General features: G+C 39.6%; 1 protein-coding gene and 1 non-coding gene across 2 annotated transcripts; one reads left to right on the top strand and one right to left on the bottom strand.

Annotated features, from left to right (window-relative positions):
- Positions 1-56683: 56683 nt before the first annotated feature.
- On the bottom strand, positions 56684-286839 carry EFHC2 (EF-hand domain containing 2). Its single transcript, XM_049871277.1, has 15 exons — positions 286727-286839; positions 251475-251663; positions 217199-217349; positions 206026-206249; positions 202910-203161; positions 200404-200517; positions 199868-200006; positions 163208-163373; positions 153681-153823; positions 150835-151031; positions 147797-147927; positions 87278-87475; positions 84842-84934; positions 69659-69764; positions 56684-56994 (listed from the first exon to the last, which is right to left on the bottom strand). Exons 1-15 carry the CDS (start codon positions 286766-286768, stop codon positions 56893-56895), a joined length of 2247 nt encoding a protein of 748 aa, XP_049727234.1. The 5' UTR covers positions 286769-286839; the 3' UTR covers positions 56684-56892.
- LOC126069800 (U6 spliceosomal RNA) lies at positions 78612-78718 on the top strand. The gene has a single exon (XR_007516068.1). It is a non-coding gene; the product is annotated as a U6 spliceosomal RNA (small nuclear RNA).
- Positions 286840-288358: the final 1519 nt, after the last annotated feature.

The raw sequence follows: 288358 nt of genomic DNA, 5'->3' as shown, positions 1-288358 counted from the left end.
GGTAAGCGATCCAGATGTGGTTTCCTCAGAGAGAGACAGTGAGCTGCACAGCCTACTCACACCTCCAGAAACAAAGAATAATGGTGCTCTTGACAAAAGCTAAGTACTTGCATTTATAATACCAGGCCCCCAGCCCCAAACCCAGCTTCAGTGGCTGTTGATTTCCCTGGGCCTGAGATAGGTCTTGCTGCACATCCTGAGCCATTCTTCTGGCCTTGGAGAAGGAATAAATTAAAAATTGGGGGAAAAGATAATCTACCTGCTCCCCTAAGCTGGGGAGCTCAGGACAGCAGTGGCTTCTGTCCAGGCACAAACAGTCCATGGACTTTGAAGACCTTTCACCCCTGCATGGACCTGTGTCGGCCCATTTCAGGAGAAAAAGCCCTTGTCAGCACACTGCATCTGTTTCAGCTGTGCTGTAGAGAGGTGGGTTTTTGATGTTGACACAGCTTTGCCTATTAAAGAGGGTCCTCACCTACCCACATCAGGGGCCTAAGGACTGGTGGCTCCACCAATGTCACTTAGCCACTTGCAACAGGGGTCTAAGGATAAGTGGTGCCTTCCAGTCCTTACAAACAAAAGTGTTGGGTGCCCAAAGTCCATCTGCAGAACCCACCCACCTGTGCACTCTAGGGAACAGGGAAAAGCTTTCCTCACAGACACTTGGGGGACTGTTATCAGCCCCCTGCCTTGTTCAGAGTGTGACCCCCTGGTGCAACCACATACCGGTACCTACACCAATCACCCCTGCCCCTCTAAGACTGTGGGACAGAGCCTGTACCACACACTTGATGACCCACTACCTGGACACCTGAGCTGAATCCATACAAGAAAAATGAATGGATTCCTAGGCTGATATATCTGCTAACAGCTCTAGCCATCTGGTGACAGGACATCAGAGCTTTACAGGAGAAAATAATCAAGCTAGGTATAATAATAATCAAGCAACCCATTTGGGCATATCAAAACAAAATGAAGCAAACAGGTAGGCAGACATAAAATAAACTAATACAATAACTTATAGATGGGTTGGAGACAAGAGTCAATATCAAATCACATAAAGAAGCAGATCATTATCACTTCAACAAGCTCTCAAAACAAAGAATCAAGCGATCTTCTGGATGAAGGTACCTTCATGGAATTACCAGATGCAGAATACAAAAGATTAATATACAGAACTCTTCAAGATGTCAGGATCGAGATTAGGAAGGAGTTCAGCAATATGCACAACAAGCCAAGGAACACACATATAAAGCAGCTGAAGAAATTGAAGACGTTAGTCAAGAACATAATGAAAAATTTAATAAGCTGCAAGAATCCACAGAGAGACAGGAATCAAAAATTCAGAAGACTCACAATAAAATTACAGAATTAGACAACTCAACAGAAAGTCAAAGGAGCAGAATTGAGCAAGTGCAAGGCAGAATTGGTGAGCTTGGAGATAAAGCACTTGGCACCAATATATTTGAAGAAAAATCAGATAAAAGAATTTAAAAAAATGAAGAAAACTTAAGAATCACGTGGGACTCTATAAAGAGAAATAATCTACGAGTGTTTGGACTACCAGAGCAGGGAGGGATAACAGAAAATACAGACAGAATTGTTGAAGATTTATTTGCAGAAAACTTCCCTGATAACATGAAAGACGAGAAGATATCTATCAAGATGCTCATCAAACTCCACATAAAACAGATCTTAAAAAAAAGTCATCAAGATATATTGTAATAAAAAATTAGAGCAGAATTAAATGAAATAGAAAGCAAAAAAGCAATTGGGAGAGGTAACAAGACCAAAAGCTGGTTCTTTAAAAAAATTAACAAGATGGATAAACCTTTGGCCAAACTGACAAAAGAAAAACAGGACAGGAAGCAAATAACATGAATAAGAAATGAGATGGGCGATATTACAACAGACCCAACTGAAATTAAAAGAATCATATCAGACTACTATGAAAAATTGTACTCTAACAAATTTGAAAACCTAGAAGAAATGGATGAATTTCTAGAAACACACTACCTACCTAAACTAACACAAACAGAGGTAGAACAACTAAATAAACCCATAACCAAAGAAGAGAATGAAAAGGTAATCAAAAAACTCCCAACAAAAAAAAAGCCCTGGCCCGGACGGCTTCACTGCAGAGTTCTACCAAACTTTCAGAGAAGAGTTAACACCACTACTACTAAAGGTGTTTCAGAGCATAGAAAAGGACAGACTACTCCCAAACTCATTCTATGAAGCCAGCATATCCCTGATACTAAAACCAGGTAAAGACACCACAAAAAAAGAAAATTATAGACCTATATCTCTCATGAACTTAGATGCAAAAATGCTCAACAAAATTCTAGCCAATAGAATTCAACAACATATCAAAGAAATAATTCACCATGACCAAGTGGGGTTCATACCAGGTATGCAGGGATGGTTCAACATTAGAAAAACAATTAATATATTCCATCATATAAATAAAACAAAAGAAAAGAGCCACATGATCTTATCAATTGATGCAGAAAAGGCATTTGACAAAGTTTAACACTGATTTATGTTAAAAACTCTCAGCAAAACAGGAATAGAAGGAAAATTCCTCAACATAATAAAGGGCATTTATACAAAGCCAACAGCCAACATCATCCTAAGTGGAGAGAGTCTGAAAGCATTCCCCTTGAGATCGGGAACCAGACAAGGATGCCCTTTATCACCACTCTTATTCAACACTGTGCTGGAGGTCCTAGCCAGAGCAATTAGGCTAGATAAAGAAGTAAAGGGCATCCAGATTGGCAAGAAAGAAGTAAAAGTGTCTGTATTGGCAGATGACATGAGATTATACACAGAAAACCCTAAAGAATCCTCAAGAAAACTACTGAAGCTAAGAGAAGAGTTCAGCAGAGTATCAGGATACAAGATAAACATACAAAAAATCAATTGGATTCCTCTATACCAACAAAAAGAACATTGAAGAGGAAATTCACCCAATCAATACCATTTACAGTACCCCTAAGAAGATAAAATGCTTAGGAATAAATCTAACCACAGACGTAAAAGATCTACACAAAGAAAACTACAAGACATTACTGCAAGAAACCAATAGAGACCTACGAAAGTGGAAGAACATACTTTGCTCATGGATAGCAAGGCTTAGCATTGTAAAAATATTTATTCTACCAAAAGCAATCCATAGATACAGTGCAATTCCGGTCCAAATACCAGTGACATTTTTTAATGAGATGGAGAAAAAAATCACCAACTTCATATGGAAGCGAAAGAGGCCCCAGATAAGTAAAGCATCATCGAAAAAGGACAAAGTTGGAGCCCTCACTCTCCCTGATTTTAGAACCTATTATACCACCAAGTACTCAAAACAGCCTGGTACTGGTACAACAGATACATAGATCAATGGAACAGAATTGAGAATCCACACATAAATCCATCCACATATGAGCAGCTGATATTTGACAAAGACCCAAAGCCAGTTAAATGGGGAAAGACAGTGTCTTTAACAAATTGTGCTGGGATAACTGGATATCAATCTGCAAAAAGATGAAACAAGACCCATACCTCACACCATGCACAAAAACGAACTCAAAATGGATCAAAGACCTAAATGTAAAACCTAAAACAATAAAGATCATGGAAGAGAAAACAGGGACAATGCTAGGAGCCCTAATACATGGCATAAACGGTACACAAAACATTACTAACAATGCAGAAGAGAAACTAGATAACTGGGAGCTCCTAAAAATCAAACACCTATGCTAATCCAAAGACTTCACCAAAAGAGCAGAAAGATTACCTACAGACTGGGAAAAAGTTTTTAGCTACGACATTTCCGATCAGCATCTGATCTCCAAAACCTATATGATACTGCAAAAACTCAACTACAAAAAGACGAATAACCCAATTTAAAAAATGGACAAAGGATATAAACAGGCACGTCACTAAAGAAGACATTCAGGTAGCTAACAGATACAGGAGGAAATGTTCACGATCATTAGCCATTAGCGAAATGCAAACGAAAAGTACAATGAGATTCCATCTCACTCCAACAAGGCTGGCGTTAATAAAAAAAATAAATAAATAAATGCTGGAGAGTTTGTGGAGAGACTGGAACACTTATGCACTGCTGGTGGGAATGTAAAATGGTACAACCACTTTGGAAATTGATTTGGAGCTTCCTTTAAAAACCAGAAATAGAACTAACATAGGATCCAGCAATCCCACCCCTTGGAATATATCCTAGAGAAATAAAAGCCTTTACATGAACAGATATATGCACAACCATGTTCACTGCAGCACTGTTTACAATAGCAAAGAGATGGAAGCAACCAAGGTGGCCATCCACAGAGGAATGGATAAATAAATTATGGTATATTCGCACAATAGAATACTATGCATCAGTAAAGAACAATGATGAATCCGCGAAACATTTCATAACATGGAGGAATCTGGAAGGCATTATGCTGAATGAAATTAGTCAGTTGCAAAAGGACAAATATTTTATGAGACCACTATATTCAGAACTCGAAAATAGTTTAAACACAGAAGCAAATATTCTTTGATGCTTACAAGAGTGGAGAGGGAGGGTGGGAGAGGGGTATTCACTAATTAGTAGACAAGAACTATTTTAGATGAAGCGAAAGAAAACACACAATACAGGAGTGGTCAGCACAACTGGACTAAATCAAATGCAAAGAAGTTTCCTGAATAAACTGAAGCCTTCAAAGTCCAGCATAGCAGGGTCAGAAGTTTGGGGACCATGACTTCAGGGGACATCTAGGTTAATTGGCATAATAAAATCTATTAAGAAAACATTCTGCATCCCAATTTGGAGAGTGGCATCTGAGGTCTTAAACACTAGCAAATGGCCATTTAAGATGCATTAATCGGTCTCAACCCACCTGGAGCAAAGGGGAATGAAGAACACCAAAGACACAAGGTAATTATCAGTCCAAGACACAGAAAGGGCCACATAAACCAGAGACTACATCAGCCTGAGACCAGAAGAACTAGATGGTGCCCAGGTACAACCAATGACTGCCCTGACAGGGAACACAACAGAGAACCACTGAGGGAGCAGGAGAGCAGTGGGATACAGACCTCAAATTCTCGTCAAAACACCAGAATTAATAGTCTGACTGAGACTAGAAGGACCCCAGAGTTCATGGTCCCCAGACCTTCTGTTAGCCCAAGACAGGAACCATTCCCAAAGCCAACTCTTCAGTCAGGGATTGGACTGGACTATGGGATAGAAAATGATACTGGTGAAGAGTGAGCTTCTTGGATCCAGTAGTCACATGAGGCTATGTGGGCAGCTCTTGTCTGGAGAGGAGATGAGAGGGCAGGGGGGTCAAAAGCTGGCTGAATGGACATGAAAATAGAGAGTGGAGGGAAGGAGTGTGCAATCTCATTAGAGGGAGAGCAACTAGGAGTATATCAATTTTTGTATGAGAGACAGACTTGATATGTAAACTTTCATTTAAAGCACAATAAATATTAAAAAAAAGAACCATATGATCTTATCAATTGATGTAGAAAAGGCATTTGACAAAGGCCAACAGCCATTCATGATAAAAACTCCCAGCAAAATAGGAATAGAAGGAAGATTCCTCAACATAATAAAGGGCATCTATACAAAGCCAAGAGCCAACATCATCCTAAGTGGAGAGAGTCTGAAAGCATTCCCCTTGAGATCGGGAACCAGACAAGGATGCCCTTTATCACCACTCTTATTCAACATTGTGCTGGAGGTCCTAGCCAGAACAATTAGGCTAGAAAAAGAAATAAAGGGCAATCAGATTGGCAAGGAAGCAGAAAAAGTGTCTCTATTTGCAGATGACATGATCTTATACACAGAAAACCCTAAAAAATCCTGAAAAAAACTACTGAAGCTAAGAGAAGAGTTCAGCAGAGTATCAGGATACAAGATAAACATAAAAAAAATCAATTGGATTCCTCTATACCAACAAAAAGAACACTAAAGAGGAAATTCACCAAATCAATACCATTTACAGTACCCCTAAGAAGATAAAATATTTAGGAATAAATCTAACCACAGACGTAAAAGACCTACACAAAGAAAACTACAAGACACTACTGCAGGAAACCAAAAGAGACCTATGTAACTGGAATAACATACCTTGTTCATGGATAGGAAGACTCAACATTGTAAAAATATTTATTCTACCAAAAGCGATCTATAGATTCAATTCTATTCCGATCCAAATACCAGTGACATTTTTTAAAGAGGTGGAGAAACAAATTACCAACTTCATATGGAAGGGAAAGAGGCCCCAGATAAGTAAAGTGTTACTGAAAAAGAAGAACAAAGTGGGAGGCCTCACACTACCTGATTTTAGAACCTATTCTACAGCCACAGTAGTCAAAACAGCCTGGTACTGGTACAACAACAGATACATAGACCAATGGAACAGAATTGAGAAGCCAGACATAAATCCATCCACATATGAGCAGCAGATATTTGACAAAGGCAAAAAGTCAGTTAAATGGGGGAAAAGACAGCCTCTTTAACAAATGGTGCTGGCATAACCAGATATCCATTTGCAAAAAAAAAATGAAACAAGACCCATACCTCACACCATGCACAAAAATGAACTCAAAATGGATCAAAGACCTAAATATACAATCTGAAACGATAAAGATCATGGAAGAAAAAATAGAGACAAAGCTAGGAGCACTAATATACAGCATAATCGTTATACAAAACATTACTAACAATGCATAAACACCAGAAGAGAAACTAGATTACTGGGAGCTCCTAAAAGTCAATCACCTGTGCTCATCCAAAGACTTCACAAAAAGAGTAAAAAGATTACCTACAGACTGAGAAAAAGTTTTTAGCTTTGATATTTCTGATCAGCGTCTGATCTCTAAAATCTACATAATACTGCAAAAACTCAACAACAAAAAGACAAATAACTCAATTAAAAAATGGGCAAAGGATATGCACAGGCATTTCACTAAGGAAGACTTTCAGTCAGCTAACAGATATGTGAGGAAATGCTCACGATTATTAGAGAAATGCAAATTAAAACTACAGTGAGATTCCATTTTACCTAAACAAAACAAGGCTGGCATTAATCCCAAAAACACAAAGTAATAAATGTTGGAGAGTTTGTGGAGAGACTGGAACACTTCTGCACTGCTGGTGGGAATGTCAAATGGTACAACCACCTTGGAAATTGATTTGGCACTTCCTTAAAAAGCTGGAAATAGAAGTATCATAGTATCCAGCAATCCCACTCCTTGGAATATATCCTAGAGAAATAAGAGCCTTTACACAAACAGATATATGCACACCCATGTTCATTGCAGCACCGTTTACAATAGCAAAAAGATGGAAGCAACCAAGGTGTAAGGTGAATGGATAAATAAATTATGGTGTCTTCACACAATGGAATACTATTCTTCGATAAAAACAATGATGAATCCGTGAAACATTTCAGAGCATGGAGGAATCTGGCAGGCATTATGCTGAGTGAAATTAGTCAGTTGCAATAGGACAAATATTGTATGAGACCACTATTATAAGAATTCAAGAAATAGTTTGAACAGAGAAGAAAATATTCTTTGATGGTTATGAGAGGAGGGAGGGAGGGAGGGAAAAGGGTATTCACTAATTAGATAGTAGACAAGAACTACTTTAGTTGAAGGGAAAGACAACGCACCATACAGGAGAGGTGAGCACAACTGGACTAAACCAAAAGCAAAGAAGTTTCTGGAATAAACTGAATTCTTTGAAGTCCAACGTAGCAGGGGAGGAGGTTTGGGGACCATGGCTTCAGGGACATCTAGGTCAGTTGGCATAATAAAATCTATTAAGAAAACATTCTGCATCTCACTTTGGAGAGTGGCGTCTGGGGTCTTCAACTCTAGCAAGTGGCCATCTAAGATGCATCAATTGGTCTCAACCCACCTGGAGCAAAGAATAATAAAGAACACCAAAGACACAAGGCAATTATGAGCCTAAGAGACAGAAAGGGCCACATTTATCAGAGACTACATCAGCCTGAGACCGGAAGAACTAGATGGTGCCTGGCCACAACCAATGACTGCCCTGACAGGGAACACAAGAGAGAATCCTTGGTGGAGCAGGAGAGCAGTGGGATACAGACCTCAAATTCTCATCAAAACACCAGACTTAATGGTCTGACTGAGACTAGGAGGACCCCAGAGTTCGTGGTCCCCAGACCTTCTGTTAGCCCAAGACAGGAACCATTCCCAAAGCCATCTCTTCAGACAGGGATTGGACTGAAGTATAATATAGAAAGTGATACTGGTGAGGAGTGAGCTTCTTGGCTCAAGTAGACACATGAGACTATGTGGGCAGCTCCTGTCTGGAAGGAAGATGAGAAGGCAGAGGCGGACAGAAGCTGACTGAATGGACAGGAAATACAGGGTGGAGAGGATTGTGCTGTGTCATTAGGGGGAGAGCAACTAGGAGTATATAGCAAGGTGTATATAAATTTTTGTATGAGAGACTAACTTGATGTGGAAACTTTCACTTAAAGCACAATAAAAATTTTTAAAAATTCTTTATATAGTCCTTTCTCAGATTAAAAAAAAAATTTTTTTTATATACGTGTTGAAAATATATTCTTCACGTCTGTAGCTTGTTTTTTCATTCTCTTAAAAGTGTCTTTGGGAAGCATACATTCATTCAACACACATTCATCAAGGTCTCTTGGGTGGTTCGTACTGGAAAGTACACTGGAGATACAGAGAAGGAAGTTGTGAAATTGCCAGGTGACCTCAGAGGTATCTACCAACCCAGAATATGAATCACAACATGTAATAAAGAAACACTAATCGAATGGTGTCCTGCTTGCAGGTAAAAAGCATGGTAAAGTTTCATGGCAAAGAAGTCACAGAGAAAGAGCTGGATAACATGTTTTGATTTGAACTGCAATTTCATATGGTTCATCTAATAAATCCCATCCTCGAAAACATCACAATCTAGGGTGGGAGGTGACAAGACACATAGAACCTTATATATATATATATAAACTATATATATATAAACTAAACAGAAATCAAACCTGTTGCTGTCGAGTTAATTCTAACTCATAGTGACCCTGTAGGACAGAGTAGAACTGTCCCATAGGGTCTCCAAGTTGCTGCTGGTGGATTTGAACTGCCAATCTTTGGTTAGCAGCCAAACACTTAATCACTTTGCCAGCAGGGCCCCAAGTACATATAGAGAGAGATTTATTTCAAGGAAATGGCTCAAGCTGTTGTAGAGGCCGACAAGTGCCAAATCAGTGGGTCAGGCATCAGGCTGGAGGCCTCTCCTGACTCATGTGGTTGCAGGGGCTGACAAACCCAAAATCGGCAGGTCAGAGAGCAGGCTGCTGGCTCACAGGATTGCTGGAGCTGGCGAATCCCAAAATAAACAGAGAAAAGATTGAAGTTGTCAGGGATTTCATTTTACTTGAATCCACAATCAACAGCCATGGAAGCAGATGGCAGGCTGCTGGCTCATGTTCCAAGTACCAGAGTTTAGAGGATGACAAGTCAGATGCAGGATCGAGAGAGGGCAAACTTTGCCAGCACATTGATGTATATTGGATGCAGATCACATTCCCAAGGAAACTCCCCTTTCAACTGATTGGCTGCTCTCACCAGATCACAAAATGGAGAATGATTACATAATATCTGCCAAACCACTGAGAATCATGGTCTAGACAAGTTGACACGTAACCGTAACCATCACACTCCTGTTGCCACAGTGGTAACTGGCTTGATAACTCTCTTTGCATTGGTTTTCTTCCTTTGCCTGTCTTAATTCCCCACTCCTCAACAGTGTTTTCTGGGATTCCCTCCCAAAGAAACTATTTGCCCTCAAATCCTCACCTAAGGTTATGCTTCTCAGGAAACCCAAGGTTGAAAAGAAGGAGGCAATGCAGTCTAATGGTTAGGAGCACAGGCTCTTGAGACAGGTTCAATTCTCAGCTCTACCACTTGGCACATCACTTAACCTTTCAGACTGCTGATTTCCTCATTATAAAACCGGGATGATTTTCTTAGCTTTATAAGAATGTTGTATCAAATGACTTAATAAACATAAGGAATTTTAAGCATAAAGAATTTAACACATAAGTGTTCAATAATTGTCAACCATTGTTAAATGTCACAATTCTGAAAAGTTAGTAGTCATTGTTCTGAGGGTAGACCATGAGTATACTGAATTCTGCATATTATATCCTCTCAGTTAATATAAGGAAATCAACAATCAGTCAAGGTTGTTTGCTAGTTCAACCATCGCTCCTATAATAGCCAACTCCCTGCATGACCAATGCAAAAACTGCAATGAATTTGAAGGAATAGACTCTTTCTCACCTGTTCTTCCTCTCATTTAGAGATAACCACACCCCATGTTGAATTACCCCTTGAAAGATTCTAGTCCTCTCCTCCTCAGGGTAAAAAATGGTGACTTTCTAGCTTATTGATGCCTCGATTCCATTTTCTATAAGCTGTGTCATGGCTGCTCTGATAAAAGAGAGATTCCTTTAGGGAAACATTGACATTTATCATGAAAAATTAATTTAGGGTAAATCAGTTTTGCTTTGTTTCTGGCCTGCATCAACCTCGCCTTTGGATTGGACTGAGCTTGGCTACATTGGGACATTACTGTGATTTATCGTGAGTTGATTATCTGACCAGTTGTTCACTTACTGAAATAAAGTGAGAAAAAAATCAAGCTAACCTTCCATTCAATGGAAGATATTCTAAATGGCGGCTCCCTTCATGCTCAAATGGAGACTCCAGGCAGCAGCCCAGATGATCACCCTATGTGATGAGATACCCACAGCTGCCTATCTGTCATAATGCTGCTCTCCAAAGGCTCATCCACTTCCGATCACTTATCACTTCTCTCAGGCTTTACGTGTGTGTGCAGGCGGCTGGAGGTGGGGAGGGCTGGGGAGCCCAGGGCTGTGGCAATAAATCAGAATCCCTAACACCAGATGCTCACTCATCCTTCTGCCTTAATTTATTGCAGGATTTTATTATTACTATTCACACAAGGAATGGCTACATTTATTTTTTCAGGGTGAGGAAAGACAGGGCTGTAAATTTAAGTCACCAGAACAAAAGGTCCTGGGTGGTGCAAATGGTTAATGCACTCGGCTGCTAACTAAAAGGTTGGAGGTTCGAGCCCACCGAGGGGCACCTGGGAAGAAAGACCTAACTTCTGAAAAATCAGCCACTGAAAACCCTATGGAGCACAGTTCTACTCTGACACACTTGGGGTTGCTATGAGTCAGAATCAACTCATCGGCAACTGGTTTAGAACAAAAGTCCTAGGAACAGTGAAGCTCTAGCTGAAGGGTAGGGAAGAGGGTCTTTGACGTCAGGGAAGCAGTTCACCCAGGCATAGATGGCCTAGAGATGATGGTGGTGCAGTGGTTAAGAGCTTGGCTACTAACCAAAAAGTCGACAGTTTGAACCTACCAGCAGCTCCTTGGAAACTCTATGGGGCAGTTCTACTTTGTCCTGCAGGGGTCGCTATGATTTCGGATCGACTCCCTGGCAAGAGGTTTGGTTTTTGGTTTGGGTCAGGTGCATCTTAGTATGGGTGGGAAAACAGCACATGTCTTCAGTCATCAGATGCACTGCCTTACTTTTCTGAGTTTGTATGACAGTAGTAAGCCTAAGACTTGGACTTGGTTTTTCGGTTTCAGAGTGACTACATTTCTAACCAGAAATGTATAGGGTCTAGGGTTTGTCTTTAATCTCAAACTGTCCCCTAGTGACTTGCTACGCTTCCTCAAGCCTCTCTCAACTACCTTGGATGATCATATGAGAGGTAAAAAAAAAAAAAAAAACAAAAACCTTCTGGTATATTGTTTCTTCTAATCTCTGCTGTTCTAAAGCTCCCTAGATTTTACTTTGTTGCAATTGGCTATTAGATTCTGAGGCTTGCTTGTATTTCTGAAGAAGAAACTGCTGGATATACTGATAATGGTTAACCAGTCCAAAAATATGTTAGCTTTTCTTCTCATTAGCACATAATCTCAGCTGAGAACCTAGACTTTCTAAGAAGGAAGAATCAAGTGTCAGCATAGTGTATTCTGCAGGTTGGCTTACGCTCAGTTTGTCAGAGCTCCTTGAATCCTGTACCAAAACTTCTCTGGGCAGAGCAAAATGGGGAACATGCTTATAGAGGGAAGCAAATTAAAAGAAAAAACAAGTGGCTTTATTTATTTTTATGAAATTAATGTACCTCTTTGGGGACTAGTTTTGTGACAAGTTGTGTCCTTTGTAGGACTAGTTGGGGGTCCGTACAGCACAGTCATTCATTTTCTCAGGTGCTGTGTATTCCCCACGAGATAGTCCTCATCCACTGTTAGCCTCATCCCTAATGGCCTGTATTAATTTATAACTGAGGGGAATTGCAAAAATGCACCATGTTTCACAGAAGCAAGGCGAGCTTTTGCAACCCTTTTAAAGTCATAATAAATTAAGCGGCAAAGAATGCTTGCATCATTTTTATAGTTATTGCTGCTATTTTTCTTATACTCGCTTAATTAAGATATGTCTTTGTGGAATTGATTTCTGTTTGCAAAAGAGAAGGATTTCAAAAAAGTGACTTGATTCCTGTGAATAAAGTGTATGTGCTGCTGGCTGACCAGATGGCAGAAGGGGGTGGGGAGCCCTGGCCTGAGTCCCATCCCAGTTCTATCGCACACTAGCCAGGTGACTTGGGTGTTATTTTCCCCCTGAGGCCTCAGTTCTATAAAAAGCAAAAGTTGGACTAGCCAATATCAGAGGCCCTTTCCCTGGCTCTTTGACCACCCTCAGGTTGATAACTAAGCAATCAAATCCATTGCTGCCGGCTTTGTCAATCGAGAAACTCACCGAAATCATTAAAACCTGTGTTCTTTTTTAACAACTGACCTGGGTAGGCTGCTCAGTACCCAGATTGATCATTCCACAGCTGGTTGTTATGACAACCAGAAACATTGCTGCAAAAGCCCAGGGACAAGTGGAGAGAAATGGACACGGCCAGAGGCCCCCCTGCTACGGGAGCTTTAAAGGCGCTGAGTTGGCCCTGTGGATTTGTTCTTTCCAGCCTAGGGCTGACACTGGCCCCATTAATCTTTCTATCTGACACGAGGTTTTGTGCTTTCTCATTTTACAACAGCTTTTTATTTAATCTGCAGTGCAACCCTGGTTGATTTGAAAAGTCCCTTGGTGTAGCCAACCACAGCCTGCTCTTCAAGCTAATTACTTCTCTTCATTTATGAAAAATATCCATATGCCTAGTTTATTTTCATATTAATTTTATGCAGTGTAGTTTGAGCAATAACTCAATCTGTCTGGTTAAGAAGGGCATGCAATGCCCTTTTAAGGTTTGCAGCTACAAAAGATTTCCTCTCCTTGGTTCCTCTTGAAAAGACATAGTTTTTTCTGGTCAAAGATAAATCATACAGCAATCATTCCAGTCAGACTCGCCTTCAACAGTCCATACCCCACCAAGCAGCACGCTGGTCATCACCACTGACAGTAAATCACTCGATGATGGGCCCAGCTTTGCCAGTCAGAAATATTTCCCCCCCACACTGGCTCCGTTTGATCGGTCGTAGGTTTGTGCAGTTCCTGACATGGGGAGGGCCTTTTCCTCCTCTGCCAGGTTTCTTTCAGACTTGCTACTGCCTAGTTTCAACACTGGCTTGAAAGCCAACCCACAGAACTACCTTTCCAACTGCTCCTTTTGGCCCAGGGGATGTCGCCCAGTTTCCCGTGGAGGCCTCAGTCAAAGGCTCTGTTGTTCCCAGAGCTGGTGCCCCAGTGGAATGGGACATTGCCAACCATGTCTCTATCACCCATCCAGCCCTGGGGACTGTTGGAGGACTTGGAGTTCCCTCAGCCTCACGAGCAGGCCTGTCCGGGATGCCACTGGATGAGGATGCACGGCATAATTACGGGGTTCTGAAAACTCATGACTTATAAAGACCCTGGTCAAGCTGACTCCGAAAATCAAAAAATAAAGGCTAGCGAGCAACAGAAAATGATAACAATATGGATTGGGACAAACTAATACAAACTAATTTGGGATTTTAAGACACTTAGCAGGAGATCTCCCGCTAGCCTTTTCCAAATACTACCCCTCCCCTTTGTCCACACACAACGCTCCCTTTCTCAGGAAGTAATTTCTGTTTAAAACCTTTTATTGCCCAGTTTATGGGGATTTAATTCTCAGATTTACAATACTTCTCAGGCCCCATACACGTAAGCCATGGGCTCTTGATTTCAGAAGAGGGAGTAGCTGCTGTTTGCTCAACAGAAGACATCAGGTTTGGCCAATACCCTGGCTTCTTTAGGGAAGGACTTTACCCCTGGGACTGAGAAAGGGATTGTGCCCAAAGTGCCATGTGATCAGTGGTGGCTGAACTGCATATGAACCAAGTCACCTCAGCATCGAGGTTCCCCTCTCATCCCACCTCTTCCCATCCATATCCCTCTCAGGACCACTCTCACGTGCTAATAGGATGAAAGACATCAAGAGAAAATATTTCCTAAGTATAATGTGTATGCAGAGCATATAAAAACAGACAAACACAACAACAAAACAAAACAAACCCACTGCCATTGAGTCGATTCAATTCTGACTCAAAGCAACCCTGTGGGACAGAGCAGAACTACCCCATAGGGTTTCAAGGCTGTAGCTCTTTATGGAAGCAGACTGCCACATCTTTCTCCCACGGAGCGCCTGTTGGGTTTGAAGTGCTGACCTTTTGGTTAGCAGCCAAGCGCTTAATCACTATGCCACCAGGGCTATGCAGAGCAAAGACCAAGGCAAAATGGGGAGAAGGGATCCAAACTGATAGCTCAGACCGTCACAGTCTCTCACTCTGGCTCCATGCTTCCAGCTTCTCATTCACTCTAATCCAGTGTTTCTCAAACTTCAGGGGCATCAGAATCATCAAGGGGTTTGTTAAAACACAGATGGCTGGGCCCCACCCCCAGAGCATCTGATTCTGCAGGCTCACAGTGGAGGCAAGAATTTGCATTTCTAACAAGTTCTTAGGCGATGCTGATGCTGCTGGTGTGGGGATGACACTTTGAGAACCACTGCTCTAATCCATTCTTTTCTGTTTCTGGGGTGATCCTCTAGGACACCACCCAGCCCCCAGAGACTAAAGTCTCATCCCGATATAGTATTTGGGGCACTCACAATGTGATCCCCTCTCGTGTGTAGACTCTTTGCTAGCCACAACCCTATGCATCCCATGTTCTAGTTAGCTCTCTTAGGTTAGCTGCTGTGAAGTTGGTCCCCTACTCATGGCAACCCCATACATGATGGAACAAAATGCTGCCTGGTCCTGCACCATCCCCATTATCAGTGGCAGATCAGACCACGAGATTTTTTTTTCTTCCTAAATTTTATTTATTTTGTTGTTGTAGTTGTTGAGACTATACAGAGCAAAAAAAAAAAAAAATACAGAGCAAAGCATACATCAATTCAACAGTTTCTACATATACAATTTAGTGACATTGATTACATGCTTCAAGTTGTGCAACCATTCTCACCTACCTTTTCTGAGTTGTCCCTTTTTTTTTTTTTTTTATTAACTCACTGCCCCCTAAGGTTCCTATCTAATCTTCCAAGTTGCTGTTGTCAATTTGGTCTTGTATAGATAGTTCCTAAAAGGGCATAATGCTCAAGGGACACCTTTTTTACTAGTTAAGCTAAACTATCGCTTGGCTTTAAGATGACTTCAGGGGATATTTTTGGTCTAAGGCTTAAAGATTATCTCAGGGCAATAGTTTCAGATTTCATCTACCCTCCATTACTCCAGAAAGTCTGGAGTCCATGAGAATTTGAAATTACATTCTGCATTTTCTGCCTTTTGAACAGGATTCTTCATCAAAATGTTCAGTAATGGTAGTTGGGCACCATCCAGTTCTTCTGGTCTCATGGCAAAGGAGGCAGTTGTTCATGGAGGCAATTAGATGCACAGTCCATATCCTCCTCCTATTCCTGACTCTCCTTCTTCCTCTGTTACTCCAGGTGAACAGAGACAAATTGTGCCTTGGGTGGCTGCTTGCAAGCTTTTAAGACCCCAGGCACTACACAATGAACTAAGAGGTTAGGCACTAAACACATTATTAGGCCAATTAACTGGAATGTTCCATGAAACCATGACCCCAAACCTTCAGACCAAGGAACCAAATCCCATGAGGTGTTTTGTTGTACAGAAGCAGCCTCAGCAGCTACTCTTTTTTTGTCATTGTTGTAACTATATCTATCACACAACTTTTGCCAACTTATTGACAGGAATTACAACAATCGGCTGTGCAGCCCTACCCTTAATCAATGTGATTTTTCCATCACTGTTAATCCCCCTTTTCACCCTCTCTCTCACCTCTGGTAACCATTAATAAACTTTGGTCTCTATACATTTGCCTTTTCTTGTCTTTTTATGGAAACCTTGGTGGTGTAGTGGTTAAGTGCTACGGCTGCTAACCAAAGGGTTGGCAGTTCGAAACTGCCAGGCGCTCCTTGGAAACTCTATGGGGCATTTCCACTCTGCCCTATAGGGTCGCTATGAGTCTGAATCGACTCGACGGCACTGGGTTTCTGGGTTTTGTCTTTTTATATAAGTGAGGTCATACAATATTTGTCCTTTTGTGATTGGTTTATTTTGCTCAACATAATGTCTTCAAGCTCCATCCATATTGTAGCATGTATCAAGACTTCATTTCTCCTACTGGGTGGATGAGTAGTATTCCAGTATATGTATGTACCACATTTTGTTTGTCCATTCATCTGTTGATGGGCATTTAGGTTGTTTCCATATTTTAGCTATTGTGAACACTGCTGCAATGAGCATTGGTGTACAAGTCTCTTTTTGAGTCTCTGCTTTCAAGTATTTTGGGTATAAACCTAGGAGTGGAATTTCTGGGTCATATGGTAGTTCTATTTTTAGTTTTTTAAGGGACCACCATACTGTTTTCCACAACAGCTGTACCATTTTGCATTCCCACTAGCAATGGATAAGGGTTCCAATTTCCCCTCATCCTTTTTTTTTTTTAATCTTAGCCATCCTAGTGGGAGTGAAATGGTATCTCATTGTGGTTTTGATTTGCATCTCTCTGATGGCTAATGATGTTGAACATCTTTTCATGTGTTTGGTGGCCATTTGAATACCCTCTTTGGTGAAATTCAAGTCCTTTGCCCATTTTATGATTGGGTTATTTGTCTTCTTATTGTTGAGTTGTCAAAGTTTTATACATATTTTGCTTATTAGATTCTTGTCAGATATATCATTTCTGAAGATATTCTCCCAGTCGGTAGCTTGTCTTTTCACCTTTTTGATGAAGTCTTTTGACAAAAATTTTAAATTTTATGAGGCCCCATTTATTTATTTTGTCTTCTGCTGTTTGTGCTTTTATTATGTTAGATAATCCATTGTTGAAAATTAGGCCTGATAGCATTGCCCCTGCTTGTTTTTCTAAGAATTTTATGGATTTAATCTGCACGTTTAGGTCCTTAATCCATTTTGAATTTGTTTTTGTGTATGGTGTGAGGCATGGATCCTGTGTCATTTTTCTGCATGAGGAAATCCAATTTTCCCAGCACCATTTATTGAAGAGATTCTTTTTTCCCCATTAAATGGACTTAGAACCCTTGTCAAAAATCAGTTGACCATAGATGCGTGGGTTTATTTCTGGACTCTCAATTCTATTCCATTGGTCATCATACCAGTACCAGTTTGCTTTGATTACTGCAGTTGTATAATATGTTTTAAAATCAGGAAGTGCAAGTCCTATTACTTTATTTTCCTTGAACACAGATTTAGCTATTCAGGGTCTCTTGCCATTGAAGATTGTTTTTTCTGTTTCTATAAAGAAGGTTGTTGGAATTTTGATCAGGGTTGTGTTGAATCTATAGATCACTTTGGGTAGTATTGACATCTTAACAATATTAAGTCTTGCAATCCATGAACTCAGAACATCTTTCCATTTATTTAAGTCTTCTTTAATCTCTTTCAGCAGTGTTTTATAGTTTCCATTGTATAAGACCTTCACTTCCCTGGTTAGATTTATTCCTAGGTATTTTATTCTCTTAGATGCTATTGTAAATGAAATTGTTTCCCTAATATCCCTTTCAGGTTTCTCATTGCTGGTGTATAGAAACCCAACTGATTTTTGTTTGTTGACCTTGTACCCTGCAACTTTGCTAAATTCCTCTATTAGCTCTAGAAGTTTTCTTATGGACTTTTTGGGATTTTCTAAATATAGGATCATATCATTCATGAATAGAGATAATTTTACTTCTTCTTTTCCAACCTTGATATCTTTTATTTGTTTTTATTGTCTTAATGCTCTGGCTAGCACTTCCAATATAGTAGTAATTTTTTAGAAGTGGTGAGATTGGGCACCCTTATCTTTTTCCCGATTTCAAGGGGAAAGCTCTCAGTCTTTTTCCATTAAGTATGATGTTGGCTGTTGGGTTTTCATATGCGCCCTGAATCATATTGAGTAATTTCCCTTCTATTCCTATCTTCTTCAGGGTTTTCACCAAGAAAAGCTGTTAGATTTTATCAAATGCTTTTCTGCAACCATAGAGGTGATCACGTGATCCTTTTCCTTTGTTCGATTGATGTGGTATATTACATTGATTGATTTTCTAATGTCAAACCAACCCTGCATTCCTGGAATAAATCTTGCTTGCTCAGGGTGTATGACTCTTTTAATATGTTGTTGGATTCTGTTTGCTAGTATTTTGTTGAGGATTTTTGCATCTTTATTCATAAGAGATACTGGCCTGTAGTTTTCTACTCTTGTGGTGTCTTTGTCTGGTTTGGGTATCAGGGTTATGTTTGATTCATAGGTGGAATTAGGGAGCATTCCTTCTTTCACTATCTTTTGGAAGAGTTTAAGCAGTATTGGTGTCAATTCTTTTCTAAATGTTTGGTAGAATTCTTCAGTGAAGCCATCTGATCCAGGACTTTTTTGTTGTTCAGAGATTTTTGCTCACTGATTTGATCTCTTCACTTGTTATCCATAGGGTTTCCATTGGCTTATTTTTGGAAGTAGATCATCAGGCCTTTCTTCTTAATCTGTCGTAGTCTGAAAGCTCTAGTGACACCTGTTCTGCATCACGGCAATATGAAAGCCTCCACTGACAGATGGCTGGTAGCTGTGCATGAGGTGCATTGGCAGGGAATTGAACCTGAGTCTCCCACATGGAAGGCAAGAATAATACCACTGAATCACCACTATCCCCATGAGAATTCTACCACTGAAGCACCACTGTCCCCACTAGCTCTCTTAGGTTAAGTTCCATCGGAAGGGCAAACTTGTTTGAGGCGTAATACCAGAAAGCACTAGCAAGAAAGGAAAGGAAACAAAAAAAATGGTGAGTTAATGAGATTATTGCTGTGGGCAATAGGGGCTAAGTCTCACTGGGGACCTCTGGAAAGCTTCATATAGCACACCTCAGAGTTACCTGGCTGTGAGGTGAGGGACCTGGGGTATTGTCCTCCAATTTCCACCAGTCACTAATTGAGGTCTACTTCTAAACTTATTAAGTGCCCATCCCTTCTAGCATTCCCCACATACCAGTCTAGCTCACTTCAGTGGCCAGAGAAAGCCCTCAGGCAGAATCCCAGAGTACATGGGAGGGCTGAGGGTTCTTCAATGAGCCACCAACAGCTTCTGCTTCACCATCCCAACCCATTCTCTTAACCCATAGCTCTTTCCCGTATCTGCTCCTCTGCACAGTGGCAAAGCCTGCTTTCTGCCACTGTGGCTCTCTGGAAGACAGAACTTTGGACTGGGCTCAGCCAGTTCTCTGGGGTTTAGGTGAACAGCATCCTGGGTGATCCATGGCTCTAGCACACAGCAGTTTGTGTGAGAAGATGAAGTTAAGGAGCACTGGGGTAGGCAATGAGTAGAAGCAGTAGTACCAAGAGGGTCATGGGCACTAGGGAAAGATGCTGTAGGGTGAGAGTATCAGCTTGGAGTACTAACAAAGCAGCGGAGAAGGTAGATAGGTCCTTTGGGACAAATTTTGCCTTCTTTAGGCCAGTTGTGGCCACATGTCTTGCAGTGATTATGAAATATAATAGGATTTAGGATAAAATAATGTAATTAGAGTCTCCTCCATAGGTGGTGCAAATAGTTAAGTGCTCAGCTACTAACTGAAAGGTCGATGGTTTGAGTCCACCCAGAGGCACCTAGGAAGATCTACTTCTGAAAAATCAGCTATTGAAAACCCTATGGACCACAGTTCTACTCTGACACACATGGGGTCACCATGAGTCAGGATTGGTTCAATAGCAACTAGTTTTTGGATTGCCCAAATGGGAGGTGTTAAAGAGCGCACAGGCTGGAAAAGAAGAGCCTGCATCTCTGATGAGCTGGTTCCTAGATATCTTTAAAAACTCACGGGAGTGGTCAATAGGACTGTACCCTGGGACGAACCCACCAGCGACTCCACAGGAAAAACGTGTGGCAGTCTACTTCTGTAAAGCCTTGGAAACCCTATGGGGCAGCTCTACTCTGTCTAGGGTTGCTATGAGTCAGAATTGACCTGAAGGCGCACAACAACATTTAGGTGAACTTCTGCCCCCCCACCCCATCCCAAGTGCCATTTGAGCCCCTCCCTCTCGCTCAATCTTTGCCTCAGGAACCAAGCCTAAGAAAGTGCTAATTCCTTGAAAGCCCAGTGGCATAGCACCAGGACCATCAAAAAACTGAGAGCAGTCTCCCCTGATGTTCAGACAGACTTTTTGTTCTGCTATTGGGATTATGAGAGTGCAGATTTATGGAGAGCTTAAACTGATTCCGAACAGCAATGTGTGTTAACATTGGTGTGTGTGGGTGGGCAAAAAAGACAAGAATAATAAACAAAAATTTCTTATTTAATGTTATATGGTAACTTAACATTCACTGTATAAAAAATAAAATGTCTTCTGTAAAAAAAATAGAATTTTTTTTCCCTAAGAAAACCTGACCAAAACAATCTTACGTTCGTAAAATGTTAGTGAATGGCTGGTTCATATTCTTTTTTTTTTTTTAATCCACTTATCCTTTTTAATCATGGTTGAAGTGATATATGCATGACCTTTGCAAGGCATAAGAAAATGCAATTTACTTGACATGATTTGGGGAGAGAAAAACTGAAATATATTAAACATCACTCAACCACATTATTTAGAAAGAAGAAAATCAGAGACACTAATTGCCCATGATGGCTATTTATATACTGCACTGCTGGAGTGAATGGATACTGACTGCTCTTGAAATAGGCAGTTTAAATTTGATCCAGAAGAAAACCAGTGAAGCCAGTAAAGACACATAATCTGATGTCCCCAACTTAACTGAGCAATGACTTCTCCAGAATGATCTTTTCTGCCTTCCACATCAACTGAAACTTACCTATTTTATGTCTCAGCCCCTCAGGGTTTTGCTATGTGATTAATTAGCTACTAGCTATAATCGAATGAACAAATTCCCACGAAGGAGTGAAGGACTAATGGTGGTGTAAGAAGAATCAGTCAATTTCCCATTTCAGTCTGGGTATCACATAGGAAAGTCCTCTTTTTCTTAATGGATACCGTTAGTTTGAATGCTAAGATTGAAGTGAATTAATACATCTGTGGGATCCCTCAAGGTTTTAAGAATTCTAATTGTTCCCAAAAAAAGTTGTGATGAGGCAATAGATTCACTTGCTAAATCATTTTATTCATGGTGTTGAAATTAAAGGATCCCTATCAGACAGAAAGGTTTACGTTCATATTCTTCCAAATATACAGGCTTGTTTGAATTTTTTAAAAATAAAGAGTTTAAGGGCATTACCTTTGAATTTGCAGTTCTAATAAATTAGAAACATATATATATCTTTCCCTTGCAGAATAGAACTTGTAAGTCCTATTTTTCATTTCTCAGAATGGTACGAGTCTCTCTAAGCCTTAAGATATCTTTGTTTTGACTCACTGCCAGGCAATATGAATTGTCTCAGGAGTAAAATATGGGTCAATAGAGCACACACACACACAAAAAAAAACCACAGCGATATGGAAAGTTCACCCCAGGTCCTCCCAAAAGAACCTATGTCCACTCTCAAGAAACCTTCACACCAACACTACCCTTGGCTCCCAAAGAAGATGCTACACCTGGCATTGTCAAGTAAAATCACTTTGGGAGCAGGCAATGGACACTAAGTTAAACTTTACGGAATACCTGCAATGTACCAGGCAGTGTGTTAATGTGGTTTCATATACTTTTATTTGTTTTATTTGTCACAAAGACTTGTAAGATAGGTATTGTAATTCTCCACTTCTCAAAGAGCAACCACAAAAAGAAAAAAATATTTATCACCTAAATTAATAAGTGGTAGAACCAAAACTGGCTCCAAGACTCATTCTATTTTTTCTAAATCAGTGGCTCTCAAAGTGTGATCCCTAGACCAGGAGCATCAGCACCCCTGGGAATTTGTTAGAAATGCACACCCTTGGACCTCACCCCATACCTACTGAATCAGAAACTCAGAAACTCTGTGATCTTGCATTTTTTTCAAGCTTCCTAAGTGATGCTGATGCTCTTTAACATTTGAGATGCTGTCCAAGAACACAAGGAGCCCTGGTGTCACAGTGGTTAAGTGCTCAGAAGCTAACCAAAAGGTTGGTAGTTTGAACCCAGGAGCTGCTCTGTGGGAGAAAGATGTGGCAGCCTGCATCCGTAAGGATCATGGCCTTGCGAACCCTATGGACCAGTTCTACTCTGTCCTATAGTGTTGCTACGAGTTGGAATCAACTCGACGGCAATGAGTTTTTTATAACTGTCTTAGAACACGTTGCCTCTCAGATTCAACATGACCACATCCAAAGATGAGTTGACCACAGCTTTTTGCCCCTACTATGGGTTTTTTTTTTTTATGGGTACCCTCCATGAGATGGATTGACACAGTAGCTGCAACAATGGGTTCAAGCATAACAATGATTATGAGGATGGCACAGGACCAGGCAGAATTTCATGCCATTGTACATAGGGTCACTATGAGTCAGAACTGACTTGGCAGCACCTACAACGACAACATGGGCACTTATCGCCATCAGTCTGTCAGCTTGTTGTACTGTAGTAGCTTCTGTGTTGCTATGATACTGGAAGCTATGCAACCGATATTTCAAATACCAGCAGGGTCATCCATGGTGGATAGGTTTCAGCATAACTTCCAGACTAAGACAGACTAGGAGGAAAGGCCTTGCAATCTACTTCCGAAAATTAGCCAATGAGAACCCTATGGATTACAGAACACTGAGACTTCACCTTACATACTTGGGACATGTCATCAGGAGGGGCCCATTGCTGGAGAAGGGCATCATGTTTGGTAAAGTAGAGGGTCAGCGAAAATGAAGGGAACTCTCAATGAGATGACATAATAGCCACAGCAATGGACTCAAACATACCAGGGACTGTGAAGATGATACAGGACTGGGCAATCTTTCATTCTGTTGTATATGGGGTCACCATGCATCAGAGCCAACTTGATGGCAACTAATAACAGCAACAAAAAACCCAAACCTGTTGCTGTCCAGTCTATTCTGACTCATAGTGACCCTATAGAACAGAGTAGAACTGCCCCATAGGGTTTCCAAGGAGCAGCTGGTGGACTCCAACTGCCGACCTTTTGGTTTGCAGCCAAGCTCTTAACCTCTGCGACACCAGGGCTCCAGCAACAACAACAACATGGCATTTAATCATTACAAGCCCAAATATAAGCTCACTCCTCCGTCACCACCTTGACCGCAGATGATCTCTTCCTCCTCTCAGCTCCAATTGCTGTCATTGTCCATATAATCCTTTTGTCAATTGATCACTTATGTGTCATGACAACTCTTCCACTGGTGCCTGAAACTCTTAGACCTTTGCAGTGATTTAATTTTTCCCATCTGTCTTATACATAACAGTGCCTGACAGCAGTGGCTTCCATAAAGAGACAAACTCCATAAATATTTGTTTCAGTGATGAATGGATATATCAGAAGAGCTAACAATCACTTTGTATACTGCAAGAATATCAGAATATTCTTCATCCTGGCAAGTCAAACCTGTCGAGTTGATTCTGACTTATAGCGACCCTATGGGACAGAGTAGAACTGCTCCATAGGGTTTCCAAAGAGTGGCTGGTGGATTCAAAATGCCGATCTTTTGGTTAGCAACTCGGCTCTTAACCACAGCATCCTTCAGCCTGGAGCGCACCTATTAAATGAGATGCTGACATATGAGAATGTGTCCCCCTCCCGGCCTGTGTTTTTCAAACTCTAATATGCACATGAACCACCTGAGGATCTTGTTAAAATGGAGATTCGACTCAGGAGGTCTCAGGTGGAGGCTGAGATTCTGCATTTCTAGCAAGATCCTAGGTAGTGACGATGTTGCTGGTTCATGAGCCACACTTTGAGTCTCCAGGTTAGAACGATAGTGATCTCAAAGGATCTGAAAACTGTGACACAGAAAGAATGGTTGAGGTGAGGCCCTTTGTGGTTGTCTTTGGATATTTGGCAGTGAGGAGTACATTCACACATAGTTGACTCATGAGCAGTGAGGGGAAGCTATATTACATTTGTTTGTTGTTAGTTGCAGTCAAGGCGGCTTTGACTCATGGCGACCTCCATGTACAACAGAATGAAAGTTTGCCCAGGCCTGTGCCATCTTCACGATTGCTGGCAGCTATTATGTCAATCCATCTCATTGAGGGTTTCTCTCATTTTGGCTGACGCTCTACTTTACCAACCCTGATGTCCTTTTCTAGCACTGATCTTTCCTGATGATGTGCCATCAACATATTACATTTATTTCAATTTTGGCTCAATTAGAAAAGGAGCACCCAACAACTGGAATTTTCCATATTGTAAGTGGATTGCCTCAAAATCCCTGTGCCGATGAGGGACCATCTAGCAGAGGTACTGCAGGAAGGAACCCAGAATGGGACAAGTTGGATGAGATGGTCCCAAGCCCAATCCGACATCAGGATTATTTACAAACAGGGCTTTCCTTCCCAAATGAGAGCAGAGACCACGCCTCTATCTTATTGATAAAGTTGTCAATTTTCTGAACAGAAGTAAAACATATATTTGGAAGAAAATATGAATTTATAAAAGTGCAAAGGACAAATAAGTATTAGTTATAATCCTCTTACCCAGAGATAACCATTTTGAACATTTTGGATTATTTCATACTTTGAGCCCTTTTCTAAGCATATATTTTTGAAGAGTTAAAATGTTCTTGATACACGTTTTGAACTCTGATTTTTTCTACTTAGTATGATGTCTTAAGTATTTCCTCATGTCATTAAAAAATGCTTTGTAAGCACCTTCTTAATGGCTGCATCATATTGGTTCCTTGCCTGTATTTAAATGGATTTAAAAAAATTAAACAGCTCCTAATTCTAGACCATTTCATCTATTTCCATATTTTCACTATTTTACATAATGTTATGAAGATTAACTTAGTGCATAAATCTTGGTCTGCATCTCTGATTATTTCCTTAGCATGTCTTACTAGAGTCTGGATATTTTAAAACTCTAAACAGATGTTCCTCAATTGCTTTTCAGAAAGGTTGTACTAATTTAATTTCCCACCCATTTTCCTCAGCAATAGGGGAATTACCACTTTTCAAAGTTCATTACAATGGTTTTATAGAAGTAGAATCTAATTATAGTATTTTCTTTACATTGCTTTGATTATATTAAAGGTTAAATATAATTTTAGTTTTGGCAACCATTTTTATTTCTGTTTTGTGACTATTCTTTCCTATTTTTCAGTAGTCTTTGGATATTCCTTATCAAATGTGTATAACATATTTTTTACATATTGAGAATAAATCTAATAATCCATCACTTATTGTATTTGGTTAAAAACATTTTTGATAATTTTATGCTTTTACTTTTGATGTTCGGAAGTATTAATTTTATTATTAGATCTTTCTATTTTTTCTGTTGCCTTCAATTTTATCTTATACTCGGAAAGTTCTTCTCTGTTCATAATATAATTAGCCAGCAAATGTTTAATATTTATGGTTTGAATTTTCACTTTTAACTTTAATCCACTTATAATTTAATGTCCTAATTAATTAATTAATTAATGTTCGGAAACCCTGGTGGCTCAGTGGTTAAGTGCTAAGGCTGCTAACCAAAAGGTCGGCTGTTTGAATCCACCAGCCACTCCTTGGAAACCCTATGGGCCAGTTCCACTCTGTCCTATAGGGCCACTATGAGTTGGAATCGACTCGGCAGTAACGGGGTTTTTTTTTGGTTTATAATTAATGTTCATGTGTGCTCTATAGATTTCTTTTCTGAATAGCTGTTTTTCTATTCATTTTATTTAAAAATGTACAGGTAGACTTCATTTTATTGCACTTTGCTTTATTGTGCTTCACAGATATTGTGTCTTTTACAAACTGAAGGTTTGTGGCAATCCTGCATAGAGCAAGTCTGTCAACGTCATTTTTCCAACAGCATGTGCTCCCTTCATGTCTGTGTCACATTTTAGTAATTCTCATTATATTTCCAATTTTTCATTACTATTATACCTGTTATGATGATCTGTGATAAGTGATCTTTGATGTTACTATTGTAATTGTTTCAGGGCACCACGAACTGTGCCCATATAGGATGGTGAAATTTATCAATAAATGTTGTGTGTGTTCTGACTGCTCCACCGACCAGCTGTACCCCCATATCCTCTTCTTGGGCCTCCCTGTTCCCTGAGACACGACAATACTGATATCAAGCAATTAATAACTCTACAATGGCCTCTAAGTGTTCAAGTGAAAGGAAGAGTCACATGTCTCTCACTTTATATCAAAAGCTAGAAATGGCTATGCTTAGTGAGCAAGGCATATAGAAAGCCAAGACAGGCCAAAAGCTAGGCCTCTTTTACCAAACCATTAGCCAAGTTGTGAATGCAAAGAAAAAGTTCTTGAAGAAAATTAAAAGTTCTATTCCAGTGAACACATGAATGCTAAGAAAGTAAAACAGCCTTATTGCTGATATGGAGAAAGTTTTAGTGGTCTGGATAGAAGACTCAAACCAGCCACAACATACCCTTAAGCCAAAGCCTAATTCAGAGAAAGGCCCTAAGTCTCTTCAATTCTGTGAAGGCTGAGGGAGGTGAGAAAGCTGAAGAAGTAAAGTTTGAAGCTAGCCGAGGTTGGTTCATGAGGTTTAAGGCAAGAAGACATCTCCATAACACAAAAGCGCAAGGTGAAACAGCAAGTAGTGATGTCAAAGCTGCAGCAAGTTATCCAGGAGATCTAGCTAAGATAATTTATGAAAGTGGCTACACTAAACAACAGATTTTCAATGTAGACAAAACAACCTTCTATTGGAAGAAGATGCCATTTAGGACTTTCATAGCTAGAGAGAAGTCAACGAATGCCTGGCTCCAAAGCTTCAAAGGACAAGTTGACTCTCTTGTTAGGATCTAATGCAGCTAGTGACTTTAAGTTGAAGCCAATGCTCATTTACTCATTCTGAAAATCCTAGGGCCCTTAAGAATTATGCTAAATCTATTCTGCCTGTGCTCTATAAATGGAACGACAAAGCTTGGGTCTGTAAGCACATCTGTTTACAACACAGTTTACTGAATATTTCAAGCCCATTGTTGAGACCTACTGCTCAGAAAAAATTCCTTTCAAAATATCACTGCTCATCGACAATGCACCTGGTCACCTAAGAGCTCTGATGGAGATGTACGAGGAGATTGTGGATTCATCTATTTCTCCTTTCAATTCTATAATTTTTTTTCTTTGTTTCATGTACTTTGAAACACTTTAATTAGCTGCATTTGTATTTATTATTTTTAATTTTTCTTAATGAATTAGCCCCTTTATCATTATGAAATATCCCTCTTTACTTCTAGTAATATTCATTGCTCTGAAGTCTATTTTATCTCATATTAATATGGTCACTCAAGTTTTTATTAGCGTTTGTATAGATTATCATTTTCCATCCTTTTACTTTCAACACCTTTCTTATCTTTATATTTAAAGTGGGTTTCCTGTAGTTGAGCCTTGTTTTCTTATCCAATCTGACAATCTCTGTGTTTTAACCGGAGTTTATAGACTACTTAGATAATTCTTTACGTGACTGGGTTTACATCCATCAACTGGATATATGTTTTCTATTTTCCCCATGTGCTGTTTCTTTTTTTGTCCATATTTTGAATTTTTTAAATTCCATTTTTATTTCCACAAGTGGCTTCTTAGCTATATCTCTCTTGTTATATATTTTTAGTGGTTGTCCTAGGGAGTGCTTATCTTCTGGCACTGTATCAGACAATGTTCCATTGCTATTCATAAGGTTTTTACTGGCTAATTCTTTTCAGAAGTAAACTGCTGGGTCTTTCTTAATAGTCTGTCTTAGTCTGGAAGCTCAGCTGAAACCTGTCCACCGTGGGTGACCCTGCTGGTGTATGAATACCTGTGGCATAGCTTCCAGCATCACAGCAACTCGGAAGCCTTCAAAGTATGACAAAGTAACACACACATGGGGGAAGATGAGCCTCCCGGGTTGGAAGGCACTAAAAAGACGACTGGGGAAGAATTGCCTCCTCAAAGTAGAGTTGACCTTAATGATGTGGCTGGAGTCAAGCTTTCAGGACCTTCATTTGCCAATGTGGCATGACTCAAAATGTAAAGAAACAGCTGCGAATATCCATTAATAATTAGAAGGTGGAATGTACAAAGTATAAATCTAGGACGATTGGAAATCATCAAAAATGAAATGGAACACATAAACATTGATATAATAAGCATTAGTGAGTTGAAACAGACTAGTATTGGCCCTTTTGAATTGGATAATCGTGTGGTCTCCTATGCCGGGAATGACAACTTGAAGAGCAATGGTGTTCCATTCATTGTCAAAAAGAATATTTCAAGATCTGCCCTGATGTACAACACTGTCAGTGATAGGAAAATACCCATACACCCACAAGGAAGACTAGTTAGTATGATTATTATTCAGATTTACTCACCAACCACTAAGGCCAAAGTTGAAGAAATTAAAAAGTTTTACCAACTTCTGCAGTCTGAAATTGATTGAACATGTAATCAGGATGCATTGATAATTACTGGTGATTGGAATTCAAAAGCTGGGAACAAAAAAGAAGGATCGGTAGCTGGAAAATATGGCCTTGGTGCTAGAAAGAGTGCCAGAGATCCCATGATAGAATTTTGCAAGCTCAATGACTTCATTGCAAATACTTTTTCACCAACATAAACAGCGACTATACACATGGACCTTGCCAGATGGCATACGCAGGAATCAAATCAACTACATCTGTGGAAAAAGGTGGTGGAAAAACTCAGTATCATCAGTCAGAACAAGGCCAGGGGCCAACTGTGGAACAGACCATCAATTGCTCATATGCAAGTTCAAGCTGAAACTGAAGAAAATTAGAACAAGTCCACGACAGTCAAAGTACAACCTTGAGTATATCCCACCTGAATTTAGAGGCCATCTCAAGAATAGATTTGACACGTTGAACACTAATGACTGAAGACCAGACAAGTTGTGGAATGACATCTAGGACATCATACATGAAGAAATCAAGAGGTCATTATAAGAAATGGAAAGAAAGAAAAGACCAAAATGGATGTCAGAAGAGACTCTGAAACTTGCTCTTAAACATTGAAGCAGCTAAAGCAAAAGGAAGAAATGATAAAGTAAAAGAACTGGACAGAAGAGTTCGAAGGGCAGCTCAAGAAGACAAAGTATTATAATGACATGTGCAAAGAGCTGGAAATAGAAAACCAAAAGGGAAAAATGGCCTCAGTGTCTCTCAAACTGAAAGAACCGAAGAAAAAAATCAAGCCTCGAGTTGCAATAGTGATGGATTCTATGGGGAAAATATTAAGCGATGCAGGAAGCATCAAAAGAAGATTGAAGCAATACAGAGAGTCATTTTACCAAAAAGAACTGGTCAATATTCAACCATTTCAAGAGGTAGCATATGATCAGGAACCAAAGGTACTGAAGTCCAAGCTGCACTGAAGGCATTGGCAAAAAACAAGGCTCCAGGAATTGACGGAATATCAATTGAGATGTTTCAACAAACAGATGCAGGTCTGAAGTGCTCATTCATCTATGCCAAGAAATTTGGAAGACAGCTACCTGGCCAATCGACTGGAAGAGATCCATATTTATGCCTATTCCCAAGAAAGGTTATCCAACTGAATGCAGAAATTATCAAATATCATTAACATCACACGCAAGCAACCTTGTAAAAATGTCTATTCTACCAAAAGCAATCTATAGATACAATGCAATTCCGATCCAAATTCCAATGACATTTTTTAATGAGATGGAGAAACAAATCACCAACTTCATGTGGAAAGGGAAGAGGCCCCGAATAAGTAAAGCATTACTGAAAAAGCAGAACAAAGTGGGAGGCATCACACGACTTAATTTTAGAACATAGTATGCTGCCACAGTAGTCGAAACAGTCAGGTACTGGTGCAATAAAGATACATAGACCAATGGAACAGAATTGATAATCCAGACATAAATCCATCCACATATGAGCAGCGGATATTTGACAAAGGCCCAAAGTCAGTTAAATGGGGAAAAGACAGTCTCTTTAACAAATGGTGCTGGCATAACCGGATATCCATCTGCAAAAAAATGAAACAAGACCCATACCTCACGCCATGCACAAAAATGAACTAAAAATGGATTAAAGGCCTTAATATAAACTCTAAAACTACAAAGATCATGTAAAAAAAAATAAAGACAATGCTAGAAGCCCTAATACATGGCACAAACAGTATACAAAACATTACTGACAATGCACAAACACCAGAAAAGAAACTAGGTAACTGGGAGCTCCTAAAAATCAAACACCTATGCTCATCCAAAGACTTCATCAAAAGAGTAAAAAGATTACCTACAGACTGGGAAAAAGTTTTTAGCTATGACATTTCCGGTCAGCGTCTGATCTCTAAAATCTACATGATACTGCAAAAACTCAACAACAAAAAGACAAATAACCCAATTAAAAAATGGGCAAAAGATATGAACAGACACTTCACTAAAGAAGACATTCAGGTAGCTAACAGATACATGAGGAAATGCTCAGGATCATTAGAAGACATTCAGGTAGCTAACAGATACATGAGGAAATGCTCAGGATCATTAGCCATTAGAGGAATGCAAATCAAAACTGCAATGAGATTCCATCTCACTCCAACAAGGCTGGCATTCATCCAAAACAGACAAAATAATAAATGTTGGAGAGGTTGTGGAGAGACTGGAACACTTATACACTACTGGTGGGAGTGTAAATGGTACAACCACTTTGGAAATTGATTTGCTGCTTCCTTAAAAAGCTAGAAATAGAAGTATCATAGTATCCAGCAATCCCACTCCTTGGAATATATCCTAGAGAAATAAGAGCCTTTACACAAATAGATATATGCACAGCCATGTTCATTGCAGCACTGTTTACAATAGCAAAAAGATGGAAGCAACCAAGTTGCCCATCAATGGATGAGTGGATAAATAAATTATGGTATATTCACACAGTGGAATATTACCTATCAATTGAGAACAATGATGAATCCATAAAACATTTCATAACATGAAGGAATCTGGAAGGTATTATGCTGAGTGAAATTAGTCAGTTGCAAAAGGACAAATATTATATGAGACCACTACTATAAGAACTCAAGAAATAGTTTAAACAGAGAAGCAAATATTCTTTGATGGTTATGAGAGCGGGTAGGGAGGGAGGGAGAGGGGTATTCACTAATTAAAAAAAAAGATAGTAAAAAAAAAAATTTTTTTTTTTAATTAGATAGTAGAGAAGAACTTCTAGGTGAAGGGAAAGACAACACAATACGGGAGAGGCCAGCACAGCTGGACTAAACCAACAGCAAAAAAGTTTCCTGAATAAACGGAAAGCTTCGAAGGCCAGAATAGCAGGTATGGGGGTCTGGGGGCCATGATTTCAGGAAATATCTAGGTCATTTGGCATAATAAAATCTATTAAGAAAACAAACAAACAAAATATCACACGCATGCAAAATTTTGCTGAAGATCATTCAAAAGTGGCTGCAGCAGTTTATGGACAGAGAATTGCCAGAAATTCAGGCCGGATTCAGAAGACGAACCAGGGATACCATTGCTGATGGCAGATGGATCCTGGCTGAAAGCAGAGGATACCAGAAGGAGGTTTACCTGTGTTTTATTGACTATGCAAAGGCATTCCACTGTGTGGATCATAACAAATTATGGACAACATTGCGAAGAATGGGAATTCCAGAACCCTTATCATGGGAACCTGTACATAGATCAGGCAGAACGAGGGGATGCTGCGTGGTTTAAAGTCAGGGAATGTGTGTGTCAAGGTTGTATCGTTTCACCATGCCTATTCTATCTGTATGCTGAGCAAATAATCCAAGAAGCTGGACTATATGAAGAAGAACGGGGCATCAGGACTGGGGGAAGACTCATTAACAACCTGTGTTATGCAGATGACACAGCCTTGCTTGCTGAAAGTGAAGAGGGCTTGAAGCACTTACTGATGAAGATCGAAGACTACAGCATTCAGTATGGATTATAACTCAATATAAAACAAAAATCCTCACAACTGGACCAATAAGCAATAGCACGATAAACAGAGAAAAGACTGAAATTGTCAAGGATTTCATTTTACTTGGATCCACAATCAACAGCCATGGAAGCAGCAGTCAAGAAATCAAAGGATGCACTGCCTTGGGTAAATCTGCTGCAAGAGATCTCTTCAAAGTGTTAAAAAAGCAAAGATGTCACCTTGAAGACTAAGGTGCGCCTGACCCAAGCCATGGTGTTTTCAATTGCCTCATATGGATGCAAAAGCTTAATGATGAATAAGGAACATCAAAGAAGAATTGATGCCTTTGAATTCTGGTGTTGGTGAAGAATATTGAATACACCACGGACTGCTAAAAAAATGAACAAATCTGTCTTGGAAGAAGTACAACCAGAATGCTCCTTAGAAGGAAGGATGGCGAGACTGCATCTTACATACTTTGGACATGTTGTCAGGAGGAATGAGTCCCTGGAGAAGGACTTCATGCTTCATAAAGTACAGGGTCAGCAGAAAAGAGGAAGACCCTCAACGAGACGGATTGACATAGTGGCTGTGACAATGGGCTCAAGCATAACAATGATTGTGAGCATGGCAAAGGACCAGGCAGTGTTTCTTTCTGTTATACATAGGGTTGCTATGGGTTGGAACCGACTCGACGGCACCTAAGAACAACAACTAGGCAGTGCCGCCCAAAAGAATTTTCTTCAAGGATGAAAATGTTCTGTATCTGCACTGTCTGGTAAATAGCCATTTACCATGTGGGCTAGTAAGCACTTGAAATGTGGCTAATGTGACTGAGAGACTGATTTTTAATGTTCATTTCATTTTAATTTTAAATTTAAATAGGCTTATGTGGCTAGTGGGTAACATTGTGCAGTACAAGCTATAAGATTTACAATATACATGTTTAACCTATCACAGTCTCCCTTCAAAAAATATTATTCCAATGTGTGTATAATATAAGAATCTTACCAACAGTGTACTTCTATTTTTCCTCTCCTGGTCTTGTGGTGCTGTTGTGATATATTTTACTTCCACATATATTACAACCCCCCCCAATATGTTGTTATTGTTTTTGTTTTAAATAATAATTTTGCTTTTAAAGAAATTTTAGAATAAAAAAATTTTCTTTTATATTTATCTGTATATTTACCATTGAAGGTACTCATCATATCATTGTGTAGATCCATATTTCTATCTAGTTTTCTTTTCCCTCTGCCTGCATAACTTCCTATAACAGTTTTTGTAGTGCAGGTCTACTGGTGATAAATTTTCTTAGGTTTGTCTGTTGTTGTTGTTGAATGCCATTGAGACAATTCTGACTCATAGTGACCCTATATGACAGAGTAGAACTGCCCCATAGGGTTTCCTAGGCTGTAATCTTTATGGGAGAAGATTGCCAGGTCTTTCTTCCCTGGAGCTGCTGGGTGGGTTTGACTCACCCACCTTTAGGTTAGCAGCTGGGAGCTTAACCATTGTGCCATCAGACTCCTTTAGCTTTTGTTTACTCCTCAAAAAGTCTGTTTTGCCTTAGTTTTTGAAAGATGATTTTGCTGGCTCTAGACAGAGTTTTTCTTTTAGTACTTTAAGGATGTCATTCCATTGCCTTTTAGCTTGCTTAGTTTCTGAAAAAAAGTTTGTTATTTTTCTTATCTTTGTTCCTCTGTATGTAATATGTGTCTTTTCTCTGGCTTCTTTTAGATTTTCTATCTTTTCATCACTGGTTTTCAGTAACTTATTTTTTTTTTATGTTTATTATGCTTGGGGTTCATTGAGCTTCTTAAATCTTCAATAGATTTGTAAAATTTTTGTCCCTCATTTCTTTAAGAAATTTTTCTGTCCCCCCCTTACTCTCTTCTTCTTCAAATTAGACATATGTTAGACTGATATTGTCCTACACATCACTAATACACTGTTCCAATTTTTTCTCTGTGTTTTTCCAATCTTTCTCTGTTTCATGTTCATTAATCTTTTCTTCTGTAGTGTCCAATCTTCTATTAATTCCATCCAGTGTGTTTTTTCTTTCAGACATTCTACTTTTCATCTCTAGAATTATTTTCATTTTGTTCCTGTTTATATCTTCTCTCCTCATCATGTTTTCCTCTGCCGTCTTAAACATACAGAGCATAATTATATTAGCTTTTTCCATGTTCTTATTTCCTAATTTCATCATCACTATTTATTACTCCTGGCTTTGTTTCTATTAATTGAATTTTATAGGTCATATTTACTTGCTTCTGCATGCCTAAGAAGTTTTGATTGGATGCTGGACATTTTGAATATTTCTTTGTTGAGTGCTGGACTTTTTTCTTTTTTTTGTATTCTTTTTAAAAGTGTTATGGATTGAATTGTGTTCCCCCAAAAAGTTATATTGAAGTCCTAACCCTGTAACTTGTGAATGTGACCCTGTTTGGGATTAAGGGTTTTCTTTTGTTACTGAGGTAATACCAGAGTAGATTGGGTCCTAAACATAATCACTTCTGAGAGGTGTCATAAAAAGAGCAGAATAGACACAGACACACACACACAAAGGGGGAGAGAGACAATGGAGATAGATACATCTACAAGGCCAGGAACACCACGAATTGCTGGCAGCTACTAGAAACTGAAAAAGGCAAAGAAGTTTCTCCTAGATTTGACGCTCTAGATTCAAACTTCCAGCCTCCAAAACTGTAAGAAAATTAATTTCTGTACCTTAAGGCCACCTACTTTGTGTTATTTTGTTATAACGTCACTAGGTAACTAAGACAGATAGTATTGGACTTTGTTTTGGTATACCATTAAGTTACTTGGAGTAGTTATATCCTTTTGAAGCTTGGTTTTAAGCTTTGTTATTCCAAGTCTAGAAAAGGGCTAATTTAGCCTCACTATTTTTTTTTTTTTTTTAATTAAGGAGTTCCTGAAACTCACCAGGGGCTGGAAATAATTTGTTTTCTTTCTAGCTAGACTAGAAAGACCTTGTGATAGAAGGGGCATTGGGTAGAGTCCTTAGGAGGGTATTGCTTTAATAGCAAAAACCAAACTCACTGCCTTCAAGTATTAGGTATTAAGGCAATACCTTCCTGAGGACTCTACCCAACGCCCCTCCTATCACAAGGTCTTTCCAGTCTGTATGCAAACCAAAACCAAACCCAAACTTGTCTGGATGGAAAGAACACAACTTATTTCCAGCCCTTGATGAGTTTCAGGAATTGTTTATCCTATTGTTTTCCAATGGCTCTTTCCTGAGATTTGGGTAATTTTTTTTCTCATCCCTGAGCAAAAACTAAGAGATGACTCCTCTGCAGGTAACCAGAGATCTCTCTTTGTGCAGTTCCCTCATCTCCAGAACTCTGCCCCACAAATTCTAGATTCTTTGGCCTACCTGAACACCAGTCTCTGTCTTCTCAACTTAGTAAGACCACCAGGCTCTGTTTGGGTTCCCCATCCCTACACAATGGCATGAAAACTGCCTCTAGACAGTAATCTGAGACAATCATAAAGCTGACTAAACTTGTTTCCTTTTTCTCAGGAACCACAGTCCTGCTCGGCTTATTGACCAATGTCTGAAAACCATTGTTTCATAAATTTGTTTTCTAGGTTTTTTAGATGTTTAATGTGAGAGGGTAAATGTGGATCCTGTTACTCCATCATGGAGCCCTGGTGGCACAGTGGTTTAACGTCTGGCTGATAACCAAAAGGTGGGCAGTTAGAATCCACTAGCTGCTCCTTGGAAACCCTATCGGGCAGTTCTACTCTGTCCTCAAAAAAACCCCACTATTACTACAGGGTCGCTATTAGTTGGAATCAACTCAATGGCAATAGGTTTGGGTACTCCATCAGGGCCAGAAAAACAGAAATCCTCCCCCATCACCAGTTTTTAATGTTGCCTTTATAGACACGCACACATGCATGTGCGCTGGTGCACATGCATGAATGCACACACACACAAGTCACACAAGTTTTATTTTTTTCATGGATCTGGATCTGCAACATATTCTTACGTTAGTACTACACTGCTTCAATTATTGGCTTTAAAATTTGGGAAGAGGGAGTCTTTGCTCATTAACTTTTTCAACACTTAAATATATATATATATATTTCCATATACTTCACAATCATTTTAAATTCTCCCCTCAAATGTCATTGAGATTCTTATTGGTATTATGTTAAACCTACAACTTAATTTTGGGAAAACTGACATCTTAACCACAATCATGGCTCAACCATAACAACGATTGTGAGGATGGTGCAGGACCGGGCAGTGTTTCGTTCTGTTGTACACAGGGTTGCTACGAGTTGGAACTAACTTAATGGCACCTAACAACAACAGCAACCATAATCAGACTTCCTAACCAGGAACATAATATTTCTATCCAAGTGCCTTCATTTTTATTTCTTAGTAGTTTCTAAATGTTCACCAAGTAGTTATCCCATGTTTCAACCTAAGGTTATTACTGGGTCTTTTAAGATATTTTATTTTTATTATGAAAATGATTTTTCCATTATGTCTTCTAAATAGCTATTGCTAGTTTACCAGAAAGCTGTTGAATTCTATAGATTTATCTGGTTCACATAACTTTTTTGAATTTTCTCAAAAATTCTAAGATAGTTTTTAAAAATAATTCTCTTAGATTTTCTAGGTAAACTATTATCTGAAAATAATAATTATATTATCCTTTGTGGTATTACTACTTCTCATTTCTGTTACATATTTCATGGTCTTTGCCATAATATTCCACTAAATAATAACAAATGATAATAGTGACACTGGTCATCCTTGTTTCATTTAAGATTTAACATGAATACCTTTCATTTTTCACTTTTAAGAATGATGTTAACTATTAATTTAAAATAGATATTCTCAATCTTACTAAGAAAGCGTTCTTATATTGCTAGCTTTTGCAACACATTAATAAGAAATGAGTGAAGTTTACCTAATGTATTATTGGCATTTAATGTGAAGATCATATGCCTAAAGATGCAATACAAAAACTGACTTCTAAATATTGAACCATCATCTACTGTTATGAAACCTACTTGGTTACAGTGAGCTAACCTTTAATATACTGTTGTATTTGAGTTATCATTTTCATTTCACAACTTTTTCATCAATTTTGAATGAATATTATGCAGTTTTAATTGAAAACAACTGAAGTAGCTTATCATCTTTAGTGTCGTGGTTAATTAAGGGCACAGACTCTGGAGCCAGGTTGCTTAGGCTGAATCCCAGATCCACCACTTTACTAGCTGGGTGATGTTAGGCAAGTTACTTAACCTCTTATGCCTTAGTTTCCTCAACTGTAAAAAAAGATTAAAAAAATACTACCTTTTTTACCTGGGAGAAGTGTTAGATGATTAAATGAGCTAATATATATCAAAAGCCTAGAACAATGCCTGCCTAGCTTACAGTACTATGGTATTAAGTATTTGCTTGTTGTTGTTGTTGTTAGGTGCTATCACATCGGTTCCTACTCACAGCAATCCTATGTACAACAGAATGAAACACTACTGGGTCATGCGCCACCCTCACAATCCTTGTTATGCTTGAGCCCATTGTTACCGTTCAATCCATCTCGTTGAGGATCCTCCTCATTTTTGCTGACCCTCTACTTTACCATGCATGATGTCCTTCTCCAGGGACTGATCCCTCCTTATAACATGTCCAAAGTATGCAAGACATAGCCTCTCCATCCTTGCTTCTCAGGAGTATTCTGGTTGCACTTCTTTCAAGACAGATTTATTCATTCTTTTGGCAGTCCATTCAATATTCTTCACCAACACCAGAATTCAAAGACATCAGTTCTTCTTCGATGTTCCTTATTCATCATCCAGCTTTTGCATGCATATGAGGCAATTGAAAAGACCATGGTCAGGTGCACCTTAGTCTTCAAGGTAACATCTCTGCTTTTTAACACTTCGAAGGGATCTCTTGCGGCAGATTTGCCCAGTGCAGTGCATTGTTTTATTTCTTGACTGCTGCTCCTATGGGTGTTGATTGTGGATCCAAGTAAAATGAAATCCTTGACAACTTCAATCTTTTCTCCGTTTATTATGATGTTGCTTATTGGTCCAGTTGTGAGGATTTTTGTTTTAAGTTAGGTGTAATCCATACTGAAGACTGTGGTCTTTGATCTTCATCAGTAAGTGCTTCAAGCCCTCTTCACTTTCAGCAAGCAAGGCTGTGTCATCTGCATAACACAGGTTGTTAATGAATCTTGCCCTAATCCTGATGCCCCGTTCTTCTTCATATAGTCCAGCTTCTTGGAATATTTGCTCCACAAATATTGGACTATTTGCTCCACATAGAGGTTGAATAAATATGGTAAAATGATACAACCCTGATGCACACTTAAATCATGCAGTATCCCCTTGTTCTGTCTGAACTACTCTCTCTTGATATACGTGCAGGTTTTTTCTTCTTGAGCACAATTAAGTGTTCTGGGATTCCCATTTTTCCCAACTGTACCCATAACTTGTTATGATCCACACAGTCGAATGGCTTTGCATAGTCAATAAAATGCAGATAAACATCTTTCTAGTATTCTCCACTTTCAGCCAGGATCCATTTGACATCAACATTGATATCGCTGGTTCCATGTCCTCTTCTGAATTCAACTTGAATTTCTGGCAGCTCCCTGTCGATGCACTGCTGCAGCCGCTTTTACATGATCTTCAGCAAAATTTTACTTGTGCATGATATTAATGATATTCAATAATTTCTGAATTGGGTTGGATCACTTTTCTTGGGAATAGGCATAAATATGGATCTCTTCCAGTTGATTGGCCAGGTAGCTGTCTTACAAATTCCTTGGCATAGACAAATGAGAACTTCCCATGCAGCATACCTTTGTTGAAACATCTCCTTTGGTACTCCCTTTTTGTTTTCTAATTTCAGGTATTTGCACAAGTCACTATAATACTTTACTTTGTTATGTGGGGGAGTATTTGCTTAGTTTTTATCTACTGTGTTCTGAAACCTTTAAAATAGCACAAAATAATCTCTATCATGAAAATTTAAAACATCTCACTTATACTAATTCTTTCCCCAGATGCTTACATTATTTAATATCTTCATAACTCTTATGGTTTTTTCCTTAGATAAAAAAAAATTTTTTTTATGGGACTATGCAATTCATTCCTTTTAAAAAATTTTTTGTTCTAATTTTTTACAATATACTTTTACATAATATTTCTCTATAGTTTTAAAAAGCTCCTGCCTGAATTCTCTATTCCAAGTATGATTCTCAATTTTATTATATGTAATGTTGTTTACATATTGTAATATTTTTAGAACTAACTCATGAATTCTATCACACAATTTTATTGATTGCTGTTTTTGGTTTATTTATTTGAAATTCATGTTTTTTCTTCCTCCAGGTTTTATTGTTAGGTTGGTTTTTATCTTATTTGTTTATACAAATGCTTATTTTGTTAATTTATACACTCTTCTTTATAAATCTAAGGCTATGCATTTACCTCTAGGTACAACTTTGGTCACATTCCATAAATTTTACACTTTTTTCTTTTGTGGCTTTATTGATGTATAATTCATAGACAATAAGCAGCACTAATCTGCTTTCTGCCTCCAGATGTTTGCATTCTCTAAAATTTTACATAAATAGAATTGTACAGTATATATGCTTTTATTTTTGGCTCTTTTCACTTGGCATATTTACTTTGAGAGTCATACATGCTGATGTGTGTATCAGTAGTGCATTCTTTTTTGGATGTACTACAATTTGTTTATCTGTTTACCTGTAGATGGACATTTGAGTTGTTTCTAGTGTTTTGTTATTATAAATAAAGCTGCTATGAACATTTGTGTACAAGTCTTTGTATGGACCTGTGCTTTCATTTCTCTTGGGTAAACACTTAGGAGCTGAATGGCCAAGAGGGTGTATGTTTAACTTTTTTTTTTTTAATAACTTTTATTAAGCTTCAAGTGAACGTTTACAAATCCAATCAGTCTGTCACATATAAGTTTACATACATCTCACTCCCTACTCCCACTTGCTCTCCCCCTCTTAAGTCAGCCCTTTCAGTCTCTCCTTTCTTGACAATTTTGCCAGCTTCCCTCTCTCTCTGTCTTACCATCCCCCCTCCAGACAAGAGTTGCCAACACAATCTCAAGTGTCCACCTGATATAATTAGCTCACTCTTCATCAGCATCTCTCTCCCACCCACTGACCAGTCCCTTTCATGTCTGATGAGTTGTCTTCAGGGATGGTTCCTGTCCTGGGCCAACAGAAGGTCTGGGGAGCATGGCCGCCGGGATTCCACTAGTCTCAGTCAGACCATTAAGTTTGGTCTTTTTATGAGAATTTGGGGTCTGTATCCCACTGATCTCCTGCTCCCTCAGGGGTCCTCTGTTGTGCTCCCTGTCAGGGCAGTCATCGATTGTGGCCGGGCACCAACTAGTTCTTCTGGTCTCAGGATGATGTAGGTCTCTGGTTCATGTGGCCCTTTCTGTCTCTTGGGCTCTTAGTTATCGTGTGACCTTGGTGTTCTTCATTCTCCTTTGCTCCAGGTGGGTTGAGACCAATTGATGCATCTTAGATGGCCGCCTGTTAGCATTTAAGACTCCAGATGCCACATTTCAAAGTGGGATGCGGAATGATTTCATAATAGAATTATTTTGCCAATTGACTTAGAAGTCCCCGCAAACCATGTTCCCCAGACCCCCGCACTTGCTCCGCTGACCTTTGAAGCATTCATTTTATCCCGGAAACTTCTTTGCTTTTGGTCCAGTCCAATTCAGCTGACCTTCCATGTATTGAGTGTTGTCTTTCCTTTCACCTAAAGCAGTTCTTATCTACTGATTAATCAATAAAAAACCCTCTCCCACCGTCCCTCCCTCTCCCATCTCGTAACCACAAAAGTATGTGTTCTTCTCAGGTTTTACTATTTCTCAAGATCTTATAATAGTGGTCTTATACAATATTTGTCCTTTTGCCACTGACTAATTTCGCTCAGCATAATGCCTTCCAGGTTCCTCCATGTTATGAAATGTTTCAGAGATTCGTCACTATTCTTTATCGATGTGTAGTATTCCATTGTGTGAATATACCACAATTTATTTACCCATTCATCCGTTGATGGACACCTTGGTTTCTTCCAGCTTTTTGCTATTGTAAACAGAGCTGCAATAAACATGGGTGTGCATATATCTGTTTGTATGAAGGCTCTTGTATCTCTAGGGTATATTACGAGGAGTGGGATTTCTGGGTTGTATGGTAGTTCTATTTCTAACTCTTTAAGATAACGCCAGATAGATTTCCAAAGTGGTTGTACCATTTTACATTCCCACCAGCAGTGTATGAGAGTTCCAATCTCTCCGCAGCCTCTCCAACATTTATTATTTTGTGTGTTTTGGATTAATGCCAGCCTTGCTGGTGTGAGATGGAATCTCATCGTAGTTTTAATTTGCATTTCTCTAGTGGCTAATGATCGAGAGCATTTTCTCATGTATCTGTTGGCTGCCTGAATATCTTCTTTAGTGAAATGTGTGTTCATATCCTTTGCCCACTTCTTGATTCGGTTGTTTGTCTTTTTGTGGTTGAGTTTGACAGAATCATGTAGATTTTAGAGATCAGGTGCTGGTCGGAGATGTCATAGCTGAAAATTCTTTCCCAATCTGTAGGTGGTCTTTTTACTCTTTTGGAGAAGTCTTTAGATGAGCATAGGTGTTTGATTTTTAGGAGCTCCCAGTTATTGGGTTTCTCTTCATCATTTTTGGTAATATTTTGTATTCTGTTTATACCTTGTATTAGGGCTCCTAGGGTTGTCCCTATTTTTTCTTCCATGATCTTTATTGTTTTAGTCTTTATGTTTAGGTCTTTGATCCACTTGGAGTTAGTTTTTGTGCATGGTGTGCGGTATGGGTCCTGTTTCATTTTTTTGCAAATGGATATCCAGTTATGCCAGCACCATTTGTTAAAAAGGCTATCTTTTCCCCAATTAATTGACACTGGACCTTTGTCAAATATCAGCTCCTCATACGTGGATGGATCTATGTCTGGGTTCTCAATTCTGTTCCATTGGTCTATGTGCCTGTTGTTGTACCAGTACCAGGCTGTTTTGACTACTGTGGCTGTGTAATAGGTTCTGAAGTCAGGTAAGGTGAGGCCTCCCACTTTCTTCTTCTTTTTCAGTAGTGCTTTGCTTATCCGGGGGTTCTTTCCCTTCCATGTGAAATTGGTGATTTGTTTCTCTATCCCCTTAAAATATGACATTGGAATTTGGATCGGAAGTGCGTTAAATGTATAGACGGCTTTTGGTAGAATAGACATTTTTACTATGTTAAGTCTTCCTATCCATGAGCAAGGTATGTTTTTCCACTTAAGTATGTCCTTTTGAATTTCTTGTAGTAGAGCTTTGTAGTTTTCTTTGTATAGGTCTTTTACATCCTTGGTAAGATTTATTCCTAAGTATCTTATCTTCTTGGGGGCTACTGTGAATGGTATTGATTTGGTGATTTCCTCTTCGGTGTTCTTTTTGTTGATGTAGAGGAATCCAAGTGATTTTTTGTATGTTTATTTTATAACCTGAGACTCTGCCAAACTCTTCTATTAGTTTCAGTAGTTTTCTGGAGGATTCCTTAGGGTTTTCTGTGTATATAATCATGTCATCTGCAAATAGTGATAACTTTACTTCTTCCTTGCCAATCCGGATACCTTTTATTTCTTTGTCTAGCCTAATTGCCCTGGCTAGGACTTCTAGCACGATGTTGAATAAGAGCAGTGATAAAGGGCATCCTTGTCTGGTTCCCGTTCTCAAGTGAAATGCTTTCAGGTTCTCTCCATTTAGAGTGATATTGGCTGTTCGCCTTGCATAGATGCCCTTTATTATGTTGAGGAATTTTCCTTCAATTCCTATTTTGGTAAGAGTTTTTATCATGAATGCGTGTTGGACTTTGTCAAATGCCTTTTCTGCATCAATTGATAAGATCATGTGGTTTTTGTCTTTTGTTTTATTTATGTGGTGGATTACATTAATGGTTTTTCTGATATTAAACCAGCCTTGCATACCTGGTATAAATCCCGCTTGATCAGGGTGAATTATTTTTTTGATGTGTTGTTGGATTCTATTGGCTAGAATTTTGTTGAGGATTTTTGCATCAATGTTCATGAGGGATATAGGTCTATAATTTTCTTTTTTTGTAATGTCTTTACCTGGTTTTGGTATCAGGGAGATGGTGGCTTCATAGAATGAGTTGGGTAGTATTCCGTCATTTTCTATGCTTTGGAATACCTTCAGAAGTAGTGGTGTTAAGTCTTCTCTGAAAGTTTGGTAGAACTCTGCAGTGAAGCCGTCCGGGCCAGGGCTTTTTTTTGTTGGGAGTTTTTTGATTACCGTTTCAATCTCTTTTTTTGTTATGGGTCTATTTAGTTGTTCTACTTCTGAATGTGTTAGTTTAGGTAGGTAGTGTTTTTCCAGGAATTCATCCATTTCTTCTAGGTTTTCAAATTTGTTAGAGTACAATTTTTCATAATAATCTGAAATGATTCTTTTAATTTCATTTGGTTCTGTTGTGATGTGGTCCTTCTCGTTTCTTATTCGGGTTATTTGTTTCCTTTCCTGTATTTCTTTAGTCAGTCTAGCCAATGGTTTATCAATTTTGTTAATTTCTTCAAAGAACCAGCTTTTGGCTTTGTTAATTCTTTCAATTGTTTTTCTGTTCTCTAATTCATTTAGTTCAGCTCTAATTTTTTTTATTTGTTTTCTTCTGGTGCCTGATGGATTCTTTTGTTGCTCAGTTTCTATTTGTTCAAATTGTAGGGACAGTTCTCTGATTTTGGTTCTTTCTTCTTTTTGTATGTGTGCATTTATCGAAATAAATTGGCCTCTGAGCCCTGCTTTTGCTGTGTCCCAGAGGTTTTGATAGGAAGTATTTTCATTCTTGTTGCTTTCTATGAATTTCCTTATTCCCTCCTTGATGTCTTCTATAACCCAGTCTTTTTTCAGGAGGGTGTTGTTCAGTTTCCAAGTATTTGATTTCTTTTCCCTAGTTTTTCTGTTATTGATCTCTAGTTTTATTGCCTTGTGGTCTGAGAAGATGCTTTGTAATATTTCGATGTTTTGGACTCTGCAAAGGTTTGTTTTATGACCTAATATGTGGTCTATTCTAGAGAATGTTCCATGTGCGCTAGAAAAAAAAGTATACTTTGCAGCAGTTGGGTGGAGAGTTCTGTATAAGTCAATGAGGTCAAGTTGGTTGATTGTTGTAATTAGATCTTCCGTGTCTCTATTGAGCTTCTTACTAGATGTCCTGTCCTTCTCTGAAAGTGGTGTGTTGAAGTCTCCTATTATAATTGTGGAGGTATCTATCTCATTTTTTTAATTCTGTTAAAATTTGATTTATGTATCTTGCAGCCCTGTCATTGGGTGCATAAATATTTCATATGGTTATATCTTCCTGATCAATTGTCCCTTTTGTCATTATATAGTGTCCTTTATCCTTTGTGGTGGATTTAAGTCTAAAGTCTATTTTGTCAGAAATTAATATTGCTACTCCTCTTCTTTTTTGCTTATTGTTTGCTTGATATACTTTTTTCCATCCTTTGAGTTTTAGTTTGTTTGTGTCTCTAAGTCTAAGGTGTGTCTCTTGTAGGCAGCATATAGATGGGTCGTGTTTCTTTATCCAGTCTGTGACTCTCTGTCTCTTTATTGGTGCATTTAGTCCATTTACATTCAGGGTAATTATAGATAAATAAGTTTTTAGTGCTGTCATTTTGATGCCTTTTTATGTGTGTTGTTGACAATTTCATTTTTCCGCATACTTTTTTGTGCTGAGGCGTTTTTCTTAGTAAATTGTGAGATCCTCATTTTCATAGTGTTTGACTTTATGTTAGTTGAGTCGTTACGTTTTTCTTGGCTTTTATCTTGAGTTATGGAGTTGTTATACCTTTTTGTGGTTACCTTATTATTTACCCCTATTTTTCTAAGTAAAAACCTAACTTGTATTGTTCTATATCGCCTTGTATCACTCTCCATATGGCAGTTCAATGCCTCCTGTATTTAGTCCCTCTTTTTGATTATTGTGATCTTTTACCTGTTGACTTCTATGATTCCCTGTTATGTGTATTTTTTTTTTAATTAATCTGAATTTGTTTGTTTTTGTGATTTCCCTATTTGAGTTGATATCAGGACGTTCTGTTTTGTGACCTTGTGTTGTGCTGATATCTGATATTATTGGTTCTCTGACCAAACAATATCCTTTAGTATTTCTTGTAGCTTTGGTTTGGTTTTTGCAAATTCTCTAAACTTGTGTTTGTCTGTAAATATCTTAATTTCTCCTTCATATTTCAGAGAGAGTTTTGCTGGATATATGATCCTTCGCTGGCAGTTTTTCTCCTTCAGTGTTCTGTATATGTCGTCCCATTCCCTTCTTGCCTGCATGGTTTCTGCTGAGTAGTCTGAACTTATTCTTATTGATTCTCCCTTGAAGGAAACCTTTCTTTTCTCCCTGGCTGCTTTTAAAATTTTCTGTTTATCTTTGGTTTTGGTGAGTTTGATGATAATATGTCTTGGTGTTTTTCTTTTTGGATCAATCTTAAATGGGGTTCGATGAGCATCTTGGATAGATATCCTTTCGTCTTTCATGATGTCAGGGAAGTTTTCTGTCAGGAGTTCTTCAACTATTTTCTCTGTGTTTTCTGTCTCCCCTCCCTGTTCTGGGACTCCAATCATCAGCAGGTTATCCTTCTTGATAGAGTCCCACATAATTCTTAGGGTTTCTTCATTTTTTTTTAATTCCTTTATCTGATTTTTTTTCAGCTATGTTGGTGTTGATTCCCTGGTCCTCCAGATGTCCCAGTCTGCATTCTAATTGCTCGAGTCTGCTCCTCTGACTTCCTATTGCGTTGTCTAATTCTGTAATTTTATTGTTAATCTTTTGGATTTCTACATGTTGTCTCTCTATGGATTCTTGCAACTTATTAATTTTGCCACTATGTTCTTGAATAATCTTTTTGAGTTCTTCAACTGTTTTATCAGTGTGTTCCTTGGCTTTTTCTGCAGTTATCCTAATTTCATTTGTGATATCTTTAAGCATTCCGTAAATTAGTTTTGTATATTCTGTATCTGATAATTCCAGGATTGTATCTTCATTTGGGAAAGATTTTGATTCTTTTGTTTGGGGGGTTGGAGAAGCTGTCACGGTCTGCTTCTTTAAGTGGTTTGATATGGATTGTTGTCTCCGAGCCATCACTGGGAAACTAGTTTTTCCAGAAAATCTGCTAAAAAAAAATGCAGTCAGATCCCTATCAGAGTTCTCCCTCTGGCTCAGGCTATTCGGATGTTAATGAAGCCGCCTGGGGAGGGTGGGGGAGGGAACAGAAAGATAGCAGAGTAGCACCTCAGAATATAGCCAGAGTTGCTTGTCTTGCTTGGAATGACTATTATATCTGAGATTCCCGCGGGCGCGTCGCCTATGTGTGCTGGCTGCGTGGAGATTGCCCGGGGGGTCTGGCCCGCTGGAGTCAAGGTCAGATCCTCCGCTTCCAGCCCCACGCCCAGTGTCAAGGCTCCCCTACTGGGACGGTGGACTCTCGACTCCAAAATCAGTCGCTGCCTCCCGGGGACTTCTCGTCCCTCCAGCCGCGTGGCCGTGCCACCCCCGTGAACCAGGTGGGCCCCCTCCCGGGTTTAGTTCAGATGGGTGGAGCAGCTCCCCGTGCTTGTGCCATGACCGAGTGTCCCGGCTGGGACGCTGTTCTCCCTGCTCCAATACCAGTCGCTGCCTCCCGGGGACTTCTCCTACCGGCTGCGTCCCACGCCGCCCGCGCGACCTGTCTGGGCCCCTTCTCGGGGTTAGTTCAGGGGGGTGGAGCAGCTCTCCGTGTTTATGCCGTACCTGCGTCCAGTCCAAATCCCGACGAGACGGTTCCCCAGCTGGGAAGCTGCTCTTCCTGCTCCAAGACCAGTCACTGCCTCCCGGGGACTTCTCCTACCGGCTGCATCCCACGCCGCCTGCGCGACCCGGCTGGTCTCCCTCCCGGGGTTAGTTCAGGGGGGTGGAGCAGCTCTCTGTGCTTGTGCCGTACCTGACTGGTACGCTGGCTCCAGGCTCTGGAAACAATTGCTGCTTCCCTGTATTAGTTCGTTCTCCGTCTCTAAATCTGTGTTTGTTGTTCAGGGTTCGTAGATTGTTAAGTATGTAATCGATTCACTTGTTTTTCCGTGTCTTTGTTGTAAGAGGGATCCGAGGCAGCATCTGCCTAGTCCGCCATCTTGGCTCCGCCCTCTCGTATGTTTAACTTTTTAAGAAACGGTCCAACTATATTCCAAAGTGGTTGTTCCAGTTTACATTCCCACCAGAGAGTTCCAGTTGTTTCACATTCTCACCGACACTTGTTCTGGTATAATTTTAGATGTTCTAAAAAAAAAAAAAAATTTTATAGGTATGTAGGAAACCCTGGTAGTTTAGTGGTTAAGTGCTACAGATGCTAACCACAAGGTCAGCAGTTTGATTCACCAGGGCTTCTTGTAAACTCTATGAGACAGTTCTACTCCGTCCTATAGGGTAGCTATAAGTCGGAATCGACTTGACTGCAATGGATTTAATAGGTACTTATTTTTTATGAGTATTTTTTGTTATGGTTTTAATCTACATTCCCTAATAACTAATCATGTTGAGTATTCTTTCAAGTGCTTATTTACCATCTGTACATCATGTAGTGCAATATTGAACAGAAGGGTGAGGGAGTATATCCTTGCTTGTTCACGATCTTACAGGGAAGCATTCAGTCTTTCACTTCTAAGTATGATTTTAGCTGTAGGTTTTTGTAGATGCTTTTCATTGTGTTAAAGAAGTTCCCTTTTACTTCTAGTTTGCTGGAATGGGTGTTGGGTTCTGTAATTCTTTTCCTAAATTTGTTAAGATGATTATATGGTCTTCCTTTTTTAATGTTAGTTGATTGATTTTCAAATCTTAGACCAACTTGCATTCCTGAGCTAAACCCTACTTAGTTATGATGTATTATCATTTGTATATATTGTTTACTCTTCTGAAATTTTGCATCTACGTTCATGAAGAACATTATTCTGTAGTTTCCTTTTCTTCTAATTATTTTTCTGGTTTTGTATCAGAGTAATGCTCAACTCATACAATGAGTTGGTGGGTATTCCTTTCTCTTAAATTTTCTTGAAGAGTTTATGTAAAACTGATACTGTTTGTTTGTTAAATGTTTGGTAAAATTCCCCAGTTAAGTCATTTTTCTTTTGCCTGAAGAACTACCTTTGCATTTTCATATAAAATTTTAGAATGTTTTTTTCAATTTCTACAAAAACATTTGCTCACAATGTGATTGGTGCTGTGTTGACTCTATAAATCAATCTGGAAAGAATTGATCCTGATGAACACTTTTATCTTTTCTATCTGAAAAAGTCTCCATTTCTCCTTCATTTTTGAAATATATTTTCACTGGGTATAGAATTCTAGGTTATCAGTTTTTCTACTACAGTACTTTAAAGATGTTGGTCCATTATCTTCTTGCTTGCATTTTTTCCAACAAAAAAATCTGCTGAAATCATTTTTCTTCCTATGTATGTAATGTGTTGTTTTCCTGGGGCTGCTTTTATGATTTTCTGTATATCTGTTTTTGAGAAGTTTATGATGTTACTTGGTCTAATTTTCTTCATGTTTCTTGTATTTGGGATTTATTGAGATTCTTGAATTCATGTGTTAATAGTTTTCATAAAATTTGGAAAACTTCAGGCCGTTATTTTCCCATTTCTCTTTCCTGTCCTCTACTGCTAAAATTACATATTAGGGCACTTCAAGTTGTCACACTACTCACTGATGTCCTGTTTGTTTATTTATTTTTCCAATTTTTACTCTTGGTGTTTCATTTAGAGGAATTTCTATCACTAGGTTTTCAGGTTCACTAATATTAGACTTTGGCAAAGTCATTAACTCCATCCATTATATTTTTCATCTCACCTCACACATTATAGTTCGATCAACAGAAAGTAAGTAGAAAAAAAGGAAATAATAATGATCAGAGCAAAAGTCAATGAAATCGAAAGCAGAAAAACACTAGAGAAAGTTAATGAAACCACAAACTGCTTCTTTGAGAAAATCAATAAAACTGATAAAACCAACCATATGATCCAACCATTTCACTCCTAAGTATTTACCTAAAAGCAATAAAATCACATGTTCATACAAAGACTTGTACAGGAGTGTTCATAGCAGCTTTCTTTGTAATAGTTACTAACTGGGAACGACATTCCTATCAACAGGTAAACGGATAAACAAACTGGTACATCCACACAGCGGACTACTACTCAGCCATAAAATGAAGGGAAATGTTGATACATGCAATGGCATGGAGGAATCTCAAAATGATTATGCTGAGTAAAACAAGACAGACAAGAAAGAGCACATACTGTATGTTTTCAATTACAGGTAGTCCTCGACTTATAATGGGGTTCCATTCTGACCACTCCACTGTAAGACAGTTCTGGCATAAGGTGAATATCTCTTTTTTTGTTTTGTTTTCATTTTTGCCTGCTATATGTCAGTGTTTTCAACAGTAAATCATAATATTGAACACCTGCCAGTGAACATCTAAAAACAGTAACATCAGCAAATTACGTGCTGCAACACTGTATGTAGTACACATTACTAACAACAAGATATACAAAAAACAAAAACCAGGCCGTCATAAGTGCAGTTTGTTGTAACTTGAATATATCATAAATCGGGGACTACCTGTATATAAAATTCAAGAGAATACAAACTTACCTATAGTGACAGAAAGCAGATCAGTATTTGCCTGGGAATGGGGTGGTGTGGGGGATACGGTTGTGCAGGAGGGAGGGATTACAAAGAAACATGAGGAAACTCTTTGGGATGGTGAATATATTCACTATCTTGATTGTGATAATGGTTTCTCAGGTGTATACATATGTCAACTTATCAAATTATACACTTTATATGCAGTTTATTATATGTCAATAAAGCTGTTTTAAAAACAGTATTACTGTTCGTAATATGCCAGGCACCATGATTCTCAAAGAGTAGGCTCCCTTTGGGCAACCTTATCCAAGCTCACAATTATCATTCATACTCTGATGACTCTCAAATAGGCGTCTCCAGCCCAGGCCATTATGCTGAGATTCAGACCTTCCATCTAGCTACCTTATGACTACCTCTACCTATCTGTTCCACCAAAAAAAGAAAAACCAAATCTGTTGCCATGGAGTGGATTCTGACCCTAGGGGACAGAGTAGAACTGCCCCATAGGGTTTCCAAGGAGCCGCTGGTGGATTCGAGTTGCTGATCTTTTGGCCAGCAGCTGAGCTCTTAAACATTGCACCACCAGGGCTCCAATCTGTTCCATAGGCACTCTGTAACTTACCATGCCCAAGGCATATTTTTTGTAATTAAAAAATTATTTTATTGTAATGTAGAGCAACATTCTAACTCACAAAAAAAAAAAAAAAAAAAAAAACCCACACACTCAAGAAAACAAAGACCAGACTTACTGGTCTGAGAGAGACTAGAGAAACCCGAAGAGTACAGTTCCCGGGCACCCTTGTAGCTCCAAAATGAAGTTACTTCTGAGGTTCACCGTTCAGCCAAAGATGAGACAGGCCCATAAAACAAAATGAGGCTAAAGGGGCACACTGGCCCAGGGGCAAGGGCTAGAAAGGACAGGAAAGCTGGTAATAGGGAACCCAAAAAGTTGAGAAGGGGAAAGTGTTGACAGGTTGTGAGGTTGGCAATCAATGTCACAAAACAATATGTATACTAATGTTTAATGAGAAGCTAGTTTGTTCTGTATAACCTCATCTAAAGCACAATAAAAAGAAAAAAATTATTGCATTAAATATATAACAAAACATTTGCCATTTCAACATTTTTCATGTGTGCAATTCAGTGACATTATGTTCATCATGTTGTTCAACTGTCAGGTTACCAAGGGGGCACAGGAGAGAGGAGGAAAGGGGAGCTCATTGCTTAAGGGACACTCAGCTTCTGTTAAGGGTGATGGAAAAAATTGGAAACAGATAGTGGTATGGTTGAACAATATGATGAACATAGTTAATGTTACAGAATTAACATTATATGTGAAGAATGTTGAAATACCAAGACAGAATTGATATTACCCCTCCAACCTGGTTTATCTCAGCACAAAGAACAGCAACACTGTCTACTCAGCTGTCGAAATGTTCCAAACATAATTTGGACTTTCTTCTTTCTCATCCCCCACATCCTAAATGTATCGTGAATCTACCCACCTCGCTGACACTACATTTTTCCAAACTGCCCATCACTTCTCTAGCAACAGCCTCCCAGTGAAGTCTGGCTGCCAAACTCACTCATAGTTCACGCACACAAAGCAGCCAGAAACTGTTAAATACAGACATGATCTTTCCATTCCCCAGATGAAAATCTTTTGGTAACTTCTCATTCCCTTAGGATGAGGTTCAGAGTCTTTAATGTGACTTACATGCACAAGATGGCACCTATTCCCTTCTCACTCTCCAGTGATAGGTAAAATGGGGGTGGGGATCTTTGCAGCAGTCTGAAATGGCTTTGCAGCTCCTGTTCTGCATTCAATGGTGGCCTCACAGCAATTATGAAGAGCTGAAGTAGCAAGGGAGAAGGAACAGGCGAAAGTGATTTTATCAAGTTCCTATTTCAGTCTGACGTTCTTGTATAGTGAAAGTAGGAAAGGGCAAACACAAAGATGACTTTGGTGGAACTATTTATAAAAGAGAATGCATTTTTGTGTTTTCACCAAACTATCAGCCACTCTGGATTATAGTGGGGTCATAACAAGTATTTCCTCTATTGTTGGCTTTATACAGATGCAAAGCCATGCTCAGGAAGCTGGGAGATGGATGAATAGTTGGCTTGATGTGTTTGAACCATTCACCACTTTGAGTTAAATGTGCATATTCTGTTCAAAATAGACAATGGGGAGGGGCGGTCACCTTTTCCCTCTCTAACGTGCATAACATCAGGCCTCACTGCTTAAGCTAACGAGTATTTAGAAGTAAAGGCTCCTACTGATTCCAGTGAGTCATTAATTCTTCGCTTGCAGAGCCACCATGGAGTTTTTCATCAGCTGCATTTTTTAGCCGTTACCAGTTGCTCTGAGCAGCAGTGCTGACCCTTGGGTTCCCGTACCACACACCAGATGGCATAATGGGCTCGGAAGTCCCTTAGAAGGAATTTTACTGGGGACTTGGAATAGATGCAAAGAAGTAAATGGTGATTAGCATTTCCACATAGGTGTCTCAGAACTCTTAGTTTTAGGGAACTTAATAGCCCTTGAATGAAAACATATATTTAAACCAATATATAACCTGGTAGAAGGTGGGTGGAGGTAAATTACAATTTCTCTTCAGTTAATTACCCAGTAATAATGATGTTTGTTCTATTATTGCTCCAGGTTTATTATTTGCTAGTCTCTTTTTGATCTGGCCTCAGTGGGTTTTCCGGTTTTAGACATAACATTCTCTTGGGAATTGAAGAGCAATGTGTCTCTGAATGTGCTCTGTCAACTTTACAAAACTCATTTTCGAAAAGGTCCTAACCTGCCTTCCAACTTAAATTCAAATTTTGCCCAAGCAAACATTAGGGCAGAGAATCATCGTTTGAGTGTATGTTTATACCAGCATTTGGAAGCTGTTTGTCTGAAAACTTGTTTACAGAACAATTTTGAAGGGTATAACAAATTCAGGGCACCATAATCATAACTAAAGAGAATGCACATAAAATTGAAGGTATGACAGTTCATTATTCAATATCATAAAAATATTTATTTTGTGGAAAGACCTACTATTTCATCAAGCTATTATTGAAGAATTTAACTACCTAACTTAGAGCAAAATCATAATGTGTGGAGGAAGGGGGAGGGGAAAAGAGAAACAAGTGGAAGAGGCTATGAAGCAATCCTCACTCAAATTAAGATAAATCCAAGTTGGAAAGGCAACATATTGTTTTTATTTGGGGGAGATTTCATTTTGTTCAATAACTCCCTTCTATTTGAAAGAAGGAAGGGCAATTTAAATATACTGAACTCATGACGGAGGTGTCAAAGACTAGCAGCCCAAATACCCAAACCTCAAACAAAACCAGTTGCCATCACATTGGCGCCAACTCATGGTGACTCCATGTGTGTCAGAGTAGAACTGTGCTCCATAGGGTTTTTAATGGCTGTGACCTTTTGGAAGCAGATCATCAGGATTTTATCCAAGGCGCCTCTGAGTGGACTTGAACTGTCAACCTTTTGGTTAACAGCAGAACGGGTTAACTGTTTACACCACCCAGGAACTCCAAAATCTCAAAAGGCATAACATAAAAAAGACGACTAACAAGAATGGAATGTTTGATATTTACTGAATCAAATGCAAAATGCAATACCTAGAATAAAGTAGGCAAAATGTTTAAAACATTATAATGCTTTATAGTTACAGCACTTCTAATCTATTGACAAAAATTTAAAACTATTTTAGTAAGCCAACCAATAGACTTATCCACTTTAGTTTTCAAACAGTTAAAACGGTTCAAATCGTTACCTTAAAAAGAAAAAAAAAAAGGCAAATAGACACTGCAAATTAGTTACCTGCTGACAGCATCCATACTCAGCAGTGACTCAGCAAACAATTTAATGTGAACTTCAACAGCTTTTAATCAGTTTCTTCTGAAAAGATGTGATTTGGGCTTTCAAATGACTTTATCAATCATTCCCGTGCTTCCAAGAATACTAAAAAACAATTAGTTCTTAGTACAAAAGGTTTGCCTATATTATTAACCTTCAATTCACCCGGCCGGCCACAGGCAGCACTTGCTATTCTGTCAAAGTGAGAAAACGTTAGCAGCTAAAAATGTAAGTATATGCAAAGGCTATGACGCTAAAAAAAAAAAAAAAATTGCTACCCTGCAATAATGACAATAGTTGGGATTTCTCTTTTTCAGAGGGAAGAGACAGCTAAAAATATAAGTATATGCAAAGGTTGTGAAACTTTAAAAAAATTATTACCCTGGAACAATGGCAATAGTTGTGATGTCTCTTTTTTAGAGAGAAGAGGCAGAAATCCCAGCTTTCCTCCCCACCTCCCTCAAAGATTTGAGTCGCAGGGTTCATTTACGGTGAAAACCAGAGTTATCTCCAGCTTGAAACCGAAGCAGAATGCATCAGCATTTCTGGACCACCTGTGACCAAAGGGTGGGGGGCGGGGGCGGGGGCGCTGGGAGATTTCCAGATGGACTGTAAGACAATTCATTGATATTTACATAATGAGAATAAATGTTTTTTCTAAGATAGCATTTCCCTTCAGTGCCTCGAGACCACCAGCAAAAGTGGGAGGTACAGAAATTCTTACATTAATAGTCTTTGTTTTTACGGCTTTGGCATTTATTAACTAGTGGGAGCTGTTTATTGGGTCATAAACTTTACTAATGGGGATATTATCTCTAAATTATAAATCTCCAGTATATGGCTTAGTTATAAAAAGAATAATTATTTAAAGTGTCTGTATGGCTGCAATGTATCATGTTTATCGGCATGATTCTTATAATGGCCATTTAATTGCTAATTGTGGGCTTTGACTTTGAATAGCCAGGGCAGTAACACAGTTCTATGGAATAGAATGAGCAGTTGTCACACCACAAACCCAGGAGCATATCATTGGTTTGCTCCCTTTCCTTTTCTCCTCCCACTTCTCAAATGAACTACACAAGTCTGTAAAAGGGCTAAATTATCTACATATTTAAAATCTTGAGGGAAGACAACCAACTGAAGAGTTGAATAGGTAAGTGACAAATCTGTCAGCTTGAAAAGTTACAGGAAAGTGTCATCCTTCTAAAAACTTGCTCTCTGGGGGAATGAAAAATATTAAAGTGACAAAATGGCTTGGTACTGTCAGTTGTCTTAAAAAAAAATCTTGGGACAAAAATCAAGTCATCAAAATTAGATTTTATGGGTAGATGGCTGTAGTATATAAAATGAGTCTAGTTTATCAGAGAGGCCAGTGGTGTCTATTCTAACAATGGCACATGTAGAGTTATCCTAGGTTTAAAGATACAAATAGTTTATTATCTTCAAAAAAATGAAAGAGCCATTGTTGTCAAGCAAATTGGCACATCTGAGTGCCAAGAAGCCAGCTCATTTCTAGGCAAGATGCTGCTGCAAATGTGGAATGAAAGAATAACGAGACTGAAAGAGCTCTTGAGATGTCATCAGTTACTCTGCCTTTCTTCATAGCAGTTCCTGAAAGGTAAATGGAGCAATCCCTTCTTGATGGGCTTCCATTGTCTCCGAGAAGACCAAGCAACTGGGTTTATGATACACAGAACCCAACACCGAAGAATGGGGTGGACTGATATAGACTTCTTACACAGAATTCCCAGAGGTCCAGGGTCATGGCTTTTAATCGGATGTACACTACGTGGCAAAAGTTCTGGTGAGACTCATGATGTTTAGGCCCAGAAGAAAAATTAAAAAATAGAGAAATCCAGGGGAAAAAAATCTTGTAGTTTTAGAATTTCTTTTTAACTTCTGGGGGGATATGTGTTGCGTGTGTGTGAGATGAATAAAAAAAAAAAATCTCTCCAAATCTTCAGCATTCACACCCCTCAATATTTTAGTCATAATACATTTTTGGTCATGCTATAATTATATACACATGCATATATTCCTAATGTAACAAGCTGGGTTCAGATATAAAAAGGGCATTAAAAATATAAACACTGCATATGTTTCAGTTTCTCTCCCAAATTTTCATGAGTGCATGGGGGGGTACCTTTTCTTTCCATGGCTTTACTAGTTTCAGAAAACAAATATCTTCACTCTTGAGAGAAGTTTGAGAATTATTTTGATGAGGTAGGTTGCTACAAAGCTTAATTATGTAAGTAATAAACACGTGTCAAGGAGATTTCAAAAAAATGTTTAATAGAATCACAACTTACTGCTCTGATATAATTTGATTTTCTACTGTCATGTATAGCAATCAAAATTCATTTTCTTTTCATGTTGGAATGAATCAAATTTTGTTGGATGGAAAATTATCATAAGATTCTTTGGTATTAACATAAATCAGACATCTAATAAAAATGCTAGATATTTCTTCAAATGGCATTTTTAATAGTGCAGTACATCAGCAACATAATACAATGTTCTGAAAATCTAAAGTGACAAAAGATTAATTGCGGTTTATGGATTTCAATTTAATATGAGCCTTGTTTCTTTTTTGTTTTTAATGAAATTATATCTACTAAAATAAACTTGGCAGAATTAGAGCAGTAAATCAAATAGAGTTGACAAAGACTGGCATGGTTATGGCACAGTTAATCCTCTTCCAAGTCAAACACGTCCTTTAAAAGGGGCATGTAGCTAATGTATCTCACGGGAACAGGTGATGGTGACCCCATCCAAACATCTTCAATTTTCTAGAAAAAACAAGGATGGATATAATTAGACCATATTCCAAAGTGCAGTGTTGTAAATGTAACATTAAAATACTGCTTCTTATCTTTATACAGGCAATTGGTAAATAGTTTATTTTCAAAGCTGACATTTCTACAATCCATTTCAGCATCATAAGACCTTTGTGGTAGAGGTTGGATTCTTATTCTTGATTCTTCACTCCTTCCCTGCACTATGCCTTTGCCTTATGACACGGCAATACCTCTTACTAGAGAACCAGGAGTAACCCCTCCTGCCCCTTTGGACACGGGCTTGGCCACATGACTGGCTTTGGCCTGTGTAATGTTAGCAGATACAGCATGAACAGAGGCTCTGACCTGCTGGCATGATTTGGCTTGGTCTCTGTGTCTCTGTGATCACCATAAAAAGTACATGTCCCAGGTTGCTGTGGGTCCCAGATGACACAGGTAGAGCAGACCAAGCTCGACTTGCAACCTGGAGCCAAGCCTAGCTGACCTATGTGCCCATAAACAAGAAAAATAACTGTTGCTGGGAACCAGTGCAATCTGAGGGGTTGTTTGTTATGCAGCATTTCTGCAGTGCTAGCTCCTCCCAGACTTTACTAAGAACGCAGTTTTTAAAATCCAACCTGATAGTCATGCTGGCTATTTGGTTTCTTCAATACAGTAATGAAAAGAACACTGAATCACTCAGTCTGCTCTTGGGAATAAGCTATACACGCATACACACACTTTTTTATGTATGTTGCAATGGTCAATTAATATTATTAGCAACAGGGGGGAAAGTCCGTAACTGTGGTTGTTTACATTTCTATTGTCGAGGCTAATATCTGTCTTACATAAGAGGTTCCATATCTTTACTAGTGTGACATTAGTGTCCAGAGTCAAAGGGTATTACAGAAACACAAGTAAAGGCTCAATACCGTCATGTGATGGGATTTTAGAAGCAACCAGGGTTTCTCATGTCACCAAAAGTCTTTTCCTTTTATAAAGATGTTTCAGTTGGGCCTCATGGGATGAGTAACAGTTCAACAGGTGGTTAAAGTGGTGAAGGATGTTCCAGGCATAGGGAACAGCATATGCAAAGGCTTAGAGACCTAAAAATCTGTTTCCAAAAAAGGTGAGTAGTCCAGTGTGGTTTAGGGCACAGGGTAGAAAGTAGCAGGATAGGTGGTGGGAAGGAGAAGCTGGGGTTGAAATGTACTAGTTTCTGTGCTAGTTTTTACCATTATGGTGTGGGTTACGGGAAGTCAATGGAGAGTCTCAGTCAGAGGAATGGCAAAAATCAGATTAGAAATTAAATAGATTTGTGGCACTATGAAGAATGAAATGAAGCAGAAAAATCAATGTGGAGGTTACTGCAATAGTTCGGGGGAGAGATGACTGTGCCATAACCAGGGTGGCTACAGCTGGGATGGGGAACAAGAGCTACATTTGAAAGGCACTGCTGCCATAGAATGTACATTCCCTGAAAGATGCTCGATTTGAGGTAGTGATAAAATAAAGGGGTGGGGTGGGTCTAAGACTTCTAAATTTAGTAACAGAGTAGTTGATGATATCATAAGCAAAACAAGAAAAGCAGGAAGAAGAGGAGTTTTAAAAAATTTTTTTTGGTGGGAAAGCAGGAACTGGAGAGAGATACTAAGTTCAATTTTGGACATTCTGTATTTCAGGTGTCCATGGGACATCAAGGTGAAGGTTCTGGTAAATACCAGGAAACACGATTCTGTACATCACAGGGCGCTGGAGTCCAGAACTGTGCAAAGATGTGGAAGTCACTGGAACCTGGGTGATATGTAGAACTATGGGAATCAATAACATTGATGCAGAATTGGAAACACATCAATTACTGCCATCTCTAAATAAGGCATAAATCCTTAATTTAAGAGATGATTTGTGATGATGATGAACTGGCTGCAGACCTTCGCAGGATTATGGGCATCATATCATTAGCTAGTTATAATAAATTTATTGAATATGTACCATATGACAGGTACTTTTTAAAGTGTTTTACATGCACCAAGTTATTTAATCATCACAGAAAACCCTAAGAAGTAGGTACTATTATAATACCTATTTACAGAAAGGAGTCCCTGGGTGGTACAAACGGTTAATGTGCTTGGCTGCTAACTCAAAGGTTGGTGGTTCGAGTCCACCCAGAGGCACCTTAGAAGAAAGGCCTGCCAATCTACTTCTGAAAAATCAGCCATTGAAAACCCTATGGAGCATAGTTCTACTCAGACACACATGGGGGCGCCATGAGTAGAAACTGACTTGATGGCAACTGGCTTTTTTTTTTTTTTTTACAGGAAAGGAAATTGAGGCAGAGAAGGGTTAAGTAGTTTGTCTAAAGTCAAATTGCCAGTAAGTGGAGGAGACTGGGTTGCAATCCCAGCCAGTAAGCGGGGCTCCGAGCTATGCTTATGTGCTGGGCTACCCTCCAAAGTTGAGCAGAGCTGCGGGCATATTCACAGGCAGCTGGCTCCCATCCTACAGAGCTACATTTGGTCCTATTATTCTCAAATAGAAAAGTTAAGTAGAAAACAAGTGGTTCTTGAGTGATGATACTCTACTCCTCTCTCTCAAGAATGCCTTCTGCTGGAGGTTGCCCTGGAGTTACCAACCTGCAGTGTAAAGAAGGAAATGACCACGCAGATGAATGATTACTAGCTTAAAAGCAACTGACGGGAATAAAATTTGGCATCGAGGGTGGGGGTGGGGTAGGGATCACCAAAGCAAAGGGAAAAAGTATCTTCTTTGTAATTTTGCTTAATTGGGTCTCTTTAAAGGAATCGCATGGCCAATCTCTTTATAAAATAAAGAGACTTTTGGTGACATGAGAAATCCCCTAAACACCACTGTCTAGGAGTTGCTGAGTGATGCAAACAACATGCTCAGAAGCACCTTGGAAGAAAGGGCTGGTGATCTATTCCAAGAAATCAGCCACTGAAAACCCTGTGGAGCAAAGTTCTACTCTGACACACAAGGTCGTTATGAGTCAGAACTGACTCGACGGCAACTGGTGGTACCACTGTCTGATTCTTCTAATAAATCTGCAAATGTTCTAAAATATGTATGAAAATCTGTGCAGTGAGTTAAAATATTCTTTGTCTCCAATGACCCTTTATTCATCCTACATTATAAAATACAAAGAACACTCAGGATCCTATTGTTTTTCCCAAACCAAAACCCATTGTCATAGAGTCAATTCCAACTCATAGTGACCCTATAGGACAGACTAGAACTGCCCCATAGGTTTTCCAAGGCTGTAATCTTTATGGAAGCAGACTGCCACATCTTTCTCCTGCAGAGCAGTTGGTGGGTTTGAACCACCAACCTTTTGGTTAGCAGCCAAGCACTTACCACTGAGCCACCAGGGCGATTCCCACTCATAGTGACCCTGTAGGACAGAGTAGAACTGTCCCATAGGGTTTCCAAGGAAAGGCTGGTAGATTTGAACTGTCAACCTCTGGCTAGCAACCAAATGCTTAACCCCTTGCGCCACCAGGGCTCCATCGTTTTCCTAGCAGTACATGTGTCTTAAGTGGAAATGACAGCATGGTGATTTGACAAGAGAAGTGCTCATCCACAGAAGTTATCAGTTATCATTCTCATTTCAGATGAGAATGTGCCTGCTTGTGTGCCTGTAAAAAAGCCCCCCTGACAGAGCACATTCAAATCTGAACTATGGATGCATAGCAGGCCCTGCTGGCACCTCTCCCTGTCCCCTTGCCCTTTCCACTTTGGGGCACAGCAGCCTGACTTCCAACTACCAGCCCTTGTATTCCTTTGCCTGTGATCTTTTCTTTGGCCTCTGTGGCCAGCTTTGACTGACTCTGTGGCAAGCCACAAGTGCCTGAGACTTAATCCCTTTCCCCTGCTTCAAGAACAGCCCTCAACCAACGACCCTTGGGAGTTGAGGGGTGAATCCCATAGCTCCCCTGCACTTTGGGTGGGTATGTGTTGGCCACTGGGTCCCAGTGTTTTGCAGCTGTATTAAGTTTCACTTATCCACAGTTGTAACTGGTTTGATAAAATGCCCTTAATAGCTCCTCCTAGGAATCCTTGAGTAGTGAAAATGGTTAAGATACTCGGCAGCTAAAGGAAAGTTTGGAGGTTCGAGTCTACCCAGAGACACCTTGGAAGAAAGGCCTGGAGATTTACTTCTGAAAAATCAGCCACTGAAAACCCTATGGAACACAGTTCTATCTACTCTGACACACATGGGGTCACCATGAGTCTGAGCTGACTCCAAGGCAACTGGCTTTAATAGCTTCCTTCCCTTTTACTTTCTCACTGCCCACTCCTGTTTGGGTGTTCCCTTCACTTCCCTCCAAAACACTATTTACATGCAAAGCCCTGTCTCCAATTTGCTTCTAGAGGAAGTCAAACTAAGACACTATGCAATTTTGCATTTGTTGTAATAATCAAATGCCTATGAAGGCCACGGCACAAGCTTAGTGAAAAAGCAGTTCCTTGGCAAACTGTGGATGGATCAGGAGTCTCCCACAGAATTTCCAGACAACTCGAGTGGTAGTGCCAAACTTCAAAACAAAATGAAACTGCATCTGTTGCATAAACCATATGTGCCACGTAGCATTTTCTAGAATGAGGAAGGACTATGAAAGGCACAGGAAAATTCCACAATGACACAAAATCATGATTCTAAAACGGCTGGGAATCAGTGTCTGTAAGAGGACCTAAGACACCTTTCAAGCAGGCTGCCACTAGAGCCCCTTAAGATGTCGAACAAGCCGGGCATACATTCCCTGTTTGTCAATGGTGAAAGAACGCAGCTGCATCTGTAAAATTACACCCCCTTGAAATGGGAAGTGAAGATGGCACTGCGTGGAAAGCCAGTAAATAGCAGCAGCCCCGTCAGGACAGCAAAGCTGTGTGTGAGGTAATGGGGCCTGGATTTATTGGCTTTGACATTTTGAAAAGGAAATTGAATTGGATTATGTCTCCTTCTAGTTTAAAATTTTCTACTATGGTACTGGTCACCAGATGCGTGAGGGGAAAAGATCAGGCGCCAATTAAATTCCACGCTTCACTGAAAAAAGTTTATTTTTATTTCTCCCAAATGTAAGGCTGATGGAGTAACATTAGTGATTTCACTACATTAGTCTCCCCCACCCCTACTTGTTTGGAAAAAGCAGTTTCAATGGGAAATATCTATGAATTTGTAGAAAAGTTTGGTAGTATACATAGAATTGAAATTGCGCTTTTCTTCCTTTCAATAAGATTTTTTAATAAGGTTGACGTGACCTTAGAAATAATCAAATTAGGTTGACAAAACAATCTTAAATAGTATGAAAATAAAAACTCTTAGAATTCAGCAAATTGAACTTGATTTTGAGAAGAAAATTTTACAAATACTTCTTGAGATAATCAAAGGCATTTTTATAACATAAGGAAAAAGCTCATATATGAAACTGAGATTTGCTTATATTTCTATCCATTTCAGTCTTTACAGTCATGCTAACATTTCACAATCACTTCCCTTTGTGCTAGACAAAGCTACCATCGACAGTGTTCTCTGTGTGTGAGTATAGTTGAAAGAGGTGTAGCTTCTAAACAAGACCTCTTTCCTTGAAACTGCATTGTGGGTGAAGGAAAGTTTACAAGGAGACACGGAGTTTTTGCACTTTAATGATAGCTTTATGTGTACAATTCAAGTAGATGTCATCCTTCACTTTAAATCAAAGTGGATTACGGTAGCATCTTGTCCTACTAGGTTATTGCTTTGTGTTAAGTTATTGCTGTGTGTTTTCATGGTCTTTTCAATTGCCTCATATGCATGTGAAAGTTGGATAATGAAAAAGGAAAAGAGAAAAGGAATGATGCATTCGAACTGTGGTGTGGGCAAAGAATACTGAATATACCGTGGACTGCCAGAAGAACAAACAAGTCAGTCATAGAAGAAACACAAGACTGTTCCTTAGAAGCAAGGATGATGAGGCTTCCACTCACTTGGGACACGTCAGTGAAGACCAATCACTCGAAAAGGACATTATGTTTGGCAAAGTCGAGGGCCAATGAAAACAAGGGAAACTCTCAATGAGATGGAGTGACACAATGAACATGGAGTGACACAATGGCCAAACGATGAACTCAAACATATGAAGGATTATGAAGACGGCGCAGGACCGGGCAACATTTTGTTCTGTTATACATAAAGTTGCAGTGAGTTGGAGCCAGCTTGATGGCAACTAACAACAACATTGCTATGTGTTTACTAGTAATCTTTTAAATCTAATGAGAATGATTAAAAAAAAAAAAAAACCCATTGCCATCGAGTCGGTTCTGACTCATAGCGACCCCACAGGACACAGCAGAACTGCACCATAGGGTTTTCAAGGAGTGGCTGCTGGATTTGAACTGCCAACCTTTCGGTTAGCAGCTATAGCTCTTAACCACTGTGTCACCAGGGCTCCAATGAGAATGATTAATAGACTTTTATTTCAAGTGTTACATTCAACCACAAATATTAGAAATAACTTTGCTTATTTAAAGAGTTGGCACTAGCCCCGACTATATAATCCTCACTTACCTTTAAGGATTAAGCTGATCTCAGTTTTCTAGCCATAAATTGAGAATGATACTTATTCTCACAAGGTTAAAGGGACAATAAAACGTCACAGGGCATCCTGTCATTTAAATGCTAAAAGGTCATCCTCAAAAAGTAGGGTGTCCAAATGTATCCCAAAGTATACCCAACAGCCCCTACTTCCCACTGCCAAGGCGATATATCATCCCATCATGACAAGAGAGAGCTTTTGAGCTGATTGCTAATGCTTCTGCAGTTACAGTGCTCATAAAAGGAAGCTACATCCATTTTTTCTCAGAAACGTCAAAAGATAAGACTATCAGTCACACAGTGTAAGTTATAAAGTTTATATGAGAACTGATTTCATGTTATTTTCCAAATGTGGCTTCTGAGATTAACCAGACAGGCTCTAAACAGCAGGACCTATTTTGCCAGTTTTACAGCTACCATCTGTGAGCAAACACAATAGAATGGAAATGGGGTCTAAAGGATGTGACAGTACCAGGGCAACATGCTGAGACCATAGTCACATGATGGAGTGAGAGTGAAATTACAGCCTGGATGGCTCACCTAGGCTGCAGTGGGGCCAGGCCAGAGGCAGCCAGGGTAGCCCCCAAAGAATCCCTGCTTCAGGACACAGCCAACAGTCACAATGGGTGATAGTCTGCCTACTTCCATCCACTTAGGAAAACTCTCTCTCACAAAAGGGCAGCAGGATTAGTAAGTTAAACTAGCTACAGCCCTAGTCCCCTTTTTCATTTTTGTTGTTGTTGTTGTTGGACCTCCCTCCTTTTAGCTGAGGCCACCTGACCATCACATGGTGGGGAATCACATCTGAGCAGGCAGACCAGTCCTGGCATCTAGCAAACCAAGCCCCAGGAGCTGCCAGTCTTGATCTGGCCTTATACCCTGGTTGTGGGGCTTGCTCCCTTGAGCCCAAGTCTGTTCTAGTAACAGACTGTGTTATCTTCCATTTGCCCCTCAAGATCCATTCTCCACCCCTCTCTCCCTGGTCTCTACCCCATGGGAATGCCTCTGTGGACTGCATCACTTCACAAGCTTCCTTACTCTCTGGCTTCTGGGTGGCTTCAGTCAATGGGAAGCAGCGGCAGGAGTTGGGAAAGCAGGAGGAGCAAGAGGTCAGGGTACTGATTCCACTCTCCCTCTCTGTTCTCTCCTTGCTGGGTCAGGGTTTGGCAGTACAGACAGGGCTGCATTCCTCTACCAGCTTCCCAGGGCTCCATAAGACCTATCCCTCCTGCCCCTTTGGGTCTAGGGATATAAAGGCTTCCCACTCCTGCAAGTCCCTGTGTGTGTGTTCCATCTCCTGATTGGTCCCTTGACCCTAACCACTCCTCTGTAAATAGTTCCTTCATTAAATCCATGTCCATGACTCCTCTGAATGTGCTTCCTGCTAGGACCATACTGGTCTAGGGATTTATCCTGCTCTGTCCGCTTGGAGAAACTGAAGGCTTGATTCAAGCCTGCTGACGGGCTCCCTCTGATTGCTGAATGTCGCTAACTTCTGGATTCCCCCTCACGGTGTTCCCTGTTTAGAGGGACATCCTGCTGGAACTCCCTGATGCTCTGACCTTTCCATCCCATGTCTTGTATCCCAGACTACTCCTCCACTCAGCCTCTGCTTGGCTGGAGCTGGTGGTCCTGCTCCTGAGTTTTGGCCCTTCCCTCTGCACCCCATGCACTGCAGTTAGTTGGGCTAAGACCGAGAAGGTGTCCCAGGTCCCCATCCATGACATCCACCCTATCCATTAATGCTGATGCACACAGAACTTGTGTTGAAGCTGGTACTGAGGCCTCCTCAGCCTTCATTGGCCAAGAAGTCCTTTTTCATTTCTCAGTAAGATCCCAGTTGGGAGAAAAGATCCTGATGAGGACAACATTTCACCCAGGAGGAGTAAAGACATCCAGGTTCCAAGCGATGACTGGTGCTGGTAACTTCTGGAGAGCTGCCCAAGGCATCTCTGAAACTTTAGCCAGAGCCTGCTCATCCAGCTCATATACTGGAGAAATTATGCAGCTTTCCAACTCCCAGCCTTCACCTGGGCCACGCTTCCACATAGGAGCTCAGCCTGCCACTCCTTGTTCTCAGTAGAACTTTAATCTCATTCCTTCACACTTGGGGAGGGGGGTAAAGGGGTATTGTTCTCACAACCTGGTGGATCTTGCACTGAGGCCCCACACCTGACCCTTGGCTATGGCAGACTCCTTCAATGTTGGTGATCCCCAAAGCTCTACGTGAGAGGTTTCCTCTGTCCAACTGGGCCGCAGATATCTACACATCTGGTCTGACCTCTCCATGGCCTCTCCTGGCAATAACCACTCTCCACTCTTTTCTGCCACGGGTGAAAGATCAGACATTGACTGAGGAACAGAGGTAGGGAGGAGGCTGTGACCACATTGCCAACCAGAATGTATGGCCCAGAATCCCCTTGGGGAAGGACTTGGTGCCCCAGCTGCTTAGAGTGCTGGGGGCAGAAAGCCTTCAGCTGTTAGCCCCTTCAGAAATTGCCTCAGCTACAGAGTTGTCCGGACTGCAAGGAGCTACCTTGACCAAGATCATGCCCCTTCGTGGACCAGCCCACAGACAATGATGAATTGATGTGGTTGGATAAAAGCCTTTTTTTGAGAGAGAGAGAGATTGGCAACTACTGAATTAAAAAATATATATATCCTTTGAACAAGAAATTCCACTTTGGAGCATCTTTCTTATACAGAAAAAAAGCATAGAAAGATTAAATCATAAAATTATTTACAGCAACATTTTTTCAAAGACAAAAATGAAGAAACAACCTGAATGTCTACCAATAGAAAAATCGATAAATAAATTACTACATATCCACATCAGAGCAATTAAAGAATGACTTCCCCCAAACCCATTGCCATCGAGTCAATTCCAACTCATAGCAACCCCATAGGACAGAGTAGAACTGCCCCATAGAGTTACCAAGGAGCGCCTGGTGGATTTGAACTGCCAACGCTCTTGGTTAGCAGCCATAGCACTTAACCGCTACACCACCAGAGCTTCCAAGAATGACTTAGGTGTATATACATTAAACTGGAAGAATTTTTCATGATGTTCTATTAAGAAAAGCATGCTGTAGATAAATGCATGTGGTATGATCATATTTTTTACCATAAATAGTGGAACCCCCAATATACAGGTAAATATACCTTTGTACAGGATTCTATGAGTATGGGAAAAAGTTAACACCAGATGCTTAACACTGAGAAACAGTGAATACCTTTGGGTGGTGGACTGAGTAGAATGGAAAAGGAGAGAAGTAAAAAGCAAGGAAAAGAAAAACAAAAAAAACCATTGCCATCGAGTCAGTTCCGACTCACAGCAACCCTATAGGACAGAGTAGAACTGCCTCATAGGGTTTCCAAGGAGGGCCTGGTGGATTCGAACTGCTGACCTTTTTGGTTAGCAGCCCTAGCTCTTAACTACTACACCAGCAGGGTTTCCAGAAAAACAAAGGCCGTTGCTAATTGACAAAAAAAAAGCATATCATTCAGGATTCCATGGGAAATAGAGGATGTATGCAAATTGTAATCTGAGAAGAGTTTAATAAAGATGCTATTTATAAAGTTATAGTACGTGTTCAGGAAAACAAACAGGGGATACTGCAGTTCCCCCAGGGTTTGTAGCAGCAGGGAGCTCTTACCATTACCTGGGCTGAAAGGAAAGGGCATAGTTACCAGAATATGGAGAGGACAGCTGTATCCAGAGAGCCTCCAGACAGGAGCTATGGACACTGGTAGGGGGAGGGAGTCAATTTACACTGACTGGCAGGGAAGGAGATGATTTCTTTCTCCCCCCACTCCTCTGCTGGTGCATCCTGCTGGTCAACCCAACTGGAGGCCAAGAGGCAAGAGAAGCCATTGATGCAGTCCACAAAAGCCAGCTACTCGGGCCTCAGAGCAGTATAGAGGGGCAGAAAGCAGTCCTAACCGGACAAATGGATAACATCCAACACAAAACACTATAACAAATGAAAAGGTGGAATATAAAACCCCACCTACCATTTTCCTTTATATAGGTAAAAATGGAATATTCTCCTGGATAAGAAATAAAAGGTTACCGGGGCAAGTGAAAGCGATGATTTGTTTCTGTGATGGTATCTTGGATTTTGGTTAATTAAATCCAGTATCTTTTCTTTTTTATTCTTTGAAGTAAAACAGAACTGTGCTAAAATTCTGACCGTGCCATAAATTTGTTATTTCTCTAGTGTCCTCATCTCTAAATTGGGAATAAAAGCATCTACCTCATGGGGCCGCTATGAGGATTAAATGGGCTACTGATGTTGAGGCCTTGGAACAGTGCTTGGTACATTACCACCACCAGTTGCCATGGAGTTGATCCCAACTCATGGCGACCGCATGTGTGTCAGAGTAGAACTGTGCTCCACAGGGTTTTCAATGGCTGATTTTTCAGATGTACATCGCCAGGCCTTTCTTCCAAGGTGCCTCTGGGTAAACTTGAACCTCCAAACTTTTGGCTAGCAGCCAAGCACATTAACTGTTTGCACCACCCAGGAATAAATGCTTTAACTGTTTGATATTATTATGGTGATGATGGGACTCCAAGAACCTCTTAATGGATATGCCTGTCTCCATCCCACTTCTCCAATCCACCTATCATTCAGTCAAAGGAAGCTCCCTAACGGGCACACCTCATCATGCCACTCTCTTCCCTAAACTTTGTCAGTGTTCTCCAGGCAGTTCAGGGCAATATTTAAACAGCGTGCCTCTCATGACCTCACCCTTGCAGGAATCTCCAGCCTCATCACCACTCTTTCTTTTCCTCCAGCCACATCAATTCCTTTTTCTGTGTATGGTCCACGCAGTCCCATATTCCAGGGTCCCTGTTGAGAACACCTTTTCCGTACCGTACCACTCCCTTATTTTGCTATATCTTACTATTCACCATTGAAATTTCAAGGGTTACCTCCCCTGAGAATACATTTTGATCCCCCAGCCTGATTTAGAAGCTGCTTCCTCTTCATCCCACAACATCCCATGGAGGCAGTATCATCCCATACTTCAAATCAGAGTGTACTGATTCCCCCAGGAGCAGTGAGCCCCTCAAAGGCAGCAGTAATGACTTTTGTCTCTGAACCCCAGCACAGAGAACCTGCTGAGAGAGGATACTTGATTATGATTTGACTGAGGATTAAATTTGTAAATTAACAAGTTAAATAACTGACCCCAAATCACTTAGCTAAGTAAGTGGCAAAGCCAGAATTCAACCCCAGTTCTGTTTGACTCCAAAGACCACTGCTGTCTCCCAAACATCTGGAAGTTCTAAGGCCACCCCTGACACTCCAGAGTAGCTGCGTGCCTGAGGGAACTCCCCAGGGGCTCTAGACCAGTTCAGGCCAGAATGAGCTGGTCAGCAGAGACCCAGAGGAATAAATGCCTCCTTTCTGGGAGTATCAACCACATGACATTTGCTTTATCAAGGGACTTTCCCAAGAAAATCAATTTCTGGAGCATGTTAAAATACAAACAAACCACCACCCACCCACCCACTCCTTAAAGACAATTGGCCCAAAGAAATCTTAGAGAATTCAGACAATTCCACAATGTTGAGAGCACCATCTGATAGCATGAACTTTGTTTCCCCTAACCAAGCATTCTTCTACTGAATTTTTACTCTACATTAGCTCTACTGTGAAATGTGCTTCCCCATTCTATATTGCTTCACCCATGGCAAACCTGTGTACATGGCCACAGATACACTGGGGATTCTTAACATATCCACCATTTGAGATTTGCTCTTGTGGCTTATGATGAATCCCCTGAAAACAGTGTTTATATCTATTTATAACTGTAACCTATTTTCCATATAACTGGATGTGACTAAGGTTGAAAAAAATTCAGCTACATAAGAAAAGTCCTGCTCTTACAGAGCAGATGTTTGCTCGGCATGGAAAGTGAATTAGCCTTCAGCACAAATACCCAGAACCACACATACACTCTTTCTAAAAGCACTGATGTTAATATTTTACGTTGAAGAACAATTTTAAAATAAAGGATGTTAAAAATGCAAAGAAGGCAGCCACAACTGGTTTTTAAAATAGGCATTAATTTTACCTCTGTATTGTATAGCACTGTTTCCCATTCGGTCATTGGATTTATTCTCCAGTTCAGGGCAAAGAAAAATGAATGATAATTTACTTGTTTTTCACTGTCTTCAAACCTGAAAATATAATTATAAAATATGATTTGACCCAATCTGGAATCAGCTTAAATTTTACCACAAAAAACAATATCTGGTACTGCTTTGATAGCTGATAACTTTCTTATTATTAGTTTCTTATCTTCTAGAAATGTGAACTCCTTGAGAGCAGGGATCTCACCCACCTAATTCACCAAAGTATCCCCAGCATCTAGAGCAGTGCTGGCACTGAGTAGTTGTTCAATAAATTTTGATTGCAGTTGCCACAGAATAGACACTTATTCAGTAACTAAGACCATCTTTATATTTCGTTAAGAATTATTTGCAGGTCCCTTTAGTATTTTTTTTTTAGTATAGTAAGGAAACCCTGGTGGCATAGTGGTTAAGCACTACGTCTGCTAACCAAAAGGTCGGCAGTTCAAATCCACCAGGTGCTCCTTGGAAACTCCATGGGGCAGTTCTACTCTGTCCTATAGGGTTGCTGTTAGTCAGAATTGACTTGATGGCCAGCGGGTTTGGTTTTTTGGTTTTAGTTTAATAAAGGAGCCCTGATGGTGCAGTGGTTAAATTGCTTGACTGCTAACCGAGAGGTCGGTGGTTTGAAACCACAAAGATGTGGCAGTCTACTTCCAGAAAGATTTACAGCCTTGGAAACCCGATGGGGTCACTATGAGTTGGAATCGACTTGACGGCAGTGGGTTTTTGATTTGGTTTGTTTAATATCGTTGATATTGTATGACAGTAAAATAAAACGTTCTTATATTTCTTAAATTGCATGGCTTTTAAATCTTTACGGCAAGCCTAGATTCATTTTGTCTACTAATATATCTATAAAAAATCTATAGTTAAAATAAAAGGCAATTTTATCATTTATCTTCTTGCCATTAAAAGGGATTATTTAGATCCATATTGACTGTCATGGAAAAATGTTCATGATATGCTGTTGAGTGGAAAGGAGGTTACAAAATGGTATGTAGAGCTATGATTCCACTTTTCTTTAGGTTTATATTTACATAAAAAGACACAGAAAAAAAGTCTAGCAAGCAATACACTTAAGTATTAAGAGCAGGTATCTCTGGGATGAGAGATTGTGATTTTTGCTTTCTTCTTTTAGCCTCTTCTGTATCATTATAGGAGCCCTGGTGGTGCAGAGGTTAAGAGCTACAGATGCTAACCAAAAGGTCGGCAATTCAAATCTGCCAGCTACTCCTTAGAAACACTATGGGGCAGTTCTACTGTGTCCTATAGGGTCGCTATGAGTCGGAATCAACTTGACAGCAATGGGTTTGTTTGTTTTGGTATCAATATTACTGTTTTAAGTTCATAATCAGAAAAAATTAAGTCTATTTTCATTTTGAAAACAAACTATTACCCATAGCATAAAACTACAGGTCAAAAATAAGGAATTTGCTTGACTACTATTTCCTAATTATAGATACTGGCTTAAATTCATCCTTAAACATAATGGAGTTTGGCCATTAAGACACAATAATTTCAACACGATTGTTAAACGATCCAAAAGAAAATATGTCTTAGTATAACCTCAATGCGACCTATTCTGAATTTGACCACATTCTGCCAATTTTTTTAAAATAATTTTTATTGTGCCTTAAGTGAAAGTTTACAAATCAAGTCAGTCTCTCACACAAAAACCCATATACACCTTGCTACACACTCCCAATTACTCTCCCCCTAATGAGACAGCCTGCTCTCTCCCTCCTCTCTCTCTTTTCGTGTCCATTTCACCAGCTTCTAACCCCCTCCACCCTCTCATCTCCCCTCCAGGCAGGAGATGCCAACATAGTCTCAAGTGTCCACCTGATCCAAGAAGCTCACTCCTCACCAGCATCCCTCTCCAACACATTGTCCAGTCCAATCCATGTCTGAAGAGTTGGCTTCGGGAATGGTTCCTGTCCTGGGCCGAAAGAAGGTCTGGGGGCCATGACCACCAAGGTCCTTCCAGTCTCAGTCAGACCATTAAGTCTGGTCTTATGAGAATTTGGGGTCTGCATTCCACTGCTCTCCTGTTCCCTCAGGGGTTCTCTGTTGTGTTCCCTGTCAGGGCAGTCATCGGTTGTAGCCGGGCACCATCTAGTTCTTCTGGTCTCAGGATGATGTAGTCGCTGGTTCATGTGGCCCTTTCTGTCTCTTGGGCTCGTAATCACCTGTGTCCTTGGTGTCCTTCATTCTCCTTTGATCCAGGTGGGTTGAGACCAATTGGTGCATCCTAGATGGCTGCTTGCTAGCGTTTAAGACCCCAGATGCCACTTTTCAAAGTGGGATGCAGACATGCTGCCAAGCTGCCAATTTTTAAGGCTAGCTATAGACTGCTAAACTAATACCATTAGTTTACAATGGCAATAGGTGGTACTATTGCCATTCTCTCAGGCTCTCCAACTCAAGATGATACCCCTCCAACCAGCAAGTGAGGTGCACAAGTTACTAGTTAAGGAATGAATGGAGGATAATTAATTATAAGAAAAAATAGTGATAACAAATGTAGGAAAACAACATACTCTTAATCAGTTGAAATACTGTTCTCTTTTTTTTTCAAAGTACTAAGAAAACAATGGCTCATATTTAGAAACTAATAAATATTAGCAGCGATAAATGAAATGTTACAAGATGGAGTCACATGGACTCATCAGTCTAAACAAATTGGAATAAACAGTGATCAGAAGAGGGAAAAGGAAATTCTGTAATTATTTTGTGTACGTTTTCTTTGGCCAAGTGTTCTGGGATACAAGTTCAATATGCTGCCCCTTACCATGGTTACCCTTTGAATTTTGGCTCATTTGTCATTTGAACGCCTTTAAAGGACATGCTCTGTTTATGGGAAATATTTGTAGCTAAAATGCAGGATCATTATTTCTTTTATTTGCGTGTGTTTGGGGGAAGAACTAAAACTGAATGAATTAAATATGTTTTGTAAGAAACTTTCTTTTAGCGTGGAACCTGGAAGAAAAGTAGTTCCTAATACTCCCAGCAGGAGCTGAGGTCAGAGAACAAGATTATGTAGGGCCTCTGGCCGTTACTTTAAGGAAAACAAAGAGCCACTGGAGCACATTGTATAGAGAAGTTATGAGACCTTCCTTATATCTTCTACAGATCACTCTAGCTAATACACTGAGAAAAGAATGTAGGGGCAAGGCAGAAGTGGCGAGGGTAATTAGCAGTCTTTTGCAGTAATCCAGATGAGAGATAATGGCGGCACAGACAAGTGTGGTGGCAGTGGAGGGTAGTGGGGAGTGATCAGTTATGAATGTATTTTGAATGTAGAACCAACAGGATTCCCAAAGGACTGTACATAGTGCATGAGAGAGAGAGAGAGAGAAAGTCAGGATGACTCCAAGGATTTTGCTTACGCAACTGAAAAGATGGAGCTGCCCTAACTGGGATGGTAAAGACTACAGGGGCTTCAGGTTGGTGAAAAGATCAGTTTAGTTTCAAATATGTCACATTTCAGTGGGAAGTGAGCAGCTGGGTATGTGAGTCTGAAGTTCAGGGAAAAGGTAAGAGTTGAAGATATAAATGTGAGAGTCATTAGCATATAGATAGTATTTGAAGCCATGAGACTGGTTGGTTGAGATCACCATGAAATAAGTTTCTCTATCTGTTCCTACTGTCAGGAAATTCCTTTTACATCAATCACAGGAGGTACTTTTCTAATTCTAGAGGTTTCAGAAGTTTAATATTCTAGTAATTTGGGAACCATTCAAAAGTCTTCCAAACAGATGTAGGATTACACCAGACTTTACCCCTCATATGCAATCCACTAACTTGTCCTATGGGTTCTACCATCATAGCACAGCACAACTCTTATTTCTCTCCTTCTCCCCTGTGGTTGCTGTTGTTAGGTGCTGTCTTGGTCATCTAGTGCTGCTATAACAGAAATACCACAAGTGGATGGCTTTAACAAAGAGAAGTTTATTCTCTGACTGTCTAGTAGGCTAGAAGTCCGAATTCAGGGCACTGGCTCCAGGGGAAGGCCTTCTCTCTCTGTTGGCTCTGGAGGAAGGTCCTTGTCATAAGTCTTCCCTTGGCTGGGAGCATCTCAACACAGGAACCTCAGGTCCAAAGGATGTGCTCTGCTCCCAACACTGCTTTCTTGGCGGTATGAGGTCCCCATGTCTCTCTGCTCGCTTCTCTCTTTTATATCTCAAAAGAGACTGGCTTAAGACACACTATCTAATCTTGGAGATCTCATCAATATAACTGCCACTAATCCTTCTCATAATCCTTCTCATTACATCACTGTGATAGGGTTTATGACACATAGGGAAATCACATCAGATGACAAAATGGTAGACAATCATACAATACTGGGAATCATGACCTAGCCAAGTTGACGGATATTTTTGGGGGACACAACTCAATCCCTGACAGGTGCCAACGAGTCAGCTCCAACTCATAGTGACCCCATGTACAACAGAACAAAATGTTGCCAGGCCCTAAACCATCTTCACAATCATTAGTATGCTCGAGTTCACTGTGTATTTTGAGTGCCTTCCAATCCAGGGGGCTCATCTTCCAGCACTACATCAGACAATAATCTGGTGTGATTCATGGGGTTTTCAATGGCTAATTTTCAGAAGTAGATTGTCAGACCTTTCTTCCTAGTCTGTCTTAGCCTGGAAACTCTGCAGAAACCTGTCTACCATGGGTCACCCTGCTGGTATTTGAGATACTAGTGGCATAGCTTCCAGCATCATAGCAACATGCAAGCCACAACAGTATGACAAACCTACAGATGGGTGGTGGCTATCTCCCCTGTTGCTGTTGTTGTTAGGTGGTGTCAAGTTGGTTTCAACTCATAGCGACCCTATGCACAACAGAACGAAACACTGCTCGGTCCTGTGCCATCCTCACAATCACTGTTACGTTTGAGCCCACTGTTGCAGCCACTGTGTCAATCCATCTTGTTGAGGGTATTCCTCTGTTTTGCTGACCCTCTACTTTACCAAGCATGATGTCCTTCTCTGGGGACTGATGCCTCCTGAAAACATGTCCAAAGTGTGTGAGACGTAATCTTGCCATCCTTGCTTCTGAGGAGTACTCTGGTTGTACTTCTTCTGAGACAGGTTTGTCTGTTCTTTTGGCAGTCCACAGTATATTTAATATTCTTCGCCAACACCACAATTCAAAGGCGTCAATTCTTCTTCGGTCTTCCTTAGTCATCACCCAGCTTTCGCATGCATACAGGCAACTGAAAACACCATGGCTTGGGTCAGGCGCACCTTAGTCTTCAAGGTGACATCTCTCTCCCTTATCATTTGCTAATTCCAAATCACCATCATCTCTCACCTGGATTATATGAATAGCTTCCTATCTTGGTCTCTCTGCTTCTAGTATTACCTTGCTACAGACCATCTCTACTGAAGTGATCAAATCAATCACTTTCTTGCTTGAAATCCTCCAATGGCTTCCCAGTCCATGTAAAACACAAGCTGAATTCCTTATCAAGCCCTACAAGACCCTGCGTAATCTGGCCCCTGCTGACCTCTCTCATCTCATCTTAAAACTCTCTCCCTATTCACAGTGTTTCAGCCACACTGGCCTTTTGTTGTTGTTGTTCCCTGATCATACCAAGTTGTTCCAAGAAATTCAAGGTGTTTGGGCCTTCTGTAAAGTCTCAATTCAAATGTCACTTCCTCAGTGAGACCTTCTTGAAGTTCTTCTTATCTAACTAAGCCCCTGTGCCTGACTTTGCATTTGCCCTGGTGGATGGCTTTGGAACTTATGGAGAATTTTCTGGAAGTCACCCTGGAAAGTCCTGTTATCAAACCTTGCTACCACTAAGTCTGATACTTACTTATGCTTACCTGTTACCCCCTACCTCCAGACTTCTTCCCTGCCTAGCTCCTGATATGCCGGACTCAGCAGACTTAACCATTCACCTATTTAGAAGTACCATAGATGGAATCAAATAATATTTAAAAAGGATCAAAAGATATAAATGAAAAAAGTGCATAGCTCAGAAATGATGCATAAAAATTTTTTGAGAAAAAATTTTTTAAAGATTTCACCTTTCCAAAGTCCCAGAGGCAGGCCTCAGAGAAGAGTTAAGCTAATATACTAATATACTCCAAATTTTTCTTTCTGGTTCTGTCTTAGAGGATCTCAATGGATGTGGGAATCCTCCTCAAGGGGAGCCAGGGGGAAAAAAACAAAGGATATTTCAATTAAAAGGGATAAAATAAGTTAATTCTTCTTGAAAGAATTCTTTGCTCTTGGGAAGTATATACCGTAGAGTTGCACTAAATCACGATGATCTCCCTTTTCTCCCCAAATCCAATCAAAATGACAATAAAGAAATGCAAATAAGATATAACCCACAATGACAAAGATAGTTGGAGAAAGACAACAGTGGACATGAGATCTCAAAATCTTCTGCAAGATGAAAAGTAGACCAAGGATGGGTAACTAACTTGGCAGAGCTGAGGAAGCTGAACCTTAAACACCCATGGGTCTAGGGGAAACAACGAGACACCAGCCAATGTGCCTACAAAACCCAAGAGACTTAGCTACTGCAGACACTAGGTACCACCAAAGGCAAAAAGAAAAGGTGCAGAGCTGAAAACAAAGATTGTTTGAAAGCCTAAATAAAGACAGAGCCGTTGTACCCCCCAAGTACTTCCTCTCCACAGCATTCCTCTCTGTAGAGGAGTAGAGGCTTGTTCTCCAGAGAAATTCAACTAAAGAAGGTCTACTCTTGAGTAGACAACAGTGGACATGAGATCTCAAAATCTTCTGCAAGATGAAAAGTAGACCAAGGATGGGTAACTAACTTGGCAGAGCTGAGGAAGCTGAACCTTAAACACCCATGGGTCTAGGGGAAACAACGAGACACCAGCCAATGTGCCTACAAAACCCAAGAGACTTAGCTACTGCAGACACTAGGTACCACCAAAGGCAAAAAGGAAAGGTGCAGAGCTGAAAACAAAGATTGTTTGAAAGCCTAAATAAAGACAGAGCCGTTGTACCCCCCAAGTACTTCCTCTCCACAGCATTCCTCTCTGTAGAGGAGTAGAGGCTTGTTCTCCAGAGAAATTCAACTAAAGAAGGTCTACTCTTGAGTAGACAACAGTGGACATGAGATCTCAAAATCTTCTGCAAGATGAAAAGTAGACCAAGGATGGGTAACTAACTTGGCAGAGCTGAGGAAGCTGAACCTTAAACACCCATGGGTCTAGGGGAAACAACGAGACACCAGCCAATGTGCCTACAAAACCCAAGAGACTTAGCTACTGCAGACACTAGGTACCACCAAAGGCAAAAAGGAAAGGTGCAGAGCTGAAAACAAAGATTGTTTGAAAGCCTAAATAAAGACAGAGCCGTTGTACCCCCCAAGTACTTCCTCTCCACAGCATTCCTCTCTGTAGAGGAGTAGAGGCTTGTTCTCCAGAGAAATTCAACTAAAGAAGGTCTACTCTTGAGTAAATCAAGCATAATTAAACACTGAACCTGGGGACCCTCAGCCTCCTTCCTTTCTCTTTCCTGCTTCCAGAATGCTAGTGGCCATGCTGCAACTCCCCTCCCTTCCTCATCCCACCCTCATTCCTACACCAGCAGAAGAAGTCTAGATTCTTCTCTAGATAATCTGAATAGATCTAGAGAGAAAATATCCAGATTCTGGCTTCTGGAGATTCCCTAATGAAAATGAGGGCTGAGGACTTGACCTTTTGCAGAGAAACCCACCAACCCATCAACAAGATCCACTGACAAAGCTTCCAAAATGAATTGTAGATGCCAAAAGAGCAACAGAAGAAAAAAAAATGAACCAGAGAAAGACAATTCAGGGAACAGAGGAGAGGATGAGAGATAAGAGGATATATTATACTCATAAAAAAGAATAGATAACTATTAAAAAGGAACACTCGGAAAGTTTAAAAAAAAACTCTTGGAATCAAAAATGTGATAGTAGGAAAAAGATGCAATAGAAGGTTGGAATATAAAATTGAGAAAAATCCCTTAGTAAGCACATCATAATGGCAAAGAGAAAACTTGGGAAAGAAAAGATCCAAATTTGGATCTAAATAACAGGAGTTTTCACAAAATAAATGTGAAACTGGATGGGGAGAAAATTATTAAATAATTAATGGAAATTTTCTCAGAACCAAAAGCCAGAGTCTCTTGACAGGAAGGGCTCATAAAGTGCTATGCACAATGAATCCATACACAGCCACACACACACGCGCACGCGCGCACACACACAAGTCCTGTCATCTTGAACCTCCAGAACACCAGGGATAAGGAGAAGATCCTAAGGGTATCCAGAAAGAACCAACAGTTACGGGCTGGAAGTGGCTAGTTCCAGTGAATGGGGGCTAGGGAGGGGGAGGGGTGTGGCAGGAGACTGCTTTTTTTTGTAATAATATTTTTAGTATGATTTGACTATTTTTAACTATGAGTATGTACCATTTTGGTACAAATAAAAGTTTAAAAAGTATATAAAACAGATGAGTGACTTTGAAACATGCTTTTCAAGGTAATAAGCAAGTAAAAGTGCAAGAAAGAAGTACTACTGGTTGGGAGCATGTTCCCGAGGAATTAGCCTCCCAATCTTCCTACTTCCTTCAAAATTCTGCACCGGGTCTCCTCCTCTGGAGGGTGCTATGGTGAGATTTGTCAGGCCATCATATGCTGTGTGCAGTTGCCATCAAGTTGATTCCAACTCATGGTGACCCCATGTGTGTCAGTGTGGAACTGTGCTCCACGGGGTTTTCAGTGGCTGATTTTTTGGAAGTAGATCACCAGGGCTTTCTTCTGAGGCATCTCTGGGTAGACTCAAACCTCCAACCTTTCATCTAGCAGCCAAGTGCACTAACCACTGGCACCACCCAGGGACTCAGAGCACATTTAATACATGTGCTTGCTTCAGCAGCACATACACTAAAATTGGAACAACACAGAGAAGATTAGCACAGCCCCTGGGCAAGGATGACATTCAAATTCATGAAGCATTCCATATTTTTAAAGAAGCCCCAGTGGTTAAGTGCTAAGCTGCTAAATGAAAAGTCAGCGGTTTGAACCTACCAGCCACTCCATGGAAGAAAGATGTGGCAGTCTGCTTCCATAAAGATTTACAGCCTTGGGAATCCTAAAGGGAAGTTCTACTCTGTCCTATAGGGTTGCTATGAGTTGGAACTGACTCAACAGCAATGGGTTTGGTTTTTGGGTTTAAGCTTGTTAGATGAGGTTGTAAAAGAGAGAAGAACTAGGATACAAATGAGATCTCCAGTTCTAAAAATAGTACAAGTTGGATGAGTAAGAGAGGAGGGGAAGCAGTTCAGAGATAGGGAAAGGCGTTGAGTCTTAGGGGAATGAGAAAAGGTAGGTTAGTGCCCACATTTAGCCCTGAAAGTTTTTCCTCCAGTCTCCTCTTGTGGAGGCCTCCTTCTGTCTTATGACCATGGGCCATCATTTCCCAAATCTTATTCATCCTTTGAAAATATTTTGGGATAGCCTATGAATCATGCTGAATATCTGTCTCCTTAGTTCATGGTCAAGCTGTGCTTTTGATCAAAAATGTTACCTTACTGATTCTCCACCTGAACCCCCAACTTTGCTCCTTTCCAAATGACAGTTTGGCTCTTGCTAAAACTCTGATCCATGGTCAAAGGATGAAGATTTGCCACTCTGGAGGAAATTCTTTAAAAAGCCTTTGAAGGCAATTCCAAAGAAGAACTTTCTATGGCAACATTGTTGGAATCAGCGCACAGCTTTCCAGGGTGACTGCCCTAAAGGGCAACACTAATTCTGGCTTTTAAGCTTTTCTACGCTTGTTAAAAAGTCAGCCTCGTTACTTTAAAATCCCAGCTCACAGTGCTTAAGTGTTTTCCTAAAACCTCCATAAATTCTTCATTCCCTCTGATACTTGGGCACTCCACTATTTCTTTCACTACACAAACTAAGAGACATGTTTGTGGGAGATGGGGGAGGGGAGGTGATTTCTCTGGTTCCTCTCTAGATAATAATGACCCCCAAACATGCTTTCGGATGACTTGCTTGGTGGGAGTTCTTACAAGCAAATCTAATGTGACATTTGACTGATGCTTGTGTTCACCCTCCCAAAAATGATGAATGGCTTGAAAACTGCAGAAGGCATCCATCTCCTTGCCACAGGGAATGCTGAACTGCTTTATTTCCACCATCTGTGGAAGGAAAAGGCTTAGTGGCAGCTGTATTTTGCTGAAGAGTTACACAGGTTTCTCTCTGCAGCAAAGACCATCTCCTAATTGAGAGAAGAGGGGCTGGGCTGTATGTCCAGGGGTGGACGGGAGGGAGAGGGAGGGCAATGCAGACACATCGTTGACTCATGTAGTTGCCTCTGGTTTTAGTTCACTACACAAAGCACCCAGGGGTGCACCTTCAAACACCTAGTGAATTTCTTAAAGACCAGATACTTGAGAAAAAAGGGGAGCTCTGGGCCACCGTATTGGTTGGTCACAAAAATGGTCACAAGATGGCATTGCTCAAGTTGGCCAAGACTAACTCTGGTTCTTTCTAAATGACCAAGCCTCTAAATTCCAATTCTGACCTCAGAATTTGCTCCACTTCTTATGTTGGAATTGACTTGGCAGCAATGGGTTTCTTATGGTTTGAGAATCAGAATTTCTTGCTTATTAGTACTGAGGAAACATTAATACCCAAATGAAGGCTCAGAGGCATTAAATAAATTGACAGGGATCATATAGCCAGGAAGTAGCAAAGTTGGACTTCAGCAGCAGCTCTGGTACATAACAAGTCCATGTTCTTCTACTCCCCCACTCGCCTACTGTGGGAGTCCCTGGGTGGTGGAAACAGTTAGGCACTTGGTTGCTAACTGAAAGGTTGGTGATTCGTGTCCACCCTGAGGTGCCTTGGAAGAAAGGCCTAGCTGTCTACTTCTGAAAAATCAACCATTGAAACGCTATGGAGCACACTTCTACTCTGACACATGTGGGGTCACCATGAATCAGAATTGATTGAGTAGCAGCTGGTCAACGGCTTATCTGCCCAGTGTACTAGCACTGGACAAGTCTCAGAGGCTGCAAAGATGAATAAGATTTAGATCCTATCCCTAGGAGCTCGGACAGAAACAAAAGTTTAGGGTATCTTGGAGTCCTGGTTTTAATTCCATGACTGACTCGGCCCAAAGCATGCCCTTTCACTGAGCAAGTCTCCTTATACCTCAGTGTTTGCACTTATGAAATGAGGAACAATGCCTACCATCAACTAAAATGTACCTTTTAATACGTGCAAGAAATTACAAAAGATTCCAAAGTCCTTGGCACTATGTCAATACAAAGTGTCACTCCTGTTATTAATGGACAATAGTTACGCCTCTGTAGAACAGTTAAGTCTGATGCTCTGTGCATTAATGAAATGAATTTGTTTGGCAAGGAAGGTGACCTCATACCAGCTTCCAGAGCATGAGCTGATGGAGGGCTGGGGTTACTGGATATGAAAAGATTTTGAAGTTCTGATTCCAGCTTGAGTTGAGCTAATAAGGAAAAGGCCTAACTGAATTCTAAGAAAAATGTAAGTGGAGTAGAAGGGGAATTTTAGTAGCAACACACAGGGTCAGGAGGAAAATGGAGGTAACAATCACTGCCTGAAAGCGTCCAAACCTTGAGCCATCTCTTTCTTTTCCTATCCTGATCTGCATTCACAAAGCAAATTTAGGCAACTGCTCGACAGCTGCCTTTCTCCATCCCAAGGGTTGACTTCCTGACGCAGGCAGGTAAAACGACCCCTGGGCAGTATATGCATTGTACAAAATCAAATCAACTCCATGTCTGCCTCCCCTGGGAGGCTGCAGACGTCAGAAGAGGCTCTGGCTCAGCGTGCCATAGGAGGGCTGCACAGAAAGAGACTCTGGTTGAGGCTTTGTAAAGCCCTGTGGAGTCTGTGGGGAACAATAAGAATGCAGAATATAAATGCAAGCTGCAGGCTGATGGGCCCATTAGGAATTAGGACAGTCTTTGAAAGGAATCTGCGGAGATGATGCAAAACACCAAGCATGCGACCCAAATCATGGCAGGGCATACTGGAAGGAGAGGGGAATGGGAATGAGATATTTTCTAATCTAATTAGTCTGAAGTTTCCCCTGAGTGTGGAGAAGGGTCACTGTGCAATTAGAGGCTGAGTTTAGACTGCACATGGTCTGCTTAGCTGCTGAGAGGGATGACCTCCTCAAAGCTAAGCTGGGCTTGGAGGCAAATGTGGTTTGAGATGACTTTGAAGCAAGTTGCAGACTAGTCTTTCTGCCTCTAGTGTCAAATCTTAAAGGCAAAGACAAAACAGTCTGCTGAGAGACTGAAGGGATGATGACTTGGTGGCCTCAGCACTGGATAAGAAATATCTAGTTCCTCCAGAGGCCAGGCTCCCACATTATAAGACTTCCCAGGACAACTCATCCTCGAGGCCATCAAGAGATAATCTAATAAACATCCACAGCTTCCTGACCAGAAGATAGCTTAATGTGTGAAAGACAGATCCAAGTATTCAAAAACAAGGCCTCCTCTGTAGAGAAGGATAGAAGTTTCTTCCGGTTCATTTCTAAGTCAGAGTGTGTGGTCTATGATCCCCGACTTAAACTTATCTCCTAGTCCTAAATCAATTCTTAGTGCCAGACACTATGCTGGGTATTCTACCTATATTACCTCAGTTAATCCTCAGAACTAGTAGTAAGCAGGAATTGTTATCTCATTCAGAGGTGAGGAATCTGAGTTTCAGGCAGGTTAAAAATTTTGCACAAGACCACACAGCTAGTAAATGTTTGTAAAGAATATAAGAGAAAAGGTAGGAGTAAAATCGTCCAGACATGACAACCCACTGCTTGCTTATAGGAGGTGAATCAAACAGGTTAGAAGTAGGCCTCTGAATCTGAATGGATCAAAGAAAGGTCAAGTTACAACTCTTCATTACCAGGTAAGGGACAAAACATAAATCATGCTGTGAGAGTCCTCAGGAAGAGATAATTACTGCCAGCCCAGCAAATCCAAGAGAACTTCATGGATGTGGTGCTACTTGAACTCGGTTCTTGAAGGAAGAGCAAACTTTCAACAGATGAAGACAAAATGGAAGCTATTTCCTACTGAATAAACAGCAAAGGCAAAAAAGTGGGAAGGCACAGGTATATGTGTGAAATGTCAACTGGCCCATTTGGCTGGACTATTGGCAATAGGAAGAGGAGCTTTGTGAGTGATTCAATAGATTCAAGTCCCAACTGTGAAGAGCTCAGGCTCCTAGGCCTGCCTTCATCCCAGGTGCTTTACACTAGGATGACCTACACCTTACACTGCTGCTAGCAAGTAAAAGTAAATGAGCATACCTTCTAGAAAATTACTCCAGGTCAACCCAATACACATACACATTCAACTAGATTGGTTCTCTTCTGAATTCCCCTCCTGACACCTTGAACCCTGTTTCCCTACATGGGATTTAGTTTTATCTGTTCCTTGATTTCTCCCTTTTGTCTCAGATGAGGATTTCCTACTCCAGCCCTTGCTTGAGAGCAATGCTGCAGCTGACCACCCCAAGCTCCACAACAGAGAAAGCGGAGAAGCAGTTCAAAGCTAAGGAGTCTGGTCCTTCCTTAGAAAACAAAGGGACATCATGGGTTTGTGAATAGAAAAATGACACAATGACATCTGTGCTTTTAGAAGATACTTAGCTACTTACTATATGTAAGGATGGATTTAAAAATTTAAAGTCCTGTAGAAGAAAGACCAACATGGAGGCCCTTGCAATAGTCAAGAAGAAATACGGGTTACACCAAAGAGTAATGATTGTGGGAACAGAGAGAAGAAAGCAATAAGCAATAGTGTTATGGATTGAATTATGTCTCCCAAAAATATGTGTTGCAAATCCTAAACTCTTTGCCTGTGGTTATGCCATTTGGGAATGGGTTGCCATTTTTTTATATTAACAAGGAAGAATTAATGTAGGATACATCTTGAGTCAGTCTCTTTCAAGATATAAAAGACATTAAACAAGCAAGCTAGGAAGTAGGGATGGGGGAAGAGAGATGCCAAGCCACATGAAGACTGGCCAGGAGCAGACACTCCAAGGGACAAAGACCTTCCTTCAGAGCCAAAAGAAAGAGAAAGCCTTCCCCTAGAACCAGCACCCTGAATTTGGACTTCTAGCCTCTTAAACTGTGAGAAAATAAATTTCTGTTTGTTAAAGCCACTCACTTGTGGTATTTCTGCTATAGCAGCACTAGATAACTAAGACAGATAGTAAGTGGGTAGAACTGTCAAGATGTTCTAATCCACTGGCTATTCATAGACAATACTTCAAAATAGTTAGGCAGAAGATGTGTGTTTAAAAGCATCAGGGGTCAAGTTACAGCTCTTCTTCTTCTAGGCTATGTGACTTCGGGCAAAATACTTTATCTTGCTACACCTCAGCATCTTCATGTGTAAGACAGGAAGAACAGGAGTTCTGATCTCACAAAGTTGCTCTCCAAAAGTAAATGAGGTAATGTAAGTAAACTACAAACACAATGCCTAAAACACAGTCCAAAATGTCAGAATTATCAAGATACATAAATAAGAGGAGGGGATGGGCTGATGCCATAGGAAGCATAAAAGATGACCAGAGTCTTAAGTCTGGGTGGCTGGGAGGGTGGTGCCAGGAAGTCAAAAGTTAGGTTCAACAGGACAGACGATGTGTTTTGGAAGTTTCTTTTGGGACATCATAAACTATGCTTTACATCTGGTGCTCTAGCAGAAGAGAGCTCTGTGCTAATAATACTAGGTCCTCTTATCATATGTCTTAATCATCAGGAAATACTTTGAGAAACCTGCCCTGAATTTTACATTTAATGTCCTCAAAACCAACAAAGTTGTACATTTTCCTTTCATTTTGTTCCAGGAACCTGTATGTGTGTATTAATGTTAAAAATAATTCATGATAGGCTCTGTTCTCTAACATTTAAAACCACAACTAACTTCTCCTTTTGTAACACTTAAATGGAGGCATGTCATCAATAATATAATCAAAACACAAGAGGTCAAGAGTAACTACAGGTAGATGTAAAACCAGGACTAGTCTCCAAAAGAAAAATATGCAGGACAATCTCCATCCAGAATGGAGCTCTTGCTTACCTGGACAGTAAGGATACTAGAAGATCTTCCTTCACAGGTAAACTGGAGGACTTACACAGCCTTCTAATGTCTTCACTGGGTAATAAATTTTTCCTGCATTAAAAGAAAGAAAGTAGGCTTTTACACACCTTGTGTCTCTCTACTAACAATTACATGTTATAGGAAAGAAAATACAGATAAGTCCTAAAAACATGCACAGGGAAATAAGCATGAAAACTGGTATTGGGATTCACAGTAAGGCAAAACAATCATATTGCATTTCACCAACTTTCTCCATTTCAGAAATCACCAGATTCTGTCCTCACAAAGGCCCTTCCGTCAGGGTTCAGAATTCGTGGTTAGGGATAGTACAGCCTATTAAGGCTGCTGCCATGAGTGTTGCTCTAAGTAATCGATCTTCATTCTTGACCACTAGTCAAAAATGATTCTGATATTTGAAAACATCTCTTAATTTGACAGGCATCTAGAGCCTCCAACATAAGTATGATATGACTTGAGGGTGTTTTTCTGGTCTTTTCCTTAGACCCAAATCCTGGGAATCACAGTAGGGGTATTAACCTCAGTTTTGTCAGATGATTTCTCCGGAAAAGCTCAAGAATAATTTTTACTAACATGCTGTGGGCACAGGAACACTTATCCCAATCAACAAATGTTCTTCTGGGTATCAGGAAAAATTAGAACCAACAGGGAAAAAAGTGAGCTTGTTTCTTTGTAATGGGGTTATAAAATGACAAGAGTGTTTATGTCTAGATTCAAAGCTTGTTGGATCTGGAAGAACCTCAGAGCTATCTGATCAAACAAACATCCCCGTTATTCTAAAGAGAGCTCACACTTCTCACCCTGAAGAAGGGGCACCATTGGGGTGGAAGGCAGGGCCAAGGTAATGCAAAGCTCAGGGTACACATGCTCCAGGAGGTTTAGGGAGGCTCACAGATTCAAGGACAGATACCTTCTTTATAAAAAATCAACAAGGACATGTTTATAGATTAGGAAAAAAAAAATCAGTGTTCATGTTTAAGATAAACTATGGGATCTTCAAAAGAGCCCTGATGGCGTGCAATGGTTAAGCCCTTGGCTGCTAACCAAAAGGCTGGCGGTTTGAACCCACCAGTGGCTCCATGGGAGAAAAGACCTGGTGATCTGCTTCCATAAAGATTACAACCTAGGAAACCCTATGAGGCAGTTCTACTCTGTCATATAGGGTTGCTATGAGTCAGAATCGACCAATGGCATGACAACAACACGTAACCTTCAAAGATATTGAAAAACGGTATGCAGCTGGCCTCTTGGAGTAAAGACTTCAGGTTTTGGGATGAGGGAAGGAAGATGGCAGTGGCATGCAGTCACAAGATTAGAAGCCAGAGTTAGAACTAAGATTTTCTTACTTCTAGATGAGTATATGTCCCCCACTGTATCAGGCCTGCAGGTAAAATGAACACCAAAACATATTAAAATGTGGTTTCAGTTGTATAACACTGACTTAAGGAAGCTCAACACACATGTGATAAATGTATTAGAAATAGACTATGCTGAGCTTCATCTTTTTCAAGATGAAAAATAATTTCAAAGGAATTCTATAGAAACTTTAGTTGCAAATTCCCTGTCCTGCTTATTATAAAAGTCACATTTATAAATCCCAGTGGGCACTCAAACAATGTAAGAAAAAGATATTTCAGAATTAAGCCTTCTAACATCTTGATTTACTGTGTTTCAGATGAAAGTTTCTAGAAACCAATGAAAAGAAAATGCAAGGTGGCACCATATTGTTCTCAAGATACAAGGCCTCCCCTATTCCATCAACACAGCTCACCATCACTATAAAATATTTATACCCAGATACTCTCCAGAAAGGATTTAAAATGGCTTTACTAAATAATGGAGTATGATGAGAAATGCCAATTTTCTTTTTGCCCTTTTTGATAAAATATAAATTCCTTCCCCAAATTCTCATAAAAAGACCACACTTAATGGTCTGACTGAGACTAGAGGAATCCCGGCAGTCATGGTCCCCAAACCTTCTGTTGGCCCAGGACAGGAACCATTCCTGAAGACAACTCATCAGACATGAAAGGGACTGGACAGTGGGTAGGAGAGAGATGCTGATGAAGAGTGAGCTAATTATATCAGGTGGACACTTGAGACTGTGTTGGCATCTCCTGTCTAGAGGGGAGATAGGAGGGTAGAGAGGGTTAGAAACTGGCAAAATCGTCACGAAAGGAGAGACTGGAAGGAGGGAGCGGGCTGACTCATTAGGGGGAGAGTAAGTGGGAGTATAGAGTAAGGTGTATATAAGCTTATATGTGACCGACTGACTTGGTTTGTAAACTTCCACTTAAAGCACAATAAAAATTATTTAAAATATATATATAAATTCTTTCATTTCTCTGGTTTCATGGAAACATAAATGATTTGTTTGAATTTTAAATAAAAGCTTACTTTTCTCGATCTTCATACACGCAGGTAGCAATCAGTCTGTCAAAATTCTCAAAACGATTTTTCTTGAGCTGTTCATGGGCCATTGTAATTAAGACATTCACATGTGGATCCTTGTCCTCGAGTGCACGATAGTGACGTGCAATGGTTATAACCTCATGGTCTGTGAGTTTCCCAACAGTTATACTCATCATTATTTCTCTGTCAAAAAAATAGGAAAACATTCATGAAGTAATAAAAATACTTTACCTCTCCTTTTAATCAAAGAGCTACAGCTGCTAACCAACATGTTGGCAGTTCAAATCCACCAGGCACTCCTTGGAAACCCTATGGGGCAGTTCTACTCTGCCCTATAGGGTTGCTATGAGTCGGAATCAACTCGACGGCAACGGGCTTGTTTTTGTTTGTTTTATCAAAAAGATCCAAATCTCATTTTACAACATTTTTACCAACTGCATGGAGCAAAGGTGATTATTTTTCTTTAACTTAATTTCTCTACTTAATTTTAGAGCAGCAGGAAGATACCAATGCTACAATAGAAAACAATAAACACTGTAGCTTATAAATAAATTGGCATTTTTGTCCAGTGTCAAACTTCTGCCACTCTAGATAACCAACTTCAACTGGAAAGTAAATTTTGAAAGTTCTTGGATGGTCAAAAAATCTGTCACTAAGTACATGACTTCATCTAGTGTCTATTAATCTTACTTTACACAAAACAGGAACAAACGTGAGTTTCTGGTTTCACAAGTTATAAAATTTATAAATCAGTAAATTAGAAAAGGTGACAGGGATAGAGGATAGTGAAAGCAGTCAAGTACATTTCTGTAGTAAAAAGTAAAAACTGGCACACCCTGGCAATGAGAACCAAATGAGAGAAAAACAGTTAAAAGAGCTATGTAAGGGTATATAGCTCTCTGAGTCCTGAGGGGGCGAATGGCCCTTTACATGGGCTGTGGCACTGAGATTATTCAGCAGAACTAAAAGAAAAACAAAAACACAATAATAAATTAATAATGAGGACCAAAAGCCTAACAAATTGGCTGAATTGTTTTGAATATATTCTTTGTATTAATGCCATAAACTATGAAGTATGTACGAGAAAGAATTACATTAAATGCAAACTGTTATGGTGGTTAAATTAATAAGCTTTTAACTGTTTAGATAATATACTTACCAGAAATAATTCCATACCAAAGAATCCCGGATAAAGGAGGAAATACAAGATTTTATTTATTGTTCTGCTATAACTCTAAACTCATTGCTATCGAGTCGGTTCCAACTCATAGTGACCCTATAGGACAGAGTAGAACTGCCCCATAGAGTTTCCAAAGAGTGCCTGGTGGATTCGAACTGCTGACCTTTTGGTTAGCAGGCATAGCTCTTAACCACTATGCCACAAAGGTATAGTGCTATAGACTTCTGCTATAGACTTGTCTTTTAAGATAAGGGCTTTTAGTTCCATTATATATTTCTCATCATTACCACTAAAAAAATCATTTAATAATTCCAGGTTCTCCTAGTCAAGAATTTCCTTAGAACTAATGCAATACAACTACCATAGCCACCACCAGACTGAGTCCAGCACAACTAGATGGTGCCCGGCTACCACCCCTGACTGTTGTGACAGGGATCACAGTAGAAGAGTCCTGGCCAGGGCTGGAGAAAAATGTAGAACAAAATTCCAACTCACAAAAAAAGACCAGACTTACTGGTCTAACAGAGACTGGAGAAACCCCGAGAGTACAGCCCCCGGACACCCTTTTAACTAAGGTTCGCCCTTCAGCCAAAGGTTAGATAGGCCCATAAAACAAACAATAATACATGTAGTTCAATCATGTATAGGAGACTAAATGGGCACACTAGTCCAGGGGCAAGAAGGCAGGAGGGGACTGGAAAGGTGGATGAATGGAAATGGGGAACCCAAAGTTGAGAAAGGGAGAGTGTTGACACATTGCAGGGTTGGCAACTTAGTCTCTAGTGCTGCTATAACAGAAATACCACAAGTGGATAGCTTCAACAAAGAGAAATTTATTCTCTCTCAGTCTAGTAGGCTAACAACCGAATTCAGGGCTTTAGCTTCAGGGGAAGGCTTTCCCTGTCGACTCTGGAGGAAGGTCCTTGTCATCAATCTTCCCTTGGACTAGGAGCTTCTCTGCACAGGAACCCCAGCTCCAAAGGATGTGCTCTGCTCCCAGCACTGCTTTCATGGGGGTATGAGGTCCCCAACTCTCTGCTTGCTTCCCTTTCCTTTTCTCTCTTATAAGATAAAAGGTGGTACAGGCCACACCCCAGTGAAACTCCCTTTACATTGAATCAGGGATGAGACCTGAGCAAGGGTGTTACATCCCACCCTAATCCTCTTTAACCACAGGCAGAAATTATGATTTATAACACATATGAATATCACAAAATGGAGGACAACCACACAATACTGGGAATCATGCCCTAACCAAGTCGACACATATTTCTGTGGTACACAATTCAATCCATGACAGTGACCAAGATCACACACGCACACAAAAAAGTGTATTAATTGTTTAATGAGAAACTAATGTGCTCTGTAAACTTTTACTTAAAGTACAATTAAAAAAAGAATTTCCTTAGATAGGGTGTAGTATAGACCACAGCTATAATACTGACTTATGTGAAGGAACTATATTTCCCCTACATCAACTTTTCAGGCTTTCTGGTTTTGTTTTGTTTTCTTATTGGGAAATAAGGCCAAATTCAATGAAGTTGTTGTTAGGTGCCATCGAGTCATTTCCAGCTCACACCATAGAACGAAACACTACCTGGTCCTGCACCATCCTCACAATTGTTGCTATGCTTGAGCCCACTGTTGCATCCATGGTGTCAATCCATCTTGTTGAGGGTCTTCCCCTTTTTCACTGACCTTCTACTTTACCAAGCATGATGTCCTTCTCCAGGGAATGATCCCTCCTGATAACATGTGCAATATATGTGAGACACAGTCTTGCCATCCTTGCTTCTCAGGAGCATTCTGGTTGTACTTCTTCTAAGACAGATTTGTTCGTTCTTTTGGCAGTCCCAGGTATATTCAATATTCTTTGTCAACTCCACGATTCAAAGGCATCAATTCTTCTTCGGTCTTCCTTATTCATTGCCCAACTTTCACATGTGTATGATGCGATAGAAAATACCATAGCTTGGGTCAGGCTCACCTTCGTCTTCAAGGTGATTTCTTTGCTTTTCAACACTTTAAAGAGGTTCTTAACAGCAGATTTGCCCAATGCAATGCATCTTTTGATTTCCTGACTGCTGCTTCCATGAGTGTTGATTGTGGATCCAAGTAAAATGAAATCCTTGACAACTTCAATCTTTTCTCCATTTATCATGATGTTACTTACTGGTCCAGTTGTGAGGATTTTTGTTTTCTTTATGTTGAGGTATAATGCATACTGAAGGCTGTGGTCTTTGATCTTCATCAGTAAATGTTTCAAGCACTCTTCATTTTCAGCAACCAAGGTTGTGTCATCCGCATATCGCAGGTTGTTAATGAGTCTTACTCTAATCCTGATGCTGTATTCTTCTTCATATAGTCCAGCTTCTCAGATTATTTGCTCAGCATACAGAATGAATAGGTACGGTAAAAGGATACAACCCTGACACACACCTTTCCTGACTTTAAAGCGCAAAGTATCCCCTTGTTCTGTTCGAAAAACTGCCTCTTGATTCATGTACAGATTCCCATGAGCACAATTAAGTGTTCCAGAATTCCCGTTCTCCACAATGTTATCCATAATTTGTTATGCTCCACACAGTCAAATGCCTTAGCATAGTCAATAAAAACACAGGTAAACATCTTTCTGGTATTCTCTGCTTTCAGCCATGATCCATCTGGTATCAGCAATGATATCCCTGGTTCCACATCCTCTTCTAAATCCAGCTTGAATTTCTGGCAGTTCCCTGTCAATATACTGCTGCAGCTGCTTTTGAACGATCTTCAGCAAAATTTTGCTTGCATGTGATATTAATGATATTGTTTGATAATTTCTGCATTTGGTTGGATCACCTTTCTCAGGAATAGGCATAAATATGGACTTCTTCCAGTTGGTTGGCCAGGTAGCTGTCTTCCAAATTTCTTGGCACTTCCAGCGCTGCTCCATTTGTTGAAACATCTCAATTGGTATTCTGTCAATTCTTGGAGCCTTGTTTTTCACCAGTGTCTTCTATGTAGCGTGGACTTCTTCCTTCAGTACCATCGGTTCCCGATCATATGCTACCTCCCGAAATGGTTGAATATCAAGCAATTCTTTTTGGTATAGTGACTGTGTATTCCTTACATCTTCTTTTGATGCTTCCTCCATTGTTTAATGTTTTTCCCACAGAATCCTTCGCTATTGTAACTTGAGGCTTGAATTTTTTCTTCAGTTCTTTCAGCTTGAGAAATGCTATCTAGCTTGAGAAATGCTATCTCCAGTTCTTTGCATATGCCATCATAATACTTTACTTTGTCTTCTCGAGCCACCATTTGAAATCTTCTGTTCAGCTCTTTTACTTCATGATTTTTTCCTTTTGCTTTAGCTACTTGACGTTCAAGAACAAGTTTCAGAGTCTCTTTTGACATCCATTTAGGTCTTTTCTTTTTTTCCTGTCTTTTTAATGACCTCTTGCTTTCTTCATGTATTATGTCCTTGATGTCACTCCACAACTCGTCTGGTCTCTGGTCATTAGCATTCAATGTGTCAAATCTGTTCTTTAGATGGTCTCTAAATTCAAGTGGGATATACTCAAGGTCGTACTTTGGTTCTCATCTACTTGTTCTAATTTTCTTCAGTTTCAACTTGAACTTGCTTAAGAGTAATTGATGGTCTGATCTGCAATTGTCCCCTGGCCTTGTCCTGACTGATGATATTGAGCTTTTCCATCATCTCTTTCCACAGATGTAGTTGATTTGATTCCTACATGTTCTGTTTGGTGAGGTCCATGTGTATATAGTCACTGTTTATACTGGTGAAAAAAGGTATCTGCAATGAAGTCATTGGTCTTGCAAAATTCAATCATGTGATCTCCGGCATCGTTTCTAACACCAAGGCCATATTCAATGAAGGAAAAAAAAAATTTTTTTTTTTTTGAGGACCCTATAATTGCAGCAAGTCAGTTGAGGTCAGACAATCAGTAATATTGACTGGGGGCTCGCTGATTTGAAAACACTATAAAAGGCACTCTAGCATTTGGAACTTCCCACGTCTAGAATCTATTTGGGCTGCCCAAGCATATAGACCAGTTCTCAAAGCCACAAACTGGTAGGGCCTCTTGAATGAACTGAGTCATAGTCATAATCACCCCCACCATTTGTTGAGTGCTGTTTGGCATGTTCAGCATGGATCGTCTCATCTGTCCAAGGAAGTAGGTCCTAGTTGTTATCCACATTTTAGAGATGAGGACATGGAGGCACAGAAATGTTAAGTGATACACCCAATGTCACACAGCTACTAGGTGGCAAAGACAGAATATGAACTCATGTAGCCTGGCTCCAAAGCTCATGCTCCTGCCCACTACTTGATCCTTCTTCTGCTGGGACACAGAAGACAAATGACCGAATGGAGTGGGGCTCAATCAGGGAAAGTAAGCCAGTGGGGTTTTTTGTTTTTTGTAAATTCAATTGTGGTAAAATATATGATAACATTTGCCATTTTAACCATTTTTAAGTGCACAATTCAGTGACACGAATTACATTCATCACATGGTGCAACCATCACCACTATCAATTTCCCAAATGTATTCCTCACCCAAAATAGAAACTCAGTACTATTAAACAGTAATTCCCCATGCCCCTCTCTCCCCAGCCCCTGGTTACCTCAAATATATTTTGGTCTCTATGCATTTGCCTATTCTAGATATTTTGTGTAACTGGGATTATACAATATTTGTCCTAAGGCAGTGGGCTGTGAGCTGATTTTTTTTTTAATACCTCTATTACACTTTGGGTTAGTGGGTTATTATTACACTTTGGAGCCCTGGTGGCACAGTAGTTAAGAGCTACAGATACTAACCGAAAGGTCAGCAGTTTGAATCAACCAAGAGCTCCCTGGAAACACTATAGGGCCATTCTACTCTGTCTTAAAAGGTTGCTATGAGTCAGAATCAACTTGATGGCAATGGGTTTGGGTTTTTTGGTTTTATTACCCTTTACTGTCCATTACCTCTGCTTTGGGGAGTCCCTGGGTGGTGCAAACAGTTAGGTGCTCAAATACTAGCCAAAAAGTTGGGTGATTTAAACCCACCCAGAGGTGCCTCAGAAGAAGGGCCTGACAATCTGTACACATGGGGTCACCATGAGTCAGAATTGTCTCTACAGCAACTAACAAAAACAACAACCTCTGCTTTGAGAGCTATCATTGACCAGCATAAATCGGTAAGATAATTTCTGAAAACTTAAGTCAACAACCATCTCTGACATAGGGCTAAATGATCATGGAGGAACAATTGGAGGCAAGCTCCTGGCTGCATCTGGAATACTGATCACGGAATGATCAGTCATGACACATCCATAAAATGAACCACTATGCAAATATTAGAAGTATAACATTGATCGATATTCATTGGGATTCATGTTGAGAAGTGTAGTATGATTCCAGTTAAGCTGAAGATACAGGTACACAGATATTCATAGAAAAAAGGATAGAAAAGACACATGCCAAAATATCAACAGCATTATCCCTGATTGCTAGGATATCTTTCCTTTTTTATATATTTCCAATTTTTCTGAAACTTTATGATAATCACACATTACTTTCTTTGTCATGGAAAAAAAACACGAAAATTTCTTCCTTTTGAGGGTAAAAAATAGTGGGAAGAGGAGCAAGTGGCACACTCCCAAGGACAAAGAAAAATGATGTGTCGTAGCAATGACTAGAAACTTTCCACACACCTTTAACTAAACTTAGTATAGCATCACCAAGTCATAAAAGTTTATTTTCCTTTTCATTGGATAAAATGAAATTACCTTGGCTTCATTGCAGTTAAAATTTATATCTGCTGGGTTTCTGTCTGCTTGGGTTTTAAACAGTTCAGTATTCCACAGTTTCACATGTCTTTATGTGTTTCAAACAACCTGCACCACATACTTAAAACTGCTATCAGTCATGCAGGGTACTAGGGGCCCTTGGAGCAGCTCCCAGTGTGGCTGATGTACGTACACTAGGCAGTTCCCTGCACGAGAGCTCCCTACCAGGGAGTCCCGGCCTCATCTTGCAAACCTCAAAATGGCTGCTCACTTTGACCTACGTTTGCCATGTGCCCCTTCTTTAGGATTCACCCCACCCTGTCAAACTTTAATGGGCTTCACAAAGAATTAGGAATCCTTTTAAAAGTAGAAGAGTCCATTTTTAAAATTGTGGTAAAATATACATTGAATAAAATTTACCATTAGTGGCATTTAGTACATACACAATGTTGTGCAACCATCACCATTATCTATTCCAGAACATTTTCATCACCCCAAAGTGAACCCTGTACCCATTAAGCAGTCACCCTCCTTATCCCCCTTCTGCTAGCCTCCAGCAATCACTAATCTGCTTTCCATCTCTAAAGATTTGTCTACTCTGGACATTTCAAATAAATGGAATCATACAATATGTGACCTTTTATGTCTGTCTGGATTCTTTCACTCAGCATAATGTTTTCAAGGTTAAATCATGCTGTACTGTATCAGTACATCATTCCTTTTTATGACTGAGTAATATTCCATTGTATGGCTATACCACATTTTGTTAATCAATTGATGGACATTTGGGTTGTTTCCATCTTTTGGCTATTGTGAACAATACTGCTATAAACATTCATGCATAAGCTTTTGTTTGAACACCTGTTTTCAGTTCTTTTGGGTATATACCTAGGAAAGGAATTGCTGGGTCATATGTTAATTCTATGTTTAACTTACTGAGGAACTGCCAAACTGTTTACCTCACATTCCATTTTTACTTAGCTGCAACTACAGAAACCAAAGGCCTAGCTTCTATCAAGCACAGTTCTTTCCCACCTAAAACTTCAGGCAGAACTTGACTTAAGATCTGATACTAAAGTTTCACCTTGGAATTTCCTGCCCAATCATTTAAGAGGAATAAAAATGTATTTTAAAAAGCAGCTGTAATTGTACTGATCTGGTGTTCTGTGGTTACTATTTCTAATCTTGAAGTCTCAAATGGTAAGTCATCTTTGCCTTTGCCCAACATTGCACTGAACCCTTGGCACTAATATTTCATATAGATCATCACAGTATGATTTAGTTAATCATATAAGGGACACTGCCATGGTTTTTCTCTCAGTTTTTGTAACTAAAGTCATTAAGACTCAAAAAAAAAAAAAAAACAAGATAAATTGCTCTAGGTTACTGAGTTAACTATGTAGAATTCTGAAACATGAAATGCTAAACAGCTTTAAAAAAAGACATACAAGACATAATTCCATTAAAGTTACTCTGTCAAGTTAATAGCAAATCAAAGCTTCATTTTAAAGCTCTGAATCTCAGAGTATTTCCTTACACACTGACTCATTAAAGTCCAAGCAATGTCTTTGAAATGAAGTGAAAAAAAAATTAGTTTCGGCATAAACAAGGGCTCAAGAGCCTAAGCCTTAGGCCCCAAAGCTTAAGAGAAAATCTGGTTGAGCCTAAATTAAACCAAGCAACAGTTCCAATGACAATTAGGTAGCATCCTCTACCATTTCCTTCAATTAGATATTCATCAAATAAAATGTGTTTAAAAGAAACTCTACGTTGATTTGTTGCACATATACCCATAATACATGACAGCCTTCTGGAAATTCTATTGTCACTTCCTCTAAATCAGGAGCCAGGCATAACTGCTCACATCCTACACCCCCTCAGGCTTTCTCTTACACTTGTGGGCCTAAGCCGCACAATAGGGCAGAAAAGGGACCTTTCACAACCCTGTTCTGTCACTTTCGTCCTGGCATGGCATTCTGTTTGACTAGTACATTGCCCGACAGTAGAGGGTGGTGACATCAATTCTTCTTCCGTCTTAGTGTTGTCCAGCTTTCACATGCGTATGAGGTAACTGAAAACACCATAGCTTCGGTCAGGCGCACCTTAGTCCTTAAAGTGACATCTTTGCTTCTTAACACTTTAAAGAGATCTCTTGCAGCAGATTTGTCCAATGGAATGCGTTGTCTGATTTCTCGACTGCTGCTTCCATGGGTGTTGATTGTGGGTACAAGCAAAAGGAAATCCTTGACAACTTCAATCTTTTCTCTGTTTACCATGATGTTGCTTATTGGTCCAGTTGTGAGGGTTATTGTTTTATGTTGAGGTATAATCCATACTGAAGGCTATGGTCTTTGATCTTCATCAGTAAGTGCTTCAGGTCCTCTTCACTTTCAGCAACCAAGGTTGTGTCATCTGCATATTGCAGGTCATTAATGAGTCTTCCACCAAACCTGGTGCCACGTTCTTCTTCATACAGTTCAGTTTCTCGGATTATTTGCTCAGTATACAAATTGAATAAGTACAGTGAAAGGATACAACCCTGATGCACACATTTCCTGACTTTAAACCACACAGTATCCCTTTATTGTGTTCAAATGATTGCCTCTTGGCAGGAATAGGAGGAGGAAATGGAATATGTGACTAATTGCCTCCATGAACAATCACCTTCTTTGCCACGAGACCAGAAGAACTGGATGGTGCCCAACTACCATTACTGAAAATTTTGATAAAAGATTCTATAGAAGAATCCTGATCAAAAAGGAAAAAATGCAGAACAGAATTTCAAATTCTTATGGAATCCAGACTTTCTAGAGCCAGCGAGGGTGGATTAACCCCTGAAATGATTGCCATGAGATAATTTTTAGACCTTGAACCTTATAACAAAAATATTCGCTGAAGTCTTCATAAAACCAAAGTTTAGCTTAACCGGTAAAGAATGTCTGCGTTGAGCATTATGCTCTTTTAAAAACTATCTATATGGGTTCAAACTGACAACAGTAATTTGAAAGATTAGATAGGAAACTCAGGGAGCAGTGAGTTTATGTTAATAGGGGAGGAACAACTCAGAAAAGGAGGGTGAGAATGGTTGTACAACTCAAAGAATGTAATCAACGTCACCGAATTGTACATGTAGAAACTGTTGGTTTATGTTCTGCTGTGTATATTCTCAACAACAACTAAAAATAAATTGAAAACAAACCCTCTGGGTATTGCCATCTCTCTCAGAGTAGAACCCAAAGTCCTCATAATGGCCTTTGAGGCCCAAATTATCAGGTCCCTCCTCCACTATCTCTCTGATCTCATCTCCATGACCCGCCTCTGCACCAGCCATACTGCCCTCCTCGCTCTGCCTCAAACAAGCCAGGTATGTTCAACTTCAGGGCCTTTGCACTTGCTGTTTCTTCTGCCTGGAATGTTCTTCCCCAAGATAACCACATAGTCTGGCCATTTACCTCCTGTAGGGCATTTTATATCATCTGTTCAGATGTCATCATCTCAGTAAGGCCTTCCTCAACCATCCTATTTAAAAATGTAACCTCTCCCCCTACAACTCTGGCATTCCCTAATCCCTTTGCTATTTTAGTTTCCTCAGTGGCATTTATCCTATTCTAACATGGTATATCAGCCACTGAAAATCATGTGGAGCACAGGTCTACTCTGACACATACAGGGTCTCCCTGAACTAGAGTCAACTTGATAGTAACTGGAACTGGTACTGGCATTGGTAACTCATTATGTAATTAACTTACATATTAAGTATATTGGTGCTCTGGTGGCACTGTGGTTAAGACCTTGGCTGCTAACCAAAAGGTCCGTAGTTTGAATCCTTCAACTGCTCCTTAATCCTATAGGGTCGCTATGAGTTGGAATTGACGGCAAAAGGTTTGTTTTTTCTGTTTGTATTAGGTATGTTGTCTTTATCCTCCCAATAGAATGTAAGTTCCACAAAGGGCAGGGATTTTTGTCTATTTTCTTCACTGCTGAATTCCTAGTGCCTTGAATAGCCCCTGGCACATAGCAGACACTATTGTCTGCAGAATAAATGAAAAGTGAGGGGTATGTAACAAGGTGCTAAACGCGTTTAGCATAGTGCCTGGAAGTATGAATGCTCAGTAAACTACAGCAATTTTTATTACTGTCATCACCCCACAGCGGAGACAACTACAAGTTGTATTAAACTAGAAGAGCTATTTCTCTTATGAAGTTTATCTTGGAGAAATGTGACAAGTTTTTGATGCACCTGAAATCTTAGAATTTATCTGCAGAAAACAAAAGGAAAATAGTATCCTTGTTTTAGTCATATTCAGTAGTTAAGTCTGAAGTGATAAAGTAATAAAGTCCAGGTGTGTCTTCTTTATACAATGGATATATCTCAAAAGCTCCAAGCGGACTCAATTTTTAGAAATCAAATTATATGCCCCCTTTCACTCTATTACACATGAAGATACTCTGCCTTCATTTTTATCTTGTTTTAATTGGCAATATCACTGAACTGTTTAGCTTTAAATTCCTTTAATTTCTGTCAAGTTCTTAATGACCAGAAAGCACACTGAACCCTGAATAAATTCTTTTGAAACTAAAGAATCTTTTGACAGTATAAATAATTACTGCCAAATTCATCTGCTTTGTAAATTGATTTTTTTTTATATAGAGGAGTACATCTGTATTGAAAATCATTGACCCTGTTTTCTTATTCCAAATAAATGTAAGCAGCTTCTGGTTTTTTCTCTATTATGCTATGATCTTCATTTCATAACAAATGCTATGGCTTTTCCTGTTTTGACATGTAGTGGAACATTCACGGTAATGTTAATTTATTAAGTTGGAAATCCAGTATTTCTTGGTACACTCGACTTTGGGGCTGTTTAAGTGTAGTCAAACAAAATGAGATACGGTTAAGAACAATTGCTGTGCATTAGTAACGATCTATTCTTTATAGAGGTATATTTTTAGAAATCCTTTAAACGCTCATCTATATTTCTTCTACAATTTGGTATAATATGCACTTAAGCTAAAGCAGCAAAGTTGTTTTTAATTATGTCAACATTTTTTTGGTAACAGCAAATAGAGGTCCTGATGGTAGTGCTTTAACTTGCAATAAAGGCAGAAGGGGTAAATATCTATTTCGTTTACATGCAGTTATTCATTTTCTCAGACCTCCCTTTTAATTAAGACTCACCCTGCATTCAGGGATCATTTGTCCCCAAGAAAACCCCACTTATTTGGCTTTATGTTTTTGATGTTTCTCACTAGTCACCAGATGTTTTGGAAGTCTGCAAGGCTATACTGAGCACTGGAGCAAGAGGACCAGGGGGCCTTATAAGGAGCAGTCTCCAAATAAACCCACAATTACTTACTGATCACACTGAATTTGGTGTGCTTTCAGGCCTCCAACCCCATCCCCTATCCTCACTCCCATGCTTACACTCAACTTAGTGATTCAGAAACTCACTCATACAAATCAGTTATGAATAGTTATAATCAGATTCCCAATTCTTTCTGCACACACATTTTAAAAATAAAATTTATTAACCTTAGTCCATTATAAGAAGAATATACACCAACTCATTTATTAACTGTCTTGTTATCTGACATTTCACGTTTATGACAATAGTAAAAAAATCTACTGACTATTCTGCACATTAACACGTATGTCTGGCAGTAACAAATGCTGAGGTGCGAGGTGAGGTAATGCTGGTTGTGATGGTTAAGGTTATGTGTCAATGTGGCTGGGCCATGATACTCAGTGGTTTGGGAGTTATGTAATGATGTAATTTGGCAGTTATGTAATGATGTTGTCATTCTCCATTTTTGTGATCTGATGTGGTCATCCTCCATTTTCACATAACACCAATTTTTGCATAACGACCTGGTCTTTGGAACCTAACCATGGTGAGAAGTGAGGAGTGGGTGTTATTTTCAATTGTGGAGAATTTGGACAATATATGAGAGTAACAAAAAAAGAAGCGTGTAAACATTTGTCTCTATTTAAAATTATTCCCTTAGGATAATGTTTCAGAAGTACAATTAGTGGGGCAAAAGAAAGGAACATTTTAAAGGATCTTGAAAAATGGTGCTAAGTTGATTTTACTCTCCCACTATCATTTTTAAAAGTGTTCCCTAATTTGACAGTGAAAATGATTTCTCATTTTAATCAACAATGGTTTGATTGCTAATAAACTTGAAAAACTCTTACTTTTATTTGTTAAGAAATTGTATTTCTTCTATTCTGTTCTGTCTGCATGTGCCTCTTACCCACGTATCTATTCATTCATTCACTCATTCAACAAACACTGGCTGAGTACTAAGACCGTGTCAGGTCATGTTAACTGATGGAGAAAGAGAGGAATAGACTAGATTCAACCTCCAACACCCACTGCCTAAGTTAATCACAAACCAGTGGATAGACAAGTCAAGACAGTAGAAAAAGGGCTACAATGAAGATATGTCTAGAAGCTCAGAGAAGGTACTCCTCATCTGGTCTGGCATGTGCATACTTGTAGGGGGAAATCAAGGAAGGCTTCACAGAGGAGTTGATGGTGGGGCACACCCATGAAGGTGAAAGGTAATTTGGCAGTCAGAGAAGCATACATGCGTGTGTGTGTCAGGGAGTGGGAGTAGGTAGAGGAGTTGGGGGGAAGTTGGGAGGAATGGGAGGAAGAATTGTATCCTCAAAGATACAAGGAATCTAGAGGCCGAGCCAACATGGCACTACAGACAGAAGCAGCATGCTGCCCCTCCACAGCAAAGACCTGAAAAACTAAGTAAAACAGAGACACACATCAATCCTGGAACCCTAAGTGTCAAATGAAGAGATAAAGAACTCAGCCAAGACCAAATGGAATAAGAAACTGACAGAGAACAGAGGGAGAGGAGAGAAATGTGCAGAGGTCCCCTATCAGCTAAGGAGGCATGGATTTGTCATCTTAGACACCTGTCAGAGACTGGCAGACAGGGAGTACAGGAAGCAGCTCCATGGAGCTCCCAGCAGAAGACAGAGCACCCAGTAACCTGTGATATATGCTTTCCCACCACCCAACAGTCTCCCCTCTGCTCGGCCTCTGCCACTTCCTAGTTGGCTGCGGTTGCTCAGCCAGCCAAGAGGTGCGGGCTCCATGTGGCTCAGATTCACCTCGCCTACATCAAAGAGTGGTGGACAGGGAGTATGGGAAAGCAGCTTCACGGAGCTCCCACCAGGAGACAGAACACCTGCTAACCAGTGATATACACTTTCCCACTCCCCATTCTTCTCTGCCCTGCTCAGCTTCCACTGCTTCCTAGGTGGCTGCAGTCGCTCGGCTAGCCGGAAAGTGCAGGCTCTGTGTCGCCTGGATTTGCCTCACTCACATCGGAGATCAGCAGACATGATTTAAGGAGCTTCATGGAGCTCCCAGCAGGAGACAGAGCACCCGGTAACTAGCAATACACTTTCCCGCCTCCCATCCTCTCATCACTGCTCTACCTCGAGCTTCCTGGGTAGCTGTGGTGACTCAGCTGGCTGGGAAGTGCAGCATCCATGCTGCTTGGATTTGCCCCACCTACATCGCAGATCGGCGGACAGGGAGTACGGGAAACCAGCTTCATGAAGTTCCCAGCTGGAAACCAGCTTCATAAAGTTTCCAGCAGGAGACAGAGCATCCAGTAACAAGCGATATATGCTTTCTTAACCCCACCCTTCTTCCCCCCCCAGCTCCCTCTAATTCCCGCTAGCCACAGTCTCTTGGCCTGGAGGCAACTGCTTTGGCCCCGGGCCGCTTGGATTTGCCCCGCCCACACTGGCCAGGTCCCTGAGCTGGTGTTGCTTCTTTCCGTTTCTTCCGTACCTCCCACCACCTCCCCATCCTTTCTCTCGAAAACCTGGCTCCGTGTGCCATCTTTGCTTCTTCCTAATAGGTTGTGAAGCCCCAGTTGACTGGGGAGCCACTACCCTGGTCCGTGACACCATGCTGGTGGGATCGCTGGGGCTTTTTTGTTTTTGCTTTGTTCTGTTTCTTTTCTTTTTGCAACTTGAGAGCCCCTGCACAGCTTAGGTGGGATCCCTGGGGGCATTTCTTTTTTTCTTTTCTCTCTTTTTCCCTTTCTGTCTTCATTTCTCAGTTCTCATCTCTCTACACTTACCTTCTTTTCCTGTATCCGGAATACTTCGTGCTGTGTGACATCTATACCCCCTCTAGCCAGGCTATATTGTGCAGCCTGGAAGCCACTTCCCCAGTCTTCACAGCCATGCCAATGGGACCCCTCGGGGCTTTTCTTTTCCAAATTTTTATTTGGTTATTTTTTTTCTTTTTCTTTTATTCCTCTTTGCTTTTCTCCAATTCGCAGTTTCTCATCTTTCCACTTCAACAGCAAGCTCTCTTAACACTTTTTTTTCCTTTTTTTGTTTTTGGCTCCTGTTTCTCTCTCATCTTTTCCATACACATATTAGGTTCACAAATCACAACCTCCCCCCTCTTTCCTGCCTACCTGCACCATCTGTTGAACTTCACACCCCCCAGCAGCACAGACACAGCCTACTGGAACCTGCCCAGCATTGACTCCTGGCCTGCCCTATCGGTCCTAGTAAAAAAACATGCCACAAAAAACCCATCCCAGCCCCTCCCCTTCAGCTGGACATGCCCTGCTATACCATAGCTGAGAGGCTGGGCATACCTATTGGACAAGGTAAAAAGTATCATGACTATAGATGAGCAAACAGCAGAGAATGCACAGCCCACCTGCTCACACATAACCAAATAAAACAAACAAAAAAAACAGGATGAAACACACAAATCTACATTCAAGAAACGAAGAAAATAACTACTGGATGTCCTGAAAACAGCATACAATATCAAAACATATTAAAAAACAGGAGAGGATGGTTCCAGTAGGCGTCTAAAATAAAACACCAGGTGACTTTCCAGTAGAAGAAAAGCCACTAGAACTACCTGATAGGAAATTCAAATCTCTAATATTCAGAGCTATCCAAGAGTCGGGAAACCCTGCTGGCATACTGGTTAAGTGCTTCAGCTGCTAACCAAAGGGTCAGCAGTTCGAATCTGCCAGGCGCTCCTTGGAAACTCTATGCGGCAGTTCTACTCTGTCCTAGAGGGCCGCTATGAGTCGGAATCGACTCACCGGCACTGCATTTTGTTTTTGTTTTTGCGTATCCAAGAGTTGAAGCAAAAATGAGGAAAAAATACACATTTATGGAAAACACAGACAAATTCATGGAAAATACAGACAAAAAATTGGAAGAATTCAGGAAAATAATATAGGAGCAAATGCCAAAATAAATTCACAACTAGAAATCATACAAAAAAATTAGAAATTCAAAAAATAAACAAGATTTCAGAAATGGACAGTGTTATAGAAGGACTGAGGAATAGGTTTGAAATGATGAAAGACAGGATCACCGAAATCAAAGACAAACAATTGGATACAACTCTGTTAGAGGGAAAATCAGAAAAAAAAATGAGGAAAAATGAAGAAACGCTGAGAATTATGTGGGATACAATCAAAAGCAAAAATCTGTGAGCGATCAGAGTTCCAGAACAGGGAGAGAAAACGGAAACAACAGAGAGGATCACTCAAGAAGCTCAATGAACCCTCTATAGGATAGACCCCAAAAGAAAAACACAAAGGCATATCATAATTACACTCGCTAAAACCAAAGACAAAAGAAAAATCCTGAGAACAGCTCGAGAAAAACAAAAAGTCACATACAGAGGAGAACCAATAAGACTAATTTCGGTTATTCAGCAGAAACCATGCAGGCAAGAAGGCAACGGGATAACATATATAAAATCTTGAACGAAAGAAATTGCCAACCAAAAATAATATATCCTGCAAAACATGTGTTCATATATGACGGTGAGATTAGGACATTTCCAGATGAACAGAAATTAAGGGAAATATGTAAAAACCAAACCAAATTTACAAGAATTATTAAAGGGAGTCCTTCGGTCTGACAACAAACATCAGACCACAGCCTGAATCTAGGATGCAAGACTGTACCAGCCAGACACAAATGTAGGAAATGAACTCTCAAGGACTATCCAAAAGCAAAAGAATTGCAACAGGAAACCAGAGAGATTAATCTGTAAATGATAAAAATGTCACAACAATAAAAAGGGGGAATAAACGGTGTAGGTATAGAACTTTCCAATGGAGAGGAAGGGAAGGTGATACCAAGTAATAATAGAATGGTTGAAACTTAGGAACATAAGAGTAAACTTCAATGTAACCACAAAGAAAGAAAACAAACCTACTCATCAAAACAAAGAAGAAAAACATAAAGTCTCAATAAAAACATAATCTATAAAAACAAAAGAAATGAAAAAGAAATCCACGAACAAAAGGAACTCAGCACAGGACAGTAAGACAAACAAAGTAAACATCACCACCCCCTCCCCCCCCAAAAAAAAACTACAAAATGACAGCAATAAACTCACTCCTATTATCAATAATTACACTGAACGTAAATGGCCTAAATGCACCCATAAAGAGACACAGAGTGACAGAATGGATAAAAAAACAGGTTCCCCCTGGAAAAAAAAGGCATTACTGAAAAAGAAGAACAAAGTGGGAGGCCTTACTTTACCTGAATTTAGAACCTATTATACTGCCACAGTAGTCAAAACAGCCTGGTACTGGTACAACAACAGATACATAGACCAATGGAACAGAATTGAGAATCCAGGCATAAATCCATCCACATATGAGCAGTTGGTATTTGACAAAGGCCCCAAAACAGTTCAATGGGGAAAAGACAGTCCTTTTAACAAATAGTGCTGGCATAACTGGATATCCATCTGCAAAAAAATGAAACAAGACCCATACCTCACTCCATGCACAAAAATGAACTCAAAATGGATCAAAGACCTAAACATAACATCTAAAACAATAAAGATCATGGAAGAAAAAATAGGGACAATGTTAGAAGCCTTAATACATGGCATGAACAGTATAGAAAACATTATTAAGAATGCAGAAGAAAAACTAGATAACTGGGAGCTCCTAAACATCAAACACCGATGCTCATCCAAAGACTTCACCAAAAGAGTAAAGAGACTACCTACAGACTGGGAAAAAGTTTTTAGCTATGACATTTCCGATCAGCACCTGATCTCTAAAATCTACATGACACTGCAAAAACTCAACTACAAAAAGACAAATAACCCAATTAAAAAAAGGGCAAAAGACATAAATAGACACTTCACTAAAGAAGACATTCAGGTAGCTAACAAATACATGAAGGGAATGTTCACAATCATTAGCCACTAGAGAAATGCAGATCAAAACCACAATGACATTTCATCTCACCCCAACCAGGCTGGCATTAATCCAAAAAACACAAAATAATAAATGTTGGAGAGGTTGTGGAGAGACTGGAACACTTACACACTGCTGGTGGGAATGTAAAATAGTACAACCACTTTGAAAATCGATTTGGCGCTTCCTTAAAAAGTTAGAAATAGAACTACCATACGATCCAGCAATCCCACTCCTCGGAATATATCCTAGAGAAATAAGAGCCTTTACATGAACAGATACATGCATACCCATGTTTATTGCAGCACTGTTTACAATAGCAAAAAGATGGAAGCAACCAAGGTGCCCATCAACGGATGAATGGATAAATAAATTGTGGTATATTCACACAATGGAATACTACGCATCAATAAAGAACAGTGAGGAATCTGTGAAACATTTCATAACATGGAGGAACCTGTAAGGCATTATGCTGAGTGAAATTAGTCAGTTGCAAAAGGACAAATAGTATATAAGACCACTATTATAAGAACTTGAGAAATAGTTTACACCGAGAAGAAAACATTCTTTTGTGGTTACGAGAGGGGGGAGGGAGGGAGGGTGGGAGAGGAGTATTCACTAATTAGATAGTAGATAAGAACTACTTTAGGTGAAGGGAAAGACAGCACACAATACAGGGGAGGTCAGCACAAGTGGATTAAACCAAAAGCAAAGAAGTTTCCTGAATAAACTGAATGCTTCGTGGCCAGTGCAGTAGGGGCAGGGGTTTGGGGACCATGGTTTCAGGGTATATCTAAGTCAATTGGCATAATAAAATCTATTAAGAAAACATCCTGCATCCCACTTTGAAGAGTAGCGTCTGGGGTCTTAAACGCTAGCAAGCAGCCATCTGAGATGCATCAATTGGTCTCAACCCACCTGGATCAAAGGAGAATGAAGAACACCAAGGACATGAGGTAATTACGAGCCCAAGAGACAGAAGGGGCCACATGAACCAGAGACTATACCATCCTGAGACCAGAATAACTAGATGGTGCCCGGATTCAACTGATGACTGTCCTGACAGGGAACACAACAAAGAACCCCTGAGGGAGCAGGACAACAGTAGGATGCAGACCCCAAATTCTCATAAAAAGACCAGACTTAATGGTCTGACTGAGGCTAGAAGGACCCTGGTGGTCATGGCCCCCAGACCTTCTGTTGGCTCAGGACAGGAACCATTCCCGAAGCCAACTCTTCAGACATGGATTGGACTGGACAGTGGGTTGGAGAGGGATGCTGGTGAGGAGTAAGCTTCTTGGATCAGGTGGCCACTTGAGACTATGTTGGCATCTCCTGCCTGGAGGGGAGGTGAGAGCATAGAGGGGGTTAGAAGCTGGTGAAACGGACACGAAAAGAGAGAGTGGAGGGAGAGAGCGGGCTGTGTCATCAGGGGGAGAGTAATTGGGAGTATGTAGCAAGGTGTATATAAGTTTTTATATGAGAGACTGACTTGATTTGTAAACTTTCACTTAAAGCACAATAAAAATTATAAAAAAAAATTGGTTTCATCAATATGCTGTCTACAGGAGACACAGCTTAGAAACAAAGACATAAATTTATTAAAAATCATAGGATGGAAAAAAATACATCAAGCAAATAACTACCAAAAAGAGCAGGAGTGGCAATACTAAGATAAAATTGACGTCAAACAAAATCCACCATAAAAGACAAAGAACGGCACTATATAACAATTAAAGGGATGATCCACTATGAAGACATAAACATAAAAAACATCTACACTCCCAAAGAGAGGGCTCCAAAACACATAAAATAAACTCCAGCAGCACTCAGAAGAGAAATTGATAGTCCTACAAGAATAGTATGAGACTTGAACACATCACTCTCGGTAAAAGAACATGTAGAAAAAAACTCAACAAAGATACAGACGAGCTAAAAAGCAAAATCAGGCAACCTGACTTCATAGACATATACAGAACGCTCCACCCAACCGCTGCAAAGTACATATTCTTTTCCAATGCACGTGGAACGTTCTTCAGGATAGACCACATCTTAGGGCACAGAGCAACCCTCAACAAAATCCAAAACACTGAGATAATACAAAGTACCTTCTCTGACCACAATGCCCGCAAGGCAGAAAATAACAATAGGAAGAGCAAGGGAAAAAAAAAAAAAATCAATTACATGGAAAATGAATAGCATCCTGCTTAAAAACCACTGGGTAACAGAAGAAATCAGAGATGGAATAAAAAAATTCCTAGACTCAAATGAGAATGAAAACACATCATATCAAAACTTTTGGGGCACAGCAAAGGCAGTGCTCAGAGGTCAATTTATAGTAATAGATGCATGTATCAAAAAAGAAGAAAGGAACAAAATCAAAACATTAGCTACACAACTTGAACAGAGAACAGCAAAAAAAAGCCCACAGCCACCAGAAGAAAGGAAATAATAAAGATCAGAGCAGAAATAAATGAAATTGAGAATAGAAAAAACAATAGAAAGAATCAACAAAACCAAAAGTTGGTTCTTTGAAAGGATCAACAAAATCAACAAATCACTGACCGCATTTAAAAAAAAATAGGAGAGGATACAAATAACCCAAATAAGAAATGAAATGTGGGACATTACAACAGACTCCACTGAAATAAAAAGGATCATAACAGAGTATTATGAAAAGCTATACTCCAATAAATTGGAAAACCTAGAGGAAATCTCCAAATTTCTAGAAACATACTACCTACCCAAACTAATACAAAATGATGTTAAAAATCTGAACAGACACATAACAAGAGAAGAGACTGACAGGTAAAAAAAAAAAAAAAAAAAAAAAACTTCCAATGAAAAAAAGCCCTGGCCCAGATGGTTTTACTGGAGAATTCTACCAAATATTCAGAGAAAAGCTTACGCCAGTACTACTCAAACTATTTCAGAACATAGAAAAGGAAGCGAAACTTCTGAAGTTAGTCTATGAAGCCAGCATAACCATGATACCAGAACCAGGTAAAGACACCACAAAAAAAAAGAAAATTACAGACAGATATCTCTTGTGAATACAGATGCAAAAATTCTCAACAAAATTCTAGTCAGTAGAATTCAGCATCATATCAAAAAAATAATACACCACAACCAAGTAGGATTCATACCAGGTATGGTTCAATGTTCATACCAGGTATGTTCAATGTTAGAAAATCAATCAACGTAATCCACCATATAAATAAAAGGAAAGAAAAGAATCACATGATCATCTCAATCAACGCAGAAAAGGTATTTGACAAAGTCCAACACCCATTCCTGATAAAAACTCTCAATAAAGTTGGTATAGAAGGGAAATTTCTCAACATAATAAAGGGCATCTATGCAAAACCAACAGCCAATATCATTCTTAATGGAGAGAGGCTGAAAACATTCCCCTTGAGATCAGGAACAATACAAGGATGCCCTTTATCACCACTCCTATTTAACATTGTGCTGGAAGTCCTAGCTAGAGCAATAAGGCAAGAAAAAGAAATAAAGGGCATCCAAACTGATAATGATTTGTGGATGATGTGATACTATAGTTGAAAATCCAAAAGGCTCCATGAAAAAACTAGTGGAACTAATAGAAAAATTCAGCAGATTAGCTGGATACAAGATAAACATACAAAAATCAGTTGGATTCATATACACCAACAAAGAGAATGCTGAAAAGAAAAACAATACCATTTATAATAGCCTCTAAGAAAATAAAATACCTAGGAATAAATCTAACTGGAGATGTAAAAGGCCTATACAAAGAAAACTACAAAACACTACTGCAAGAAACCAAAAGAGAACTAAATAAATGGAAAAACATACCATGCTCGTGGATAGGTAGAATCGACATTGTGAAAAGACAATTCTACCCGAAGCAATTTACAAATACAATGCAATCCTGATCCAAATACAACAACATTCTTTAAAGAGATGGAAAAAGTAACCATTAACTTCATATGTAAAGAGAAGAAGCCCCAGGTAAGTAAAGCACTATTGAAGAAGAAGAATAAAGCAGAAGGGCTCACATTGCCTGACCTCAGAACCTACTACACAGCTGCGGTAGTCAAAACAGCCTAGTACTGGTACAATGACAGATACATTGACAGATGGATCAGAATTGAGAACTGTGATGGTTAACACTGTGTGTCAACTTGGGTGGGCCATGATTCTCAGTTTTTTGGCTGTTGTATAATGTTGTGATCACTTCCCTGTTGAAATCTGATATGTGATCATCCCCATGATGGAGTCTGCTCAGTGGCGGGAATGCAAAATGATACAACCATTTTGGAAAACTATATGGCGCTTCCTTACAATGCTAGAAATAGAAATACCATATGATCCAGCAATCCTGCTCCCAGAAATACATCCTAGAGAAATAAGAGCCATCACCAATAGACATATGCACACCCATGTTCATTGCAGCATTGTCCACAATAGCAAAAAGATGGAAACAACCTAGATGCCCACCAAAGATGAATGGATAAACAAACTATGGTACATACACACAATGGAGTATTATGCAATGATAAAGAACAATGAGGAATCTGCGAAGCATCTCACAACATGGATGAATCTGGAGGGTATTTTACTGAATGAAATAAGTTAATCACAAAAGGAGAAATATTGTATGAGACCACTACTGTAAAAACTCATGAAAATGTTTACACACAAAAAGAAAGAATCATTGATAGTTATGGGGGGGGGGATGAGAATGGAAAAACACTTAGTAGACAATAGATAAGTGGTAACTTTGGTGTAACTCTGGTACACAATACTGGGGAAGTCAGTACAACTTGTACAAGGCAAGGTCATGGAAGCTCCATAGACACATTCAAACTCCCTGAGGGACCAAGGGACCAAACTGCTGGGCTGGGGGCTGTAGGGACCATGGTCTCAGGGAACATCTAGCTCAACTGGATAACAGTTTACAAAGAAAATGTTCTACATTCTACTTTGGTGAGTAGTGTCTGGGGTCCTAAAAGCCTGTGAGTGGCCATCGAAGATATTCCACTGGTCTTGCACCTTCAGGAGCAAGGAAGAATGAAGAAAGCTAAAGATACAGGGGAAAGATTACTTCAAACGACTAAATGGATCACAACTACCACGGCCTCCAACAGACTGAGTGCAGTAAAACTAGATGGTGTCCGGCTACCACCACTGACTGCTCTGACAAGGATTCTAATAGAAGGTCCCAGGTAGAGCTAAAGAAAAATATAGAACAAAATTCTAACTTACAAAAAAAGACGTGACTTACTGGCCTGACAGAGACTGGAAAAACCCAGAATACGGCCCTTTTAGCTCAGTAATGAAGTCATTCCTGAGGTTCGCCCTTCAAACAAAAATTAAACAGGCCCATAATACAAAACGAGACTAAAGGGGCACACCAGCCCAGGGGCAAGGACTAGAAGGCTGAAGGGGACAGGAAAGCAGGTAATAGGGGACCCAAGGTCGAAAAGGGAGTGTTGACATGTCGTGAGGTTGTGAACCAATGTCATAAAACAATATGTGCACTGTTTAACGTGAAACTAGTTTGTTCTGTAAACCTTCATCTATAGTACAATAAAAAAAAAAATTAACGTGGGTTTAAAGTGAAAAAGCAAAGATGAGTGAAAATCGACTAAACGGCATCTAACAAGAATAAAGTAGGTTTGTACAGGCATTTTATTCTAGTTTTAACTAGCATTTTCCTGATTAATGATGCTGAATATATTTTCATATGTTTATTAGTCATTTGGACTTCATCTTTGACAAGTACCCATTGAAATTTTTTGCCCATATTTAATTAAGTTGCTTTTTCTTATTGCTTTTATAATGTTCTTTATGTATTCTGGATATGAGTCATTTCAAAAAAAATATATGTATTGTGAATATCTTCTACCAAAAAATAAAGATACAAGGAATCCAAGAAGATGGTACATCTGAGGAGCTGCACAAAGTATTAATAACAGAAGCTAACATTTGTCAAGTGCTCAGTATATGCCAGACATTGATCTAAATGCTTCACATGTATGAACTCATTTAATCCTCACAACAGCCCTCTAACGTAGGAACTTAGATTATCCACATTTTACAGATGAGGAACTAAGGTGCAGAGAGCTTACGTAAATTGCTAGTAAGTGGTGGAGCCATGATTTGAACCCAGATAGTCAGAGTTCTTAGGATGACTACAACATAGTGGAAGCAGAGCAAGAGATAATTTAGAGAGCTGGCAGGTGGGTACACATGTGGGCCATGCTGAGGCATCTGGATTTTTTTCCCGAAGGTGAAGGGAATCTCTTGAAGGATGCTGAGCATGAGAGCAATATGAACAGAAAGTTAGATGTTAGAAAGGACAGGTAAAAAGCAATGTGGAGGTGGCAATCCAGTGAGGGCTGCTGGGATAGAGGGAATGGGGAGAGAGGATGGGTCTGAGAGGCATCCACAATTGTTGGATGTGCCTGGCCTAGAATGGGCCTTGGTCTCTTACTGAGTGTCTGGGAAGCAGGGCCATCATGGAAGTTGGCTTTGGACAGGAAGAGGGACACCTTTTCTATTGAGATGAGAAAGGCAGAACACAGAGCTATGGATGCAGGGGCATGGAGCAGGTTTGCATTTCAGAACCTCTGGTTTTTCTGTTAACCTGGAGATGAGGTTTTCTGCTACGAGTGGGAGGAAAATGGTGAGGTTAGGGGCTTAAGAATGAGGTTTGGAAAATCCATTGTAGGGAATGGGAGAAGGTATAACTAGGCCTTGGACCCATCCTTAACTGCTTCCTCAGTGTAAGGGGTTATGTTTCCAAAAAGGATATGTCTAAGCCCTAACCCCTGCTACCTGTGAATGTGAACTTATTTGGAAATACGGCCTTTGCAAATTTAATTAAGTTGGAGATCTCAACATGAGGACATCCTGGATTTAGGGTGGGCCCTAAATGCAATGACTGGTGTCTTTATAAGGGAAAAGAGAACGAGATTTGAGACACAGAGATACACAAAGAAGAAGGCTATGTGAAGATGAAGGCAGAGATTGGAGGTCTGCTGTCACAACTCAAGGAATGCCAGAAGCTAGAAGAGGTAAGGGAGGATTTTCTCCTAGAGCCTTTGAAGTGAGTGTGGCCCTGCAGACACCTTAATTTTAGACTTCTGGCTTCCAGGACTGTGAGGGAATAAATTTCTATTGTTTCAAGCCACACAGCTTGTGGTAATCTGTTACAGCAGCCACAGGAAACCAATATTCTCGGGAATACTGATCTATCAATTGTCCAGCCTGTCACCTGTGCCTTCAATTTTTTGGCTCCTATTGGTCCTTTCACTTCAGTATATAGATGTGTTAATGTCTCTCCCAACTTAAAACAATAATAACAACAGCAAAACTCAGCTCTTGATCTTTTTCCCAGCAAGGCCATCCCAATAGTATCCACCAGCCTGGCAGAAGCAGTTTCTCGCAGCAGCCTTGTACCAGCAAGGAGCCCCTGATGTGGTGTTTGGCAGTGGTCTGACCCTCCTTGGACAAAGTAACCATCCCTGGGGTTTCTGGACAATGAAGGGAGACAGGGAAGAGGACTAAAGAGGAATATACTGAGTTTCTTGATAATAGGGAAGATGGGGACTCAAGGAATTAAATGGGAAAGTAAAAGATCATATGCCTACCTCCAGCAGGTGGAATGCCAAAATGGTTCCAGATGCAATCAGGGAATTCGCATTTATGGTCAAGACTTCTCCTAGGGCTTTTTTTCCTGTCATCTTTAGTGTTTTCGATTTTCCAGATATTGTTGCTGTTACCTTCTATTGTTACTTGTCTTTTGCTTTAAAGCCCGTATTTTTAGTTTGCTCTTAGGCTCCGCAATTTATTTGGAATTCAATTCTTGGTTAACTTGAAATTTCCCTGAAATATTTTAGATCTATATTTACCTAATTAACAAAGATGAGGATGAAATATAATGTCACTTTCATGATGGGCTATGAAGAATTCAGCCCTTAGCTTCCTCACTTTCTTTCTGAGTCTTGGTATTTCTGAGTCTTGGTTATTTTACCTGTGGTATCAACCATCAACCATGCTGTCTTCCTTTTTAATTTTTTAATGATATAGTTCACCTCTTTGAAATAATATTTTACCTTTGAATTAAAATTTACAGTCATATTTATTTATACATAGAAACATATATATACATATGAAATCTGTTTTAATGTCCAATACTGTTCTAATTTTTTAAGTTAAGATGTCCTCCCCCTTGGGTTCTTAATTTTTATTTTATCTTCATGCTCTATAGTAATTTATTACTTTCAGTAATTTATTAAAGCAACTGTATATTTTCTGTTCGCTTCAAGATTTTAAAATGTTTCGAATGTTTCCATGTACAAAAAAAACAATTTGTCCCCAATTTGTTTACCCTGAAAACACTGAAAATTTAATTTGTTGTCTCTATGCATTGCCTGAGGCAAAAAAAAATTTTTTTTAGATCACTGTTTCTGCTGTCTTTGGTGTTGTTTCTAAGCTTTGTTGTTTGTATGTTTTGCTTTGATGATTCTAAGAATCTTTCTTTATAAATGTTCCTTTAAAATTTTACCAAGATATATTTAATGATCTCTTTTCATTTTTTTTTCATATATCCTGTTCAGATAAAAGTGAATTTTCTCAATGTACGTATATAATTTTCTTTGAGCTTAAGAAAGGATTTTTTAAAAAATTGTCTCTGCCTATTTTTTATTACTTTAGTTCCATTTGCTCAGTTCTTTCTCAACCTCCATTTCTGCTCTCATAGGGAAAGAAGAGGATATCTGACAGAGTAAAAGCTGTGAGCCTTGTCCTAATACCCCAACCACTGATAAAGGAATTCCAAAAGAGGTACTCCTCGCATGGCACCCTCAGAGTTATGCAGTTATGCAGTGCACAACCTGTGCAACTGTTAGCAGTGGCTCTTCCCTACCAACTAACCAACCAGTTGCTGTCAAGTCGGCGACACCATGTAAAGAAATGCTGCCCAGTCTGTGCCATCCCCATGATCAGCTGCAGATCAGACCATTGTGATCCACAGAGCATTTGCTGATTTTCAGAAGTAGATTGCCAGGCCTTTCTTTCTAGTCCTTCTTGGGGGGGCCCTTCACTAGGATCACTTAATCAAATAGAAGCCCCCAGGGTAGACTCTTTGTCTTATGTTCAATTGACCAACTGTCATTAAGGCAACTGAGTCTCCTATTCAGTAAACAAATCAGAAAAGGAAGAAATAAAAATCTATTAAAGAATAAAATAATTTACCTCCTTACCAAAGTATGAAGTGGGAAAATTTCTTACATTTTATCCTCATGGTCTATTTTTGGATTTGTTTTGGGTCACTCTATAAAGATTTCTTAGCTTGGGAGAGGGCAGCACTGGGATGAGGATTAAATCACTTATCTGAATCAGAAGTGACAGACATAACCTAGGACTCTACCTGATTCCATTTTGACATTGGTGAGCACTTTTAAACTTTGCAATGTCAGTAAGAAATCATATTCAGTCATTCAGTCCAGATAATATAATGAGAACTTGTTCTTGGCTCCTTGTTTCATACACTGTGTGCTTAAATTCTGTGTAATGAATCCTAGAGTGCAACTACAGAACATCAGCCCTAAATATAGCATTTTTAAAAGAGAAGAAATCCATATGCTGATATTATCATCTACAAAGCATAAATGGCTCTAAATCAAAATCAGATAAGTATGCCCATGTGGGAATTGACTCAATGGCAATGGGTTTGGTTTGGTTTGGGTATCAAGTGTTTCACATTTCTATTTGTAAAAAATAAAGGAAAAGGGAGCATAACTCAGTTAAGATAAACAAAAACGGGGAAGTTGGTTATCAATCACAACCCTAAATTCCCTGCCACTTTAGGGGCCCCAGCCATATTCCCCATCCAACCCAGATAATCGTCATTCCCATGCCCAGCGATAATTTGCAACAGCAGTGACAAACCATAGCCACAGCCCCTTCATGCTTAAAGCTCATGCAGGGACAAATTAAATCTGCATGGAGGACAGCAGGAACAGCCAGATGGGGGAACTCTGTGCTGCAGGGGGTGGTGAGCTTTGTCCACAGCCATTTCCATTCCCTGTGGGATACTGCATCACTACCCTTCCCTGCATCCACACCCTTTCCCAGGTGACTTTGCTGCTCCATTTCTAAAGGGGCACAATTTATTTCCCTGCTCCTTGACTCCAGGGTCTGCCGTAGGACTTGCTTTGGCCAACAGAATGATGTGGGAGTGAAATGTTTCAGTTCCAAGCATAGGCCTCAAGAGGCCCTCCATGTTTCTTGTTTCCCGATTACACCAATGTGACAATGACATGCCCGGGTTAGCCTGCTGTTCCCTGGAGAAGAATGAGAGAATCAAAGAAACATCGAACAGAGCCAGCCCAGTAGAGGTGCCCTAGCTAGGCCCACCCAGATCAACTGATCCCTAGCCAATCTACAGATATGTGTGCTAAATAAATGCTTATTTTGCATGATACAGATTGTGAAGTCATTTGTTACACAGCACAATTGTGGTAATAGATGATTGATACACTTCTACTCTCCTCTTTCATCTAGCAGTCAGCAAGAGGTATCATTCCACCCCAGGTTAAGCTGGACCTCAGGAAGTTGGGCACTTAGGCTGTGGCACATGTGATGTCCTTGGCAGAATTGCTTTAACTGAACAGTATCCTGGTGGGATGCTATCATTTTCCTCTGAGGAATGCTATCAGAAACAGCCACCTGGAGCTCATCTCTGGGTGTCCTGTGGGCATGATACTGAGAACATTACCCACTTACCAGAGCGTCCTCTCTGTGAGTGGCCAGTGGAGAATGCCTTTCTTGGGCTCTGCATCAGGATTCCTTCTCCTAAGCAACTGGCTTTATGAACACCATGGATCCTGCAACTAACAATGGTCTAGTTTGCACTGACCTGTCGGAAGCTCAGAGCCAGCTCTGTGACTAAACCTGTAGTAAATGCCCGTGACTTCACCGAATACACTTTGTGTGTCAGCTCCACTCCTAGATCTACCTTTCTTTCCTACTTTTATTTTTTATTTACTTTTATTATCTGTCTATCCTTTTCATGGGTAGAATTGTTGGCATCTTTGTAGTGTACCTTAAATCCATTTCTGAAACAAGGCAAAATATAAATAAATATAAAAATGCATAGAATAGTGAGAAGAAAAACTGAAGGAGTATATATACGCAGGATGTTTTTTTTTTAATACTACCCCAACTGCTCTCATTCCAGAACACAGCCTTCCAGAAAGGGCAGGGTCAAGGAAGATTTGAATGAGAGCAAAGATCTAAAGGTTGGTGAATTTAGCTGCTGAGCCATTCAGGGACAAAGCACATACTATCTAGACCCAAGTTCCATGTGGCCAGAGATGAGGGGAAGTGACTGAAACTAATGTAACTGGTCATTTTCTAGCTTGGTATTTAGCATGTGTTAACTCATCCAATCTTCTCAGTAATCTGAAGGACAAATAATTCTCATTTCACAGGTGGAAAAACTGAGGCATTAGAAACAAAGAACAAAGAGTCAAACTTAGCTAATCTGATTCTAAATCTTAACTCATGATGAAACTGCTAGACTGTCTGGTGCAAATCTTGGCTCTACAACTTAATATGTGATCTTGGGTAGGTTCCTTAACCTCTCTGTGCCTGTTTCCTCTTCTGAAAACTGGGAATAATAATAGTGCTCGCTTTGTCAGACAGCTGTGAGGATTAAGTGAGCTAAGATACAGAAAGCATTTAGTATAGCATCTGGCATATGATAAGCAGCACATGTGTTTAAGTGTTAGCCATTATTGTATTTAGTAGGTGGTATTTTTTAGAATGAATTGACCTTCAAGAAAGGACTAGGAATGTTCTGTCAATAGGATTCTAATTTTAAGTGAGTGAAAGTAAAATCCAAATGAAAGACCTCACCTTTGTGCATTTGTCCATTCAGTCTTTCATTCATTTATTCTTCAGCTGGCATGTATGTGGGAATAAAAATATGTGCTGAACCGTCCCAGTCATAAATGCAATGAGTTCAAAGAGGCAAGGATCACTGTGAGCCGGGGCAGTCAGGAACATCCTAACAGAAGAAATGGAATCTGGACCATGTCTTCAGGGGTAGGCAGGAGAAAGCTGGACAGGATAGGAAAGGATAGACCCCTCCAAAATGGGGTGGGAAGGGAGTGACCCAGATTGGGCAGCCCAGAACCAGTAGGGCAAGGCCACAGATGAGGTTAGCACTCCCCAAAGGCAGGCAGCTCATTCATCTTAGAACTTCTATCACCCACCATAGGACCTGGCACAGAGGAGGTACCCAATATATGCTTATTGAATGAATGCATGAATGATAAACTTACATGGTTAAACACTGCACTATGAGGCATGCTTCTACACCTAGCACTTTGGGTTCCAAAATTTACTTGAATAAAGGACAGCCATAGGACCTGGCACAGAGGAGGTGCTCAATATACATTTATTGAATGAATGCATGAATGATAAACTTACATGGTTAAACACTGCACTATGAGGCATGCTTCCACACCTAGTACTTTGGGTTCCAAAATTTACTTGAATAAAAAACAGCCAGGCAGGGTCTGCCCAATGGTGGCTCAATGTCATCCCCCTCTTACCCTGCCTACAGTATTCTCTAATTTTTATGTCATAATTCTCCCTCTGAGAAACTAAAAACTAGCATTTAGTTACTGCTCCCATTTTTAAAAACAAAATTTGGAATCTAATTAGAGAAAGCATGGGTGGCACTAACCTGGTCATTTGTTAGCAACTAGATGAACAGACACATAGCTGCCTTGCTTTTTATTCACAGAAACTTCATTTAGAAAAGAGACCATTAAAACATTGTATTTTGGATAAAATAGTGGTTTCACTGTTAATGATCTGCCCACTCCCACAAGAATATAATCATGGAAAAAGAAGTAAAATAAACACAGTATAAATATATATGTATACATAAAACCTCAGGAAAAAAAGAGTTGGTCCTTTTTCCACTCTTTAGAAACATAAGAAATAGTCTATCTGTTTTGGCACAATAATACATGGTTTATTTATTCTAAAATGCCAAGAATTTTTTCTAGTATCCCATAAAACTCAAGGTTGTAGGAATGGATATGCTTCAAAAATAGAAAGAGAAAAGACTGAGAGTGATTAAGATTTTTAAACAGTGGAGCTGATTTTAATATGATCAAAGCCAAATCCATTTCAGCATAGGTATTAATAATAATGTGACATTTCCTAATAGTAATGGTTCTGGTCAGTATTTTCTCCAATGTAATTTTAGAGAGTCCTTGTGGCACAGTTGAAAGATTGTGTGTGGCAAAATGGTAGACTAGGCATCAACTAAAACTCAAACTTCTGGCTGAGCTTGCAAAAAAAGAGGGAAAATTCCCCAGGTACAAAAGACAAAGAGAGAGCTGACAGTCAGAGAGGAAGGTGTACAAGCTAATACGGGAGAAGCCAGGGTGGTGGGGATCAAACCCTTTAACAGGTAAGGGCTTGGATTTTAATGCTCACTCTGGGCACACAGGGAAACCCTGGTAACATAGTGGTTAAGAGCTATGGCTGCTAACCAAAAGGTCAGCGGTTCGAATCCACCAGGCGCTCCTTGGAAACTGTATGGGGCAGTTCTACTCTGTCCTATAGGGTCGCTATGAGTCAGAATCCACTCAACAGCAATGGGTTTGGTTTGGTTTTGGTCAGGCACATAAGACAAGGTCTCTGGCAAGGAGGGTAGCAACTTGGAACTCCTGCACATGAGACCTGTGCATAAAGCTGGAGCTGTAAAAGGCTATAATTGCAGTGAAAGAAAGACTAATAAGCTCTACCCATTGGCCAAGAGAGATGACAATGAAGTTTTTCTATTTTGAGTGCCTCGGTACCAAAAAAAAAAAAAAGTTATCTCATAAAACTCAAAGCCAATATTCTGCCTAATAAGAGATTAGAGTACAAATTTATTTCACCTACTTGCTGTGGAAAGCTCCAAGGCAATAAATTAACATCAAAATTAAGATGAAATTAGGCCACCAGTTATAAGCCAGTCTGGAGAAGCAAAACTACTGTTAAAGATCTAGTGCTGGATGCTAAAATTAGTAGGTGAAAATTTGAGGAGAAACAGGATTTTCACAGTCTCAAAGTACTTCTCTTGAGATATTTATTAACTACAAAGGGAAAGATAATAACTTTACAATGGACAATTCTGGCAGACACTACCCTAACCAAGTGATCAAGGTCAGCATACAGACATTAAAAACATAAACCCCTTAATGTGATGCATTGAAAAAGACACATCATTATTTTGTAGTATTCTTACCAAGAATATATCACCTCAGTCCAATCATGAGAAAGTATCAGAAAAATCCAAATGGAGAGACAGTCAACAAAATAACTGATCAATATTATTCAAAGGCATCATGGTCATGAAATACAAGGCCTTCCAGAAAGGCAGAGTTGAGGAACTATTACAGACTGCAGACGTCAAAGAATAACTGTTATGGATTGAATTGTGCCCCCCCGCCCCGAAAACGTGTGTCAACTTGGCTAGGCCATGATTCCCAGTATTATGTGATTGTCCACCATTTTGTCATCTGATATGATTTTCCTATGTGTTGTAAATCCTACCTCTATGGTGTTAATGAGGCAGGATTAGAGGGAGTTATGTTAATGAGGCAGGACTCAATCTATAAGATTAGGTTGTATTTTGAGTCAATTTCTTTTGAGATATAAAAGACAGAAGTGAGTAGAGGACAGGGGCACTTCCTACCACCAAGAAAGAAAAGCCGGGAGTGAGTGCATCCTCTGGACCTGGGGTTCCTGTGCTGAGAAACTTCTAGATCAGGGGAAGATGGATGACGAGGACCTTTCCCCAGAGCCGATGGAGAAAGAAAACATTCCCCTGGAGCCGGTACCCTGAATTCAGACTTACAGCCTCCTAAACTGTGAGAGAAAAAACTTCTGTTTTTTAAAATCATTCACTTGTGGTATTTCTGTTATAGCAGCACTAGATAACTAAGACAAGAACGAAATATACAATGCAGAATCCTGAATAAGTTCCTGGAAGAGGAAAAGAACATTAGTGGAAAATTTGGTGAAATTCAAATAAGGTTTTTAGTTTATAGTATGGTACCAATGTTAACTTCCTCGTTTTTGATAATTCTACTATGGTAAGTAAGATGCTAACATTAGGAGAAACTGGATGAGGGGTATATGGGACCTGTCTGTACTATTTTGGCAACTTTTCTGTAAGTCTAAAATTAGTTCGAAATAAAAAGTTAAAAAAAAAAAAAAACTACTTTGAAAGGCCAACCCAAATGGCAGAGGAACACTGCAGGGTGCACAGAAAGTCCAGCTTAAGATGATGTCACAAAACATATAAAGAAACAATCCACCATGAGTGAGAGAAGCATTACCAGCCCTGGAATTTGGCAGGATAAAACAAAAATCAGCAAAGGATTATGAAATTGTTATGCTTGAAGTTATTAAAGAGATAAAATGTAGAGAAAATATAAGAATGAGATGTCATGAAATAAGAATTAAAAAAGCTTTAAAAAACTACATAGAACTTAAGGAATTGGAAGGTGCAGTCATTTAATTAAATGCTCATTGACTAAGTTAAATAGATTAAACTCAATTGAAAGCAGAATTAATGAACTGGATAACAGATTTAAAGAAAATCTCCAGAATGCAGCATAGAATGATAAAGAAATGAAAAGAAAGAATGAGACGTTAAAAGACATGGAGAGGAAAAAGACAAGTTTGACAAAGTTAAGAGACAAAGAGAACAGATTTGGCAGTTTAAGAACAGAGAAAATGCACAAGAGTAGATATCTGAAGAGATAATGGCTCGGAATAATTTTTCAAATTGAAGAATTACAAATAGTCCCAAGAGACATTGTAAAAAAAACTAACAGAACATCAAAGACAAAAAGAAAGACAACAGAGGAAAAAAAAAAAAAAAACCAGATGACTACAAATGAACAACAATTATGTAGATAAGAAATTCACCAGCAACCACATTGGAGAGCAGAGGACAATAGAACAGTATCTTTGGAAGGCCAAGGGAAATAACTGTCAATCTAGAATTATTCACTCAGTTAAACTTCGAAAGTAAGAGAAAAATAAATATATTAAAAAAAAATAAAAGTTCATTCACAGGTCACAAAGCGAGTCTCGATAAATATAAAAGAATCAGTTATCATGCAAATCATGTTATTTAATTAAATGTATTTTTTTTAATAAAAAGGGAAATCAAGAACTAAAAGAAAACTACCTTCATACATTTGAAAAATTTAAAAACAAACTTTCAAATAATTCATTGGTCAAAAAAATTATAATCTTAGAAAACATATATGAAGGATAAACACACAAAAGCTAAAGCTGTACAGTCGAACCTCATTATTCACAGATTCTGTATTTGTGAATTCATCTACCTGCTAAAATTTATTTGTAACCCCCAAATCAGTACACATGGTACTTTTCTGGTCATCACGGACATGCAATGCACAGAGTGGTAAAAAATTCGTCACCCAACATGCAGGTTCCCAGCTGAGGTCAAACAAGGCTGGTTTGGTATTTGTTAATTCAGTGTTCATGGGGGCTTTATAGAGCATAACTACCATGAATAACAAGAATGAACTCTACTTAAACCCCAAAACCAAACCCGTTGCTGTCGAGTCAATTCCAACTCATAGCAACCCCATAGAACAGAGTAGAACTGCCTCATAGGGTTTCCAAGGAGGGGCTGGTGGATTTGAACTGCTACCTTTCAGTTAGCAGCCAAGCTTTTAACCACTGTGCCAACTGTACTTAAAAAAACCCAGTGCCATCAAAGCAAATTAAAATCTTAAGTGCATTTCTTAGAAAATAAATACTGAAAGTCAGTGAAACAAATGTCCAACTCAAAAAGTCAGAAGACACTAAGTGCCCTAATACATGGCATAAATACAATACAAACCATAACTAATGATGCACAAACACCAGAAGATAAACAGTATAACTGGGAGTTCCTAAAAATTAAATACTTACGCTCATCAAGAAACTTCACCAAAAGAGTAAAAAGAGAACCTACAGACTGGGAAAAAATTTTGGCTACAACATATCTGACAAAGGTCTAATCTCTAAGATCTATAGAATACATCATCACCTCAACAATAAAAAGACAAATAATGCCATTAAAAAATGGGCAAAGGATATAAAGACACTTCATCAAAGAAGACATTCAGGCAGCTAACAGACACATGAGGAAATGCTCGCAATCATTAGCCATTAAAAAAATGCAAATCAAAACTACAATGAGATATCATCTCACCCCTTTAATACTGGCACTAATCAAAAAAACAGAAAATAACAAATGTTGGCGAGGTTGAAGGGAGATTGGAACTCTTATGCACTACTGGTGGAAATGTAATGGTACAACCACTATGGAAAACAATATGGCGCCTCCTTAAAACGCTAAAAACAGAAATACCATATGATCCAGCAATCTCACTCCTAGGATTATATCCTAGAGACATAAGTGCCATCACACGAATAGACATATGCACACCATGTTCATTGCAGCATTATTCGAAATAGCAAAAACATAGAAACAACCTAAATGCCCATCAACAGATGGTAGGTTCACACAATGGAATACAACAATAAAGAACAATGATGAATCCCCAAAACATCTCACAATGTGGATGAATCCGGGAGGCATTATGCTGAATGAAATAAGTCAATCACAGAAGGATGGATGTTGTATGAGACCACTGTTATAAAAAGACTAAGAAAGGGTTTACACATACACAAAGAAACAATCTTTGATGGTTAACAAGGGAGGAGAGGTTCTGGGAGGGGAAATGACTAACTAGATAGTAGACAAGTGTTAACTTTGGTGAAGGGAAAGGCAACACATAATACAGGGGAAGCCAGCACAACTTGACCAAGGCAAAGTCATAGACGCTTCCTAGACACATCCAAACACCTTGAGGGACTAAGTTACTGGGGCTGAGGGCCGGGGACCATGGTCTTGGGGGACATCTAGGTCAACGGGCATAACATAGTTGATAAGGAAAATGTTCTACATCCTACTTTGGCGAGTGGTGTCTGGAGTCTTAAAAGCTTGGGAGTGGCCATCTAAGATAGGAGCAAAGGATAATGAAGAAAACCGAAGACACAAGAAAAATATTAGTCCACAGGACTAATGGACCACATGAACCACGGCCTCCACCAGCCTGATGGTGCCTGGCTACTGCCACCAATTGCTCTGACAGGGATCACAATAGAGGGTTCCACACAGGACTGAAGAAAAATGTAGAACAACAACAAAAAAAAATTCAAATTCACACGAACACACACAGAAGACCAGACTTACTGATCTAACAAAGACTAGAGGAACCCCTGCAACTACGGCACCAGTGCACCCTGCTAACTCAACTGAAACCACCCCCAAAGTCTATCTTTCAGCCAAAGATTAGACAGGCCTATAAAACAAACAATAACATACATGAGGAACGTGTTTCTTAGTTCAGTCACATTTAGGAGACCAAATGGGCAACACCTGCCCAAAAGCAAACACAAGAAGGCAGGAAGGGATAGGAAAACTGGACAAATGGACACTGAGAAGCCGAGGTGGAAAAGGAAAGCGAGAAAGCACTGGCACATTGTGGGGATTACAACCAATGTCACAAAAAAATTTGTGTATAAATTTTTGAATGAATAATTTGTGCTGTAAAGTTTTGCCTAAAGCACAATAAAATTTTTTTAAACGTTAGAAAATAAACATAGAGAAAGTAGAAAGAAAGATATAATAAAAATAAGATTAAGAATTAATGAAATAGAAAATAAAGTGAAAAAAAGAAGTTTAACAAACTAAAAATCTGGTTCTTTTAAAAAACTAACAAAATAACTCTAGTAATCAAGGAAAACAAAAAAGGCACAAATCAAAAATAATAAGGATGATAAGGTAATAAATTTTTTTAATTAGATGAAATGGAGTATTATCTAAAAATATATACTTTTCAAAATCAACTCAAGAATAGAGAACTAGAATAGACCTATTGCAGTTAGAGAAAGCAAATGATTCATTAAAAATCTACCCTCAGAAAAAAGGAAGGGCCATACAGTTTTACAGACAACTTCTATAAACCATTCACAGAACTGGTTACACCCACCATTTACAAACTTCTCTAAGAAACACAGTGAATGTTCTGTAACTACTTTTATGAGGTTAGTGTTCATAAAACACATCAAAACAGGCTAAAGGCAATTGTGGGAAAGAAAAAATATTGGCGTATGTCCTTTACGAACATTAAGTTGTGACAATCCTAAATAAGACTATTTGCAACTACCAAAAAAGCCTATGACAAGTAAAGCACATAAATATTATAAATATGCCTTTTAAAGAGGGGTATCTGGGTGGTACAAACAATTATGCACTCAGCTGTTAGCCGAAAGGTAGGCAGTTTGAACCTACCCAGAGGCACCTCAGAAGACAGGCCTGGCAATCTGCTTCCAAAGGGTCACAGCCTTGAAAACCCTATGGAGCAGTTCTACTCTGCATATATGGGGTCGCCATGAGTCAGAATCAACTCAATAGCAACTATCAACAGCAATGGCTTTTTAAAGTCAGGAAAAAGACAAGGATGCCTGCTATTACTACTTATCTTACGTATTGCATTGGAGGCCCTAGCCAATATAATAAGAAAAAGAGAAAAAACATGATAAGGATTAGAAAGCAAGAAGCAAACCTGTCATTATGTATATTCTTAGAACTCAAAAAATGAGATCAATATACAAAAAAATTATATACAAAAGTCAACAGTATTCCTATACACCTGCAACAACTAATTAGAAAACATAATTTAAAAAGACTATTTACAACAGCAACCAAACTGTAAAATACTATAAAATGAGATATACTGTATTCAGGGATGGGAAGTCTCTGTTTCATAATGACAGCAATTCTGTCTCAAATTAATCTATAAATTTAATACAGTAAAAAAAAAAATACAGTAAGATCCAGTAATTCCAGTAAAAATCTAATCAGGTTTTTTTTTTCTTTAATGGAACTAGAACAAGTAGTCATAAAATTGATACGAAAAATTAAAGGCCTAGGAATAGTCAGAACAAATTTGAAAAATAAAAATTAGAACTTACTCTACCCTATATTATGACTTATCACAATATGATAAAAAAAAAAAAAAAACCATTGCAGTCGAGTTGATTCCAACTCAGAGCAGCCCTATAGGACAGAGTAGAACTGCCCCATAGGGTTTTCACGGAGCTGCTGGTGGATTCGAACTGCCTACCTTTTGGCTAGCAGCTGAGCTCTTAACCACTGCATCACCTATAGTAACAAAACAGGTGAGACTGGTCTCGGAATACACAAGTAGATAAATTTAACAAAACAGAGAGCTTAGAAACTTATTCATATGGATACAGGACCATGGCATATGCCACATGTGTTAATACAAATCACTGGGAAAGAACAGACTTATTCAATGCATGGTACTGGGACCGGCAATCCATATGAAAATATGGCCATACACAAAAACAATTCTTTTTAGATTAATTTAAGACATAATGTGAAAAGCAAACTTTGCAACTTTTAGAAGAAACAGAGAAGAATATGTTCATACACATGGGGTATACATCATTTCTTAAACAGGATGTAAAATTTACATCCCTAAAGGAAAGATGGATAAATTCAATTACAATTAAAAATTTAAACTTCCATATGACAAGACACCATACAGAAAGTGCAAAGAGAAGCCCAGATGGGGAGACTGTATCCACAATACGCATACCAACAAAGCATTAGCATCCAAAACATAAAAACAAAGCAACAAGACCGACATTCCAACAGAAAAATGAGCACCATGTAAAGTATGGAAATATAAATTGATGCTTCCACTTTGAAGAAAAATCTAATAATCTCTACAAAGTTGAAGATACAACTCAACAGCCTAGAGCCCCATAATTTTACTTCTAGGCTTACGTTCTAGAGAAAACTCTAGGCATGTTCAAGGATGTTCCCTTACAGCTGTTTAATAGCAAAAGAGCTAACTGTTAATAAGTAGGAAGTTGATAAACTGTAGTTTATTCACAAAATGGAATATAACAAAACGGTGAGAATAAATGGACTAAATCTACATGTACTGACATGGAAATATCTCAAAATCATGTTGCGTGAAAAGAGCAAGTTGAGTGAAAAAGCGAATCATTATGTACATTTTTAAATGCACAATACAGTATTATAAATTGTTTATGGATAAATATATATGTAGGAAAAAGTAAGCATGGGGATTACACACATCATGATACAGTAAGGAAAGAGATGTTCAAGGGAGAGGGCTTTAACTGTGTATCTTGTTTTTTTAATTTTTAAAAGAGAGATCTAAAGAAAATATGAAAAAAATGTTAACATTTGCTAATTCTGGAGGGTGGATATATAGTGTTCTTTACATTCTGTACATTTTGGTATACTTTAAAATTTCATAACTATAATTTCATTTAATTTTTGAAAGCAAGAATATCAGATTTAGAATCAGACAGACTTGGTTCTGAATCACAGACCTGCCCCTAACTACCCTGTGACCTTGGACTAACTAATGACTCTGCCTTGCAGGGTTATTTTAAGAGTGAAGTGAGATTTTATATGTAAAGTGCCCAATATACCCTCAAAGACTAATAGCAAAGTATCCCAGGTGGGGAAAACTGAGGTGTATGAGAGAGCCCAGCTCTGCAGGCCAGAAGAATTACATACAGCAATGTTCTAAAAAATTAAAAAAAAATTTTTTTATTGTGCTTTACGTGAAAGTTTACAGAGCAAATAAGTTTTTCATTAAACAGTTAATACACAAATTGTTTTGTGACACGGGATGCCAACTCCACAATGTGTCAACACTCTCTGCTTCTCCAACCCGGGTTCCCTGTTTCCATTCGTCCAATTTTCCTGTCCCTTCCTGCCTTCTCATCAATGCTTTGGGGCTGGTATGCCCATTAGTCTCCTATGCATGAATTGAACTATGAAGCCCATTCCTGGCGCGTGTTATTGTTGGCCTTTTAGACCTGTCTAATCTTTGGCTGAAGGATGAACCTCAGGAGTGACTTCAGTACTGAGTTAAAAGGGTGTTTGGGGGCCATATGCTCAGGGTTTCTCCAGTCTCTGTCAGGCCAGCAAGCCTGGTCCTTTTGTGTGTGTGTGTGTGTGTGAATTTGAATTTTGTTCATTTTTCTCCCACTCTGCCCAGGACCCTCTATTGTGATCCCTGCCAGAGGAGTCGGCGGTGGTAACCAGGCACCATCTAGTTGTTCTGGTCTCGGCCTGGGGGAGGTTATGGTAGTTGTGGTCCATTAGTCCTTTGGACTAATCTTTCCCTTGTTGTCTTTGGTCTCCTTCATTCTCGTTTGTTCCAGCTGGGCGGGGACCAGTAGATGTATCTTAGATGGCCGCTTGCAGGCTTTTAAGACCCCAGATGCCACTCACCACAGTAGGATGTAGAATAATTTCTTTATACACTGTTGTTGTTGTTGTCGTTAGGTGCCGTTGAGTTGGTTCTGACTCATAGCGGCCCTATGCACAACAGAACGAAACACTGCCCAGTCCTGAGCCATCCTTACAATCGTTTTATGCTTGAGCTCATTGTTGCACCTACTGTGCCAATCCACCTCGTTGAGGGTCTTCCTCTTTTCTGCTGACCCTGTACTTTGCCAAGCATGATGTCCTTCTCCAGAGACTGATCCCTCCTGACAACATGTCCAAAGTATGTAAGACGCAGTTTCGCCATCCTTGCCTCTAAGGAGCATTCTGGCTGCACTTCTTCTAAGATAGATTTGTTCATTTTTTTGGCAGTCCGTGGTATATTCAATATTCTTCACCAACACCACAATTCAAAGGCATCAATTCTTCTTTGGTCTTCCTTATTCATTGTCCACCTTTCACATGCACATGATGCGATTGAAAATACCATGGCTTGGGTCAGGCGCACCTTAGTCTTCAAGGTGACGTCTTTGCTCTTCAACACTTTGAAGAGGTCCTTTGCAGCATATTTACCCAGCACAATGCATCTTTTGATTTCTTGACTGCTGCTCCCCTGGCTGTTGATTGTGGATCCAAGTAAAATGAAATTCTGGACAACTTCAGTCTCTTCTCCGTTTATCATGATGTTGCTCATTGGTCCAGTTGTGAGGATTTTTGTTTTCTTTATGTTGAGGCGTAATCCATACTGAAGGCTGTGGTCTTTGATCTTCACTAGTAAGTGCTTCAAGTCCTCTTCATTTTCAGCAAGGAGTTATGCCAATTGAACTAGACGTCCTCCAAGGTCATGGTCCCCAGTCCTTAGCCCAGTAGCTTGGTCTCTCAGGGCATTTGGGTTTGTCCGTGAAGCTTCTATGACTTTGCCCTGGTCAAGTTGTACTGACTTCCCCAGTATTGTGTACTGTCTTACCCTTCACCAAAGTTACCACTTAACAATCAGCTAGTTAGTGTTTCCCCCCACCCACCCATCCCCTCCCTTGTAACCATCAAAAATTGTTCCTTTCTGTGTGGACACATTTTCCTGCATTTTTATGATAATGCTCTCACACAGTATTTGTTCTTTTTGTGATTGACTTATTTCACTCAGCATCATGTTCAAAATTTTTTGATGAAGTACTCAAATAGTAAAAAAAAAAATTTTTTGCACAGAAATCTTCCATACATGTATATTTATAATTTAATAATAATATGCATGTGTATTGCACATACACCAGAAACACATGTAGAAAAGTTTTAAAGGATTAAATAAAGATAAATGTAAACCACAGAAAAATAAATGTGCATAACAGAAAAGACCAGATAGATCATTTACCCAGCCTCTTCCTTTTACAAATGAAAAAAGGAAATTCCAACAGGTGAAGTGATCTGGCCACCACTGCAGGCAGGCGGTGGCTAAGCTAGGACCAGGTCCCCTAATGCTCAAGAAATTCATTCAACACTCAACAAGTTTGGGGGGGTTGATTTGTTTCAAGGGTGGATCGTCTGTTGTCAGCTCAGTACCACCATCTCTCCCTCCCCTGGGTGATGCAAATGCTTAACACGCTCAACTGCTAGCTGAAAGGATGATGGTTCAAACCCACCCAGTGGCACATCAGAAAAAAGGCCTGGGGATCTACTTCCAATAAATCAGCCTTTAAATACCCCATGGAGCACATGGGCTTGCTATGAGTTGGGTGTCAACTCAGCTACAGTTTTTGGCTTATGGTTAGCATTTGAAAGTAAGAAGAACTTGTGCCACTTAAGAAGATTGAAGAGAAGAAAGCATTAGTCTTCCCAGCAAGCTCTTAACCACCAAGGCCTTGCCTCTGCAGACTAAGACCACTGGTGCAAACTCATCAGAGAGTCTCAAGAATTCCAGCAGTTTATTCCCAGGTATTTTATAAATTGTGTTGTTACAGTGAATTGTACCTCCTAACAGCATAACATTTCCTAACCGGTTATTGGTGGTATAAAGTAAAGTAAGGCATTAGTGAATTGAAATGGACTGGTATTGGCCATTTTGAATTGGACAATCATATAGTCTACTATACTGAGAATGACAACTTCAAGAGGAATGGTGTTGCGTTCATCGTCAAAAAGATCTATCCTGAAGTACAATGCTGTCAGTGGTAGGATAATATCCATACACCTACAAGGGAGACCAGTTAATATGACTATTATTCAAATATGCGCACCAACCACTAGGGCAAAAGATGAAAAAATAGAAAATTTTTATCAGCTGCTGCAGTCTGAAATTGATCAAACATGCAATCAAGATGCATTGATAATTACTGGTGATTTTAACGCGAAAGTTGGAAACAAAGAAGAAGGATCAATAGTTGGAAAATATGGCCTTGGTGATAGAAACAATGCCGGAGACCGAAGGACAGAATTTTGCAAGACCAACGACTTCTTCATTGCAAATGCCTTCTTTCACCAACATAAACGGCGACTATACACATGGACCTCGCCAGATGGAACACACAGAAATCAAATTGACTACATCTGTGGAAAGGGACAATGGAAAAGCTCAATACCATCAGTCAGAACAAGGCCAGGGGCCGACTGTGGAACAGACCATCAGTTGCTCATATGCAAGTTCAAGCTGAAACTGAAGAAAATCAGAGCAAGTCCACGAGACCGAAAACATAACCTTGAGTATATCCTACCTGAATTTAGAGGCCATCTGAAGAATAGATTTGATGCATTGAACACTGGTAACCAAAGACCGGATGAATTGTGGAATGACATCAAGGACATCAACCATGAAGAAAGCTACAGGTCACTGAAAAGACAGGAAAGAAAGAAAAGGCCAAGATGGATGTCGGAGGAGACTCTGAAACTTGCTCTCGAACGTTGAGCAGCTAAAGCGAGAGGAAGAATTCATGAAGTAAAAGAACTGAACAGAAGATTTCAAAGGGCAGCTTGAGAAGACAAAGTAAAGTATTATAATGACATGTGTAAAGAGCTGGCAATGGAAAACCAAAAGGGAAGAACATGCTCAGTGTTTCTCAAGCTGAAAAAACTGAAGAAAAAATTCAAGCCTCGAGTTGCAATAGTGAAGGATTCCATGGGGAAAATATTAAATGACTCAGGAATCATCAAAAGAAGATGGAAGGAATACACGGAGTCATTATACCAAAAAGAATTAGTCGATGTTCAACCATTTCAAGAGGTGGCATATGATCAGGAACCTATGGTACTGAAGGAAGAAGTCCAAGCTGCTCTGAAGGCATTGGCAAAAAACAAGGCTCCAGGAATTGATGGAATATCAACTGAGGTGTTTAAACAAACAGAGGCAGCACTGGAGGTGCTCACTTGTCTATGCCAAGAAATATGGAAGACAGCTTCCTGGCCAACTGACTGGAAGAGATCCATATTTATGCCTATCCCCAAGAAAGGTGATCCAACCAAACGTGGAAATTATAGAACAATATCATTAATATCACACAGAAGCAAAATTTCACTGGAGATCATTCAAAAACGGCTGCAGCAGTATATCCACAGGGAACTGCCAGAAATTGAGTCCGGTTTCAGAAGAGGACATGGAACCAGGGATATCATTGCTGATGTCAGATGGATCCTGGCTGAAAGCAGAGAATACCAGAAGGATGCTTACCTGTGTTTTATTGACTATGCAAAGGCATTCGACTGTGTGGATCATAACAAATTATGGATAACATTGCAAAGAATGGGAATTCTAGAACACTTAATTGTGCTCATGAGGAACCTTTACATAGATCAAGAGGCAGTTGTTCGGACAGAACAAGGGGATACTGATTGGTTTAAAGTCAGGAAAGGTGTGCGCCAGGGTTCTATTCTTTCTGTATGCTGAGGAAATAATCCGAGAAGCTAGACTATATGGAGAAGAACGGGACATCAGGATTGGAGGAAGACTCATTAACAACCTGCGTTATGCAGATGACACAGCCTTGCTTGCTGAAAGGGAAGAGGACTTAAAGCACTTACTAATGAAGATCAAAGACCACAGCCTTCGGTATGGATTGCATCTCAACATTAAAAAAAAAAAAAAATCCTCACAACTGAACCAATGAGCAACATCATGATAAACGGAGAAAAGATTGAAGTTGTCCAGAATTTCATTTTACTTGGATCCACAATCAACAGCCAGGCCAGGGAAGCAGCAGTCGAGAAATCAAAAGATGCATTGTGCTGGGTAAATATGCTGCAAAGGACCTCTTCAAAGTGTTGAAGAGCAAAGACGTCACCTTGAAGACTAAGGTGTGCCTGACCCAAGCCATGGTATTTTCAGTTGCATCATAAGCATGTGAAAGCTGGACAATGAATAAGGAAGACCGAAGAAGAATTGATGCCTTTGAATTGTGGTGTTGGCAAAGAACATTGAATATACTATGGACTGCCAGAAGAATGAATAAATCTGTCTTGGAGGAAGTACAACAAGAATGCTCCTTAGAAGCAAGGATGGCAAGACTGTGTCTTACATACTTTGGACGTGTTGTCAGGAGGGATCAGTCTGTGGAGAAGGACATCATGCTTGGCAAAGTACAGGGTCAGCGGAAAAGAAGACCCTCAACGAGGTGGACTGACACAGTGGCTGCAACAATGGGCTCAAGCACAACGATTGTGAGGATGGTACAGGACCGGGCAGTGTTTCGTTCTGCTATGCATAGGGTCACTATGAGTCAGAACCAACTCGACGGCACCTAACAACAACTGCTTTTTATGTAGTCTTTAGCTACTTTCCTGAATACTCTTATTAGATCTAAACCTTTTAGATCTGAGTCTCTTGGATCTTCTAGGTACGCAATCATCAAAAAAAAAAAAAAAAAAACCAGTCAGGTTCTAATTTAAAAATCAGTCTTCAGTTGTATTTTAGGCTATTTATACAGTGATTCCTAAATGTCTATTTCTGCAATACCTAGGGTAACAAAATAATGGAACTTTATAGCTGGAAGGGGTCTTATAATGGTCTAATCCAGGGGTCACCTAGTCAAATACCTGGGTAAGGTAGGTAAAATAATTGGGAGAAAGTGGCCTAATGTAAGACAATAAGGAGTTGTGGAGACTTGGAAGAAATGCAAAGAATAGGCGCTCTCTAAGGCAGACAGCTGCCACTCATCCCAACTGATTTTTGCCTTGGGGGAATTTTAGGCCCAGTTTCTATTTTTCAAGAGTTGCCAGAGATATAGATTTTTATGTTTAAACTCCTCATTTTAAAAACATTATGGAGGCGGGGCCAAGATGGAGGACTAGGTAGACGCTACCGCGGATCCCTCTTGCAACAAAGACTCGGAAAAACAAGTGAATCGATCACATACATAACAATCTATGAACTCTGAACAACAAACACAGACTTAGAGACGGAGAACGAACAAATACAGGCAGACAGCGATCGTTTTCAGAACCAGGAGCCAGCGTACCAGGCAGGTGACCTTCGGAGCCCGATCTGGGACAGAGCCCAGGGGGGCAGATGACACAGACAAGGGGCCCAGCCCTATCCCCCAAACTCATCCCGGGAGGGAGCCTAGCTGGTTGGCGCAGGCGGCGTAGTGGCGCACCCAGTAGGAGAAGCACCCGGGAGGCAGTGACTTATCTTGGAGCAGGGAGAGCAGCGTCCCAGACGGGGAGCCGTCCCGCTGGGAGTTTGGCGGGAAGCGGGGGTGGCGCGAGCGTGGGGATCAGCTATATTTCCCTAAAGCGACCCTGGGGGCGGGCCCAGCCGTTCGTGCGGGTGACGCCCACCCAGTTCGCGAGAGCGGTGCGGCGCACCGGAGGGAGAAGTCCCCGGGAGGAAGTGACTGGTCTCGGAGCCGGGAGACCAGCGTCCCAGCCAGGGAGCCGTCCCACTGGGATTTTGGCAGGCGCAGGCGGAGCGTGAACGCGGGAATCAGCTCTATATTCTGAGGTGCTACACTCCTAGATCTCTGATCCCTCCCCTACCCTCCCCAGGCGGCTCCATTAACATCCGAATATCCTGAGCCAGAGGGAGAATTCAGATAGGGATCCGACTGCATTTTTTTTTAGCTGATTACCTGGAAAAACTAGTTTCCCAGTGATGGCTCGGAGACAGCAGTCCATATCAAACCACGTAAAGAAACAGACCATGACAGCTTCTCTAACCCCCCAAACAAAAGAATCAAAATCTTTCCCAAATGAAGATACAATCCTGGAATTATCAGACACAGAATATAAAAAACTAATTTACAGAATGCTTCAAGACATCACAAATGAAATTAGGCTAACTGCAGAAAAAGCCAAGGAACACACTGATAAAACTGTTGAAGAACTCAAAAAGATTATTCAAGAACATAGTGGAAAAATTAATAAGTTGCAAGAATCCACAGAGAGACAGCATGTAGAAATCCAAAAGATTAACAATAAAATTACAGAATTAGACAACACAATAGGAAGTCAGAGGAGCAGACTCGAGCAATTAGAATGTAAACTGGGACACCTGGAGGACCAGGGAATCAACACCAACATAGCTGAAAAAAAAAATCAGATAAAAGAATTAAAAAAAATGAAGAAACCCTAAGAATCATGTGGGACTCTATCAAGAAGGATAACTTGCGAGTGATTGGAGTCCCAGAACAGGGAGGGGGGACAGAAAACACAGAGAAAATAGTTGAAGAACTCCTGACAGAAAACTTCCCTGACATCATGAAAGACGAAAGGATATCTATCCAAGATGCTCATCGAACCCCATTTAAGATTGATCCAAAAAGAAAAACACCAAGACATATTATCATCAAACTTGCAAAAACCAAAGATAAACAGAAAATTTTAAAAGCAGCCAGGGAGAAAAGAAAGGTTTCCTTCAAGGGAGAATCAATAAGAATAAGTTCAGACTACTCAGCAGAAACCATGCAGGCAAGAAGGGAATGGGACGACGTATACAGAGCACTGAACGAGAAAAACTGCCAACCAAGGATCATATATCCAGCAAAACTCTCTCTGAAATATGAAGGAGAAATTAAGATATTTACAGATAAACACAAGTTTAGAGAATTTGCAAAAACTAAACCAAGACTGCAAGAAATGCTAAAGGAGATTGTTTGGCCTGATGACCAATAATATCAGGTACCAGCACAATACAAGGTCACAAAACAGAACGTCCTGATATCAACGCAACTCAAATAGGGAAAGCACAAAAACAAACAAAGATTAATTCTAAAAAATAAATAAATAAATAAAATAATACACATAACAGGGAATCTTGGAAATCAATAGATAAACGATCACAATAATCAAAAAGAGGGACTAAATATAGGAGGCATTGAACTGCCAGATGGAGAGTGATACAAGGCGATATAGAACGATACAAGTTAGGTTTTTACTTAGAAAAATAGGGGTAAATATTAAGGTAACCACAAAAAGGAATATCAATTCCATAACTCAAGAAAAAAGCCAAGAAAAACATAACGACTCAACTAACATAAAGCTAAACATTATGAAAATGAGGATCTCACAATCTACTAAGAAAACCATCTCAGCACAAAAAAGCATGTGGAAAAATGAAATGGCCAACAACACACAGGAAAAGGCATCAAAATGACAGCACTAAAAACTTATTTATCTATAATTACGCTGAATGTAAATGGACTAAATGCACCAATAAAGAGACAGAGAGTCACGGACTGGATAAAGAAACACGATCCATCTGTATGCTGCCTACAAGAGACACACCTTAGAGACACAAACAAACTAAAACTCAAAGGATGGAAAAAAATATATCAAGCAAACAATAAGCAAAAAAGAAGAAGAGTAGCAATATTAATTTCTGACAAAATAGACTTTAGACTTAAATCTGCCACAAAGGATAAAGAAGGACACTATATAATGATAGAAGGGACAATTGATCAGGAAGACATAACCATATTATAACCATATTAAATATTTATGCACCCAATGACAGGGCTGCAAGATACATAAATCAAATTTTAACAGAACTGAAAACTGAGATAGACACCTCCACATTTATAGTAGGAGACTTCAACACACCACTTTCGGAGAAGGACAGGACATCCAGTAAGAAGCTCAATAGAGACACGGAAGACCTACTTACAACAATCAACCAACTGGACCTCATTGACTTATACAGAACCCTCCACCCAACTGCTGCAAAATATACTTTTTTTTCTAGTGCACATGGAACATTCTCTAGAATAGACCACATATTAGGTCATAAAACAAATCTTTCCAGAATCCAAAACATCGGAATATTACAAAGCATCTTCTCAGACCACAAGGCAATGAAGCTAGAAATCAATAACAGAAAAACTAGGGAAAAGAAATCAAATACTTGGAAAATGAACAATACCCTCCTGAAAAAAGACTGGGTTATAGAAGACATCAAGGAGGGAATAAGGAAATTCTTAGAAAGCAACGAGAATGAAAATACTTCCTATCAAAACCTCTGAGACACAGCAAAAGCAGTGCTCAGAGGCCAATTTATATCGATAAATGCACACATACAAAAAGAAGAAAGAGCCAAAATCAGAGAACTGTCCCGACAACTTGAACAAATAGAAAGTGAGCAACAAAAGAACCCATCAGGCACCAGAAGAAAACAAATAATAAAAATTAGAGCTGAACTAAATGAATTAGAGAACAGAAAAACAATTGAAAGAATTAACAAAGCCAAAAGCTGATTCTTTGAAAAAATTAACAAAATTGATAAACCATTGGCCAGACTGACTAAAGAAAAACAGGAAAGGAAACAAATAACCCGAATAAGAAACGAGAAGGACCACATCACAGCAGAGCCAAATGAAATTAAAAGAATCATTTCAGATTACTACGAAAAATTGTACTCTAACAAATTTGAAAACCTAGAAGAAATGGATAAATTCTTGGAAAAATACTACCTACTTAAACTAACACATGCAGAAGTAGAAAAACTAAGTAGACCCATAACAAAAAAAGAGATTGAAACGGTAATCAAAAAACTTCCAACAAAAAAAAGTCCTGGCCCAGACGGCTTCACTGCAGAGTTCTACCAAACCTCAGAGAAGACTTAACACCACTACTACTGAAGGTATTGCAAAGCATAGAAAAAGATGGAATGCTACCCAACTCATTCTATGAAGCTACCATCTCCCTGATACCAAAAACAGGTAAAGACATCACAAAAAAAGAAAATTATAGACCTATATCCCTCATGAACATTGATGCAAAAATCCTCAACAAAATTCTAGCCAATGGAATCCAACAACACATCAAAAAAATAATTCACCCTGATCAAGTGGGATTTATACCAGGTATGCAAGGCTGGTTTAATATCAGAAAAACCATTAATGTAATCCATCACATAAATAAAACAAAAGACAAAAACCACATGATCTTATCAATAGATGCAGAAAAGGCATTTGACAAAGTTCAGCACCCATTTATGATAAAAACTCTTACCAAAACAGGAATTGAAGGAAAATTCCTCAACATAATAAAGGGCATCTATGCAAAGCCAACAGCCAATATCACTCTAAATGGAGAGAACCTGAAAGCATTTCCCTTGAGAACGGGAACCAGACAAGGATGCCCATTATCACTGCTCTTATTCAACATCGTACTTGAAGTCCTAGCCAGGGCAATTAGGCTAGACAAAGAAATAAAGGGTATCCAGATTGGCAAGGAGGAAGTAAAGCTATCACTATTTGCAGATGACATGATCGTATACATGGAAAACCCTAAGGAATCCTCCAGAAAACTACTGAAACTAATAGAAGAGTTTGGCAGAGTCTCAGGTTATAAAATAAACATACAAAAATCACTTGGACTCCTCTACATCAACAAAAAGAACACCGAAGAGGAAATAACCAAATCAATACCATTCACAGTAGCCCCCAAGAAGATAAAATACTTAGGAATAAATCTTACCAAGGATGTAAAAGACTTACACAAAGAAAACTATAAAACTCTGGTACAAGAAATTCAAAAGGACATACTTAAGTGGAAAAACATACCCTGCTCATGGATAGGAAGACTTAACATAGTAAAAATGTCTATTCTACCAAAAGCCATCTATACATATAACGCACTTCCAATCCAAATACCAATGTCATATTTTAAGGGGATAGAGAAACAAATCACTAATTTCATATGGAAGGGAAAGAACCCCCGGATAACCAAAGCATTACTGAAAAAGAAGAAGAAAGTGGGAGGCCTCACTCTACCTGATTTCAGAAGCTATTATACAGCTACAGTAGTCAAAACAGCCTGGTACTGGTACAACAACAGGCACATAGACCAATGGAACAGAATTGAGAACCCAGATATAAATCCATCCATGTATGAGCAGCTGATATTTGACAAAGGACCAGTGTCAGTCAATTGGGGAAATGATAGTCTTTTCAACAAATGGTGCTGGCATAACTGGATATCCATTTGCAAAAGAATGAAACAGGACCCATACCTCACACCATGCACAAAAACTAACTCCAAGTGGATCAAAGACCTAAACATAAAGACTAAAACGATAAAGATCATGGAAGAAAAAATAGGGACAACCCTAGGAGCCCTAATACAGGGCATAAACAGAATACAAAACATTACCAAAAATGATGAAGAGAAACCAGATAACTGGGAGCTCCTAAAAATCAAACACCTATGCTCATCTAAAGACTTCACCAAAAGAGTAAAAAGACCACCTACAGACTGGGAAAGAATATTCAGCTATGACATCTCAGACCAGCGCCTGATCTCTAAAATCTATATGATTCTGTCAAAACTCAACCACAAAAAGAGAAACAACCCAATCAAGAAGTGGGCAAAGGATATGAACACACATTTCACTAAAGAAGATATTCAGGCAGCCAACAGACACATGAGAAAATGCTCCTGATCATTAGCCATCAGAGAAATGCAAATTAAAACTACGATGAGATTCCATCTCACTCCAACTAAAAAAAAAAAAACTAGAATGGCATTAATCCAAAAATTAACAAAATAATAAATGTTGGAGAGGCTGCGGAGAGATTGGAACTCTTATACACTGCTGGTGGGATTGTAAACTGGTACAACCACTTTGGAAATCCATCTGGCATTATCTTAAACAGTTAGAAATAGAACTACCATACATCCCAGAAATCCCACTCCTCAGAATACACCCTAGAGATACAAGAGCCTTCATAGAAACAGATATATGCACACCCATGTTTACTGCAGCTCTGTTTACAATAGCAAAAAGCTGGAAGCAACCAAGGTGTCCGTCAACGGATGAATGGGTAAATAAATTGTGGTATATTCACACAATGGAATACTACGCATCGATAAAGAACAGTGACGAATCCCTGAAACATTTCATAACATGGAGGAATCTGGAAGGCATCATGCTGAGCGAAATGAGTCAGAGGCAAAAGGACAAATATTGTATAAGACCACTATTATAAGATCTTGAGAAATAGAAAAAACGGAGAAGAACACATACTTTTGTAGTTACAAAGGGGGGAGGGAGGGAGGGAGGGAGAGGGTTTTTTATTGATCAATCAGTAGATAAGAACTGCTTTGGGTGAAGGGAAAGACAACACTCAATACAAGGAAGGTCAGTCTAATTGGACTGGACTAAAAGCAAAGAGGTTTCCGGGATAAAATGAAAGCTTCAAAGGTCAGCGGAGCAGGGGCTGGGGTCTGGGGAACATGGTTTGAGGGGACTTCTAAGTCAATGGGCAAAACAATTCTATTACAAAAACATTCTGCATCCCACTTTGAAATGTGGCATCTGGGGTCCTAAATGCCAACAAGCGGCCATCTAAGATACATCAATTGGTCTCAACCCACCTGGAGCAAAGGCAAAGGAAGAACACCAAGGTCACACGACAACTAAGAACCCAAGAAAGAGAAAGGGCCACATGAACCAGAGACCTACATTATCCCGAGACCAGAAGAACTAGTTGGTGCCTGGCCACAATCGATGTCTGCCCTGTCAGGGAGCACAACAGAAAACTCCTGAGGGAGCAGGAGACCAATGGGATACAGACCCCAAATTCTCATAAAAAGACCATACTTAACGGTATGACTGCGACTAGAGGAATCCCGGAGGCAATGCTCCCCAGACCTTCTGATGGCACAGGACAGGAACCATCCCCGAAGACAACTCATCAGGCATGAAAAGGACTGGTCAGCGGGGGGGAGAGAGATGCTGATGAAGAGTGAGCCAATTAAATCAGGTGGACACTGGAGAGTGTGTTGGCAACACTTGACTGGAGGGGGGATGGGAAGATAGAGAGAGAGGGAAGACGGCAAAATTGGCATGAAACGAGAGACTGAAAGGGCTGACTCAATAGGGGGAGAGCAAGTGGGAGAAGGGAGTAAGATGTATGTAAACTTACATGTGACAGACTGATTGGAATGGTAAATGTTCACTTGAAGCTTAATAAAAATTAATTAAAAAAAAAAACATTATGAAAGCCAAACAAAATACAATTGGAAGCTTTCAATATATGATCCTGAATCTAATCCAATACCTTCATTTAAGACAATTTAAACTCAGAAAGGTTTGTCAGAGATTGCAAAACTAACGGAGTTTAGAGGAGGGACTTTGTACCTTATTTAGCTGTTTGGTGAGTCAGAGCAGTATTTTCAAAGTGCTAAAACTACTTGGATATTTTGCTTGGCTTGCTTACAAACAGTTTAGTTCCTAATGTCTACATATAGTTGCGTCACCTGCCTGGGTCATGCTGGTTTGAATTTGCTATCCCTGCAATAGTCATAGCAAATGAAAAGAGTACCTTTTGAATAGCCTTTCTACACTTGAGGAAATTCTCCCATTATGATTCCTGCCACTGCAACATGAAAGTCAGAGCTCAATTTCCCAGCCTTCCTTGCAGTTAGAACAAATGCAAGGTAACCTAGGCTCCACCTGTTGGTTCTATACTGTCTGTAACCAGGGAAGCTTCTTAAGACTGACTTGGCAGGAATCAATGAGAGGAAATCAGCTCAGTGTGGGCCATGTTTGGTGTCAGAGGGGTCTAGCTTTCAGGTGTGGCAAAGGATGCAAGGTTGCCCAAAGTGGTTGTAGTGATGGCTGCAGTGAAAATGAGTTCTTGACAGCAGTGCAAATGTAGCAACTAGTCACGGGTGATGCAGGTGGTACCAGAGGCCATTTTCTCATCAGATAAGTTCTACAGCCCAGTTCTGGGCAGTATTCCTAGCGCTTAGCCTCATGTCTCTCCAGCCCTCCCAAAGACTCTGTGAACCACCCAGGATCCTTTTAACCAGCCAGCCAGGATTCTGTTTCTTAAAACTAAGTCTTCACCAATACAAGCAACACCATCACGCAGTGACAGAATCAAATCAGAGATCTCGGTTTTTTGATTCCCAGGCCAGCACGTTTCCTACAACATCACACTATTTATACTTAATGCTTTTAAAGAAAGTTCAAGATGCTGTTTTCAAAAATGTATGCCGAGGTTCCCATCTCAGAGAGATGCAATGAACACTGTTGAAGTATCTATCTGGTTCATAATGAGAACATATGTTTGAATGCTTTTAGTACTTGTGGTTTTGCTTTTGTTCATATAGATTCACAGACTAGTGGCTTCCTTAAAAGAGGTCAGCGTACGACAAAAACACTAAAAATGTAGTTCATATAGAGTAAACCCATATAAAGGGAGAAATAACTGATCCAGATAAATCAGTATAAGATCATTACAATGTTCTAAGCACTAAATTTACAATCTGCTTCCTTGAAGAAAAGGACAGTAACAGGGTGGATAATGTCAGTGTTTCCCAACGTTTGTCTACCAGTAATGATGTTTATCATTTTCCACCTTCATGGCCTCCCCATGTTTTTAAAGAGTTTATCTTTCAACCTCATTTATTAAAGAATGAATGACCTTATCATGAGTAAATCTATAGTTTATTGAAATACTAAAATCAGCTCATAGATTCCTATTACTATTTTCAGTGACACCAGGTTGCAACTGTTGGGATGAAGAGCTTTCATTTTCTGAGTGTTCACTAGGCAGTGTGCTACGATGAGAACCCTACATACATTACCAAATGTATTCATCACAACAGCCCTATGTAGTAGGTATTATTATCCTCATTTTATAGATGAACAAATTGCTCAGCAACTTACCCAAGGCCACCAAGCTAGTAAATGGCAGAGCTGAGATTTGGATTCATGTCTGCCAAGTCCAAAACCAGTGATCTGATCTATTTATATTATACTACCTCCCTCAGGAAGAATTTTAGCTTCTCAAGCAAAAAAATTTTCTCACGGTTCTAAGTCTTAGGAGGAATTTATTACATGGATGTTCACAGGAAAAACTACTACCCTGCAATTGATCATGAGGGTTTGAGGAAGAATTGTTTTATAATTCACTATATTCATTGAGGGTTCATTGGGTACTGGAAATATCTGGGAAAGACACAGGCCCTGACCTCTGAGAGCTTTGCCCAGGTGGGGAAAAGGGACAAGCACACAGACAATCAAAATAAATGCAAGCTACATGGTGACGGGTGCCATTCCTGATGGGTAGGTCAAGGGCACAGGGAGGCAGCCTGAGGGAGGGACTGACCACGTTTTCCCTGGCACTGGGCCCTTGCTGCTGCTGCCTGTGGTTCAGAGGCCAGTACCACATCAGGAAGCCTCACCCTGCCCATGTTCCCAATTGTACAAAATACTCACCCTGCCAAGCCTAGTCCCAGCCCTGCTCCCTGCTGAAATATGCCAGTCGGGTATCCCAAGCCTTTGAGCAAGGCTTTCAGGACACTCTTGGATAACCATTAGCAGCTCTGATAAGCCAATACGACAGCCCGTGAAGGAGATCTCAGAGAAACAGGTCCAGCCTAGAGGCAGAACTAGTGAGCCCATGAGGCAAAAGAGAAATGTTCCCTACCCAATCTACCTCCTCTTTCCTGATGACCACCTGTCCCCATCAGAGCTGTGGGGATAAGTCTGTGGCAAATGCCACAGGGAGGCCCACCTGTATACATTAATCCATTGTCAACTATGGTACCTTATGCTGAGGTACTTTATTAGCTCTTGCCCTCACAAGTCTCCCTGAGAGGAGGTGTAAATCTCTTTGAGAATGAATGGGATGCCCAAGGCTTGAACCGCTACCCAAAGCAGCCAGCCTGGGCTCTGAGGCCCCAGGTGTACACTGAGAGTACTAGGTATCTCAGGAGAGAGTCAGGGCCAGAGAGTGATGTCCCTGGGCCTATGCCACAATCCTGCCTCTACCTGCCTCAACTCAGAAGTCTATATTTCAATGCATTAATCTTAGAGACCATTACACGGGCAAAAAAAAGTGAGGTGCAAGTCAGGGAAGTGAGTTGCCCAAGCCACTCAGCTAGTAAGGGTTGGGCCTAGCTTTCCCTGATTCTCCTACAGTCAGAGGCAAATGGCTCTTCCCTGGTACAAGATAATTATTTACTTGTTTGCTGCAAACTTTAGACTGAATGTTCCTTGTGAGCCAGGGCTGTTCATTAAATTATTCAGCAAACATCTCTTTATTGTACTTGGCAAGAGCTAATTGTGGTGACAGGGAAGTAAAGAGCAATGACTCAACATGGGGTGAGGCTAGCAGTGGACAATGTGAGTAAAGCATTGAGCATGATGCCTGGCCCATAGTAAATGCTCAAAAAATGGTGGTGGCTTCTATAAAAGTATTCTTCTAACCCAGTGGAAATAAGGGAAGAGAGGTAGGCAAGGGTCAGATCATCACTAGACTCACATGATACACTGAGAGGTTGGGATTTGTCCTGGAGGTGATGGGGAGCTGATGAGGTTTACAGCTGAGAAATGACATGATCAGCTGTCCAGAAAGTTACTGTAGTAAAACTTGGGAGGATGAGAGTTAAGAAAAGGAGATCAGTTATGTAGCTCTCATGAGAGTTCAAGGAAACAGTGACGAAAACCTGAATTGAGACAGTGAACCTGGCAATGGAGAGATGGGGAAAGTTTCCAGAGATAGTTTAAGAAGTGTAATTTCAAGGGGTGGGTGGGGAGAGATAAAGGTAGGGAAGAAGGGAGAGATTAGGCAGACCCCTGGCTAGTGAGCTGAGGACGAGCGTGGTGGTCTTTACCAGGAAAGGGTCCCCAGCTACAACTTCATGGACGAAGAAAATAAGGTCAGTTTGGGGACCTAAGAGACATCCTAAGAAATATTCGAGGGAGAGATGTCCAGAGGTATTCATATAGCCAAGCCTACATAGTTCAGGAGAAATGTCTGAGCTTGAGGAACTAGTACAGAAATAGCATTCTCCAGGTCATGGCCAAAGCAGCCAGGGCTAGATACAACGTATCTGTTCAACTACATTGATTAATAGCCTACTCTTTGCCAAACCTATTGGGGTCGAGTCGATTCCAACACATAGTGGCACTATAGGACAGAGTAGAACTGCCCCATAGGGTTTCCAAGGAGTGGCTGATGGATTTGAACTGCCGACCTTTCAGTCAGCAGCCGAACACTTAACCACTAAGCCACCAGGGTTGCTATAAGTCGGAACCCACTCAACTGCACCTAACAACAACAACAATTTGCCAAACACTGTGATAAGTGACGGGGCCCTGGGTTGTACAAATGGTTAACATGCTCGCCTGCTAACCAAAAGGTTGGAGGTTCAAGTCTACCCAGAGGCACCTCAAAAGAAAGGTCTGGTGATCTACTTCTGAAAAAACAGCCACTGAAAACCCCATGGAGCACAGTTCTACTCCAACACACATGGGAGTCTCCATGAGTCAGAGTTGACTCGACAGCAACTGGTGATAAGTGATAAGGCTACAGCAGAAAACAAGGTAGGGAAGGTTCCTGCCTTTAAGGAGGTTACATTCTGGTGAGGGGAGCCAGAATATATGTAAATCTATACACACATAAATAAAAGAAAGAAAAATACTAGCTGATGAAAGGGCCAAGTAGAGAATTAAATTAGGGTGTGATATTGCTTTGCCTTTGCCAAAGGAAGGGTGTAAGGAGCAAAAACGAGCGTTTAAGACCACGTGCTGGGGACCTACCTCTGTGGGCTAAGCACAGAAAAGGAGACCCAAGCATAGAAGGCTCAGTACCCAAACTGAGCATGTTGTATGAACCAGGACATCCTACTCTTATCTGGAGACAATGTCCCACCTCCAAACTAGAGCTCCCAAGAGTAATTCTAAACCAGTTGTTATCAAGCTGACTCCTACTCATGGCAAGACCATGTGTGTCAAAGTAGAACTGTGCTCTACAGGGTTTTCAATAGCTGATTTTTCAGAAGTAGATTACCAGGCCTTTCTTCCAAGGTGCTGCTCGGTAGACTCAAACCACCAATCTTATGGTTAGCAGCCAAGCACATCAACTGTTTGCACCACCCAGGGACTCCTAAGAGTAATTCTGGTGGCCCGTTATTTCATTCAGTAAGTATGCATACGTATTGATCCCAGTGCTACATGCTGGGGATACTGCAATGAACAAGACACTCAAGGTACCTGCTCTCATAGCTCACATTGTAGCAGAAGACGACACAAACATACGGACACACAAACACAAAGCAAGTAAACAGATATCTAAATAAAATTGCAGGTTATGCTAAGTGCTATGGAAAAAAAAAGAAGAAAAACCAGGGGATAAGAAGAACAGTGGATGATCTACTTTAGGTAGGATAGGTCCAAAAAGAAGTATCCTAGAAGTAATGTTTAATATGTGTCCTAGAGCTTGCCATGAAAGAAAGGTGGCATGGTATTCCAGGCAGAAGTGACCACATGTACACAGGCTTTGAGGCAGGAAAGAGCTTGATGTGTTTGAGAAACTAAAAGACAGCCAGTGAGGCCAGAGTATAGGGCTGGAGAAAAAGAAGTGATGACATTGGAAACATAAACAGAGTCACATCACTCAAGCCCCTGTAGGCTGCAGTGAACTGTTTGGATGTTATTGTAAGGACAATGGCTAACCACTGAATGGTTTTCAAGCCGGGCGTGACCTGATCTGTTTGTCATCTTAAGCAATTTCTGGCCAGAAGAGGGCATAATGGCCAGGGAACTGGCTCTTTCCAAGCAGGCAAGGCCTTGAGGCCACCCCTCCAATCTCACTGTGTGGCAGTCACTTAGTCCACCCACGGTTAGGGTCAGGCCTCTATCTGCAGGGCAACTTTTCCTCCTTGGATCTCCTTCCTGGCCCTAAGGGCTTCCCAAAAAGCCCCATAAACTCACTAAAGTGTTTCCAGTGGACTGTGATACAGTGTTGGGAGAATGAATGCTTTGGTAAAAGGACACAAAATAATAAAACAAAACCACTCCCTTGTTTCTGATGGAAATTTCTTATTTGCTTCTCCACTATTTCCATTAGTCCCTGGCCTGAGCAACTGTCTTTGCTCTTTGTCTCTTTCTTTTTCAAAAGGCTAAGAACATGTGTGCTACTATGTACAATAACAGAGAACTAGAAATTCTTATTGATCCCAGAAGACTGGAAATTCTAACCAATAAAAATATGTCCTCTAACTGGTTCTCTCCAAAGAATATTTTGGAGATACATAAGAGCTTTGATAAAACATCAAATGAGCCCTTGGGATGATACTCTGAGCCTAATGTTGGGTTCCAGTTCACCAAGTACTGATGCAAGGCAATTCTAGAAACAAAGTTGGCAGAACCTCCATGCTGCCCTCTCCTGGGCTCACTTTCTCATGTGGCAGTCCACATCTTGACTGAATCAAGCATTGGTTACTGAATAGCTTTCAGCCGCTATTGTTCTCAAGAGCCAGAATTCTCAGCCTAAAGAGAAAGTCCCCTTTGTCCTTCAGCCAAGATTTAATTTACATTCGCCTGAACACTCCATTCACTTTGTTTTCAGGGTTAGGGCTCTCACAACTGTACTAGAACCTGAATTTGAATTTCCCTGCGTTTCCGCTTTTTGGAAATTTGCCTAGGTCAGCCACTGGACAATCTCAGAATTCAGCTTTACCTTAGGGAAAATCTTTATTGTCCATGATTTCTTATAAGATTTCTAACTACTGTCACCATATTTTTTGAGATCCTACATTTTTAATGTCTTTCAAAATACATGTGTGTGTAAGCACACATGGATTGAATTGTATCCCCCCCCAAAAAAAAACATGTTGAAATTCTAACCCTGTACCTGTAAATATGATCCTGTCTGTAAGGTAAACTAGGTCATACCAAAATAAGGTTGGTCCTAAACCTAATCACTTCTGAGCTATAAAAAGAGCAGACTAGACACAAAGACACACACACAGGGAAAGACAGATGACATGTTCGGATAATCTACAAGCAAAGAAGTACTGGCAGCCACCAGAAACTAGGAGAGAGGCCCACAGAAGGAAGTGACATGGTTGAGACCCTGATTTGGACATCTAGCCTCTAGAACCGTGAGCAAATAAACGTCCTTTAAAGTCACCCACTTCAGTATTTCTATTCCAGCAGGACTAGGAAACTAGGACATCACCCTTTCTCTGACCCATCAGGAAAGTTTACACTCTTCCAACTTTAATCACGTTCCTAGGGAGATGTCCCTCTTTCGTTTCACAGAATTTAGAAGAGTGCTCCTAGCTGTATTTTTTCCCTCCTTTCTCACTCAGATGTTCCATTCCTGGTATTTTCCTGGTCCTTCAACACCATGATTCACAAGACAGTATGACCAACTGCCTTTTTATGCTTTTGTCTCTTGGTTCTCACCTATAAACTCCTTTCATATGCAAATGTACAAAATTTACTAGAGTATTAACAAGCAAAATGTGACCATAAAGTAATACAAATGCAATGAAATGTCAATCCCTAATAAAAAAAAAAAATAATAAAATAAAAAGCATGTATTAAATTATGTGAGAAGAAATTGTTCTTCTGTTTTTTGAGGGGAAAACAGATTACTGCTAGCAGAAGGCTGCTTACCTGAATGCATTATAATCCAGCACCTTTGTGAGCATAGAGTCAGCAGCTGTAAATGCCTGCTTGACCTCTCTGGATCTTGGTTTTGCTTCCTTCAGCTTTTCTAGGGCAAGTTCAATGTTGCTCAATGGAAACTGGAAGGGGGAGAGGAAAGGGGAGACATATTTAAACATGCCTGAGACTTACCGGGAGCCCTGATGGTGCAGTGGTTAAGAGCTCGGCTGCTAACCAAAAGGTCAGCAGTTCGAATCCACCAACTGCTACTTGGAAACCCTATGGGGCAGTTCTACTCTGTCCTATAACGTTGCTATGAGCCGAAATCAACTCCATGGCAACGAGTTTGGTTTATTTTATTTTATTTTTTGAGACTTAGGGAGCCCGATCTTTCTAATGTCCAGCAAAAGGCTTCACACTGTGAACCTGAAGCTACCTGGCATGTCTTTCCAAAGGGACCAACACTGTGAAGACATGACTAACTTGGGATCAGTTAAGGCTGGACAATGGTTGGCATCATCACAGGCCCCAGAGCAGAGAGAAATGAGTCCAAGGGACTGCAGGCCACAGGAATCAGCAAACAAGCCCTCTTTCCACCCTAGCTTCCTCCTCCAACCCTTGGACATTGTCCCAATATGCTGGGAGACCCTACAAGAGAGAATGAGAATTCAAATTGGATAAGCAGACTCCCATTTTCTCCAGCTATTTATAGTGAGCTCCTTAGAACTATTGGCCAGCAGGCGAGGCACTAATCATGGCAAGGTTGTATGTCGAAGACACATATACCACTGCAATCCCCTCACTTTCATCCCCGGGCTGCGCGCTACTCCTGTCCCCCACCTTGTGAGTAGGTGTTTAACTTAATAAACACACATCTTATTCAATCCAGTAAAGTGCAATGATGTAAATAATAACAGCTAAAAGATAAAAAATGAAAAGAACTGAATTTGAAAATAAAAACATTAATGGTAATTTAGTATGAAGCTCTCTCTCTTCTAGCAGAAAATGACCCAGGTGGTTCGGCACCTATCGCAATCCTCCATCCTCCCCACGCCCCCTCTTCTTGCATTTCCTTTTATCTATTTCCACGATAGGATCTATTACCTCTTTTTAAACAGCTCCTCAGACTGATATTAAAGAGTATGTGAATCTGTCTCTGCTCAGAATGTACTTGTTCAGAGTAGTTTTAAAATAATGCAGTTTTCATTTGGGATGCTGATACTAGATAATGTTCTGCCCTGCTTTTATCATTCTGAAGGGAGAAAAGCCCTTTATATCTTAAAAAAATATATATATATATATATATGTATATATATATATATATATATATATTCAGGCTCCATATATTTTATAGTAAGGTATAAGTTTGCTCTCTGTTTGGAAATAGAACCCTAATTTAAAATAGCTACACTGATTGAGCTTGCTATGGGCCACACATCACTAAGCACTTCACATGTATGATCACATGTAATCTTCCTGGCAACTCTATGAGATATGAACCATTATTACTCCCATTTTAAAGATGAGGAAATTGAAATTCAAAGATAATTTTCTAAGGTCCCTCAGTTAGTAAGCATAGAGTCAGGTTTCCAAACCAGTCCTGCTGACCTCCAGAAATCATTAACTGCCCTATTACTTAGCCTCTCACCTGAATTCAGTGTATTTTAATAGATACCAGATCACAGTTTTACAATAGCCTTAATTCCTAACATTAAAGATGGAGAGATGGTGAGGTAGGCATGGGGGGGGCACCGCCCAGGCCTCCCTACCAGAGAACCCACTGAGAATAGCATCGTTAGCCATTAGACTCCAGGTGCAGCATCTTGGGGATCCACAGAGAATTCATGCCAAGGCCAAGCTTTTTTCCCAAGCTGCTTCCAGCCAATAGTTGGGTACTAGAGCTGGGTCACTCCTGCCAGATGTGGGACTCCTCAGATGGGCAGCCTTTGCTCTGGGGCTCCACATTGGCCTGGCTGAGACTTTCTCAGAGCTGCACGGCAGCCTGAGGCTCTTCCTACCCAACCCTCCTTCCTTCCCCTTCTCCTTTCACAGGGGGCAGAACTGCATCATGGTCTGAAGGCTCTCCCTGCATACTCCTACTCTTTCTCCTCCTTTATCCTTCACAGGTATTTTCCCAATAAATCTTTCACATGTCTAATTCTACCTCGGTAACTCCTTCCCAGAGGATCCAAATTGACACAGATGATGTGATATACACAGACTGATCTTAGCAACTTAAGCCTGAGAACTTTATATATAAATGAGATGGCACTCTGCATGTATATAAATGGTACATAAATATTATTACTTACAGGTGAACTGTCCAAACAAATTTTTTCCAGATAGACATTCAAACTGTGGGCAACGATTCCCAAATAAACATGTTTGCACACTGAACTAAGCCACATTTAATATCAAGATTTTATCAATGTGTTATTTTTACTGAATAGCACTGCCATAATGGCACTTTTAGCAACAGTACCCATCTGCCATCTTACATCAAATAGAGCTTCAGGCCAAACTCTTTGAGCTCACTGTTGTCAATTTCTCCTTGTATTCTTATTTTGACCTCACATGGCTACTGTTATGGGAAGTTGCAACCACAGCAACTATTGGGTCCCCTTGGGGCTTCTGTTTGTTCAGGTCTTGGCCTTCTCTGTTGGCCTGTGCCAATTAACTGGGATGGCACAGTGTGTATCACCAGATTTTCTGCCTCTCCTACAGTCATTGAAATTCTTTCTGAAAATATTGTCAGCATCAGCAGAAAACCAAGGAAACTTGATTCAATGTGGGGCCTGCCTCCTGCCTGTGCCTGGAATCTGTGATGCTGGGCAGCGGAGAATCCAGCTTGTAAACAGAGTAGACAAGGACCTGGCCTCTGTGGCAAGGCCCCGGGGCCAAGTTGTGCTGATCCATTATTCATGCCCACATGTGCGAATGCACTATGTAAAACCTGTAGCAAGAGGAAGAAGAAAAGGCACTAGAGGAAGAAAAACAAAGTGCACAGTGCTGAGTGGCAAGTCGATAATTCCACAAAGGAACCTAACCTTATCTGAATTCTTCTCCATGTAACTTAAGGTATATTCATCAGCATTGAGCAAATGGAATATGTAGCCATTCACATTTACTCTAGCTCCAACGTACAGCTCCTCAGGCTGGATATATTCCGATAGTTCACTTTTAAAGACTTCTTGTCCAGGCCTCTTAACACGATCTCTTCGTAAGAACCTTCCACCAGTAAGTCCTATCAAAAAAAGAGAAAAGTTAATGAGTAGCATTTATTTTTAAGAAACAGTATGACTTGCCTTTATAGTTACTTCATCCTCAAACAAAGACTGTAACTTATCTGTGAACTCATATTGCCTATCATTCTTTTTTTAAATATTTTAATTGTGGTAACTATATACATGTATACATACAACAAACCGTTTGCCATTTCAACATTTTTTACATGCACAATTCAGAGAAATTAATTACATTCATCATGTTGTGCAACCATCCCCTCACTCTTAGACTTAAGAGAAGAATAAGGCAGTGGGTAAAGAAATAAGACTTCCTAGGGGAGTGTTAAATGCTACAGCTGCTAACCAAAGGGTTGGCAGTTCAAATCCGCCAGGTGTTCCTTGGAAACTCTATGGGGCACTTCTACTCTGGCCTATAGGGTCGCTGTGACTCGGAATCGACTCGGCAACATTGAGCATTGGGTTTGGGTAGGGGAGTCTGTTAAAGAAAGCCTTTTCTTTCCTCTCCCTACTCTCTCCCCAATCCAATAAGCACCTATCAGGTACACGCTACATGCCCAGAAGTATACTTGTAATGTGGAACAGCAGGAAGACACTCATCTGCAGAGCATGCTTGAACAGTACAAGTTAGAAAACTACTCACTTGAGCTTATTTCCACATATTTGTTCCAGATGATGTCTTATACTTAGTCTGACGTATAGATTAGGTATAAAATGTCTTACTTCTTCTGTAAGTGTTTGAAGATAACTATGGGAATTCCGTTAAGTCTTCCCCCCCAATAGGTAAATTATCTTTGATTCTTTTAGGAATGCCTCATATTTCTTACTTTCTAGAATTCTCACCATTTCATCTGCTTTCTCCTGGGTATTGTTTTTTAACCTCCTAAGTTAAACACAAGGATCTAGTATCTTCTGATATTGAACTGAAATTTATAGACCTATGAATATAAACTGATACACCAGATTAGCTTTTGTGGTCAGCTTCATCATACTCCTCCTACCACTTTCAGAAAACGTAAGTGGTAGAACGACATAGGCTCTGGAACCAAATAGAGCTGGATTCCATCCTGGCTTTGTCATTTGCTTCTTGGATAATCTTTAGGAGTTATTTGATCTCTCTGAACCTTTTGAACTCTCATTGGTAAAATGGGAATAAAACTTGTGGGGACCATAAAAATATGTCTCTCAGATTGTTTATTATGGGGAATATAATTGTATAATTGATGGAGGGTTCCAGCTGCTGCATTCTGAAATTCATCCCCAGGTTTGTGCTGAGGTCATGTTTCCCACAGGCTGTGCTGATAACAAATGATTGAGCAAGGCAAGATGGAAGCCTCTTCGACTAGTGACTTTGGTTCTAAGACTATCCATCAGCCTTGTAGAAACTTTCTTAGAATTTCATCACAGTCTAAGACCCCCCCCTCCTTCCTTCCCACGGCCTCTTCAAGCTCCTTCCACATTTTCCCTTACCAGCATTTTCCCAAATAAATCTCTTGCACATTTAATCCTGTCTTGGCATTTCCTTCTCAGAGGACCTGGACTTACACAAAATTTAACTTCATAAAGTTCTTATAAGGACAATAGTAGATACTCAGTAACGACTGCAGTTACTACTATGAAGTTCATAGTTGACTACCATCGCCCTTTGTTGCAATTTGCTTGGCCACATCTTCTCCATTCTAGATTTACAGAGTTTATTTTTCTTGACCTTTAAGAGTATGACGTCGTTATATTCATGCCTATTCAATTTCATATTTTAATATTTGATCCATTATACAAATCACTTTGGAGCCTGACTTAGTTATACAAATTATTCATTATTCATTGGTGGGCTGAGTGGCTCATACTAGCTCACGAGAGCTGATAAAGTTTCATGGATTTTGCAAGCTGGTTGTTAAACTGTCAGTAGCTTAACATTGGCCAAGATTGGGGTTTTACACCATGGAAAATAGCAAACGTTCCAAATCAGGACTTTTTTTTTTCCTTCAGAGAGGTAGTTTACCAGTGTACCATTGATTATTCTTCCCAAATTTGTGTATTCAGCACGCATAGTGTTAAGTGGGTTAGGACAAAGAACAGAGCTCTGTAGGTTCATAATTTGGTAAGTGAAAAATCAATGGCTCCCCTCAGACATGGCCACACTGCAGAGAGGCATTGTGTAGGCCTGTGTGCTAGAATCTTGGCAACAGTTTCAACAGACCAAAGGACCAGAGGAAGATGAGCCCTGAAAATTAAATGTTCATCTGGGATTCTTGTCTTAAAATCAAGCAAAAAAATTACAAGCAGGGCTATCAAGAATAGTCCTTGTCTCGCTGGCTGAGTGGAATTGGTGGCAGCTAGGTCATGATTTTAAAGCCCTTGGATTCCACAGAGGTGCCTCAGATGCCACAGAGGAAGGGGGATAGTGGCAAAAAGGAGATGCTCTGGGTTCCACAGGGCTAAGCCAACCAAAACTACCCTTGTTTTTACCATTTTATATGTTTGGATTTTCATTTAAGAGATCTTTGTAAAAATAACTCTGTTAGTTTAAAAAATTAAAAGCCACTATCTTAGATCACGTAGGCTATAAAGTTAGATCACAGTCTCTAATTTTAAAAATGAAGAAACAGTAAACGTTCCAAAGAAAATCCTATGAGAGGTATGTCTCTTACCTGAATTCCTGTCTGTAGGTTCAAACACTGACATTGTGTTATCACTGAGAAAATACGAAATAACGAACATCCTGTCCACATCAGCACATTTGTGTGTGATTAGTCTTGCAAAAAATCGAAGTGTATAGCTTATGTAGCCATAGCTAAATGGAAGAGAAATGAGGGTTATACCATTACACAAGTAATCTTCCACACATTATCTATGTAAGAAAACCTGCAAAAAGTATGCCACGGTCTTAAGATAGTAACATAAATTCTCCCAAGTGAAAGACCTCAACTGTCTCCTTATTAAGGGTCTAAGTCTATATACTGAGGATCTTTCTCAACTTATTAAAATATCTTGTATTCTTTTCCATGTCCTAGGTGTCCTAGGTAACACTGAGAAAATTTACCCAAAACAAATGCCATAAACACCTTTCTCATACTAGCTACATTCAAGGCTTGTTCTTTTCTAATCACAAGTCTAGTCCACAGTCACAATACTCATATCAGAAAGAAGCACAAGCAACTAGTCCTTGTCGCTGGAGTACCCCAGAGCGTGTGCTGTTCCCGTGCCTGAAGCCACCTTCCCCTTTCGCCAGTCACTTTCGCATGCCCATTTTTTCCCTTCCTTCTGGATGATATCCTCTCCTCTCTGAGTTCCCTGGATTCCCCCGTCTCCCCTCAAGAGCAAAATTGACTTTTTCAAATGCTCTAAAAAATATTATGGACCTGCCTTTTTTATAGCACTTCTCACCCATATTGTAAGAGGCCAAGGTCTGTTTTGCAAGGACAAGGACTGTGTCTTATTAACTAATGCCTACTGTAACACTTTGTAATTACAAGTACTCAATAAATGTTTGAAGAAAGTTGTTGTAAGATCTGTATAGATTAGAATCAATGCACAGCATCCTGTGTATGCATGAATAGAATAATCTGGTAGATTGAAGATGGGATCAAATTCTAGTTCCCAAAGTTGACTGCCTGGTCATGAAAGAAAGTAACTGCTGGTCTGTCAGCAGAAGCATGTCTGCTGATACTAGCCAGTGAAAAGAGGACTTAGCAACAAATAGCAGACCTAAGGTAGATCTTCAATAATCAAAATCATTACCCCAGGGAGGTTCACAGTAAAATAAACCATATTCATCACTTCCCTGATACAACTCTAAGGAGAGAAGTCCCCATTGGCAGACTCTACCATGTTGAAATTCATTTTGGAAAATGTTCACTGGAAAGCGATGGGGAAAACAAAAGCAAAAACAGACAAGTATTTTTGATTTGCAAAGGTAAAAAGCACTTTTCTCTGCCCCTTTCTTGATTGTTCAAGGAAGCAGGGCTGAAAGAGCATGGTCTCAAGATTCCCAGCTTGAGTCCTCATGGGACATGAAGAACAGCAATTTCGAAAGCTAGCCCCAGGGAACCAGTTGCCGTTGAGTGGATTCCGACTCAGGGCGACCCCATGTGTTTCAGAGTAGATCTGTGCCCCATAGGGTTTTCAATGAATACTTTTTCAGAAGTAAATCATCAGACTTTTCTTCCAAGGCACCTCTTGGTGGACTTGAACCTCCAATCTTTGGGTTAGTACCCCAGAGCATTAACTGTATGACCCAGGAGCTCCAGCCCCAGGGAAGCCCAGGCAAAAAAAAAAAAAAAAAAAAAAGCCAGATCTCCATAGCTCTGTTGTCTTAGTTCTGAGTTTCTCAGGCCTCAGAGAGACCTCATACAGTGCTGGGGACAGCTCTACCTAGTCTACCATCTTCTCCAACATATAATTGGATTTGTAAGTAATGAAAAGATTTGGTAGCCCGCTCTTATGAAAGATTCATAAGTTTACAGATGCCTGAAATATCACTGAAACAACTGAATTGAGGTCTAACCTCAGGCCAAATGAATACTACTGCAAATGTAACTTCTTAGAACTTATATAAATTTATAACCATATATGTTATATGTAAATTTTTACATGTTTCATCCACCATGTTTTAGCCTAATTTTAGTGTTATGGAGATCTTGGCAACCAAAAATATAGTCTACCTAAATAAAATCTTTAGGCTAGTAGCTCACAAACTTTAGGGTGACTTTTATAAGTCACCTGGGGAGCTGGTTAAATCAACAGAATCCAGAGTCCCACCCCTAGAGATATGGATTCAGTGGTTAGCCTGTATCTTCCTGCATTTTTAATACGTACCCCAGGAGTTTCTGATGAGGTCATCCCCAGAACACACTTTGAGAAACACTGCAAGTGTCTTGAGATATTTCCTTGACTAGTAAAGTAATTAACAAACTCCTCTAAACACTCTTTTCATCACAATACTCCCAGCACTCAAAAAATGTCAGCAGTTTTCCGGCTTCCAACTGTACCACCTATACTACTCAGTCTGGCTTTCGAGGCTATTAATAGGTCGAACCGCACATACATACAGCTGTTTTTCATGATCACCTATAACATATCCTTCTGCTCAAGTCACGCCAGCCACTTCATTTACAGCCCCATACTCTGCTCCTTTCTGCTTCCAGATCTTCACTTGGTGTCATCTCTCCCCCAGGGCATACCTCATCTTGCCCTTTGCCTGTCCAGAGTCTTGTCCACCCATTTGAGCACCAAAGAGTAGAACTCTCCTTTACCATGGCTGCCCTACTCAGATCTCCTGCACCTACTATGTCACACCCAATTTAGCCCTGTATAGACTTATACTCTTGGCTGGTCTATTTTGTTTTATTTAGCTTGGTTTAGTAATGTGTTTATTCCCATTTTCCCCCCAAAATTATAAATATCTAGGGCTAGAGCCATGTCTTAATTTTTTCTACACATAGCCCAGAGTTATCTAAACTCACTTTCTCTAATTCCTCTCCTTTCAGTCTTTCTTAAACCCACTTCCTTTAGATCTGCTCCACCTAAACTGCTCTTGTCAAGGTAATGCTGATCTTCACAATGCCAATTCCAATGGGTAATTCTTAGTCCACTTCTAACTTGACCAATTACACAATTGGCACAAATAATCACACCTTCTTCCATAACGCTCCTATTCACTTGGCTTTCATGACCCCATGTTCTTTAGGTTTTGCTCCTACCTCCCTGGTTGCTGCTTTTCAGTCTCCTCTGTTGGTTCCTCCTCTTTTACCCAACCTCTTCACTTGGGGTATCCGAGGGCTTATTCCTTGGTAATCCTCCTATGTATATTCACTTCCTTGGTGATTTCACCCATACAAGGCTTTAATGCAATTTAATATCATTGCTTTAAATACCTTCTATATGCTATTGACTTCCAAATTTCTATCTCTAGCTCAGACCTTGCTCCTGAAGCCCAGACTCATATATCCAACTTTCTCCTCAATATCTACACTGGATATCTAATAAAAACCCAGTAAAACATCTCAAAACTTATTCCAAAACTGAACTTCTGCTCTTGTCACCAAACCTACTCTACCTGCAGTCTTCTCATCTTAGTGGATGGCAATTCCATCCTTCCAGCTGCTCAGGGCAAAACCTTGGGGGTCATCCTTGACTGCTCAATTAGTTCATACCTCATATCCAGCCTCTCAGGAAATCCTATTGGCTCTACCTTCAAAATATTTCCAGAAACTATGACTTCCCATTACTTCCACTGCACTCACCCAGATGCAAGCCACCATAACTTTTCTTCTATACCACTGCAGTAGCCTCTTAACTGGTCTTAACTTCCACCATTGCCCTTCTACAGTCTATTGGCAACACTGTGTCTGGAGTGATTCTTTTAAAATGTTAATCAGATGAAGCTACTCCTCTGCTAAAATCTCCCAATGGCTACCCTTATCACTGAAGATCAAAAGAATCCTTATAATGGCCTATAAGGCCCTATGTGATCTGAACTCCCATTCACTTCCTTATTTCATCTCTGTCTACTCTGTCCCTTACTCAGCTACTCTATCCATCTTGGCTACCTTGCTGTTCCTCACACATCCCACGCATGCTCCTTGCTCTGGGTCTCTGCACTGACTGTTCCTTCTGCCTGGATCACGCTTCCCTTCCTCAGTAACATCTATCCCAAACATATTATTTAAAATGAAAGCCTGTGTTCCTCATCCCCAACCCCCAGTTTGCCTTTCTTTTTTTTCATAACAACTTAATACCTTCTTTATTTTTCCACAGTACTTGAAATCTTTTATATACGATAAGATATAAGATATTATCTTTATTGTTTACTGTCTGCCTCTCTCAACTAGAATGTAAGTTCTATGAAGGTAGGGCTTTGTGTCCATTTTGTTCAATGATGTATCCCAAGCATCTAGATCACTGATTGACACACATTAGGTACTCAGTAAATATTTGTTAAACAAGAAAATGAATGGCTTGCCCAGGGTTATCTACCTACTGGAAACCTCGAGCCTTAAGCTGCAATATTGAAGGATTCTATGGGCAAAAAAACTGAATGGCTCAGGAAGCATCAAAACAAGATGAAAGGAATACACAAAAAAAAAAAAATTTTTTTTTTTTATATCAAAAAGAACTGGTCGATATTCAACCATTTCAGGAGGTAGTATACAATCAAGAACTGATGGTACTGAAGGAAGAAGTACAAGCTGCACTGAAGGCACTGGCAAAAAAACAAGGCTTCAGGAACTGACAGAATACCAATTGAGACGTTTCAACAAATGGATACAATGATGGAAGCGTTCATTCATCTATACAAAGCTACCTGGCCAATTGACTGGAAGATATATATATATAGGTGCCCATTCCAAAGAAAGGTGATCCAATGGGATGTGGAAATTATCAAACAGTATCATTAATATCACACACAAGTAAAAATTACGCTGAAAATAACTGAAAAACAGTTGCAGCAGTACCTTGAGAGGGAACTGCCAGAAATTTAAGCCAGATTCAGAGGAAGACATGGAATGAGGGATATCATTGCTAATGTCAGATAAATCTTAGCTGAAAGCAGAGAATACCAGAAGGATGTTTACCTAGGTTTCACTGACTATGCAAAGGCATTTGACCGTGTGGATCGTAACAAATAATGGATAACAGTGCAAAGAATGGGAATTCCAGAACACTTAATTGTGCTCATGAGGAACCTGTACATAGACCAAGAGGCAGTCATTCAAATGGAACAAGGGGATACTGTGTGATCTAAAATTAGGAAAGGTGTGCATCAGGGTTATAACCTTTCACCATACTTATTCAATCTGTATGGGCAAATATTTAAAAAAAAACATTGCTGAGCAAATAGTCTGAGCAGCTAGACTATACGAAGAACATGGCATCAGGATTGGATGAAGACTCATTAACAACCTGCGATATGCAGATGACATAACCTTGCTTGCTGAAAGTGAACAGGACTTGAAGCATTTACTGATGAAGATCAAAGACTACAGCCTTCAGTATGGATTACACTTTTAACATAAAGAAAACAAAAATCCTCACAACTGAACCAATAAGCAACATCATGATAAAACCCAAAAACCAAACCCATTGCCGTCGAGTCGATTCCAACTCATAGCGACCCTAGAGGACAGAGTAGAACTGCCCCATAGAGTTTCAAGGAGCGGCTGGAAGATTTGAACTGTCGACCTCTTGGTTAGCAGCCGTAGCGCTTAACCACTATGTCACCGGGGCTTCCAACATTATGATAAGTGGAGAAAATACTGAAGTTGTCAGGATTTCATATTACTTGGATCCACAACCAATGCCCACGGAATAAGCAGTCAAGAAATCAAATGATGCATTGAGCAAATCTGCTGCAAAAGACCTCTCTAAAATGTTAAAAGGCAAATATGTCACCTTAAGCACTAAGGTGCTTTCAATCGCCTCATGCATGCAAAAACCGGACAGTGAATAAGGAAGAACGAAGAAGAATTGATGCCTTTGAATTATGCTGTTGGCAAAGAACACTGAATATGCCACGGACTGCCAGAAGGATGAACACATTTGTCTTGAAAGAAGTACAGCCAGAATGCTCCTTAGAAGGGAGAATGGTAAGACTTTGTCTCACGTACTTTGGACATGTTATGAGGAGGGACCAGTCCCTGGAGAAGGGCATCATGCTTGGTAAAGTAGAGAGTGAGGGAAGAAAAATCAATCCCCCTCAACGAGATGGATTGATACAACGTGCTCAAACATAGCAACGATTATGAGGATGGAACAGGACCAGGCAGTGCTTTGTTCTGTTGTACACAGGATCACTACGAGTTAGAACTGACTCGATGGCGCCTAATGACAACAATAGAATCTTGTGGTTGGTAGCGATATGAAGTGCTATTTTTCTGGATGGTAAAAACAAATAAATAAAAAGGAAAAAATGACTTATGGGGATAGCACATGGATAATGTCTGAAACAAATCAGAGATTAAGATTATACTATGAACTTCTGTATGTTATATGGCTATTAATAGTACAAGTCTGAGATAATAATCTTCCAGGTGGGAAGTCTTCTGTTTCTTTTAGCCATCACTAAGAATTGGGAAAATGAGTGTTTATTCTATTTACTCACTTATTCATCCATTCCCTCCCTCATTGGACAAAATATTCATTGAGCCTCAAGTATATAGAAAGCACTGTTCTAGCTCTAGAAACCCTGGTGGCGTAGTGGTTAAGTGCTACAGCTGCTAACCAAAAAGATCAGTAGTTCAAATTAACCAAGCACTCCTTGGAAACTCTATAGGGCAGTTCTACTCTGTCCTACAGGATCGCTGTAAGTTGGAATCAACTTGACGGCAATGGGTTTGGTTTTGGTTTGGGTTTGGTTCTAGCTCTAGGGAAGCAATACGGCCAGACCCTGACCTCAAGGAGCTCTTGGTCTAGGGGGTGCCCATATTACTTAACTGAATAATTACTATACAATGTGGTGATTTCAGTTTCTGTGGCAAGAAGGGTGAACTCCAGAAATCAGACTTCCCTGGGTTCAAATCCTAATTCAACCAAAAATTAATTGTGTGATCTTTGGCAAGTTATATAGTCTCTCTGTGCCTCAGTTTCCTTGTGTGAAGAATGGATACAATAATAATTATCTACTTCACAAGGTTGTTTTGAGAATCAAATGAGATGAAGTACCATATGGTAATTATCACACGGTCCACTAATTACTCTTATTAGACATATGATCAGCAGAGTATTTGAGCACACAAAAGAAAAAGTAACTAATTCAGATATTATTCAGGTTCTCCTAAGTCACACTAGACAATCTCCTCAGCAGGCCACCACCATGATACTTACCCAGACGATACAGAAAGTCTTCATGTGCATCAAAAACCTCATATGCTTTAATTTGAAACTATTCCCCCCAGGGACTCATGGTAAAACAGTGTTATCCTCACACAATAATTAAAAAAAAAAAATTAAGAACCAATATATAATCAATATATAGCATGTAGAATGTCATGTCTCAATTCACAGTTTATTTGCATTAAGTAGCTATTCTTCATATGCTTTGTGAGATCATTTTTCTCACGTTCTCGCAGTTTTTAAACCTTGGTTATTCAAATTCATGTATAAGTCTCCAGCTGAATGTGCCTGTTACCATAGAAACAAGGTCACTGTGTAGGAGGAGCCTGAGGGAAGTACATTCCTGGCACAGAACGAGCAAGTGGACAGGAAGAAATGAAATTAGAGATGTCCGTGCCTAGAGTGCCGTCCTGCCTCCATGACAGTATGACAAGGACATAGAATGCTATCTATAATCAGTGTTCTGTGGGCAAGTTTACACAATGGGTTCCAGAAGCAACACCCTGGATAATAGTTCATCTTGTTTGCTTCTAAGAAAAATTCCTTCTCATTTTATAATAGGGACATTCTTCCTGCCCACCTCAAGGTGAATGCCCTTAACAACCCTAGTTAGTAAAAAGTATCCATCAAAAGTCCTGCCCTGGAACCTCATAATAAATAGTGTTATCCATGAGGGAGAATGGAGTACAAGTTGATGTGTCTCTTACATGATCTAAATCAGTGGTTCTGAAGCACTAGTGTACATCAGAATCACCTGGAGGGTGTTCAAGCACAGAATGCTGGGTGTCACCTACAGAGTCTCTGACTAAGTAGGTCTGGGGTGGAGGACCCTGGTTGCACAGTGGTTAAGCGCTCGGCTGCTAACCGAAAGGTCAGTGGTTTGAACCCACCAGCTACTCCATGGAGAAAGCAGTGGCAGTCTGCTTTCCATAAAGGTTTACAGCCTTGGAAACCCTATGGGGCAGAACTACAACTAGTGTTTTTTGGTAGGTCTGGGGTAAAGTACAGCAACGAGCATTTCTAACGAGCCCCCAAGTGATGCTGATGCTTCTGGTTTGGGGAATCACACTTTGAGTAGCATCGATTCTAAAACTTAAAAATAAAACTAAAATCCTTAACAATAAAGGATTGTTTATTGGAAGACAAAGGACATTATGTCATGACCAAAAAAATCCCTTTAGACATTCTGTACAACTCTCAATAATAATATATGTTCATCATTTTTAAAGCTACATAAGAATTACTGCTCTTTCTACTTCAAAATGTTCAATAGCATCTCACGCCACTAAATTTTATCAAATTCAGGATGCCATGTTTTTCTTCTTCTAGTCTTATTACATTTTCCCTTAATCATTTTTCTCCCCCAGGTTCTCTTGACCCATTATCTCCCTCACACAGGGCTTCAATTTTCAGCCGCATCCTGTTCAAACATCTGCAATACTGCCCCACCACTTCCCTCTCCAATTCTTTCTCCAGGGTCTGCTCTCTCTGCAGAAGCAATGTAGCCATCGGCCATGCCCACATTCTAGCTGCATGATTCAGGGACAGATTTTTCCTCACATATGTTAGAAATACTTTTGAGAGTCCATCTTTTGAAATTATATTCAGCCATGTGAGCAATCTGTGGTTACTAAACTCAACCAAACCTCTCAAAACAACACTTCTAATTGCCAAATAACTTTTGGAAAACAGCTATAAATCACTGAAACCTCTATACCAAGGGTTGGCAAACTATGACCTGTGGGCCAAATCTGGCCCACCACCTGTTTTTGTATGGCCTGTAAACTAAGAAAGGTTTTTACATTTTTCAATGATTGAAAAAAATCAAAAGAAAAATAATACTTTGTGATATGTAGAAATTGCATGAAATTCAAATGTCAGTGTCCATAAATAGTTTTATTGGACCGTCGTTACACATTTGTTTACATACTATCTCTGGCTGCTTCCTCGCTATAACAGCAGAGTTGAGCAGTTGTGAACAGAGACTTTATGGCCCGCAAAGACTAAAATATTTACTATCTGGTCCTTTAAGAGAGAGTTTGCTAAGCCCTGCTCAAAACCATTTCCTAAGGACAACCTTGAGGGACACATATGGGAGAGGCCACCTACATTGGGTATAATAAGGCTTTAGGGGTCTGCAGATAACACTTATTCAAATAAGCACTCATGTAAAAACCTGTTGATACTTGCACACTAATCACCTTTGTTAAAAAGCTCTAACAATGTTTCCCTGGATTGGGAATTAGATGAGGTGAGCGATAATCTGCTTTGTCACAAGGACTGTATTATAAACCCAAACCCATTTAGGAAAGATTAGACTACAATCATGGTTCCCTTCAAGCACCTGTCTTTTTCCACCAACTTCCTGAAGTCCCTCCGATAAGGTGTGGGCCTGAGACCAATGCAGGAGCGGAGAGAATCCTCTTCAGAACCAAAGCCGGTATAAGGTGGAAATTTCCTTTCTATTTTTGGAGGAGGTGGAGGCTTGCATGGAATGGAGGTAAAGTTCTCTGTAACAAAACAAAGGCAAACTAAACATCAATATTTTTTTTTTTTGCCCTATTATGGCTGTTTTGAAAGGTCTGTTATGTTTTCAAGATGAACATGGAGATCTTTGTAGGCTATTTTAAATTCTGTCAGATAAAACACTGCAAAATCCTGTGAGAGTAGGTTCAATCATGTTTACAGAAAAACACAGAATTCACTCATTCAATAATCACCACTAGTTCAAAACAAAAAAAAGGAACTGTCTGTGTCGAGTAAGTAAACATTTGTCTTTTGTCATCACATCCTCATTTCTGAATATTTTTTGTTCTTCCCTGATTTTTCCAATGATGCGAAAATTCAAACTTGAAACTTTATGCCACCCATTCCACATTTTAACCTGTAATTTAGTCCTCTCCTATCTTCAGTAAACACTCACTAGTAGAATTCCTTTCCAAATAGGACCGAATCCTGACTATTTCACATTTACCCTTCCTCATGGAATCTGTCTTCTCTCCCTGTGCACACTACCCCTTCTTTTCTTCCAACTCAACTCTAGGCTGTGTCACTTCACTATCTAGTTTAAAAAAAAAAAAAGATCTTTCTTCTCATCAAGCCCTGCTCCAGGTTGCTCGTGTTACTGCCAATGAAAAGGCTGCAATTGTACTAAAAGGTGATAGAACAAAATCTTTCAAAATAGCCGCCTGCCTACCACCTCAAAGGGATAGTAGGCTAATTAATGCTAAATGATAAATACCATTGATTGTATTTATTTAATTATCTTTTATTGACTCATTATCCTTTACTTACAGGAAGGAGGGATGGAGAGAGCTGACGGCATATTTGTAATGGCCTAGGAGCTTTTAGGTGCTCGTTTGTGAGGCTGTATATCTCCAAGATACGAGTATGCTCACCACAGCAAATAACATGTTGACCTGACCTACCCAAGTCACTGTGTTTGCCCCACCACAAATGGCGAAGAATATGCCTGGATCTTCATTGTTCACAATAGCAAAAAGATGGAAACAACCTAGATGCCCATCAACAGATGAATGGATAAACAAACTATGGTATATACACACAATGGAGTACTACTCAATGATAAAGAACAATGATGAATCTGCAAAGCATCTCACAACATGGATTAATCTCGAGGGTATTATGCCGAGTGAAATAAGTCAATCACAAAAGGACAAATATTGTATGAGACCACTACTATGAAAACATTTACATGAAAAAAGAAACAATCTTTGATGGTTATGAGGGAGGGTAGGGTAAAAAAAAAAAACACTAAATAGACAATAGATAAGTGGTAACCTTGGTGAAGGGTAAGACAGTACACAATATGGGGAAGCCAGCACAACTTGTAAAGGCAAGGTCACGGAAGCTCCATAGACACATCCAAACTCTCCGAGGGGCTGAATTACTGTGATGGGGGCTGTGGGGACCATGGTCTCGGGGAGCATCCAGCTCAATTGGCATTTAAAAAAATAATAAAGAATATGTTCTACATTCCACTTTGTTGAGTAGCATCTGGGGTCTTAAAAGCCTGTGAGTGGCCATCTAAGATATTCCACTGGTCTCATCCCTTTGGAAGCAAGAGAGAATGAAGAAAACTAAAGACACAAGGGAAAGATTAGTCCAAAGGACTAATGGACCACAACTACCATGGCCTCCACCAGTCAGAGTCCAGTACAACTAGATGGTGCCTGGCTACCACCACTGACTGTTCTGACAAGGATCACAATAGCAAGTCTCAGACAGAACTGGAGAAAAATGTAGAACAAAATTCTAACTCCAAAGAAAGACCAGACTTACTGGCCTAACAGAGACTAGAGAAAACCTGAGAGTATGCCCCCCAGACACCCTTTTAGCTCAATAATGAAGTCACTACCGAGGTTCACCTTCAGCCAAAGATTAGACAGGCCCATAAAACAAAACGAGACTAAAGGGGCACACTAGCTCAGGGGCAAGGACGAGACGGCAGGAGGGAACAGGAAAGCTGGTAATAGGGAACCCAAGGTTGAGAAGGGACAGCGTTGACATGTCATGGGGTTGTTAACCAATGTCATAAAACAATATGTGTATTAACTGTTCAATGAGAAACTAGTTTGTTTTGTAAACCTTCATCTAAAGTACAATAATAATAAAAAGAAAGATGCCTGGATCGTTCCTAAAACCAAATCAAACAAAACAAAAAACATGGAATCCACTTTCTACTTCTTCCCAGGCTTCGAGTATACCATAGGTGTTTCCATTCAGGGATGAAAGGAATTCCATGGAAGCAAATATTTCCTTTTCCATTTGCCATCATTCTATAAGAGAAAATGTGCATTAATTTGTCATCCAAGGCAAATTAACTCTTTAAAAATAGAGGGTTTTTTTTGCTGAGTTATCAAAAGGTTAAGGATTTGAAGCCGTTTCTAACTCTGATTTGGAAACATTTTCAGCTTTCACATTTCCTCAGACAATCTAGTAGCCTATGTGCCTCCTAAGTATAATTCCCAAAAGAATATTTTTCGATCCTAACAGAAACTGCTCACGGAAGCCATGTTGGCAAAGAGAGTGCCATCAAGTATTTCTCATTGGCTCAGGAAAGGGGGCAGCCAATCTTTCAGGAAACAACTAGAGTGGGGTGCCTCTCCTGGGGCTATTTTTATGGGTATTAAAAAGAAGATAAGGCCAAATCTTAGAATTAAGAAGAATTGCAGTAGACTCTATCATTGCTGTTACATCAAACACACGACTGATTGGTACCTTGATTTAAAGGAGAGGATCGTAGAGGTGGCAGGGGGAGTTCTAGGAGATTAGAAAATTGGGGCATGATCAGTGTCTTACAACAGGAAACATATACATACAACTACACACACTAATCTGAGCAGTCCAACCAAAACAGGGTACATATTGAACTGCAAAGTAATTAAGAATCCATTATATGCCTTCAGAAAAATTACAGGTTTTGTAACAGTTGTTTTCTCAACTGGTAAACTCTTGCAATGGTGGTTAGGTAACAAAAGAACCAATTTAGAGCTTTCCTCTGCACCCACAGTGCCATCTAGTGTATTAAAGCCGAATACTGTTCCACCCCATTATGCCTGGCTTTTACGCTACCACATATATCTTTCTGGATATGCTGGTTCAGGATCCAACTTTAAATCTCATTTCTCTAGGTAATACATACGCATTCACAAAGCTTTCAACACACACCTAAATGAAAAGTTTCATATCTCATATTTCAGATGTTCAAAAACATTTCTTTCATAAATAAAAAAGTATGCATTTTTGTGCAAAGCATCTTCCCAAATGTCTTTTTAAACTAGCATTCTGGTAGATTCTGAGACACATCTGTCTTTCAAATGCTTCGATTCCTCTAATTCCAAGGGATTTGCAAAAACATATATACTGAAAGTTTATCCACAATTAACTGGATTTAGATTCCAAGTTTATAGAGAGATGTTACATTTTACAAAGGAGTCATAATGCTCCTTCATGGAGATTTATTGTTTGCCATCTCAGTTGGAAGCACTACTGAGAAAAGCCTTCAATTATCTCAAAGCTGATCTCTTATGTTCTACTAAACCAGAGATGAACCTAGGTTTTGTGAAGCTAGTATAATTTGGGGAAGCTCTTTAAGATCAAGAATGCCAACTTATCAAGACAAAATTAGGCACAGGGCCTTGGACTGGGGCCCCTGCAAAGGGAAATCACTGAAGCTTAAGCTTCATTAACTTCAAGGTAGATCTACCTCTGCTTGTACCCAGGACACAGGTAAAATGATTTTGGCAGGATATGTCATTTTGGGGTCAAATAATTCATCAATCACATAGTGTTAGAGCTAGAAAATACTTAAGAATCATCTACTCCTCGACCTTTTTCATTTCATAGGTGAGGAAAAAGAGAGGCAAAATCGTTAGGTCCATCAAGGCCATGAGGTGAGACCAGAAGCCAATTCTACCCCTCTTGCTGCAACTTGAAGTGAAAAACTTGCTCAAATGATCATTAAGCACTCATCTTGGATGTTCATGAATTTTAGGACCAGATGAATTATAAAGAAAATTAAAATGTCAGAAATAACTGTATCTGAGTAACATTTTTTTTTTTAAGTAACATCAGGAAACCCTGATAGCATAGTGGTTAAGAGCTACAGCGCTACAGCTGCTAACCAAAATGTCGGCAGTTCAAATCAACCAGTCATTCTTTGGAAGCCCTATGGAGCAGTTCTACTCTGTCCTGTAGGGTCGCTAGGAGTCGGAATCGACTCAACAGCAATGTTTTGTTTTGTTTTAAGTAACTAACATTAAGTGTATTAATTTAACTTTACAAAAAAATCAGGAAAAGTAAATGGAAAGATTATCAGAGAATACTGATTCAGCACCCCTATCATGGTGGCACAGTGGTTAAAGTGATGGACTGCTAACCAAAAGGTCAGCGGTTCAAAACCACCGGCAGCTCTGTGGGAGCAAGATGTGGCAGTCTGCTTCCATAGAAACCCTGTGGGGTCGCTGTGAGTCAGAATTGACTCAGTGGCAGTGAGTTTGGTATGGTTTATCATGGATATAATTTCTAGTCAGTAGTTACATTAAGTACACTATTGTTACTCGAGAAAAGTTGTGAACCACCACACCACCAGGACTCCCTTGTGTAATAATAACAAAAACCAAACCCACTGTCATGGAGTCGATTCTGACTCAAAGTGACCCCGCAGGAAAGAGCAGAACTGCCCCATAGGGTTTCCAAGGTTGTAACCTTCACAGAAGCAGACTGCCACATCTTTCTCTCAAGGAGCGGCTGGTGGGTCTGAACGACCAACCTTTCGGTTCATGGCCATGCGCTTTAACCACTGCAACACCATGGCTCCTTGTGTAATAGTAAAACGAAAACCAAACTTATTGCTGTCCAGCTGATTCTGATTTGTAGTGACCCTACAGAACAGAGGAGAACTGCCCCACAGGTTTTCTAAGGCTATAATCTTTATGAAAGCAGACTCCCACATCTTCCTCCCATGGAACAGCTCGTGGGTTCAAACCACCAATCTCGCGGTTAATAGCTGAGTGCTTAAGCACTGTGCCACCAGGGCTCCTTAGTGTATAATAACAGTGCCTGTTAAATGGGATATTATATGTTATGTGAAATATAAAGGGTCAATGTGACTATGAAATGCATCATAATTCTATAACTGCATAATTTCTGTAAATGCACAAACTACATTTTTTTAGACTGAGAAAAGAAGTGAACAGAAAGAAACTAAGCACTAGGGCTCAATTTAAATAGACCTGAGGGCATCTGAATCTGATGCATTTACCCAGAGATGGGCTAGATCTGGCATGCACCAGTGAATTCACACTTCCTCTGCAAGTTCCCTGCAAAACCCGTTCAGACATTAGCAATATATCATGTCTCTCCAGCACTACATACATTCATTTTCCCAAATGCAACTTTTATGCTCTTAAAATCAAGCTGACAGACAAACATCAACCAAATGTTCGGCTTTAGGTTGAAAGGATCATATCGTATGATACTTTGGAATCTTCACTATATCCTTTATATTAAGGTAATCTTTCAGTAGGACACAACTAAATGTTTTCAATGACCCATCATTTTATATATATATAGAGAGAGAGATTTTCAAATTTTCAAGTCTACACTAAAGATTTGTTGATTACAAACAGATATCTATACTCATTAATTTTTTAAATTAATTTTTATTGTGTTTTAAGTGAAAGTTTACAAATCAGGTTAGTCTCTCATACAAAAATTTACATAGACTTTGCCATACACTCCTAATTGCTCTTTCTCTAATGAGATAGCACAGATCTTCTCTCCACTCTCTCGCCTCGTGTCCATTTGGGTAGCTTCTGGCCCCCTCTGCCCTCTCATCTCCCCTCCAGAAAGGAGATGCCGACATAGTCTCATGTGTCCACTTGATCCAAGTGCTCGTTCTTCACCAGCATCATTTTCCATCCCCTATTCCAGTCCAATCCCTGTCTGAAGAGTTAGCTTTGGGAATGGTTCCCATCTTGGGCTAACAGAAGGTCTGGGGACCATGGGCTCCGGGGTCCCTCCAGCCCCAGTCTGACCATTAAGTCTGGTCTTTTTACAAAAATTTGGGGTCTTCATCCCACTGCTCTCCTGCTCTCTCAGGGTATCTCCGTTGAGTTTCCTGTCAGGGCAGTCATCGATTGTGGCCAGGCACCATTTAGCTCTTCTGGTCCCAGGCTGATGTAGTCTCTGCTTTCTGCGGTCCTTTCTGTCTCTTAGGCTTATAATTACCTTGTGTCTTTGGTGTTCTTCATGCTTCCTTGCTCTAGGTGTGTTGAGACCAATTGATGCATCGTAGATGGCTGCTTGCTAGCGTTTAAGATCCCAGATGCCACTCCCCAAAAGTGGGATGCAGAATGTTTTCTTAATAGATTTTATTATGCCAATTGACCTAGATGTCCCCTGAAACCAAGGCCCCCAAGCCCCCACCCTGCTATGCTGGCCTTCAAAGCATTCAGTTTATTCAGTAAACTGCTTTTGCTTTAGTCCAGTTGTGTTGACCTTTCCTGTATTGTGTATTGTCTTTACCTTCACCTAAAATGAAACTTATCTACTATCTAATTAGTGAATGCCCCTCTCCTTCCCTCCCTCCCTCCCCCTTCTCGAAACCATCAAAGGATATTTTCTTTTCCGTTTAAACTGTTTCTCCAGTTATTATAACAGTGGTCTTATACAATATTTGTCCTTTTGCAATTGACTGATTTCACTCAGCATAATGTCTTCCAGATTTCTCCACGTTATGAAATGTTTCATTAATTCAACATTGTTCTTTATGGATGTGTAGTATTCCATTGTGTGAATATACCATAGTTTATAGATCCATTCGTCCATTGATGGGCACCTTGGTTGCTTCCTTCTTTTTGCTATTGTAAACAGTGCTGCAATGAACATGGGTGTGCATATATCTGTTTGTGTAAAGGCTCTTATTTCTCTAGGATATATTCCAAGGAGTAGGATTGCTGGATCGTATAGTAGTTCTTTCCTAGCTTTTTAAGGAAGCACCAAATCAATTTCCAAAGTTGTATCATTTTACATTTCCACCAGCAGTGTATCAGTGTTCCAGTCTCTCCACAACATGTCCAACATTCATTATTTTGTGTTTTTTGGATTAATGCCAGCCTTGTTGGAGTGAGATGGAATCCCATTGTAGTTTTGATTTGCATTACTCTAATGGCTAATGATCATGAACATTTCCTCATGTATCTGTTAGCTACCTAATTGTCTTTTTTAGTGAAGTGTCTATTCATATCTTTTGCCCATTTTTTAATTGGGTTGTCTTTTTGTAGTTGAGTTTTTGCAGTATCACATAGATTTTAGAGACCAGACGCTGATCTGAAACTTCATAGCTGAAAAATTTTCCCAGTCTGTTAGGTAGTCTTTTTACTCTTTTGGTGAAGTCTTTGGATGAGCATACGTGTTTGATTTTTTAGGAGCTCCCAGTTATCCGGTTTCTCTTCGGCATTTTTAGTAACATTTTGTATTCAGTTTATGCCATGTAATGCTCCTAGTATTGTCTCTATTTTTCCTTCCATGGTCTTTATTGTTTTAGACTTTATGTTAAGTCTTTGGTCCATTTTGAGTAAGTTTTTCTGCATGGTGTGAGGTATGGGTCTTCTTCCATTTTTTTGCAGATGGATATCCAGTTATGCCAGCACCATTTGTTAAAAAGACCGCCTTTTCCCAAATTAACTGACCTTGGGCCTTTGTCAAATATCAAGTGCTCATATGTGGATGAATTTATGTCTGGATTCTCAATTCTGTTCTATTGGTCTATGCGTCTGTTGTTGTACCAGTACCAGGCTGTTTTGACTATTGTGGCGGTCTAATAGGTTCTAAAATCAGGTAGAGTGAAGCCTCCTACTTTGTTCTTCCTTTTCAGTAATGCTTTACTTATCCGGGGCATCTTTCCCTTCCATATGAAGTCGGTGATTTGTTTCTCCATCTCATTAAAAACTGTCGTTGGAATTTGGGTTGGAATTACATTGTATCTATAAATGGCTATTGGTAGAACAGACATTTTTACAATGTTAAATCTTCCTATCCATGAGGAACGTATGTTTTCCCACTTATGTAGGTCTCTTTTGGTTTCCTGCAGTAGTGCCTTGTAGTTTTCTTTGTACAGGGCTTTTACGTCTCCGCTAAGATTTATTCCTATCTTCTTGGGGGCTACTGTAAATGGTATTGATTTGGCAATTTCCTCTTCGATGTTGTATTTATTGGTGTAGAGGAATCCAACTGATTTTTGTATGTTTATCTTGTATCCTGATACTCTGCTGAACTCTTCAAGTAGTTTCAGTAGTTTTTTTTTGAGGATTCTTTAGGGTTTTCTGTGTATAAGATCAAGTCATCTGCAAATGGGGATACTTTTACTTCTTCCTTACCAATCTGGATGACCTTTATTTCTTTATCCAGCCTACTTGCTGTGGCTAGGACCTCCAGCACAATGTCGAATAAGAGTGGTGATAAGGGGCATCCTTGTCTGGTTCCCGTTCTCAAGGGGAACGCTTTCAGATTCTCTCCATTTAGGATGATGTTGGCGGTTGGCTTTGTATCAATGCCCTGTATTATGCTGAGGAATTTTCCTTCTATTCCTATTTTGCTGAGAGTTTTCATCATGAATGGGTGTTGGACTTTGTCAATTGCCTTTTCTGCATCAATCGATAAAATCATGTGGTTCTTTTCTTTTATTTATATGGTGGATTACATGAATTGTTTTTGTAATGTTGAACCATCTGTGCATACCTGGTATGAACCCCACTTGGTCATGGTGAATTATTTTTTTGATATGTTGTTGAATTCTATTGGCTAGAATTTTGTTGAGGAATTTTGCATCTATGTTCGTGAGGGATATAGTTCTGTAATTTTCTTTTTTTGTGGTGTCTTTAGCTGGTTTTGATAACAGGGATATGCTGGCTTCATAGAATGAGTTTGGGAGTATTCCGTCCTCTTCTATCTTCGAAATACCTTTAGTAGTAGTTGTGTTAACTCTTCTCTGAAAGTTTGGTAGAACTCTGCAGTGAAGCCATCAGGGCCAGGGCTTTTTTTTTGTTGTTCTTGGGAGTTCTTCGATTACCGTTTCAAACTCTTTTTTGGTTATGGGTCTATTTAGTTGTTCTACCTCTGTTTGTGTGAGTTTAGGTAGGTAGTGGCCTTCTAGGAATTCATCCATTTCTTCTAGGTTTTCAAATTTGTTAGAGTACAATTTTTCATAGTAATCTGATATGATTCTTTTAATTTCAGTTGGGTCTGCTGTGATAGCGCCCATCTCATTTCTTATTCAGGTTATTTGTTTCCTTTCCTGTTTTTCTTTAGCCAGTCTGGCCAATGATATACCAATTTTGTTAATTTTTTTCAAAGAACCAGCTTTTGGTCTTGTTAACTCTTTCAATTGTTTTTCTGTTCTCTAATTCATTTAATTCTGCTCTAATTTTTATTTTTCTTCTGGTGCCTGAGGGTTTCTTTTGTTGCTCTCTTTCTATTTGTTCAAGTTGTAGGGACACTTCCTTGACTTAGGCCTTTCTTCTTTTTTATGTGTGTATTTATTGATATAAATTGACCTCTGAGTACTGCTTTTGCTGTGTCCCAAAGGTTCTGATAGGAAGTATTTTCATTCTCATTGGATTCTACGAATTTCTTTATTCCCTCCTTAATGTCTTCTATAACTCAGTCTTTTTTGAGCAGGGTATTGTTCAGTTTCCAAGTATTTGATTTCTTTTCCCTGGTTTTTCTGTTATTGATTTCTACTTTTATGGCCTTATGATCTGAGAAAATGCTTTGTAATATTTTGATGTTTTGGATTCTGCTAAGGCTTGCTTTATGACCTAATATATGGTCTATTCTAGAGAGTGTTCCTTGTGCACTAGAAAAGAAAGTATACTTTGCAGCTGTTGGGTGGAGTATTCTGTATATGACTATGAGGTCAAGTTGGTTGATTGTGGCAATTAGATCTTCTGTGTCTTTATTGAGCTTCTTACTGGATGTCCTGTCCTTTACCGAAAGTGTTGTGTTGAAGTCTCCTACTATAATTGTGGAGCTGTCTATCTCACTTTTCAATGCTGAGAGAGTTTGTTTTATGTATGTTGAAGCCCTGTCATTGGGTACATAAATATTTAATATGGTTATATCTTCCTGGTAAATTGTCACTTTAATCATTATATAGTGTCCTTCTTTATCCTTTGTGGTGGATTTAACTTTAAAGTCTATTTTGTCAGAAATTAATATTGCCACTCCTGCTCCTTTTTGATTGTTGTTTGCTTGATGTATTTTTTTCCATCCTTTGAGTTTTAGTTTGTTTGGGTCTCTACTTCTAAGTTTGTCTCTTGTAGGCAGCATATAGCTGGATTATGTTTTTTTTATCCAATCTGCAACTCTCTGTCTCCTTTTCAGTGTGTTTATTCGATTTACATTCAGCGTACTCGTAGATAGGTATGAGTTTAGTACTGTCATTTTGATGCCTTTTTTCGTGTGTTGTTGACAATTTCATTTTCACAGTTTTTTATGCTGAGTTTTTCTTTGTAAATTGTGTTTTCCTCTTTTCCATTGTAGTTGAATTTATTTTTGCTTAGTCTTTATGTTTATCTTGGTTTTTATTTTGAAGTATGGATTTGTAAGTCTTCTTTGTGGTTACCTTAATATTTACCCCTATTTTTCTAAGTATAAACCTAACTTGTATCACCCTATAGCTTCTTGATTTCCTCCTCATGTGGAAGATCACTGCTCCCTGTATTTAGTCCCTCTTTATTGATTACTGTCATCTTTTACTTAATGACATCAGTGATTCCCTGTTTTGAGCGTTTTTTGTTGAATTAATCTTATTTTATTTTTGTGATTTCTCTTTCTGAGTTGATATCAGGATGTTCTGTTCTGTGTCCTTGTGCTGTGTTGATATCTGATATTATTGATTTTCTGACCAAAGAATTTTCTTTAGTAATTCTTGTAGCTTTGGTTTGGTTTTTGCAAATTCTCTAAGCTTGTGTTTATCTGTAAATGACTTAATTTTAGCTTCATATTTGAGAGAGAGTTTTGCTAGATATATGATTCTTGGCTGGCAACTTTTCTCCTTCAATGCTCTATATATGTCACCCCATTGCCTTCTTGCCTGCATGGTTTCTGCCGAGTAGTCCGAACTTATTGATTCTCCTTTGTTGGTGACTTTTCATTTATACCTGGCTGCTTTTAAAATTTGCTCTTTATCTTTGGTTTTTGCAAGTTTGATGATAGTATGTCTCGGTGATTTTCTTTTCGGATCTACCTTGTATGGGGTTCGATGAGCATCTTGGATAGATATCCTTTCATCTTTCACGACGTCAGGGAAGTTCTCTGCCAAGAGACCTTCAACAATTTTCTCTGTATTTTCTGTTATCCCTCCCTGTTCTGGAATTCCAATCACATGCAAATTATTCTTCTTGATACAGTTCCACATGATTCTTAGGGCTTCTTAATTTTTTTTTTAATTCTTTTATCTGATTTTTCTTCAACTATATATATAAAAAAAAAAACATTGCCTTATCCTCCATCTCCCCAATTCTACATTCCCATTCCTCGATTCTGATCCTCTGACTTCCTATCGAGTTGTCTAGTTTTGTAATTTTATTGTTAATCTTTTGAATTTCTGAATGCTGTCTCTCTATGGATTCTTACAGCTTATTAAATTTTCCATTATGTTCTTGAATAACCTTTTTAATTTCTTCAACTGCTTTATCTGTGTGTTCCTTGGCTTTTTCTGTAGATTGCCTTATTTCATTTCTGAGGTCATCCCTGATGTCCTGAAGCATTCTGTATATTACCCTTTTGTATTCTACATCTGGCAATTCCAGGAATATATCTTCATCTGGGAAAGATCTTGATTCTCTGTTTTGGGGGTTTGTAGAAGCAATCATGGTCTGCTTCTTTAGGTGATTTGATATTGACTGCTGTCTCCAAGCCATCTATAAGTTATTGTAATAATTTATTTTATATTTGCTTACTAAGTCTTATCTTCTTGTTTTGTTTTGTTTCAATATGCCCAGATGGGCTACTAGAGTGCGCTAACTTGATTGTTGGAGCCTTTGAAGCACTTATGTCCTGTTACCAGATGGTTAGAGGTGTTACCAGGTATATGAGCCTATAAGTTCATTCACTATTCTTGAATAGAATCAGCTCAGGTGTCCTGACGGTCAGTCACCTAGTGTGTGGTGTAGGCTCTCACCTGCTATCTTAGAGAAGTAGTGGTAACGGTTGTATGCACCAGTTTCTGATAGCGACAGACGGTCACACTCCGAGGAGGGCAGGGTGCTGACAGCCTTCCCCCAAGTGCCAGTGAGGGAGGAGCATCTCTGTTCTCTAGAGGGCTCTGGTGGGTGGGTTTTGCAGCTGTACCTTAGGCACCAAATGCTTGTACCTGTAAAGACTGGTAGGCACCACTATCCTCAGACCCCTTTCGCAGGTGGCTAGGTGGTGTGGATGGATCCTTAGCCCTCAGTTCCCTGCTGTGGCTCAGTGAGGGCTCTAATAGGCAAAGGCAGAGGGGTATCAGATCCCCAAAACCTGCCTCTCCACTGCTCAGCTGAAACAATTACAGTCAGACCTCTAACAGAATTGCCTTTGCATTGTAATAGCCACCTGGTTCCATGTAGGGGTGAAAGCCAAAGACTGTGGATCTCTTATGCCTGGACTGGAGCTGCTTCTGTTCTGATCTTCCAGTTTAGCGAAGTCAGGAAAGGATTTTTCCCCTGATTGTTAATTGCTGCTTTTCCCAGGCCAGGAAAATGGGTTAGAAAAAAGCAGGGCACTTCTATCTCTGGTCCAGGGAATTCAAATGTTAATGAAGCTGTTTGGGGCAGGGAGGGGAGGGATCAGATAGATAGGAGAGAGTAGCAGGTAGAATGGACAAAATCACTTATCTTGTGTGGGGAGGGCTGTTTTATCTGAGATTCCAGAGGGAGGCGTAGCCTGTGTGCACTGGCTGGATCCCCACGGAGATTGCCCCAGGGGATTAGGACTGCGTCCAGTGCTTTCCTTGTCTCAGGAAGCCATCATCAGCCCCGCCGCACTTGCGCCAAAGCCCAGCACCAAGGGATCAGGGCTGGGGTGCTGCTTCTGCATGGTCTCTCCCTCCCCTGTCACTCAGGTTGGTGTGTAGCCTGTGTGCACTGGCTGGGTCCCTACGGTGATTGCCCTTGGGGGTTAGGGCTGCATCCCGTGCTTGCCTTGTCTCAGGAAATCACCATCAGCCCCGCCGCACTCGTGCCAAAGCCCAGCACCAAGGGATCAGGGTTGGGGCGCTGTGAACTGGGCTCCAGAACTAGCCACTGCTTCTGTGAGGTCTCTCGTTCCCCTGTCAGTCAGGTTGGTGTGTAACCTGTGTGCGCTGGCTGGGTCCCTGCCGAGACTGCCCCGGGGGTTAGGGCTGCATCCTGTGCTTGCCTTGTCTCAGGAAGCCACCATCAGCCCCACCGCACTGGCACCAAAGCACAGCACCAAGGCATCAGGGCTGGGGCGCTGTGCACCGGGCTCTGGAATTAGTCGCTGCTTCAGCGTGGTCTTTTGCTCCCATCACTCAAGTTGATTCCTTAGTTCTGTGTTTGATGGTTAGGGTTCGTAGATTGTCAAGTATGTAATTGATTCACTTATTTTTCGAGTCTTTGTTGCAAGAGGGTTCAGCGGAAGCTTCTGCCTAGTCAGCCATCTTGGTCCCGCCTACATTCATTAATTTTACTTGGATCCACAAACAACACCCACAAAAGTAGCAGTCAAGAAATCAAATGACAAGCACTAAGTAGACAACAAACAATGTGGTAACTATGGTGAAGGGTAAGACAGCATACAATACTGGAGAAGCCAGCACAACTTGTACAAGGCAAGGTCATGAAAGCTCTGTAGACACATTCAAACTCCCTGACGGGTTGAATTACTGGGCTGAGGGTTGGGGACCATGGTCTCAGGGGACATCTAATTCAATTGGCATAACAGAGTTTATAAAGGAAATGTTTTACATTCTTAATTTGGTGAGTAGCATTTGGGGTCTTAAAAGCTTGTGAGTGGCCATCTAGGATACTCCTCTGGTCTCACCCCCTCGGGAGCAAGGGAGAATGAAGAAAACTAAAGACATAAGGGAAAGATTAATTCAAAGGACTAGTAGGCCACATCTACCACAGCCACCACCAGACTGAGTCCAGTACAATGACATGGTGCCTGGCTACCACCACTGACTACTCTGATAGGGTTCACAATAGAGGGTCCTGGTCAGAGCTGCAGAAAAATGTAGAACAAAATTCTAACTTACAAAAAAAAAAGACCAGACTCACTGGTCTAACAGAGACTGAAGGAATCCTGAGAGTATGGCCCTAGGACTCTATTTTAACTCAGTACTGAAGTCACTCTTGAAGTTCACCCTTCAACCAAAGATTAGACAGGCCCATAAAACAAAACAAGACTAAATGGGCACACCATCCCAGGGGCAAGGATGAGAGGGCAAGAGGGGACAGGAAAACTGGTAACGGGGAATCCAAGATTGAGAAGGGGAAAGTGCTGACATGTCGTGGAGTGGCAACCAATGTCACAAAACAATATGTGTATTAAGTGTTTAATGAGAAACTAATTTGCTCTGTAAACTCTCATGTAAAATACAATGATAATAAAAAAAGAAGTCAAACATATTGCATTGGGCAAATCTACTGCAAAAGACCAATCTTTGGAAGCAAAGATGTCACCTTGAGGACTAAGGTACACCTGACTCAAGCCATGGTATTTTCAACGCCCTCATATGCATATGAAAGCTGGACAATGAATAAGGAAGACCAGAGAAGAATTAATGCCTCTGAATTATGGTATTGGCAAAGAATATTGACTATACCATGGACTGCCAGAAGAATAAACAAATCTGCCTTAGAAGAAGTACAGCCAGGATGCTCCTTAGAAGGGAGGATGGCAAGGCTTATCTCACGTACTTTGGACATGTTATCAGGAGGGACCAGTCCCTGGAGGACATCGTGCTTGGTAAAGCAGAGAATCAGTGAAAAGATGAAGACACTCAACAAGATAGACTGACACTTTGGCTGCAACAACAGGCTCAAACATAGCAACAATTGTGAGGATGGCACAGGACAAGGCAGTGTTTTGTTCTGTTGTACATACAGTCATTATGAGTCAGAACCAACTTGATAGCACCTGACGACAACAACAACAACATTCATTAAAGGCCAAATTCTCCTCCCCAACCTGTAAGAACATGAATGCATCCATCTGTTTCACTGCTAGCAGCTTCTCTACAACCTCTGCCACCTGCACATTTCTGGTTGCCTGTTGTCCACAATCCCTAAAGCAAATATGCCCGACTGTGCCAATTAAAGGGAACCAATTCTAGAAAATAAATTAAAATAAGAAGAGGCCACCAATTTGAACCTTATAGGGCCCACATGGAAACCCTGGTGGTGTAGTGATTAAGAGTTTGGCTACTAGCCAAGAGCTTGGCAGTTTGAATCCACCAGGCACTCCTTGGAAACCCTATGGGCCAGTTTTACTCTGTCCTATAGGGTCGCCATGGGTCGGAATTGACTTGACAGCAACGGATTTGGTTTTTTGGTGTTTACGGCCCACACATCTTGAGTAATCTGGTATGCAAATCCAGGGGAAAAAATTCTCTTAAGGAACATAAGAGTAAAACTGAAATTCCTTTTTACTGAAAGCTCTCTGTGTGCTTTCTTCTATAATATAGATTCCCAGGAGGCCAGGAATACTACACAATGGGGACACCAAGATACGTAAAGTAGGCCTCATCTCATTCTGGCAACAAAGCACCTTATCTTTTAAGCTGTGCTTGCTTCTGGTTTTCATCTCACCTCTTGGGGAATTGTGCTTATGTGAATACTCCAAGGTTCAAAGAGAAGTTATAGTATGACTATGCATCCAGTAGCCCATCCAGCTCAAAGCCCTAACCAGACAAAGACAGTACAAGAAAACTACAGACCATCTATAAAATCGAATGCTTTGCCCCTAAGGTCAGGAACAAGACAGGCATGTCCGCTCTCACCACTCCTATTCAACATCATACTGCAAGTTTTAGCTAGTGCAATAAGGCACCAAAACAAAATTAAAGGCATATGGATTGGAAAGCAAAAATAAAGCTGTCCCTATTTACAGATGACATGCTAGTCTACTGGAAAATCGCAAATAATTTCCAAAAAAAAAAAAAAAACCCCTCCTAGACCCAACTGAATTCAGTAAGATTGCAAGATACAAAGTCAACACATAAAAATCAATTTTATTTCTATACACCTGCAATGAACACTGGAAACTAAAATTCTACAATAGCCCCACAAAAATGAAGCTACAAATCCAGCAAAATATTTATGGGCTCTGTATGCTGAAAATAATAAAACTCTGATGAATGAAATCAAAGAAGACCTACATAAACAGACAGATCACGCTCTTAGATTAGAAGCCTCAGCACAGTAAAGATGTCATTTCTCCCAAAATTGATCTATAGAATCTATAGATCAATACAAATGAATCCCATTTCTCAGGTGTTTACCCTGTAGAATGAAAACATGTATTCACACAAAAACCTATACACAAATGTTTATAGTAGCTTTATTCATAGTTAGCAAAAAGAAGAAACAACTCAAATGTCCTTCAATGGCTGAATGGATTAAAAAAAAAACAACAACTTTGGAACATCCAAGCAATAGAATGCAACTCAGCAATAAAAAGTAACAAACTACTAATATACACAACAACTTGGATAAATCTCGAAGGCATTTTGCTGTGTTAAAACAAGCCTGTCTCAAAAGGTTACATTTACATGACATTCTAGAAAAGCAAGATTACAGTGATGGAGAACATTAAGTCCAGGAGAGTATAACTACAAGGTACAGCATGAGAGTTTTTTTGGGTGCTGGAACTGTTCTTTATCCTGATTGCAATTATGGTCACACAAATCTATAAATGCGTTAAAATTCATAGAAACACATACCAAAAAAAGTAAATTTTCCTGTATGTTAATTTAAAAAATGAGTTCTAGTGGATTTGGCTTGACCTGAAACAAGTGGATTTGAACTAGACTATATTGTAATAACCACACAATTGCCAAATCTTCCACCCCTCCAAATTACTCTCTACAGACAAAACCAGGGGAGTGGGAGGGAACTTCATTTTTCAGATGATGTAATAATAAATACAGATAGTATATTTTCTGGTTATAAGATACAAACAAAAAATTTCAACATACTTTGAAAAAATGTCCAGGGCAGGACCAAGATGGTGGAGTAGTCAGATGCTTCCTGTGGTCCCTCTTACAACAAAAACCAAAACAAAACAAAACAAAAAAAAACAACTGAATCAATTATATATGACAGTCTAGGAGCCCTGAACATCAAGGGCAAAGTTAAGGAATCAGACTGAGCAGCAAGGTGAGGGAAAGATGGTTCAGAAGCAGCGAGGAGTTGCCAGACCTGACTCAGGGGGAACCGGTGCACTGTAGGCCGGATCCATTGGCACAGTAAAGCAAGCAGTGGCGTTTGGGACATATTTTCCACATCAGGAGAGGCCGAGCGGCAGAGAGTCTCCAGAGTCAGTGACAGGCAGTGTTCAATCAGCAAAAGATAAGTACATGCATCTAATCTACTGCACGGATCAAAAAACACCCCTTGGGGAAAAACTCTTTCCCATTTACCTGACCGCTCCCCGATCTGCACCGGATCCTGAGCCGGTTTCAGTAATAGCCGCTTTCCCTGGGCCAGAAGTAGGACCTGTCGTGCGTCCTGAGCCATTCTCCTGGCCTTTGAGAAAGAACAAATTAACAAACAAGGACAAAATAATCTATCAGCTCCCTTAAGCCAGGAACTCAGGGCAGAAACATCCCTTTGCCTGTGCACAAGCATCAGGAGTCCATGGATGTTGAATTCCTTTCACCCCGCATAAGCCTGTGCGGGCCCATTTCAACAGCGTAGGCCCTCATTAGCACACTACAACAGGGTATATACTTGAAGTCTAACTTCAACCATTTCAGCTATCTGGTGGAAAGGCAGGTTCGTGATGTTTGACACCACTCTGCCTATTAAGCAGGGTCCTCACCTACCAACATCAGGGTCCTGAGGACTGGTTGTTCCACTCACGCCACCTAGCCAAGGGGCCCAAGGATAAGTGGAACCTCCCAGTCCTTACAGCCAACAGCATTGGGTGCTCATAGTCCGGATGCAAAACCCACCCACCTAGACACTCTGGAAAACAGGAACACGCTTTCCTCACAGACACTCAGGGGCGTTTGTCAGCCCCCTGCATTGCTTAGTGTATGACCCCCTACTGCAACCAGAGACTGTGCCTACACCAATCACCCATGCTCGTCTAAGACTGTAGGTAAGAGCCTACACCACACACTTGGTAACTGACTACCTGGACACCTGAGCTGAATCCATACAAGAAAAGTAAACTAACTCTGGGGCTCACACACGTAGTAACAAATCTACCCACCTGGTGACAGGACGTCAGAGCATCAAAGGCACCAATAATCAAACTAGTTCACTCGAGCAGCCTATTTGGGCATACCAAAACAAAACAAGAAGCTAGGACACAGTAAGTAAACATAAAATAAATAAATACAATAACTTATTGATGGCTAGGAGACAACAATCAATACTAAATCACATAAAGAGGCAAACCATGATGGCTTCAGCAAGCTCCCCAAACAAAGAATCATGAAATCTTCTGGATGAAGATAATTTTCTAGAATTACCAGGGGGTAGAATACAAAACATAAATACAGAGAGCTCTTCAAGAGATCAGGCAAAACACAGAACAAGCCAAGTAGCCCAAAGACAAAGCATTAGAGGAACTTAAGAAGATTAGAGAAGAGCACAATAACAAATTCAATAGGCTGCAAGAATCCACAGAGAGACAGAAACAGAAATCCAGAAGATTAACAATAAAATTTCAGAATTAGACAAACTCAATAGAAAGTCAGAGGAGCAGAACTGAGGAAACAGAAGTCAGAATTAGTAACACTGAAGATAAAGCACTTGACAACAACATATTTGAGGGAAAATCAGAAAAAAGAATTAAAAAAAATGAAGAAATCTTAAGAATTATGTGGGAACCTATCAAGAGGAATAACCTATGAGTGACTGGACTACCAAAACAGTGAGGGTAGCAGAAAATACAAGGAGAATTGTTAAAGATTTGTTGGCAAAAAACGTCCCTGATATCGTGAAAGATGAGAAGATATCTACCAAAGATGCTCATCAAACCTCACATAAGGTTGATCTCAAAAGAAAGTCACCAAGACATACTATAATCAAACTTGCCAAAACCAAAGATAAAGAGAAAATTTTAAGAGTGGCTATGGATAAACAAAAAGTCACTACAAAGGAGAGTCAATAAAACTAAGCTGGGACTACTCAGCAGAAACCATGCAGGCAAGAAGGCAATGGGATGACATATATAAAGTTCTGAAGGAAAAAAAAACTGCCACCCAAGAATCATATATCCAGTGAAATTGTCTCTCAAATATGAATGCAAAATTAGGACATTTCCAGATAAATGAAGTTTAGGGAACTTGTAAAAACCAAACCAAAATTACAAGAAATTCTAAAGGGAGTCCTCTGGTTAGAAAATCAATAACATCAGATCCAACCCAAGACTAGAATACAGGACAGAGCAACCAGACATCAACCCAGATAGGGAAATCATAAAAATAAATCAAAGCTAAAATGTTCAAAACAGGGAAACAGAGAAGTCATCATGTAAAAGATGACAACAGTAAAACAAAAAAGAGGGATGAAAAAAATGTAGCCAGAGATCTTTCATATGGAGAGAAAGTCAAGGCAATATAAAGAAGTAAAAGACTGGTTTAAACTTAGAAAAATAGGGGTAAATGTTAAGGCAGCCACAAAGGAAACTAACGATCCTACACATCAAAATAAAAAACAAGAGCAACAACAATGAATAAGAGGAAAAGAAAACATATAAAGAAAAACAACTCAGCACAGAAAATTAAGTGGAAAAAAGAAACTCAGCAACAAACAAAAAAAGACATAAAGCAACAGCACTAAAAACTCCAAAAAAAAAAATTTTTTTTAACTCCTACATACCAATAATTACAGCAAATGTAAATAGACTAAATGCACCAATAAAGGGACAGAAAGTGGCAGAATGGATTAAAAAAAAAACCACAATCTGTCCATATGCTGCCTACAAGAGACACACCTTAGACTTAAAAACATAAACAAACTAAAACTCAATGGATGGAAAAAAATATATCAAGCAAACAACATTTCTGACAAAATAGACTTTAAAGTAAAATCTACCACAAAGGATAAGGTTGGACACTATATAATGATTAAAGGGTCAATATATCAGAAGGATATAACAATAATAAATATTTATGCACCCAGCGACAGGGCTCCAAATACATAAAACAAACTCCAACAACATTGAAAAGAGAGACAGATCCACAGTAATAGTAGACTTCAACACACCACTTTCGGTGAAGGACAGAACATCCACAAAGAAGCTCAATAAAGACATGGAAGATCTAAATGCCACAATCAACCAACGTGACCTCATGAACGCATACAGAACACTCCACCCAACAGCAGCCAAGTGTACTTTCTATTCCAACACACATGGAACATTCTCTAGAACAGACCATATATTAGGCCATAAAGCAAGCCTTAACAGCATATAAATCATCAAAATATTACAAAACATCTTTTCTGACCATAAAGCTATAAAAGTAGAAATCAGTAACAGAAAAAGCGAGGAAAAAAAAATCAAACACATGCGAACTGAACAAAACTTTGCTCAAAAACTACTTGGTTACAGAAGAAATTAAGAACAGAATAAAGAAATTCACAGCATCAAATGAAAATGAAAACACATCCTACCAGAACATTTGGGACACAGTGAAAGCAGTGCTCAGAGGTCAATTTAGAGCAATAAGTGCACACATTCAAAAAGAAAGGGCCAAAATCAAAGAACTATCCCTACAACTCAAACAAACAGAAAGAGAGCAGCAAAAGAAGCCCTTAGGCACAAGAAGAAAGCAAATAATACAGATTAGAGCAGAATTAAACGAAACAGTGAATAGAAAAACAATTGAAAGAGTTAACAAGACCAAAAGCTGGTTTTTTGAAAAGGTCAACAAAATCGATAAACCACTGGCCAAACTCACAAAAGAAAAACACGAAAGGAAGCGAACAACCCGAATAAGACACGATGGGTGATATCAAAACAGGCCCAACTGAAATTAAAAGAATCATAACAGAATACTATGAAAAATTGTACTCTAACAAATTTGAAAACCTAGAAGAAATGCACAAATTTCTAGAAACACACTAACTACCTAAACTAACACGAAAAGAGGTAGAACAACTAAATAAACCTATAACAAAAGAAGACATTGAAAAGGTAATTTTAAAAAAACTCCCAATGAAAAAAAAGCCCTGGCCCTGATGGCTTCACTGGAGAATTCTACCAATCTTTCTGAGAAAAGCTAACCCCACTACTATTAAAGGTATTTCAGAGCACAGAAAAGGATGGAACACTCTCAAACTCATTCTGTGAAGCCAGCATTACCCTAATACCAAAACCAGGTAAAGAAACAAACAAACAAAAAAAAATTACAGACCAATATCCCTCATGAAATTAGACGCAAAAATCCTCAACAAAATTCTAGTCAACAGAATTCAACAACATATCAAAAAAATAATTCAACCTGACCAAGTGGGATTCATACCAGGTATGCAGGGATGGTTCAAAATTTAGAAAAACAGTGTATCCATCACATAAATAAAACAAAAGACAAGAACCACATGATCTTATCAACTGATGCAGAAAAGGCATTGGACAAAGTTCAATACCCATTCACGATAAAAAAAAAAAAAACTCTCAGCAAAATAGGAATAGAAGGGAAATTCCTGAACACAATAAAGGGCATTTACACAAAGCCAACAGCCAACATCATCCTAAATGGAAAGAGTCTGTAAAGCATTCCCTTTCAGAACAGGAACCATAACGGATGCCCTTTATCACCACTCTTATTCAACATTGTGCTGGAGGTCCTGACCAGAGCAATTAGGCTACAAAAAGAAATAAAGGGCATCCAGATTGGTAAGGAAGAAGTATCCCTATTTGCAGATGATATGAACTTATGCACAGAAAACGCTAAAGAATCCACAAGAAAACTACTGAAACTAATAGTTTATCAGAGTATTAAGATACAAGATAAACATACATAAATCGGTTGGATTCCTCTAGACAACACAGAGAACGTCCAAGAGGAAATCACCAAATCAATACCATTTACAATACCCCCCAAGAAGATAACATACTTAGGAATAAATCTAATCAGAGATGTAAAAGACCTATACAAAGAAAACTACAAGCCACTACTGCAAGAAACCAAAAGAGACCTACATAAGTGGAAGAATATACCTTGCTCATGGATAGGAAGACTCAACATTATGAAAATGTCTATTCTACCCAAAGTAATCTATAGATACAATGTAATTCCAATCCAAATTCTAATAGCATTTTTTAATGAGATGGAGAAACAAACCACCAACTTCATATGGAAAGGGAAGAGGCGCCGGATAAGTAAAGCATTACCGAAAAAGAACAAAGTGGGAGGCCTCACACTACCTGATTTTAGAACCTATTAGACCATGGTAGTCAAAACAGCCTGGTACTGGTACAATAACAGATACATAGACCAATGGAACAGAATTGAGAATCCAGATATAAATTCATCCACTTATGAGCACCTGATATTTGACAAAGGTTCAAAGTCCATTCACTCGGGGAAATGACAGTCTCTTTAACAAATGGTTCTGGTATAACTGGATATCCATCTGCAAAAAAATGAAACAAGACCCATGCCTCACACCATGCACAAAAACTAATTCAAAATGGATCAAAGGCCTAAATATAAAATCTAAAATGATAAAGATCCTGGAAGAAAAAGTAGGGACAACACTAGGAGCATGAATACATGGCATAAACAGTATACAAAACATTAGTAACAATGCATAACAACCAGAAGAGAAACTAGGTAACTGGGAGCTCCTAAAAATCAAACACTTATGCTTATTCAAAGACTTCACTGACAGAGAAAAAAGACAACCTATAGAATGGAAAAATATTTGGGGGCTATGACAAACCCAACCCAATCAGCGTCTAATCTCTAAAATCTACAAGATACTGAAAAACCTCAAGAACAAAAAGACAAATAATCCAATTAAAAAATGGGCAAAGGATATGAACAGGCACTTCACCAAAGAAGACATTCAGGCAGCTAATAGATACACGATCATTAGCCATTAGAGAAATGCAAATCAAAACTACAATGAGATTCCATCTCACTCCAACAAGGCTGGCATTAATCCAAAAAGCACGAAATAATAAATGCTGAAGAAGTTGTGGAGAGACTGGAACACTTACACACTGCTAGTGGGAATGTAAAATGGTACAACCACATTGGAAATCGATTTGGCGCTTCCTTAAAAAGCTAGAAACAGAACTGCCATATGATTCAGCAATCCCACTCCTTGGAATATATTCTAGAGAAATAAGAGCCCTCGCACTAGAAAAAAAAAAAATATGAATAAATATATGCAGCACTGTTTTCAATAGTAAAACAATGGAAACAACCAAGGTGCCCACAACAGATGAATGGATAAACAAATTATGGTATATTCACACAGTGGAATACTATGCAAAAATAAAGAACAACGATGAATCCATGAAACATCTCATAACATGGATAAATCTGGAAGGCATTATGCTCAGTGAAATTAGGTGCAAAAGGACAAATATTGTATGAAACCACTATTATAAGAATGCAAGAAAAGGTTTAAACACAGAAGAAAACATTCTTTGATGGTTATGAGATTGGGGAGGGAGGGAGGGAGGGAGGGAGAGAGGTATTCAATAATTAGATAGTAGACAAGAATTATTTTAGGTGAAGGGAAGCACAACACACAACACAGGGGAAGTTAGCACAACTGGACTAAACCAAAAGCTAAGAAGTTTACTGAATACAACGAAACACTTCCAGGGACAGAGTAGCAGGAGCAGGGGTCTGGGGTCCATGGTTTTAGGGGACATCTAGGTCAACTGGCATAACAAAGTGTATTAATAAAACATTCTGCATCACACTTTGGTGGGTGGTGTCTGGGGTCTTAAAAGCTAGCAAGTAGCCTGGAACAAAGGAGAATGAAGAATACCAAAGCACAAGGAAAATATGAGTCCAAGAGAAGAAAGGGCCACATAAACCAGAGGATCCATCGGCCTGTGACCCGAAGAACTAGATGGTACCCAGCTACCACCAATGACTGCCCTGAGAGGGAACACAACAGAGAATTTCTGATGGAGCAGGAGAAAACTGGGATGAAGAACTCAAATTCTAGTAAAAAGACAAGACTTAATGGTCTGACTGAGACTGGAGGGACCCCTGAGGACATGGCCCCAGGCTCTCTGTTAGTCCAGAACTGAAACTATTCCCGAAGCCAACTCTTCAGACAAAGATTAGACTGGACTATGAGACATAAGGGAAACCCTGGTGGCGTAGTGGTTAAGTGCTATGGCTGCTAACCAAGAGGTCAGCAGTTCGAATCTGCCAGGCGCTACCTGGAAACTCTATCAGGCAGTTCTACTCTGTACTATAGGGTTGCTATGAGTCAGAATCGACTCGATGGCAGTGGGTTTGGTTTTTTGTTTTGTTTTGTTTTGTTTTTGGTATAAGACATAAAATGATACTGGTGAGAAGTGTGCTTGTTAGCTCAAGTAGACACATGAGGCTATGTGGCCAGCTCCTGTCTGGAGGTGAGATGAGAAGGCAGAGGGGGACAGCAGCTGGTTGAATGGACACAGGAAATACACGGTGGAGAGGAGGAGTGCGCTGTTACATTCTAGGGAGAGCAGCTAGGGTCACATAACAATGTGTGTATACGTTTTTGTATGAGACACTGACTTGAATTGTAAACTTTCACTTAAAACACAATGAAAAAAATGTTCAAATATATTAATAGTTATTTGAGAGCAATGTTGTTGTTGTTAGGTGCAGTCGAGTCAGTTCCAACTCACAGTGACCCTACGTACAACAGAATAAAACATGACTTGGTCCTGCACCACCCCCACAATCATTGCTATGCTTGAGCCCATTGTTGCAGCCACTGCGTCAATGCACCTCATTGAGGGTCTTCATCTTTTTCACTGACCCTCTACTTTACCAAGCATGGTGCCCTTCTCCAGAGATTGATCCCTCCTAATAACATGTCCAAAGTACCCAAGATGAAGTCTCGCCATCCTTCTTTCTAAAAAGCATCATGGCTGTACTTCCTCCAAGACAGATTTGTTCATTTTTCTCGCAGTTCATGGTATATGCAATATTCTTCGCCAACACCATAATTCAAAGGCATCACTTCTTTGCTCTTCCTTATTCATTTTCCAGCTTTCACATGTATATGAGGCAATTGAAAATATCATTACTTGAGTCAGGCGCACCTTAGTCCTCAAGGGGACATCTTTGCTTTTTTTTTTTTTTAATTTTTATTGAGGTTCAAGAGAACGTTTACAAATCAAGTCAGACTGTCACATATAAGTTTATATACACCTTACTCCGTACTCCCACTTGCTCTCCCCCTAATGAGTCAGCCCTTCCAGTCTCTCCTTTCGTGACAATTATGCCAGCTTCCAACTCTCTCTATCCTCCCATCCCCCCTCCGGACAGGAGATGCCAACATAGTCTCAAGTGTCCACCTGATATAATTAGCTCACACTTCATCAGCATCTCTCCCCCCCACCACTGTCCAGTCCCTTTCATGTCTGATGAGTTGTCTTCGGGAATGGTTCCTGTCCTGGGCCAACAGAAGGTTTGGGGACCATGACCGCCGGGATTCCTCTAGTCTCAGTCAGACCACTAAGTATGGTCTTTTTATGAGAATTTGGGGTCTGCATCCCACTGATCTCCTGCTCCCTCAGGGGTTCTCTGTTGTGCTCCCTGTCAGGGCAGTCATCGATTGTGGCCGGGCACCAACTAGTTCTTCTGGTCTCAGGATGATGTAGGTCTCTGGTTCATGTGGCCCTTTCTGTCTCTTGGGCTCTTAGTTATCGTGTGACCTTGGTGTTCTTCATTCTCCTTTGCTCCAGGTGGGTTGAGACCAATTGATGCATCTTAGATGGCCGCCTGTTAGCATTTAAGACCCCAGACGCCACATTTCACAGTGGGATGCAGAATGTTTTCATAATAGAATTATTTTGCCAATTGACTTAGAAGTCCCCTTAAACCATGGTCCCCAAACCTCCGCCCTTGCTCCGCTGACCTTTGAAGCATTCAGTTTATCCCGGAAACTTCTTTGCTTTTGGTCCAGTTCAGTTGAGCTGACCTTCCATGTATTGAGTATTGTCCTTCCCTTCACCTAAAGCAGTTCTTATCTACTCATTAATCAGTAAAAAACCCTCTCCCACCCTCCCTCCCTCTCCCATCTCGTAACCACAAAAGTATGTGTTCTTCTCAGTTTATACTATTTCTCAAGATCTTATAATAGTGGTCTTATACAATATTTGTCCTTTTGCCTCTGACTAATTTCGCTCAGCATAATGCCTTCCAGGTTCCTCCATGTTATGAAATGCTTCACAGATTCGTCACTGTTCTTTATCGATGCGTAGTATTCCATTGTGTGAATATACCACAATTTATTCAACCATTCATCCATTGATGGGCACCTTGGTTGCTTCCAGCTTTTTGCTATTGTAAACAAAGCTGCAATAAACACGGGTGTGCATATATCTGTTTGTGTGAAGGCTCTTATTTCTCTAGGGTATATTCCGAGGAGTGGGATTTCTGGGTTGTATACTAGTTCTATTTCTCTTTAAGATAACGCCAGATAGATTTCCAAAGTGGTTGTACCATTTTACATTCCCACCAGCAGTGTATAAGTGTTCCAATCTCTCCGCAGCCTCTCCAACATTTATTATTTTGTGTTTTTTGGATTAATGCCAGCCTTGTTGGGGTGAGATGGAATCTCATCGTAGTTTTAATTTGCATTTCTCTAATGGCTAATGATCGAGAGCATTTTCTCATGTATCTGTTAGCTGCCTGAATATCTTCTTTAGTGAAGTGTGTGTTCATATCCTTTGATTGGGTTGTTTGTCTTTTTGTGGTTGAGTTTGACAGAATCATATAGATTTTAGAGATCAGGCACTGATCGGAGATGTCATAGCTGAAAATTCTTTCCCAGTCTGTAGGTGGTCTTTTTACTCTTTTGGTGAAGTCTTTAGATGAGCATAGGTGTTTGATTTTTAGGAGCTCCCAGTTATCTGGTTTCTCTTCGTCATTTTTGGTAATGTTTTGTATTCTGTTTATGCCTTGTATTAGGGCTCCTAAGGTTGTCCCTATTTTTTCTTCCATGATTTTTATCGTTTTAGTCTTTATGTTTAGGTCTTTGATCCACTTGGAGTTAGTTTTTGTGCATGGTGTGAGGTATGGGTCCTGTTTCATTTTTTTGCAAATGGATATCCAGTTATGCCAGCACCATTTGTTAAAAAGACTACCTTTTCCCCAATTAACTGACACTGGGCCTTTGTCAAATATCAGCTGCTCATATGTGGATGGATTTATACCTGGGTTCTCAATTCTGTTCCACTGGTCTATGTGTCTGTTGTTGTACCAGTACCAGGCTGTTTTGACTACTGTGGCGGTATAATAGGTTCTGAAATCACGTAGAGTGAGGCCTCCCACTTTCTTCTTCTTTTTTGGTAATGCTTTGCTTATTCAAGACTTCTTTCCCTTCCATATGAAGTTGGTGATTTGTTTCTCTATCCCCTTAAAATATGACATTGGTATTTGGATTGGAAGTGCGTTATATGTATAGATGGCTTTTGGTAGAATAGACATTTTTACTATGTTAAGTCTTCCTATTCATGAGCAAGATATGTTTTTCCACTTAAGCATGTCCTTTTTAATTTCTTGTAGTAGAGCTTTGTAGTTTTCTTTGTATAGGTCTTTTACATCCTTGGTAAGATTTATTCCTAAGTATTTTATCTTCTTGGGGGCTACTGTGAATGGTATTGATTTGGTTATTTCCTCTTCAATGTTCTTTTTGTTGATGTAGAGGAATCCAAGTGATTTTTGTATGTTTATCTGATAACCTGAGACTCTCCCAAATTCTTCTATTAGTTTCAGTAGTTTTCTGGAGGATTCCTTGGGGTTTTCTGTGTATAAGATCATGTCATCTGCAAATAGAGATAATTTTACTTCCTCTTTGCCAATCTGGAGGCCCTTTATTTCTTTGTCTAGCCTAATTTCTCTGGCTAGGACTTCTAGCACAATATTGAATAAGAGCGGTGATAAAGGGCATCCTTGTCTGGTTCCCGTTCTCAAGGGAAATGCTTTCAGGCTCTCTCCATTTAGAGTGATGTTGGCTGTACAAAAAAAAAAAAAAAAAAAAAAAATCGTTGGCTGTATAGATGCCCTTTATTATGTTGAGGAATTTTCCTTCAATTCCTATTTTGCTGAGAGTTTTTATCATAAATGGGTGTTGGACTTTGTCAAATGCCTCTTCTGTATCAATTGATAAGATCATGTGGTTTTTGTCTTTTGTTTTATTGATATGGTGGATTACATTAATGGTTTTTCTAATATTAAACCAGCCTTGCATACCTGGTATAAATCCCACTTAGTCGTGGTGGATTATTTTTTTGATATGTTGTTGAATTCTATTGGCTAGAATTTTGTTGAGGATTTTTGCATCTATGTTCATGAGGGATATAGGTCTGTAATTTTCTTTTTTTGTGATGTCTTTACCTGGTTTTGGTATCAGGGAGATGGTGGCTTCATAGAATGAGTTGGGTAGTATTCTGTCATTTTCTATGCTATGAAATACCTTTAGTAGTAGTGGTGTTATCTCTTCTCTGAAAGTTTAGTAGGACTCGGCAGTATAGCCATCCGGGCCAGGGCTTTTTTTTGTTGGGAGTTTTTTGATTACCGTTTCAATCTCTTTTTTTGTTATGGGTCCATTTAGTTGTTCTACTTCTGATTGTGTTAGTTTAGGTAGGTAGTGTTTTTCTAGGAATTCATCCATTTCTTCTAGGTTTGCAAATTTGTTAGAGTACAATTTTTCATAATAATCTGAAATGATTCTTTTAATTTCAGTTGGGTCTATTGTGATGTGGCCCTTATCGTTTCTTATTCGGGTTATTTGTTTCCTTTCCTGTATTTCTTTAGTCAGTCTGGCCAATGGTTTATCAATTTTCTTAATTTTTTCAAAGAACCAGCTTTTGGCTTTGTTAATTCTTTCAATTGTTTTTTCTGTTCTCTAATTCATTTAGTTCAGCTCTAATTTTTACTATTTGTTTTCTTCTGGTGCCTGATGGATTCTTTTGTTGCTCACTTTCTATTTGTTCAAGTTGTCGGGACAGTTCTCTGATTTTGGCTCTTTCTTCTTTTTGTATGTGTGCATTTATCGATATAAATTGGCCTCTGAGCACTGCTTTTGCTGTGTCCCAGAGGTTTTGATAGGAAGTATTTTCATTCTCGTTGCATTCTATGAATTTCCTTATTCCCTCCTTGATGTCTTCTATAACCCAGTCTTTTTTCAGGAGGGTATTGTTCATTTTCCAAGTATTTGATTTCTTTTCCCTAGTTTTTCTGTTATTGATTTCTACTTTTATTGCCTTGTGGTCTGAGAAGACGCTTTGTAATATTTCGATGTTTTGGACTCTGCAAAGGTTTGTTTTATGACCTAATATGTGGTCTATTCTAGAGAATGTTCCATGTGCACTAGAAAAAAAAGTATACTTTGCAGCAGTTGGGTGGAGAGTTCTGTATAAGTCAATGAGGTCAAGTTGGTTGACTGTTGTAAGTAGGTCTTCCGTGTCTCTATTGAGGTTCTTACTGGATGTCCTGTCCTTCTCCGAAAGTGGTGTGTTGAAGTCTCCTACTATAATTGTGGAGGTGTCTATCTCAGTTTTCAGTTCTGTTAAAATTTGATTTATATATCTTGCAGCTCTGTCATTGGGTGCATAAATATTTAATATGGTTATATCTTCCTGATCAATTGTCCCTTTTATCATTATGTAGTGTCCTTCTTTATCCTTTTTGGTGGATTTAAGTTTAAAGTCTATTTTGTCAGAAATTAATATTGCTACTACTGCTCTTTTTTGCTTATTGTTTGCTTGATATATTTTTTTCCATTCTTTGAGTTTTAGTTTGTTTGTGTCTCTAAGTCTAAGGTGTGTCTCTTGTAGGCAGCATATAGACGGATCGTGTTTCTTTATCCAGTCGGAGACTCTCTGTCTCTTTATTGGTGCATTTAGTCCATTTACATTGAGCGTAATTATAGATGTGTTTAGTGTTGTCATTTTGATGCCTTTTTATGTGTGTTGTTGACAATTTCATTTTTCCACTTTTTTGTGCTGAGACGTTTTTCTTTGTAAATTGTGAGATCCCCATTTTCATAGTATTTGACTTTATGTTTGCTGAGTCGTCATGTTTTTCTTGGCTTTTATTTTGAGTTATGGAGTTGTTTTACCTCTTTGTGGTTACCTTAATATTTACCCCTATTTTTCTAAGTAAAAACCTAACTTTTTTATTTTCCTATATCGCCTTGTATCCCTCTCCATATGGCAGTTCTGTGCCACCTGTATTTAGTCCCCCTTTTTGATTATTGTGATCTTTTACATATTGACTTCAATGATTCCCTGTTTTGAGCATTTTTTTTTAATTAATCTTAATTTGTTTTTGTGATTTCCCTATTTGAGTTGATATCAGGATGTTCTGTTCTGTGACCTTCTGTTGTGCTGGTATCTGATATTATTGGTTTTCTGACCAAACAATTTCCTTTAGTATTTCTTGTAGCTTTGGTTTGGTTTTTGCAAATTCCCTAAGCTTGTGTTTATCTGTAAATATCTTAATTTCTCCTTCATATTTCAGAGAGAGTTTTGCTGGATATATGATCCTTGGCTGGCAGTTTTTCTCCTTCAGTGCTCTGTATATGTCATCCCATTGCCTTCTTGCCTGCATGGTTTCTGCTGAGTAGTCTGAACTTTTTCTTATTGATTCTCCCTTGAAGGAGACCTTTCTTTTATCCCTGGCTGCTTTTAATATTTTCTCTTTATCTTTGGTTTTGGCAAGTTTGATGATAATATGTCTTGGTGTTTCTCTTTTTGTATCAATCTTAAATAGGGTTCGATGAGCATCTTGGATAGATATCCTTTTGTCTTTCATGATGTCAGGGAAGTTTTCTGTCAGCAGATCTTCAACTATTCTCTCTGTGTTTTCTGTCCTCCCTCCCTGTTCTTGGACTCCAGTCACAACAAGTTATCCTTCTTGATAGAGTCCCACGTGATTCTTAGGGTTTCTTCATTTTTTTTAATTCTTTTATCTGATTTTTTTCCAGCTATGTTGGTGTCAATCCCCTGGTCCTCCGGATTTCCCACTCTGCATTCTAATTGCTCGAGTCTGCTCCTCTGACTTCCTATTGCGTTGCCTAATTCTGTAATTTTATTGTTAATCTTTTGGATTTCTGCATGCTGTCTCTCTATGGATTCTTGCAACTTATTAATTTTTCCACTATGTTCTTGAATAATCTTTTTGAGTTCTTCAACTGTTTTATCAGTGTGTTCCTTGGCTTTTTCTGCAGTTTGCCTTATTTCGTTTCTGAGGTCATCCCTGATGTCTTGAAGCATTCTGTAAATTAGTTTTGTATATTCTGTATCTGATAATTCCAGGATTGTATCTTCATTTGGGAAAGATTTTGATTCTTTTGTTTGGGGGGTTGTAGAAGGTGTCATGGTCTGCTTCTTTATGTGGTTTGATATCGACTGCTGTCTCCCAGCCATCACTAAGATATAAAAAAGATATAGTAGAGATATATTCTATAATTTTTCACTGAGTCTTATCTTGTTTTGTTTTCTTTCAATATACGTGGATGGGCTACTAGATTGTGCTGTCTTGTTTGCTGTAGCCCTTGACTTACTTATGACCTATTACCAGCTGGTTTGGGCTGCTGCCAGATATATATGCCTGAATCTATTCACTATTCTTGAGTAGAATCTGATTTTGGGTCATCAAGTGTGTGCTGCACCCTAACACCTATCCACCTCGAGAAGTAGTGGTGATAGTTGTGTGCACCAGATTCTATTAGCAACTGGGGTTCACACTCCGGGGGGGCAGGATGCTGACAGGCTTCCCCCAAGTGTCAGTGAGGTAGGTGTGTCTCTATTCCTATAGCACCTTGTGGCGTCTTAAATGCTAACAAGCGGCCATCTAAGATGCATCAATTGGTCTCAACCCACCTGGAGCAAAGGAGAATGAAGAACACCAAGGTCACACGATAACTAAGAGCCCAAGAGACAGAAATGGCCCCATAAACCAGAGACCTACATCAACCCGAGACCAGAAGAACTAGCTGGTGCCCGGCCACAATCGATGACTGCCCTGACAGGGAGCACAACAGAGAACCCCTGAGGGAGCAGGAGATCAGTGGGATGCAGACCCCAAATTCTCATAAAAAGACCATACTTAGTGGTCTGACTGAGACTAGAGGAATCCCGGCAGTCATGGTCCCCAAACCTTCTGTTGGCCCAGGACAGGAACCATTCCCGAAGACAACTCATCAGACATGAAAGGGCCTGGACAGTGGGTAGGAGAGAGATGCTGATGAAGAGTGAGCTAATTATATCAGGTGGACACTTGAGACTATGTTGGCATCTCCTGTCCGGAGAGGGGATGGGAGGATAGAGAGAGTTGGAAGCTGGCATAATTGTCACGAAAGGAGAGACTGGAAGGGCTGACTCATTAGAGGGAGAGCAAGTGGGAGTACGGAGTAAGGTGTATATAAACTTATATGTGACAGTCTGACTTGATTTGTAAACGTTCACTTGAAGCTCAATAAAAGTTAGTAATAAAAAAAAGGTCTTTTGCGGCAGATGTGCCTAATGCAATTGCTTGACTGCTTGATTGCTGCTTCCATGGGCGTTGATTGTGGATCCAAGTAAATTGACATCCTTTACTTCAATATATTCTGTTCATCATGATGTTGCTTATTCGTCCAGTTATGAGGATTTTTGTTTTCTTTATGTTGAGGTGTAATCCATACTGAAGGCTGTGGTGTTTAGTTTGCTCCTCTTCAGTAAGTGATTCAAGTCCTCTTCACTTTCAGCCCACAAGTTTGTGGCATGTGCATATTGCAGGTTATTAGTGAGTCTTCCTCCAATCCTGATGCTACGTTCCTCTTCATATAGTCCAGCTTCTCAGACTATTTGCTCAGCATACAGACTAAGTATGGCAAGAAGGATACAACCCTATCTTACACCTTTCCTATTTTTTAAACCATGTAGCATCAGTTTGTCGTGCTGTACTGGCTTGCATGTTGCTGAGATGCTGGAGGATACGTCACCAGTATTTCAAATACCAGCCAGGTCAGCCACGGTGGACGGGATTCAGTGGAACTTGCAGACTAAGATATACAAGGAAGAAGGGCCTGGCAGTCTACTTCTGAAAAAACTGGCCAATGAAAACCTTATGAATAGCAGTGGAATACTGTCTGTTACAGTGCCAGAAGATGAGCCCCTCATGTTGGAAGAAGGCACTCAAAATATGACCTGGGAAGAGCCGCCTCCTCAAAATAGAGTCGACCTTAATGACGTGGATGGAGTCAAGCTTTCAGGACCTTCATTTGCTGATGTGGTACGACTCAGAATAAGAAGGAAAAACTGAAAACATACATTAATAATCGGAGCGTGAAATGTACAAACCATGAAACTAGGAAAATTGGAAGTCGTCAAAAATGAAATGGAGCACATAAAGATTGATAACCTAGACATTAGTGAACTGAAATGGACTGGTATTGGTCATTTTGAATTGGACAATCTATTCTTGAGATGGTCTCTAAGTTCAGGTGGGATATACCCAAGGTTGTTCTTTGGCTCTCGTTGGACTGGTTTTAATTTTCTTAAGCTTCAACTTGAACTTGAATACGAGCAATTGATGATCTATTCCCCAGTCAGCACCTGGCCGTGTTCTGACTGATAATCTTGAGCTTCTCCATTGTCTTTCCACAGATGTACTCGATTTAATTCCTGTGTATTCCAGCCGGCGTGGTCCACGTGTATAGTCACTATATGTGTTGTTGAAAAAAAGGTATTCCCAATGAATAGGTTGTTGGTCTTACAAAATTCTATCATGTAATCTCCAGTGTCATTTCTGTCACCAATGTGATATTTTCTACCTACTGATCCTTCTTCGTTTTCAATTTAAACATTTCAATCATCAGTAATTATCAATGTATCTTGATTGCATGTTTGATCAATTTCAAACTACAGAATTTGGTAAAAATTAATTTCTTCATTTTTGGTATTAGTAGTTGGTGTATAAATTTGAATAATAGTGGTATTAACTGGTCTTCCTTGTAGGCATATGGATATTCTCCTATCCATGACAGTGTTGGACTTCAGGACAGATCCTGAATTTTTTTTTTTTTTGACAAAGAATGTGATGCCATTCCTCTTCAATTTGTCATCCCTGGCATAGTAGGCCATATGATTGTCTGATTCAAAATGGCTAATACCAGTCCATTTCTGCTCACCAATGCCTAGGATACTGACTGATCTCTACAGGTTCCACTTCATTTTTGACCACTTCCAATTTTCCTAGTTTCATATTTCATACATTCCAATTATTAATGGATGTTCGTAGCTGTTTATTCTCATTTTGAGTCATGCCATTAGTAAGTGAAAGTCCCAAAAGCCTTACTCCATCCATGTTATTAAGGTCAACTCTACTTTGAGGAGGCAGATCCTCCCCAGTCTTACTTTGAGTGACTTCTAACCTGAGGGGCTCATCTTCCAGCACTATATCAGTGTTCTGTTGAATATGAATATAAGGTTTTAACTGGCCAATTTTTCAGATGTACACCTCCAGGGCCTTCTCCCTTGTCTCTCTTAGTTTGGAAGCTCAGCTAAAACCTGTCCATCATGTGTGGCCCTGCTAGAATTTGAAATACCAGTGGCCTACCTTCCAGCCTCACAGTAACATGCAAGCCACCACAGTACAACAAATTAACAGGCTTAGTTTTTCATCTGCTCTAATAATTAATAGAAATTGTATATTTTTCTGAGTATAAGAACAAAAAATTCCAATATACTAATAAAAGCAAATGTTTGAAAAAATGTTCAAAACTCTTAATACTTATTTGAGAACAATGTTACCAAAACCAAACCTGTTGCCATACAGTCAATTCTGACTCACAGTGACCCCATGTGACAGAGTAGAACTGCTTCATAGTGTTTCCAAGGCTGTAATCTTTACAGAAGCTGACTGCCACATCTTTCTCCCATGAAGTGGCTAGCGGGTTCAAATGATCAACCTTTACGTTAGCAGCCAAGAGCTTAACCGCTGAGCCACCAGGGCTCCTTGAGAACAATGTTACATCTGCTTAAATAGTGATATTTAACGTTGGCAGTCTCTATAATGTTGATGGGAGCATAAAATGGCATATGACTACTGAAAAGTAATTTATCAGCTTATACCAGGAAGCTTAAATTGTTAATATCTTTTGACACAGTAATTCTATTTCTGGGTTTCTATCTTAAGAACATAATCATAAATGCAGAGAAAATGCTAAATCTCAACTCTCCTCTCCATGCTTTTCTCCTCCTATTCCCACCCCATTCATTCCCTAGCAGCAGTAATGACTGTTCCCCCAAATGCCCACATACATTCTTCCCCAAGGCCTGTGCTCATGCTGTTCCTTGTGCTGGAGGTGCCAATTCCAACTTCCCATGTTTGCCAAGCCTCAAATGCCCCTTCACCCTACTTCTATGACCTCCTAACACCATGTAAAATGATGTAGGTCTGTGCTCTCCTTCCAGTCTAGAAACCCCTTATACAACATTTTATATCTCCTAGAGTCTACTGCAACCACCTGTGTATAGCAGGTGTTTAATAAATCACTGCTGTTGGTTCTCATTCTGAGCTGAGCTAACCCAACCTGAAAGGAATTGATATCTAAAAAGAGAAAAGCTGGACACCTGGTTGAGCAGGGCAAACTGGCCCACAGATTTCTTATAGAGCTCAAATAAGTATATCCATTGTGATAAGCCAGAGTTAAATGAAAAGAGCAGTATTTAGCTTTCCATCTCAATTGCCCAGTCAAATTATTTACCTACCTCGTATTGTAGTGAGGCAGACGATTATAAGGGAAAATGCAAGCCTCTGGCATCAAGGAGACTTAAGTTTAAGTCTTAGCTCACCTTTTTCTAGCTGCATGACCTTGGACAAGTGAGGCCCTTCTAAGCCTCAGTATCCTCATCTTTAAAATGGAGAAATGAGCCTACCCTTATTGGAACTGCTGTTAGGGATAAATAAGATAACAAATGCCTGACAGATAGCAAACGCTCAATAAACAATAGAGCTTAGCATTTTAAACTCAAAGGAAAAATCTTAACTAGGGAACAAAGATTCTAAGTTTTTAAATGTTATTTTCTAGTTGACATTCGTAACACTTACCAACTCCGTATTTATTCTTATAATAACACTTCGTAAATTCATCACAGTCGCAAAGGAGCACTTTTCTTCCCCACGCATTGATGGTGGTTCCTAGGACCAGGTCACTATCTTTGTAAAACTCCTGGTCTAATTTTCCTAACTAAAAAAAAAAAAAAAAGGAACACAGCATTGGTACCACAGATCCTGCAAGGAACAGGGCACCCCTTCCCAAAGGAAAAATAAAATTAAAAAAAACCCTCAATTATATCATTTATAACTAAATCTTTGAAATCAAATAAAAAAGCAGGCAATGTTGACATTTTAAAACTTTTTTGCAATGCAGTTTTTGCAAATAGCAATGCAATGAATATACTGATTTATGCATTTAAGTATATTTACTCAATGATAAATAGTGCAATGCATATATTTATGGGTTTTTTTTTTTCATAGATTCCATTCACAATCAATCTCACAAGAAACAAATATGTACCTCACCCTACAGTTCAGGTTCCAAAGAATCACAATGGAAAACATCAATAAAATATGAGGTTCCTCACCTCGTATCTATCCATCAGGTAGCCATATACTCGGTTCACTGAGAAGCCCCCATACACATTGAGAACTGCCTGATCTGTTATCTGGCCCGGTTGATAGACTCCAGGTGGGCCATACTGGAAGACAAAATCAAAACATGTGATAGATAGCCTATAGCTACAAAGATGGCACTGTTCAAGGGCTCAAGTGGGAAATACGCGTTGCATGGCTTTTCTGTCAGCCGAAGGAAGACAGACATTCCATCCACCTCTCTCTATGCTTTCACACCCCCTATAGGCCGGCCTACACTCCACCCATCCTTCAAGAGCCTGATAAAGCTCCATCTTACCCCCTTGCCCTTCCCATCCTATTGGCCTGTACCCAACCCAAACCTCAAATGCACTCCTCACAGGGCTAAACCATTTTTTGCAGTTCTTTAATTGCTTTATCAGAAGTCACCTTTTCTCTTCACTAAACTACAAAACTCCCTGAGGAATAACTTGGGTCTTGCCTTCTTTTCTTTATTCTGCTTAGACTCCTGCCTGACCCTGAGTTCAGCAAGTACTTGGTGGCCAAGAGAGGCTGTGTGGTGAGGAGGAAAGAGCAGTAGACTGGGGTCAGTCTCTCACAGAAACGGTGGCCTGGAGCAAATCCTTCATGCCTTGGAAGTGGTCTAAGCAGTTGTGTGAGCTGTGGGAAACATCTTAATTAATTTCTATAAATTGAAAGTGATCAGTTTACCACATTCAGATGAGCGATCTGAATCATCCCTGATATATGTGGCATAAATGTAAGTTTAAATGCATAAATTTTATAGTGAGTGCGGTGTAAGTCAGTCACAGAAGGTAGAAGAACAGTAAACTTGGACAAAAGCTCTCTCTTCACCATTAATAACTACATCATTTGGAGCCAAGTATTTATTCTTCCCAGAATGTCAGTCTCTTCATCTGTTTAACTGCAACAATAGTACTTTCTCGTTCCTTTCTCAAAAGATGTTGTGTGTCAAGGCAACACCCATTTCTATTGTGTCTCTCCTCCACAAGAATCTACGCTCTGTGAAGGAGGGCGTAATCCATTTTCTTCAACACTGTAACCCCAGAGCTGGCACAGTTAGCACTCACTATTTGTTGAATGAATGAGTAAAATGAGGCGATTTATGTGAAGGCACACTGCAAATGTCAGGTGTGTCGTTATTTTATATTTAGCCTCTTTTTCAAAGCCAATTTTAAAAAAGACTTCCGTGGCACCTCCTGGCCATCTGCTATGCATGTCCCAGAGCCCCTTCTGGGACAAATGCTGCCTCCCCCCGGCCCCCAAGCAACACAGCAGGACTTCTGGCGGTGGGCTCAGAGAATCTGGGAGAGCCTCCGGTGACAACCAAATGGCCAGTGGTTGTTTGCATCAGAAATGAGAGTGACAACCTTTTCAGTAGCACTAAGAATTATGTAAAAAAAAAAATACGTTATCCACACGAGAACTAAAACATAACATAGAATTGCGAAAAAACTTTTATATTTTTATGTGTCCTTAGAGGTGTTTATAGGTCCTTATATGGTGTTTTTTAAGTATACTACCTCATTCAACCCCTACAATTAGCTCAGGAGGAAGGCATTGTAAATGGCATTTTAGAGATGGGAAAATAGGCTCAGAGAGGTTAAGTTGTTTGCCCAAGGTCACACAGCTATTAAGTGGCAGACCCAGAACTCTAACCCAGGTCTTCTGTCTCTGTGCCATTTCTATGGCATCTAAATTACATTAGCTCTCATGTGGCCATAAATATTTGGAGAAATCAATCCAACAATTCTTTTTAATAAATAGTAAACAAATTGTAAAATCTGTCATTGCTATTAGCCAGTGGCTAGTTGGGGACTGGTTGCTACACTCAGAAGCCATTCCTGTGTGTGTGCATGCATGTGTGTGTATTTGTGCATGCGTTTGTAACACTGACCAACACATGGGATCTCCTCAGTAGGCTACAGGAGCCAAATGCCAGCACCCCAATCCAAAGTCATGAGCAATTCTTTTACTAGGGATGCATTTTCCTTGTTAAGACTGATATATATAAACTCAATGATGAGTAGGCACTTTCTCTTGCATTTGACTTTTTCCTTTACTCGCCTTAAGCCCAGAATGTTCCATCTCCAATTTGTCATATCTTCTGCATTACTTTCACGCATTTATATTAATAAAAAACAAACCAGCTGCCATCAAGTTGATTCTGGCTAATGGTTACCCCACGTGTGCAGCGTAGAACTGCATTCCATAGGGTTTTTAAGGCTGCGACCTTACGGAAACACATCTTCAGGCTTTTCCTTCCGAGGTGCCTCTGGGTGGGTTCAAACCACCAACCTTTCAGTTTGCAGTCAAGCACTTAACTCTTTGTACTACCCAGACACAAAATTAAAGTTTTCTAAACAATTGCACTCACACAACTGCCATCACATATTCATAACACATGACATATCACACAGGGATTTGAGTCTTTCAGCCCACAAGCAAACTCAGAAAGTGGCTGTGTCCACTGTTCACCTTGGGTAGCTTCCCCCTCCGGAGGAAGAATAACGTAGCATCCCGGCCTGAGTTTTTCAGCATCGATTCTCTGATTTCAATGGTATCATCAGTCAAAAAGTAACGCAGGACAAGTTCTCTACGGTCCCCAAACATCGAAACTGTGTCATCCCACAGGCAGAAGAAACGCAAAACCTGCCTGTCATGCTCAAGGAACTGTTTCAGGGTGTTGAAGGACTGATAAGGACGTAAGGGCTTCAAGCGGTCTAGCATCTGCAAATGGAGAAAAGGTAAATAATAGTTCTGGGTTTTGCATAACCACTTCTGGGATGCAAGCAATCAAATGACATAAAGATATCTTTTCTATAGACGATTCTGTTGTGTTTTTTAAAATTTCAACTGACTATTTATGACTTTTTTTTTCTGACACACACGTATATGTACATATAACCAGTTTTAACCATAAAAATACAGACAATGTTAGGAAGCTTTTTAAATGAAACATTATTTTAGTATACATCTGCAGTATTTTTAAAAACTGACTTTTCTCAGTTGAAGACTTAAAATTCTTATTTAAGAACAAGCAAAGCTAATCTATGGTGATAGAAATTAGAATAGTAATGGCCTCTGGACAGAGGATTAACTGGAAAGGGGGCAAGGGAATTTTCTGGGGTGATGGAAATATTCTATATCTTGATTTTCATGTTGGTTACTCAGTTGTTTATATTTTCCAAGTCATTGATCACTTAAGATTTTTGCATTTGACTCTATGTTAATTTTATCTCAACTAAAAACATCATTTGTCTTCTATATATCCTTCTCACTCATTCCAAGGTTTTCGTGAAGGTAAAAGGGAAGAAATATATTCAAGGTTTTATTTTGCTCAAAAAGTTTGAGATATTGAGGATACAAAAGCCCAAGGGAAACCTGAGTAGAGCAAAATGGAGAACTTTCAGGTCAGTACAGAACTTTTGCCTGGACTTCATCCTCTGCCCCAGGAACCAGTAGCCCAGCTGTCTTCATGGCTCATCTCTTTCTTCTCTTTACATATTCACGGCCCAGTCTTAGAGCAAAACCGCTCCCATTCTACCTGACTTTAGCTAAGTAAGATTGTTATACAAGGAAGCGTTCACTGGAAAGGAAGATGTATACCCCCAATTTGCATTATGCAATCTTATTGGGAAATTCTTGAAATTTCGTAACTGTCCAGCACAGTCTAGGTTCAGTCTTGCTCAAAGATGGGAGAGACCAAGTCTCCTCAGTCTTATCGTATGAAAAGGAAATTTTAGGGCCTCTATTTCCATCATTTGAAAAATGCTTCTTTGGCATTATAAGGCTCTATGAAATACATTATTGATTACATAACACCATTGGGACTCTTTTCGGTTTAAGTTAAATTGCTTAATTTTAACTTTATATTTCAAGGCAGTAAACACTGGAGAAGTAAATGCACAAAAGTCAATATAAAAGCCTCCTATTAAACTCCTAATTTTCCATAGATTCCTGTATTTATTGAAGGGTTTTCTCCCTAAGGAAATAAATGCTAAAATGATTCTCCCCATCTGAAAGGAAATTATTTAAAACACTTCTTGGATGTTATTGGTACTTATTCTCAATTCCTGGGACAAAATAAAATTTTTTCTTTAGAAAACTATGAAATACCACAGTGCTCTATGCATTTCATATATGCATCATCATTCAAAATCACTATCATGTCATACCAACTGTTAATGAGTACAGCCATATGCAAAGGACAGTAATTCATATGGACTCATTTCACTTAGGTTCTCTCTGCTGGTTCTAAAGACTTTGTATTTACATAGGCTTTTTCATCCAGGGCATTTGGAGAAAATATAAACAAATCTAAACCAAAATCATCCTGCACACCAATACTCATAGGTATAATGCCACAGGGATTTCACTTCAGGTATTCCAGGATCAATAATATATGTTTCTAAGTAGGGCTGTATGCCTGCAACATTAAAGAATAATTCTGCCAGGGCTAGGAGGCAGTAAGAGACGAATGATCCTACATGCAGCTTTCAACAAGAGATCAAAGCAGAATCAAAGGAGAATTTTATTCTAAATTTTTTAAGTTCTCTTTTTGCAAGGAAATGAATTACAAAGCTTGAAAACCATAAGAATCAAACAAAACTAATCTATGGGCATAGAAATGTGAACAGTGGTTACCCCTAGGTGAGGAGAGGGATTCATTGGAGGAGGCATGAGGGAACTTTCTGGGAGGACGCAAATGTTCTGTATCTTGACTTGGGTGTGGGTTACACGGATATATGCATTTTTCAAGACTCATCCAATTGTACGCTTAATTTCTGTGCCTTTTACTATATGTAATCATATTTCAATATAAAGGGAGACAAATGACAATAACGAAAATCAGGATAAAAATCAAGAGATTTGAGTTCAAGTCTGAGCAAGGAGACCGAATAACTGTGTGTTTCCAAATGACACTTTACCTTTCTGGTATTCAGATTCTTCTTCTGTAACATAAAATTTGGGCCAAGAGATTATTCAAAAATGTTCAAAAGACAACAATAATACTAATGATACTGATTCTCTCCTCTCTACATTAACTGGGGTCAGCCTTTGAAGACAAAGCATCCTTTTATAATGGGGACACATCAGGATCATGTCCCTCCTCGTTCCTCCAGACCACCTCTGCATCCAGTGCCACCATAAGAGAAGCAAGGAGTCTCAAGGAAGAAGGAAAAGGTTTACTCCAGGTTTGGTTCAATAAATCAGTCATAAGACAGAAAGATTTTCCAGAGTCAGGATCTATGCAACTAAAATGAGAAAAGACAAGCCAAGGCAAGTGTCAGCCCAATCTGACACTGTCCTTGACTGCAAAGCCCATCCTGGACTCCTAGAAATTGTCCCACTTCAGTGGCTCTGAAGACTCCTACTGCCTGGGAGACTCTCCATGGGGGGATGGGAGGGAGAGTGAGGGAGTCATGCCTGTTCTGAGCCTTTCCTCCAGCCCAAAGGAGAGCAGGACATAGAGTAACTATGGCCCCCAAAGCTCTTTCACACTTGCCTCAGGAGTACCAATACCCTTTAATGACCTTCCAAAGGGCTTTTCATCCTGAAGGCCAGAACTTACAAATATATAAGTTTCTTACCTCTTTCCGTGCTTTCATATAAGGATCTTCAGGGCACTTTCCCGGTAGGTTTAATTTGACTCCTATTTTCCTCAAAAAGTTTTTTGTGAATGCATCACAGTCATAAATCTTGAACGTCCAGCCATAAAAGACAATGTCTATGTTGATATTGAAATGATACACAGTATAAAACTGATCTTCATCAGGAGGTGGAAGACAAATCCGATGACGCCGGATAAAAGGCCCTATGGCATAAAACAGAATAAAATTGCTTCATCAGGTGGCTAACCAGTAAGAGGTTACAGCACATCTCCATAATGACCCTAAATGCTGGCTCATCCTTAGAGGCAGCACTAGTACAATCAAACCATAAGGCAGTCAGAGGGAGCATAGGTGTTGATATTTCTGAGGCCCTGCATGTTGTTAGAGTTACCTAAGTGATTCTAGGAAAGTATAGTGTTGGGGCGGGGAGGATAAGCAGAGTTACCCAGCGAGCTGGATGCTGCTATCAGGTCTTTCTCCAGAACGAGCATGCTTACTTTCAGCCACCAGCACTCAATGTGACCACAGTAAACAAGGCATTAAGGCCCCAAAGCAGGCTGCTCACAAAAATGTATATTTCTGGCTCAAAAGAGCTGATGGCTGCTTTGAAGCCTCATGGAATCTTCTTTCCTCTACCAATTTCTTCTTCCTGTTTCTCCCTCCATAGCCTCTGTCCACCTCTACTCACCACCATTGCCAAGTGAGGGCTATCAGAGGCTTTATATTTTTAGTCAGTAATCTGGGCCATAGGTCCTGGGTTTGATTCTATCTTATTCTTCCAATCCTATGATGCCTGTTCACTTCTCCTCTGAGAATTTGGACTTTAGGATCCCCAGTTATAATGAAAATGGTGGTTAGCCATTTTGCTTAGATGAGGAAACACTGGTGGCATAGTGGTTAAGAGCTACGGCTGCTAACCAAGAGGTCAGCAGTTCGAATCCACCAGGCACTCCATGGGAACTGTATAGGGCAGTTCTACCCTGTCCTACAGGGTCGCTATGAGTCAGAATTGATTCAGCAATGGTGCTCAGATGAGTGTACTAACTATACCGCAACATATCAGCCAAGTTACACAAATGTTGCTGAAACCTATTGTCAAGAATTGTATAGGGTCTGTGACTGTATCCTACCTACAAGCTTACAAGTTAGCCTGGACAGTTTTATGAATGCTGGTAGACGACATGAGATGCTTTGGTCATAGACAAGGGACAGTTTATTACTCGCAGCAACAACAGTAGCCATAATATCAGCATTTTCTGCACCAGTTCTTTGAGGCCCAGTTCCCACAGGGTGACGCAATAAGGGTCAGGTAACACCTGCACACACAGTGAATTATATTACAGGAGAGGAATCCTAAGCTTAGGGGACCCGAATCTTTTATAATGGGCAACAAGCATGCCTGCCCTTTGCCCTGGAGGGAGACATTATCTTCATTATATTGCACGGTAAGCACATCTGCCCTCTATTCTGGAGAAAGACACTGTTTCCATCTTCCAAGGCTATAAGCAAACCTGCACTCTGCTCCAGAGGAGAGACTATCTCTATATCCCGAGGTTATCTGCTAACCTTTGAACAGAGAGTTCAGAAGAAAGAGCAGTCAGTGCCTCTGCTCGCAAGAGGTACAGAAATGCAAGATACCCCTTGAGAACTGTCAACACCCGTAACTGACTTAGTCCTGAAAATCTACTCCAAGAGCGAAGAGAAAAGGAAAGAAGGGAAACAGGAAAAACCAGGAATCAGTGCTTTGATAAAATTTGGCTTATATGACCTCTGTATGGAGGTAATTTAGTATAAAGATGTCAACCTCTCTTCTTCGTATTTTATATAGCACTGAGAATGGTGCCTTTTCCCAAAGTCTAGAAATACTCAGAAATTATACATTCTTTATTCATTAAGGAGCATTTAATGAATATCTTTACGTGCCAGGACTGTGCTGGGCTCTGTTCCATTATTCTACTTATCATCTTCTCATTCTGTTGAGGGGAAATTAACTAAAATCATTTTCATCTTCTTTTCTTTGTAGCAATTTTTAATTACTTGGTACATTAAATTAAAATAATAAAACTATAAAATTAGAACTGGTCTAGAATATTTTCAAATGTACTACATAAAAGATGATATAATTTTACTGCAAAAAATTATACCACAATTAGCCTTTAATTCATGCCACTGAAAACAGAATGCAAATTATTTAACCATTCAAGATTAGACATTTAGAACAAACTGCATACTTAAACATCTATAAAAGGATGAGCATTTCAGGTATTTTCAGGAACCATCGTATACCTCTTTAAAAATGCTTACATTGTGACAGTTCTTAAAATACAGATTTATTCCACAGCCAGGAGCTTCTTCAGGAATTCCATCTATCTTACATTTGTACTTCATTACAAAAATTCGAATAAGTAAGTTAGTGCTGATTTCTGTTCAGTAAGGTTTTGTATAGGAATCCTACATTTCCGAGGAGGGAAAACTGGCCAACCCGCTGGGCCTTTAAATAATACTCATCATCATCATCTTAGCCTAGGATGTGCCTTCACATACATTTTCTCATGCAAGCCTCAATAATCCGATGAGGCATGTAATACACATAATCTATTCAGTTTATGAATGAGAAAACCAGTGCTCAGAGTGGTTAAGTGACGTGCCCCAAGTCACACCCTAATAAATGGCAGAAATAGATCTTGATTTTGGGTTTTCAGACTCATAACTAAATATACCCTACTTTCCAGTTTCCACTGAACTGTGTCTCACTGTATTGTAGCCTCAAATAACTCAAATGAAGATAAGAAGAGACAGTCAGAGGCAAACAGGATAGAAATGGGTAGAAGAGCTGCCAGTCACTGTGAAAAGGAGATAGATGGAGTTGCTTTTCTAAAAAAAACAGCCTCTCTTCTTTCTCTGATAGTAAATTTCTAGCCAGGGCTTACTTGCCAGCAGCAGCAACCCCTCGTCCAGGGCCAGCCCCACTGAACTGCCATCCCCTGCCAGGAATTTGCATATCTCAGACCCCCACACTCTTTCTTATCTGAGCCCCACACTTGTCTTACTAGAAGGTTCTCAGAAGAGGCCAGGAAAGCTCTTCGTGGTACCAAAAAAAAGTCTTGGCCATCCATGGGGTGGAAAGAGAAGCCAGGACTAATACTAAACAAGGAAATTTGAATAATGAGAAATGCAAAGCCACAATTCCATGTTAATAAGAAAACTAATGTGGACCACTTGAAATGTACAGTTGCATATGACAGGTTTCAATAATATATTCGTGGGATCTCTCAACTGTGTCCTTTGGGGATCAAAATTTCTATTTAGTGATATTTGTGTGCTTACAGTCTCCTATGACAAATGGCAGAAACTCCACCAGCAGGATGCCATGTCTTTGGCACACATTAAAGAGCAGCTGAGATCATCAAGGTATATAAATAAAAATAATGTTAAAAATGGAAAAACAACAAAAGCACCATATCTGCCCTGTGAATTTTCAGATGTTTATCTTTTTAACTGCCCTATAACGACAATTTGGGGAGATATATAGGCATCAAGTGACTGCTTTCAAACTCTTCCATATCTTCATATTTTACATCTCTCTTCCTTTTTAAAAGTATCTGATCATACTCTGCAAGCTGTTAACTTTCTAACATTTCCCTATGGTTTAGATCAAAGTAACTATATATCCATTTATGTTTAATGTGTTTACATTTCATTCAGTTGGGACTTGACTTAGATCTTGGCTCATACCACTAAATTTAGTTTTTAGGAATGCACCTTCCAGAATTAAGATCCAAACTTACTCTATCTTAATTTTGAGTATGTTTATTTCATTTTAGTAACATTGCAGACCTAGGGTACATCCAAGTCTAGACGCAGGTATTTCCAGGTGAATGAACATACAACTGGAATTGCCACTTGTCATCATGTCTCCTAAGTTTGTATCCTGAAAATATTAAGACCCTTAACTTGATCAGACATGAAATAGCATCTTCTCCTCTTGTGTACACCATTATTCCTTCACTAAAATGACTATTCCATTTTTATTTTTCTACAACATTGGAGTTTTGGTTTCATAGAAATAACTTTTTTTTTCTATGATAACTTGGCACCTACCTTATAGCAAAAGAATAAAAAATTCACAGTTCCAATTATAAGAGTAAGAAACAATAACCCTAGGTATTTCCCCCTAAGCCACGGATCAGCACCAAAATGAGAGCATTTTAGGTGCTCTAAAAAAAAATTTTTTAATATCCTCCGTTGTTTTGTTTTTTTTTTAATATCTTCTGTATTACAGCCTCTTGCCTAGTTTCCTTACACACTCCATGCTCTGCTCCCCAAATACGTTCCAACAACTCACCCTACCACTTCCCACCTGTTTATCTCATGCTGTTCCTTTTGACTGCTCTTTCTCTTCCACCTCTATCTGGACAAACCTTCAAAGTACCACTCAAATGCCTTTTTCTCTAGTAGATATCGCCTTTTCCTCCACTTTTGTGACACCATTTATGATGCTGGCATTGTCTACCATTTTCCCTTCCTCCCTTCCTTCCTCCCTCCCCCTCCCTTCTTTCCTTTCTTCCTTCCTTGCTTTCTTTTCTTCCTTTCACAAACACTTATAGTACAGCCACCATGCACTAAGTTCCTCTCTTTACAGCCTAGTACCTTACCTCCTCTCTTAAATTCTAAGCTGCTCCATTCAATGGCAGGTCCCTCCCCAATGCCCACCACCTAGGATTGGCAAATTTTAATAAACTAAAATCTGAGTTAAATTTGCATTTTTATAAAAATTAAATAATTTTTAGTATAAGTATTTGGCATGCAACATTTGGGATATAGTTATACTAAAAACTTATTTGTTGTTTATCTGAAATTCAAACTTAACTGGGAGTCCTACTTTATCTGGCAACCCTACCATCACTCCCTCTTCACTCTAAGGGGTGTAGGGCCTAGATATATTATATACCCAAAATAATCACTGGATGAATGTACGATTCTATTTTGCAATTATATTTGCTTGATTCAGGTAGTTGTTTCAGAATATTTTTGAAAAAGTATAAGAAATACTACCATACTGAGGGGTCAAAACATGTCATTAACGGAGATCGATGTTCCTAACCAAAATGAACTAAGAACCATCTGGAAGCTAGTTCTTGACACCAAGTCCCAGAATCCGAAATTTAGAAATCTCTAGGCCAAGAGAGTCTGATGATCATCCCTGAGAACGGCTGGTACAGAACCCACCAGAATACCATGGCATGAGTCTAACTGTTATCCCTTCTTTAGCATAGATTAGTTTAGGCTTGGCAGTATCTCACCAACAATTATTCTGTTAGACAATTCAAGACAAAACTTCTGGAATTAACCTCTGATGTTTTTGGCTTGGTGTTAATGTTGTTTTAACCACATATTAGCAGAACAGCAATAAATTCTACAACACATCTAACCAAAAAGAGAGTGATGTCCTGGGAAGAAATGAAAGCAAGCCTTGAAGTGTGATAGTGACTTACTTTACTTATAGCAGATACAAATCTTTCTCTCAACAAGGATTCCTGAATATTAAAATATGTTGTTCTGATTAGAAGCTTCCTGTGACTGAATGACTATTTTGGCACCATGCTAAGAGATGCCTCTTTTGTTCCTGGATTATTCCAAATTCTCCCTACTCTTAAAATAAAGTACATGACAGTAGAGGCAACAAAAAGGAAGGATATAATTCACTCAGTTACACTAATTTCTGAAGGGTCAAGTCCAGAAGAAACAGGTGCATCTGACCTCCCAGCTCATTTGAAAAATACTGAAACTCTATGGGAATGACTGAAATACCATCAGTGCCCAGCCTCTAAACTTTACCCCTAGCTGCTTCCCAGGCCCACAGATGCACAGAAAGCAGGCCCAGGCCACTCAATACACAACTGAAGGAAACACCGCCCACCCTGTCCCACTCAGGAAGGTCTGAGACACTGGCTCACAAAACCAGCCAAATATTACGTACTTTAAGAGAGACTGGTTTCTCTCTAAACAAAGCTTGATGATAGAGTGGTTATTCCTGTTTGCTTTCCACAGGATTTGCTATAGCCCTCCAGGTATCTCTGTTCTGCTGACAAATTCAATCTCATTAAATATCATGATTACTGTGTATTATGCACATATCCCTTGAGCTGTGTATTCACTCAGGGAAATGTCCTGACCAGAGTGAGCCAATCAGAAATTCTGATGTTTTCAAAAGAGACTTTAGAATTGTCTTTTGTTAATTTAAGGTTATTTCCTCCCGAGTCTTTACAAATAACATTCCTTCCCACTTACACAAAAATCATTTTCAAATAAATCATTATGACTATCTTCAATTTGCCTCTGAAGTCTGCCTATGTGAGATTTGAAATCAAGAGACTGAGAGAACTGAAAAGCCTTAATAAAAGTCTCTCTAAGAGACTCATACAGGTTGCATTTCACAATTCTTCTTGGATAGTTTAATAAAAGTAAGATTCACTGGATGGGGCCAGGGAAATAATAATAATAACTGTAATAATAATAAAACTTTATCCAAGTCACTCTATATTTAATCACTGGTTAACCACCCCCTCAAAAAAAAATCAAACCCACTGCTGTCCAATCGATTCCGACTTGTACCAACCCTGTAGGACAGAGTAGAACTGCCCATAGGGTTTCCAAGGAGCAGCTGGTGGATTCGAACTGCCAACCTTTTGGCTAGTACCCGAGCTCTTAACCACTGTGCCACGAGGGCTCTTAGGGCCTATCAACTCTGTCAACAAAATGTCTCTAAAATTCTTCCTCTGTCATTGCCCTGGATTGGACCCTCTGGGTTCCTAGCCTGAAAAATTACAAAACGCTTGGACTATTCACCTTGCTCCCTTCCCTCTCCAATCTGCTCACTTTTAAGCTTCATAAGATTGGAGTATTATGGGCCTTATTTTTTTTTTTGTCCATTTCCCCCAAAATCCAGCACAGTGCCCCATACAGAGCAGGCACTGAGCAAACACTTCTTGGCAATGCTGACTCCAAATTCATCATCCTGAGCACCAGACACATGAAGCTATATACTCTTTAAAAAAATAAGTCTCATGAACACTGAAGGAAGTCCTTTGGACACTGACTCATTATAACCTTATTCTCAGAGGCCGGTGATCCCAAATTCCTCTGTTCCTCCCCATCGAACTCATTGTGGTGTATCAATATGGAGGCATCTGGCTCAGGCCCAGATAGCTGGTTAGTGAACAAAAAGTTTGTTCAACATAGGCAGAAATCATAAACCACCCCCTGCAAAAAAAAAAAAACATACTCATTGCCATAGAGTCGATTCCGACTCATAGCTACCCTGTAGGACAGAGTGGAAGTGCCCCATAGGGTTTCCAAGGCTATAAATCTTACTGATACAGACTGCCACAACTTTCTCCTGCAGAGGAGCTAGTAAGTTCGAATCACTGACCTTTCAATTAGTAGCTGAGTGCTTAACCACTGTGCCACTAGGGCTCCTTAGAAATCATAAGGTGTCTTAAATAAAGATAAGTAGGTAGTAAGCAAAAGGAGCTGTGGTGGCTCAGTGGTTATACAGTCGGTTGCTAACTGAAAGGCCAACAGTTCAAGCCCACCAGCTGCTCCACAGGATAAAGATATGGCAGTCTGCTTCTGTAAAGATTCATAACCTTGGAAACGCTATGGGGCAGTTCTACCCTGTCCTATAGGGTCCCTATGAGTGGAATCAAGTCAATGCCACACAATAACAACAACAGGTAGTAAGTAAGTAGAGTTAAGCATAAAAAGAAAGGGATGGAAGACCAAGAGATACCTAATATTCAATAGATATTAAATATATATGAGGCACCTGGGCTCTAAATATTCATGACATACTAAATATATAAGAACCACTAAATATTCATGAATCTTAATTCGGCCACTCATTCACTGGTGACACCCATTCTGGTCCCATGTGTCCTCTGTGAAAGAAACACAAATGAAACTCGTACCTGTTTAGCAGACTTACAACAAGCTATAGCTAGCTGTGACCAGGCAGACTTGTCCCTGCGTGTCTCCTAGAGAGCAAGTGCGTGCCCTTAGCACAGGGCACCTTCTGTCTGTGGTCCTCCTTCCTTGAACCTCAACCCTGGTCTCATAACCACACCATCAGCGAGGAAGGCTTATGCGCAGAGAAAGACAGGACCATTGTGCAGCCCAGGATTCAGGCAGTATGGTCCTTCTGCCAGCTTGGACCCTGTCCTAAATATGTGAAACTACCCCCATCTCTTTCCCCTTGCTCTTCACTGTGTATTTTAAATTGTGTTAATGCATCGTGCGATTCGAGCCTTTCTGTTTTTGTGGCCTCTGGAAGAGCCTGCGTGCTATTAGAAGTGACCATTGCATCAAGGTAATATCACACATGACACTCTGGCTGCTGTGTAGAGGACAGATTGTAAGAGGAACAAGAATATAAGCAGAGAGACCAGTTATCAGCTATTGCATTTTTCTAGTCAAGAGATGAAGGTAGCTTGGGTTAGGATGGATGGATTCAGGATGCGCTTTGCTAGGAAATTGAAGGACAGGGTTGGTGGGTGTGCACAAATGGGAAACGTAGAAAAGAGTGGAGACTGTAGTCAGAGAAGGCAAATTCACAGACTGATATATTAGAGGTGACAGTGCTCCATAAGATGAAGACCTATAACCCCTTGCCCCAAGCAAGTATGTATAAGGTTGTATTTATTGTTATGGTTATGGTGTTTATATATAGCTGGGGGTGTGATATTTCAAGTCTTTATTTCTCAGAGTTAAGATTTATTGTAAAAATAACCCCTCCAAAAAATTAACACACTCACAGATAACACTTAATTCCAGAAGGACGCAGAGTCCTGGAGATTCTCCATCAAACCCACATGGGCCAGTTCTCAATATTTCTTTCCTGGTGATTAGAGGCTGAACTCCTTGACTGTGTTGGCATTTGCAAATGAATAATCAAGAAGGATTGCAGAATAACTTGTTTCTTTGTCATTTGTTTTTTATTTTTAGAATTAATATTTTTATTGGTGGGATCTTAGCCTGTGGCTTAGCAGCGATTGCTGGTGGCCATAAACGCCAGAAAAATAGTACTAGGTCTTTGGCCCAAGCTTCTTAAGCTTGCTACCATTTCCATTACCAAGGTCAGACTTCTCACTTGGATGTTTCCATCCCTGTCTGACTTGTTGGCACGCACCAAAATGGGCCTCCTAGCACTCTGAGGGAGTTACCCGTCATCCTTCCAAAGCTTTGCCTTTTGACCTCATGGAGTAAGTCACTTCTACCAAATAGCCTTGGACCTTGATAAAGACTTTTACTTGTTATCTCCGCCTGTCTCCCTGGCCAGTAGTGGGAAAAATCAACCTCAGTGTTTTCAGCATTTTTTGAAAGGGAAACAAGTTCAGTGTTATCATTGTGGTGTATGTTAATTTTTTTTAAATCTCATCTCTGCTACTGAGACACTACTGTTTTGTACTTTGTATGTACACAGCACATAGTTTGGTGGGGATAAAGGGAGCATAAATTTGGAGGGGGTGAATCACGTATACAGAGAGAATAGACTAAAATATCTGCTAAATTGTCTCTAATCTGGCTTTTGAAGTATCAGATATTCAGGAATATTTTTAGCACGTTTTGCTTTAAAAAAAAAAAAAGTACCTTGATGCAGTCACTTGAATTAAAACATTCCTATTTTAATTTTATAACATGTACTGTGACCCCAAACTGTGTATTATGATGCAATCTGTTGGCTGCAGTTGTAGCATGAGTTTTTTTCCAATAACAGAGGCCAAAGAATTAAGCAAATATGGCTCAGTTGCTACAGTTATGGAAAAAATGGTTTGATCACATCAAATTTCCATGGCCCAATTAGTTGGGCCTGCCCTTCATTTTCTATTTCAGGTTTTACTTACACGTTTAATCACATTGGTAATTTGGGGGCCTTGCTCTTTTATACTTTATTAATACAGGAACTTGTAGAAAAAAAAAGATGGAGATAACAACGAACCCAAGAATCATGGCTCCTCAAGGATCAAAGAGTCCTGAAAAGTCATCTATACCAACCACCAAATAAATGCATGATTTCTCTGCTACACTCCTACCAAAAAAAAAAACTGTCTGTGAAAAACAGCCCTTAGATTCTTGAAGACATTTATCAGACATACCTGAGTCTTCTCCTTAGAGACATATATTCCTTGTAATTATTCAGTCTTACAAATTACAAAATTTCAGTCCTTTGCCCATCATGGTTGCTGTCCCATGAGGGCATCCAGAACTCAGCATCGCACACAAAGGAGGGACCCACAATACAAACAGAAGGAATCTGTCACCATCCATGGTCTCTGCCATATTTCTAATAATGCAGCCTAGCACCACATTAGCTTCTCTGGTGGCCATATCACAGAGCTAACTTTTATCTGTGGCTGAGGTGAAGTATGGCTGAAGATGACTGACATGCATGGGGTGAAGGAGCCATGACCCATTGTTGAAGTACCACAGAGGTCTGTAGTTAACAGGAATGAGGAAGGGGAGAGGGTGGTTTAAGCAGGCGGCAGCGGATACAAGAAGGAAGAGTGGAACACCAGGCTGAAAGCAGCAGTAGAAAACAGCCTTCTCTCCTTCCCTGAGGGTATTGTGAAGGAAGTGATGTGGCCACAGCAAAGAGACCTGTGAAGACACAGGTAAGTTTGCTCACAGTAGAGCAGAACCTGAAAGCATACAAGTCTGCCACAGAGGAGTGAGAGAAATAGCCAGGGTTGAGGTATAGGGGGCAAAAAGCTGATAAATTATCATCAGTAACTATAATCTTATTTTTGTTAGTTGCCATCGAGTTCTGACTCATAGCGACCCCATGTGTGCAAAGCAGAAGTGTTCCAAAGGGTATTCAAGGCTGTGACCTTTCAGAAGCAGATCACCAGACCTATCTTCCTAGGTGCTTCTGGGTTGGGTTGGTTTGAACCGCCAACCTTTCCGTTAGTAGTCCAGCGCTTTACCATTTGCGCCACCTAGGAAGTTCTAAGTATAACCTAACAATATGTTTATATTCATCACTGCCAACAAGTTAGGCACCCAAACAGTATCATGGGGTCTTATAAAAAGCTAGAAAGTCTATAAATGCAGGAGTTAGAAGTGAAAGAATCATAACTCTGCTTTCAGTAGATACCTTGAGGCAGTCCACTATTTTTCATCTCTGGTTCATTGACTTGAATTGTGTCATCTTCAGGGTAGAAGTAGATTTTGTAGTATCTTATTCTATAGTCTTCTTCACGTTTATCAGGCACTTCATCTTCCAGATAGGCATCAAAAGATAATACCTGTTGGAATCACAATTAGAAACTAAAAAATGAAAAAAAAAAATATTCAGCAAACCTAAAAATCAATAAAGCTAACCCATGTATACTTTTTGTTAATATAAAGAAAAACGTTCAGGGGATTTTTGCAAGAACTTCTACACATCAGCTATGAGAATGGACATACAATCTAGATTACAGTATATAACGATTATTTTAAATGGTTATCAACACCTGATTAGAATAAGGAAATGAAGCAATAAATCCCTCATTCAGCTCTACCATAAACTGAACTAGAGTCTGTCTTTGGAATTTCACAGTGGGATTCTATATGTAGGCATTACGGAGATAAAATGTTCTTTCTCACAAGATGAATATAAGTCTTGTCATTTTTTTCTCCCATTAAAAATAACACAAAGCTACCTTGGTTCTAGGATAAAATTAGCCTGACTCCTGGTACTGCTGATTGTTTGCCTTGAGGCAATTCAAAGAGGCAGATCTGAAATTCTTCCAATGCACTGGAGATTCTGCCTTACAATTCTTCAGAAATCTCAAAGAGCCTAGTTCAATGCTAGACCCATTCTCACCTTACACTGGGGGTAAGGGGTGTGTGAGAGGAGGAGGAGAGCTAGATACTAAAGAGGATAAAATCAGCTATAGTAAAATATACTCTGGAAAATTCCTTAACCACTTTGGAAAACTGTCCTCTCTGTAAGTACAATACTATCTGCTTTTCTTCCATGTCAAAATGGATGACTGCCTCTTCAGTTGAAGACCAGTTGAAGCAACTGCTTTATGTACACATGCCATGTTGTATGAACAGTATGTATCACGAACCACTGGTGTCACTCTCAATATGGTGACCTACTCACACAGTAAGGACATCGGAACTGAGGACAATTGAGAAAACAGTAGATTTGGGCTTCTATTTCAAGCCTGACCTGGGGCACAGGCTCCTTGAACACTCCAATATTCCCTTTGCCTCTCGCTTTTGAATCAGTTTTTATAGCTGAAGATGCAAAAGTTAATTGTGCACATGATGGAACTCCAAGGTTATTTAACACGGACAACATGGTACATATGAGTGAATTTGTTAGATGTAATCTACCTTCTAGTGGTGATCAGTTACCCTAATTAGAACATATACTCCAGGAATATTTAGCAAATTTCTATCAGGAACCTGAATTTCAGCAGTGGCCAACAAAATGTCTCACTAGTCTTTATCTCTGATCAACACAAGAAGCATTGTTAATTACCATAATGGATGTTAGAAATGAGCTTTAGTTAGTGAAATGACTATATTCAAAATGCATGGGTCAATTACAAATATTGACCAGGCACTGTCTTTAAAACCAGTTGCTATTGAGTTAACTCTGACTCATGGTGACCACATGTACGTCAGAGTAAAACTGTGTTCCCAGGGTTTTCAATGGCTGATTTTTTCAGAAGCAGATCACCAGGCCTTTCTTCCAAGGTACCTGTGGTCAGACTTGAACATCCAACCTTACAGTTAGCAGCCGAGTGCATTAACCCTTTGCACCACCCAGAGACTCCACACTGTCCTTACACGTCCCTAAGAATCTGGTGAGCCCAGGGATCTATACCTTGAACATGGTACCTTAGGCTTGATTCCAAAACGGTCCCATGTTCAGCTGCTTTCTTGGGGAATTCATCTGGCCTGATTACAGTTAGAAATTTAGCTAACCCCCACTATGAGAATGTTGTCACTCTTGTATTGGGTGAATATTTTATGTAAGATGCTATGGGAAGGGTACGGAGTTTCCTTTAGGGTGATGAAAATGTCTTGTAACTAGACAGTGGTGATGGTTACACAACATTATGAATGCCCTAAATGCTACGAAATTGTACACTTTAAAATGGTCAATGGCTAATTTTGTTATGTGAATATTACCTCGATAAAAAAAGATACGTTGGCCATTGAATTGTGCACTTTAAAACGGTGAATTTTATGTATGTGAATTATATGTCAATAATGAAACAAAATAAGCAGAGGCAAAAGAAAGGGAGAGAGGTTCTGTTGGAGCACCTAAAAGGACAGAGAGCTAGGTAGGGTTTCACTGATCTTTCAGTACAGGCAGTAATCAATCTGAGACTTTTTTCCTTTGTAACTGGGTAGGAAAGCGTGGAAAGAATATTCATAGCTCTCCCTCACCTCTAAGGACTGAACACTACTGATACAAATTTGTGAATGACCAAACTGGCATAGGTCAGTTGATAACAATTATCCTGTATAGAATCAAGAAATATTTATTAATCAAATGATGTATTAAGAGAGAAGAAAGGATGCTACACGGGAATAAACAGAAAAGGAAAGATACATTATTTTAGGCTGGGTTTCAATATTTCTAGAAGAGGGACAGACTAATATTTCATATCCTGGTCCACTGGGAATACAGGGCTGCCCAACTCCAGCATGAAAGCTATAGGGCAAGTCAGAGAATGGTAGAGATGGCAAGATAGAAAAGGAAAATGGAGAGGAAGTTGTAAAACGTGGCAAAGAAAAATGTGAGGTAACAGACACCAAACAGATTAAAGGTGATCTCATATAGGTAACAGACATAATTGTAATAGAATCTAATTTACCAGAGTCCAGAAAAAATGACCTAAAATAAAACTGTAAGAAATGAAAATTTACAGAAACATAATTATGGCACAAGTTTTTATCATGATTTATGATCAATGAAATAGACACTAGATAAAGAAGGTCCTAGAAGATCTAATTGGCTGTAATTTTCTTGAAGAGTGAATGTCAATATCATTTGGCAGATGTGCACTTGCTGGTTCCCCACAGGCCTCCACCTTATGAGGCTACCTGCCTAATCCCCAAGTACTTGGAGTTTTAAATCCTAGACTAGAGAATACAAAATCTGAAATCAATTAGCCTTAAATAATATATGCTTCCTCATTATAAAAGAACTTTTTTAATGATAATATTCCTGAAATCAAGATCTTCTTATAATTAAAGCCAAAAGAAACTCAAAGCAGTCAGGAGTGAGTCTGGCAAGTAGTGGGAACTTAATGTACACGCAAATTTATCTTCGTGGGAAAGAAGCAAATCCTATTTTCACGTCAATTGAGTTATTTGCTTTGCATTACACATCCCCAAATGGCTGGATTTTAACATTAACTTGGATCCCTAATTTTAACTTAAAATGATTCTGGTCTGATACAGCACTGACACAAAAAAATAACTGTGTGTAGGTTGTCTGTCACAGGCCAGGCAGCACAACTGTAAAAAGGCAAACACAAAAGCCTAGTCTCTCAGAGTTAATCACAGAATTTTTAAAAATGGGGAGGTTGGTGTGACCAATGCATGAGTTATAAAGACTATTACTCAGGAACCAAATGTCTAAGTGTCAAAACTTACAGCTGTGTTGAAATGCTTTGAAATTAGATAGAGGCGGTGGTTGCACACAATGAATGTACTAAATACCACTGAATTGTTCACTTTAAAATGGTTAATTTTATGTTATGTGAATTTCACCTCAATAAAGGGGAAAAAAAAAACCTTACAACTAACTTTCAAAAGAAGCTGTTTATCCCCTATAACTACACACACAATCCCATTAAAAATTTTTTTTTTCTTAAATTTAGTGAAGTAGGAGAAGGATGAAACCACACCAATAATCTTCGATAAGGCTCAACATTTTATAAAGAAGTTAGCACCACAAGCCTAACTTAAAATGTTTAGGCTCTATTGTATGAAAAGAGCTCAGATTTAAATTGAGAGCTACTAAAGAAGATATATAATAGTAAAGATAAATGCATATTGACTCTACAGCACACAACAACAACAGCATAGGTTAGTTAATACACAATGTCTCAGTTACCTAGTGCTGCTATAACAGAAGAACCAGAAGTGAGTGGATGGCTTTAACAAGCAGACATTTATTCTCCCACAGTCTGTTGTTGTTGCTAGGTGCCAACAACTCAGTTCCAACTCATAGTGACCCAATGTGCCATAGAAAAAAACACTGCCCAATCCTGCGCCATCCTTACAAACGTTGCTATGCTTGAGCCCATTGTTGCAGCCACTGTGTCAGTCCATCTCTTTGAGGGTCCTCCCCTTTTCCGCTGACCCTGTACTCTGCCAACCATGATGTCCTTCTCCGGGGACAGTTCCCTCCTGACAACATGTCCAAAGTATGTAAGATGCAGTCTTGCCATCCTTGCTTCTAAAGAGCATTCTGGTTGTACTTCTTCCAAGGCAGAATTGTTCATTCTTTTGGCAGTCCATGGTATATTCAATAGTCTTCGCCAACACCAAAATTCAAAGCCATCAATTCTTCTTCGGTCTTCCTTATTCATTGTCCACCTTTCACATGCATAGGATGCAACTGAAAATACCATGGCTTGGGTCAGCCACGTCTTAGTCTTCAAGATGACATCTTTGCTCTTCAACATTTTAAAGAGGTCCTTTGCAGCAGATTTACCCAATGCAATGCGTCTTTTGATTTCTCGACTTCTGCTTCCATGGCTGTTGATTGTGGATCCAAGTGAAATGAAATCCTTGACAACTTCTATCTTTTCTCTGTTTATCATGATGTTGCTCATTGGTCCAGTTATGAGGATTTTTGTTTTCTTTATGTTGAGGTGCAATCCATACTGAAGGCTGTGGTCTTTGATCTTCACTAGTAAGTGCTTCAGGTCCTCTTCACTTTCAGCAAGCAAGGTTGTGTCATCTGCATAACACAGGTTGTTAATGAGTCTTCCTCCAATACTGATGCCCCGTTCTTCTTCATACAGTCCAGCTTCTCGGATTATTTGCTCAGCATACAGATTGAATAGGTATGGTGGAAGAATACAAACCCTGACGCACACCTTTCCTGACTTTAAACCAATCACTATCCCCTTGTTCTATCCGAACTACTGCCTCTTGATCTATGTAAAGGTTCCTCAGGAGCACAATTAAGTGTTCTGGAATTCCCATTCTTCACAACGTTATCCATAATTTGTTATGATCCACACAGTCGAACACCTTTGCACAGTCAATAAAACATAGGTAAACATCCTTCTGGTATTCTCTGCTTTCAGCCAGGATCCACCTGACATCAGCAATGATATCCTGGTTCCACGTCCTCTTCTGAAACCGGCTTGAATTTCTGGCAGTTCTCTGTTGATGTACTGCTGTAGCCATTTTTGAATGATCTTCAGCAAAATTTTGGCCAGTCAGCTGGCCAGGAAGCTCTCTTCCATATTTCTTGGCATAGACGAGTAAGCACCTCCAGCGCTGCATCTGTTTGTTGAAATATCTCAATTGATATTCTGTCAATTCCTGGAGCCTTGTTTTTCACCAATGCCTTCAGAGCAGCTTGGACTTCTTCCTTCAGTACCATTGGTTCCTGATCATATGCTACCTCTTGAAATGGTTGAACATTGACTAAATTCTTTTTGGTATAATGACCCTGTATATTCTTTCCATCTCCTTTTGATGATTCCTGTGCCTGCATCATTTAATATTTTCCCCATAGAATCCTTCACTATGGCAACTTGAGGCTTGCATTTTTTCTTCAATTCTTTCAGTTTGAGAAACACCGAGCGTGTTCTTCCCTTCTGGTTTTCTACCTCCAGCTCTTTGCACATGTCATCATAATACTTTATATTCTGGAGCCGCTGTCTGAAATCTGTTCAGTTCTTTTACTTCATCATTTCTTCCTTTTTCTTTAACTTCTTGATGTTCGAGAACAAGTTTCAGTCTCCTCTGACATCCACCTCACAGTCTAGTAGGCTATAAATCCAAATTTAGGGCGCCAGCTCCAGGGGAAGGCTTTCTCTCTCTGTCGGCTCTGGAGGAAGGTCCTTGTCATCAATCTTTTCCTGGTCTAGGAGCTTCTTCACACAGGAACCCCAGGTCCAAAGGACATGCTCTACTCCCAGCACCGGTTTCTTGATGGTATGAGATCTCCATGGCTCACTGTTCACTACTCTCTTTTATATCTCAAAAGAGATTTGCTTAAGACACAATCTAATCTTGTAGATCTCATCAACATAACTGCCACTAACCCATCTCATTAACATCACAGTGATTGCATTTAAAACACATAGGAAAATCACATCAGATGACAAAATGGTCGACACTCACACAACACTGGGAATCATGGCCTAGCCAAACTGAGACACATATTTTTGGGGACACAAGTCATTCCATGACAGACAATAAAAATCTGTGTACATTTAATGTAGTGCTGTTTATTCTTCCTGAAAGGTAGTAATTAAATCAATGGTTCCTCTCATGATTAATGGGGTCTTAGAATCAAGGAAATAAACTATAACAAATTTTGTATTGAATATACAGGTGGTTCCTATATACATAAAATGGTATATTTATAGAAATTCATCATGTGTTAATTCACAAAGAAATTCTAATAAATTTGAAAAACAGAGATTATAAAAGTTATGTTGTTGTTGTTAGGTTCTGTCGAGTTGATTCTAACTCCTTTGACCCTATAGGACAGAGTAGAACTACCCCATAGGGTTTCCAAGGAGTGGCTGGTGCATTTGAACTGCTGACCTTTTGGTTAGCAGCCAAGCTCTTAACCACTATGCCAACAGGGCTCCATAAAAGTTATAGCCACTGATAATAAAAGTAATAAAACTAGAAATGCATAATGTAACTTTAAACAAAATTTGTCACTCCTAATAATTACTGTGCCAAAAAATACAAAACAAAGTACAGAACTTAATAAAATTTAAATTTGAAACAGTACTAACCTATAAGATGCAGACATATGTGTATTCAGAAGTAAATTAATGGACTTAAATTATTACACAAGAGAATTTACAGTTTGAGAGAGGGGATAAATGTGCTAACTATGCAATCCTCAGCCTTGGCTGCACATTAACCACAACGCGAAATCCATTGCTGTAGACTAGATTCTGACTCAGAAGCTTTAAATAAATAAATAAACAAGCCCTGGGCCTGCGGCATGGTCCCTGGGATAGAAAAGTGTGTGAGCACAAGATGGTGTTCTGTGGGCCTTGAAAATAACCAAACCAAACCCACTGCTGTCAAATCAATTCTGATTCATAGTGACCCCATAGGACAGAGCAGAACTGCCCATAGGGTTTCCAAGAAGCAGCTAGTAGATTTGAACTGCTGACCTTTTGGTTAGCAGCCAAGCTCTTTATCAGTGCACTACCAGGGCTCTTGAAGACAGGGAGAATTCATGGCACTAAGAAGTCAGAACATCCGATGTCAGTAACTCACCGATATACCACGTGTTGGTTCATTTAATTATCAGGACAATCCTATGAGATGGGCACTATTATTGCCACTATTTGTGAGTGAGGGGGTAAAGGCAAGGAAGGGTGATTCATTGCTGGCATAGCAGGCGGGACCCAGATTCCAGCTCAGCAGGCTGGCCCCAATCCTAAATAAATTAAATCAGAATTGTGTGGGGATGGGGGTACATCAGTATTCTTTAAAAGCTCCCCAGGTAATTCTGAAATGCAGGTAGAGTTGAGAACCAGTAAACAATGGATATGACAAAAATTTTTGAAAGACCAAAAAACTGTCATAAGGAAAACATATAGAAAGCAAAAACGATAAAAGCACAGAGATGAATTTAAAATGAGAAAAACAACTCCAATAAAGTAATCCTAGAGCATTAAAAAAAAAAAGATGATTCTAGAAAGCTAATCAAGAAAAAATATAAATAAAGTCAGAAATGAGACACTGCACAACATAGTTAATAAATTGAGATATAAATTAATGTACTTATAATAAATTATGAAAATATTTCAAATCAATTAAATAAGTGATTGCAGATGACATGATCTTATACACAGAAAACCCTAAAGAATCCTCAAGAAAACTACTGAAACTAATAGAAGAGTTCAGCAGAGTATCGGGATAAAGACAAACATAAAAATCAGTTGGATTCCTCTACACCAACAAAAAGAACATCAAAGAGGAAATCACCAAATCAATACCATTTACCATAGCCCCCAAGAAAATAAAATAGTTAGGAATAAATCTTACCAGAGATGTAAAAGACTTATACAAAGAGAACTACAAAACACTTCTGCAAGAAACCAAAAGAGACCTACATAAGTGTAAAAACATATCCTGTTCATGGATAGGAAGACTTAACATTGAAAAAATGTCTATTCTACCAAAAGAGATCTATAGATTTAATGCAATTCCAATCCAAATTCCAATGACATTTTTTAATGAGATGGAGAAACAAATCACCAACTTCATATGGAAGGGAATGATGTCCCGAATAAGTAAAGCATTACTTAAAAAGAAGAACAAAGTGGGAAGCCTCACTCTACCTGATTTTAGAACCTATTATACCGCCACAGTAGTCAAAACAGCCTGGTACTGATACAACAACAGACATAGAACAATGGAACAGAATTGAGAATCCAGATATAAATCCATCCACATATGAGCAGTTCATATTTGACAAAGGCCCAAAGTGAGTTAAATGGGGAAAAGACGGTCTCTTTAACAAATGGTGCTGGCATAACTGGATATCCATCTGCAAAAAATGAAACAAAACCTATACCTCACACCATGCACAAAAACGAACTCAAAATGGATCAAAGACCTAAATATAAAATCTAAATCGATAAAGATTGTAGAAGAAAAAATAGCGACAACGTGAAGAGCTCTAATACATGGCATAAACAGTATACAAAACATTACTAACCATGCACAAACACCAGAAGAGAAACTAGAAAACTGGGAGCTCCTAAAAATCAAACACCTATGCTCATCCAAAGACTTCACCAAAAGAGTAAAAAGATTACCTACAGACTGGGAAAAAATTTTTACCTATGTCATTTCCAAACAGCATCTGATCTCTAAAATCTATATGATACTGCAAAAACTCAACAACAAAAAGACAAATAACCTGATTAAAAAATGGGCAAACAATATGAACAGACACTTCCCTAAAGAAGATATTCAGGTTTTTTAATAGATACATGAGGAAATGCTCGTGATCATTAGCCATTAGAGAAACACAAATCAAAACTACAATGAGATTCCATCTCACTCCAACAAGGCTGGCATTAATCCAAAAAACACAAAACAATAAATGTTGGAGAGGTTGCTGAGAGACTGGAACACTTACGCACTGCTGGTGGGAATGTAAAATGGTACAACCACTTTGGAAATCAATTTGGTGCTTCCTTAAAAAGCTAGAAATAGACATACCATTCAATCCAGCAATCGCACTCCTTGGAATATATCCTAGAGAAATAAGAGCCTTTAAAATAAACAGATATATGCACACCCATGTTCACTGCAGCACTGTTTACAATAGCAAAAAGATGGAAGCAACCAAGGTGCCCATCAATGGATGAATGGATAAATAAATTATCGTATATTCACACAATGGAATACCACGCATCGATAAAGAACAGTGAGGAATCTGTGAAACATTTCATAACATGGAGGAACGTGAAAGGCATTATGCTGAGTGAAATTAGTCAGTTGCAAAATGACAAATATTATATGAGGCCATTATTATAAGAACCCAAGAAATAGTTTAAACAGAGAAGAAAATATTCTTTGATGGGTACGAGAGGAGAGAGGGAGGGGGTATTCACTAATTAGTTTTTTTTTTTTTTTAGACAAGAACTATTTTAGGTGAAGGGGAAGACAACACACAATACAGGAGAGGTCAGCACAAATGAACTAAACCAAAAGCAAAGCAGTTTTCTGAATAAACTGAATGCTTCAAAGGCCAGTGTAGCAGGGGCGGGGATTTGGGGACTATAGTTTCAGGGGACATCTAGGTCAACTGGCATAATAAAATCTATTAAGAAAACGTTCTGCATCCCACTTTGGAGAGTGGCATCTGGGGTCTTAATTGCTAGCAAGCAGCCATCTAAGATGCATCAATTGGTCTCAACCCACCTGGGGCAAAGGAGAATGAAGAACACCAAAGACATAAGGTAAAGGTGACCCCAAGAGACAGGAAGGGCCACATAAACCAGAGACTGTATCAGCCTGAGACCAGAAGACCCAGATGGTGCCTGGCTACAACCGATGACTGCCCTGGTGGAACACAACAGAGAATCCCTAAGGGAGCAGCAGAACAGTGGGATGCAGACCTCAAATTCTCATAAAAAGACTAGACTTAATGGTCTGACTGAGACTAGAAGGGCCCCGGATGTCATGGTCCCCAGACCTTCTCTTAGCCCAAGACAGGAACCATTCCCAAAGCCAACTCTTCAGACAGGGATTGGACTGGACTATATGATAGAAAATGATACTGGTGAGGAGTGAGCTTCTTGGCTCAAGTAGACATATGAGACTATGTGAGCAGCTCCTGTCTGGAGGGGAGATGAGAGGGCAGAGGGGGACAGAAGCTGGCTGAATGGACACAAAAATATAGGGTGGAGAAAAGGAGTGTGCTGCCTCATTAGGGGGAGGGCAACTAGTTGTACATAGCAAGGTGTATATAAATTTTTGTATGAGAAACTGACTTAATTTATAAACTTTCACTTAAAGAAAAAAGTTAAATATGTGATTTTTCTATAAAAATTTTGAGTTATCAAAAACACAATGAATCATGTAATAACTGAGAAAGATGCAAAAGGATTATCAAAGAATTGCTCCAACGAAGGCTCCAACAAGGAGAAATTGTTAATGAATTCTTTTGAACCTCCAAGGAAAAGAAAATTCCCATATTACATAACTCCCTCCAAACCCCTCTGCTGTTGAGTCGTTTCAGACTCCTAGCAACCCTACAGGACAGAGTAGAGCGGCCCATAGGGTTTCCAAGCTATAAATCTTTGCAGAAGCAGGCTGCCACATCTTTCTCCTGTAGAGCGGCCAGTAGGTTCCAACAGCAGACTTCTTGGTTAGCAGCCAAGCGCTTAACCATTGCGCAACCAGGGATCCTATAACTCCCCCAGAATACAAAAGAATAAGGCAAGCTGCAAAGCTAAATTCCAATACCTGACAGAGATACTATAAAACAGATAAACTATACGCCAGTAGTTCTCACTCTGGCTGCACAATAGAATCACCTGTGGAACTTTTTTTAACTCCTGATGCTTCTGCCTCCCCCCAGACCAACCGAATCAGAATCTCTCCAGTTGGAACACAGGCATCAGTGATTTCTAAAACTCCCCAGGTGATTACAATGTGCAAGCCCATGTTGAAAACTACTGCAATTTCACTATGATTTATAGAGGAAAGATCCTTACTAAAATACCAGCCAGAAGAATTCAATAGTCCGTAAGTTATAATCCACCTCCACCAAAAGCAGCATTTTCCTCACAAATGCAAAAAAATGATTCTAATTAGAATATAAGAGCAAATATATAAGCATCTCAGTATACCCTTTCCTACCACATGCATTTTAAAACAGGACTACAGGGTAATTTCTTAAGATAAAACACATCTACTTTTTTTTTTTAATTTTTTATTGTGCGTTAGGTGAAAGCCTGCAGAGCAAATTAGTTTCCCATTCGATGGTTTGTACATAAAGTGTTCCATGACATTGGTTGCATTCCCCACAATGTGTCAGCACTCTCCCCATTTCTGTCCTAGGTTCCCAATCCTGATTTTCTACTCCTTCCAGCTTTCTCATCTTTGCTTTTGGGCAATTGTTGTCCTTTTGATCTCCTGTAATTGATTGTTCCAAGGAGTACATTCCTTTTGGGTGTTACTGCTTATTTTAAGGGTCTGTCTATGGTTTCGCTGAAAGGTGGTCTCCCAGAATGGCTTCAGTTCCAATTCAGAACGGTGTCTTTGGGGCACAGTTTCAGGGGTTCCTCCAGTCTCTGTCAGACCAGTAAATCTGGTTTTTTTTGCGTGAATTTGATTTTTTGTTCTACAATATTTCTCCTAATCAGTCTGGACCCCCTGTTGTGATCCCAGTCAGAGCTGTCTGTAGTGGTAGCAGGGTACCATCTAACTCTTCTGGTCTCAGGGTCAGGTAGACTGTGGTTCACGTGGTCCATTAGTCCTTTGGACTAATTGCTCCCTTGAGTCTTTGGTTTTTTTTTTCACTCTCCTTTGCTCCGGATGGGAAGAGACCAATAGTTGTATCTTAGATGGTTGCTTGCCAGCTTTTAAGACCCCAGACGCTACTCACCAAAATAAGATGCAGAACTTTGTCTTTATGAACTATGTTGTGCTAACTCACGTAGCTGTCCCCAAAGTCTGTGGTCCTTCCCCTTGGAGCCTAAGAACTTCAACCCACAAGGTGTTTGGTTATGTCTAAGAAGTTACCCTTTTGTGCTCTATTGTCTATATTAATATATAAACAGAACTTACAGTTATGTAGAAATATCAGCCACCATACCTATATCTGCAGGTGGGTGTGTTCCCTTACACCCTCCCACACCTCTTCTCATATCTATCTACCTATGTATCCATTCATAAATTAGTGTTTGTTAATACTATTGTCTATGCTATAGTAATTACTATTGTTGCCCTCTGTTCTTGCATTCCTCTCACTGTCCTCCTGCATCTACTTTAAAATGATGGCTTAAACATCCAGTTTAAATTATGTGACTGCCACAATCAGGAAGAGAAAAACAATGCCCCTATATCATCATTTTAATATTGTTTTTAGAAGTTCTGGACAATGCAAAAAGATATGAAGTAAAAATATTAGCAAGCAAGAGACAAAAGTATCATTTTGGGCAGATAAAACAACGGCATAGGCAAAGGCTGAAAAAGATAGGAATAAATAAAAGAAAAATATTCTTATGTACTAACAATAGCCATCTAGAAAACACAGTAGAGAAAAAAAAAAGCATGTCCACAACAGAAGAAAAAACTGCAAAACACTTAAAAATAATTTTAATAAAAACTCTGTGACCCAGACAAAAATCTAAAAATATCTACTGGAAGATATAGAAGAATTCAATTAAAAGAAGAGGTGAAATATATTCTGAATGAACAGACTAAAATAATATATTTCAAATGGATATTTCAACGGTGTTTTTGCAGGGACTTGGAAAAAAATCATTCTAAGTCTACTTGATAAAATAACTGGTCAGCCTATTATTAAAGATAATTATGTTAATTATGAGTAATGAAGGAGATCTAACTCTCCCAGATTTTACACTTTGATATAATGCTTTGAATATTAAAATGGTACAAGACCAGAGTGACAATAGACATACTAGTCTGGAAAAGAAAAGATGGCCTAGAAAATAAAACCCATTGCCCTCGAGTCAATTCCAACTCATAGCGACCCTATAAGACAGAGCAGAACTGCCTCCATAGGGTTTCCAAGAAGCACCTGGTGGATTTGAACTGCCGACTTTTTGGTTAGCAGCTGAACTCTTAACCACTATACCACCAGGGTTTCCGGTCTAGAAAAAAAACGAAAACCAAACCCAGTGCCGTGGAGTCGATTCCGACTCATAGCGACCCTATAGGACAGAGTAGAACCGCCCCATAGAGTTTCCAAGGAGCGCCTGGAGAATTCGAACTGCCGACCCTTTGGTTCGCAGCCGTAGCACTTAACCGCTACACCACCAGGGTTTCCCCAGTCTAGAAATAGACTCTATTAAATTCAGGAATTTAACACATGATGAAAGAGGAGTCACATATCAATAAGCGAAAAAAGTACTAACTTGGAAAAGCGTCAATATATATTCCCAACTAAAATAAATTACAACCCCAAATAAATAACAGATGGATTACGGGCTTAAATATAACAAAACAACCCCTTTCACTCTCCCTCCTTCCCCTCCCCCCCAAAATTAAATATGTGTCAAAGCCTTGGAAGGGAAAAAAGAGATAAATACTGAAGGAAAAAACATAAAGATTTGACAACAAAAACAAGTTATAGCTTCAATATACTAAAATGGAAATAAAAAAACACTGATTAGAATGTTTTTAGGAAATATGACAAAAGTTCAATGTTTTAACAAAAATTTTTACAAATTAATTTTTTAAAGATTCTAAATGAGAAAAGAGCATATATAAAATTCACAAGTGTCAACAAAATGTTTACTCCAAGAAATTGTCAGATAAGTGCAAATTAAAATAGCAGTGAGGCACCAGGTTGTTTGTTTCTCCAATTAAATTAGAGGGGGAATATTTAACCATGCAATGGACCTGGTAGGGTTAGTTATCACGGATGGGATTTTAAATTAGTACAATTATACTGGGAAACAATGTGGTACTATGAGGAGCCATTTTAAAATTCCTACTCTTCCTCTCAGGAACTCCATTTCTGGGCATGTAGCCAAAAGAAACAAAACAAAATATGGAAAAACTTATATATGCAAATATGTTCTTTGCAGTATTACTTTTTTATTATTAAAAAAAATTAGAGTGAAGGGACCTGAATAGTTAACAAAAAGGGAATAGTCTGGTGAATGATGGCATATGTATATACACAAAGGAATGTTATGAAGGCATCAGTATGATGTTTTTGAAAACTATGTAGCCATAAGAAAAATATTTAGGATCTGAAAAACACAAAGCTGAAAAAAAGGTAATATACCACAATTATAACTATGTTTTTAAAAGCTTATATATTTAAACTGGAGTCCCTGGGTGGTGCAAAGGGTTAAGCACTTGACTAGTAGCCTAAACATTTGCAATTCAAACTCACCCAGAAGTACCTACAGAGACAGGCCTGGCGATCTGCTTCCAAAAGGTCACAGCCTTGAAAACCTTGCGGAGCAGTTCTACTCTGCACACATGAGGTCTCCATGAGTTGGGACTGACTCAACGGCAACTAACAACAATATTTAAACTATGTTTTTAAAACTATGAGTATGTTTTTAAAAAAAGACTGGAAGAAAAAGAAACAAAAAGCAAGTAGCGAATTATAAAGATGAGCTAGGTGATTTTTTTTCCATTTAGTAATAAAATGTATTTAATGTTATCATATGAACTCTATAATAAAGTGATCTCTATTTTTAATAAATTCATAAATTCAATGAGTATTCAACTTGTAGTTTCTTATTTCTAAAGATAAACCGACAGTAGCATTTCATCTATAAGGAAATTAATTTAGATAAACAAAAATTAGTCAGGTAACAGTTTTTTTTTTTTTTTAACAGTCATAATGTGCCAAAGGGACTAGAGAGGAGCTTGGAGTGATAGAAGCCAAATCAGTTGAGTCTTAGAACACCAATGTATTGAACCTGAACTAAACTCCCCAATACCTGTGTAATTCCAAAGCTCTTCAAATAACCAGCATATAAAAGCAATTGTCCATTCGAATTGCTCTGATTCTTAATGATGCCCAAATGTATGCCTCTTTAGACATACTGTTCTCCAGAAGGGAGATTAACAGGACCAAAACAGAGAAGAGCCTCAGCTACCCACTTGGCAAAAAACAGTCCTCCCTGAGAAATTAAAATGAACCCACATTGTAGGGAAATATTTGAGTTATGGGATTTAACACTGCTAGCCAAAGGACAAAGACACATCTAAATCTTGGAGTCTCAACATTAGCGAAGGAATTCCATTTTAAAAATGGAAAAATCTCTTTTACCTTGAAAATTAAATCAATGAAAATAGGCCTACAATATTCTAGACTTCTCTAGGTTCCTTTGCACCCATTTATCTGGATCCAGAAAAATCAGCTAGCTCCTCACCATTTCCCTCTCAGCTCAAATGCCACCTCCACAGAGAAGCCCTCCTTGACCACCAACTTATAGTAGTCACCTCAACTAGAAGGGAAAAAATTTGGCACATTCTGTTTTATTTATAGCATTTAGCACTGTCTGAAATCATGCTGTAAATTTATTTATATGTTTGTTGGTTGTCTTCTTGCACTAGATTATAAATTTATAAACTTTCCATCTCATTCACCACTATACTCCCAATGTTAGAATAATACCTGGAACAGAGCAGGCACTCAGCAAAAATTTCCTGAATTAATATATGAATGAATAACTGACTTCACTGACACCTGAGAGTTAATGACCAAAACTGGGGTTGGGGGGGGCAGGTATTAGGGAGAGAATAGGGGAAACGCCCATCACATTTCTAGTGCCCTCTTTAAAAGTCAAGGCAAGGATTAAAGGCTACCTATTTTTTTTTATATATATTCTGCTGTTATATGTCATCCATAATAAAATAAATAAAGTCAAGCCCTACCAGGAACTTGACAGTTCATATTTCCTACAAATAACACTCTAACAGATTTTTCTTTGTTGAGAATCTGCTTTTGAGAAGAAAGTCTCAGTGTAAGAAAGCTGTAGCTGAAGTGCTTCATTTTCCTTTAGTAGAACGAAGAAGTTAATGCAATGTGAAAGGTGCAATTTGACACTTTTCAAGATAGAAAAATCTCAAAAACAGCCAGAGATTTAAGAAGCTTTTTTTTTTTTTTTCTATTTAATGTATACTTTAAATTGGCATTTCTTAAAGTGTGTCCCTCAACCTACAGGGGCACTGGAGCTTTTTGTGAGGAATTATGAAAAGGGGGATCCATGGACACACATTCTGGGGAAACACTGAGTTGAACAAAGTTCCCCAGGTTTCTTTATTGCAGGATCTCATATGTCCTTTGGCATGCTGATCTGAACCATAAACATCCAAGAGGGTGTTTCTCAAACTTATTTATAGATTAATTTGAGGTACAGCTCAAGGAGGTCAAGTTGTTTGAGATCACCAGCTTGGGAAGCGCTACCTCAGTCACACGTTCCCAAGGCTTCAAACTGGTTCATTCTGGTTTGAATCCCTGCTGAGACTTTGCACTTCCACCCCAGATATTCTGAATCGGAATCTACAGTTTAACAAGATCCCCAGATGATTCTTATGTATAATAAATTTTGAGAACCACTGCTCTACTAGTGGTTCTCAGAACTGGTCCCTAACCAGCAGCATTAGCACAGCCTGGGAACTTGTTAGACATGCAAATTCTCAGTAGGGGTTCAAAGCCCTGGTCTACTCACCACATTTCAACATTATTTACATTTCTTGCTACATAAAGTCCATGAAAGTGCATGGACAATGTCATTTATCTGCTATAGGGTTGCTATGAGTCAGAATCGACTCGACAGCAGTGGGTTTGGGTTTTTTTTTGGTTTAGCAAAAAGCCATTATCGAATGGGCATTTCAAAGATGTGTGGAAATGAACACTTGTACTTATGTGTACACATTCAACAAGATAAACAGGTTTTACCCATATTATTAATTTTCATTTCCAAATAAGTAAAATTGTCCCATTTTTATATGGAGAAAATAATTTTCTAACCTGCTCCCCTCTCCCTACATTTTTTTTTTTTTAATGGCAAATGTATGCACTGTACTCTGCAGTGTTTTTAATACGCAGGAGAGAGCCTCACCATAACTCAGCTTTATTTCTTCAGGAATGGGAGTGAGCAATGTCGTGCTTTCTGAGGGTAGTATATCAAGAGTGGCCTAAATAAAAAATCACAATCTTTTTTTTTACTTATTCCATGAATGAAGTAAAGAACACTTCCCCTATTCATGTTAATAGTAAAATATCTCAAGATCGAGATGTGCAAAATTTGGGGCACTTTATAAATACAGTTTCCTACTAAAGTGATAATCTATTGAACCTCAAGAAATAATTAATTAGCATTCATATGTTTGTATGGCACTTTGTGTGTCTACTATATATTCTGGGGGCATTAGAGAGCCATAAAGGCAGCCAGTGATCTAGAAATTCAATTTGCCGTTAGTGGTCCCTGGTCCGTTAGTGGTCCCTGGTCCATCAATCAGCCTAGAGTCACAGGGCCTCTCAGGCCCATTAATGGACTCCCTGAACCTTGGCAGTCCTTTCACAGCACGTCGATATTTCGCTTCACTTAAGTTTTAGAAACGCAGCTATTTCTACCTTCAAAGCTCAGGAGGAACAAACTGCCCCCTTCTCCTTAGAGAGGGGGGCAGGGTTGGAGGGGCTGTTTCTTTCGTCTTTATTCATACCTAACTTCAAAATTAGTACCTTCTTATTGTAGAATTTTTGAGAGTACTGAAGAGCACAAAGAGGGGAAAAAATTGCCCATAATCCTGTCACTTAGAGGCAATCACTTTTGTAGCTCTTTGGCAATTTTCTCTAATATTTACATAGTTAGTGGCCAATTCCAGCTTTGTACTCCTTGAGTCAATTTTGCTAATTAATATTTACTGTAACAGTCACTTCACTTCATAATTAGCATAAACTGTACATTTTCCTTCCTTTGAATTTGTGATTTAAATACACTATTTTGTCTATCTTTGTTTGCTTTCCTGAGTGAACAAGCTAGAGGTCTGTTAAATCTATTGCTTGTTTTAAAAAATCAACTCTTAAACTTCTTGTTCAAATCTATTCTGTTTACTGGCTTATAAGATTCTACTTTTACATTTTTTTCTTCTACTCTTTAGTGTCTGTTTTACCATGCATTTTCTAATGTCTTAAGTTAAATGTGTAGTTTATTTTTAACTTTGAAAGAACAAAGCATTCAATACCATAAATTTGCCTGTAATTACAACTTTGCTGCATGCATAAGTTTTTTTTTTAATTTTAATAAACTACTTTTCCCACTGCACTAATACATATGCATTATAAAAATATGAAAACACAGGAATAGAAAGAAGTATGGGGTGATTAACCACATTTTTACGACATAGAACCCACTGTTGTTGGTGTCTTTCCTTAACATAATTGTGATCAAATGTACACATAAAAATCACATATAATAACTTTTAAAATAATTCACATATTTTTTCTGATTATAAAAGTAATTCATGCCCATAATCACTGAAGATTAATATGCTGTAAAATTCTACCCCCTACTGGTGCCAAGTCCAAGCCCAGTGCCGTCGAAGTCGATTCCAACTCGGTAGACAAGGTTAATGTTCTGGTATACTTTTACTTAGTCTTTTTTAAAAAACATAGTTAAAAGCACAAGGTATATATATTTATTAAGCAGAGTTAAGCAAAGAACATTCACAGATCCTAGAGAAAAATAATACAGACAAGCTTATTTTTTTATCTCTTGACTGAGAAAGATTTTAACTCTACTCATTGTTATTTTTAATTTTTAAAGAAGTATTTCAAGTATTAATGCCAAAAATTAATATCTACTAAAACTCACCTAAGTAACATTTTTCTTTCTATCCCTATCTTGCATTTGAAGCTTATTTTGTTATCAATTTTTTATTATTCTTTTATCTTCCAATAAATATTTATAGTGTTTACATTCTCCTTTGAACTTTATATTTTATAATTAATTCCATGTTTCCATTGTGCACCACTAATCCTTTTATTTCATGACTTCCCCATGGTTGAATTGTTTAATTTGCTTCATCTCTTAATTCACTGGAGTACATCTTCAAGCAACTTTCTCAGGTAAAGTATGTGGATGGCAGATTTATGAGAAATTACATATCTGCAAACACCTTTCCACTGCTTTCACTAATGAATGACAATTTGCCTGAGTCTAGAATTTACGAGTCACAAACATTTTCCCCTAAAAGTTACAGATATCACTTCATTATCTTCTGACATGTAATACTGCAGAGAATTCTAATGTCAATTTCTCCTTCTTTGGGAGTTAAGCTAATTATACTGTCAAGATGCTTGGTAGCATCCAAGAAATTAAAATAAAAATTGCTGGGATGTGCCTAATTCTTGCTCTTTGTTATTTTCTCTGGTACCTAGTAAGCATTTGATCTGCAGATTTATGTTTTTCTATAGTCCAGAACCACCACTCATCTGTCAGTTTATCATACTGTGATGGTTTGCATGTTACTGTGATATTGGAAGATATGCCAACAGTATTTCAAGTACCACCAAAGTCACCCATGATGGACAGGTTTCAGTGGAGCTTCCAGACTAAGACAGAGTAGGAAGAAAGGTCTGGCGATCTGCTTCTAGTGAAAAGGTTATGGATCACAACAAATCACTGTCTCAAAACACTGACTCAACTGCTTTGGACACATCATCAAGAGGGATCAATTACTGGAGGAGGACATCGTGTTTGAGGAAGTAGAGGGTTGGCAAAGGTGAGGGAGACCCTCAGTAAGATGGATTGGCACAACAGGCACAATGACAGACTCAAACAAGCCGGCAATCGTGAGGATGATGCACGACCAGGCAACGAGTCATGGGGTCAGGATGACTCACAGTCAACGCAACAGCAGCTAACTATCTCTCTATTCTCAGCCCAGAAAGTTGTTTTTTGTTGTAATTGCTTTCTCATAGTATGTTTAATTGATTTATTTCTTTAGGAAACACATTTCTTAGAAACAATTGTCTGTATATTAGCTCTATGCTCCACCCAATCTATTATTATCTATCTCATTACTTTTATATCTGTTATTTTCGGAGAATTTCTCAAGTTTGCCATTTTCATCACTCATCATCCCATTTTCTCCATTTTCCTGTTTGTTCTTTAATATATAGAATACTTTTTTTAAATTCTGCAATGCTACTATAATTTTTTTTTAATTCTGCAATGCTACTTTAGTTCCATCACTGTCATAATCTAATACTGCTATAACAGAACTACCACAAGTGGGTTGCTTTAACAAACAGAAATTTACTTTTCTCACAGCTTAGGAGGCTAGAAATCTGAATTTAGGGAGCTGGCTCTAGGGGAAGGCTCTCTCTCTCTTTTGGCTATGGGGGAAGGCCCTTGTCTCTTTTCAGCTTCTATTCCTAGGGTCCTTGGTGATCATGTGGTATGTATCTTCCCCTCCATTTGTGCTTGCTTTCTTGCTTAATCTGCTCTTTTATATCTCCAAAGAGATTAAGACACACCCTACAATGACACTGCCTCATTAACAAAGAAAACTCATTTCCAAAGGGGACCATAGCCACAGGTACTGCGGTCAGGATTTACAACACATATTTTAGGGGGACACAATTCAATCCATAGCACATTTCTCTTTTCTTCATCGAGCCCCCTTTGCATTTCTGCCTACAGTCTCATGCAGTAATATTTTTAACTTATTCTCTTGTTCTATTTTCTCCTTCTAGCTCTCACTTCAAAGAGCTTGCTCTAGCTGCTTACTTTCTGTTTTGTTTACTTTCCTTGCACTCAACACAGAGCACAAGTAAATGTTATCTAAAATATCCTTTATTTTCCTATAGAAAATATGTTCCAAAATTATTTTTCTTCCTCTGCCTCTTAAATACCATGTTCTTCATTTATGTTGCACAGTCTTCTCAGAAATCTTATGTTGGGTTTCTTTGTTCATTCCTGAACAAACAGAAATATGCCTAGGCTGGTGTTTTCCCCAAAATAGGGTGGGTGGGCTCTCTTTCACTCCCTTCACCAGCTATTCTAATGTTCTTAGATTCTTTCTGTCAGTGGAGTCCAGGCTGATATAAATTCATATACAGCATGTTAAGAGAAATTGGGAGGGAGCTAGGGCCATGCGTATTCCCCAGCAGGAAAACCTTCATATTTTCCCATATGAAAGTTTAAACCAAATATGGGTTTGGCCTCCATTCCAGAAAAAGAACATGTATGTCCAGCTCTTCATGGTGCCACTGTCTGCCACACCAGAGAAAAGCGCTAATGCAAGGCCTGCTTTGCACCCCATGTGACTATTTCTGGGCCTCCTAGGGACACTCATAATCCATCAACAGCTGTGAAAGCAAGCCAAGTGGAAGCCACCCTCCAAGTTGTCCTGACCCCCAACTCAATTCCTGAGTTTCTCAAGAAGTGAAGTTACTAGTTGGGTTTGTATATTCCTTTGATATGATCCCGTCTGCACCATATCTAATGGAAATTCTTTAGAATTTGCAGTATGAAGATGGAACCTCTTCCTGGCCTCCAATACAGGTTTCCCCATATTTTAAAATTTTGCAGTCACTTCAGTTGGGATTGTGGAGGTGGGGGGGGTTCATCTAAATAGCAATTGTCAAGTTATAATCTCACTCAAAATCCTCACTTTTTCTCTCACTTCATTTGTTGATAGATTTAAATCAGCACATCTTATTTTTAGAAAACTCAAGTTATACAAATCTGATCTCATTTTAGCTTGCTGAACATAAGAGACAGTCAATAAAGGTAAGCTGAATAAATGAATGACAAAAAAGACAAACTATAGAAGAACTATAGAAACTATAGAAGAACAATGAGCTCAAGCGTAACAATTGTAAGGATGGCGCAGGACCGGGCAGTGTTTTGTTCTGTTGGGCATAGGGTCGCTATGAGTTGGAACCGACTTGACAGCACTTAACAACAACAACAACAACATAGAAGAACTATCTCAAAGAAGTTTCTGTATTACAAAAATATTATCATCATAAATCTATTTATAACTTACACTCATTTTAAGAGGAAATTCACCTGCACGAACAATATAAGCATTCATCACATTGAATTTTACTCGTCTGCTTCTTCTTCAGACCTGACTTTATCATGCATAAAAGGAGATGTGGCTAGAATGTTAGAATATTCTTCTTGTACTTTATCACTAATCAACCATATAGCTGGTACAAACTACTTAAACTCTGTTCACTGGTCAACCTTTCAGCAAAAATTAGAAAATCAACACAGGATATTGTAGCACTATTTAAAGGATTAAGAAAACTGCGTATATATTACAGAGCTTTGGAGAGAAAATGAATGTACAAAAATACTGAATAATATATAAATCAGTGTAGGATGCAAAGCTGGAAACTTAAAAATACTGTCAAAACTACATCTAAAATAGTCTTTTTCACATCCTTAAGGAGCCTACTGAGCAAGGCAATTAAAAAGCATTTGATATTACTAAGAGAAGAGGCTCAGATTCACTGCTTAAAATCAGACTTCCTGGAAAAACGATATTAGGGCGAGAAAAAGGGTCACCCTAACCAACAGGAACCACATTACTAATCACAGAGTTGTGTAAATTGAATAGAGGGAGGGGACGGGTGGGGATGGAAAAACACTAAATAGACAATAGAAGTGGTAACTTTGGTGAAGGGTAAGACAGTACACAATACTCGTCAAGCCAGCACAACTCGTACAATGCAAGGTCATGGAAGCTCCATAGATACCCAAACTCCCTGAGGGACAGAACTGCTAGGCTGAGGGCTGTGTGGACTCAGCTAAATTGGCACAGCATAGTTGATAAAGAAAATGTTCTACATTCTACTTTGGTGAGTAGCGTCTGGGGTCTTAAAAGTCTGTGAGCGGCCATCTAGGATACTCCACTAGTCTCACCCCTTCAGGAGCAAGGAAGAATGAAGAAAACTAAAGACATAAGGGAAAGATTAGTCCAAAGAACTGACGGACCATGTCTACCACGGCTTCCACCAGACTGAGTCCAGAACAATGAGACGGTGCCCAGCTACCACCACTGACTGCTCTGACAGGGACCACAACAGAGAGTCCCGGAGAAAGCTGGAGAAAAATGTAGAACGAAATTCTAATTAAAAAAGAAAGACCAGACTTGCTGTCTGACAGAGACTGAAGAAACCCTGAGAGTATGGCCCCCAGACACCCTTTCAGCTCAGTAATGAGGTCACTCCTGAGGTTTACCCTTCAGCCAAAGATTAGACAGGCCCAAAAAACAAAACGAAACTAAAGGGGCACACCAGCCCAGGGGCAAGGACTAAGGCAGGAGGGAACAGGAAAGCTGGTAATAGGGAACCCAAGGTTGAGAAGGGAGAGTGTGGACATGTCATGGGGTTGTTAACCAATGTTATAAGACAGTATGTGTACTAACTGTTTAATGAGAAACTGGTTTGTTCTGTAAACGTTCATCTAAAGGACAATAAAAAAAAAAAAAGAAAGAAAACCAAGAAATACGCCACCAGGGTTTCCAAAAATAAATAAATACATAAAATACCCTTTACAGTCTCCTCCAATCCAAAGATTCTATTCTATCATTCCAGTAACTACTTAATAAACTAGATCTCCTTCTACAATACATGGGATCCTACTGATCCCGAAGTATATTATTTACTTCCCACAAGTGCATCAACAGGTGAAATAAAAAAACAGTTACTTGATACTGAAAGTCTCCTTTTATCAAGGCAAGGTAACACAAACCAACCCAGTTACAAAGCTCTATGTAGTGGATACAACACTCAATAAGACAATCTCTCTAGCTACAAGGACTGTACAGTCAGGTAAAGGGAATAAGATGATATTCAAATAACTGTACAACAGGCTATGATACTTTCAAATAATCATAATGCATTGGAGATAAAGCTGAAAGCCATTAAGAGAGACACAATAATATTTCTTAAATCTCATTCCATATATACTGCAGAGTGCCTATTACATGTCAGGCACTGTGCCAGGCTCCAAGGTTTCAAAGATAAATAAAAATAGTCAACATTGACTAAGTACTTACAACGGGTCGAGTAATGTTTTAAGTGTTTTTACACCCTTTATCTCATTTATTCCTCACAACTCATCTATAAATTAGGTAATACTGTGATCCTTGATTTGCAGAAGAAGAAATCAAGGTTTAGGAGGTTAAGTAATTTACCCAAGGTCTGAAGGGAACAGAATGGACCACTGGGATTAGAAGTCAAGCTGCCTAGCTTCAGAGGCCACAAGCTTAACCAATATCTCCTGAGCAGCCACAAAATCCCCACCACACTCCAGCTCAGTGGAGAAGACAGAGAAAGAGTAAAGCAGCTACTCTAACAAGGGTATAAAAATGCTCCAGGAGGAGGGGGAAGTGCCAGACCCATCCAAAAGAATTAAGAAGAAAGTGTCACAGCAGAGGTGACATATGAAATGGGTCTCCAAGGCCAAGAGACTGAGAAAGAACCATACACGTGGACAAGTAGGGAAGGGCATTCTCAGCAGAGAGAACTGCGTGTGCAAAGTTACAGGAGCATACAGTCCATGAGACCCTGCAAGTCTTTCTGCGTGGCTGAGGGCTGAGTGGGGAAGGGAGAGCAGAGGAAAATGAGACTAGAAAGGTACAAGAGCCAAAAGATATGTGGTCACTTTGGCCACGCAGAGGAGTCAAAGGAGTCTAAACATTTTCAAAAGTTAACTCTATGGCAAAGCGAGGGCAGTCGAGAAAGGAAATCAGATTGAAGGCAGGGATGCCACCTAAGAGGCAGGCAAAAGAGGATGAGCTAGGACAGCAGATGAGTGGAAGTGAGATTTCAGAGGGAGACGAGAGAGGACCTAGGTCAAATGATTGGCGATGGAGAGAGGGTGATGGTAGTTCTCTCATTTGTTTAAACATAAACAAAAATAATTTGATCGGTTAGATGTAATTCAAATAAAAGCCAGTATGGCCCAGTCTCAGCCTGGGTATATATTCAAAGAAATGGCCCAGCAATGGACAGCAAATGAAAAGTCATCTCATTTTTATTTACCCCTCTGAAGAAACTCTAAAGGGGATCCGATTTATGGTCCACATCTACTCTTCCCAAAAAAGGCCTTCTCTCACTTTTACACTTCTCATAAATCTCATACTTCCTCACCCTCAGCTTCCATCTATGAATCCCTCCCAGACACTGTACACACTCTCTCTCCATTATGACATCAATTTGGCATGTCTTTATTCCTTTTTAGTTTCCTTTCTGCTCTGCTCTTTACCTGAATTCAACAAAAGAATGGAAAGCCCAGGAACAACTGTCTTAGTGTCCATTTCCCTCCTTCTGCCTCTCTTTCTCTCATTACTCCTCCTCCCCCATTTCTCTTTCTCTCCCCTTCCTTTCCCTAAATCCCCCAAAACCTGACAATCCTACTGAAAAATTAGAAGTGTCCTTCGAGGATGGATGAGGGGGAAAAGTGAGTGAGCAGACAAAATTTTGTTCAGCGGGCAGGGCATGGGGAAGAGGGGACAGCTGGGAGCACACATTAATAATACTATCCCCATTACATACCAGTGAGAGCCAATGCTTCAAAATAAAGCTGACTGTAAAAGTTAAGTAGACCATAATTGCAAATTTAGTTTTGATTTATTCTCGGTACTCACATATAAAGGCAAAAATAACTGCTCTGAAATACTAGATGAAAAAAATCAACAAGTAGAACCAAAGAGAGGGAGAGAATAAAATACAATCAAAACTGATTTCATGTTTTAAGCCAAAAAGGGGGAAAGAATATGGTAGCTTGCAAAAAAGTAGAATTTTGATTAAATATAAAAGGAATTACATTACCTTTTCTAGAACCTACATGTTCATGATGTAAAATCTACAAGCATAAGTTTCAGAATAAGAGGAATGTAAACACAATTTTAGTAGCCTAATACTGACTGCTCAGAATAATGAAGAAATGAAATAATAATAATACATGGTGGCTATTTATCACCGAAAAGACCATGAAGTGGATTTGCTAAAATGAAAGAGACATCATAAATCTCTTGTTCAAATAATAGAAGATTTTTTTAAACTACCCTAATAGAGCATAAACAGTGCACTGGGAACAACTGAGGAGAGCAATGCATCGATAGCTTAATGGCTGCTTTCTAGAACTCACTGGTTTCAATGGTGGCATCTCCAAACTTGTTCTTCTAGAATATGCCAGAATCCATGCCCCTAAAGAAGACTCTTGTAGCACAGCTGTGACGACTGGAACAGTCCCAGCTGATCCTTAGCTTGCCCTGGGAACACTGCCCCTCCCCCACCCACCTCACTTAAGGAAATGAGCCAATATTTGGGCAAAGGATAAGAATTAACTTTTCATAATTATGAGTTGAGCACTTGACATGCATTATCCATTTGATGCTCACAGCAACTCTAAGTGGGTTTTGTTATTCTACTTTACAGATGAGGGAACTGAGACCAAGAGAGGTTAAAAACATGGCAAAGATGAAATAGGTAATAAAGGGTGAATCTAGGTTTTTTGTCTGTCTGACTAAAAAGCCTTGTTCTCTCTACTACAAAAAAGAGCCTCGCATTAGGGTGTGTTGCAGGAAGGCCATGTCCTGCAAAGATCGCCTCAGCCACAGAGTTAATTTCAAACAGTGCCCCGTTTGGGGAGACACGTGCAACCTGGGTCCAACCCTAGGGCTAAAGGGAAGGGAGAAGACCTTGGCAATGATGATGAAGATGCTGAGGATGATGCTTATACTCTAGTAAGAAGATAAATCAGCAACTCCAAGGTCTGAAACAGAAGAAAACCAGGTAGAGAAAGGAAAGAAAGTTAAAGAGGGAGTGCCCTCATGATGGAAGATAAATAAAAATGAATGAGAGGGAATGAAGATGAAGAGATAGAAACCCCAAAACAGAGAAAAGGAAATAGAAAAAAGGTCAAAAGAATGGAAGGGGGAAGGTACAAGGAGGTTAAGAGAGATGGGATGAAAGAAATGGAAATGGGAAAACATTGAAAAAAGAATGGCGGTTAAAGTATTTCTGCCCTCCTTGCCACCTCCCCATTTCTGATGTCCCGGAATGATCAACCATGCTTCCTAAATTATTTATACCTCTGATAAAAGGTTTATGATAATGACATGTGTCCCTGGAGCATACTCTTTCTGAAAAGAACTATTACTGGACTAAACAGCACAATGAATTCCATGCTCAGAACAGGTATTTAAATAGAAAAAAAATAGAAAATTTAAATAGAAGAGCATAATAAATACAAGTAGAAAGGTACGAACAATTCTAACATCTTAAAGTATTTAAAAACTTCTGAAAATGGTTAGAAGAATAATTTTTAGGAAAAAATAGAATCAACATGTTTAAAAATAAAGGGATATGAATTCAGGAGACTAAAAACCATTATACGAATACCCAGAAATCTGCCATGGTGGATTATTACATGAACTTGCTACATTTTGTTTATATACATTTATCAAAGATGTGCCTCAAGTCTTCAATCTCAAACAGTAACCCAGACTCCTGAGAGGACACACTATAAGACTCTATTTATATGAAGCTCGAGATCAGGCAAAACTAATCTTTCTGATATATATCTCATAGATATTCTATATTGTGTTTAGGATAGTTGTTACAGAAATGCATTTTTTCAGAATTCATACAACTGTATGCTTAAAATTGGTATGTACATAAAGTATACCTCAATAAAGTTAAATAAAAAAACAAAGTTTACCTCAATAAAGTTGATTAAAATAAAGACTCAACAACTCACTTAAAAACTGGGCAAGGAACTTAAATACACAGTGTTTCAAAGAAGATACACAAATGGACAACAAGCACATGAAATGATGCTCAACAACATGAGTCATTAACCCAGACGCAGTGCCGTCGAGTCGATTCCGACTCATAGCGACCCTATAAGACAGAGTAGAACTGCCCCATAGAGTTTCCAAGGAGCGCCTGGTGGATTCAAACTGCCAACGCTTTGGTTAACAGCCGTAGCACTTAACCACTTTAGTCATTAGGGAAATGCAAATCAGAGGCACAATGAGATACCACTTACCATCCATAGAAAATAACAAGCGTTAGCGAGGGTGCGGAGAATTGGAACCCTGTACATTGCTGCTAGGAATGTAAAACGGTGCAGCTACTGTGGAAAACTCTTTGGTGGTTCCTCAAAGTTAAACATAGAATGACCATGTTGTTGTCGTTGCCAGCTGCTGTCGATAACCCAGCAATTGTGCTCAAATATTCATAGCAGCCCTATTCACAATAGCCAAAGGGTGGAAACAACACAAATGTCCATCAAGGAATGAATGGATAAACAATGTGGTGAATACATACAATGGAACATTACTCAGCCGTAAAAAAGAATGAATTACTGATACATGCTACAATGTGAATGAATCTCCAAAATAATTTAGCCAAGTAAAAGAAGTCATACACAAGAGATCACATATTGTATGATTCCATTTATATGAAATGTCCAGAATAGGTAAATCCATAGAGACAGAAGACAGACTGGTGGTCAGGGGCTACAGGGGATGGGGCGTGACTGCTCAATGAGCAACAGGTTTCTTTTGGGGTGATGAAAATGTTTTAGAACTAGACAGGGGTAGTGGTTGCACAATATTGTGAAGGCACTAAATGTCACTGAGTTGTATACTTAAAAACGGTGAATTTTATGTAAATTTCACTTCAATAAAAAATAAATGAAGACTCAAACAGTACAATCCTAAAAAAATATAGCTATTCTGTATCCTGTTTGTGGTGGTGGCTACACAAATCTATGTATGTGATAAAATTTCATAGAACTATAAACTAAGAAAAAATGAGTGCATATAAAAACTAGTGAAATCCAAATAAGGGTCTACAATTAATAGTATCATACTAATGTGGATTTCCTGGTTTTGATAATAAACTATGGCTATATTACCATTGGAGGATGCTCGGTGAAGGGTACACAGGACCTCTCTGTACTATCTTCGCAATTTCTTGTGAGTCCAACATTATTTCAAAAAATAAAAAAAAAAAGAGTAGCACTTAAACACTACACCACAGGGTTTCCATTTCAAAAATAAAATGTTAAAAAAAGAAAAAGAACACAGATTATATGGCCAGTATTTGTACTATCACCCACCATCAGTGTTACAAAGGGGTGAGTTTACCATAGAGCAAAATTCTGGAAATACAAAATCAAAGAAGGCAAATAATTTTTTTTTTAATGTTTCAAATGTGTAGCTGGTTTGAATTCAGAGGGGGAAAGACCATAAATAACTATGGCTCTACAGATGTAAAGTTCAGAACAAAATTGACCTAAAATTTAAGTCAACAAATCAAACAGCAAGTATCAGTGCCTAATTTGTTAACTAAAATGTTACAAACAACAAGGATTTTATCTTAAAAATCCATTAAAAAAAAATCAAGGTGACCCAAGAGACAAAATTATTTTTGAAAAATTTATTTTTATATTGTTCAAAGCGTAAAGATTTATACAGAACTACATAATCAGTTCACCACAAAATCAATGTCAATTAATGCAAAGTCATTAAAATTCTAATTCCATGGTCAGTAGTTCTGATTATAATTATTATGTTTAGAACAGATGGAAAAAATGAAATCTTTTTAAATGCATGCATCCCCCATAAAATCAACCTTTATCCTGCCACTTACTATAATGAGTCATTTGCAAAATGGCAAACAAATTAGGCTAACTAGGAGCTATTGACAAATGAAGAGAAATGAGAGCATAATTGTAGTGTCTATGTAAATGGTGCTTAACATCCAGATAAAGTCATATAAAAACATTCAGTCATCTGTGTATTTCTAAATTTTCTGATTTTTTATAAAAGCAGCTAATGATAGTTCATATACAGTAGCAACAGCAGCATACCAGAAACTGCTAAATGCCAAATTTAAATTAATAATGAAGCAGTCAGTGCCTACTGTAATTAGAAAGAGCCCCAGGCCAGGAGTTTCAGGGTCTGGGCTCAGTTCTGGGATGAGCAATCTGAATCTGACTGTAGTCAAATCTCAGGTGTAGATTACTAGAGGTAAAACGGCATTAGAGATGAGCTAGCCATGCCCCACATTATAATCAAGGAAACTGAGGCTCAGAGAAGTGACATGACTAAGCCACAATCACATATAGTTAGTGGCAGGACCAAGACCAGAACCAATGCTTCCAACACCCAGTCACAGAACCCTTGTCCCTGCTCCACTTCTCCTTACAAAATGATTTCTCATTTATAGAGGACAATCGCACATATTTGCTTCTTCCTCACAGAGGTGCTGGGAAGAAGACTGGAAATAACTGGCGTGACGGACTATGTGCCTGCTCTTATTTAAATGAATTCAATGAGATAACTAGTGTTTGGGGGGCGAGTGCTGTACAGGCAAAATTATGTCTGGCTGTCCGTATACATCTCCCCAGTGCCCAGGGTTTTAAGCAAGTAGGACTGCAGTTTCTCAATGAGGGCATTATTGGCAATTCAAGGAGAACAATTCTTACCATATGGGGTTGCGCTCCCCCACTGTAGAATGCACAATACACACTTGGGCCCCAGGTACTCAGTGGCACTAGGACCTCCCAGTCAGGGCTCACCCTAGAGTGAGGCAATTTAAAAAATCAAAATTAATGCAAAATATCCATGATGAACAAATTACTGATTTTTCCTTTTGCCTCAGGCTCCAGTATGACTCTGGCAGCTCAGTTACTGATCCCATTTTTATTTAAAATGTTGCAATTTTGTTCATCCTGGATTTTTTGCATAAATTTTTATTTTGTAAGGTACTGCATTAAAATATTATTTATCTTGATTATTGAGTTTTTAGCACCCCTTAAATTAAAAAAAAAAAAATTTTTTTTTTTTTTAAATTCTGCACTTAAGGCAAGTGCCTCACTTGCCTCACCCTAGTCTGGCCCTGCTCCCAAAATACTTCCACACATTTTCAAATGCCTCCCCAGGTTGAGAACCTCTTAATGAGGGGTTACTATTTGTCATACAACAAGAAGTCCAGATAGAGAGGCAGCCGGGAGCTGGAATGCTGGTTCCCTGATATCCTGGTCCCTTTATCTCTGTGCTGTGCCCACAAGATGGCTGCTGCGCCCGGAGGAATGGTGTTGTAGTTCCAGGCAGGAAAACAATGGTAGGTCAAAGGGCAGGAAAAGCATACCAGCTGAGCCTGACTCCTTTTGCTAAACAAACAGTAAATTTCCCAAGTGACACACCCAATAAACCTTAACTCATATATCACTAGCCAGAACTCAGTAATACAGCCAGCCCTAGCTGTAAGGAGCCTGCGGAGGTGAACGTTTTTAAGTGGGCATATTTCCGGCCAGAGTAAAACTGGAGTCTGTAAGAATGAAGGAGAGAATGAATAAGGAAAAAACAGAAGCATCTGCCATGGGAGCCATGCAGGATAATCAATGCTGGCTCTTCTTGGTGTTTGCAAATAGCATCTTCTCTGCTTACAATTTAATGGGCTGCCTGAGCAGAGTATTTTGATTGTGACTGTTAGAATTATGGCTAAAACTTCACAGAAGTGTAGCCTGAAACAAGGATTTAGGTGCACGTGATTTATTAAGGTTGCACTCTTGGGAGAAACCTGTACGGGAATGAGGGAAGCGGAAATGAGCTACACAAGGAAGTGTTTTCAGGTGAAGCTGAGCTTGGCCTGATGCCCGTGGGGCTATGGAGCCTAAATCACCCAGAATTGCCCTGCCTGGAGGCAAGGAGCTGAGCTTTGCACCCTTGACTCAATCAGTCATTGGCTGCACCTGCGCCCCCTGCCCCAAGCTTCACCTGACAGGCGAGTGTAACTCCCCAGGAGTCTCTGGGAGATGCAGCTCCCATCAGCTAAGAGCAAGTCTCTAGAGGGCTGCAGGTGTGAGCTGTTTCTCAAAGCACTTGCAGCAGCTGGGGGAATGGGCACACCACCCCTCATGTGGGTCTGGGAGGGCACCAACAGCATCTACTACAAATATTTTTGATATACTTTCCAAAGAACTATCTTTATTTTAACTTTGTATTGCTTGAAGAGTGCTTATTCTAGATATATTGCTATGATTAAAAGCCATTACAAAAACTGGCAATGAGTTGAAGATGTCTCATTTTTAAGAAAAATGATTAACAAGTGTTGCCTTGTTTTGTTGAACCACTGAATGTAGAAAGTGTTTTATAATTTGCTCTGGGTATTAACCGGGATCCAGTCTGTAGTTCACAATCTCATCAGAGCACGTAAATATTTCATAGTCTTAGTGTCTCATTTAAAGCTTGATGAATATTTAATTGACGTTGACCAACAAAATAACTGAAAGAATTATGTTACATTTAGTTAGACCTGAAATGAGCAAACTTCATTTTCTCAAGTAGTTTGAAGCTAAAATTATTCCAACTTCATGAAATATTCCACATAATTTTATAAGTAATTAAGGGCTGCAAAATAGGCTTGAAAGGCATATATTAAATACTGAGAAAAGCATGAAATAAAATGGATTTTCAACTTTAAATGCAAGAAAATAGTTTAATGCATTGTGGTCTATGATATTACTTATTCAGTAGAGGATTAGTTTAAAATATTGTCAAGACTCTCTTTTTGAGACAAGAAGTAAAAACAATCTTTTCTTTGGCCCTTGCAAATTTAAATATTCTAGAATAATGATGTGCAAAGGCCTATGAGATTGAGAGTAACAGAAAACCATGTATAATCAACCCGAGTAAGTTAGCCCAGAAATAATTTCTGAGCTCTGGGTTCAGCACTGAGCCAGGTACTCAAAATAATCAAAGAAAAAGAAATGGCCCATGTTCAAAGTACATGGTTTCCCAGGAAAGAAGCTTCCCAGTGGTCTGTCAAAATTCCGTAAGTGTCAGATATGAGCTTCAAAGTACATGTGTGCTCTAACCAACCTACCTGGATGCAGATGGCATGGGATGTGTCAGTTCTACCACATTTGAGGACATTTTAAATAGAATCAAACCACTGCCAACCAATCCATGTTAAGGCTGCTAAATCACACCTAGTAAACTTAGTATCGAATGATAAAGATTTGAGTTCTTGATCTATCTAGTCCTGAATTACTTTTTAATAATGGCATCTAAAATAATCTAGTAACACAGGTCATTTTGGGAGATATAGAACATGGGGCAATGATACAGGGTTTTCTGATAAACACAGCATATCTGTACAGCTGGCTTATGAGGAACAACTGGTCATCTTGGTTTTTTCCTTTGATCTCAGTCCCTTTTTAAGATATTCAAATGAATTACCTTTTTTACCTGTCAAGATCTCTGTATATATGTATGGAAACCCTGGTGGCATAGTGGTTAAGTGCTATGGCTGCTAACCAAAGGGCTGGCAGTTCAAATCCGCCAGGTGCTCTTTGGAAACTCTATGGGGCAGTTCTACTCTGTGCTATAGGGTCGCTGTGAGTCGGACTCGACTCGACGGCACTGGGTTTGGTTTGGTTATATATATATACATATACATTAAAAAGGTCAAAGTCTTGTCTAATAATGGTGACTTCTTCCCTTCAGTTTTATAATTCTACCCATCGTACCCTTCAGTCCATAGGGATGGGGAATCATAAGTCAATACAGAGAAAAGAAGGTATCTTTTGTTCCTACTTAATGCCACATCTAGAGTCAAATAAAATTTTTAATAACAACTCACTAAGCAACAGTGACAGTCTGACCAGACCCTCAATGTCTACAGAAGGGCAAAGTATCCTACCCAGGGAAGAAGGTGAGAGAAAGGCTGGTGAGCATTAGCCAAGGAAGATGAATACTGGGTATCCTTCAATCAATGACACCTTGTCAGAAACAGCATAGCAGAGACCATTTTTTTGTTTATCATATTTTTGTTCTTGAATTTGTCTTTTCAGAAGAACTAGCCTTAATACTTACATCAAGGACTCCTATTTTCTCAAATCTATTTCATATTCAGTACATGTAAAATTTTAAGACTGCATTTTTCCCAATGTCATGTGACTTACCTGTCTGTCAAAAGCTACCCATGATGGTATACCAGATTCCATTCCTTTAGGATATATACTATATTTAGGCTTCAGCTTTTGCCCAGAAAGCGGTTCTCCACCTATTCCAGGTTTCTCGTCACTCACGAGCATCCTAACATTGTTGCAAAAGCCCCAATGTTGAGATTTGTGGAACTTCTCCTTTCCCACCTATGAACCAAGAGACAACATAAAATGGCAGAAGTTACTCTTCATGATTTTTATTCTTTGTTTTAAAATGTAAACACATTTTCCCATCACTTAGTGTTCCCACTGTAAAAATATAAAGTGGCAAATAATTATGACCAATCTTTATACATAATCCTGTGTCACATTTTAAATTCAGTTCATCTTAACAAATTCAAAACTTTGAAAAGCAGTAAGAATAAATCCAATACTTCATGCTATTTGAAACATTTAAAAATAACTATTACTGCAAGTGAACATTTAGAACATTAGCTTGCTAACTGGTCTTTTCTGCTTATTTGCCAAGAATGCAAACAGAAAGGAAAAAAAATTCACTACTTCAGAATAAAAATGTAACAGTTTTTCCACAGAAGCCTTAACATTATTTTCACCAGAACAGAGAATAAAATCTTATCCTCATTAAAATAAATGTAACAATAGGAAATTCCTCAGAACTGACATTCTCCTCATAATTGTAAAACCTTGGCCCCCCTCCTGCCTTTTCTGGTGATCTGGACAGAGTGGAAAATGTATAGATAATAACGCCAAGGGTTGGTAAGAATGTACACCCACATCAACTCTTATGCCCTGCTAGTGGAAAAGGGAATTAGTGCAGCCACTCTGAGGAGAGATTTGACAATGACCTATGACCTAGCAATTCCACTCCTAAAAATCTCTTGCACCTGTCCATAAGAAGCTACTTTTTTTTCAGTGTTTGTTAGAATGGCAAATCGGAAACAATCTAAATGTCTATCAATAGCAGAAAAGATACATTAATTGTGCTGTCTTTATAAAATGGAATATTAAAAAAAAAAAAAAAAAGAGGCCTAAAACTACGTGTATCAATATGGACAAATCTCAAAAAAGGTCAAGCAAAAAAAAAAAACAAAAAGTAGTGCAAGGGCACAAAATTTGATAATTCCATGTATATAAAACTTGAAAATACTAAAAGATATATAGTATTATTTATGGATAATGCATCCATGGAAATAATAAGCATCAAATTCAAGATAATATAACAATACATCATATCATTTATATATTATAGCATATCATATATCATCAAACACCTATAACTCCACATAAAATATAAAATATTTCAGATACAGTTGAAGCCCCGTGTATCCTCTCTGAGTTCATGCCCCTGCCTCTCTCTCCAGAGGTAATCATTACCTTGAATTTGCTGTTTATCATTTCCATGGTTGTATTATCCATAAATAACACTATATATTTGAGTATTTTCAAGCTTTGTATATGTGGAATTATCAAATTTTAAGTGCCCTTCCACTACCTTTTTTTTTTTTTTGCTCAACGTTTTTTTTTAGTTTGTCCTTATTGATACATGTAATTTTAGACCTCCGTAGTAATATTCCATTTTATAAAGTGACCATAATTGAGGTATCTTTTCTGCTGTTTGCCTCTGGAAAGGGAGACGAGAACATGAACTCAAGGAGAGGGTACATACAACAGGCCTTCAACTGTATCTGAAACGTTTTATTTTTTACGTAGAGTTGCTGGTACATAAATGTCCCTTACATTACTAGCTGTGGTTTTGAATACCAAGACACCAAAATACATGAATACATAAATAAAAGCCCACAGCTGCTGGTGCCAGCCAGACCTGCACTGCATCCTGGATTCACAACTTACTGAGATCTGAGAGAGGCAGTTAACCTCTGGGGGCCTTCATCTCCTCGGTAAAGGGGGAGCAGTAATCACCAGGGGTAGAGGTGCTGTTTATAAAGCCCCTTGCACTCACAGTGTCAGAGGAGAGAGTGTGATGGGGGGAGGGAGTGAATACGTGGCAAGCTGAGCACTCTGCCTCCCTCCTTGAGTTTCCCCCTCTCCTTGGGTTTTCTATCTAGGAAAGTAGCCAGATTATCTTGCGTTTCTCAAAGGAGGTGCTTTTCACCTTTAGGAAAAGACAATGCTTCATTTTTCATAATTGCCCTGCTCAGTTGCAGTAAATATCCTAGGCTCCAATTCAGTAAATGCCAATAGCACACTCCAGTAACTGTCACAAAACAGTAACAACTGATTCTATGGATGCTATAAAAATGTAAGAACATTTTGCCAGGACTGTATGCAGCCAGGGCAATAGCCTCTTGCAAAGCCATAAACAAAAAACCAAACCCGCTGCTGTCAAGTCGATTCCGACTCATAGCAACCCTATAGGACAGAGTAGAACTGCCCCATAGAGTTTGCAAGGAGCAGCAGGTGGATTTGAACTGCTGACCTTTTGGTTAGCAGCCAAGCTCTTAACTACTGTGCCACCAGGGCAAAGCCGTAGCAAGGTCGAAAAGACCTTATTTCCTTTTATGGTGGAGGCAGCCAGAAGAATGGGGAAGGGCCTCGGCAGCCCTGCCCAGGAGAGCCAGGACCATGACAGCAGCTCTGGGCATATAAACAGCCCAGCTAGAAGCAATGGCTGGGAGGATGTCATGGATTGATGTAATTTTATGTTAAAGAGGATTAGGGTGGGATTGTAACACCCTTACTAGGGTCACATCCCTAATCCAATGTAAAAGGAGTTTCCCTGGAGTGTGGCCTGTACCACCTTTTATCTTACAAGACATAAAAGGAAACGGAAGCAGGGAGGGCCAAGATGGCTGACTAGGTAGAAGCTACCTCGGATCCCTCTTGCAACAAAGACTCGGAAAAACAAGTGACTCGATCACATACATGACAATCTACGAACTCTGACCATCAAACACAGATATAAAGAGTTGACCTGAGTGACAGGGGAGCAAAAAGCTGCAACCTGAAGCAGCGACTGCTTCTAGAACCGGCGACCCACACCACAGCCTTAAGCCCTCGCGGTTCCCGGGTGCCGAGTGGCAGGGCTGATTGCAGCTTGCTGAGGTGGGGCAGGCACGGGACACAGCCCTAACCCCTAGCCCCTGGGGTAACCTCCGTAGACAGTCAGCGCAAGCAGGCTGCACACTGATGTGGCTAACGAGAGAATGAGCAACCACGGGGAAGCAGCGACTGTTTTCAGAGCCCGGAGGGAGTGTCCCAATCAGAAAACCTTGGCGCCAGACTTTGGACTGGGCGCAGGGGAGCTGAGCACAACATCCTGAGATGGTGCAAACACGGGCCGCAGCCTTAACCCCCAGAAGTGACCTCGGGGGAAGCCTAGCCAGTGCACGCAGGCAGCACAGCGACGCGGCTGACAGGAGGAGAAGTCACTGGGAGGCAGCGACTGGTTTTGGAGCCTGGAGTGCGGAGTCCCAGCCAGGGAACATTGGCGCTGGGCTTTGGACTGGGAGTGGAGGAACTGACCACAGCTTCTGAGACAGCACAAGCACAGGACGCGGGCCTGACCCTGGGGGCAATCTCGACCAAGCCAACGCACACAGGCTACACACCCCTCGGGAATCTCAGATAAAACAGTCATCACCAAGCAAGATAAGTAATTTTGTCTATATTGCTGGGTGCTACTCTCTTCTATCTATCTGATCACTCCCCTTCCCTTCCCAGGCAGCTTCATTAACATTGGAATTTCCTGGGCCAGAGAGTAAAGCGCTCTGCGTTTTTTGTTGTTGTTGTCTTTTTTTTTTTTTGTCTTTTCCTAACCCATTCTCCTGCCCTGAGAGAAAAAAAAAAGAGAGAGAGAAGCAGCTACAAAAAGCCCAGGGACCAAAAATCCTTCCATGACTTCCCGAAATTGGACTAAAAATACAGAACCAGCTCCAGCCAAGCATACGAGATCCACAGTCTTGGGCTTTCATCCCTACAGGCAACAAGGTGGCTATTACAATGCAAAGGCAATTCTGATAGTGATCTGACTGTAATTGTTTTAGCAGATTACTGGAAAGACAAGTTTCCCAGGTCTGATATCTCTACCTATTAAACAAAGCCCTCACTGACCGACAACAGGGAACTAAGGGCTGAAGCTCCCCCCAGACCACCTAACCTCCTGCCATAGGGGTCTGGGGATAGTGACACCTATCAATCTGTAGAGGTACATGCATTGGGTGCCTAAGGCACAGCTGCAGAGCCCACCCACCAAAGTGCTTTAGGAATAGAGACACAACTACCTCACTAGCACATGGGGGAACCCTGTCAGCATCCTGCCCCCCCCCCGGAGTGTGAAACCCTGCTGCTACTAGAATCTGGTGCACACAACTATCACCACTACTCCTCTAAGTGAATAGGTGACAGTCTACACCACACACTTGGTGACCGAAAATCAGGTTCCACTCAAGAATAGTGAATAGACTTTTAGGCTTATATATCTGGTAACAGCCCAAATCAGCTGGTAATAGGACATAAGTGATTCAAGGGCTACAACAATCAAAACAGAGCAATCTAGTAGCCCATCTGCGTATACTGAAAGAAAACAAAACAAGATAAGACTCAGTGAGCAAATATAAAATAAATCATTACAATATCTTATAGATGGCTCGGAGACAGCAGTCGATATCAAACCACATAAAGAAGCAGACCATGATGGCTTCTACAACTCCCTAAATTAAAGAATCAAAATCTTTCCCAAATGAAAATACAATCCTAGAATTGCCAGATGCAGAATATAAAAAACTAATTTATAGAATGCTTCAAGACATCAGGGATGACCTCAAAAATGAAATAAGGCAATCTCCAGAAAAAGCCAAGGAACACACTGATAAAGCAGTTGAAGAAATCAAAAAGATTATTCAAGAACATAGTGGAAAAATTAATAAGCTGCCAGAAAACACAGAGAGACAGCATTCAGAAATCCAAAAGATTAACAGTAAAATTACAGAATTAGACAACGCAATAGGAAGTCAGAGGAGCAGAATCAAGCAATTGGAATGCAGAGTGGGGGAGGTGGAGGATAAGGCAATTGACACCAACATAGTTGAAGAAAAATCAGGTAAAAGAATTAAAAAAAATGAAGAAACCCTAAGAATCATGTGGGAATCTATCAAGAAGAATATCTTGCGTGTCATTGGAGTTCCAGACCAGGGAGGGATAACAGAAAATACAGAGAGAATAGCTGAAGATCTGTTGGCAGACAACTTCCCTGACATCATGAAAGATGAAAGGATATCTATCCAAGATGCTCATCGAACCCCATTTAAGACTGATCCAAAAAGAAAATCACCAAGACATCTTATCATCGAACTTACCAAAATCAAAGATAAAGAGAAAATTTTAAAAGCAGCAAGGGATAAAAGAAAGGTCTCCTCAAAAGAGAATCAATAAGTTCGGACTACTCAGCAGAAACCATGCAGGCAAGAAGGCAATGAGATGACATATATAGAGCACTGAAGGAGAAAAACTGCCAGCCAAGGATCATATATCCAGCAAAACTCTCTCTCAAATATGAAGGTGAAATTAAAACATTTACACATAAACACAAGCTTAGAGAATTTGCAAAAACCAAACCAAAGCTACAAAAAATACTAAAGAAAATTGTTTGGTCAGAAAATCAATAATATCAGATACCAACACAACACAACGTCACAGAACAGAACATCCTGATATCAACTCAAATAGGGAAATCACAAAAACAAATTAAGATTAATTTCAAAAAGAAAAAAATGCTCAAAACAGGGAATCATTGAAGTCATTATGTAGAAGATCACAATAATCAAAAATAGGGACTAAATACAGGAGGCATAGAACTGCCATATGGAGAGGAAAACAATGCGATATAGGACGATACAAGTTAGGTTTTTACTTAGAAAAATAGGGGTAAATATTAACGTAAACACAGAGGTATAACAACTCCATAACTCAAAACAAAAACCAAGAAAAACGTAACGACTCAGCAAACATAAATTCGACTACCATGAAAATGAGGAACACACAATTTACAAAGAAAAACATCTCAGCAAAAAAAAGTAAGTGGAAAAATGAAATTGTCAACAACACACACGAAAAGGCATCAAAAGGACAGCACTAAACACATACTTATCTATAATTACGCTGAATGTAAATGGACTAAATGCACCAATAAAGAGACAGAGAGTCACAGACTGCATAAAGAAACACGATCCATCTATATGCTGCCTACAAGAGACACACCTTAGACTTAGAGACACAAACTAAAACTCAAAAAAAAAAATTTTTTTTTTTCCGAAGGATGGAAAAAAATATATCATGCAAACAACAATCAAAAAAGAGCAGGAGTAGCAAGATTAATTTCTGACAAAATAGACTTTAAAGTTAAATCCACCACAAAGGATAAAAACGGACACTACATAATGATTAAAGTGACAATTGACCAGGAAGATATAACCATATTAAATATTTATACACCCAATGACAGGGCTGCAAGATACATAAAACAAACTAACAGAACTGAAAAGTGAGATAGACACCTCCACAATTATAGTAGGAGACTTCAACACACCACTTTCGGAGAAGGATAGGACTTCCAGTAAGAAGCTCAAGAGAGACACGGAAGACCTAACTCCTACAATCAACCAACTTGACCACATAGACCTATACAGAACACTCCATCCAACAGCTGCAAAGTATACTTTTTTTCTACTGCACATGCAACAATCTCTAGATCACATATTAGGTCATAAAACAAACCTTTGCAGAATGCAAAACATCGAAATATTACAAACCATCTTCTCAGACCATAAGGCCATAAAAGTGGAAATCAACAACAGAAAAATCAGGGAAAATAAATCAAATACTTGGAAACTGAACAATACCCTGCTCCAAAAAGACTGGGTTATAGAAGACATTAAGGAGGCAATAAAGAAATTCATAGAATGCAACGAGAATGAAAACACTTCCTATCAAAACCTCTGGGACACAGCAAAAGCAGTGCTCACAGGTCACTTCATATCAATAAATGCACACATACAAAAAGAAGAAAAAGCCAAAATCAGAGAACTATCCCTACAACTTGAACAAATAGAAAGTGAGCAACCAAAGAATCCATCAGGCACCAGAAGAAAACAAATAATAAAAATTAGAGCTGAACTAAATGAATTAGAGAACAGAAAAACAATTGAAAGAATTAACAAAGCCAAAAGCTGGTTCTTTGAAAAAATTAACAAAATTGATAAGCCACTGGCTAGACTGACTAAAGAAATACAGGAAAGGAAACAAATAACCCAAAGAAGAAACGAGATAGGCCATATCACAACAGACCCAACTGAAATTAAAAGAATCATATGAGATTATTACAAAAAATTGTATTCTAACAAATTTGCAAACCTAGAAGAAATGGATGAATTCCTAGAAAAACACTACCTATCTAAATTAACACAATCAGAAGTAGAACAACTAAATAGACCCATAACAAAAAAAGAGATTGAAAAGGTAATCAAAAAACTCCCAACAATAAAAAGCCCTGGCCCAGACGGCTTCACTGCAGAGTTCTACCAAACTTTCAGAGAAGAGTTAACACCGCTATTACTAAAGGTATTCGAAAGCACAGAAAATGATGGAATACTACCTAACTCATTCTATGAAGCCACCATATCCCTGATACCAAAACCAGGTAAAGACACCACAAAAAAAGAAAATTACAGACCTATATCCCTCATGAACATAGATGTAAAAATCCTCAACAAAATTCTAGCCAACAGAATTCAACAACATATCAAAAAAATAATCCATCACGATCAAGTGGGATTTATACCAGTTTTTTTATGCAAGTTTGGTTTAATATTAGAAAAACCATTAATGTAATCCACCATATAAATAAAACAAAAGACAAAAACCACATGATCTTATCAATTGATGCAGAAAAGGCATTCGACAAAGTCCAACACCCATTTATGATAAAAACTCTCAGCAAAATAGGAATTGAAGGAAAATTCCTCAACATAATAAAGGGCATCTATACAAAGCCAACAACAGCCAACATCATTCTAAATGGAGAGAGCCTGAAAGCATTTCCCTTGAGAACGGGAACCAGACAAGGATGCCCTTTATCACCGCTCTTATTCGACATTGTGCTAGAGGTCCTAGCCAGAGCAATTAGGCTAGACAAAGAAATAAAGGGCATCTGGATCAGCAAGGAAGAAGTCAAAGTATCTCTGTTTGCAGATGACATGATCTTATACACAGAAAACCCCAAGGAATCCTCCAGAAAACTACTGAAACTAATAGAAGAGTTCAGCAGAGTCTCAGGTTACAAGATAAACATACAAAAATCACTTGGATTCCTCTACATCGACAAAAAGAACATCGAAAAGGAAATCACCAAATCAATACCATTCACAGTAGCCCCCAAGAAGATAAAATATTTTGGAATAAATCTTACCAAAGATGTAAAAGACCTATACAAAGAAAACTACAAAGTACTACTGCAAGAAACTAAAAAGAACCTTCTTAAGTGGAAAAACATACCTTGCTCATGGATAGGAAGACTTAACATAGTAAAAATGTCTATTCTACCAAAAGCCATCTATACATACAATGCACTTCCGATCCAAATTCCAATGACATTTTTTAATGTGATGGAGAAACAAATCACCAACTTCATATGGAAGGGAAAGAAGCCCGGGACAAGTAAAGCATTACTGACAAAGAACAAAGTGAGAGGCCTTACTCTACCTGATTTTAGAACCTATTATACAGCCACAGTAGTCAAAACAGCCTGGTACTGGTACAACAACAGGCACACAGACCAATGGAACAGAATTGAGAACCCAGATATAAATCCATCCACATATGAGCAGCTGATATTTGACAAAGGCCCAGTGTCAGTTAACTGGGAAAAGACAGTCTTTTTAAGAAATGGTGCTGGCATAACTGGATATCCATTTGCAAAAAAATGAAACAGGACCCATACCTCATACCATGCACAAAAACTAACTCCAAGTGGATCAAAGACCTAAACATAAAGACCAAAACCATAAAGATCATGGAAGACAAAATACAGACAACGTTAGGAGCCTTAATACAAGGCATAAACAGAATACAAAACATTACCAAAAAATGACGAAGAGAAACCAGATAACTGGGAGCTCCTAAAAATCAAACGCCTATGCTCATCTAAAGACTTCACCAAAAGAGTAAAAAGACCACCTACAGACTGGGAAAGAATTTTCAGCTATGACATCTCCGACCAGAGCCTGATCTCTAAAATCTATATGATTCTGTCAAAACTCAACCACAAAAAGACAAACAACCCAATCAAAAAGTGGACAAAGGATATGAACACGCACTTCACTAAAGAAGATATTCAGGCAGCTAATAGATACATGAGAAAATGTTCTCGATCATTAGCCATCGGAGAAATGCAAATTAAAACTACGATGAGATTCCATCTCACACCAACAAGGCTGGCATTAATCCAAAAAATACAAAATAATAAATGTTGGAGAGGCTGCGGAGAGATTGCAACTCTTATTCACTGCTGGTGGGAATGTAAAATGGTACAACCACTTTGGAAATCTATCTGGCGTTTTCTTAAAAAGTTAGAAATAGAACTACCATACAACCCAGAAATCCCACTCCTCGGAATATACCCTAGAGAAATAAGATCCTTTACACGAACAGATATATGCACACCCATGTTTACTGCAGCTCTGTTTACAATAGCAAAAAGCTGGAAGCAACCAAGGTGTCCATCAATGGATGAATGGTTGAATAAATTGTGGTATATTCACACAATGGAATACTACGCATCGATAAAGAACAGTGACGAATCTGTGAAACATTTCATAACTGGAGGAACCTGGAAGACATTACGCTGAGTGAAATTAGTCAGATGGAAAAGGATAAATATTGTATAAGACCACTATTATAAGATCTTGAGAAATAGTATAAACTGAGAAGAACACATTCTTTTGTGGTTACGAGATGGGGGAGGGAGGGAAGGTGGGAGAGGGTTATTTACTGATTAGTTAGTAGATAAGAACTACTTTTGGTGAAGGGAAGGACAATACTTAATACAGGGAAGGTCAGCTCAACTGGACTGGACCAAAAGCAAAGAAGTTTCCGGGATAAACTGAATGCTTTGAAGGTCAGTGGAGCAAGGGCGGGGTTTGGGGACTATGGTTTAAGGGGACTTCTAAGTCAATTGGCAAAATAAATTCTATTATGAAAACATTCCGCATCCCACTTTGAAGTGTGGCGTCTGGGGTCTTAAATGCTAACAAGCGGCCATCTAAGATGCATCAATTTGTCTCAACCCACCTGGATCAAAGGAGAATGAAGAACACCAAGGTCACATGATAACTATGAGCTCAAGAGACAGAAAGGGCCACATGAACCAGAGACTTACATCATCCTGAGACCAGAAGAACTAGATGGTGCCCGGCCACAACCGATGACTGTCCTGACAGGGAGCACAACAGAGAACCCCTGAGGGAGCAGGAGAACAGTGGGATGCAGACCCTAAATTCTCATAAAAAGACCGACTTAATGGTCTGACTGAGTCCAGAAGAATCCTGGCGGTCATGGTCCCCAAACCTTCTGTTGGCCCAGGACAAGAACCATTCCCAAAGACCACTCATCAGACATGGAAGGGACTGGACAATGGGTTGGAGAAAGATGCTGATGAAGAGTGAGCTACCTGTATTGGGTGGACACTTGAGACTGTGTTGGCGTCTCCCGTCTGGAGGGGAGATGGGAGGGTAGAGAGGGTTAGAAACTGGAAAAACAGTCATGAAAGGAGAGACTGGAGGGAAGGAGCAGGCTGACTCATTAGGGGGAGAGTAAATGGGAGTATGTAGTAAGGTGTATATAGGCTTATGTGTGACAGACTGATTTGATTTGTAAACTTTCACTTAAAGCACAATGAAAATTATTTAAAAAAAAAAGAAAATGGAAGCAAGCAGAGAGTTGGGGGACCTCATACCACCAAATAAGCAGCACTGGGAGCAGAGCACGTCCTTTGGACCTGAGGTTCCTGTGCTGAGATGCTCCCAGACCAAGGGAAGACTGATGACAAGGATCTTCCTCCAGAGTGAACAGAGAGAGAAAGCCTTCCCCTGGAGCCGGCGCCCTGAATTCGGACTTCTAGCCTACTGGACTGTGAGAGAATAAATTTCTCTTTGTTAAAGCCATCCATTCATGGTATTTCTGTTATAGCAGCACTAGATGTTTAAGACAGATGGTGAGCTGTAGCCTGTCTCTGCCCCTTAGGAAATCAGTTGCCATCACCTCCAACTCTCCTCACCTCCCCCTCGCACACTCACACATAATATTCCAGTTATCATAAGGAAGTCCCAAATCACCAAAGAGCAATGCAAAAGTATTCATTAAACTTGGCTTGGTCAAAATGAATGGTGGAATGATTTAGAATTTTTTAACAACGTCCCCACTTCTAAAGCAAGTAATTTCTGGTAATCATAAACTCACCTAAGGTCAAACCAACAAATGTTTCTTAAACATTTACTATATGCCAAGGTTTGTACTAGTTAAAATCAGCATAAAACTCAGCCCCTGCCCTGAAGAAAAAACCCACAACCTTGCTGATGAGGTAATAGATATAGAAAACAGTACAGCTATCATTTTCTGACCACTTACTATGAGCTGGACCCTTTGCTAAGGGCTTTCTATATATTATCTCATTTTATCGTCACTACTTGACAGGTATTATTATTACTGCCATTTTACCTATGAGGAAACTGAGGCAGAGAGAGGCAGACCTGCATGCCCAAGGTTACACAGGCTCTAGTAGAACCTTCATTTGAACCTAAGTTTATGTGATCCCAAGCTCTAGTAAATTCAACCGTCCAGGGCCATACACTATTGGCTGGGGTAGTAGTGCTGAGGTTTAGTGGATAACTGGACACTGTCTTGGGCCTGGAGGGATGGGCTGAATTAGACAGGACAGGAGAGGCCAGGGTGTTCCTGGTAGGGTTATGAGTGATGTGCTGCAGCTGGGCCGACACCACCTAGTGGGAGGGGAGTTAGAGGGTGAGTCTGATAAAAAGGACAAGTTTAAATTTGGAAGGAGGGGAAGACAGAGTAGAATATGGAAGGAGGTCAATATTATGGATAGCCTCACGTTTAAATATCTTAGACATCTCCTTCATCAGGCCACTGGAATATCAATGGAGGCCTAGCACCAGCAGGAGCCCCACAAGATTTTATTTGATTGGGCCAGGTCCCTACACAGTGTTCAGAAGCCCCAAAGCAAAGCAACAAAGAAGGAGCAGCGATTGCCGGGGGACCAGCAGGTGTGACAGAACACCTAGTGAAGGTGGCCTGAAGATGTTGAAAAAGCTTTGGCTAGAAGAAAGGTTGAAATGGTGGACTAAAACCAGACAACTAAGCAAGTGGGGGCGGCTACAGTCTCCAGGCTCACCCAGGCCCTGGGTCCCTCCTTGCAGAAATACTGGATTCCTGTGTCCCTGGTCAGTCAATGACCAACAGCCTAACCTCTCTTTCTCATGGGCTCATTTCCATAGACACATAAATCTACTCAAGTCTTATCAGCTCTCAAAGGAGGAGAAAGCCTCCTTGAGCCCTGAGTCCCCCTCTCATTATTTTATTTATTTATTTATTTTTATTGTACTTTTAGATGAAGGTTTACAGAACAGACTGGCTTCTCATTAAACAGTACATATTGTTTTATGACATTGGTTAACAACCCCACGACATGTCAACACTCTCCCTTCTTGACCTTGAGTTCCCTATTACCAGCTTTCCTATCCACTCGTGCCTTCTCGTCCTTGTCCCTGAGCTGGTGTGCCCCTTTAGTCTCGTTTTGTTTTATGGGCCTGTCTAATCTTTGGCTGAAGGGTGAACCTCAGGAGTGACCTAATTATTGAGCTGAGTGTCCAGGGGCCATACTCTCAGGGTTTCTCTAGTCTCTGTCAGGCCAGCAAGACTGGTCTTTCTTTTTGAGTTAGAATTTTGTTCTACGTTTTTCTCTAGCTCTCTCCGGTGACCCTCTATTGTGATCCCTGCCAGAGCAGTCAGTTGTCTCATTATTGTCTTCACTCCTTCTTATCCTCTACCTTCATGATTCACAAAAGAGTTGGCTCCAGTCACTGACTCTCTTTCTCCCCTTCATTCACTCCAGCAGTCAGGACTGCCATGCCGCCTCCCCTGTTAGGCTCTACTTGGAGGACACCACACTGTTGTAGCTTCAGACAGATCTAAAGACTACTAACTTGAAACATGTGTTTAAGAGACTAACCAGCAACCAGAGCCTTAGAGGCTTACAGGTCATTGAATTTTGTTTTGAGCGGAGATGTAGAGAATTGCTCTAGCATTACAGCACTTTTCACAGTAGCCACGTGGAAACAACCAAAATGTCCATCAACAGATAAAGAGAATGTGGTATACACATACAATGGCATATTACTCAACCCTAAAGAAAAATGAAGTCCTAATACATTCCACAACATGGATGAATCTGGAAAACATAATGCTAAGTAAAATAAGTCAGTCACAAAAAGACAAATACTGTATATGATCTCACTTATATGAAATAAATATATAAAGAAACCAAAAATTATGAGTGGGTTACCAGAGGTGGGAGGGAGGGGGAAAGCTGAAATTTTTGCTTAGAGGGCACTGAATTTATGTTAACGGTGGTGAAATTATTTGGTAAAGGGCAATGAGAATGGTTGCATAATTTGAAGAGTGTAATCAATGTCACAGGATTATACATGCAGAAACTGTTGAGCTGGCATATGTTTTGTTGTGTATACTTTCACCACAATAAGAAAAAAAAAAAAAGAATCACTCTGGCTGTGATACAAAGAACTGTCATCTAGGCAAGAAATGATGGTAGCCTAGACCTGGGATAAAAGTAGAGATGGTGGTAGTGATCAGATTCTGTATATATTTTGAAAGTGGAGCAAAAACGACTTACTGATAGATGAGATGTGGGGTGTGGAAAAAGAGATGAGTTGTTAATGGCTCCAAATATTTTGACCTAGGCAACTGGACAGATGGAGTTACCATGTACTGGGGTACAGAACAGTGGGAGGAAAACTGTAGTAGGGTTCTGAGAGGCAGACACAAGAATTTAGAATTCTATTTTGGACATGTTAAGTTTGAAATACCAATCAGACAAGCAAGTAGAGATATTGAATAAGGTATATCTGTGAATTGGAAATTCATGGGAGAGTTCAGAGCTGGATATAAAAATTTGAGATATATCAGTTGATACATGGTAGTTAAAACTATCAGAATCGACTCGATGGCACTGGGTTTGGTTTCAGGTTTTAGAGTTAAAACTATAGTGCTGGATTGAAGGATGATAGTACAGAAAACAAGTCCAAGACTGAGCCCTAAGAAATCCCAACGTTAGGGATAGAACCAAAAAAGGAGACTGAAAAAAAGTAGCTGGTGACACAGGAAGAAAACCAGGAGAGTTTAGTGTCATGGAAACTATGTAAAGAAAGCATCCAAACAAGGGGGGCATGATTAACTGTGTCAAATGAGGTGAGGTTTGAGACCTGACCCTTGAATTGGCAACACGGTGATCCTGATGACAATGGTTTCACAGAGTCTTAGGGACAAAAATACCTTGTAAATTGTACAGCTCTTTGGATAACTCTATGTAAGGTATTTAAAATCAAAACTATTGAGCTTCTAATATTTCCTTGTCCTCACTGCCTGGCTTAAAAAAAAACAACTCACTGCCATCTAGTCGATTCTGACTCATAGCAACCCTAAAGGGCAGAAACAGAACTGCCCCACAGGGTTCCCAAGGAGCGGCTGGTGGATTCGAACTGCCAACCTTTTGGTTAGCAGCCATAGCTCTTATCCACTGCACTACCAGGGCTGCAGTATTACCTGGCTTAGTACCCCTTAAATCTACTGATTAAACACTGAGATTCTGGGAAATCAAGAAAAGAACCAGGGAGCAATGGTATAAACTTGACACGGGAAAGGACAGAGCGGGAAATCAGCAGCCTGGTGTTTACATTCCAGCTTCGCCACTTACGACCCTTGTGGCTCTGGACCATTCACTTTACTTCTCTAGAGGCCTCTAACTTTGCCATCTGTAAAGTGAGAATAATAATACCTGCCTCACGGGAAGGTGGTTAGGACAAAGTGAGAGAATATCTGCGACTGTGCCTGCCTGTTAACATTTATTATCTTCCCAAGGGGGAAGCACTTGATACTGGCTTTTAGAGAGAGCTGGGTTAGAACTCCAGTAAAAAAGGCTCAAGTATTATTCCGTTAGTAATCAGTCTGAGAGCTAATACTTTCTCTTCCACAAATATAGTTTATAGAACATTTTTATAATTAATATATAATGAATATTTTATAGGACTTAGAACTTAATTTTCTACATTTGATTAAATAACTATAGATTTATATCCACTTTTATGATATTATTGGTCAAAGCATTTTTTTCATGAATTACCTAGGTAATTCACACATGTTCATGAAACAAATACGTGATCAATATGGTAAAAAAAAATTCATACGTGTTCATGAAACAAGTATTATTTTAGACTCGGTCAAGAGTCCCTTTTAACACTGTTTCTCTTAGTCCAAGAAAGCAGGCCACAGTCTGCCTTATTCCTCATTCACTATCTAACCCTTGGCCTGAAAGGTACTCAGTCAAAAGTCCTAGAATGAAAATATACCATGTTTTTAGGATATAATTTTTGGCAACCCACTGTAGCAAATTGAAGACCCTATGCATATAGAATAGGGCTATAAGAATTCAAAGGATTACACTAGAAAATGGTAAAAGCCAGCAGCAACTCATGTAGGACCTAGGGCTTAAAGTGAGCCTTGAAGCATGCACTGGATTTGACTGAGTGGAGCATGAACAAAGTTGCTAGAGTATATTGAGTGGCAGGAACTGGCCTCAGCTAGATTCAGGGGCATTTCCTACAGTGGCAGAAAATAAGGTTTGAAAAATTGATGTGGACATCAATCCGTAGAGAGCCTTGAATGCCAAAATCAGATACTTAGATTTCATCTCATGGGCTATGAGAGGACACTGAAAGCTCCTGAGCAAGGATGAAATATAATGAAAGACTGTTTTGGGGGGCAATGTTCTAGATGGACTAAACGCCATTTTATAGGCATCGGAATGGCAAGAATTAGAAAGCAGGGTGATATCAAGTGTTAGAGAGGATGTGGAGAAACAGGAACCCTGTTTTGCTTTGCTGATGGGAGAGTTAATTGATTGCCATTCTGGAAACCAAAATTAGGGATGTATATTCCCCATGATTGGAAACCCTGGTGGTGTAGTGGTTAAGTGCTACAGCTGCTAATCCAAAGGGTCAGCAGTTCGAATCCACCAGGCACTCCTTGGAAACTCTATGGGGCAGTTCTACTCTGTCCTATAGGGTCACTATGAGTCGGAATTAACTCGGCAGCACTGGGTTTGGTTTTGGTTTTGGTTTATTCCCCATGATAAAACAATCTCACTCCTGGATACATGTCTCATAGAAATTCTCAAAACAGCCAATAAAGGGATACGTATGAGAATGTATCATGGTCTTTGGGGGAAGTTGGAAGCAACTTAGGTTATGGCAAAATGGATAAGAAAATATGGTTTAATGATGCAGATGTTAACTTCAGCTTACTGCTTAGAAACAATACAAACAGCGAACCAGATATATATACATATATGTATATGCATATAGCAACACATATAGATACTTAAAACATACTGCTGGGTGAAAAAATGATACCTATAGCACAATATCATACAATATAATCATAATAATATATCATATCCCAAAAATGCTACATATGAATGAATATCGAAAATATTTGTATGGAAGCCTACATAAGATAGTGAGGGAATGAGATTAGGGATCAGGAATGATGGGGACTAAAAACATACAAAACAAGAGAGAGACCTTGCATAGATCAATGATGATATTGTGCTAGAAATGGGGGAGTATAAATAACTCACCTCTCTGCACCTGACGTTAAAAAGAAAATGATGGATTGGAATGAAAGGTGAGAGGCAGACAGACTGGGCAAGCTGAGCAGGTGCAAGGTGAGAAAGACCTGCATGAACGTGAAGACAAGAGGAATGGGAAGGAAGAGACAAGCTATAGGACAGTGCTTCCCAAATCATCTTTGGGGAAAGACAAGTTTATTTCCCCAAACCATTTCAGACTGCTACTCTTTAAAATACAGTAAAATTACAAGAAAAATGAAACAAAAACAAATACATAAAAAATACACACCACTGATCACGCCCTTGGATACTGCAGCAATATTAAGTTCCTATATAAGTTTCTAAAGACTCCTGATATTGCAAACACATACCACCCCTTGAGTATAGTAGACATCAGATGAAGGAAAAAACACCTGTGATCGGATGTATTCAAAAAGGAAGAATGATGGGAGGTGATGCTAAAGTTTCATGCCAGTCTCACCTCCATTTTGGAAGAGAGGAAGACAGGGGGAGAAGCAATAAGGAGGACAAGGTATTCCCCTCACCTGGCTCCTTAGCCTACATATTGCTGCAGCCCCAAAGCCTGGTTACAGCAGCACAGGCTGAGTTTCTCATTTCCATTATTTCCAGAGAACAAAGTGGTGGGTTTGAGCCTGAAGAGCCCTCGGCAAGGCTAGTCCTTCCTTCTCTGGTCACTATTGCAGCAAGGCCGAGAGGGACTGGAAGAATCAAGGGGTAAAGGAAATGTACCTCATATACACACACACAACTGCTATGAACTCTTCTCAGCACCTTCTGTCCAGCTAGTGACAATGACTAAGGACACCATACAACAGGACCTTTTTATTTTAAATACAAAAACCACCAGTGTTGTGAAAATTGAGGAAAAACCACAACATATGAAACTCAGAATGTAGTTCAACTGAATCCCTGCTATCTGCAAAAAAAATCTGCTGTTTTCTGAGTTTCTTAATCCCAGATTGATGAGCAAATTCTCTACTCAAAGAATATTAGCCATTTATTTGTAAATAAAATCAGCCAGACTCAACCCTTAAAAAAAAATGCTTTCAGCATGAACAGGAACTATTACTAAAATCTCTCCAAAACTCTTGGCTTGTGAGGTGTGAATTCACACATTCAAACCAAAATTAACAACAAAAAATGCAAACACTTTTCTTCAAAGTTCAGTAATACCAATTTCAATTGTTATTCTAATCAGTATAACATGCAACATTCCATTTCTACACTGTCAGAATACTAATTATAAATTTCAATTCAGAATTCTATACCTTAGAAATATTGCTTGGGGGTTTGTTTGGGATAATGCAGAAGTCCATAGGGCACGTGTTTAAAATGTTTGCCATCCCTCCAAACACACACACACAAACTTGAGATTTACCGTCATAACATGCAGGATGGCACGTCAACCTGCCCTTTGCTCCAGTGACCGTGATATAGTGTTCATTCTCAAGCCAAAAAAACTAGGCATGTATCTTAGAAAACAATAAAGTCAGGGACATATTATCCCCAGATCTCAATTCCCTGGTTCCTATCCCACTCGTGACATGACTAATGTAAAGATAGCAGCCAAATCCAGGCTCTCTTGCTGTTTTATATCAAATTGCTAATAAATGGAAGAGCAATTTTATCACATGCTTCAATTGATTAATGAATAAGTGGGCAGGGGGACAACAGAAACTATAAAACTAACCCAAACTGAGAAGCAGGCTATAGTCATCAGCATCAGGGACTGTTCATCCCTTTGTAATCTCTCCAGCACATCAGGGTCTCTTTGTTTCCTTCTCAGCTATACTCCAAAGCCCAAACGCTTGACAACTATACGGCAAAAGCAAGGAAGAAAGAGGTGTATGGTCAGAATCTGACAGCTCACTATGGCCACCATGAGCTTGAAGTCTATCTTTGCAGATGTGAATATCATTCCTGGTTCCATAATGTTGTTGTTAGGCACCGTCGAGTCGGTTCTGACCCATAGCGACCCTATGCACAACAGAACGAAACACTGCCCGGTCCTGCACCATCCTTGAAATCGTTGTTATGCTTCAGCCCATTGTTGCAGCCACTGTGTCAATCCATCTCATTGAGGGTCTTCCTCTTTCCCACTGACCCTGTACTTTACCAAGCATGATTTCCTTCTCCAGGGACTGATGCCTCCTGACATGTCCAAAGTATGTAAGATGCAGTCTTGCCATCCTTGCTTCTAAGGAGCATTCTGGTTGTACTTCTTCCAAGACAGATTCATTCGTTCTTTTGGCAGTCCGTGGTATATTCAATATTTTTCGCCAACATAATTCAAAGGCATCAATTCTTCTTCAGTCTTCCTTATTCATTGTCCAGCTTTTATGTGCATATGGTGCGGTTGAAAATACCATAATAGCTAACATTTATAGCACTGTTCTGAGCCCTGATGGTGCAGTGGTTAAAAGCTCGGCTGCTAACCAAAAAGCCAGCAGTTTGAATCCACCAGTCACTCCTTGGAAACTCTGTGAGGCAGTTCTACTCTGTCCCACAGGATCTCTATGAGTCAGAATGAACTCAAGGGCAACAGGCTGGTTTTCCTAAGCACTTTCAGAAGCATTAAACTCTTTAATCCTCACAGAGACTCTATGAACAGATGCTATCATTATCCCCATTTTATAAATGAGGATACTGAGGCACTTGGAGTTCAAGTAATTTGCCCAAACTCACTCAATCAGTTTAAGTGGCAAATCTTGGATGCAAACCCAGAGCCACAAGGACTAGGCTTCACATTGTGGCCTCTTACATAAAAGCAATAGTAGTCCTCCCCTTGTTTAAGTGATGGGGGTTGAACTGTGACTTTTCCTCTTAGTAAACCTAATAGTAGTGACCACCATTACCTGGGAGGAGAGATGAATAGATCAGATAACTGGATCCAGAACCGATCCCTTAAACGCAGCACAGGTATTAGAAGAGAATGCTGCAGAACCCCCTCTAAAGCCACCGGCAGTTACTGGGAATAAAGTTAGTATTTAATACTTCAGTGAACATTAACATTTATTTTTCTAACTACTTTTTGAGGTTAATGGTAAATTCAATACGAAATTATCTAAAACTGTCATTCTTAGATATTTCTTCCTGATCAGGTTTTGGACTACTTTACTTCTGCTCCATGAATAGTTTTTTGTTTTATTTTGTTTTTTTCTCCCTTCGTATCATATTTATTTCAGAGATTCGTTTGCTCTTTTCTTCTTTTCTGTATTGTTATAGGGAAGAAGTCATTCAGCACATGCTGTGAACCACTCAGAGAAAATAACAAAATCACCTTAGGTACAGCGGGATCTCAGAGCTCAAGACATCAAGAGCACAAACGCTATCATTATTTATTAATAAAGCTAAGTCACTCAAAAAGTAATACCAAATGTGCAAATAAAAAATCTGTGTCAAAAATAAAAACCTCAATCAAATATTTTAAGCTAATTTTTCTCTTTCCAAACCTAATTTAGAAAAGTGTTCTCATGATTCTTCACCATCAACTCAATGTAACAATAAGATCAATCCTATAATAATGCATTTAAATCAGCAGAGTGGGAAACAAAATTTAAAGCAATAAGATCTAGAGAGTTGTTAGGCCCCTTCCTCAGAAGTCTATGATTTTTTTTTTCTCTAAATAATTCAACTCAAAACCCCAACCAATAAGGAGAACTATAAAGACTTCCCCCAGTGTTAGTTAAAATCACTGGCTCACTGTAGCTGACTGGCAGATTCACGCCCAAATTTCTTCTCACTTGCTGGTCTCCATTCAGAGGCCAGGAAAAGCTAAATACTATACTTGTTTCCTCAGCCTCCTTTCAAAAGTCTGTTTTGGGATTCCAGAAAAGGCTTTCACTCCCTTGAACAAAGGGACAGATGCAGGTGGCACTGCCCTCACTCATCTTACTTTGAGACGTACACATGATGTCTGAAGATGCAGTGGCCATCTTGGGACCATGGGTGGGAAGGTGTGAGGACTAAAGAGATGCTGGCTGAAGACACAGTTGAGCCTATAAGCATACGCCAGTGGCTACCTATTTCCAGACTTCCTGTTTAGTAGGAAAAATAAACACCTACTTGTTTATGCCTCTAAAAAAACTAAAAAATAAGTTCCTCTATTGGTTAGATATTCCATTATTTGCAGTAGAAAGCATTACAAACTAATACATTCAGTCTCTAAATGCTGTCCTTTGTTGTTATTAGTTACCCTTGAGTTGGACACGACTCATGGCAACCCCATGTGTGCAGAGTAGAACTGCTCCATAGGATTTTCTTGGCTGTAATCTTAACAGAAACAGATTTCTAAATCTTTTCTGTGGTACCACTAGGTAGGTTCGCGCTGCCAACCTTTAGTTTAACAGTCGAGTGCACACCATTTGTGCCACTTAGGGACCAAAAGCTGTCTTTTAATTACATTTTTTAACAGAATAAAATGATTAAGTGACCTAAAGGGTAATTTCATACATTGGAAAAAATAAATCTCAAATTTTGAACAGAACAAATATTACTATAATGTATCCCCTTCAGTGAATTAAGGGATCTATTTGAGATTTGATTTTAGAATTTATGAGAGTGGAAACTGGCTCCAATGATAAGACTAGAAGAACAGAAAAGCTACAGCTAAAGGCAGTTATAAGTGTGTGCAAGCGGGCAGTGCATCTGGAAAGTGAAATTAGGAAATCACCATCTGGCCTAGTACCTTCCTTATGGGTATTACAGAGGGAAAGTCTACCTGAGGTAAAACCAGGAAGGAGTTGTTCATGGAAAGGATGCTCATAGGGTGTTAGTGTGTGTGTGTGTGTGTGTGTGTGTGTGTGTGTGTGTGCACGGGAGATTATGTGTGTGTGTGTCAGGCGTAGGTAGACTGAAGTAAGCTCTTCGTAACACCAAAGTTCGGCGCTTCTATAATAGCATATTGGCTGTAGCAGCATCTGATGCAGGAACAGGAGAAAGACAGTGAGGTTGAAAGAGTATTTGAAGAAACAATGGCTGAAAACTTCCTAAATTTGGTGAAAGACATACTCCTACAGATTCTTACCTGAGTGAACCCCTAACAGGATAAACCCCCCAAAAATCCACACCAAGACACATCATAATTAAACTTCTGAAAACTAAAGACAAAGAAAAAAAGTTTTGAAAGCAGCAAGAGGGAAATAATACATCATCTATACAGGAACACCAATTCAAATGTCAGAGGATTACTCATCTAAAACCATAGATGCCAGAAGGAAACAGCACAACATTTTTCAAGTGCTAAAAGAACTCTCAACCGTGAAGTCTATACCTAGCCAGACTATGCTTCAGGATGAAGAAATAAAGACATTCTCAGGTGAATAAAAACAAAAAGAATTTGTTGCTAGCAGACCTACCGTAAAAGACTGGCTAAAGGAACAGAACAGAAAGGAAATGATAAAAGAATCTTGGAGCATGAGGAAGAAAGGAACAACTTGACAGCACATAAAAACAACAACATAGCCTAGACAAGTTGACATGTAAAGTTAACGATCACATTGGTTGTGATATTATACTATAGTTTTGCAAAGTGCTACCATTGGGGGGTATGTTAGGCTGGGTTGTCTACAGGAGCAAAACCAGTGAAACGTATATATATATATATATATATATATATATATATATATATATATATATATATACACACACAGAAAGAGAGATTTAATTCAAGGAAATGGCTCATGCAGTTGTAGAGGCTGACAAGTCCCAAATCCACGCGTCAGGTGTCAGGCTGGAGGCTTCTTCTGCTTCATGTGGTTGCAGGAGCTGACAAACCCAAAATCAGCAGGTCAGATGGCAGGCTTCTGGCTCATAGTGCTGCAGGAGCTCGTGAATTCCAAAATCTACAGGTCAGACAGCAGGCTGCTCGCTCATATGCCAAGAACTGGAAGTCAGATGATGACAAGTCGGATGCAGGATCCAGAATGACAGTGAGCCTTGCTGGAGCATTCATTTATATACTGGAGGTAGATCATACCCCCAAGGAAACTCCCCTTTCATCTGATTGGCTGCTCATAGAAGATCTCATCATGGAGGTGATTACACTATATCAGATCTCATCATGGAGGTGATTACATTATATTAAGTTATAGAAGAGTAATCTGCCAAATCACTGAGAATCATAGCCTAGCCAAGTTGACACATAACATTAACCATCACAGGGGAAAGCTGGGTAAAGCATATACAGGATCTCATTACAATTATCTCAATAAAAATTTCAATTAACAAATTAATTTTGGGATTGGCGTCCACTTTCCTTGGTCACTAGGCACTCAGGTGCCTTTTGTTGTTGTTGTTCGGTGCTGTTGCATTGATTCCAATTCACAGCAATCTCATGTGATAGAGCAGAACTGCCCGTAGGGTTTTGTAGGCTGTAGTCTTTATGGAAGCATATCGCCAGGTCTTTCCCCACAGAGCAGCTGTGTGGGTTCCAACTGCCAACCTTTCAGTTAGCAGCCGAGTGCTTACCTGTTGCATCACCAACTGCCTTGTATATAGTAAGTATGACCATGAACTAAGCTGAGTGACAAATGACTAAACTGTAGCAAAAAAGATATGGAAATAGTCATATAATTTTTTTAAAAAAGCATCTCTGTTTCAATTTGATACCAAACTCATGTGAAGGTAGTCTGAATTATGGTTAAAAAATTCTAATCCGCCAGACACTCCTTGGAAACTCCTTGGAATTATGGTTAAGCCACATGAATTCACCCAAACCCCTACCCTAAAAATCTAGCAGTTGTGACCATTGTCTCTTTTGGGATGCAAAACACATAGAAAATCAAAGAATTTGTTTGGCCTTCAACTGGTCAAGCTGGTCACTTTTTCACAGGTCAAATTTGGCATGCTGGGGCCTGGACAATGAGGTAGTGAAAATGCCCACCTCCCACTTCACTTTGCTTTGGAGAATTCCCCCCAAGAAGATGCCTCTGCTCTTTCTGAAACTATAGGAACAGAGCAAACTCCCTAGGAAATGACCTAAGAAATCCCTCTACATCAGCACTATTAGGGTATCTAGAATCCTGTTGTTGGGAGACTGGTCTCCTAAGGAGTCCTGACAGATGAATGCTCACGGAAAAATCTGCCGCTTCCAGAAAAAGCCAGTACTGGATGCCAACAAGCAAGAGAAAAACGTCCCTCAGCCCCGGCACAATAGGCCACAGAGAAGCTTTGAGTCACACCTTGCACAGTGACATCTTCATGCCGCCCTGGATGCTTAGGATAAACCACACATCCTGAGAGATTTATAACCTATTTAAGCCACAAAAGCAAATGACTTCTTTCTTCCTCCTTTATATTCACTGTTACTAAGACAAGAATTATTTTGTCTCGCCACAGCAGTATCAAGACATACCCCAAAACCAAACTCACTGTCATCGAGTTGATTCCGACTCATAGTGACCCTATTGGACAGAGTAGAGCTGCCCCATAGGGTTTTCAAGGCTGTAATCTTTACAGAAGCAGACTGCCACATCTTTCTCCCACTCCACAAAGCGAATGGTGGGTTGGAACCGGCAACCATCTGGTTTGCAGCTGAGCGCTTTAACCACTGAGCCGCCACGGCTCCTATCAAGCCCTAAACCAGAAGCTCATTCCAGAGATGATTCTCCCCAGCTGTGTTTATTCCCCTCTTGTTTTTTTATTGTTGGTGCTACAGGTAGAGAGGGGCAATGGATAAACACCTACAAAGGGCCTGCCCTGTGTAAGGAAGGCACGAGCTCCGCACAGAGGGTAGCCCAGAGAGCAATCAGTTTCTCCGCTGAGGACTGCCACGATCCCACATAAAGAACGCAAAACACAGCCTGGGAAATAAGGCAGTGAGTGGCCTGGACAAGATGACCTGTCAGGGTTATGTAGATAGAGAGATATGGTTACTGTCGAAATGATCAGGGAAGGCTTTAATGGCGGGGCGGGGGCGGTTAGAGCCAAGTTTCGAGGGAAGGCTAGGATCTGGATGGGAAGAGAAAGAGGCATGAAGATGCTGTCAGGGAAGGGAACAAATAACACCAGTAATTGAGTGTAACAGTCCAAATATATTCAAAAGGCAAACAGTGCACATGCTGGTTTAACTGGATTTTCCATAATGGAAAATAGGATTGTTAAGGAAGAATGATATTGTTTGAGTCTTTTACAATCATGATTTACTCATGTGTTAGTTTTATAATTAGAAAACTTGCAAACAAAATTTTTTTTAAGCATGCTAAGGCTGAAGAGAGCCTCCAGACTCAGATACTGAGTCTGTGGCTGGTGTGGCAGACAGCTTGTTGGCTCCCAACAGCTGTTACTAACCCTCTTTTCCCTTTCCCACCTCCAAAAATAGAAGATAACTTCCTAGTACCCATTGTAGCAAAGGGTACCCATGTGAATCAGTTTGGGCTAATAAGATATAAGCAGAAATCTACTGGGGGCTCCTGAGAAACACTTTGTTTTCTGATATAAGAAAGAGGCATTTTCCCTCCCTCTCCTTCCTGCTTGTCCTGAACACAGTTCTGAGAAGTTGTTATTTCTGGAACTGAGGCAGCCATCTTGCATCCATGAGGTCACAAGTTTAAGGATGAAAAGCCAACATTCTGAAAATGACAGAATAAAGACATAAAAAAGAGCCTGAGTCCTTTATGACATTCATGAGCCACTGCCTAAACCTGAAACTGCCACCCCTATAGAGTTCTTGTGATGTGAGATAATTAATTTGGCTTAAGCCACTGTTAGTCTATTAGAATCAAAAGTATCCTAATGAATTCGTGTATGTTTTGCTGTGTATATTCCCAACAACAACAAAATAAAAATTTAGAAAAAAAAAAAAGTATCCTAATGACACAGGTATACAGTTCAGGGCACAATGCAAAAGTGACAAAAGTCAAGTGTTTGATCCTTCAACAGGTAAACTGATCCTAATTTCTGAACCCCAAATTGACATTTAGGAATAGCAATGGAATATTACATCATTTCCAAAGTATGAATGGCAGCTTCAAGAAGTGGCCCAGTCTGAAATAATGTGATTTCAAGAATATTTTAATAGTTACTGGGAACAAAGTGACAAAATCTTTTAAATCAAAACCATCCTGTGATCTGGCATGTTGTTGTTAGGTGTCATCCAGTCCATTCCAACTGATAGCGACCCTATATACAACAGAATGAAACACTGCTCATCCTGCACCATCCTCACAATCATTGTTATGCTCGAGCCCATTATTGCCACCACTGTGTCAATCCATCTTGTCGACAGTCTTCCTCTTTTTTGCTGACCCTCTTCTTTACCAAACATGATGTCCTTCTCCAGGTACTGCTCCCTCCTGATAACATGTCCAAAGTACGCGAGACGAACTCACTTCTCGCTTCTAAGGAGCACCCTGGCTGTATTTCTTCCAAGACAGACTTGCTCGTTCTTTTGGCAGTCTATTCAATATTCTTCGTTCTGGCACAGACAGAACACTTAATGTTCTGTCTGCCCAGCAACTCCTCAACACCAACCCCTTTCTTTAGCTATTTATTTATTCGACAATTTTATTAAGGTATAATTTATATCACAAAGTTTACCCATTTAAAATGTACAATCTAATGGTTTTTAGTATATTTACAGAGTTGTGTAACCATCACCATAGTCTAATTTTAGAATATCTTCATCATCTCAAAAAGAAACCCCATACCCATTAGCAGTCACTCTCCATTTCCTCCCTTCCCCCACCTACTCTAAAAAAAAAAAAAAAAAATTCTAAGCAACCACTAATCTACTCTCTTTAGATTTGCCTATTCTGCACGTTTCATATAAATGGGATCATATAATGTGTTCTTTTGCATATTGTTTACAGCAGAATGTTTTGGGGATTCATCCATGTTATAGCATTTATTGGTACTTCATTCCTTTTTATTGCTGAACATTATTCCATCATATGGATATACCACAATTTGTTAATCCATCAGTTGATGGACATTTGCATTGTTTCCTGTTTTGGGGTTGTTTCCTCATTTCCTCAATATGAATAAACTGCTATGAACATTCATGTGTACATTTTTGTGCACACACAGGTTTTCTTTTCTCTTTGGGTATATACCTAGGAGTAGAATTGCTAGGTAATATGGTAACTCTGTCTTTAACATTTTGAGAAACCGCTGAACTTTTCCAATAACAGCAGCACCATTTTTTACATTCCCACAAGCAATGTATGAGGGTTCTAATTTCTCCACATCCTTGACAATACTTGTTATTGCCTGTCTCTTTAATTCTAGTCATCCTAGTGGGTGTGAAATGGTATCTCATTATGGTTTTGATTTGCATTTCTCTAACGCTAATGTGGGAGAAAGATGTGGCAGTCTGCTTCCATAAAGATTACAGCCTTGGAAACCCTATGGGGCAATTTTACTCTGTCCTATAGGTTCGCTATGAGTCAGAATTTGACTCGACAGCAGTGGGGTTTTTTGGGGAATGACTAATGATGTTAAAAAAAAAAATTTTTTTTTTTTTGATGTTGAGCACCATTTAATATACTTATTGGTCATCTGTATATTCTCTTTAGAGAAATGTCTTCAGATCCTTTGCCCATTTTTAAAATTTGATTATTCGTCTTTTTACTGTTGAGTTGTAAGGATTCTTTATATATTCTAGATACAAGTACCTTATCAGATATGTGATTTTTGAATATTTTATCCCATTATATGGGTTGCCTTTTTACTTTTTTGATGGTGCTTTTGAAGCACAACTTTGGCCACTTATTGTAGCATCATTTGTAATAGCAAAAGGCTGGAGATAATGCAATTATACATCCAAATGGAATAGGCTGAATAAACTAGTATGTCCACACAGTGGAGCACTATGTAGCTGTAAAAGGGAATGAGGAGCAACGCTATATACTAGTATTGAAGTGATCTCCAATATAGGCTGCTTAAAAAAAAAAAAAAAACAAAGTGTAAAAGAACGTGTTGAGTATGCTACCCTTTATTTAATAAGGAGGGAGCATAAGAATGTATTTAAGAATTGAGCATTTAAAAAAAAATGAAGGAAGACTAACTCAAACCTAACTAAATAAAGAGGAAAAGGGGGATAAAAAGTTACCTGTGGAGGTAGGACAGGAACAAGGTTGAGGTGAACTTGCTTTGTAAATGTGCCTTGAAATCACATAAATATTTTATATAATAAAATGCACATTTTCAAAAATTAAAAATCAAAAGCAAACTGACATGAATTAACCTAACTAGGTACTGCGTTGGTGATTTAACCATACTGTAAGAAATCATCTAAAATGAAATTAAAACCCAATAATTTGATAGTACATTCCTAGTAGGATATACCCTAAAAACAAAAAAGAACTACAAAGAAATCTTAAACTATTTTTAAAAAATCATACTGTTAATAATGTCATTAGTAAGCAAGAACTATTCTATGGATATATTTTTTTTATTTACAGTATGATAAACAAATAAGGAATTATGCTGACATTCTTATGAATCAATATTTTCAATGTAGGATATAAATTTAAAATCAAAGAAGCTAAATAAAAACCCTATGATCCTTAATTTGAATTGGAAATATCAGTTTGAACTTGTAATATTTTAGCTTTAAAAATATACACATATTTTTTAGCCTTGCTTTAAGAGAATGAAAATGCAAGCCACAGATTTGAAGAAAATATGTGGCAGACCACATATCTAACAATGGACTTGTATCCAGAATATATTAAGAACTCTCAAACCTCAACAGTAAAAAAAAAAAAAAAAAATGAAAAGACAAACCAATTAAAAATGGACAAAGACAATGAGCAGACATCTCACCAAAGAGTCTATATGGATGGCAAAGAAGAAGAACATGAATGTTCAACGTCATTATATTCAACATCATTAGCCATTTGGGAAATGAAAAGTAAAATCAGGATGAGATATCATTGCACATATGATAGAATGATTAAAACAGAAAATACTGGTAATACCAAATGCTGGCAAAGAGACGAAGCAACTATGACTCTCATCCGGCGCTGGTGGAAATGCACAATGGTACAGCTACACTGGAAAACAGTTTGGCAGTTTCTTGTGAAGTTAACCATACACCTACCACATGGCCCTTTCTGAATTTATGTGAAAGTATCCTGCCACTCATAGGAAAGCAATGACCATTTTGCTGCTGTTTTCAACTTCCTACATGTGTAAACAAACCTTTCCTTACTTAACAGGTATCAAGAGGAAGGCCAGAAATCTTCTCATTTCAGCTCAGAATGAGATATATGTATGCTTACCTTAAGTTTGACCCAGAATTGAGTATTTGTGCAGCAAGATACAAGCACAGGTTTTCCGCTGAAGAGGTAAATTGTATTCTTTATTTTTAGTTAAAAAAAAAATAACACTTTTATGTATATTTAAGTCTATGAAGAGATCAAGAGATATAATTTTTAACTGCCTATATTTAAGCATGTCATGTTAGCCAGTAAAAAAAAAAATGTTAAGTCTCATATAAAATTGTCTCAGACTATATTTTTATTCATATTGATTTGTTCTGTGATTTTAGCAGGTTTACTATTTAATATTGTTGATATATTTTCACACTGTAAATAGCATTAATTAAAATGAATTACAACCTTTACTTCAATTAAATCCACTGAGCCTACTTTTAGAGAAATAAATAAATCCCATCTTGGATTAAAGCCATTATTTAACAAAAATTGATTATGCTGCCTTATGAGTTTTAAAATCTATGAAAAGGGAAAAAAAAGTAAGCTATGCTTAACTATCTGAGTTTCCCTCCACCTCCCAAAAAAGCTGGGTAAAAAGTCATTTATAGTTTTAAATAGGGAAGAAAACTACTCTTGCTCCTACTATCTACTACATATGCTTCATTAGCATCCTCTATAGTAGAAACTATAATAGGGCTTTTTGGCCTACTTGAATAGGGTAAAATGAAAACAATATCAAGTAAGAAATTTTAAAATAGGAAAGCCTAAAGTTTCCTGTACTCCACTTCTCACTTGGATTAGACTTATATCCTATGCAGCAAAGGGAACCCACACAGAAAGAGTAGGTGAATAAATTGCCCACAATAAACGAATCCACAGAAAACTATCCCTCTACATTCAAAAGAGACAATTATTATTGGATTATTACATCTATGACTCACTGATCACGCTAATGTACCATGAGCTATAGATACAATTTTTATACAAGAGTTCCCTTACACCTGAAAATCATTTCTAAGATTGCTCCAGGGTAAAAAAAAAATTGAAAAAGTCTAACTTGTGGAGGCTTCCTGAAGGGTGAGAGACTGAATCTTGAAGGAAGTTGAAAATCTGAATTTAAAACACTGAGGGAAGAATTGGACAGTGCTTTCAGAACTTTTTGACTGCAACCACAGTAACAAATATATTTTAGCTCTCTCCTTTTCCCTCTCTCTCTCTCTCTCTCACACACACACACACACAGAAACAAAAGCTTGTGAAATAATACTTACCCTTTCCAAACATAATATACTCTGATTTTTTATTCTATTCTAGTATATTCTATTTCCTCTTTTTAAAAAAAATGCTAGTCATGGCCAATTAAATTGATCTCACAAAGTGAGTAACAAACTCCCAAATATATGTGGAGAAAGTGGCAATTACACTAAATAAGTACTTTAACGGTCTTCAGTGTCAGGAGTTTGGACCCGATGCAGGTGAACTGAAGTCAATACACTTGACCACTAGGAACAGAACCTGGAATCTAAAAGCAGAATTTTAGGGCAGGATAATCCTACACTATGTGAGTAAAGTGACTATTTTACAATTATCATTGAGCCAAATTTAAATTGACTTATCTAACACCACATGATGAGGTCCATATGTGTACTATGTATTACTCGTAGTGTTTTTCTATTTCAGTTGTTTATCATTAACTTGCTGGAAAATTTCCCAAAGAGCAGTTTTCCAACATTAATGTATTTTTTCCCTAGATGTTAATATGTAGGTTTATATTCCAAACCAAAAACCAAACCTGTTGCCACTGAGTCAATTCAGACTCATAGCAACCCTATAGGACAGAGTAGAACTACCCCCTTAGAGTTTCTAAGGAGCGCCTCGTGGATTCGAACTACCACCCTTTTGGTTAGCAGCCGTAGCTCTTAAAAAACCACTGCAGAAATCAATTCCAAAGTACTACCCTCACCTTTTTGTGCAACAAGGAGATTCTGAATTCCTTTTTTACTGTTCCGAATTCTAATAATTTTTCTTTCTTCCTAAGAAAACATTTGCTTCACTCTAAATCTGATGATGGACTCTTTAAACCAAACCCTCCTAAGATGGTGGCATAAAAAGCAGAGACGAGAGTGAGCTCCTCACTATTCACTAGAGGCATTCAGGATGAGCTACACAACCACCTGTCCAAGATACTACAGAAAGGATTTTCAGCTTTGGCTGGAAACATTCCTTCTAACTTTAATATTCTATCATTTTGACAATATGCCTGAGATTCTCTTAGCTCAATACAAATCTGACATTTAAATTGCTGGGAAATGATACTGTGCATCTTCAAGGTTTCCAATTAATTCATATCAAAATAATTTTAATGTCATCAATGGTACAAATGCTCATGTTTTAGAAAACTCAATAAACCCACTGCCATCAAGTTGGTTCTGACTCATAGCGACCCAATATGACACAGTATACCCGCCCCCATAGGGTTTCCAAGGCTATAAACCTTTACGGAAGCAGACCGCCACATCTTTCTCCCGTGAAGTGGCTGGTGGATTTCAAGCTGAACGCTTAATCACTGCACCACGAGGGCTCCTAGAAAACACAATACTTATTGTATTTCAGAGATATATGTATAGGTTGCCCATCACCTAGGTGTGTACAGAAATCAGTCTATTGCTCATGACTGAATATTAGCAGCTAAGTAAGGGATGAAACCTGTTCCTTTTTAATTTCTAAGAAACAGCAGGAAAAGTTTAATTATGTTATAATCTTAAACCCAAACAGCTGAGTAATTATGCTATCTATAGGAAGCCTAGGCTTTTCCACTGATAACAGTTTAGGTCAGCAAGCAAGACACTGTAATAGGTGTTGTGGGGGCATAAAAAAGATACGATGTGGCATTACTGACTTTCTGACCATTCTATGTCAGAGTGCATCCAATCTTTTAACTAAGTTGTAAAATAACATTAATTCTTTTGGTAATACATAGCACACTTAGTACCACAGCTAGTGCAACAATTTTTAAAATGCAGCCACCTGACTTGGGCACATACTAGGACACTCAACAAATAAACGCTAATTTGTTGAATGACAGCCCAAGGTACCTAATAAGTATACTCTTATTTTCAAGTCACACACACACATTCCTACTGGTCTTAGGCATAAATAATTCTATTTTTTTAAATACACTCATGAGTCTAGAAACAGACTCATGCATATATGGACACTTGATGTATGACAAAGGTGGCTCTGCAGAGGAGTGGAAAAAGGGTACCCTTCTCCAAAAGTGACTCTAAGTCAACTGAATATCCATATGGGAAAAGAATACAACTTGATCCCTACCCCTCTTTTACACACAAATAATTTATTCTAGGTAGACTGTAGATCTAAATGTGAAAGGTAAAAACAACACAATTTCCAAAAGATAACATGGGGAAATATCTTCACGACCTGGTGTAAAGAATGGTTTCTTAAATAGGAAACAGGAAGCATAAACCTAAAGGAAAAAAATTATTCACCAAAAACACCATTAAGAGAGTGAAAAGGCCAACCACTGACTAGAAGATATTTCCAACGCATATATCTGGCAAAGAAGTTATACCCAAAATAAGTATAGAACCCTTACAAGTCACTAAAAAAAAAGACAACCCAATAGAAAATTAGACAAGTGACAGACACTTTCCAAAAGAGAATATCCAAATAACCAATAAATGCATAAAATGTGCTCACCTTCATTAGGAATCTGTGAAATGCAGATTAAATCTACCAAGAGTTACACTACACTCACCTATTGAAATAACTAAAATTTAATAGACTAGTAAAATCAAGTGTTAGAATGTAGAGCATAGGAACATAAAATGCTGGTGGGAATTTAAATTGATATAACCATTTTGACAGTGTCTACTAAAGCTAAATATATAAATACCATGTGATCTAAGAAGTACCAAAAGGGGTGAACAAGTATAGTCATAGCAAAACTATTCTTAATAGCCCCAAACAAGCCAAATATCTATCAAGAGTAAAATGTACATATAAACAATGTCATAGTCATACAATGGAATACTATAGAGCAATGAAAATGGATAAGTACCTCTACAGAGAGCCACATGAACAAATCTCACAAACATAATGTTGAGTTGAAAAAGCTACTCACAAAAGAATAAACATTAGACATTCCATTTATAATACATTCAAAAGCAGGGAAACCTAACTATAGTGATGGAAACCAGGAGAGTGGTTACCTTTGGAGAGTCAGAAAGGAATAGTGAACAGGAATGGTCATAGGTAGGGTTGCCAGATAAAATACAAAACTCAGTTAAATTTGAATTTCAGATAAACAACAGATGATCTGTTAGTATAAGTATATCCCATGCAATATTTGGGACATGTATTTTTATTTACTAAATCTGGCAACCCTAGTCATGAGGAACACTAGGAATTCTGGGAAGGTTCCATTTCTTGACATTCATTTTGTAATCATCCATTGTGCATTTTTCTATACATTGTGCTTCACAGTAAAAGGGTAAAAAAAAAAAAAGAGCAAAAGTACACCAGTACAGCCTTGCAGATTTTAAAATATCTCCTCCAACCACTGGTTTTCCTTCCCACCCTTAATCATTGCATGTGAGAGCTGTGATACTTCTGCAAGTGGTGGGCATCAGTAATCTGAACCATTGTGGGCCAAAAGGTGTGGGCTTCACTTTCAATTTTTATTAAAATTACTTTTACACAGCATGCTTTTTTACTTCTGGAATCTTTTTTCATTTTTCATGCCCTGCCTCTCTAGGCCCATTCTTATTTGGATGGCTGGCTTAATCTTACCAAAGGGCCGCGCTGTGCTGGAAGGCCAGCCTCTACCCACCAGGCAAGAAATGCGCAAACCAATATTTTTGACTGAACAGACGCATGGGGGGGTCAGAATCCTGTGGACTGAGGCTACAAAGCTGACCAGTACTTTAGAGTCATCGACTTGGATACAGACATGTTCAGAATTCATAAAGTCAAATGCTTAAGCTTAGAAAGTTTATGAACTGCTGTTGTTAGTTGTCTCTGAGTTGATTCCAACTCATGGAGACCCCACATGTATACAGAGAACTGCTCCATAGGGTTTTCTAGGCAATGACTTTCCAGGAGCAGATAGCAAGGGCTGTCTTTCAAGGTGCTTTTCAGTGAGTTCCAACCGCCAACCTTTCTGCTAGTAGTCCAGCACTTAACTATTTGCAACATCCAACTGTTTGCTCCATCTAGTTCCTTCCCATTGGTTTATTATTTACCTTTTCCTGCAGACACAACTGGCAAACCCAAGTAAAGAACAGTGACCAGTGCAAACAAAAGCCTGAATGGCTTTTCTGCTCTTGTTTAAGTAAGGTGCTATTTATTCACCTGAATGTTCTTAAGGTGAATAAATAGCACCTTACTTAAACACCTTTCTTAAAGTTCTTCAATGCTCAGAGTATTTTGTGTTGTTGTTGTTTTGTTTTGTACCTTCAAAAAATTCCTCCATGTTTCAGTGCCAATCAGCCCCCATCCCCCTTGAGAGTGCCAGGCTTCTTTGCTTTACTAATGGAAAACTATATTTATCCCTTTCACACCCTATATTGAGGATAAATAATTAGGCTCCTGGGCTGTGAGGACAGGTTGCCTGGAAGATATTCAGCTCCACCACTGAGATTGTGTAGCTCTGGGTCGGTGAGTGACTCTGTGCCTCAGATTTCCCAAATGCAAAATGGAAGTAAAAATAGTACCTAATTCAAAGGGCTGTTGGGAGCATCAAATGCCCTATAAGGCGATTAAAACACAGTTCCTGACACACCTTAAACGCTCAACATTTACTAAGTATTACTGTCATTATCATCATTTACTTTCACGGGTACTGTCGTTTCGTTTATCACCTATAAGGACACTACCTGTGTACCTAATGTAGGAAAAGCACCCAGATGCAGTTGTGGAGAGAGGGGAGGGAGAGATGACAAAAGGCAGAGAAATAAGGATTCCACCAGCCTATGAAGTTTGGTCCAAGATGAGCCCAACCGGCAGGAGGATAACTAGCGATTGGCGGCCACCAGCGGGGTCAATGACTACCCACACTCCTGCCAGGACCTCTGACCTCGGGCGTCCTCACTACTCACGTTGCGGTTGAAGTTATTGCCAGGCAGCAGGGGCAAGGCCATGGCTCTCCGCGTCCGAGGACCCAGGGTCTGAAAGTAGAGGGGCCTGCTTGCAGCGGCTGCCTCGAGGCCGCGTCATTCGACCTCTCGTTACCTGGAGACGGGAGGCGGTGTAACGGAAGGGGGAGGGGCCGAGCCGGGGCTCGGGGCGGGGCTCGGGCGGCAGGGAGGGGCGGAGTTCGGGCGGGGCTCGGGTCGGTCCTCCGGCTGGAGCTAGAGTAGAGGGAGGGGAAGGGGCAGGGTCGGGAGGGCCTCTTCTCCTCGCCCGCTGCTTCCAGCGCCCATCCACACTCAGCCGCGTACAAGTCATCCGAGTCTTCTCTCTACACGCGTTGTGCACGCACAAAGACTTGACAACCACACCATTCTCCGCCCCCCGCTGCTTTATGGTTTAACCCCTTTGTAGAGCTCACATCCTTTCATGTACTTAAACTCCTCCAATACTGGTCCCAACATTTTTGGCCATTTGATTATTGAATGTGGTTATTAAATAGTTCAAACATACAGAAAAGTTCAGGAAACAATACATCCATGTGCTCACTGAGATTTAACACAAGTTAATGTTTTCCTATGCTGCATTTACATCAGCGTTATTTTTTAAATTCAAGTATTCTAGGCTAATCTAATGCCACACATATCCCATCCATCCCCCACACAAAAACCCGTTCCAGTGGTAACCACCATCCCCAGTCCTTCCCCTGTACATTTTTATACTTGAACTAAACGTGTGTAAGGTGCTCATAATCATGGAGTGGCCAGGAGAGGAGTCAGGTGGCACAAAACTCAGCACCTGTCACTCCATCATCTATCCAAGATGCCCAGGCCAGGAACCTCCTCCATTCTTCTCCCCACACCTACAGCTAATCCCTCCCTGCCTTCTACTGTTTAGACACTCTGGCATCGGTTAGTCACCACCTCATCTATCTCAGTTGAGACCCCATTATTTCTTCCCTGGTTTTCCTCTTTAAAAAAAAATTTAAAAAAAAAAAAAAAACCTGACTGATATTTCATCCTTTCGTAACTCGTGATACACCTGTTACTCTTCCGCTTAAACAGCTTTCTAGCCTTCTATCCTTCTTTCAGGAGGCAGGAGGCAGTTGGACTCCTCACCCTATTCTAAACAGCCTTTGCCAGGGTCACCTGCCAACACCCTCTGTCCCTTTCTTTGCCATGCCTGTTCTACTTCAGCTGTGAAAAGCCACTGGCAGCTCCCAGACCAAGCCCTGAGGTTTCTTTCTCCTTTCTGGGGTTTTGCAAATGTCACTATCTACTAGAAACAACCTTTTCTCCTTTCACCTGGGTAAGCCCTCTTGTTTTTCAGGACTTGGTTCAGTGTGGGAGAGAGGCATGGAAACCTTTGCCATTTCTGGGAAATGTTTCTTCACCTTCTTCCTGCCCAACCCCACCCCATCTGTATTAGGTGTCCATTTTAATTGTGGCTTTCATCTTTCTATATTGTAATGACATATTACTTGACTCTCTTTAAATATCCCAAAATTCCTCCAGGGCAGGGTCTGTATCTCCTTTTCTGTTTTGTGTTATTTTGTTTTTTGGTTGAGTTGGGTTGGGTTTGTTTGTTTTAAATTAACATAA

This window comes from Elephas maximus, chromosome X, assembly GCF_024166365.1.
Source record: "Elephas maximus indicus isolate mEleMax1 chromosome X, mEleMax1 primary haplotype, whole genome shotgun sequence".
Classification (NCBI taxonomy): domain Eukaryota; kingdom Metazoa; phylum Chordata; class Mammalia; order Proboscidea; family Elephantidae; genus Elephas; species Elephas maximus.
Note: the sequence above shows the minus strand (reverse complement) of the source record. Positions and strands in the feature narration are given on the sequence as shown.

Bases quoted from the DNA above. Each gene is read 5' to 3' on its own strand.
- EFHC2 (XM_049871277.1), bottom strand. From the start codon at position 286,768: ATGGCCTTGCCCCTGCTGCCTGGCAATAACTTCAACCGCAAC. The intron at 251,664-286,726 runs GTGAGTAGTGAG...CTTGGTTCATAG, and splicing joins GCAATAACTTCAACCGCAAC to GTGGGAAAGGAGAAGTTCCA. The intron at 203,162-206,025 runs GTAAGAAACTTA...CTCCATTTGCAG, and splicing joins ATATGAAAGCACGGAAAGAG to ATGCTAGACCGCTTGAAGCC.